At 36.5% G+C, this 243,793-nt stretch overlaps 1 protein-coding gene and 1 non-coding gene across 2 annotated transcripts; one reads left to right on the top strand and one right to left on the bottom strand.

Moving 5' to 3' along the window:
* The first annotated feature begins 546 nt into the window (after window positions 1-546).
* Window positions 547-210,583, top strand: WDR72 (WD repeat domain 72). The gene is made up of 20 exons (XM_043920196.1): window positions 547-655; window positions 25,080-25,244; window positions 29,099-29,205; window positions 34,876-34,954; window positions 36,035-36,209; window positions 36,846-36,922; window positions 37,917-38,036; window positions 39,001-39,146; window positions 39,528-39,624; window positions 44,802-44,952; window positions 45,610-45,855; window positions 48,470-48,690; window positions 51,756-51,951; window positions 78,314-78,516; window positions 121,901-122,718; window positions 125,774-125,865; window positions 130,218-130,297; window positions 136,383-136,578; window positions 203,642-203,746; window positions 209,094-210,583. Exons 2-20 carry the CDS (start codon window positions 25,092-25,094, stop codon window positions 209,147-209,149), a joined length of 3,318 nt encoding a protein of 1,105 aa, XP_043776131.1. The 5' UTR covers window positions 547-655; window positions 25,080-25,091; the 3' UTR covers window positions 209,150-210,583.
* Window positions 142,031-142,102, bottom strand: TRNAF-AAA. Its single transcript has one exon. It is a non-coding gene; the product is annotated as a tRNA-Phe (tRNA).
* Window positions 210,584-243,793: the final 33,210 nt, after the last annotated feature.

Below are 243,793 nucleotides of genomic sequence, written 5' to 3'. Positions count from 1 at the left end.
CAAGAGCAGGTCAGGACTCCGGTTTCAAGGGTGAATTTTGCCACCCTTCCTAGCTCCCTGGACTCTCACTCTTCTCTGCTAGGTGGAGGGGAACTTCCTCCCTTCCCTTAACAAAGGTCCTGCGGCTCCCAGTCTCCATCAGTGCCGGGGAGGGTCCATATCACCTGGCCTACCTTGATTTTCCTGTCCTAACTCTGACTCCCTCCAGCCCTGAAAGGACAGAACACCTCGACGCCCGCAGACCGGTCTGTTCCTGCCACCACCGCCCGAGAGAGAGAGAGGGAGTGGCTGGACCAGGCGGCGCCAGTGTCTAGAAGTAGCCAGAGTTCGGGCAGGAGTCAGGGGAGGGGAGAGGGGCGAGGGGCAGGAGGAGAGGGCGTGGCTTCGGGGGAGGGCGTGTTCTCGGGTGGGGCGAGGTGTCAGGTTTGAGGGCGTGGCCACTCCTGAAAGGCCGCCCCTGTGTCCTGCTACCCCTCTGTCAAGCGGCGGGACCGCTACAGCTTCGCGGCACCCAGTCTGGGTTAAGGCAGCCGCCCCGGGCTCGGCTCGTGTTCCTCTGTCCCAGGCGGAGGCCCCGGACGGCCCCGGACTCGTGCTGCCCTTGGCTTTCCGCTCTCAAGTCGAGGGTTTGGATTCCGAGGGGCGGGGAAGGAAGGTGAGCGCGTGTTGCAGTAGTTATAATCTCTTTTCCTGCTCCAAGTTCTTGCACGTGGAAAACTCCCTCTTCTACTCTCTCGTCCTGTTGTCGCATCCGTAGTGACCGAAGACATGCACCTGTCAAATCGGTCCTTTCGAGTGTGGTGGCGGGGGCTGGATGGCGCGGGGTAGGTGAGATCTCCCAGACTCGCCATTCACTATTGAGAGAGTCTCCTGGGACTCGGAAATCGGACGTCTCCCAGACTGGAGTCCTTGAATTCATTAAGCTGAGTCGAGTAGCTGGGGAAGAGATCCGGTGGAGGCCGGCAGCAGAGGGTGTGACAGCTTGGGACCTGTCGGGGCAGGGAATCTGGTGAAAACTTTCCTTGATGTGCACCCGCGGCTGCGCCAGCAATTAAGGTTGCGAACACCACACTTTTATCACTTATAAAGTTGGACGAGGGGCAGGAAAATCCAGGGAGGGATGTCTGCATTGACGAAAAATCTGGCCAAGGTGAAGTACTGGCAATGGTCCCTTGCGGGCAGATGCTTCCCTAACCCCCTCCTCATCCATTATAGCGTTTTTGTGTTCATTTCGAAACTGTTAGGAAGACGCAATCAGACTGGTGCTGTGAAACAAAGTTAGCTTTCTGTTCCTCCCCCTTGTAGTTTTATGCTAAAGGAGTTCAAGGTCATCTATGAAGACTAGGTCACTTGTTGGGAATAGTTTTATCTGAAGAAAGGATTTGGAAACTGTCTCTTTCATCCCCTTTCCTACCCTCACCCCCACTTCTCCCGCCCCCAGCAAACAGTGGGTTAGTCTTCTCTCTCCTGAATTCTCACCTTTTAAAGATCAGGGAAGAAGAAAGCAGCTTCTTTTGGCATGCAATTATTTGTGGTTAATTCGGTCTTGTGACTTTTGTTCCTTAGCTCTCCTTTAGCTTCTTCAATATTACACTGTACCCGTAGTGTTTTCTGTAAAGAATGCAAAGGGTGAGAGGAGAAAGGGAAACTTTGTCCATGAAATCCTCTAGTAAACTTATGATTATTATTTTTTAAACCACAAAAATTGGGGCTCTATTGACTTCTAATATCCTCACCACTTTGGGGGAAGGTTTTGTAAATTATAATTACTTTATCAATAAAATATCAACTTAAAGTATAAGCCTCTCCCTGCGTGTGATAACTTGCATTAACAGTCTATCCAATGAAGTGAATGCTTTAGAAATCTAAGGTTCTAGTTTATAGAGGCCAACTGGAATAGAAGTATATATAAGTTATTAAATCAGTGCAACCTTGAGAATAGTTGTATTAGGAATATTTCAAAGTTTAAAGATTGCTTCCTTCAAATATATCTGTGACTTGACAATTTACTTATTTTTTATGTTATTTAATAAAGGTACAATATGCAGCATCTCTTATTAAGAATTCTGTCAGACATTTCTCTGGAAGTTCTGTTCTGAATGTATAGTTATTTTTCCCCTAGTCTAACACTATCAGATTAAATTATGTTCTGAGAGGCAAGGCAATGAGGTAGGGATAAAGATGGAAAGAATATATGTAAGTTCTCTTACCAGACTGTCTCTGAACACCTGGCAAGTCCCCAGCTTTACTCTGGGGTACCAACAAATCCTTTAACTTACATTAATTTTTTTCCTCAAAGTAAGGAAACTGTGTTGATCTTAAAGGACATTTGGATCTTTCTGAATTCTTCTATAAAAGGCAGTGTCTCATTTCTAGAGCTAGATATCACGGTTCTAGACCAACATCTCATCTAGAGTTTGCTCTCATTTCCAAAGGGCTCCCTAACATGTTGGGCAATGTCCCTGCCCCACCTAAGCAATGCAGTGCAGTGGCTAAGGGTGTGAGTTTTGGAGACTCCTGAATCTATCTTGGTTTTCTAGCACTTCCTTTTTTTACTTTTAACAAAATGAAATTTCATCTGGAAAAAGTAAAGTCCTATGTATGAGTGTATAATGGAGAAGGCAATGGCACCCTACTCCAGTATTCTTGCCTGGAGAATCCCATGGACGGAGGAGCCTGCTGGGCTGCAGTCCATGGGGTCGCTAGGAGTGGACACAACTGAGAGACTTCACATTGACTTTTCACTTTCATGCACTGGAGAAGGAAATGGCAACCCACTCCAGTGTTCTTGCCTGGAGAATCCCAAGGACAGGGGAGGCTGGTGGGCTGCTGTCTATGGGGTCGCACAGAGTTGGACACGACTGAAGCGACTTAGCAGCAGCAGCAGCAGCATGAGTGTATAAAGACTAAGCAAGTACAGAATGATGGAATTGTCATTAATTGAACCATTCAATCTCACAGTGAATTGACTGTGTTTCCTCCTAGTGAGAGGTGAGTTCAGGGCCCAGAAAGCTGATAAGATTTTAGGTTGCTTCAATAGTAATTACAGACAAGTCCATAGCCAAAGATATCTTTCTACCTCTCCCTTTCTCTCCTTGTGCAGACCTCAGAGTTAACATTCAACCTGACTTGTCTGGGAGAAGAAAAAGAGGTGACTTTTAAAGCCATACCACATTCACTCATAAGAAATACATTAATTTTTTGACATTCCCCTCAACATTTTTTTTTAACTTTTTGTTATATGTAAAACTACCTGCAAGCAAAATGCAAAGGAAAAAGAACAGTTTCCTGCCCTCTAAACATTCATAGTATAGTTCAGGTAGCTGACATAGGAAGAATTAGAGCAGAGTGATCGGAGCTCCGTAAAGGTAGAAAAGGAAGTGCTGGGCCTTGAGGAGTGCAATATATCACCCAGGAGAGGCTCAAAGGAGATACAATTTAGTTTCAGTTTTGAAGGCTCCATTTTTATAGGAGTTTGCCAGGAGGAAATGCTGAGGAAGAGCATTCCAGGCCAAAGGAAACTTTTGTGTGAAGGTCTCATAGGGTGAGAGAACATGATAAATACAAATCTTCACACATATTGTTTCATCCTTTACTGGCTACAGGATGTTGGCAAATTATTTTGCTTCTCTGAGCTTCGGTTTCCTCAAACATAAAATGAGGGTTGTATATTATTTTACATTGTTGTTGTTTAGTCACTAAGTCATGTCTGACTGTTTTGTAACCCCCATGGACTGAAGCCCACCAGGATCCTCTGTCCATGGGATTTCCCAGGCAAGAATATTGGAGTGGGTTGCCATTTCCTTCTCCAAGGGTACCTTCCTGACCCAAGGATCAAACCCATGTCCCCTGCATTAGCAAGCAGATTCTTTACCACTGAGCCATCAGGGAAGCCCATTATTTTACATTATTAGGTCCTTATTTGATTTTCAAGTCTCTCCCATAAGAGTGTTTACATCACAACTTTGTTGGGAGACTTAGTTGCCTAGAAAACAAAAGACTGTTTGATGCACAGGTGACAATCAACTAATTTGGTTCCCTCCATTCATCTTAGTCTCTTGATGAGAGAAAAATACAACAGAAATCCAGGCTTGAGTATAGATGGGACTTCATGTTTTCAAGTATATCATAAAAAGCAGACCAGTCTTGTTGTTCAGAATGACATATGAAGTTATTTATAGTTTCACCTCTATTATCCCTATTTTCCAGCCACTAAATGTTTACTTTCAATGTCCACCTATGTTTTAAGACCAGGCTCTGTTAAAGGAGTTCTACCACACCAAGAATTCTTTGATGGACAAAGGTTAGCATTCCTGTGTTTACATGATAGGATCTCAGACCATTTTAGACCCTGCTTCCTGCTCCAGTTCTTGTTTTCACTCTGAGCAATTGAAGCGAGTCTTAGAAAAACATTTTTAGGGGATGGGATCTGGATAATGTGTTAGTTCTTTTGGAATACCAAAATGCAACTTGAACATTTTGGGAGGAATTTGTTAAAGGACTGTACCCTCTTATGATTTTTCTCTGGTAGCGTTAGCTCTTAAAATTCTTTGAAATGTGGAAGACTTTGCCTCAGAATTCTACCTTAATCATCTTGGATTATTCCTTCTTGCAAACAATGTACATATTTGCTCAATGACTGAATACTTAAGAGTTTTCCTGTTTAGGCCCTTTCCCCACATGGATTTCTGAGGAAAGACCTCAGGTAGTTTTCTTACAAAGTGCTACAGAACAGGGAAGATGTCTTTCTCTGTGTCATTTAGATGGCAGTAGATAGAAAAAGACTTTAACTACTTTAAACTATAGTTACTGCAGAGAAAAATAGTAGGTTAGGGGCCAGATGCGGACTTGTTGCTGTGGAAGGCCCAAATTAGGCCAGCTAGGTCTCGATGTTCTCAGGTGGTCATGCAGATCGGGCCCCAAGCAACAATTTTTGAGGGATCTATTCTTTTTGGTCTTTTATTCAGTGAATATTTCTTTAATTTTACCAATTAATTTGTATATTCCATTAATTGTGTGGTGCAGGGGCAATGATGAGATTGATTTAAGTTCCTTTGCCTCAAATGTGCTTAAGAATATCTTTGGAGAACTGGTTAAAATTTAGATTTCCAGCCTCAAGTTCAGATTCTCTCAGCCTCAAGTGGTGACCAGAGTCAGGCACACAGTAGGTACTTTGATAAATGTTTTTGTTAAGTGAATTAACTGCCACTTTAAAAATCACTGTTAAAAGCAAATTCATTTCCTGTAATATATTTCATTAATCTATCCCTTTTTTTAAGTGTGAAAACCTCCATACTTGTTCTATATTTCCTTGTTAGAAAGAAAATGCATTCAATTGCAACCATTATTTAGAAATTGAAAATAAAAAGAATTTTTAATAGCATTATAACTGTTTTTATTTAAGAGGAACAGTGACTGTGATTCTTAATATCTCATTATGCTGCGTGGGCACAGACATTTATTTCGCTCTTCCTGAGGCGCTAGGAGGTGAGACTTTGAAGCATTTTCTTCATGTGTATTTTGATTTCCTGTTGAGCAAACTATACAAACAGGAAGAGCTTATTTTTTATTATTATTATTTCGGTGATAACACAGAGATAAACTAAGTCAGAGCAACTCTCTTGAATAGCTAATGCCGGCCGCCTGGAGAAAGAGAAAATTATTTTCTGCCCTCCATGTTGATGCGTATAGAACATGTGTTCTGAGTAGCTGCTATTTTCACTGACTCTTTTTCCAGTTGAAGTGCAACATAAACTATTTTAATTAATATTGTGTCACCAAAAGGGATTGAAATAGCCAATTGAATTCTACCAAGATAGAGTCTTTTGATGAAAACATATCTTTATTGATTGTGGGTGAAGAAAATCATTCTTAAAATGAAATCCAGAGAAAAATCATATCCCTCAGAGAAAATTTCTGAGTGGCAGGCCAAGATTAACATCATAAAATTGAATTTGTGCTGCAAGCCTTTGATGTAATCAGCAGCTGGGAGATGGTGCTGCCCTTGCTGTGCCCCCTCTGATTGTGGTGAATTATTGTGTGGAATGAAATAAGTGTTTCTTGTGTCCCTCCTCCAAGAAATACAAACAAGGTATTACTAGGTAGTTTCTTGCTAGTTAAAATGGGTTGGATCGATTCCAGGCCTCTCAGGCGCTCGTATTCCCGTGAACTATGGGTGTTGGGCATTTATTTATGCCCCAGAGACAGACTTTCTTGATATCACCTGACAATGACTTCTTTGGTCAGTAGAAACCCAACAGAGAAGTGACAAGAGGGATCCCCCTTGCCAGGGACATATTTTTTAAGACTAAGCAGAAGCCAGGATATGTCAGAAAGTGCTATATTTGCCTGGTTTCTATTGACCTGTAGCCAGCCCACCCCTTCCCTGTCTCCCTCAGCCACCTCTTGTGACATCCACTGCACTGAAATCACTGCAGTGTAGAAATCTCACTTGGTACTAGCCATCTTGTTCCATGACACCAGTGTTACACTAGACTTTTTGCTGTTATTTTTGTATTAAGTCCTGATGCGTAGAAAACACTCTTGTCCATGCATGCCCCTTTCACACAGGTAATGGATAGGTTTTGTAGATTAAGTAGAGATAATCTATTTGCACTTTTACTCTCAGATTAAAGAGTGATATGGCACCTTAATCACCCCTGTGGTTGGACCTAAGTTGTTTTTGACTTGTTTAGTTTTTAGTGGTGGACTGACTCATCTGTAAACAAGGTCGTGGTGTCATCATCGGGTACTCTTCCTCTCAAGTATGTTGAGAAGTGGTGTTGTGCTGGGGACTTTCCCATGCACTATCTCATTTTATCTACATACCCACCATTAGTCTCATTAGGAAAAGGAGACTTGGTAAATAAGTCTAACTCCCTTGGCTAGGATTATATCCCTAGATCTGTCTGACTTCAAGGATCATCCCACTTCTCAATGTACCCAGTGATGACACCACCACCTTGTTTACAGATGAGTCAGTCCTGGAAAGGGTAATTAAGGCAAGAGGTGGGGGTGTGATCTGGCTGGAGGAGCCAGGACAAGGGAAAATGGTGAAAAGAGGTGAGGTAGGAGAATATAAAAAAAGAGGTAGGATTTGTCTGCTCCTGACAGAAAATCCACAAAGGTGAGAAGAATAGCTTCAAATGACTCACCTTTGTGTCTTGAATTAATGCTGAAATGAGCTGGAAGTCCAAGAAATATCTTTTTAAAGAACTGACTACTCCAGTAATGCTTAGGTTCCTTTGGATTATGATCCTCAAGTAGTGGCCCTCCTCTACCACTCTCTATAAACCACTATGGTATTCTCTTTCTCTCTGTCTCTGGATATGTCTGTTTTGGCTACGCTTCTGCTAGGATTCTGGAATGTCAGAAAAGTGAAAGTTGCTCAGTCTTGTTAACTCTTTGTGACCCTCTGGACTGTAGCCTGCCAGGTTTCTGTATCCATTGGAATTCTCCAGGCAAGAATACTGGGGTGGGTAACTATTTCCTTCTCCAGGGGATCTTCCTGACCCAGGGATTCAACCCAGGTCTCCCACACTGCAAGCAGATTCTTTACCATCTGAGCCACCAAGGAAGCCCATGAATATCAGAGGGTGGTCTTAAAGGCTTCCCTGGCAGAAGCATCCCTGTTTTGTGGGCAGAGTTGGAAAATACTGCAGTCATGGGTATTAGGGAGCCTTCTCCAAATAGGACTTGTCTGCATAGGTTCATATGCCTGCTTATGGGAGTGCCTTCCGTCTGTTTACTCTGCGAGGAAAGGATTATCATAAAGGCAGTGGACTGACTTCAGTGTCAGTGTGTGCTGAAGATGGCAGAAGGGAAATAGATGTTAGGCCTAGGAAAAGAGACAACTGGCCTGTGGGAAAACAGAGTTTTTCTAAAAGAGATGCCTAGGTGTAAGGGATAAGCCATACAAAACCATGGGAGTGAAGCGTTCTTTGCTTTCGTATATCAGGAATACTCATCCCAGTCTACTTTGCATCAGTTATTGTTTACCTGTGGCTTGACTCATAGGTTGTTTATTCCTAAAGATCAGGAACCTATTTTTTTTCATTTTCCATTTAGTAGAGCTTTTAATCAAGGCTTTCCTCATAGCTCAGCTGGTAAAGAATCTGCCTCCAATGCAGGAGACCCTGGTTCAATTCCTGGGTCAGAAAGATCCTCTGGAAAAGGATAGGCTACTACCCACTCCAGTATTCTTGGGTTTCCCTTGTGGCTCAGCTGGTAAAGAATCTGCCTGCAATGTGGGAGACCTGGGTTTGATCCCTGGGTTGGGAAGATCCCCTGGAGAAGGGAAAGGCTACCCACTCCAGTATTTTGGCCTAGAGAATTCCATGGACTGTATAGACCATGGGGTTGCAAAGAGTCGGACACAACTGAGCGACTTTCAGTTTAATAGATACCTATTGAATTAATGAATATATTCTTTCTTCAGGGAACCTGTAATGTGGGTAGAAAAGAGATGTATTACACAGAAAAAGTAGAGAACAGAATTTGGTTTATGACCAATTGTGTGATTCAGACTAAAATTTAAGCATATATCTCCAGAATTGATCTACGCATTATTAAGATTTATGTTCTTACTAGAAAGAGACAAGATGTGTCAGACAGTATATTAGTTTGCTGGGGCTGCTGCAACAAGTAGTACAAACTAAGTGGCTTAAATGGCAGAACTGTATCATCTTACAGTTCCACAGGTTCCGAGTCTGAAACTGAAGTGTCAGCAGGGTTGTTCCTTCTGTGGACTGTGAGGGAGAATGTGTGCCATGCCTCTCCTCTAGCTTCTGGTGGTTTGCTGACAATCTTTGGCATTCCTTCTCTTGTAGGAATATCACCCCATCTCTGACTTCACCCTCACGTGTCTCTCTCCTTGTGTGCATCTTTCTCCAAATGTCCCTGTTTTATAAGGATTTGTAAGAATCATATTGGATTTGGGATCCAACCTAATCCAGTATGACCTCATCATCACTTAATTAATCATATCTGCGATGACCCTATTCCAAGTAATGTCACATTCTGAGGTTTGGGGAGTTAGGACTTCAATATATGAATTTTGGGGTGAGTTTGGCTTAATTCCTAACACATGGAAAGAGGGTAGATTTTCTTCTACTTGGCCAGTTTGGTACCGTTAAAGTTTTAGTCTCCTCTGCTTAATTCACTTAATAGATGAGATCTATTGTAAATTATGAATAATAATGTGAAGGATTATAGATGAGGATTATATTTTTTGTTTTGCTGTTTACTTAACAGGATTTATATACAGATATTGAGATTTAAAAAGCCTTCTGATAAGAGTGGCTAACATTTATTGAATGTTCACTATCTAATGATTTCCATGGATTTTCCCACTGAAGTTTCACATCTATTAGATAGATATTAAAATAGATATTATTTATAGATTAGATATTATTATTTATTAGATATATATTATTATTTATCTACATTTTATTGATGGGACTCTAGTACACAGCTGTAAAGTAATTTACCCTAGGACATGCAGTAGTAGAGTTGGCATTGGAATCCAAGCTCACTAACTCTGGGCCCTCACCACTGAGTACAGGCTGTCCCCTAAATCTTATTACAGTCAGGTGAGGTAGACAACATTATCATTTTATGGTTGAGGAAAATAAAGCTTAAAGTAACTAGAGACTTCCCTGGCTCACAAAACCAGCATGTGTATAATATTGATAAGTATATAATATTTGGAATTTGAGTTTAGATATTAACCTCCGTGGGAGAATCCTTTCTACCTTTGACTTCAAGTTCCACTTGTGTTTCCTCCGCAAACATTCTTGCATTTACCTTACAAGGCACTCATGACATGGTTGGTGACACAGGACGTCCTTGTCTCCTCACATACTTGCGACTCCTTGAGGTTTGTAGATTCTTGTCTATATTCCTAGAATCTTGCATAGTCTCTAACACACAATAGACAATAAATATTTTTAAACCAAATACATCTAAGTAAAGGCAAAGGAGCCAAAGAAAAGGGAGACCACCTGAAAACAAGAAATAAGAGTTAATAGAAGGAGTAACTGTGGTGACAGAAGATGAAATTTGGGGTAATGATAAAGATGTTATCATAGGAGATTACTATGAATATCTTAGAGAAATAAGCTAAAAATGAGGAAAAGATATGGTTTGTTGAAATGATGAGAGGAAGCTCTTTTCTTATTGGAAGGTGGGATCATCAACTAACAGTATTGGCATGTAAGGAGTTACCTGGGTTGCAATGAGGTTTATGAGTGGGCAGAGGAAGAGATTTCACTTGGGACTGGATTTAGAGACATGTTTCCCAGTATAAGTTTAGGTACTACACAGTAAACATTGATGTTAATAGACATGTATTTATTTTAATGTATATTTTGAAAAAAAATCTAAGCAGCATGTCAAATCCCATCATTTTATATAGTTTTTAATGATTAAGATAATTTTAAAGGAGATAGTTATATAACAATGTATACTTAAGTAAGTTAATTTAGTACTTAAAAATAAGTGAATTAATTTAAAGAAATAGGTAGTTTTAGGTTGCATTTGGATATGGGAAAGAAAAATATGGCTCAAGATTGGAAAGAGGTTTTCAGAGTTTATACACATCAAAACAATTTTTTTGTCTAATGACAGGAATACTTAGTTAAAACTAATCATAAAATGTGTATATGCATGTGTTCAGTCATGTCCAACTCTTTACAACCTCATAGACTGTATAGCCTGCCAGGCTCCTTTGTCCGTGGGATTTCCCAGGCAAGAATACTGGAGTGTGTTGTCATTTCCTTCTCCAGGAGATCCTTCTAACCCAGGGATCGAAACCTACGTTTCCTGCATTGGCAGGCAGGTTCTTTACCACTGAGCCATCTGGGAAGCCCTAATCATAAAATGACTTGGTTGTACATACTTCAAGGTTAGGGATTGTGTTTTTCTTTTTTTGTATTCTCTACAGATCAGTCCACCACCTTGAATACATTTGGCTCTCATTAAATATTTTTTGAATTTATTAAAGAGTAGACTAGAAAAGTGATACTTTGTGCTCATGTTAGATACCTTTTTGTTGTTGTTCAGTCACTAAGTTGTATCTGACTCTTGGCGTCCCCATGGACTGTAGCACACCAGGCTCCTCTCTCCTCTTCAATCCCCTGGAGTATGCTTATAATCATGCCCATTGAGTTGGTGATGACATTTAGCCATCTCATCCTCTGCTGCTCTCTTTTCGTCCTGCCCTCAATCTTTCCCAGCATCAAGGCCTTTTCCAGTGAGTCAGCTCTTCCCATCAGGTGGACAAATTATCAGCGCTTCAGCTTTAGCATCAGTCCTTCCAATGAATATTCAAGGTTGATTTCCTTTAGGATTGACTATTTTGACCTCCTTGTTGTCCAAGGGATTCTCAAGAGTATTATCCAGCACCACAATTCAAAAGCATAGAAATCTTTAGGTTAAAACAAAACAAAACAATAACTTGGACTGTAAATATTCAGAGTTAAATGTGGCATAAATTAAAAAGAAAAAAAATCCACTTTTTAAAGTCTAAAAATAAGGTTTTGGACAAGAGGATTTGAGTTCCATGAAGTTCTTCACTGACTGAATATAAATAAAGTAAAGGAGCTCTATTTCCTTAGGAGAGAAAATCATAATTCTAAAAGAGACATACACCCCAATGTTCATAGCAGCATTATTTACAGTAAGCAGGACTGTGCTAAGTCACTTTAGTCGTGTCCGACTCTTTGAGACCCAATGACTGTAGCTCACCAGGCTTCTTTGTCCACGGGGATTCTCCAGACAAGAATACTAGGGTGGGTTGCCATACCAAGGGGATCTTCCCCACCCAGGGATCAAACCTGCATCTCTAATGTCTCCTGCTTTGGCAGGTGGGTTCTTTACCACTAGTGCCACCACATGGAGGCAATCTAAATGCCCATCGACCGGTGAATGGCTAAAGAAGGTGTGTTACAGTCACACAATGGACTATTATTCAGCCATTAGAAAGAATGAAATAGTGCCATTTGCAGAAACATAGATGGAGACCTAGAGATTATCATAATAAGTGATAATATCAGACAGAAAAGGACAAATATATGATATCACTTACACGTGGAATCTAATACAGATGGACTTATTTACAAAACAGAAACAGACTCACAGACATAGATATCAAATTCATGGTTATCAAAAATGAGAAAGATGGGGGTTAATTAGGCATTTGGGAGTAATGCATGCATACTATTATATATAAAATAAATGATCAACAAGGACCTACAGTATAGCACAAGAAAGTATTAATATACTCAATATTTTGTAATAACCTATACAGGAAAATAATCTGAAAAATAATATATACATATATTATTTTATATATGTATATATATATATATTTAAAATAAAATTGCATGGTGCATATGCTCAGTTGTGTTGTGTTCCTGCTCTTTGCAACCACATGGACTGTAGCCTGCCAGGCTCCTTTGTTCATGGAATTTTTCAGGCAAGAATACTGGAATATTGGAGTGGGTTGCCATTTCCTGTTCTAGGGGATCTTCCTGATGCAGGGCTAGAACCCACATCTCTTGCATCTCCTGCATCGGAAGGTTGATTCTTTATCACTGTACCACCTGGGAAGTCCCATAGTCAGATTTTATATATATATATATATATATATGTAAATTCAGTTATAAACACGCACAAATGAATCACTTTGCTGTTGCTGTACATCTGAAACTGACACAACATTGTAAATCAACTATGCCTCAATAAAAAATAAACTAAAAAAGAAGTGAAGGAGCCACCCTGAAATAAATGAGTTACCTTTCTTCTATTTCTTTTTTTCTGGCCAAACACATCTCTTTGACAATGACTGCAAATGGACACTCTGGCATTTAATTGGGCTGTTTTGAATCTGTTGCTCTGCAGTTTAATAAGCAAGGAGGTGAAGTTTGAAGATAATACCTTATAATCTTTGACTCACAAGACTGGCAGAATTGCAAGCTGTGATGGAAACCTCATCAGTGTAGTGGTAGGGATGTGATTTCTTGGCTGTTTGGTTTTATGTTTATTCCAGATCATATGAGTGAAGTACAGAGATTATTTTGCATGTCTGTCTAATTCATCCCTTGATCTCTGGGTTATTTTACCATTGAGTTTATCTACTAAGTTATTCCCTACCTAAAACACATTACTTGCTAGAGTTTCTTAAGTAGCAGTTAATCACTCAATGATAACATTGGGGTGGGGGGGGTGTGGTGCTTGGCTTTGATGATGGTTACGGGTTAATTCTGAAATTGTCATGCTCCACTGGGTAAACCAGGTGGATTTTTATGTGTTACTCAAATACACCTTGGGCAGCTTTTGACTTTGAAGAAACAATTTTTTATCTTTTCTAAGGAATGTTCTAAGGAACAATCTGTTGATAAAATAAGATCTTTTGTTTGGGGAGCATCTGCAAACAGAAATGTTTGGGGCCATAAGGCTTCTGCTGAGACCAGCTGTGCATGAACCTTAGTCCTGAGGTACTTTGCATCATTTCCCAGGGTTAAAATAGCTCTAACGCTGGCCTCCCCGTGCCCTGGGTACTTTTCTCTTTAGCTCACATCTGTTCTTTGTTGCTTCATAAAGCCCCACTCTATCTTCTCTTAGTTTATTGCCATTGACTCCCTATCTGTAAGACATATACCAAGCTATTTTATTCTTATCTCCAGTCTGTTTTTTTTTTTTACTTCATTAAGGTATGATTTATATACAATAAGCTATACTCATTTAAAGTGTACAACCTGATGAATTTTAATACCCCAAGCTTTTTTAACCTAGACTGAAAACTTGGTAACAAAACTTCATTTGGGCTCAAGATAACCAAGTTATCTTCTTTGAAGGAAAGCAGCATGGGGGTAATTTATCTGTGGCCCTCAGAGTACCTGACTATAGTTTTGAAGAAAGTAAGTGGAATTCTTTTCTGCTTAAGAGATGGGATTCAAGCAGCTAAGATCCCACGTGCCTCTTGGCCAAAAAAACCAAAACATAAAACAAAAGCAATATTGTGACAAATTCAAATAAAGACTTTAAAAATGGCCCACATAAAAAAAAAAATCTTCAAAAAAAAAAAAGAGATGGATTCAGAGGCCACATAGCTGTAAGAGGCAGAGTAAGATGCAGACCCAGATCTATTCTATCACAAACTTGTGTTATTAACTGCTACACTCTTTTTACTTTCCTCCTAGGCAAGGCAGTGACTCAGTGTCAGGGTGTGTCCCTAAAGAGTGCTATTTATGATGAGGTAAACAATTCTAGTGTCCAGTAGACACCAGCCACAAAACCACATTTGCATCATATTTATTATTCTGCTTGCCTCAGACCAGACATATCAGAGAGATAAAAGCAACTTGTTACAAGGAAAAAGGTGAAGGTGAGGAGAGGATGGGGGCTGTAATGGCATATTGTCTTCTCTTGTGCTTGCCTGGTATTATAATCATGGAGAAAGGACTAAGAAGCGTGCTTTTTTTTTCTTCTACTTCTTAATATTTATTTATTTACTTATTTGGCTGCACCAGGACTTAGTTGTGGCATGTGGGATCTTTGACCTAAGGCCAGCTTTTAAAAGCAATGGAGGCCACATTGGCACCTGAATGCATAAGAGGTTTCATTGCTGTTATTTTAGTGGACTTTTTGCTTTTCTTTTTTTTTAAAAGAACTATGAACATAAAGAATTTTGCTTAGCTGGTCACTAAGACTCTTTGGTGGGGAAGGTTGGGTTGTTTTCATCATGGTGTGCAGGAGGAGAATTCTAGAAGGAGTGTTAAGACACCAGGTTATAGGTCTCGCTCAGTTACTTTCTGGTTGGGTTACTTTGACCAAGAAAACAATTTCTCCAAACCTTCATTCTCTTGTCTGTAGGAGAAGAGAGAGAGATGATGGTAATCTTCAAGGCTCCCTTTTGGCTGTAACTTAGGGTTGTCAGTGGCCCTAAAATGCCTACAGGATACCCAGTTCAATTTGGATTTCAGATAAACAGTAATTTTTATAAATATGTCCTGTAGAATAACCAACTTTTTTTTATTACTAGCACATCTCAAATGTTGCCTAGGACATATACTAAAGAAGTTATTTGTTGTTTATCTGAAATTCAAATTTAACTGGACATCTTGTATATTTATTTGCTAAACCAGAGAACCCTAATCTTACCTGAAGTTGTTGATTAAAGTATCATCACAGATTTTAGAGGTAATAATAGCCAGCTAAACATTTTCATGGCCAATGGCTCTGGTATATATTCATATGAGTTTTGAGAAAATAAATTGTAGTTACAGTATTCTAGAAGAAAGAAAGGCATTGCTAGAAAGTGGCAGTCACGTTCTCTGCCCACAGTGTAAAATCACAGTGATTCTTTCCTCATTCATTCATTCAGTAAATATTCACTGAGTCCAATTATGGACAAATAAATTATAAGCATTTTCTGTATAGACTCACCTCTTTTCACATCAATTATCCAAGGTAATTATTTTTTCCATTGTGTAGATGAGAAAACAGGATCAAAGAATATTTGCTAGCTGTTAATGGAGGAAAAAGATTTTTATAACTCCTATTATATTTCTTGCCTCTTTCCCAATAAAGTACATTTTTAATTTAAAGGAGATGGTGGTGTGCTGGATAGACTCTAATGATCAATCTAGAATCAGAAACCCTATATTTTCCCATTCGAGTGGAACACAAATAGGGAAACTGGAGGAATTACTTTCCCCAGAACATAAGTACTCCAAAAACAAGAAGACTCTCGTTCTAGGAAAATCACATCACCTTTCCTTCAATTCCTCATCAGCAATGTAGGAGTTTAATGCCTCATTCTTAAAAGTTTCTTCTAGTTTCCAGTGAACTCTTCTTGCTGCTTTTTTAAGGTTGACTACAGTCACGTAAGAAATGTTTATTAAATGTTCCCTAATGTGGCAGGCCTGTGCTAGGGACTAGGGTTCAAACAATGAAAAAACAGACCCATCCTTTACCAGCTGTAATTAACAGCTTTGTAGATGTTTTCTCACTTGTTAAGAGGGCAGATGGCTTTGGGAGGTGATCAGGAAGTTGTTACAACAGGTAGCCCTTTGCTATTTCTACTTAAATATATACTATTTAGAAAAATTTCCTTTCAAAATGGGACAACTTGGAAGCTCCCAGGTGCCCATGAGGAGAGTTTGTGCAACAGTTAGTGACTGTCAGCATGACTGCACTACCAGAAGATTTATTTCTTAGTTTTCAGTATGGGTTTCCTAATTCTGTAATGGTTTGGACCTTCTACAGCTTTAACTTATTTATGTTCCCAGACAAGTTTCACTTAATTCAGTGTTTGCCATGCTTTTCACGTCAAAGCATAGAAAATGACCATCTTTGTACACATACTGGCTTGAGAGTTTCAGTTTCTCTCACTCTTTGTGTCAAGTTATTCACAGCCTAAATGTGTGCCAAGGCATACAGTTGGAAAACTCCCATTTATTTACTGAATATGGGGCTTCCTTGATGGCTCAGTGGTAAAGAATCTGCCTACAATGCAAGAGATGCAAAAGACTAGTTCGATCCCTGGATCAGGAAGATCCCCTGGAGGAGAAAATGGCAACCCACCCCAGTATCCTTGCCTGAAAAAAATTCCATGGACAGAAGAGCCTGGAGGGCTACAATCCAAAGGGTCACAAAGAGATGGACTCTACTGAGTGACTAAGCACAGAGTCAATAATTGGGTATGTAAAGGAAGCACAGAACTCTGTTGTTGAAATTCTGTGTCAGTGAAAATGACAACAGTAAGTATTCTGCCTATTCACTATAAGAAGGCGTTCCTTCAAACTGTAAAGGGCACTTATTTGATAAAGATTCTGTTATGGAAAATCAAGCTATCACTTAGAACTTTACAACTCATTGTTAAAAATGAGAAATCATTTTATCCAATATAGCTTTTTCTAGAAAGGAAAAATATTCACAAATTTCATGGAATTTGAATGACTAAAAACCATTTGGAAGTAACAGCCAGAAACTTCTCTTATTTAGAAAAACAAAATGTGGAAATTATTTTAAAAAAATGAACATTTGATTTTATTAACCATAAGAAGAAGTGTTAGTTGTTTAGTTTTATCTGACTCTTTGCAACCCCATGGACTATAGCCCACAAGGGTCCTCTGTCCATGGGATTTCCCAGGCAAGGATACTGGAGTGGGTTGTCATTCCCTTCTCCAGGGGAACTTCCCAAGCCAGGGATCAAACCCAGGTCTCTTGAATTGCAGGCAGATTCTTTACCATCTGAGCCACCAGGGAAGCCCAATACTGCTGCTACTGCTAAGTCACTTCAGTCGTGTCCAACTCTGTGCGACCCCATCCCTGGGATTCTCCAGGCAAGAACACTGGAGTGGGTTGCCATTTCCTTCTCCAATGCATAAAACTGAAAAGTGAAAGTGAAGTCGCTCAGTCATGTCCAACTCTTTGTGACCCCATGGACTGCAGCCTACCAGGCTCTTCCGTCCATGGGATTTTCCAGGCAAGAGTACTGGAGTGGGGTGCCATTGCCTTCTCCGGGGAAGCCCAATAAAAGGTAAGAAATCCAAGCAGTATGTCACAAATGCAATTTTGGTCTTGTTTGATATGTACCTAAATTGCAATACATATTTAAATGCATAATATTGAAATAACATCTAAATTTAATATTATGTTTTTCATTCTTAGGTATAAATTGAATTTGTCTTTATATATAATCAAATTGCATCAAAACCAGCTTTATAATACTTTAATGATTACTAGATCTAAAATAATTTTTTCCTTAAAATTATTTTTTCATTATATTATTAAAATAATAAAATAGTATATATGTATATGAAAGGCATTTTTAGAGACTATTATTGTAGAAAGGGATAAAAATCAAAAGGATGGGAAAGCTGATGAAACACCAGCTGTTCTTTGTAGGTCAGAGCTCACTCTTATTTACATAGCGAAGAGCTGACTCATTTGAAAAGACCCTGATGCTGGGAAAGATTGAGGGTAGGAGGAGAAGGGGATGACAGTGGATGAAATGGTTGGATGGCATCACTGACTCAATGGATATGGGTTTGGGTGAACTCCGGGAGTTAGTGATGGACAGGGAGGCCTGGCGTGCTGCAGTTCATGGGGTCGCAAAGAGTCAGACACGACTGAGTGACTAAACTGAAACTGGAACACATGTCCAAAGCATTATGCTATGATATTACCTAGTAGTAAAGCCACTCTGGGAAACTTAGTGGGATATATAAAAGAAAGCAAAAATGTTAGTCTCAATCATGTCTGACTCTTTGCGACCCCATGGACTGTAGCCCACCTGGCGCCTCTGTCCATAGAATTCTCCAGGCAAGAATACTGGAGTGGGTTGCCATTCCTTTCTCCAGTGCATGTTCCCCACCCAGGGATTGAACCTGGGTCTCTTGCAATGCAGACAAATTCTTTACTGTCTGAACCACCAAGGAAAATCATATATATACATACATACATATATATATATATGTATAAAGAATGTTCAGACTACTGCACAATTACACTCATCTCACATGCTAGCAAAGTAATGCTCAAAATTCTCCAAGCAAGGCTTCAACAGTACGTGAACCGAGAACTTCCAGATGTTCAAGCTGGATTTAGAAAAGGCAGAGAAAACAGAGATCAAATGCCAACCACCAGTGGATCATCGAAAAAGCAAGAGAGTTCCAAAAAAAACACTACTTCTGCTTTATTGACTACGCCAAGGCCTTTGACTGTGTGGATCACAACAAACCATGAAAAATTCTTCAAGAGATGGGAATACCAGATCACCTGACCTGCCTCCTGAGAAATCTGTATGCAGGTCAAGAAGCAACAGTTAGAACCGGACATGGAACAGCAGACTGGTTCCAAATAGGAAAAGGATATTTTCCAAAAGGAAAATAATGTCAAGGCTGTTATTTTGGCACCCTGCTTATTTAACTTATAATGCAGAGTATATCGTGCAAAATGCTGGACTGGATGAAGCACAAGCTGGAGTCAAGATTGCAGGGAGAAATATCAGTAACCTCAGATATGCAGATGACACCACCCTTATGGCAGAAAGTGAAGAGGAACTAAAGAGCCTCTTGATGAAAGTGAAAGGAGAGTGGAAAAGCTGGCTTAAAACTCAACAGTCAAAAAGCGAAGATCATGGTATCTGGTCATATCACTTCATCGCAAGTAGATGGGGAAACAATGGAAACAGTGAGAGACTTTATTTTCTTGGGCTCCAAAATCACTGCAGATGATGACTACAGCCATGAAATTAAAAGATGCTTGCTCCTTGGAAGAAAAGCTATGACCAACCTAGACAATATAGTAAAAAAACAGAGACATTACTTTGCCAACAAAGGTCCATCTAGTCAAAGCTATGGTTTTTTCAGTAGTCATGTATGGATGCTAGAGTTGGACCATAAAGAAAGGTGAGCGCCGAAGAATGGATGCTTTTGAACTGTGGTGTTGGAAGACTCTTGAGAGTCCCTTGGACTGCAAGGAGATCAAAGCAGTCAATCCTAAGGGAAATCAGTCCTGAATATTCATTGGAAGGACTGATGCTGAAGCTGAAACTCCAATACTTTGGCCACCTGATGAGAAGAACTGACTCATTAGAAAGTACCCTGATGCTGGGAAAGACTGAAGGCAGGAGGAGAAGGGGATGACAGAGGATGAGATGGTTGGATGGCATCACCGACTTGATGGACATGATTTTGAGCAAGGTCCAGGAGTTGGTGATAGACAGGGAAGCCTGGCATGCTACAGTCCATGGGGTCGCAAAGAGCCAGACACAACTGAGTGACTGAACTGAACAGATATATATATATAATATATAATATATACATATATATTACTATATAAGTGAATAATTCATTTACAAGAGTTTTCTACCTGTGGCCTGTGAGCTTCTTGAAGGCTAGTTATCTCACTCTGAGAAGTGATTGTGATATTTTGATAGGCTGCAGTCAAAAATTTGTGTGGAAATTATCTGAAAGTCCTTTAAGTGTAAAATTTGTATATATGTGTGTGTTTATATGATAATTTTGATAGCTATACTTATATAATATAATATTAATTGTATTCCTTATATAAGTAACAAAATACACTATCATAATAAAAAATGTTGTTCTAGTACCATGACTAGATCCAAATGAGGGAAATTTATTTAAACATTTATAATATAATCTGTAATTTTATCCCAGTCTGTGGAAATGTTTCTTTTTTAAAATCCCAACCAGTGGAAGTGTTTATTTTAAACTGTTTTTAATTAAACCACATTTAGAGATCATTCGAGGGCATGTAAACATCTATCCACAGTCTTGTTTTAGACATTCCAAAATATCATTCAGTCATTCAAATTTGGGATACAATAATTATACATTGAGGGCTGTGATAGAGCTTTGTAATCCCTTTTCAAAGATTTTACAACTTGTCTAGATATATAATTATTTGAAACAGGACAGTATGCTTCAGTCAAGGGCATGACTTTCTTCTCCACATCACAGACTTTTCCTCTAACTTTGAGATTCTACAATGGGCTTTTTTTTTTTTTTCCTTGGAGGCTTATTTTCAATCAGAGATTTCTGGAGAATTGTACAGGGTCTCAGAAACATGGATTTACTCTCTCTTCTCTTCATATCAAGGCACCAAGTTTCTGGGGCTATTTTTATAATTTTGCCACAAAAGAAAAAGAGAGGGAAAAGTATGAAAAAAAGTGACTTTTGAGATTTGCAACCTTTTAATCTGTTACTTATTCTCACTGTACAATTTGCTTAGTGTCTCAGAATCTCAGAATTAGAACTGATTCTGAGTTATCTAGATCACATTTCTCATTGTTAGTTTTCTTATAAGTGAGTGCTATCAGATTAATGATCCCCAAAACTACTTCTTGTCTGAAATTCTAGGTTATAGGAGTTTATAATATGAGCATTATATACAAGGTATAATGATAGAATGTGTGCTCAATTGCTCAGTCTATTCTTTGTGACCCCATGGACAGTAGCCTGCCAGGCTCCTCTGTCCATGGAATTTTCCAGGCAAGAATACTGGAGCAGATTGTCGTTTCCTCCTGCAGGGAATCTTCCTGACCTAGAGATTGAATCCCCAGTCTCTTGCGCCGCCTGCATTGGCAGGTGGAGTCTTTACCACTGCACCACCTGGGAAGCTCCATAATGATAGAATAGTGTGTATATTTATCCCTATGTAGTTTTATTTGCAGCACTGGATTTATTCCTCATAAGAATACTGAGATATAGGCAACGCAGGTGATACTATCCTCATTTTACTACATGTAACCTTTATAATCTGGAAATAAAGGTAATAAACATGTGGTAGAGCAACCCCAAATCTAGGTCGCTGAATACGAGGTCTGTTTTCACTACATTTAGCAATCTAGACGGTTCAGGATGAACTCTGGTTGAGATCTGATCTCTTGTGGCTTTGGCTTTTGTGGTTTTTGTCTTCTAATTTGGATGTGTTAGGAATCTTATGACTTATTAAGGGTTTTAATACATGAAATGCTTTGACTTATTTGATTTTCTAAACTCCAAATGCCTTGTATTTTGTTAGTGCTTATATTTGTAAAGATTTTGCTTTACTAGATGTGAGTTTTAGACTCTAATGTATACTTCCATTCACTTCTTCATTTATTCTGGAATAGTTACTCTGCCTGTCTTAAACCATTTTCTGGACACTGAGAAAACAGCAATGGACAAATCAGACAGAAGTCTCTGCCTTGGAAGGATTTAAAATCTATTGAATTTTAAAGGAATTTTATTGGAATAAGAATAAAACACAAGTATGATGGTGGAACAATTTAAAATATGGGTAACCACTGTCTAGAAGTACAAGAGCTAAAGTAAATAAAAATAATGGTAACTTGCTGAATACCACACTGTGCTCTACATTATAAGCCTGCTGTCATTCCACCCTCACAATGCCCTGATCTAGGTATCATTATTATTCTCAGATTATAGATGAGAAAACTGCAGCTCAGAAGGATTAAGTGACTCATGTTTAATTCTAACCTAACTTAAATTTCATACCCTTAAGCAACTCTCTCCCCTTTGGAATACAGAACTTATAAAGAAAATAATTTATTCAATCGGTATTTACTGTTTTCCTGTAATCAAGGCCCTGTGCTTCAGACCTGTAGGGAATATAATAATGATTAAGAAATGATTCCTATCCTTCACAAAGAATGTAGAAGGAAGAAGCACCAGAATCAGTGTGGTTAAAAAATACTTGTCAAGAACCCACTGTGGGCCAGGCGCTACACTTAGCAAAGACTGGTCTCGGTCTTCAGGGGATTTGTATCACTTCATTAGGGAGACATCAATGCAAAGCAGATAATTTTAAGAGATTAAAAAAAAAAACAGGGTAATATAAAGTGGCCAATTATTGGGTAGACAGTGTCACAGTGATTCAAGTCAGAGAAGATCATTTTCCAGAGTAATGGGGATATAAATAACTCACCAAAGAAATTATTTATCTTTAGTAGAATTTTAGCTAATCATTACAAATATATTAATTCCCTGGCAGGTGTTCTCCAAACTTGTTTCTGCTACATTTCTTCTTAAGCAGTCTAGACAAATTTCCTTGACTGCAGCATCCTAGGTAAAGTTCAAAGTGTGAAAGACAAGTCCTTGGGCAGGAAGCAAGTGCACACTGCTTGGAAACAAAAATGCCCAGTTTCCTCTGGAGCAGTGTGACCATGAGCACTCCCTTTCTACTACTTCTTACTTCTGAGAAGCACACATTTGTCAAGCCAAAAATGGAGTTCAAATGCAAATGGTTTCTGAATGGTGATTTTTGTTGTAATACCATTGTTGTTGTTCAGTCGCTCAGTCATGTCTGACTCTCTGCGACCCCATGGACTGCAGCATGCCAGGCTTCCCTGTCTTTCACCATTTCCTGGAGCATGCTCGACTCACGTCCATTGAGTCAGTAATGCCATCCAACCATCTTGTCCTCTGTTATCCCCCTCTCCTCCTGCCTTCAATCTTTCCTAGCATTAAGATCTTTTCTAATGAGTCAGCTCTTTGCATCAGGTGGTCAAAGTATCGGAGCTTCAGTTTCAGCACCAGCCCTTCCAATGAATATTCAGGACTGATTTCCTTTAGGATTGACTGCTTTGATCTCCTTGCAGTCCAAGGGACTCTCAGGAGTCTTCTCCAACACCACAGTTCACAAGCATCAATGCTAAAATAAAAAAGTTGTAATACTAGAAGGACTAATACAAAGTTAGGAGTAGTGTTTATAGCAGCAGAATGTTAAAACCCATGTGACACTTCTCATTACTATCTTAATAATCTTCATTTGTATCACATTTATTTGGTATCTCTGGGAATGAGATATTCCCCAAAATTGAATTTTCCTGATAAATGAAACTTACTATTTAACTCTGTCCTTAGAACTTGTTAAAACTGCTACTACTTTCTGCTTCTGTCTTCTTAAGCAGAGTGCATTTGACATCTCATCATCTTTTATTTACCCATAATAAGCAGTGATTGTTCTGGGCTGGAATACCTTGGAGCCCTCAGGAGTGATGGAGATTGGGGGCCTACTTACTTTTACACTAAGATCCCTAAGACTGCTAGGTTTTGCAGCTCTCATAGCAGGGTGTTGTGAGAGGTTGGGGGTTTTCTTTTTCTTTGCTCTGATTACCTATTTTCCTTGGAAATTATTATCTTCTTATTTTCCTTAGCTTCTTACTCCCTTCCTCTTCATTGGTGAAGCCATTTGGTCCTCTACTTTTGCTTGTTGGAAGATATTTTATTACTAGTTCAACTTCATTACTGGTTATTAATCTGTACCTTTTGTGTATTTCTTCCAGATTCAGTCTGGGGAGATTGTTCATTTCTAGGAATTTATCCTATTCTTCTAGGTTGTCCTTTTTGTTGTCATATAACTGTTTGTAGTAGTCTCTTATGATCCTATGTATTTCTGCAGGGTAACATCTCCTTTTTCATTTCAATTTTATTTATCTGTGCCCTCTTTTTTCTTGATGAGTCTGAGTATATGCTTATCAATTTTACCTTTTCAAAGAACTAGCTCTTAATTTGATTGACCTTTCCTATGGTTTTTAAGTCTGTTTCATTTATTTCTGCTCTGATCTTTATGATTTCTTTCCTTAACTAACTTTGGATTATTTGTTCTTTTCCTAGTTCCTTGAGGTGTAAGATTAGATTGAGATTTTTCTTGTTTCCTGAAGTAGACTTGTCTTGCTATAAACTTATTTCTTAGAACTGCTTTTGCTGTGTTCCACAGGTTTGGAAAGTTGTGCTTGAAAGGTATTTTTTTTACAATTATACTTTAACCCTGTAACTAACACATGGAGAAAGTGATTTCATGAAAATTATCATTTAGGAAAACATCAAGTACAGAAATCGTTCAAGTATAAATTACTATTAAAAGTTGTGTAGGTGGAACATGAATATTACAGCAATTTTAATAGCCATACAAGAAGCTTTGAAGAATAGGAAACAGTGTTCTTACAGAAAATATTTGCTTTTTAATAGTGAAGTTTAGATATTTGCTACTTAGATGAGGTGACATTTCTGAGAAGAGAGAGTCTGCAAAGTTGTCTTAAAATTACAGTGTCTAGACAACTCTATTCTTCTTGAGAGACCTAGAGGGACTCTGGAGCAGTCAAGGTCACCCACAGTCAGAGCTGGGGTGGATAGGCTAATTTCAATGTCTGATTACATTCGTCTCTATTTGATGGGAAAGCACCCTTCTTCACAGCTCTGAAAGAATATGTAGTTCAAGTCTATGTTATTGTACACATTTGTGAGATGACTTCCCTAATGGTTCAGCTGTAAAAGAATCCACCTGTAATGCAGGAGACATAGGTGCAATGAAGGCAACACGGGCTTGATCCCTGAGTTGGGAAGTCTCCTGGAGAAGGAAATGTTAACCCATTCCAGTATTCTTGCCATGAAAATCCCATGGATAAAGGAGCTTCATGGACCACAGTCCATGGGGTTGCAAGAGAGTCGGACATGACTGAGTGAAACAACACAGCAACACATTTTCCAAAATGAATGAATGATAACTGTGCACACTTTTTACCATTTCTGTGTGTCCAGGATTCCTTCACCATGAGGTCCTCCCTGCAGGCTGTGGCACTCTGGGGAAAGAAGGCCCCTCCACACAGCATCACTGCCATCATGATCACTGATGACCAGCAAATGATTGTGACGGGAAGTCAAGAGGGTCAACTCTGTCTCTGGAATCTCTCATCTGAGCTAAAGGTTAGTGAAAACAATTAATATTGAGGCAGATAGACTTATATGACAAACGTAGCTTGCTGCTTATACCAGCAATGACAGTGGAAGTTTTGCATGATTGTTAAAAAGGTGCTTACCAAAGTAATACATGGGTTTTACTTCTGAATTTGGAAAAATGAAGTATTATATGGTGGGTTGAGATCACATTGGAAATTATATTATGAATATTGCTAATCCTAACTACCAGTTAAGTGTTATCATCCTTTAAGGTATGCTGAGTTTTACTATTTTATATCCTGAATTATATGTTTAAGTAACTGAACTACAGACATGTAAGTATAATTCTACAAATTATGGCTCATTAATCTAAACAAACGGCACCCTTGAAAACTACTATTAACTAAATGAGTAATATCTTAATTATCTGGGTGTTTCTGTCAGTTTGGCCTTCTTGCTATTCTTTTAGTCTCTGCTTGCCTGTGTTTTTACAGGTCACATTGGAAAGCTCTAAATCCAATTTACTATTGTTGTCGTCCTATTTCAGAACCTGACCTCACCTAGGATTTGGCCCATTGATTAGCAATTAATTGTCCCTGTCCCAACTCATAAACATTTAACATATTGGAATAGATATTTGCTTAGCTCTAGTAGCCTCTAGACCCAATTTGCACACTTAAACTAATGATGTACTTAAAGTATACTGCCCTCATTAAGAAGCCTTTTAAAGATCAAAGACTATTTTTAGCCTTTAAAGTTTGTCACTTTAAAACCTAAATTAACAATTAATTGTAATTCTATTTTATAGTGTAATTAATTAACATCTCCCATCACTGAGCAGTTACACTATAGGACTGCCAAGAACTGCACGCAGACCAGCTCAGCTCAATGTTTATGAACATTCCTGAAAGAAGGCCTGGGCATTATTAGAATAGCTGAACTTTGATATTGGCCCTTGCATTTATTATCTCTTGCAATTTAAACTCAGAATCCTAAATGACTTACACTATCTTGCTACTGTTATTAATGTTGAAGTGTAGGGTTTCCTGGCTGAAGTAGTAGTTTTTATAATATGTTGGTTGCTATAAGTTTAAGAAATTTGGAATCCTAGCATCTGTATCTTTTTACATATGTTCCTGGAATTTACTCACCGTGCATTTATTGGGTGTCTATTGTAACTTAGGCAGTATGGTAGGTACCTAAGTTCAAACATGAATGAAAAGGCCTGGGACTGGCTGCCTATCAGGTTGCAGAGTCATAGGGGAAGGGTATAGCTAGTAACCGCCATTGCAGTTATGTTATAATACAGGATGCTCATTGTGGGGATCAGTCTATACTTCATCTTCAGTGGGAATAATTATTTCATGCTCTTCTTAGGAGCAAGTCTTCTGCTTGGGGTTAGAGCAATAGCGAGGGAGGTGCTATTGGCATCTTGTGGGCAGAGGCCAGGAATGTTGTAAACATTCCATTGTGTAATAACCGTCCCTTCACAACAAAGATATTATTCCACCCAAAATGCTAATAGTTGCTAATATTGAGACATTCATGGTTAGAAACATGGGGTGGGAATGGAAATCAAATTGGTGGGGTGGAAGAAACAAGGAGAATCACTGAGGAAACAAGAAGAAAATTGGATCAGCTTTATGTTTTGGAAATTCACTGTGAGGATATTGTGAAAATTTAGTTACATGAATAAGATATTGATTAGTATGACTGTGAGATTTTCCACATGAGAGTTTTCCTTAATATTTTCTATGGCTAATCATAGGACCAGAAGGAATGAGCATCTTCTCTTACTTTTCCCTTGAATCTTGCCCCTACATGACAATGGGTCACCTATTACCAGAAAAGATTTTAGGCTTTTCAAAAATCAGGGCATGTTTGAGTTTTCAACAAATATCTCTACTGTCTGTAAGACAGTCAAGTGAGTGGCCCACCAGTGATATTTTAATGCTTAGTAGTTTGATTTTTGCTTAAAAATGCATTATATGTATATGTAGTGATTATGTATATATAATGTATACTGTATGTATATATTATATAATGTATAATGTCTGTCCATGAGTAGTGGGATTGCAGGGTACAGAGGAGCTCGAGAATAAATGTCTCCATGTTCTGGGCTACTCATCACATGTCTAGATTTTGCATTCTGCTTCCAGGCTCAGGGTCTGGCTCCCAGTGACATCTGTTTTCCCCAGAACTTTGTGAGGTCTGAGGAACTTCCCATGATAGGAACTTCCTCACTTGGGGGCTTTTGATATTGATTGCTGGCATTCATCTATCATACCTTTGAGCATAGAAAAACGTGAGCTCCGAACATCCTCTCAGATATAGTCTGTTAATATTGGTATGTTTTATATGTGTGTGTGTGTGTGTATATATTATATATATAGAGAGAGCTATTTAATACTCAGAAGGAAACACAACAATGACAAAATGAATAGCCATGTTGAGTAGAGACAAAGAATGGATGCCTTGGTCAAATCCGAGATCTGATATTTACCAACTCTGTGGTGTTGGGCAACTGATTTCTATTCTTTGAGCCCTAATTTCTTCAACTGTGAGATGGGGATTAAGCCCTGTTGATGGCTGCATGAGTGCCTGGAATATGGTATATGCTCATCAAGTTGTGTATTCTTTTCCCTTCCCTATTTGTGCAATTAGAAGTACCTGAGTTGGGAGTGAGGGGGACCAACACTTCAAAGAAGGGGAGTGCAAGAAGAGAAATAAAGGTCCCTAGATTTCATCATGACAGTTGACTCTATGTGACTATAGAATTATTTTTTTGTTATTCTTCACACAGCATATGTGATAAAATGAGTAGGTTATAGTGAATTGTCACAGTGTATTCAACTACACATGAAGATTTAGTAGCAGAACGAGGACTTCATATAAAGGGCAATGGTGTTTTGTTCTGATATTTTGTCCATAGTGGTTTTTCTCTGGAGGAGGAGTATCCTTGATTTGCCCTGAATCTTGCTTATTTTGGCCTGTAATATAGAGGAAATGGGTTAAATTCATAGAGGTGTGTGTTCCCGAATGTGATGATAGGGAAAGACAGCATGCTATTTTCTGAGATGCAACCAGTATTCCTAGGAAGAAGACAGAGAACTTGAATTGGAAGCGATTATAACCAACTGCAAAACACTCTTTATAGCACTAGAAATTTATTTTGATAACAGATCTTTTAAAGAAGTACTTCTGTTTAGTATAGAAATAAGATGAAAGCAGAGAATTATGTTATCAAATAATATGTTCTTTCTGATATGTTGTGTTACGGGGGACAGACTTCTTTCACATATGAGATAATGGAAGAATTAGTCTTCGGTGTCATTTTAAAATTCACATATAGGAGGAAAAAATTGGCATTTTAAATAATAGCTTAGTTAAAATTTTATTTCTAAAGTAGAAAGTTCATTTTCACTATTTCTGAGGCAGGACTTCAAGTAAAGCATTGTAATGGTTACAGGAAAGGAAATATTTTCTCTGCATTATTTTGTAAACCCATTCCTGAATTCTGAAATCTGCACATAAATCTGCTACTATCGGTTGAGGCACATTTTGTGCATAATAAACATCAACACTGATTTATTTGTATTCAAAACCTAGATCTTGTAAAACAGGTCTGGCCATTATCTAGGCTTTATGATGGATACAAAACCAGAAAACCAATGAAAAATGTGTATAACATAATTCCTTTATATAGAAGTTTATTATCCTGGGGATTTTGATATGCCGTATATCAGTTTTCCTGAAACTTACATAAAGCAAAAGCAAAGAGCACTTCCTAATTAGAATTATGAACAATTTTATAATGTCATATTATATTCTTCAACTAAAAAGTTTACAAGTATTTAAAAGTTTACTCTCATCATTTTCAGATTTCAGCCAAAGAACTTCTTTTTGGCCACTCAGCTTCAGTGATGTGTTTGGCAAGAGCGAGAGACTTCTCTAAACAGCCCTTCGTAGTTAGCGCTGCTGAAAACGGGTAGGTGAGATGTGTGAAACTGTGTACCCCTCTCCATTCCTTGTCCATTACAAAAGCACTCTGATGGGATACAGAAATCTAGAGCTGAAGGAAACTTTAGTGATTAACATGTTCCTTTTACATATAAGAAAAGTTAGATCTTGAATGGTTGATTAAGACTTGTGTGATAGTCCCGAGGAAAGTAATCAGTATTATGACTCCCAATCTTTGAACATCCCAACATGCATATCAGACCTTGTGGCAGCTTCGCTGTGTAAAGGATGCTGGCAAAACCTGCTTAATATAGACTTCAAAATGGAAAAGTCTGGGCACTTGTCTTTTTTTCATGCAGTAACTCCCTTTGAGCTATTAAGCAAACCCATGCAAGCTTTCACAGTTCTGTAAAATAATTCAGCGTTACAATCTTTATGCTCTACACTTGCTTGATATCATTTTAAAACAAACAGAGGAGAGGACTCACTTGTGAGTGGGGGTGTGGGAGTGAGGAGGAGAAGGAACATAGTGATTGGGTGCAGTTTCATGGGAGGAGGTTTATTCAAATGAAATAGGACTTAGCTGTAGGAAAAAGCCTTACTGATGGAAGAGCTACTATGAACTTCTCTGCCAGAGATATTTGGCAAAGTATACTCTGGAATGCAGAATCCATTCAGCATGAGTTAGTGAACAAGGGATTAGGTTGCTGGTTGAAGGAAGAGAATTCTCTCCTTTTAAATTTTTAACCCAAGGAGAAATTATATGGCTTTGAATTCTGAGGCACAACAGAATAGTGAGGAATCAAGTGTCTAATTTTAGAAATGGAATAGTTTAACAAAAAGGCCTGTGGTACAGACAGCAAAGAGATACCTATGTTCTCATAGCTTATAGCAAAGTCATAACTGTTATTCTTAGAGAGACTGGACTTTGAAAAGGCTCAAATGAAATTAGTACATTCTTTTTAAATAATTCACCTTCCTTTTGTACACTAGGGCTGAGTTTATTCCCAATCTAGAGAATTTGGGGGATGGTGAATTTTTCTGACACTACTTGCAGAACTGGGAAAGTTAATAGCTGAGTGAGAAATATATCTGAAAACTACCTGTGTTCCACCTTGAGGTTTTTGTCCATAGTAGCCTAGCTTCAAAAAACTGGAAGTTAACAGACATATTCTTGATGATAGATGAATTCAGCTGTCTAAGTCCTGTAACTATGATTGCTAAAGAACTAGAGAGTCTGGTTGGTCTTCCTTTTCTAAGATGATTTGAATTTTCTAGAACTCTGTTTCTTTGGGGTCTGACACCCTACACCTATGAGATTCTTCTAAGGCAATTTACACTTTAGCCATTGCATATTTAGCAAATCCTAATTCAATTTACTTAAACTTATTAAAATTGTTAGGCTGGACTGATCATTCTCCAAATAGCAATGATTTTTTTTTTCTTTTTTTTTAACTTTTAAAAGTCCCAGGAAGTGACTATGGGCTTAGCATTTCTGCCTCCAAAGTGATCAGATTCATGCTGATCATGACTGCTTCCCGACTTAGTTTTTCTTTTTTTTTTTTCACTTAGTATTACTTCATCTGTAGACATAAATCCTAATATCCAGGAATCCCATTGATTTCCATGATAAATAAATTCTAGGATAAAGGGAATAAATACCTGGACCCTGATGTTGAAATGATGGAATGCCAAAGAAAAAGAGATCCTGAAGTACACAGTGAGAAAAAGCAGATTATTTATAAAGGAATGTCAATTAAACTGAGAGCTGACTTCTTAACAATAAAATGAGAACTAGATAGCAGTGAAATATCTTCAAAAAGTGGAGAGAAAATATCTATCAACTTGAAATTATATCTCTAGCAAAAACATCTTCAAAAAATTAGGGCAAAATAATAACACTTAAGACGAATACTGAGAGTGTTCACTGCCAACAGACCCTCTATAAGTAATGAAAATGTAAATTACATTTTTCAGTAAGAACAATGATTTCAGAAGGAAGATCTGATAGAACAAAGAACACTGAACAAAACTCAGCAAAGTTTTAGAAAATTTAAATAAACACATATTATATTACAATAACATTTATATGTACCTCCCATCCATCTCCCCCATACATACACAAAATCCTAATCAACAACTGTGTATAATAAGTGTAATGATCAGACCCCACATGCTCTGGTTACAAAGGTGGGTAAAGATGTTGATTAACCTTAGACTTTAAACAAGATATACATGCTGACATTTCCAGGGTAGCTGCTAAAAGAACAAACAAAAGAAATAAAAATGAAAAAAATAGAATATATAACTTCCAATTTAAAACAAGAAAAAAATTTTCTTTAATCCTAAGGCAACAACAATAAATGAGATAAATAGCACAACATAAGATAATTGAAATAAATCTGAATAAGCCAGTAACTCAATTAAGTAAAGGGACTAAGTCCATCAGTAAAGATTATAAAACAATTTAAAAGATAAAAACAGCATATGAATATGTAAAAGTTAAAAAGAATGGATTTAAAGAGATTTATCAGGGGAATACTACTGAAAATAATGTTAATATAGCTATATCAGCATATTATATTTGTAAATATATTTAGTTTCTAAAGCCTTAAGACAAAAAGGCTTTACATTGATAGAGTTATTACTTATTAATAAAACTTCCAACCATCAGCATGAGATGATACTAGAGAGACAGGCATGCAGACACTCAGTCTTCTAGGATAGTGTTCATCAAATCTGACCCTTTCTCAGTACCACTTACAGATTTCTGAGCCCCATTCTCAGAGCTACAGATTCAGTAGGTCTGGACTAAGGTTCAAGAACTTGGATTTCTAACATGTTCTTGGACAGTGCTAGTGCTATTTCAGAGGAATATATTTGGAATGGTGGGTACCCCACATCTGGGGCAGCAAGAGAAAGTGTGAGGTCAAGAATGACTTGGAAAACTCATTGGTGATGATATTCATTAAGAATGAAAACACAGGAAGGAAGATGGTAGGCCTTATTCTAAATACAAGGGGTGTGAAGTCCTGCAAGTCATCCAGGTAGAAACATGCAATTGCTAGTTGTATGTGGAAATCAGAGCCCAGTGAATAGACCTTGGCTTCCAGTGTCACGTTGATGGTACTCGAAGTCATGGCAATAGATAACTTATCTAGAGACAGTATGAAATATGAGAATATAAGAAAGCCCAAGGCACAAATCAAAAGAAAACCAACATTGAAGAAGTGGGCATAAGAAAATAGGAGCCTGAGAATGCCAAAGAAAACCCAAAAGTATTATTGAAGACAAAAGTGAATTTGAAGAATAAAATGGATTTTTAATTCAAGATTGCAAACCAAACATTCATATTTATCTCCTTTCCCTCTAGATGCTCCATAAAAATGTGAGCAACGATAACAGTGTTGTAAGCACACAAATATGAACATAGGAATAGAGCCAAGGGAAACCAGTGTATTTTTGAGACACAGAAAAGTGAATGAAAGAGTAGTGACTGATTTATGTATCCATTGAGTGAATTTTTATTGAGGCTCTCAGGTGGAGATGTGAGGCTCTCAGTTGAATAAGAAAAAAAGGCCCTTTGCAAAGGAATTTTTAGTGGGAATTTAATAATATTATAATTTTGTATGTTATAGATTTTTTCCAGTGTGTTTTTCTTTTCACTGAAATTTTAAAAATTTTGTAAATTGTTAAATTACATTTTTACTGTCAAAGGTGATTTAATCTATGTATAAAGTTTGGGAGCAGTATTTGAAAACAAAAAGAATGTCCATTATAATAGTTTATTTTCATGTCTTATTAGATATGTAACTGAGCAGTTCCAGCTCAATGCCAATGCTGCTTTCGATGTACAATAAATTTGCTTTTCTTTCTTTAATAGAATTGATTGGCAAAGAGTTAATTTTTACTATAAGATATTTTTGTATTTTTTTCCAATTTAAGGTAGACTATAGCATGATAAGCAAACACACAGGGAAAGCATTAGAATCCAAGAGAGTTTAGAAACATTAGTATCACTGAGAGAACTTTTATTGATGTCCAGGCTCCAACCTTGGAAACTGTGATTTAATTAGCCTGGCTTGATGTCTGTGTTGGGTCCCAGACATTGGTATTTTTAAAACGCTCCCTGATAATTTTAATGTAGAGTCAGAGTTTAGAGCCACTAATTTAGAGTTAGAGTTATCTAGAAACAAGTTAACTGACCAAAAACTGTGCAAAACCCCACATGCCAGGACTTCAACACAGAGCCATGAGATTAGAATCTCTGAGGAAACTTTTTAAAAATATTCACAGGTGATGCTTGATGATAGAGAACCACACTGATAAGCTTAAATTATTTTGTAGAGCTAAAATTTTACATTGATGACTGCTTAAGTTTCCATTTCTTTATATATATATGTAAAACGTTTGAGATATTATTTCAATTTCTACCTTTTCCCCAGTCTTATTTTTCACACACACACGTATACCCACTTTCCCCCTGTTTTATTGAGCTTCATGCCTTTTCAGGTTACCTCAAATCTTTTCTGGCCTACAGTTTGATATAAACAAAGAGAAATAAAACCACTACGGATATCTAGTTCTATATCTAGGATATGACTTTTCACCTTCAACACTAATGACATTTTGGACCACTGAAGAATTCTTTGTCGTGTCTGTGCATTGTAGCACATTTCGCAGCATCCCTAGCCTTCCCCACTAGATGCCAGTATCGTGTTCCTAGTTGTGGCAACCAGAAATGTCTCTAAACATTGTCAGACGTCCTTTGTGCGGCAAAATCAGCTCAGGTTGAGCACCATTGATTTCAAGATTGATTCCCAGTGTTTGGCCAGAAAAAAACTCAAAGTCTGCAAACACCAAATGCATATAGCACTTACCGTTTTGGGTCCATATCATTTGCTTCTTAACAGCGGCTCTCCATTAAAGCCAATAAAGCTTTCGCTTTTCTTCCCAGGAAAATTTTGCTTATGTGTTGAAAGTGTCGAAACTGAAGAATATTGCCAAACAACTCTGAAATAGCCATTCTGGTTTTTGTGAACTGAAATCATACAGATTTAAACTGCTTTACACTGGATGTATTTGTAACTGGATTTCAAAACTGTATCTATATCTTCATAACACATATGTAATCAAGTCAGAGTTTTCTTAAAAATGAGAATTTTCTTACTATTAAATGACAAGGGTGATTTCAGGATTTCAGAAGTGAAGGAATTAAGTGTATCAATGACAGACCAAATGTGGCCTCTTGGTGGCACTGTTTATTTTTTTAAAAAATGATATCTGAGCTCCAGAGATGCAACACTTGATGTATTATGCTTTTCAGAATATGTAGTTTTAAGCTCAGTAAAATAAACCGTTTTCAATACTTTGCAGTTTCCATAGAAAGATTGCCATCCTGTCACTCTCCCAGGGTGGATAGCTGCATCCCCACAATTGTTTGGAGGTCAGGTTGGCACTCAAATATGGCTTGTAAGCTGGTGGCAGGGTGTAATTACCAAACAAAAAGACACAGATACAGTATGTCATCCCTGCTAATGACCACAACATTTTCTTGCCCAGTAATCTGTAACGAAAAGCCACATAAACGATCAGGCTGCATTTAAGTGCAGCACTAAAGAAAAACTTGGTGGCACAAAAATTATTCCAGCCAATTGAGTGGAAATGACAGAGAATAATACAAAGTTATCTCTGCTAGGGAGATGTGTGTTTGGAATGTCACCAATGGACAGTGCGTGGAGAAGGCCATGCTTCCTTACCGACACACTGCAATCTGTGTAAGTATGATCATTCCCTTCAGAACATCTCCAGATTCTACAGCTCCTTCTGATCATTTGCTTAGCACATGTTTAAAGACTTTAGAGGGATTCTTTTCTTGAATTTTTATTTTGTCATTAGAAGTGTCAGTTATTGTCTGTTATTTTGGCATTTTTCTTTCCCCAGAGTAACTACTTAACCACTTTTTTCTTAATCTTTCTTATATTTCTGTATCTTTTTAACATAGACACATTTGAAAAACAATTTCCTTAATTTTCCTTAGTTACATTTACAAAACATATACTCACAATGACACACACAAAAATTGTTTCCATTTTATCAACAGGCAGTTTTATAAAGCAAATTTTTTTCCTTGTTTCCAATTTAAGCCTCTTTTGGGTGCATAAGTTCTAAATTTCTTATTTATGAAAACAGAGCAAGAAGCATAGCCTTAATCTTTATAATCACATCCCAGTATTGAGAAGAGGTTTTGACTTTTGGTAGATGAACTCCAAACATATATTTAAGGTAGCTGCATGATTCCAATGGTACTGACGCTGTTTTTTACATTGTACACATTGCTTTTAGCATTGATGACTTGCATTGGATCACTTATGAACTCCTTTCTGGGATGAAAACTTTTGCATTGTGATTGTCAAGGGTAGATTATAAACTTTAATATAAGGCATTCTTAAAATTTATTTGGCACAAGAATTCCTCAAAAGTTCTTAATTTTTATTTCTTCTTAACACGTAGCAGTACTGCTAGGATAGGAAACCTGTTTTTGTTGTTTAGTTCCACACAGCATTCCAGAATTAATATAATTACGAGCTTTCCATGATTTGGACTAAAGTTGCTTCTTCTCAAAAGACCCCTCCTCCTTCTCCAGAAAAAATGATGAAATATAAGTAAGACAAAGTGCAAAATTAACCCTTCAGAAGTGTGCAATCATTGAACTAAAATAAATTTTAGTTGCTATTCAGCCTAATACCTTAATTGATAGATGATAAAATTAAAATTAACGGAAGTCTTCACCACAGCCAAAATTCTGTTAATTGCAGGTGATAATTAAACTTTTGTTTTGAATTCCATTTGCATAGTATTACCACTGCTCATCCCGGATGACAGGAGAAGGCTGGCTTCTGTGTTGTGGAGAATATCAAGATGTTCTTATAATTGATGCCAAAAGCTTGGTTATTATTCACACATTCGTATCATCTCAGTCTCCTGATTGGATCAACTGCATATGCGTTGTTCACTCCATGACAATTCAAGGTAATAGTTAGGTATTCGCTAACACTAGAGATAGCATATGAAAATATCACCTTCGAATTATTTGTTAAATCATTGGGCAAGAGTTCAGAATGCATGTTTGTGTTTACCTAAGCCAGATCAAGAAAAGCTGACAACACCCATCCCAGTGGTTCAAATCACTGGACAGTCAGCAAGAGGTCAAGATGAAGTGGAGAGAGGAGACACTGTCTCCATGCCCCAGCTCTGCTAATGCGCTGTAAAAGTGACAAGCAGAGGTTCGCTGTGGATTACCAGGACTCCTGGACTTGCCCTCCTGTATCCTCTAGATGTAGTCAAGAAGAGAATTCAGCTCCTGTGACGAGGGAAGGCTAGCTCCTTACTTATTTCCAAAACAGGAAGGTGTAATCAGCATTGCCGCCATGGTGGTTTGCAACATGGATCGGCTTTCAGTGGTGCTCTCCTCTTACATGGAATGACTTTGAAATTTTAAGACAAATTTAGAATGTGACCTAAAATGCTTATTCTTTTATTTAAAAAAAAATTGAATATTTTCTACCTATGTAGCCTTGGATAATCCTTAAATGACAATGAAATGATCTTCAGGGCAACCAGTTATAACAGTGATCAGTTTACATGTGATATTTGTTGTTTTTACAGAAGATTCTCTCTTGGCCGTATCAGTAGCTGGTGAGCTCAAAGTATGGGATCTTTCTTCATCTATCAACAGCATTCAGGTTGGCTTGTGAATTTATCCTTTATTCTTCCAATTCAAGCATATGTATTGAAATTTTTAAAATTAGAAGTACCTCTGTGTACTTTTCCCTATCTCTTTTCCAAGTTGTAGGCATTGGTAACAATTGGATGGTATCTTTCCCAACCTTTTTTCCATATGTATACACATGTTTTTATCTACACACACATGCATGCGTGCACACCTGCATATACACACACACACACACACACACATTGATTTTAATTGAAAAAATCCATCATAGAGGAATATTCTCTGTCCCTTACAACAGAAGATTCCCTTTCTTCTGGCTGTGTGTGAGCAGTGGCAGTGGTGGGGTGATTACTACAAATGACTGGGAGTAATACAGACTGGGAGTCCAATCTATTCACCTGCTCTCTGGCATCAGGCTACAAGTTGAGGTGATGAACGAAAGAACAGTCACAGTATTTGTGCTGCTGACAGAATTCTTTCAACTGCCTCATGCTCTGGGCTATCCTTCAGAATTTCTTAGCTGGGAAATTCCATAGCGTGGGGATTGTGTTGGCATCCTGAGACCAGCACACACCCAGCATTATCAGAAACATTGAGAACATAGTATTCTAAGTATTCTGTGCTGATCACTTTTTGTCTTTTCAAAATATTTTGTTCTTCTGTTTTAGCAATTAAGACACTTCAAAGGTTTCTAACAAATTGTTTTTACTTTTCATGGTTTTATCTTTCTGCTACATCTAAAAGTCAATGTATCCTGCAGTATATTCCTCGAAAGCATGTTTATTGAATGACTGTATATAATGAATTCTTGAATTCAACTGGGTTTCCTCTTTATGGTTTCTTTTGCAAAGTAGCTTCTTAGTTCAGAAAACTCAAAAGGAAAATTGGCTTTTTTAAATAATAATAGTGTGATCTACTTCTGGTGTACAGGGGAGGAGTCTTCTCATGCAGTTTGATATAAATTACCTACAACTAGTACTAATATAATTTTATTCCTTTTGAAGGAAAAGCAAGATGTTTATGAAAAGGAATCCAAATTTCTTAATTCCCTGAACTGCCGAGCAATACGATTTTGCACATATACAGAGAGACTTCTACTGGTGGTATTTTCTAAATGTTGGAAGGTATTATTAAATAACATAATAAACACAAATGTAATTTGATTTTTATCTTGTTTAGTGCAAAAATTAAAAGAATGTATTTTAAATATATACAAACATTTTAAAATATTGTTATGACAGCAGTGATTTACTTGTCTTTTATGACCGACTTTTATCAGTTTTCCTTCCCTGAATTGGGTAGTTTTGCTTCCCAGGATATTGTATATATAAAGTACATCTTAATTTTATTAATAACAAACTATTATAATAATTAGCATTTATCTCAGATTAAAGAATTGATGCCTACACTTTAGAATTAAAAAGAAAGCTAATATTTTCTCTACATACATTGGTCTTATTTTTAGATCTTTTTTCTTTTCCTGCTTTGTCATTAAATTCGTTTTTAGGGATTCCTTTCTTGTGACTGTATTCACATCTCCAAGAGGAAATGAAAGCTAAGTTACTATCATTTGATAGTATCCTTTTTTTCTCTGATATTTCATATACTTGGCTCAGTTAACAAAACTATATTGTCTTACTTAAAGGCCTATATTTCTGAACTAAAATGTAAAGTACATGGCCTAACATGTACTTTAGGATTTCTACTGTATTAACTTTTGTGTGTAATACATTTTTCAAATGTTCATGTTTGACTATCCATATGAAAATAATGAAATTGTATAGGAAATTTGGGATGTTTTGGTCTCTGTGCTTAATATTTTGGGTCTCTGTACTTATTAAGCACATTCTGGAAGATTTTTGTCAGATAGTTTATCCACTGAAACCTACCTAGGGTAAACGTGAAAAAATAAGTACTAATGAAGTATTATCTTGGCCTATGAGTGCATTGTGGCCTGTTATTAATACTTAATTGGTTGTTGTTTTAACGCTGTCATCTAAATAGTCTTGATAAGCATACTTTATCTTTCTCCTTGGTAGATTAGATAGGAAGCTTTTGTTAACAAGCATCATTCATTCTGTGTTTTAGGTTTATGATTATTGTGATTTTTCCCTTCTTTGGACTGAAGTTAGTGGGAGTGGGCAGTTCTTTTCTGGTGGAGAAGTGCTTGCTGCTCACAGAATCATCATCTGGACAGAAGATGGTCACAGTTACATCTATCAGCTGCTGAACAGGTGGGCTCAGATGGAAATGGCATACAAAACATTCAGGTAGAAAATGAACTTTGGGAGGTTTATTATGGAAAAATCCCCGCATGCTGCCCATGATCAAAAACCAGAACAAAGCAACTTTGGCACTAGAAGATTTACTCTGGGCTTGGTAGGCTTTAGCCTTTGTATGAAACAGCAGGGGATGAAGGAATGAGATTAACCATGTATAACTGGTACAGCTGGTGCTGGGTTTTCAAAAAGTCACTTGTAATTATTAACCCAACAATTTCTAACTAGAGTTTAGAAACCTGAATGGTACCATCCGGCTTTTGAAAGTGGGAGGGGAAAATACTGAATAAAGAACCCCAAAGTTCTAAACTTTGCTTTTTATATTTTGCTATGCAGTGGGCTTTCAAAAAGCATATACCCTGCTGATGGAACACTGCTTAAAGAGACCATTTATCCTCATTTACTGTGCTCTACTTCTGTGCAGGAAAATAAGGTAATGCAAGAAGAGAGTGACTGCATCAAAGCTGTTTCAGATAAGTGTTACTTTGTCTGTAACAGATTCGGGCTTGAAAAAATTGAATTGAAGCATCACATCAAATTGTTAATGAGAAAATTAAATCTAACTGTTAATGGTTACTGAAATCTTTGCCTTTAAGAAATCTATTTTTAAGTCTGATTAACTAAACAATACATACTTATTATAGAAAATTATAAATGATAAAAAAGGGAGAAATTAAAAGTTCTAATTTTATCACCATAAATATTCACTCTGAGTTTTTTATTTTATGTATTTACTTATTTTAATTGGAAAATGTTCAAATATTTGAAGGGCTGTAAGAATAGTACATAATCAGTCACATACCCTTTACCTAGATTCACCAGTCATTAACATTTGCCATATTTATTTCTTCTCTCTCTCATTCTCTTTCTCTCTCTTGCTGTCTGCATACACACACACACACCCATACACATACTCACACATTTTCCACTAACCCTTTTGATAGATATTTTGATACAAAGTTATTAACATTTTGGTATATCTACTTTAATTTTTAAATTTTATCAAATGGCTCATATCCTGCCTTTTTTTTTTTTTTACTTAACTGTATATTGAGATCATTCTTACATGCATTTAGCTATTCTTCTGTATAAAGTTTCTTGTTAAAACAAATAAAATTATGGTTCTTGGCAGAGAGTTGAGGATGTAACTGTGAGCTTTTACTTGACTAAATTATATCTTTGACACTCTATGAAGCCTGAAAATTTAAGCAGCTATTTTATTTCAGTAGTGTCAATGAAAGTTGTTTTTCTTTAACCTACTGGATTTCAGTTCAGTTCAGTCACTCAGTCTTGTCTGACTCTTTGCAACCCCATGGACTGCAGCACACCAGGCCTCCCTGTCCATCACCAACTCCTGGAGTATACTCAAACTCATGTCCATTGAGTTGGTGATGCCATCCAACCATCTCATCCTCTGTCGTCTCCTCCTCCTGCCCTCAATCTTCCCCAGCATCAGGGTCTTTTCCAGTGAATCAGCTCTTCGCATCAAATGGCCAAAGTATTGGAGTTTCAGCTTCAGCATCAGTTCTTCCAATGAATATTCAGGACTGGTTTCCTTTAAGATGGATTGGTTGAATCTCCTTGAAGTCCAAGGGACTCTCAAGAGTCTTCTACAACACCACAGTTCAAAAGCATCAATTCTTCGGTGCTCAGCTTTCTTTATAGTCCAACTCTCACATCCATACATGACTACTAGAAAAACCATAGCTTTACTAGATGGACCTTTGTTGGTAAAGTAATGTCTGCTTTTTAATATGCTGTATAGGTTTTTCATAAATTTTCTTCCAAGGAGCAAGCGTCTTTTAATTTCATGGCTGCAGTCACCATCTGCAGCAATTTTGGAGCCCCCAAAAATAATCCTACTGGATTTAGAGATCAGCTAATTCTCCAAAAAGGTATTTCATGGAGAATGGAGGCATTCTGAATTATTGATGTGTCAACCAAGGAAGTATGTTACTTTTTACACTGACAGTTTGCTTAAGTAGGCAGCATAGTTGTTGCAAATCCTATAGTTCAGTATTGTCTCTTTAATATATCTGTGAGGTTTTGTTGCAAAAACTTAATTAAGCAGTGTCAACTGAAAATTAGAACTCCAAGTGCCATTAGGGCACAGGCAAACTTTAGAGTTATGGTGTGGAGCCCTATTTCTAAAGGAATTTGTGGGCTGCAATAGAGCCTTGTTTTGCTGTTGATAACAAAATCAGTATTGTGGCTTGCTAAAAAGGCATTTTAAGTCATTTTTTAAAGGGCTTTCCCTTTCTTCCTTTTTAGTTCCTGAATGCATTTTTACATAGCACAGTTTGCCCTAAAAGCTAGATATGAGAAATGTCCTTTAAGAGCTTCTAGTCTACCGCAGGTATCAATGCTATGCATAACTATGAAGAAAAATAAAAACAATTATAAATTAACTTTAAAAAATACTAATCTTAGAGGAAGCTGCCTTTCTTTATGTTTCAAAAGGTGAAGACATGGATTTGTGAGTCTTCTATTGATATATAATTCTTATTTAGACAACCACAGCTGTTTCAATATCTTACAAGTACTTGTTTCAGTATCTTAAAAGTACTTGAAAGCCAGTGAAAATGAATGGAATAATCTGAAACTAAAAGAAGCTGGTCTACTTATACTTAGACCCTTAATTGCCCTTTATCCAGCCACAAAACTAAATTCAGTTTCTCCCTATTCAAAACATCACCAATACTCACTAAATATAAGACTTCTTAGTGCCTCCTACAGTTACAAGGTAATAAAGCATTTTTGTGGTGTAGGGAGCTGAGGTTAATGGATACAATGAAAATAGAGAATTATGCTGTATAAACATGTTTTTTGGAGTGATGCCATAAAATTGAATCCCCTTGTTTGACGATAGCATGTTCTCATGGGATATCAGGGGCTTATCTGCTGATGGAGTTGTAGTAGCAAGAATAAGGACTCACCTTTTATTCCAACAGCTTTATGAGAGCCTCCCTAGCTTCAAATCATAGCTGATGATCATCCAAGCCTGTAGCAGGGATCCTGACTGCTGAGATGAGGAACTGGGTTTTCCACGGTCTTAGCTGTGGAGTAAGACTGCAGTGTTGAGGTGGGAGTAGATAGGATAGAAACAGCCTGAAGATTGCAGATAAGGAATTTGGGAGCATGAACTAAGAGTAATGACAATGACAATGATGACAGGTAACTTTTTTTTTTTGGAGTCCTTATTATTGTTAAACACACACATGGTCTTATGTACATGAATTTCTACCATGACCCCATTTTGAAACTGATGCTCAGAGAGGTTAATTCCCAAGATTTGAACCTAAGAAGTTTGGTTCCAGAGTCTGGGAATGGACTTTGGAGTGAATTTCTCATTTGTTCTGAAAATGGATATTGAGAATGGCTTCTATTTATTGTGCCTGTGTGCTAAGTTGCTTCAGTTGTGTCCAACTCTTTGCGACCTATGGACTGTAGCCCACTAGGCTCCTCTGTCCGTGGGATTTTCCAGGCAAGAATTCTGAAGTGGGTTGCCATACCCTCCTCCATGGGAACTTCCTCACCCAGGGATTAAACCTGTGTCTCTTCTGACTCCTGCATTGGCAGAAGGGTTCTTTACCACTAGCACCACCATTCTAAGTACTTACCCTTATCAACTCATTAATCCTGACAGTAACCCAGGTAGTAGGTGCTTTTATTTATTAGCCTTCTATCACAGTTAGGGGAAAAAGAGATACAGGGAGGTTAAGTAAATTGCCTAAATCAAGTAATTGGCTCTTGTAATAGAGTTTAGTATGAGCTAAAACCAGGATTTGAATCCAGGTATTTATCCCAAGATAATTCACTGTTAATGACTATTTTATTACCTCTAGGAGGATAGGTACTTCTTGTGATAGGTGATGGGTACTATTATGAAAAATGAGAATCACATGGTAAGGGGCTCCGAGGGAGTTTTCAGTTGAACTCAAGAGATAACTACTGGAAAGGAGGAGATTGAGGCATCAAGGAGTGGGTGTGAGCAAGTGAGCAATAGTACAGAAGTGAGGGTAGAGGGGATCATCGTGGTCTGGGGAGAATGGGCTAGTGGGGCAGCACATTTTGCTTTGAGGGAGGCTGTGCTACCACCAATCTGAGTAACCACTCAGCCTCTCTGGAGCTTCATTTTCATATCAAAATCATGAGAAAATTGAGCTAGTCAATTTTAAGGTTCCCAAAGGTTGAGAGAGTTTGAGAGGCCAATAATCAAATTGTATCAACACCATTTCTAACACAAAATTGATAGCCTTGAGAAGTATAAGACCCCAAAAAAGATTTAGGGAACTTACTTCATTGAAACTGTTTTTCTTCAATGCTCTTATTTCTGGAGACTTTAGAGGATTACATATCTTGGTCTTGAATTACTTTTTTTATTCTCTTCCCATCTTAATTTCTTTATCTCTATAACAGAAATAATAATGTTTATTTACTCTGTAGCTTTGCTGTAAGGATTAAATGTAGTGATATTTTGGCCCTTAATATTCTGTAGAAATACATTATAGAATTTTTTCACTAAAATGTCTATCTGAAACTTCGGACATGTGTTTTCTGACAAGAAACTATCACTTTCTTAGACTTTTTTATTTCTGGCACCAGCACTTGGCTTTCTTTCCAGGGTGTCTTTTATTTGTACATGAAAAGAGGGTTTTGTTTTCATTTTTCTAGTCACTTAATCATTTTGACCCATTGTGCATAATCTCTATATACATGTCTGCTCAAGGAACATCTACAGTGCACTGAGGTACTAGGAAGATTCAAGGCCCATTCACTAGTAAAAGCATATCTCTCAGAGTTCTGATGCCCAATATTCATTCTATGTCTCAATAAAATTATCTTCATACACATAAATATATAGTGTATATATTTATGTAAATTATAGCATGTATTTATACTAATATCATAGTATATATTATATATATATATATATAAGTTATGGATTCATTTTTCTCTGGGGCCAGTTGGGGCCAAATTTGAAATCAAGTATGTTATATCTGAAAAATAGTCAACAAAAATTAGAAAGCACATTAATACCACAAAATTACCATACAAATATCAGTTGTTGCTATTTCAAGTGACAGTTGGAACTCAAGGATTGTAAAGAAATCAGACCTCCTCAGTGCACAGTGGAGCACTGTCATTATCACATGGGCTTTTGAGTCATAATTACTAGACTGAAAAGCCCACTGCTATCGATATCACCTTAGATAAATTAACCTCTTCCCTCTTTGATTATTCATTTGTAAAATGAGGACAATAATAATACCAACTTCACAAGATTATTTACCTTGAATACATGCAAAGCCCCTAACGGAATGTATAATATACACACAGAACATGTTCAATAAATGTTAGCTATTCTTATTAATGCTCTGAAATCTAGCTGATGACTTTGCTTTTTATTTTATAAAAAAAAATTTTTTTTTGTCTTAAGTAAGAGGCTATTTCCTAAATTTACTTGAAACTTTGAAACAGTGGGAATAAATGGAAATAATTTAGTTCACCCATGAAGTCTTGTTCTTTCATTTAAAAGCAGTGGCTGCCATTATATAGATTTTTTTTTGAAAGATTTTTTTTTTTACATAAATGTTAACTTTTTTTTAGTTGGACCAGAGCCTTCCTTTTGTTATGGGCTACATGAATGAAAGAAAAGAGCCTTTTTATAAGATACTTTTCTCTGGAGAAGTCTCTGGAAGAATTACTTTGTGGCACATCCCTGATGTTCCTGTGTCCAAGTTTGATGGTTCTCCTAGAGGTAAGACAAATTCTATTTTTAATCACCTGTCTTCTAAGAAATACTTTATAATTAATCTGGTGTTTTTTTTTTTAAGTTAAGTAATAGGAGGCTACAAACAAGAGAAAGTTCTCATGTACCACTATGCGTTAGATGCTAACATAAATATAGGTATAAACATGATGCTTATAGATCTTATACAATATTGTGGCCACTGATGCTTATAGATCTTATACAGTAGTGCGGCCACTGTAATTCAAATTAACATCAGCTTATTGTGAGTGATGTTTTTGAATTGAAATGAATGTTGACAATATGAATACAGGGTAGGCTGATAAATCACATTCATATTTTTGAATTTGTCATTTCCATATCCTGTACTCCTTTTCAACTCATTTCTCTATTTGAAAAAGTTTCTCAGTTCTTTTTCAGTTAAGTCTAAAAATGAATCCACTATTACACATCTATTCTTCTGAGGCTCCTTAAGGGAGAGGGAACCAATAAAAAAGCATTTGGAGTGAAAACAATGCATAGCAGGAGAACTTCCTGCCTATAGCACACTATTAGGATGGCAAAAGAGCCTCTATGTGCCCCCAGGTATGGTGCCTTGATACTATTTTCTATATCTGTGATGAATTTATAAACCAAATTTTTCCCCTTTGTGTGTTTTCTTCTCAGAGATACCAATAACTACCACTTGGACCCTTCAAGATAATTTCGATAAGCATTATACCACATCACAAAGTATTAGTGACTACTTCTCTGGGCTTAAAGATGAGAATGAAACTGCGGTTGTCACTTCATCAGAGTATGTTCCAAGTCTTGATAAACTAATATGTGGCTGTGAAGATGGGACAATATTCATTACACAGGCTTTGAATGCTGCCAAAGCAGGACTTCTTGAAGGCGGTTCTTTACTAAAAGGTCTTGAATTTAATTTGACCCTATTTACTCAATTTACCTAAGTTTCAACTAATAAGCTATACTAAGAGGATTGCTGAAGCTTAAAAAATTGTAGGCATTTGCTAGTAAATTTGTGCATGTTTTAATGCTAAAGTAAAACACATATAGGTTTTTTAAAAAGTCAAATAGAAGACTATATGATGAGAAATAAATTTCTCTCCTTATTTGATCTTCCAGGAAGATCACCAAAGGCAAGTGCTAATAAGTTTCTTTATACCCTTTCTGAAATTTCCTATGCATATATAGGCATATAACAAGATAGCAGTATACATTCTTTTAGTTGTATTATAAAAATAAAACCACAGCCTACATATTTTACTAAAATATTCTTAAATCTTAAATATTTTGGAGCACATTCTTTATGACTTCATTTTAAATGATTAATAATAATTGAATTTTAATTGAAAAAGTCTCCTATGATGTGTGTTTAAGATTTTTCTAGCCTTTGGCTAGACTATAGACAATGCAGAATTAACTCTCTTTGCACATATATGTGGGTACATGTATAGAATTATTTTCCAGTAGAATTACTAGATCAACCTTTATGTATATTTTTAATTTTGAAAATATATCTTAAAATGTTTTCCAAAGTACATCAATGTACATGTGTATCCACTAACACACATGTATAAAAATGCCTTTTTCCTCAAACCTTAGCCAAACTTCTATTCTATTCAACTTTTTAATATTTGACAATCAGGAAAAAGTGGTATCTTCCTATTTTAGTTTTTCATTTTTGTGTCAATGAAATATAAATATGTTTTTACATATCTTTGTGCATTACAACAGCAAAAATATATTAAGTAAAGACCATTATGCAGAAAGTTGTCTTATGTAAAAGAAGCAAATATAGAGGTGACTGAGATTTGGAGTTGTGTAGGTAAATTTGTTTGAGGAGGGCATAGCAACCCACTCCAGTATTCTTGCGTGGAGTATCCCCAAGGACAGAGAAGCCTGGCAGGCTACTGTCCATGGAGTCACAAAAGAGTCAGACAGAACTTAGTGACTAAACAACGAAGACAACAACAGTGTACTGCTATATGTATCAATGGCTGATGCTAAAAGTTAGTAAAAAAGCTTAAGACCTTAGCATATTTTATCTTGACTGATTTATCTTATCCAGAAAAAAAAGCAGATATCTACATTTGACTGGTAGCATCTGAATTAATATTCATCTGGTTTGTTAGTGGATATAAAATGAAGAGGTGTCTGATGGAATAGAAGTAATAATAATTCTTTGTGACCCAGTGTAAATAAAAAGAGATTGTGGTCTGTGGTCCTCTCTAATTTTTTTGAGTTTAGCCAATAATGAAGGAAGAAGAAGTGTGGAAACTGGGTATCAGTAAGTTTGTGTTCTACTACAGCTATGGTATGAAATACCCAGGTTTCATATGGTATGAAACCCAGGTTTTCATACCCAGGTTGTCCTACCAAGTGCCAATGCTAAGAAATTATGTACATTATCTTATTTCACATAGTTGTCTTGTGTGAAGTAAGGGCTATTTTATCGCACTGTTTCAGATGCAGTACCTGTGGCTTAGAGGGAAAAAGCAAGTTGTCCATGGTGACCCATCTAGTAACCAACAGACCCAGAAAAACAAAACCAGATTTGTTCAATAGCAAAGCTATGCTCTTAAACATTATGCTGTGTTTCTTCACACTTGAATTCAAGTCACTTAACCCTTCTGAGCCTCAGATGCTTTATCAGTAAAACGAAGTGGTGGAACTAGGTAACCTGTAATATCTTCTGAAGCAAAAATATTCTGTGAAACTTTGGTTTTCTTTTGTACTAGATGTGATCATGTTGTTTTAAAGGACAGCAGAAATGTTCTGAGATTATTTTTGTAGACACAGAATGTATGAACTGTCACTCTTTTATGACAGAGTTTGCTATTTCTTGGCACTGGAACTGGTAACTTGCTAACATCCTTAAAGAATTAATCGACTTTGAACAACTGGCTTCAGTGCTCTATTAAAAGCATGACCTAGCTTGTAGTGAGGCACTTGCCTTTTGAAATAATCCAAGGGTTGTTCTCATCAGGTGGCCAAAGTATTGGAGCTTGAGCTTCAGCATCAGTTCTTCCAATGAATATTCAGGGTTGATTTCCTTTAGGATTAACTGGTTGATCTCCTAGCTATCCAAGGGACTCTCAAAAGTCTTCTCCAGGACCACAGTTCAAAAGCATCAATTCTTTGGTGTTCAGCCTTCTTTATGGTCCAATGCAAAAGACCCTGATGCTGGGAAAGATTGAGGGCAGGCGGAGAAGGAAGCGACAAAGGATGAGATGGTTAGATAGCATCATGACTCAATGGATGTGAGTTTCAGCAAACTCTGGGAGATGGTGAAGAACAGGGAAACCTGGTGTGCTGCAGTCCATGGGGTTGCAAAGAGTCAGACACAACTTAGCAATTGCACAACAACAACAAAAGGTTGTTTATTAATTTTCTTAGTCAACTGCCTACTTTTAATTATATGCAGTTTTCTTACACTAAAAATTTATAAAAGAAAATTTCAGAACTATTTCTTGAACAAAAATAACTTTCTTTTATTATTTGGTGTTTGGTTGTTTTCCAGGTTCCCTTCCTCAGAAAGTTCTCAAAGGTCATCACCACAGTGTTACTTCCTTGCTTTACCCACATGGTCTCTCTTCAAAATTAGACCAAAGTTGGCTGGTGTCTGGGGACCAGGACTCATGGGTCATCTTGTGGAATATCTTTACTGAAGAAATTTTGCATAAATTCTTTTTGCAAGCTGGCCTGGTAACAAGTCTTCTGATGTCTCCAGAGAATTTCAAAGTAAGTTAAGATGATGGGTGAAACGTAACACATAAATTTAAGTTATATAACATTTCAGAACATTTAAAAATTCTAAGGAAAAGTAGTTCCATGGAAAAGAAAAAATACCCATAATACAACTGGGTGATTTTTATGAATTCGTTTTCTTATTTGTTATGTATTCTATTATTTTTTACAGCTTAAACAGATAAAGCGGTTCTAAAGCAAAAGTCTCATCAATTCTTGCCTTTACAAAAGTCAGTTAATTCTCTTTAACTTATACTTACTTACACTTTTTCCCCTAGTTCTACATCTTAATTTTTAATGAAATTATCTTTTCTTTTTAAATAAAAAGTAATGGACACTGAGGGCTTCCAGGTGGTGCTAATGGTAAAGAACCTACCACCCAGTGCAGGAGATATAAGAGGCTCAGGTTTGATCTATGAGTCGGGAACATTCCCTGGAGTAGGGCATGGCAACCCACTCCAATATTTTTGCCTGGAGGATCCCATGGACAGAGGAATCTTGTGTGTTACAGTCTATAGGGTCACAAAGAGTCAGACACAACTGAAGCGACTTAGCACGCATGCACTCAATGGACACTCAATGGAAAAATAAATACATAGGAATTGTAAATTAAAATTAACTTTTGCCTTTAACAGTTTAATAATAATAATGATCATTACATTTTCTTTTTCTTAAATAGATTTTTATTTGCTCTTTTATTTATTTTCAACATTGAACTTTCAAATATTTTCAACATTGAACTTTCTCAAATTTATGAGCATCTACCTTATGCTAAGGAATGGAAATATTTTCAGATATAATTTTCTCATGCAATGTCAGCTTAAATTCAGCCTTCATAAAGCTGATATCTTTGATAAAATATGAACAAACAAGTTTTGAGTTCTCTGAGTTTATGTTAGTTGACTGACTTGCAAAAATTATTTCTCCACAGTAATATTATGAAAAATCAACTCCAAAGTAAAACCAAAGAAAACTTTCACTGTATTTTTGTAGTAAGAAAAAATTAAAGCAGTATTTCAGGAACAGAAATGATTAAACAAAATAGTATAACAAAGTTAAGTGAGCCCTACAACCCCCTCGCCCCCTTTAAAAAAAAAAAAAAACTATCTGGTGGTTTGAGATACCTTGATACGTCTTTTATTCCTGAAGTTCTTCCTTTTTAAAAAAAATATATATTTTCCTTTAGACTCTAGGATAGTAGTCCAAATCAGTTCCACTTCTCACTCCTTTTACTTCTGCCTCAGTCATTGCTGATTTGGAGTCAGAGCTCCAAAGATCAGGACACATTCAAAGCCAAATACTAGGGGAGTTTATTGAAAGGACTTAAGAGGCAATCCTTAGGCATCCAAGACAAATACTACAGCAACCAACAAGGACCTCCTGTATAGCATATGGAACTCTGCTCAATGTTATGTGGCAGTCTGGACGGGAGGGGAGTTTGGGGGAGAAACCTCTCCTCCTCCTGGGTGCATGCTCAGTCATGTCCGACTCTTTATGACTCCATGGACTGTAGCTTGCTAGGCTTCTCTGTCCATGGGGATTCTCCAGGCAAGAATACTGGAGTAGGTTGCCATGCCCTCCTCCATAATCAGCTATACTCCAATACAGAATAAAAAGTTTAAAAACAAAAACACTACAGCAGAATCTGCAGTGGAACTTTAACTCAAATTCAGAAACTAAGGTTACTCTTAGAATCCACTGCCCCAATATGGTCTGCTTTTCTGTGATTACTCCTTTATCTTGTCACTTCCTATGATTTCTTTTAGCTTTGCAACTTCAAATGACTAGAAAAGACAATCCACTTGGCCTAGTAGGGGTCTACTGTCTACTCTAGCCATAGAATCTGTGTTCACATGTTATTTTCTTGTGTTATATGTGTGTGTGAATTTCCTGAAGTACATTGGGCTGTCTATTCTAGAAGCTGTGGGTTGAGCAGGTTCTCCACGAAGTAATAGTTGGGCGACAGTGCCATCTGCCCCATTCGACAAGTCCAGCCTCCCCATATATCACCTGTCATTTTTGATTCCCGCCCCCCTCAGAATTTCTGCAGGCTCCTTTAAAAAGGAGAGGAGAAATTTATTATTAGGAAAAATAACACATCCCCCAGTGCCCCACTGAGAGAGGTCGTGATTGGCACTGGGAGATTCTCAAAGGGATGTCAACTGATGCTTTTAACATAGCAGCCAGAAGTCTGGCCAGGTGCCTTAGGAAAAGTAGGAGCATCCGTATTGCAAAATGGTTAGAAAAGATAAAAGAGAGCGCAGACAAAATGCCCACTCATCCTCCTTCCCCCACTCCAGCCATCCCCACTGTTGGCTGATCAGTGCATGGCCCTCGTGGTGAGGCACAGAGCTGCCCTGTAAACTTCTGGGTGAGCCTTGGCAGCACCCAGCAAGAATGGTGTTTGTCCTAAACTATGCTCAAGGTAACCACATGCTGATGTCTTAAAAGTATCTTAAGAATTTTTGTCCTGTGAGACTATTTTTGGTCCTTGTGTCTTTGAAGCTGTACATTCAGCTGGAACTATCTAATGCTTACCTCTTTTAGATTGTGTCTACACTGAATTTCCTGTTTGGATTAGAATTTGTATAGTTCTGGGAACAGCACCAAATCACATTTTGAGACTGTAAGTGGAAAATACCAGCTCATGATACCCTTGGGCCTAAGCTTGTGTCTACAAATAGCTTCTTTTTGTGGCAACAAATTAGTTCTGGGGTTTATTTTATTCTGCATTATTTCCGATGTCTGCCTCACTGCCTGAATCTGCTGAGTGATGGTCAAGTCCTTCATTTATCTTATGAGTAGATCTGGCCTGGAATTCTCCTCTTGCCATGCGTCTTTTGACCTTCCTGATATGTCTTTGAATCTAAAATCTACTTGGTGTGCAAAGTTCCCCTGTGCAGTGTTATACGGAGAGGTGCTATAGAAAGCAGATCCGTCCTTTGGTAAATGGGGTTTTAACAAAAACTCATGTTACTCAGGGGGAAATCAGGTTTAATTTTAAAGAAAGCATTTGACTATTTACTTACAAAGAATGCTGGATTTTCTTTGTTCCACAGCTGCGAAGTTATCAGGTAATCTGCTGTGTGTGCAGTGACCACTCTGTGGCTCTTCTTCACCTGGAGGGGCGGAGGTGCCTCCTGAGTGCCCGGAAGCACCTTTTCCCTGTGAGGATGATTAAGTGGCATCCCGTTGAGAACTTTCTGATTGTTGGATGTGCAGATGACTCTGTTTACATCTGGGAAATTGAAACAGGTATATTGAAATTACACCCCTTTTTATCCTTTACATATGTATGCATCAAAATGCATCTGTATGTATTTCCAGAAAATACATGCGAATCCCTCACTTCCTTTTCCCTTTGGTTGAGCTACACTTAAAGGCTTTGTTTGCAGGCATGTATGGAAAATAAACACCATGGCCCAAGTCAGATCCTGACCCACTGGTGATTAGCTGACACAGCAGTGCACAGGACTGAGCCGGATATTTCTGGAAGCTATAAATAAAAACATAAGTTATCTACTTTAATTATTAACAAGAGAGAAATTTAGTGTCCTACTACTAGTCTCAAATTATCATTGAATTCTGCCTTCTTCAGCATACTCACCATCTCAGCAACATTTTGAGCTAATTGATGATCAGTAATAATGGAATATAATTAATTACAAAACTCCAAAAAGTTGAGTCAGGGAAACTGAAAACTGAGTGGTTCAATTGAACTTTTGATGTCATAGCATAGAGAATATATAGTTTTAAGTTTTAAGTTTTTTTAAAAAAGTTTTACTCTATAACTCTTAAGTTGAGAGCAACACATTTCAGGCAAATGCTGGGAACAAATCAAATACGGTGAAGTAATTAATGAATGTGAGTCAAGGGAGTGCACTGGAGAGTACATTTCACTGAAACCATTGCATGATTCGTATTGATTAATCCGTGGTGGTTTTATGTTGGGTGTTATTAACAGACTGGATAGTTTATAATGTTATGGTTTAGAGCAATACTTCACCAAAATAATTGCTATTTTCTTTATATTTGATGTTCATGTGTTAATGATGATGACACACAGAGGATGCAACATAGTATCACCTTACATTTGTGCCTGCTTTAAGCTTTGATGGGCTTTCATGCTCATTTCCCATTAGAGTATCACAATTTCTAGGGTAGATAGAAGAGGTATTTTTCCTCATTGTATCCATGAGGAATCTGTAGGTCTGATTTGTAAATGTGCGAGATTACACACTAGTAAGTGGTGAACCAATATGAGGCTCCCCATTGTTCTTTGCACATATTCACAGAACTAGAAGAGCTTTAGAATTCTTAGGTAATCTATCAACTAAGTGATGTTTGAGTATAATGGATAAAATAGGTTCTAATGCTTGGGCCTGCCTCCAGGACCTACTAATGAAGAACTATATGACCTTGGACAAATAACTTGGCTTCACTGCATGTCAATTTCCTCATCTATGAAATGGGAGTAATAGTACTTGTCTTCCCTTACATTAACAAATACCTAAAATGCTTGTAAACAGTGCCTGTAGGTGCCAAGTCTTAAGTAAGAGTTGACTATTTTAAATATTATCCAAAAATGTGGCAAAATCTTGATTTTTGCTTGTGAAATCTGAATCTGTAAAACATATACACTGACAAATGTGTGCAACTACATTGTTTTTTAATGGTTATGATAGTATTTATTTAATTTTTTTTATTGGAGTATAGTTGATATAATAATGTGCTAGTTTCAGGTGTCAACAAAGTGGTTAAGTTATATATATATACATGTATCCATTCTTTTACAAATTCTTTTCCCAATTAGGTTGTTACAGAATATTGAGCAGAGTTTCCTGTCCTATACAGTAGGTCCCTGTTGGTTATCCATTTTTTAAAAAGCACAACTGCATTGTTTTTAATTTTGAAATTTTAAATACTTGCTAATCAAACATATTTTCTCTTAGAAAACAGAGTCTAGGAAGAATAAAAAAAATCTGGGTACTCATAAGTCTTTATGGTTCCATTGCCCCACCAGGATACCTTTCAAGCTATGCAACTTTTTATTTATTTCTTTTTGATGGAACAGGCAGTAATGGAGGGAAGAAAAACCACTAGTAGTTCTTGAAACCCTATTTATTCCAACATTGTATTTTAATATTTATTTTTATGCTCCCCAAATATATAATCAAATGGAGAACAGTTGAAGAATAGAGAGAAAAATAAAAATGGAATCCTATCCCACTCCCTAAAGATAGCTGCTCTTAATATTTTGATCTACTTTCTGTCAGACATCTTTCTATGTCAATAAACAGACGTCTGTATTGTATTTCAGTCATGGTCCTGGCCAGAAACTGAATTCAACCCAGGTGGGTAAAATGAAGAGACTGTAATGAAAGGACTCTTTAAAGGGATGTGGATAGGGACTAGGGAACAGACAAGGAATGGACAGTGAGGCCATTACCTGGACACTAGCAGTATCAGGAAGCTCTTACCATCTCTAGGGCTGAAGTGAACAATGAGAAAATAGTAGTACTGGAACCCAATTCAAGCTGAAGCCAGAGGCGTGATTACTCTCTGGGGTCACAGAGTTCCCTGGGTCTTCCTGGTGGCACTGGTGGTAAAGAACTACCTGCCAATACAGGAGATGTAAGAGACGCAGGTTCAGTCTTTGGATTGGGAAGATTCCCTGGAGAAGGGAATGCCAGCCCCCTCCAGTGTTCTTGCCTGGAGAATCCCATGGACAGAGGAGCCTGGCAGGCTACAGTCCATAGGGTTGCAAAGAGTCAGACATGACTGAAGCGACTTAGCTCACATTCATAGAGCTCCCACCAGAAATGCAGTACTGAGACAAAGAGAGCTGGAGGAAATTCTCTTCTCTTTCCTTTTGCAGTCACCTTCATTAGTTTAATCCAACTGAAAGTCAGACAGGAAGGGCAGTTTTAGAAATTGGTCAAGGGCACAGAGCAAGACACAGAAGGGTATCGGAAGGATGGAGTGGGTTGACAAGTGAACAATAATTGACATAGTGGCCATTATGGATACGCCATACTTTAACTCAGGAATCTCCTACAATTGGTTATTTATATTTTTTTCCTATAAAAAAATTTGTTTTAAAATGGCCATATAAACTGATATGTGCATGTTTAGTGCTCGATTAACTTACAGGATATTTGTTCCAAATGAAATTATGAGGCTACTTATCTCTTGCTAATCTACAGTAATAGTTTATGAACTACCATAACTCATCTTAAGCTTATAACTGGTGAAAAATTGTCACCAATAATTATATCATTGCCTTTATATTTGTGACGTGACTTTTTACTTTTTCAAAGCCTCCTCGGGTTGATAATCTTATTTGAGCCCCGCAACACTCTGGAGACAGCTGACAGCTGAACTCCTTACCACACTCATTCCTTATGAATAAGTCTATGCTGTTCCTTTTAGTCTGTGTCTTGTATTGGCTTTGTTTTGAGCTGCCTTTAACCTCAGCAATTCCAATTTTGTTGAAAATTTAATGAACTACTTTTTCTTTCTCACGCTGCATTTCATCTAGCTAATATACTTCCAATATGTTTATTCTACTTGATACTTATTTTATCTTTTTCTGGTAAAGGTGGGAAAATCCAGGATCAGGAAGACTTTCCATTTCCATTTCATAAAGTTAGGGGAGAAAAGTACCAGCTAGGACCAAAACAGTTAGGCTGAAAAATGGTCTATGAGGGTCTAGAATATGCTTGTTCACTGACATGACTAGCACTTGAATGAATGAATGAACCAACCAAAGTTTTCTTAGACTTCAACAGATTGAGCACAAATGAGTTCATCTTACCATTGGCCAGTTGTGGTGGCTCTTAGATCCTGGCTGCCCAGCTGTAGATAGATCCTTAGCTTTCTCCTCCAAGTCTTCCCTAGGGTTATTGGAATTCACAGGCACATGCCTCACTTCCTTGTGTAGAAGTCTGTATATTTTCTACACCAACCAACTTTTCCTATTTTTATCCTTTCAGTTTTGCCAAAAAGTTCAAACTTCGTTCTATGTGTGAACAGACCTATTCTCTGCTCCATTTCTCCAACACGCTGCCTCCTCTGAATACATGGAGAAGGAATAAATGGACACTCAGGCATTTATCAGATCTTTCAGCACTACAGCAACTCCAGAGCTCCCTAGAAAGAAAAATAGGAGGTGTCAATGGGATACGGATTTGGGGGAAAGAGACCTAGAAATAAAAGGCAAGGGAAAGGGAGTAAAGCCAAAAGTAATTAAAATTCTCAACCGCACCACAAGCCACCTTGGTGGAAGGTGAGGGGGTGGGATTTAGATTAGGTCCTGTGTCACTTTACTCTAGTTGTGGAGGACAGGGTATGAGACTAGCTCTTCACAGACACTTTATAACAACCCATTCTCACTTTATTCATGAGATGTATTTATTCACTTATTTATTCTCTCTGGTAGAATGCACAGGCATATTCTAGAGCCATGTACCACCCATGCCTATCTTATCTTGAAATCGTCAGAGGTGTATCTTTTCAGTGACAGGTGGCATAGTCAGATATGTAACAGGGTAAAGTATGGGATCATAGGTGGGCATGCTTGTCTCGTGGGAGAAGCAAACAATCAGAGCAGAGTATTTATGCAGCAGTGGGGGCCCTTGTCTTCTGGATAAAAGTGCAGCGCTGCCACGTTGGGAGTGATGAGGGCATCCAGTTTTGCTTATTGATTTGCCGGATGTCCCATGATGTTTAGGCCTGATTAGGAAGGGAAAAAACTGGAGATGTCACTTTGATTAATATTTGAGCTCTCACATTGTATTTGGCACTGACAACTCTGGGCAGTTTTGTCACTCTCATTGCTGAGACACAACAAGGATAATGTAATACTGATTTTTTCCCCCTAAAATACACACCAGAAATAAATCTCAGCTCCAAGTTCATTTTTCTTTTAAGAATTGAATTTAAATTAATTCTGAGGACTTTTCTGTTTACAGCAAAGAATTTACATAATAGAAAACTTGTGTAATGAATTTGTGTTATTAAATGTAAATATTATTATGATTATTATCAAAGGGTTTCTGTTAAGCTTATGGCCTGTGTTATGAGATATGCCCTATTAAACAACTGAATGTTTTTGTGTGGGGGAAAGATAAAGTCACATTTGCTTGAAAGTAAAACATTTATTGATAAGATAGGTCAAGAAAACTTCATCTGTAAAGGGTTGGGCAGTTAACATTCTAAGCTTTGTGATTCATATGATCTCTGTTGCAGCTACTGAACTCTGCCCTCATATGTAGCACAGAGGCCATTGATAATACATAAAGGAGTGGGTGCAGCTGTGTTCCAATAAACCTTTATTTACAAAAGCAGATGACAGGCTGAATTTGTGTCTTGCAGTGGCAGTTTATAGACCCCCCCGCCAAGAATGATGGTAGTTCTTTTAAAGATCATTATTTTCACAGCTCATTCTGAAGCAGTTTATAATTTTAATTCGTCATATTTCACCAACTCTGTATGGTTATACCCATTTTGCTGAGGAGGAAATGGAACACAGAGAACGTTCGAGTCTGAAGATCCCCACGCTAAGTGTTGGGTACTTGATCTGTGCTGAGTTTGTCTTCTGTTCTCGTCTGTTCCTTCTGCAGATGGAGGTCAGCTTTCTGAGACTGTCAAGCAGGGAATTAGATTAAAAAAAAAAAAAAAAACTCAGAAGAAAAGAAATGGCTACCAGGAAACCCACCAATGCTCTCCTGAAGGAGAGGAACTCTGGCTATCTCTCAGTGCCTGGCTCTCAATTTACACATGGTTCTAACAGCCCTGGTCATCTGATTTCTCAGACGGCAGATTAGAAACAGCAAATTGCAAGTGGGGAGACTGTTAGTGGCAGGAACTCTGATAGCAGAAGCGAGAGCTGACAGGAAGGCAGGAGAAGCACGCATACGAGTCACTGCTCAGGGCCGTCTTTCTTGTGCTCCTGGGAAGATGGTCATCCAAAAAAAAAAAAAAAATGCTGAAATCATTTCCCTTGTTCAGGAAGCTCTTAGACATGCTTACACAGTTTATGGGCAACTGCCAGTCCCCTCCTGTGACTCCTGCTGGGAGCTAGGCTTTATCTTTCCCAGGCACTGGCTTCAGGAAGAATATCTAAAGGTATTATATCCAAGGTGGATTCCAAACCTAAGGAAATCTCAAGAAGGGTTTGGGGCCTGGGGTTCAAGGCCAGTGAGTGGGTAGAGCTGAGAGTCCCTGTGAATCTGTTTTTGCTAATTTCTTCTTACGTCTGCTCAGTAAAGTGAGCTGAGTGACCTTGAGCAGGAAGCTTGACTTGCAGCGAGGCCTGAGGATCCAGCCTCTAGTTATGACATGGTTTCTGTGGGAAAACACACTCTGAGTTTTAAAACCGTCTTATAAACAGACAGTGGGAACAAAGCCTATGAATATGAAATTAAGGAAGTAGGGAAGAAGACAATACATTTCAGAGTTATTTTCACCACAGGTGTTAAATTTCCTCTCTTAATTTCTTAGTGAAATTAGTAGCAGTTAGCTATAAAAGTATCCATCTACCATGATGCCATACAAATGATACATTTGTTCTTCCGTGGTTTCAAAGTACAAGAAGAAAAGAAAATTTAAAAACTAGAACTCTTAAGAAAAATAAGATGAGGCTTGTCAACTAATAGTTAATAGGACATATTTTTAGAAAACATCCAGTGTTTAATCTACTGTAGATCTGAGTTTGCTTTAACTGTTTAGGATGAAGCTATATAGATATATGCAAGACACAGTTTCCCAGATATATATATAGTCATATTTTCCCTAACACAATAGAATCATGCATCTAAATTCCTACTTTGCCACTCCAGAATATCACACAAGGTCACTACCTGGAGAAGTAATTTTCCAGTCCACAAGTTTTAGTTGGTTTTCTTCTTTTGTAGTATATAGTATATTTAGTTGTTGTTTAGCTGCTAAGTCGTGTCCAAATCTTTTGCTACCCCATGGACTATAGCCCAGCAGCCTCTTCTGTCCATGAGGTTTCCCAGGCAAGAAATACTGGAGTGGGTTGCTATTTCTGTCTCCAGGGGATCTTCCTGACCCAAGGATCAAACCTGCATCTCCAGTATTGGCAGGTGGATTCTTGACCACTGAGCTACCAGGGAAAACCTACTATATTTAGTATATAGAATATAAAATAAAGCTTTCCTTGTGGCTCAGCTGGTAAAGAATCTGCCTGCAATGTGGCAGACCTGGGTTTGATCCTAAAAATTTATAATTCCACTAGTTACCAACTATAGCATTCTAAGGGGCAGTTTTGCTTGGTTTTCTCATCAAGGTCACCCCTTTGTAGATATGAGGTAAAGTTATGTTGTGCCAACTGCCTTGTCAGCACAACCAGAGTATGACTTTCATTATATGCATTTTAAGGGTAGGTTTTGGGTATGCAGCATCCGGCGGGCAGTAGTCTCTCCGGTATGTCATTTTCTCAGAGCCACGTTATTTTGTTGTGCTATATTACAGATGGAACCCTCTTGGGATGATTGTTTTTGGAAAAGAAAAATAGGATACAATAAAGCACAGGGTGGGCTTTTTTCCTATATCACCTTTTCCAAGCCCTTTTCTTCTTTATTACAATAATTACTGATGTTATTACTCAACATGTATTTTTAGTTTACTGCCTATTTTTTGGGGAATATTTATTTCTTCCTTCTTAGTCCTATTTATCACAGCTACACTATAATTTGAGATTTTTATTCAGGTATTGTGTGCAAGTGCATGCAATTTCTTATGCACACACTTGTACATATGGACTTTTCAGGACTTTAGCTACTAAATAGTTGAACATTTGTCAAAATTCAACATCTTGAGTAGAAATTAGTGTCTATGAGCTCTGAGATTTGTACTGCTTAGTTTGAATCTTGTTCTACTCTTTCCAATTTTTATTATCCCAGTCAACTTTTAACTCCTCAAAAACTTACCATATCTTAATGGCAGTTAGCACTGAAAAAACATTAACTATTACTTATGATAAATCCTTCATGTATTACTGTACTATTTTATACTGAAAGTTTCTCTGTCTCCCTCTTTATCTTCCTATCACCACTCTAGTTAAGCTCAACAGTTATATCTTATTCTGATGAAGGGCATACGACTCTGAAGGATACTAGAATTTTCACATATGGCCTTCCTATAAAATCATGAAAAGTTCATCCCTTTGAAACAATTTGAAAAAATATAGGACAACATACAAGCACATAATTTATGGATTAACTAAAGGCTTCAAAGTACTACAAGTATTCTAAGCTGTTAACTGAAGGCAGGGGTAAAGGCAAGTTAGTGTAGAGGAAAGTTTTGCTATTTGTTCTCATAGCACATATAATTTTATATTTTAAATTTAAGGGTTAATATATGCCCTCTTCAATAGCCTAAAACACCAAAAAGGGCAAGAACTGTGTCTGTCAATGTTCACTGTTCTGTTCTAGGAACAGCATAGCACTTGACACATGGGACAAAATTAACAAATATTTGCCGAGTTTTATTAAAATTTTTAAAAATATTTAGCTTCTGTAAACAATATGCTATGGGCTTCCTAACTGGCTCAGTACTAAAGAATCTGCCTGCCAAACAGGAGATCTGATTTTGATCCCTGGGTTAGGAAGGTTCTCTGGAGAAAGAAATGGCAACCCACTCCAGTATTTCTTTCCTGGCAAATCCCATGGACAGAGGAGGCTGGCAGACTATAGTCCACGGGGTCACTAAGAGTTGGACGTGACTTAGAGACTAAAGATCAACAACAACAGCAGCATGCTGCTAAACATCCAATGGATCACTGAATACAAAGTGCCTGAAGGTATTATGCGCACTTTTATTTTCAGAGAGAAAATTTAAAAAATACCTAGAGACAAATGAAAATGAAAACATGATGGTCCAAAAACCTACGGATACAGCAAAAGCAGCTGTAAGAGGGAAGTATAGCCATACAGGTTTACCTCAGGAAAAAAAAGTCTCAAATGAACAACCTAAACTTACACCTAGATGAGGTAGAGAAAGAAGAGTAACAGCTCAAAGTTAGTAGAAGGCAAGAAATCATAAAGATCAGAGAAAAAATAAAATAGAGACCAAAAAAATAGAAAAGATAAATGAAACTAAAAGCTGTTTTTTTGAAACGATAAACCACCAATGGTTCCATATGGTTAATAATTCACTCCTAATGTATCAAACTAATGTTACTGCCTTATATTTAGAGACAGAAAATTCTGCCACTTTTAATTTGTGCACTTTCTGGGCAAATCACAAATTGATCAAAGTCTTAGTTTCCTCATGGTAATGATGATGATGATAATGCAATGTTGTAGAAGAGATGTGATAAATTAATGTATGTGAGAATACTGGCTTTATTTTTATTAATTAACCACATGTGTATGTGCATATTTCACATACATATATTTGTATATTACATATGTATCTATATATCTATTCCTATCACTTTATCTACACACACCGCACACACACGTATATACATACATACCACATGGTTGCATTAATGGAAAAGAAACCAGAGCAACAAAAGTAAATGGGAACTCATAAAAATTAAAAACTTTTGTCCGTCTAAGGACACTATGAAGTATGTGAAAAGACAGCCTACAGAATGGTAAAACTTATTTGCAAATTATATATCTCATGAATGTTTAATATCCAGAATGTATAAAGATTTCTTAACAACACAACAAAAAGATCAAGTTTTAAAAGGACAAAGACTTGAATAGGTATTCCTTCAAATAAGATATGCAAATGGTGAAAAAGCACATGAAAAGATTATCAATATGTTAGCCATCAGGGAAATGGAAATCAAAGTCATAATGAAATATCACATTACATTCACATTTATAATCAAAAAATGGAAAATAACAAATCTGCCAAGGATAGAGACACAGGAACCGTCATTGCCTTTATTGTTTCCCTTATTACTCGCTATCTTTCAAGGTTTTAAGTAAAGAAAATACTTGCAATAATCAGTTTTAGCTTATTCCTGCAGTCTGATTACATTTTGGATCAAGTGCAGGCTGGATATGTTAGTTCCAAATCTGCATTTAATGTTCTCAGGGGCTATTCTATAGCAAGAGAAAGAGGAACACATCAGGAATGTTGCTCTGTGGCTCTTCCTTAACTTGGCCCCTTTGCAAGCATTCTATATGAACGCTTGGAAAATTAGTGGGCCTCACAGCTGCCATGTTTGGTGAAATAAACCCAAAGGAGCCATCTGCCCCTCCCCACGCTGCCTTCTTTCAATTCCCTAACAACTTCTCAGTAGCCAGCTGCCACGGAAACGATTGGAAAAACAAGACTCAGTGGACTGTAATGATTGTTATTCTCTGGGAAAGTAGGTTCTCTGATTTGGCTGAGAGATAAAGGATATTGAATGCACTTGATTCATCTGGGGCATCAATAATATCCAACTTCTACCATTAACTTACTTGTTAGGATTTGATAGGAAAGGTCTTTTGTGTTTCCAGGGTTGAATCTGGTGAAAACAAATCAAGGTCAAGTCCTTGTCTTTGGTGGTGGGCAGGAAATTTGACTATGGGAATGCTGTCAGATTTTATCTTGTATGATATAAAAAATGTTGGCTGCTAATCTCAGCCTTTTCAAAAGTATTGGACTTTTGGCCTATTATTTTTCCCTTTCACATTCAACTGCAGGTGGATTCCATCCACTCTAGGCCAAAGAGTCAGAGTAACAGGAACTCCACTGAGGAACCCAGGATGTCATCTTACAGTTTGCTCTTTGTTTGAGGGGATAGCAAACGGTTTCACTAACTTCAGTTAAAGGAATTGTACTGTATGCTGATAGATCAAAATTGAGAACCAGGAAAAGAACTGGAATAAGAAGGCTTGACAAGACAATTTACTTTTCATCCCTGATTTGCACTGGATAACCTTCTTTGGTTATCATACTTTCCTTACTTCCAGAAGTGTCAACTGTAAGTCTAGTTAGGATTAACACATTTTACATGTTTCTTATTTTATGTCATTTATCTTTAAAACACATTCTAGGTTTGGTCTGTTAATGAAACTATCCCTCATCAATGATATTACAAAGCAAGTTGTGCTTTTCTTAAATACTCAGTTTAAAAGAATCTTTAATATGTCCTAATCTAATAATATATAAATAAACAGCTAAACTGGGAGTTTGGAATTAGATGACTTAGTTTATCTGCACAGATAAAAGGAGAGGTCAAATGTATGATCCGATATCCAATACTATAGGAAACTGAGCACCCTACCAACTTATCTGAGAAAATATATTTTTCATTAGTTCTGGCCTCCTATGTGTGTGTTCAGTAGCTCAGTTGTGTCCAACTCTTTGCGGCCCCTTAGACTGTAGCCTGCCAGGCTCTTTTGTCCAATCGTATTTTACATTTCCAGAATACTGGAGTGGATTGCCCATTTCCTACTCCAGGGGATCTTCCTGACCTAGGGATCAAGCCCTTATCACTTGTATCTCCTGCAGTACCAGCTGGGAAGTCTCTCTGGCCTACTAGCTATCAATTATTTTGAATAAAGGTCTCCATTCTTCTAGCCACAATTTAAAATCTAAAAGCTCTGAAAACAAAATTTTTATTTTTTTTGATTAGTTTGTGGTAAGGCAACAAAACCAAACCTTAATTAACATGATGATATTTATTTCACAAAGTGCAAGTATTCTTTTTTTTTTGTAGATATATGGCATGTTTTACTACTGCCTGCTCTTCCATACTCTGCTATAGCTGTTACACAATATACATTTGTGCATTAGTTTCTCTCTGCAAAAGCTGAAAAATTCTGAATTCTAAAACACTATGGTCTAAACATTTTGAATAAGGAATTGTATTATCTCTTTCTGTCATTCTCCCCAAAGTAATTGATGCAAGCTTGCATGCAAGTCGCTTCAGTTGTGTCCGACTCTTTGCAACACTATGGACTGTAGCCTGCCAGGATCCTCTGTCCATGGGATTCTCCAGGCAAGAATATTGGAGTGGGTTGCCATGCTCTCCTCCAGGGGATCTTCCTGACCCAGGGATCGAACCCACATTTCTTACATCTGTCAGCATAGGCAGGCAGGTTCTTTACCACTAGCACCACAAAGTAATTGATAAGTGTCCTACAAAATGCTGTGTGTTTTGTTGCCTCCTATTTATTTAAGACATTTTTATCTGGCTCTGCCTCTACTATTTTAATGGAACTGTTCTTGAGGTTACCTGATGCCAAATCCAGGTGTCCTGCTCCAGACGGCAGGTACTTGTCTGCAGTCACTGCCATCTGTGTCCTTCTCTTCTCTCTCTCCATCCTCAGCCTCACATTAATCTGCCTTCTCTTGATGGCCAAGAGCCCCTTTTTCCCAGGTTGTCCCAGAAATACTGTATACTCTCTCTCTATTGTTTCCTGGACCTGTTCTCAGTGTCCTTCTCTTTTTGTTTGTATTTTCCTTGGGCAATCTCACCAACGCAGATGCTTTTTTGTGTATGGTAAGATATACATAACATAAATTTTACCATTTGAACTATTCTGAAGTACATTTACATTGTTATGCAGCCATCATCACCATCTTGGAAACATTTTCATCTTCCCCAAATGAAATCCATAAAAAATAAGTCCTCATTCTTCCCTCCCCTCAGCCCTTGGCAAACACCTTTGTACTTTCTGTCACTATGAATTTGAATTTGATTACTTTAGGTACCTCATATAAATGGAATTGGCACAGTATTTGTCCTTTTATGACTGGCTTACTTCACTTAGCATAATGTGCCCAAGATTCATCCATGTTGTAGCATGTATCAGAATATCCCCTTTTTAAGGCTGAATAATGCTTCCTTAATGTTTTCTAATTCAGAACTGGGCAGGACAAAGGTTGGTGCTAGAAAGCTTATCTATATTCTGGAAGATTCCTTCCACTGTATAAGGTGTTTCCAACTACACACAAATCACCTAGAGGAAGTGGCAGCAGATTATAAATTACAGAAACAGTGATGCTGGTGAGAAGAATAGGATCAAATGCTCTGGCTAAAGAATAAGGAAAGGGAAATGGTTCCATAGAGTTAAGAACCCACCAAAGAACACTATCAACTTATCTCAGTAATTCCAAAGGGCATTACTGCTTCTTAACCTCAATACTGTCAATAGTGTCTAGTGATGAACTTGGATCATCTAAAAGAAAAGCTACATTCTACATTTATCTTGTAAGTCTCCAGTAAATCATGGAATTATGTTGTATACTTCAGAAGTAGAAAAATATTTAAAAATAAAATACTTTAAGGCCAGATGGATTGGAATCTTCATCATCTTTTACATGACCTGTTGAAAAATTTCCTGACTACCTCACCAGTCAAACACTTTCTTCAATTATCTTCTCCTTATTGCCACCTTATTTAGTTTAAACTTAGCCCTGAAGATGCCATTCCTCATGGTCTGTGGTGGAAATGTAACACCACTCCTTGGCATTCTTCTTGCCTTTCCTAGCTTTTAGTCAAAATACCTTCCCTAACCACTTCCTCAACCACAGGACACACAAATACCCTGAAATTCATCCTTTTTCAACCTCAGTTTTGTGTACCTTCCTGCATTAAGAATTAAATAAGATGTGTATTAAGTGCTAAGCAAAGCTGAAAATATACTCAATTAATGATAGCTAATGGCAATTTTGATGATGATGATAAGGAGGAGAAAAAATACACTTTACATATAATTCCTTCTGAAATAATCAAGAGTGTTAAAAGGCATTGTTTTAAAAGATTTTTAAAAAATATGAACCATTTAAAAAGTCTTATTGAATTTGTTACAATATTGCTTCTGTTTTATGTTTTGGTTTTTGGGCCATGAGGCATATGGGATCCAGCTCCCTGACCAAGGTTCAAACCCTCACCCCCTGCCCCAGATGGCAAAGCCCCAAACACTAAACGGCCAGGAAAGTCCCAGGCAATCTTTGAGGTGTATATTAAAGCTCAATCTCAGCTATTCAGTGAATCTCTTCATGGTTCCTATTACTCAGAGAATGAGGGTAGAAGGGAGTTATTAAAAAGTATGAAATGTCTAGCCAGGCTTCATGTTTATTTTTATGACTTTACACAATTATGTATTTAGTTATTTATTTTGCTTAAGAAGCAGACTTTCACTTGTGGAAGATAGTGGAAACAACAACAACAAAATTTGAAATCTAAATTTGTCTAAAGTAAAAGTACCGCCACAAGTACCAGTTGCATTAGTTTCCTATTGCTGTGTAAGAGATCATCATAAATTTAGTAACTTGAAACAACACCCATTCATTAACTCACAGTTCTGTAAGTCCAGGTGAGCTCAACCAGGTTCTCTGCTTAGGGTTGAATTCAAGGTTCAGCTAACTGGACTGTGAACTGGAGGCTTTTGGGAAGAATTAAGTTCTATGGTCATTCAGTCCTGGGCAAAATTTAGTTCTTTACGGTTACAGGTCTGAGGTTCTTTGCTAGCTGTAGGTGCTGTTACTCCTCCAGGCCACTCCCTGATTCTTCTTCCTGGCTTCCTCTATCTTCAAAGTCCTCAATGACACTTGGCTTCCTTCTTATGCTTTTAAATCTCTCTGATGTACCCCTCTTCTATCAGCTGGAGAAAAATGGCTATTCGGCCTGGCCCACTTGAACAATCTCCCTATTTTAAGGTCTGCAAATTAGAAACTTTAATTATATATGCAGTGCTACTTTTTGCCATGTAACAACATAATCACTGAAGTGCTATCATGTATTCACAAGGGAAAGATTCACTTAAGGATGAGGTTATTGGGGATTATTCATAGAATTCTACCTATCATATTAGTGTTCAGTTAGGATAGTGTTTGGAATGGAAGAATGAAGAGACAGGAGAAGCTTTTTCTATAGCTGGGTATAAAAACATGATATGAAGTTGTATAAGTGGAGGCATGGGGTGCCAGAACTACAGTGAAGGTACAGAGAATTGGTGCTGACATATGCCTGCTGGAGGTTTGGTCACCCATTCTTTGCCTGAAGGAAACCATTGCCATATACCACGGAGAAACTGATTGCAATTAAAAAGTTTCCGTCCTCCCATGACCATCATGCCCCTCAAACAAAAAAGTGACTTTCCATGTGACTCCAACTTCACCCAGCCAACATCTTATTCAAGAGACTGTTCCCTGATCTTTCCTTATCCAATACTCTTCATTTTTCCCTGCAAAATTCCAGATCAACTCAGTCAGATATTTACCTAATTAAATTAATTGACAACAGAAGTGAATAAATGATAGAGTCAAATCTCTAGGAATATTGTATCCTCTAAGTAAAATAATCTTCAACCAAGAAAATGAGGGAAAAAAGACTATTTCTGAAATATTTTAAAAGTAAAAAAAAAAAAAAAAAGTAAAAAAATAAGCATACCTGGTACAAAAGAATAAAAAATGCAGGTTGAATGACATTTTGTAATAATTAGAAGCAGTACAATTTTAATGTTTTGTATATAACAGGTAATTTTAAACTTAAATATAATCTTTGTATCATTATATAGAAATACTTTTCCATAAATATTCACTTCTTAAATTGGTTTTAAAATTATATGAAGTCTTAGAATGAGGTTAAAAATTAAAATTTAGTCATAGTAGTTTCCATGATGTTAGCACATGTTTAAAAAGAAGGAATATTTGATAAGTAAATACCTTTTCCAAAAAACTCTGCCTTCAAATTTGTTTAAAATTAATGTATTATTTGTAATCCTTATATATCTCAGCAACTTCAAACCTCAATGTATTTTGATTCTTTTTTTCTTTCACCCCACCCCCCCCACCCCTTTATTCTGTTTTTCTAGAGGTCAACGGTCAGAATAGATGTGAGGGTTGAGGTGGCCCAGCTGATAAATCCCAGTGTTGCTCTGAATGTGCTAGAGGCAGTGGCAGAGCTGGGGTTAAGGTCGTGGTGGTCAGAGACTTTGTGAAAATGTATTCTATATACCCTTAAGGTATAGAAGGTTGATGTGAAGCCAATCATGAGTTTATCATATTAAGACTTCTATATAGAACAAAATGAGTTATGTCCTTGGCAATCTATTTTACAGCTGAATTTATTCATATACATTTAGGAGTGATGGTGCATGCCTTTATGCCTAATTTAATGTTTTCAGATCCATTTCCTATCCCCACCCTTCCCTTATTTTCTAGTTAGCTAAGTTTGATACCTCCAGGGTCCCCCGTCCCTGGTCAGAACCCCCATCAGTTATACATTTTCGGGAGTAAGATGCAGTAACTGTGAAATGGTTTTGTTAGGAAGAGGGCACCAGGTCGATCTCCATGCACTTCTGTGAACAAAGCAATGAACTTCACGTGTAACTGAAGATAAATGGTAAATCTCACAACAGACCCAGTGGTCAAATGCCTTGATACGTGGAATTTGATTATAGCTGTCAGTAAGCTGTTTTGTTGAAACCTGATTTTATTAATTTGACTACTAAATTTGGTAGCGAGGCCATTATTCCAGCCTATTCTCTTCTGGAGACAGTCAATTTGAAGTATAACTGCCCTCTTAATTACTGCCTGATATTGTGGTGGATTCAGTTAGAAAATGCCTACCTGATGTAGAAAAAGGACCTAAGTCTATAATGTGTCCACTCACATGTTCTCACTATTAAGCTTTAGTCATATAAGTATAATTTACATTAATTGCTAATCACAAGATATGAATTAATTCTGATCTTTCACAATCCCACAATAAGCACAATATGTAATTGATAAAAGTTTTTATTAAATAAATTGTTTAAAATTTGTTGGTTTACAATATATGTGATATTAGTGTGCTAAGAGGAGTTTATGTTTCTGTAATAATGCTATTTTTACACTGTTCTTCTGAGGAAAAACACCATGAGTTATAATAAATTATCTACTATCTCAATTTTATTTACATAAATTTTAAGTAAGCAAAATATTTATGTAAAATGCGGTTAAAAAGCTAACCCATCTGAGTATTGTTTTTGAATCTTAATTTATTCACTATTTGCAGATGTATTCATCAAGTAACTATGTTTTGTTTTGTAACCATTTCTGTCCACTTTGAGATAATAGGTATTGGTTTTCTTATAGACTTAGCTGACCTAGTTGTTAAGTTGTTCAACAAAGTTTATCTGGCTGGTGTTTTTAAATATGTAATTTAAAGCTACTCATTAATTGGTAGCAGGCTATGATAATTTTGTTGATTTTAGAAAACACATATTAGTGGGAGTTGAAAAATGTTTAAATAGAAGATAACAAATATTTAAAATATGGGAAGATTATAAGAGAAATAAAATCAAGGGAGCAATCTCTGCTTCTTTGGAAGGGAATCAAAGTGTAGAATATTACTTCTCCTTCCTTTTCTTTATGTAGATATTCAAGTCTATGACATATAAGGGATATTTTATCATCTGAATGTATTCTCTTTATCCTCTGCCGTGTTCTGTCACTATTGAGGGCAGCAGCCTTCCTGGTACACATGTCTTGATTTAAAATAGATTGATACTTCAGAATCAGATTTCATAACAGGCATATTAAAAAGTTATTATTTGCCCTATTTAAAAACAAAACTAAACAAAAAACTATAATTCCCTATAAATATTGACAATCCCAATGCACTTAAAATATGACTGTATTTTTACAACATACTGATTTACAACAATTTCTGAATTTTCTCTTTCCTTTCCTCTCTGTGTGCAGAAAACTGCTAAAGGTTTTATACTGGCCTCTTGACAAATCTCACTCCATACTCTCTTGAAGATGAAGATGACATTATTTCATTGGGATTTAATCCTCACTCATCTGCTGATAATGCTTAAGCCTTTGTCTCTCTGCTCTGATCACTATCTGGAACTGCACATGTTAACTCTGCATGTCTGCTTGAATGGAAGCAGAAACAACTCTGATGCACCCTCCTTATTAAGGCCATTTAGGCAGCAAGCAATGGGCTACTCCACAGGTCAAGTTAAAATATGTCATTCAGAGACTTACTTGTGTTTCCAGTTCCAGATTCTTGGGAATCAGGAAAGACTTGGCCACATTGCTAAGACCTGGGTCAGGCATCAAGCATGTAAATGCTGCTTTTCCCAGTGTTAGTTCCTCCTGGATTCTAGGGTTGGTGTTTATAATGGGTATAATTTGGTGGTTTTTTTTCTGTCACACTGAGACCATGGCACGCTCTGATGATTTCATAGCCACCTCCTTCCACTGCTACAAAAAAACAGTAAAATTTGGTTTATTTATTCAGTGAGCCCATGTTGAACTATGCTTTCCAAAAAGAATTTAGCACTTAGTAGGGAGACAACCCTGAATTTAACTAGCAAATAAAATATACCAATTACAAATGTGTTAAGATCTACAAAATAAAGAAGCTGAGACAGAAAAAGCAATGCATCAGAAGAGAATTTACTTTAGAAGAGCCTCTCTGAGGAGGTAAGACTTTAAGCTACTACTTAAGGAGAAAGATGGAGCTAGCAGGAAAGAATTTATTTTCAAAGATCTCCCACCCCACATTGGCAATCATAAATTCATTCTCTTAAGTCTGTGAGTCTGTTGTGGGGGAGGGATAGTTAGCAAGTTTGGGATAGACACATACACACTGCTATATTTAAAGTGGATAACCAGCAAGGACCTTTTATAGCACATGGAACTCTAGTCAATGCTATGCGGCAGCCTGGATGGAAGGGGAGTTTGGAGAATGGATACATGTACATGTATGGCTGAGTCCCTTTGCTCTTCACCTGAAATTATCACAATTGGCTATATCACAATACAAAATAAAAAGTTAAAAAAAAAGAACTTCTTTTTAAAACAAACCAAAAAAAAGATCTAATTTGTGAACAAGGGGAGGATGACATGGGAGGAAGCTGGGGCAAGAATATGACTTGTGGGTCAAGGAGTTTGTATTTAATCCCAAGTGTAGCCACCGTGAAAAATCATTAGCCACATTGCTGATGTCATATAATCCACTAAGAAGTATTTATCTAGCCTTTAATTTAGGCCAGACTCCTGCCTGGTTTACTGAGGAGGATTAAAAAGTAAGACAAATGTAATAATCCTACTCTGATTTTGATTATAATCTACCCTGAGAGGCAAGGAGGAGTTTTGAGTTACAGGTAGGAGGCAGAGGAGACCACACGGCTCTTATGCCCAGTAAGCTCAGGCCTGGAGTCAGGCAGATCCTAGAGCCACAAAGCTGAATAGGTTTATTAAACTGCTCACAAGGGGCTGGGTAAGAGCCCACTGACATCAGAGGAGGCCTGTCAGATAGCACAGCACCCACTGTCTGCCAGAACCTATCCTGAGACGTTCTACACATCTACTCAACCTAATTCCCTGTGAGGTAGGAATGATTAAGATCCCCATTGCACAGATGAGGAAACTGAGGCACGGGACTGTAAAATGACTTGCCCAAAACCACACAACACGAAAGGGTAAAACCAGGATTCAATTGAATGGCAGGCTGGTGCTGAGTCTGCTTTTACCAATCATGCCATGATGTCTCGGGGCTGTCAGCTTTGGCAGATAGAGAGGACATCAGCTAGACACACAGTTGCAAAGGGGGCCACAGAGAAAGTTTTGGTGTAAAATGTAATTAGTGATGTTTCACATTTGGTGAAAATGTGACTAAAGATGTTGTGCAGTGTCTTCACTAAGTGATGAAAGCAGGCTGTACGTGTGGAAATAGAGTCAATGTGGACCCAGGCTCTGCAAAGAGGCTCGGCTGTTTCTCATGTTTCTGTGCACTGGCTTCTTGAGGAATACGTAATTTTGGATCAGTGATAACTGCCTGGAATACTGGCCAGGGCTGTCTTTTCTTCACTTTCTGTTAGCATGTTAATTTTTCTAAGCTCTCTTATGATTGTTTTCATTCTCTAATGTACTGTTGTATAGTTAGGATTAAAACAAATTGTATAAAAACTCATTAAAAACTAAGCAATAGGGAAAAATGTAAGATATTTATGAAAGGTGTTTTATACAATGAATATTTTATGAGGAGTAGATTTTATGGTATTTTTTACACAACATCTACTTTGAGGGAAGAAATGGTATCGTGACTTTCAATAATATTTAACTCACATGTGTCCCTACATCATATTCAGATGGACCCAAATGAAGATTAGGTGTGAGTTAAATCATATTCTTGATGTAGTACAGTGCAAAAGGAAAAAAATCCTAATGATCATGGAGTTCACTTTGGAGAAGGGAATGGCTACCCACTCTAGCAGTCTTGCCTAGAGAATTCATGGACAGAGGAGCCTGATGGGTCACAAAGGGTTGGACACGACTCAGAAACTAACCCTTTCACTTTTCACTTTTTTTTTTTTCACTTTGAAAAAGAAAGGTTCCTCTGAAATTGGAAGTTGAATTAAGCAGTTTCATAAGCCTTCAGTTTCTGATACTTTAGGCAGTAGTGACTATTTTAGGCAGTAGTGACTATTCTGTTCTTGCCAAATGCAGCTTATTAGAGTTGAAAAGCCAACCTGTGTTCAACCTCCTTTGGGTCATGCCCTCCCTCCTATACGTTAACAATTTAAGTATATCCCTGAACTTATGTTCATAATTTCAGAAATATGTCCCATAATTTCAGAAATATATTGAGAGGAACATTCTGCATCAGAAGTGATTTATCCATGATATACTGCTGTTATTGTTCAGTTGCTAAGTCGTGTCCAACTCTCTGAGATCCCATAGACTGTAACAGGTCAGACTTCCCTGTCCTCCACTATCCTCTGGAGTTTGCTCATATTCATGTCCATTGAGGTGCTGATGCTATCTAACCATCTCATTCTCTGTTGCCCTCTTCTCCTTTTGCCTTCAGTCTTTTCCAGAATCAGGGTCTTTTCCAATGAGTCAACTCTGGGCCTCAGGTGGCCAAAGTATCAGAGCTTCAGCTTCAGCATCAGTCCTTCCAATGAATATTCAGGCTTGATCTCCTGTAGGATGGGCTGGTTTGATCTCCATGCAGTCCAAGGGACTCTCAAGAGTCTTCTCCAATACCACAGTTCAAAAGCACTAATTCTTCAGTGCTCAGATCTCTTTATGATCCAGCTCTCACATCTGTATATGACTGCTGTAAAAATCATAGCTTTGACTTTGACTATACACACCTTTTTTTGGAAAAAATGATGTCTCTGTTTTTTAAACACTGTCTAGGTTTGTCATGGCTTTCCTTCCAAGGAGCAAGCATCTTTTTATTTCATGGCTGCAGTCAAAATCCACAGTGATTTTGGAGCCCAAGAAAATAAAATATGTCACTGCTTCCACTTTTTCCCCTTCTATTTGCCATGAACTAATGGAGCCAGACACCCTGATCTTAGTTTTTAAAGTTGACTTTCAAGCCAGCTTTTTTTCACTCTCCTCTTTCGCCATCATGATACATTAATCAAGATCTAATCAGGAGAGAGAAATGACATAGTAATTTGAACAGAGATCATATAACATTAAAAATTAGTAACCACCATAAAGAATTTCAGTGGAAGGAATAGGTTAATAAGAACTAAAGAAAACTCTAAAGAATATAGGAATAGTAGATTTAAGGAGCAGTCATTACTCAGCAGCTGAGATAACTGCCCAAGGAAGCACTTGCCCCACCCCCAAGCTATGATCCTGACCTTGCTGGAGGAGGTCACAGCTGAGGTCACTGGATGGTAGAGGAGCTGCTGTGGTGTGGTGTAACTTGCCAGAAATATGCCCACTAGGGGACTAGGGAGAGCAGTTCACAGGCAGATGCCTCGCTGGAGGCACTCTGTTATAAAACCAGGCAGAGACTGTGCCAAGTGAAGCTGCTGTCTGCTGGCTGACATGCACTGCAGGGGCCTGGTTCTGGGGAAGAAGCCAGCCAGGCTGCCCCAGACCAGAGAAGAAAAACCCTTTCTTCTACTAGGTCCTTACAGCACCCTTTTATCTACAAAGGTTAACACTGCACCAGCTATTAAAGGAAAAATATTTAAAAAACCCATATCCATTTTCAGAGCAGACAATAAAGTGTGAATTTAGAACTAAGAGTCAATAAATTGGTAACTGGAATACATGGGAATCCCTGTCTTTCCACTGTCAGGGTTTTGATGAAAATTATTGTTCTGAATTTATTAGAAAATCAGCTGAAAATTTTCAGAATGCAATTTATGGGTTCTTTTATATTAAGGTCTTTAATACATTTTGAGTTTATTTCTGTGATTGGTGTTAAGTAGTGTTCTAATTTCATTCTTTTAGGTGGAGCTGCTCAGTTTTCCCAGCACTGCTTACTGAAGAGATTGTCTTTTTCCCGTTGTATATTCTTGTCTCCTTTTTCATAGATTAATTGACTATAAGTGCATGGGTATACTTCTGGATTCTCTATTATGCTGCACTGATCTATGTTTCTGTTTTTGTGCCAGTAACATACTGTTTTGGTTACTGTAGTTTTATACTATAGCCTGAATTTAGGGGGGCATGATTCCTCCTGCTATATTCTTCTTTCTCAAGATTGTTTTGGCTATGTTTAGATTCTTCTGTATTTCCATACAAATTTTAAGATTATTTGTTCTAGTTCTGTGAAAAATGTCCTTCATATTTTGATAGGGATTACATCGAATCTGTAGACTGCCTTGAGGAGTATAGTCATTTTAACAATATTCTTTCAACCCAAGAATAAGGTGTATCTTTCTATTTAGGTCATCTTCAATTATTTTTATCAGTGTCTTACAGTTTTCTGAATATAGGCCTTTTACCTCTTGAGATAGGTTTATTCCTAAGTATCTTATTATTCTTGATATGATGATAAATGAGATAGTTTCCTTTATTTCTCTTTCTGGCAGTTCATTGTTACTGTATAGAAATGCAACAGATTTCTGTATATTAATTTTGTATCCTGCAAGTTTACTGATTTCATTGATGAGCTCTTATAGTTTTCTGGTGGCATCTTTAGAATTTTTTATGTATACTATCACATCATTTGTAAACAGTGACAGTTTATTTCTTTCTTTCCTTAGGATTTCTAATTTTTTTCCTCTTATGCTGTGCCTAGGATGCTGACATAAATCATAGCAATACTGTTTTTGGATCTGTCTCCTAAAGCAAGGAAAATAAAAGCAAAAATAAACAAATGCAACCTAATTAAACTTAAAATTTTTTACAGCAAAGGAGATCATAAACAGACAAAAAGACAACTTACTGAATGGGAGAAAATATTTGCAAATAATATGACTGAAAAGGGGTTAACATCCAACATATATAAACAGCTCATACAAGTCAACATTAAAAAAATGGGTTAAAAAACAGTCAAAGAACAGAGTAGACATTTTCCCAAAGAGAACATGTAGATGGCCATACACATGAAAAGATTTTTCAACACTGCTAATCATCAGGGAAATGCAAATCAAAACCACAATGAGATATAACCTCACACTTGTCAGAATGCCTGTCATGAAAAAAAGACCACAAATAACAAATGTTGGCAAGGATCTGGAGAAAGGGGAACATTTGTGAACTGATGTTGGAAATGTAAATTAATGCAATGACTGTAGAAAACTGTATGAAGTTTCTTAAAAAGCTAAAAATAGAACTACCATGCGTGCATGCTCAGTCACTTCAATCATGTCTGACTCTTTGCAACCCCATGAACTATAGCCTGCCAGGCTCCTCTGTCCATGGGTTTCTCCAGGCAAATATACTGGAGTGGGTTGCCATTGCCTTCTCCAGGGGATCATCCCAACCCAAGGATCGAACCCACTTCTCCTGCATCTCCTGCATTGCAGGTGGATTCTTTACCAACTGAGCCACCTGGGAAACCCAGAATTACCATATGACCCAACAATTCCACTCCTGGGCGTATATCTGAGAAAAATAAAATCACTAATTTGAAAAGATACATGCTCCTCGATGTCCATAACAGCTTTATTAACTGCCAATATATGGAAGCAACCTAAATGTCCATCAACAGATGAAAGGATAAAGAAAATGTGGCATATACATACAATGGAATACTACTTCAGCCATAAAAAAGAATGAAATTTTGCCATTTGCAACAACATAGATGGACTTGGAGGGTATTATGCTAGGTGAAATAAGTCAGACAGAAAAAAACAAATACTGCATGATATCACTTATATAGAATCTAAGAAACACAACGAACTAGTAAATATAATAAAAAAGAAGCAAACTCACAGATATAGATAACAAACTAGTGGTTACCATTGGGGACAGGTTAGGAGAAAGAAGCCATATAGGTGTAGGGGATTAAGAGGTACAAACTATTAGGTATAAAATAAATTACAAGTATATATTGTACAACCCAGGGAACATGCCAATACTTTATAATAACTATAAATTGAGTATAATCTTGAAGAATGGTGAATCACTATATTGTACACCTGTAACTTATAAAATATCATACACTGACTGTACTTCAATTAAAAAGGAAAAAGAGAAAGTAGATATGCCTTGAAGAATGTCATTATAATTAAGCAAATACATTTTTTGCAGCCATTTGAGAATAAAAAGACAATCATTTGTCTATGGTAACTTTTGAAGAAATCAACTCACTCTAACCACTCTCCTTACCACATTTGTGCTTCAACTAGTTCTTTGAAATAAAATAATCTAATCATCCTGCATGCTAAGTTCCTTTAGTCATGTCCAACTCTGTGTGACGCTGTGGACTGTAACCTGCCATGCTCCTCTGTCCATGGGATTCTCCTGGCAAGAATACTGGAGTGGGTTGGCAGACCCTTCTGAAGGTGATCTTCCCCACCCAGGGATCGAACCTCCATCTCTTACATTACATTTCCTGCATTGGCAGGCGGGTTCTTTACCACTAGCGCCACCTGGGAAGCTCCTAATCATCTTGAATATTTAATAATTAGTCAAAGTGGGAACTATTGCTCACAAAATTAATTGCTCCATATTTGTTAGAGTGGAAGGTTTTTATTTTTGGAGTGGAGTGGAAGGAACTTATGTGTTACTTTAAATATTATAACAAATTAATTTTCAGGTGTTCCTTGCCTCCACACTACCATTAGATTCCATTAGATTCTCCGTAACTCCAGGGGGAGCACGCTTGAGTCATTCTTTTTCACTCCGTATTATAGTTTGAGTAGTCACAGAAAAAAATGAGAAAAAAATATCCATGGTGACATCACATTCAAAGAGACTCCTCCACAAAGACAGTGTATTTTAGATGTTTCAGCTACAAGTTCTGGAATGCAGTTATTTTTAGAAAGTAATAATAGCTGTAGTAATAACTGTTGTCTTTGGTTTGAGAAACTCTTCTTCTTGTCATCCTTAACAGAAAAGATTTTCTTGGTGTTGCTGCCAGCTTTACTTGAAGGTGTATCTATCTTGATGGAAAAGGAAAGTCTAGAGAAATAACATTTGTAAGATAGATATGTTAAAGACATTAATTTATTAATGAAGAAATGTGGTAATGAAAATATATCACAGTTAAAAGACCAGAGACTAAATTTCTGCCCAATATTTTAGCATAGTAGCTATTAATGATTCAGAATCCAAAGCACTCACTCAAGGTAGTTTGTTGCTGAAAAGGAAAGATACCGGAAGAGAGAAGGAGAAATGAATAAGGTTTGAACAGTCATAAGCTTCAACTCTACCTATGTAATCTAAAGACATAGGGGTATAGGAGCATTATTTCTATTTTCTTATTGTAATTACTTTAAATTTATTTTTTCTTGATACTATCAATAAGAATGATCTTTTTCCTTCTTTGCAAATATTATTGTACAACTGCTTCTTTCTTCATTGGTAGGAAAGGAATAATAATTAAAATTTTGTGTTTAGATTCTATGTAAAGTTAATTTTCCTTCGCCAGTTTACTTAATAGGATATAGGGTATATATTTAATATAGTATGAGTAATAAAATGAATTCATAACTGATATGAGACAGTGGTCATGATTAATTGATATTTCACTGAGTGTTATGACAATGTATTTTATAAAAACACTGTGAATTCTTTTCTGATGCTTTTGCTCATTTTATACTTGTTTCTTTTAACTTTAAACTCCACTTGTTAGTACCTTTAAATTCTGAAACTATAAGAATGGCAGAGAAGAGGGCAAAATAATTTTTTTCTCTCCTAACAGAATCAGAAATAAAAGCCAAAATGCATAAGCAACAGTATCAGCAATACCATCACCAACCACAAAACCCTAGAGAGGCCTGAACTGCTGAAGATGAAGGCATCAGGCATCTGCATTCTTATTCCCCCTATTCACTTAAATGCTGTATTATCAATAGAATCATTTTAAGGTTGGGAACCCAAGCAAAGCACTGTGGATTCTCTGTTGTTTGTGAGTTGGAACACTAGGGGACAGCACTAAAATATTCCATAGTTGTTTGTTATTGATCACTTGCATACTGTATAATAAGTAGGAGATTTTACTGTTAACGACTATTGAATGCTCTGTTGATTTCAGTGGACGAAAGAGCACAAAGAGGAATATGAGTGTCTCAAGTCTATAATTTTAGCCTTTATAAAACGATGATTTGATAATTTAGGAGGCTCCGGGCTGTCCTTTGGTTGCAAGGAGATAGTAAGGCATGATGACTGAAAGAACTGTGATTTTTCTGTTAAGAGTGGTTTCTTCTTTTCATTCTTTGGGGGTAAATATTTTGCATAAATTTTTATTTCTAATCTTGTTTTTCAGGCACTTTGGAAAGACATGAAACAGGAGAAAGAGCGAAGATTATTCTTAATTGTTGTGATGATTCACAACTTCCAAAGCCTGACTCTGTACTTCCAGTGGCCTCAGAGACACATAAGCACAAAAGTGTAGAACAGAGGTCTTCCAACTTGTCCCAGTGTGGGCCAATACCTTGCCCTGGTCTGCAAGTGGAGTCTTCATGTAAGGTAAGTTCGAATCAAGCTGCTGCTCACGGTAAACATTACCAACCCCAAGTAAGAAGTAATGCGCTTTCATCAATATATGCCCATTAAAAATCAGCACAAAGATAACTCAGAGATGATTGTATCTACCAGACATGCTTTCCAAGCAATCTTGGGTAAATTGGGATAAGTTTTTGAGTGATTATTATTTTTGAATGAGTATAGCATTCTTTTTTTGATGAAGACATGTTCTGGCTTGTGAATATTGAGCCAATTTTATATGAATACTTGAATTCTAGATGTTTTTTAATGAAAGGGGAGTGGAAACCTATATTCTGTGGTCTGGTTCCTTTTTTTTTTTCACACAACTCCATCATTGTTTGTGGAGTTTGAGTTTCACACAAACTCCATCATTGTGTATTAAATAAGGCTTAGAATTCTGACTTGCTGATGATCCTAGAGATGCTAAGTGTATCAAAAGAATTCATGATCTAATTTTTCTGATGTCTTTTTGTTTTTATTTGTGATAAGCAAATTAAGAGGTGAAATACCTAAGTGGAAAAAAAACTATATATATATATGTAGTGAGAGGATGTGTCATCTTTAAGATGGCTGCTAAACTGTGCCTCAAAGCTGCAGGGGTGGGGGTGGAGGCACCAGCATATGAGCATCACCTTTTTAGGTTTAGACTAGATTTAGATTTTATCAGTGAGGTCAGTGTTTGTCAATCTTTTGAGAACTGAATCACACTAACCAAACACCCAAGAAATGAATACGTAATCTAGAATGACAGTTATTTCATTTACAATGATAAATATGACTGCAGTTCATTGCTCAGCACGGTCTCACTGTAGCAAAGCTACATAGCATAAGGGAGAATGGGGAAGTGGAATTTTAACAGAGGATTCCTTGATGGGCTTCAAGTCAGAGCCCTGAGCTCTTAAAAGCTAATGCAATGGTTGCTGTCACCCCATCAGGGTACTGTCTCTATTGGTCAAGACTGGTATACACTGAAAAATTTCTAAATTTTGATTTCCCTCTTCCAGACTCCATTAGGCCACCTACTTTTATGCTTTCTCCTGCAGATGTTAAAACCAGTGATTTGGCTGCAGCTTTTTTTTTTTTTTCCATTTCTTTTTCTGTGAATATAATTGTTTTCAAGTTTTCCAAATCTGTTTTTCATGTTCTTATTTAAAGAAATCATGGGGTTTTTGTTTGCTTTTTGGCCCTGTGTAGAAAGTGGGGCCTTATTTCTCTGACCAAAGATCCAACCTGTGCCCCCTGCAGTGGAAGCTCAGAGCCTTAACCACTAGACTCCCAAGGAATTCCCAAGGAGTCATGTTTTATAAGGACAATTATATCAATATACTAAAATTTTTAACATTCATAACTGAAGTTGAAAGTGATAGGGTCTTAATCTCTCCTAAGTGGGAGATTGAACCACACTTCTATTATGTATTTTAAGACGGAGGTAATCAAAGCCCAGTGAGTAAGACCCTCAGACTGCCATGTATTTCATCTTAATGTGACTTTGTTGCTTTTTGTTCACAATAGAATGTGTGTCTTATAGTGGAAATTATATGCTAGAACAGTAGATGGGAACTTGGATATGTCTCTTGACTCATGCACGTCAGGTGCCTAGGGTCTGCAGGAGCATATCTCATTTATCAAGTGCCTATTTTACTAGTTTAATTCCCAGAAGGTAAGCTGATTGCTATTTCATTCAGTTTCTTGGAGGACTTCAGAGCTACCTTTTAGGTGGTGATAACAGTATATATTTCTTTATGTAATTTTGTTTCTGTCTTTTGACTCCAAAAGGTAATAAGATCCTGGGGTCTTGTTTTCCTACTCTTAGGTTGATTCCAACTTTATTTCTTAGCTGCTACTGTTTACCTGGATGACTATAATCTCCAATTTTTACTCTCTACAGAGCTGGAGAATTGAGTTAGACAGGACTATCACCTCCTTTGTTCTATATGCTATACTTCTCCTATTATTGAGCTAACTGTTAAGTAGAGATATTTTTATTTGTGCTTCTCATAAGTTATAGCTTCTCCAATTATGTACTGCATATCTTCATCTCATCCTCTTAGATTTAAGCCTTTAAGACTGTTTTATCTTAATTTTTCGGGGGGAGGGGACTGCATCAGTTTAGTTGTGGCATGCAGGATCTTCAGTTATAGCATGCGAACTCTCAGTTGCAGCATATGGGATCTAGTTCCCTGACCAGGGATCAAATTCCCCTACTTTGAGAGTGTGGAGTCTTAGCCACAGGGCCATAAGGGAAGTCCCTATCTTAATCTTTTATTGATAAATTTGATAAGCATAAAATTTCAAGAATGCTTATAAATTCCCCATCCTCCTTTTTGTTAATATAATAAAATGCTTTATTAGTTTTCATAAGAAAAAAAGTCAGATTTAAAGAAGAGGGATTAAATCACACTCATTTCAGAGCTGGGGAAAAAGACAATAAGTCTGAAATTTAGAAATATGTAGGGTTACTGTGTATTTCAGAATTTTTTGATGTAGACTTCAGTGAGACACAAGTGAAATATTTTCAAATGCTACCATGAATTGTTTAAATGTAAGAACAACATGTAATATGTGTGGTGAGTTCTTTGGCAACATTTGGCATTTATTAGGATTCTGTATTCACTTTTCCTTCTTGCATTTGAAGAATGCATATAGATTTAGGGAAAGGTTTTAAAGAGAACAACAAATACAATAAAACATTTTAAAAATGGGTCCAATTTGACATGCTAGAGGAGTCGATTATGTGCAGCTAGATAAAGAAAAATCTTTGCGGCTAGGAGAGGGCCAGAGTCTTAAAGGATTTAAAGGAATACAATATCATATTAGTGATGGGGAACTGCTTTTCTCAGATTCTGCTGAGGATAAAATAAGATAGAAACTGTTTAAATTGCAGTGGGAGGAATTTAGCTTTAAGGTAGAAAATAAACAACCTTACTAAAATCATATCTACATGGCAGAACTCTTTGTTAACCTCATCAGATTTTAATGAGGGAAGTCCTTTTTTGTCTATTAGTCAGTTGGTTGGTTTTAAATTTTTCTTTCTGCACTTATTGTCTGTAAAATGAGTGAAAAAATAAATAAATAAACAGGATCTTTTAACTGCCACAATTTAGACTGATTGTAATGTCCTGGAAATGTCTTAAAAAAAAAAAACTGATTTCCTATAGAACGGGTCCCCAAAAGCTCCAGCTGGTTGCTTACTTAAAGTTACAAGGTTTAATATGGCAGTCATTAATCATACATAGCTATCGAGCATTTGAAATTTGGCTAGCACCATATGTTAAAATGTTATTTTGGATATGTAGGCTTAAATAAAATATGTTACTAAAACCAATTTCACCTGTTTCCTTTTATTTTTTTCAATATGGCTATTAGGCATTTTAAAATTACACATGTAGTTTGCATTTTATTTATGTTGAAATATTTAGGGACAAATGTTGAACGAGACCACAGATAAGCAAACTTATTTGTAAAGGATCAGATGGTAAATACTTTAGGCTTTGGAGGCCATATTTTGCTATTTGAACCATTTAACTCAGTTAACACAGAAGCCACCATAGACAATTCTTAAACAAATGAATGTGGCTGTGTTTAGATAAAATTTTATTTACAAAAACAGGCAGTGGACCAGATTTGATACTCACTGTCCATATTTGCCAATTTCTGATCTAGTCAGCCCTTTCTAGACTTGGAAATCATGAGGTACTTGGAGGAGTACTGGCAAAACAGCCAATACCTACCATCTCCCTAGATATCTAAATTTTTAATAAAGCAACTTATCCCAGCTTCTTCTCCACTATGAGGAATATAATCCAAAAGACCTTGTATCACTCTGTTCCCTGACAGCATTAATGGAATTCATATGTTTGAAAATCTGCCCTTTGTAGGAAACAAATGTGTGCATTATACTTTCTAATCCAAGTGAGATTTTTTAAAATAAAATTTTCTTTAAATAATGTACTTAAATATGCATCATTATCTAAATATATAAAATTGGTTATAAATAATCCATTTACATATCTTCCAATTAAGCTTTTGAGAAATATGTTTGGATTTTTTTAATCTTTAGTTGACTTTAGAGTGATGCCTGTTTGGTGACATTTGCTGAAAAATCTTATTAGAGCTTTATCTTGCTACCTCCTGTAAAACACAGATGGTGTACTGGTAGGCCCCCAATAGAGAACTGGATCCCAGTACTACTTATTACTTTAGTAAAGTGGAACATTAGTTCTTCTGCATTTTATGACACAAAAACATAATCAAAATGGAACTAGAGTTGTTTCTTGATGGTGGAATTTGAAATTTTCTCCTGAAAATTTATGTGTATCAATATGAAATAACAAACCATTGTGGAAATATTACATGTTGCAGATTAATTCTGTTTTCACTAAACTATCTATAAGATACTATCAAAATTGTTATTACAAAAAAGAAAAAATAATATTTATTTGAAAATAAGTGTGTTATATAAGAATAAATCCTCTGTATAGAATGATAATTTTCACATTTTTATTAGTAATTTTTAGTATATTCTTTTTAATATAATAAGCAGCATATGACTATTTTTTCTAATAGATAATATTTTGCATCAATTTTATATCATTTTAAAAGGGAACAGATTTTTATTACTAGACATATAAGCTCTTCATGAAAGCATAGGAATCTGTCTATAAACATTGAATTAAGATTTTTGTTTGGAAGAGTTTGGTTTAGTGAATCCCAACTTAAAACTTAGTGCCGAAATGATATCACCGTTCCTGGTGAGATAGAATAAAGAAATATACAATAGAGGAGAGATACAGGCCATTTGCTTTTTGAACACATGTGAGGTGATGCAAGTCTTTGAGTATAGCCATTTCTCATAAGCATTTTATATATTAATTTTAACTACCAAGTCAAAAAATTTCTGTAATATGTAATTTTTTGTAGTTGTTTTATGAAGGATATCTCCTTTCTCACTTTGTGGCGTGAGTTTAAGCACTTTTGATAGAAAGTTCCCTCAATCTTGAGGAAAACTCTGAAAAGCATATCTCAGCTTTGTTCCAAAACTAATTCAGGAGGTCTCCGAGTCTCTATGAAAACTAGGAGCGGCACTATTAAAATGAGTCCAGCTGTCTGCCTTGCACACAGAAGCAACCCTGGATTTCCTCACAGGACTTCAAAGCCTTGCTTGTATCTAAACATTTGTTGGCCATGTAAATCAAGGCACAAAAGGAAAATGCTTCTATTTCACGGTGCGCGGCTGGTCTGAGTCCGGCATTGTGCTGCACGTGCCGGTGGGGAGTGCCAGGAACAGAAGGGCACTGTTCTGACTGTGTGACAAATGTAGTTAACACCAGATCCATATTAATGTTGTCAAGTTCCCTTGATGTATTTAAACAGATTTTAATTATTTTCAGCGTCCAAAGGCCTGAAATATATAGCCTAATAGTTCTTCAAAGAAAGCTTACTTAATGTGTGAATGTAAAACCTCTCATAAAAATGAAACTTTTATATTAGCCTTAGTCATTGACATAGGTTATTCATCAAGTCAGCAATTTGTGTGGCAAAGTGCCATTTGAATAGTGTATTGTTAGGCTACTTATGGTCCACTTGACAAGGGCTCTTGCTGTAAATAGTGCAATTTGACTCCAGCTGTTAAAGAGTGGCTTTGACAGCAGCCAAATAGAATGGAGATGCCTTACTGCACTGCCGAAAAATCAATATTGGGTTCTTGTTCATGGTAACCTGTTCTTTTCTCTTCTGTAGATTTATAAACGACTATCAAGGGTTTATAAGTGGAAGTTTAAATATTATTTTAAATGCAATTCTCTTTGAGTTTCAAATTAAGATGTGATAAATGGTTACAAGTACAGAGTTTTAGGATATTATTTCCACCCTCTGGTTCATGTTTAGTCACAATTACAGTTAAGTTGAATTTGGATTCTCCAGCTACAATAGAAAAGAATTAGTGTAAAACATGGGCTCAAAATTGTGTGCCTATTGTATATTGCCAGTGCAATTATTTCTTCTTTTTTATTTTCTTATCAATTTATCTTCAGTGTCCTCCCATCTTCTCTGTGTGTGTACCTTTTTGTATAGATGGCAGGGTTCTTTGTGGCTGTGCCCATAGCAACACCCACAGATGTTGACAGCAGTAATGTCCCCTGTGTTGTTGAAGATTTCCCTAAAGCAGAGTCTTGCTGGTTTTGAAGATTTTTCTAGCGGTTTTCAGCAATACAGGGTTGCTATGATACCTGACTGGCAGTAATAGATATTGAATCTGTTAATTACAGTAACCACACACAAGGACTTTTTTCATTCGGTTTTTCTGCTGTTGCTAGCTGTTATATTTAAGATACAGAAGAGGAAGTGAAATTATATACTCAAGATGAGAATATATTTCAAGAGTTTACTTTGAATCCTGATATTTAGTTTTAAAAATTTCCTGGTGTAAGAACCCTTCAGCTGACTGATGCAGATATAGTTTACTTAAATTGCAAATATAATTTATTTAGATAATTACTAATTTTGACTGAATTTGATTTTGAATTTTTATTGTTTACTTGAGATGTCACTAAGTTTTCATCTAAGGTGTGCTAAGCAGGATTTGAAAGAGCTATCATTTTTAAGATGAAAAAAGCTAGTATAATGAGTACTTTTTCAATTGCCTCTTTCAGTGAAAGCTGTTAAAATAGTTGTCTTCCTATTACTGACCAGCTCTGCATTTATTCAATTTGTGACTGAGATAGCAACTGAAAATTCATTAAGCTGATAATATAATTGTGTACTAAGACCTTTAAGGCTGATTCAAGGTCAGTGTTACTGTTTTTGTAATTGCTGATAGGCAGTTCTCATTTCTTCAAGAGGAAGCATTGGTTCTGCTTTGATTTTAGTTGATTTTATAAATTGTTATCTCTTCTGTTAATTCTAAAGTAAACCTTTTCACTGAATAAATGTTTATGTTATTCTTTAGTACTAGATTTAGCCTAGATATACCTCAGTAGCTTTTCCCACACCCCATGATATTAATCAACCCTGTAAGAAACATGGAAATCTAGGATTATAACTTTCTTCTTTAATTAAATATTCCAATTTTAGTCATCAATTAACTTGTGGGTGAGGATTCTAGCTTGGAAACTTGAATAAAAGTTAAACATATCAGGCATTTTTATTTTGCATTTGGATTAATCTAGGGACAGAATAGCATAATTTATTAAAGCATGTTTTTAAATTTGTCTCCATTATCATCAGTAGTTTTATGGACATATTTTAGAAAGTATGAACTATGTAATAATGTACACACCATATTATACACCCATAACCATTTAGAGACTTTTTGTTTCTCTCTCATTTCTCCTGTCCTTTCCTACTTTTCTTTCTTCAGTTGCAATCGAAAAACAAAAACAAAACCCTGTGACTTTCCAAAGTTGTTAAGGCCAACTTCTTGTAGGATCTAAAGATCGACCTAGTCAACTTACTGAACGAGGCCTGAATCTTCTGGGATGAAAAGTCACTTCAGTGGATTTGGATGTTCTGTTATTGAGCATATTTGCTGGTTAAAATGTGATGGTAAATGTTACCCCTTTACAGAAGCTTGGAGTTTCCTTGGTAACCAAGTCACTGTCTGACATCAGGAATATTCTCTGTTTATATCCCGTTTTTGATGATACCTTGAAGGGTAAAAAAATGAAGTTTGTAGAAATTCAGATTTTGAGTTTACTAAAAGGGTTAATGGCTTATAACAAGAAAGAAAACAAAGATAATAAAAACTTTCTTTTTGAAAGTTGTGATCATATCACTTACTGACTGAGAGTACCAACTGGACCCATTTAAAGGAATCCCAACAGGAGCACTAACTTCTGTACCAATGACTTATATGGAAACTGGCCCTAAGAGACCAACAAATGCAAACATGTAACATGAAGTGATTTTCATAAAAGAAAGCATCTATTCTCACAGAATATTTCCCCTAAGTTGCTAAAAACAAGATGTATTAAGACTTTAGCTTTATTCATTGGACCTAAAAGCATGAAATTTTTAAATAATATATCCAGCTAATATTCTCATCCAGGTTTCTGAACTGGGTTTTAATAGTGACATCCTGAAGGTACAACTAGTTCTCTGTATCTTCATATGGTATTCATGGCATTGAATACAAATAATGACATAAATTACATTATTTGTAATTTTTTACATATTATGAAGCTCATAATACTCTGGAAATAGTTGTTTTGTCCTAAATCGAAATATCCTGCCTAAGCTTTCAGTCCATGTATGATTATTCCTACCAGATATTTCTAAAATGGTCATAAGAGGCTGCTAGGTAGCAAGGCCTTTCTTATACACATGTTTAACTTCATGCACATCCACATAAAACTAAAATTTTATTTTGTTGTTGTTTTCACATAATGTCTGGGACATGATGGTTTTTATTTTATTTTTTATAACAATTTCAGTTCAATTCAGTCACTCAGTCATGTCTGACTCTTTGCAACCCCATGAACCACAGCACGCCAAGCCTCCCTGTCCATCACCAACTCCTGGAGTCCAACCAAACCCACATCCACTGAGTCAGTGATGCCATCCAACCATCTCATCTTCTGTCGTCCCCTTCTCCTCCTGCCCTCAATCTTTCCCAGCATCAGGGTCTTTTCAAATGAGTCAGCTCTTTGCATCAGGTGGCCAAAGTATTGGAGTTTCAGCTTCAGCATCAGTCCTTCCAGTGAACACCCAGAACTGATCTCCTTTAGGATGGACTGGTTGGATCTCCTTGCAGCCCCAGGGACTCTCAAGAGTCTTATCCAACACCACAGTTCAAAAGCATCAATTCTTCTGTGTTCAGCTTTCTTTATAGTCCAACTCTCACATCCATACATGACCACTAGAAAAACCATAGCCTTAAATAGATGGACCTTTGTTGACAAAGTGATGTCTCTGCTTTTTAATATGCTATCTAGGTTGGTCATAATTTTCCTTCCAAGGAGTAAACGTCTTTTAATTTCAAGGCTGCAATCACCATCTGCAGTGATTTTGGAGCCCGGAAAAATAAAGTCAGCCACTGTTTCCACTGTTTCCCCATCTATTTGCCATGAAGAGATGGGACTGGATGCCATGATCTTAGTTTTGTTTATTGGGATATAATTGCTTTACAGTGTTACATTTCTGCTGTACAGACTGTGAGTCAGCCACATATATCTCCACTCTTTTAAGCCTCCTTCCCACCTCCCATCCCACTCCTCTAGGTCATCACAGAGCACTGAGCTGAACTCCCTGTGCTCCATAGCAACTTCCCACTCGGTATCTATTTTACGTGTGGTAGTGCATATATGTCATTGATGCTCTCTCAATTCGCCCCTCCCTCTCGTCCCCTCCCTGCATCCACAAGTCTGTTCTCTACATCTGCACTTTTATTCCTGCCCTGCAAATAGGTTTATTGGTACAATTTTTCTAGATTCCATGTATCTGCATTAATACACAATATTTGTTTTTCTCTTTCTGACTTACTTCGCTTTGTATGATAGGCTCTAGGTTCATCCACATTACTTCAATGGACTCAATTCCATTCTTTTTTATGACTGAGTAATATTCCATTGTATATATATACCACATCTTCTTTGTCCATTCATCTGTTGATGGACATCTAGGCTGCTTCCATGTCCTGGTTATTGTAAATAGTGCTGCAGCGAACATTAGGGTACATGTGCCTTTTCAAATTATGGTCTTCTCAGGGTTAATGCTATTATGAAAGCTTACAAAATACAAAGTTGTACTCACCTTTATTACTTTCTTCTCAGCTCCCATTAGCAGTCTCATTATGCAAAACCTGACCCTCTCCATTTACTCTCTGGTAGCAAATGTCTTCTTTTCTTTGTTCCTTAAACTAAAATAATAATTTTAGGATAAGTTTAGGATGCATAAAAAGTAGAAGTGGAAGGAGACAGGTTCATCAGACCCTTTATTCCTAGTTTTAGCATTGTTGCCTATTAGAACTAGAAGTGGTTAAATTATCTGTTCTCTCCTTTCTTAGGTGGATTTTGGAGCCCAGTGTTGAGTGAATCATATAAAACTGGGTTCAGAGCCAGAAACAAGACTTTCTTGTTCCTGCTTCTGATTTCTTAGTTCCAGCAGAGCTGAATCCACTAATTGATGGACCCTGTAGCCAGACCTGCCAAATTTCTCTCATGGCTGAGTTTCTGTGTTGTTCTCTCTTCACTTCCCCACCCCATCTTCTTGAACATTCTTTGCCAACTAAGCTTGGGATCTTGTATACTATTAATAACATTTGGTTTTGGAGGTTTTTATAGTCCCTGAATTTCAGGATACCCTGGCTTTGCTGTGATTAGTTGATAGGTTTTAGCTTTTGCTTGGAGCTCTGATTTTTCTTTTCCCTGTCTGATTAATCTGCTTAGTATACATTATCCTTCCAGGTTGCCTCTTTAGGAACCAGTGATCTCACTGATGAACATTCTGGCTTCTTGCACATGAACACTTCAAAATGATGGTGTTTTTGTTTTTCTATTGCTATTTCCACAAAAGTAAAGGCTTAGAAGAACGCACACTTAATATATCACCTTTCTCCTATGCCAGAAATCTGTATGACATTGGCTTCTTTGTTCAGGGTCTTACCTGACTAAAATCCAGATGTGGGCTGCGATTACTATATCATCTGAGGCTGATGTCCTCTTACAAGCTTAGGTTATTGGCAGAAATTAGTTCTTTGTGGTTATAGGACCGGGGTCCCTGTTTTCTTGCTGACTGTCAACCTGGGAGGTGGCACACACTCCTTGCCATATAGTCCTTTTCATCTTCAAGACAGCAATGGAAAACTTCTTATGAATGGAATTCATTTAGTACTCTTAAGTCTCTGATTTCTCCCTCAGCCACCAGTCATAAAAAAGTCTCTGCTTTCAAAAACTCAATGTGATTAACTCAGGACAATGTAGATAATTTTCCTATCTTAAGGTCAGCTGATTTGGAACCTTAGTTATATCAGCACAATTCCTTCATGGCAGTACCTAGATTACCATTTGGTTGGGTAAATGGAAGAAGATATGCTTCACTATGGTCTAAGACTATTGAGGGCAATCTTACAATTTTACCTATAGATGGAATCATTCTAACTCAGAGTGAATGCTGAATCACTTCTCTCTTCTTCCAGTTCTGGAACATTCCACATCTGATTAAGCTGTTAGCTATCCTGATTAGCTGTACTGGTACTAATCATTTCTGAAATTTGAATCAAACTCCTGTTTCTCTTTTGGACCTCTTCACCCTGTCTGTTCCTTCAGGGAGTTTCACATGCTGGACAGCTGGATGAGTAATCAACACTGGAAAATATCTCCTTTAGAATTTCAGGATGTTCATAAAATTAAAACTGCTAATTTTTACTATTATTATGTAATTTATATTGTAGCTCCTAAACTGGGGACAATATCTACTCTTAGCCCACTTTCTGAGTTTTAAATTTGATTTTGATGCTTATCTTGGGCTGGAGATTGCACATATTCTTCAGCTGTATGTTTTCCCAATCTGTTGGATACACGGTACAGTTTATGAACTGGTCTTTGGTCGTTCCACCAGCATGACCTTAGATGGGAAGAAAACAGCCTAAGAAGTGGACCTTCTGATATTATTCATCTGACTTGTAATCATCCTGGGAATAAAATCCAAAATTGTAAAGAAAAAGATATTGAAAAACATCAACTACAGATCTGGGACCATAACCTAGATATTTAATCTCTAGCTACTTGGTATCATCTGCCAGAATATTTTCCCTCTGATTCTTTACCTTGAAGTCCAAGCTTCAATGTCACTTTCTCATAAAATAAGTAGCATCCCACTCTCCCTATTCTCTGTCTCAACATCTTTTTTATTTCATTTTTTATCTTCCCCATTTTCCCAACAGCATAATCTCAAAGTGGGCAGTGATTTGCCCCCTCTTCACCATGCATATTTACTTTGTCAGTCGATTGCTTGAAGTCCAGATTGGGTTTTTATGTGTGACTTGATCTTACAGAGGGAAGTGACCTAGTAAAAAAAAAAAAAGTGATATCAAAGAGGTTGTTGAAATACAACTGCTACCCCACCAATACTTAGACACAAGTTTTCAATCAATTCAAAAGTTTGAAAGGCATACTGATATTGAGACCAATCCAAATCAATTCAAAACTTTATAAGAAAAAAATTGTTAAAACTGGTGATGAAATTTAGGATATTTAGCATACTAGGGAGGAATGGTCCTCTACAGGTAAGATAGGTAAACTGATATAGACTCAGAAAAGGAAGATTAAAAGGCAATGTGGTTAAATGGTTTCTTACACTAGAAAAGTTTCTATTATTGCCTTAAATTCAGACTCCTTTTTCTTGTAACAAAGTTATCTAAAATAAGCACTCAAAAATAGCCTGAGGATTGTACTGTATATCATGAGCCCTCTGCTTCCTTCACATAATTACTTTACTAAGCCCTCCCCTTGATACAAAACCCCCGAAGCCAGCAACAATCTAATCAACAGATTTGTAATAACTTTTAGAAATGTAAGTGTAATAAATATGAAGAGGCCTGATTTATGTTTCATTTCCCAGATGCAAAGTCTCTGGCACAATCCTCCATCCCTCAAGTGGCAAATATCACTTCCTACTTTCATAGATCATTTGAAATGTGCTGAACCTCTCATCAGAGGTTGGTGAAAAGAGGGCTGATTCTACCCGTGATGTGTATGACAATAAATGCTTTGGATAACTCCTTACTGTGGGAATGTAGGGTAGCGTGCTGTGTTAAAGCTCCCGGAGATACCAACTCTCATGGAATTTGCTCTTCCTTCTTGTAAGATTTTTTCCTCCTCCAGGGAGAAGATGTCTTGGTAATGGCAGGAAGGCCAGTGCCCCTCCACATGGCTGTCCTGCTGATTCCACTCTGCATGTATCTCTCCCTGCCTAATCCCACATACAGAGAAGCTCTTTTCTCCACCTTGTTAAATCCTACCCCATACTACAATATACACATGCTATTTAACATGCATTGGCTAATTAAACAGTTGTAAGTTAATTATGGATTGCCTAGCTATTTTACAAGCATATATACAATTCATCTTCTCAACTAGATCTTGTGCATGTTTGCTAAGTCACTTCATCGTGTCTGATTCTTTGTGAACCAATGGACTATAGCTCCCCAGGCTCCTCTGACCATGGAGTTCTCTGGGAAAGAATACTGGAGTGGGTTGCCATACTCTCCTCCAGGGGATCTTTCTGACCTCGGGATTGAACCTGCATCTCCTGCGGCTCCTGCACTGGAGGTGGATTCTTTACTGCTGAGCCACCAGGGAATATCCAACTAGATCTTAAGCTACTTGAAAGAAAAGCTGTATCTGTATGTTATGTAAGTTTTATAGTGTGGAATGCAGAACAGAGTCTTTTTTGTTCATTCAGCAAATATACAATGAACACCTACTATGTGCCACTCTTTTTTAATTTTTTTTAATTTTATAGTTATGTGGGTTTGGACAAACTTACCTGTCATCACAGTCACAATATAGACCCCTTCCATCACACTCAGAATGTCCCCCATGGCTCTTCAGAGTCCACTCCTTCTCCTTGTCAGACATTCTTCTTGATACTAGGGATTTCAACAAAGTTCTGGCACTCATGGCATATTTCTAGTAGGAGTTAGACTATAATTTTTAAAGGAAGAACAAGGATGTTAGATAGTGATGAAGGCTTTGTGGAGAATTAACATCAGACAGTGTGATAGACAGTGCCTGGGGATTTATTCCAGGCTGAGTGATTAGAGAAGGTCAAAGAAGGAAGTAGCATTTATATTGTCTGAATGGCAAGATGGGGCCAGCCATGTGGCTAGCAGAGGGGGGAGTTTTCTAGGCAAAGCAAACAGCTATTGCAAAAGATCTAATTAGGAATGAGCTTGATGTAGGAAATGAAGTTAAGAAAACAAGTGTGACTGGAGAGGTGGGTCAGAGAATTAGAAGTCAGTGTTAGAGAGTGAGGTAGGGGCAGACGCTGTTGGATGCACTAATCCAAAGTACAGAGTTTCTGCTGGATGTGGTAATCCCAAGTACAGAGTTTGAGTTCTGCTTTAGTAAGGGGGAGGGGGGGCTCATGGTTTATCTTCAAAGGAGTGATGTAGTCTGATTCATGTTTTGAAAAGATCACTCTGGTTGCTATGTGGATAAATGGATTAGAGGAAAGGGAGTGTCAGAAAGAAGATGCTATTGCAAAGCTGCTACAAGAAACTGTTAGTTGGTGCTGAGTTTTTTAACATCAAATTAATAAAAGCTATGATGCAATACATGTGCTTTAATAGACCTACATCCCAAAGTACTACTAGAACCCTATAATGGTGAGACCCACACTGTTCACAGAACGAACGTAGAAAGTCATGCTGGTTCTAAATCTTGACGCATGAGTCAGATTTTGCTGGGGGAAACAGTAAGTGCAAAAGCTCAGAATACAAAGATGAATGGTGAGTAGGGTAATGATGGGAAGTTGATATACCTAGAGACTGAGTATATAGTGGGAACAGTAGAAGTTGAGTGTCTTAATAGCCCTGTGGGAAAATAACAAGGCTTTGGACCTTATCTTGGTCTCCTGAGAGCAACTTATATTTGTAGTGGAAAATCACAGAGGTGGCATAAGAACATCCAATGCAATCTTAATAAAAGGTCCTTTTTTAGAATATAACTTATCTGAATCAAGGAGATTTAACACCTTAAATTGCCTGTTTTATCTTTATATTGTGATTTTGTCTAAAAAAATTTTGTATACGTTTAAAATTCTTGTTCATTTAGAATAAGCCAGGAATTGTCAGATATTTTCTGTGAAGGTTCAGATAGTAAATATTTTTAGCTTTATGGGCCATATAGTCTCTATTACAACTACTCAACTCTGTCTTTATAATGCCAAAATATACATTGGCAATACATAAAAAGGTGGGCATTTATATGGTTTAGTGATATTTTATTCATAAAAAGGCAATATTTGGTCTTCTGGCCATTGTTTTCTAACCTCTCCAGTAGGCAATACTATGATTAGATTCTATTATAATTGAGTGTAATAAGCCACAAGAAGTGGAAGCTTTCCACTGGAAAGTATTGTTTTTGGTCATGTTAACAGATAATCTTATAATCTCTCCTCTTCACTAAAATGTATAACTGTTTGTACTCAATTTTGGAGCTCTGATTTGTGAAGTCTATTTTGACTTTTTGGACATTTTTGTCTTATTTCTCCAACTTCTTACTTCTTTAAGGTAGTCTCCAAACTTGAATTTGTCAATTACCAGCTATGTGGTAATTTATTGTGTGTAGTCAATTGAAATAATGCATGTCCTTGCTTAGGCATTTCATTAACTTTACATTTTACACTTATGTGAGGGTATTCTCTACGTATTGGTTTCAATTTAACAGGTATGCTTTAAAATGAGTTGACTAAAATATTTGGTGGCCAGAGACATATATCCAAAATACGTGTTTGGCTGATTATTCCTTATATAAGTATATATAAGAATCATTCCAAAGAAAAGAAGCATTTTTTCCCCCTTTATCTATTTAGTGGTAACCCCATTCTAAGTTTTTTTTCAGCTCACATCCTTTCTGACCTTTTGGGCAATTATAAGCTTATTAGTATGATTTTTGGAAAGCATCAGTATGATACCACTGATTTAAAAGTCATAGTATTTTTCTTCTATTAGTTTCATTGAATAGTTTATAGGATGCTGAGTAGACTACATATGAAAAGCAAAAGCAATATAGTAAATTCTGCTTTTATAAAGGTAAGGATGGTTTTCAAATGTCTCTTGTTTTTCTTACTGATTAAAAAAAAATCTCAAAATGTATATCAATATCTTTAGTTTCATCTATAATTCAGAATTTGGGGTCTGAGTTAACATTTCATATTCTGCATTATTATGATTTTTACAATAGTGAAACATTTCTTTTCCTGAGATCTAGCCAAATTTATCCAGCATTCTGATGACATCCTTACCATTGCCTTGTACCAAGATAAGACACTCTTTTCTATAGATTCTCTAATACTCATGAAACCCTACATTTAAGAGGAATATTTTGGCTTCAGTAGAAAGTCAGATAAGTTTATCAGCAAAAACTCTTAATTATTCCTAAATTTAAAAAAATATACACTTAGCTTGGGCTCTTCTAGAAAGATATCATAGAAGCTGTGGCTTGTAAACAACAGAAATTTATTTCTCATTGTTTCAGAGGCTGGGAAGATTAAGGTGCTCCCAAACTGGAGTGGTACAGGCCCTCTTCCTGGTTGCATATGGCTGTCTTTTCACTGAACTCTCATATGGTGGAAAGAAAGCAAGCTAGATCTTTGAACTCTTCTTATGATCTCATAACCTCATCATCTCCCAAACCTCATCGTGTCCCAAAGTCCCCATCTACATCTTCAAAGTCCCAAAGTCCTCATCTCCAAATACCATCATATGGAGATTACAATTTCAACCTATGGATTGGGGTTGGGGGTGGGGTCCTGACACACTTTCAGTCCACAGCATTTGGTTATGTGAATTATTTTCCACAATTCCTATTTGTCCACCCTTCAACTTACCATTTTTTCCTTAACTCTCTCAGAGCTTTTGCCCCTAGTTGATTTCTGTCACATGGGCATTTCATTGCCTAGAAAGAAGATTGTATTGTGCATTTGTTCTCAGAATTATTTATAAAACCCTAAAACATTAAAGCTGGTATTGATTTTTGTCCCTTTTCAGAAACTGAGACACACCTGTGGTTGTGGTTCTTTTTTGTTGAGAAGGATGCATTTGCCCCTAAATTTTGTTTCTAGTATGTTAGCCAATTCCCAGTCCTAGACGCCCTGAAATATTCCTTCTAACCCCTTGGTAATTTTGTTTACTTTCTTCTTTCCTTTTCTTTGTCTCTCCTCTCACTAAACTATTTAATTCTCCAAAGGTGGTGCGTGGTTTGTTTAACTCTAACTCAGTTATGTCTCTTGTTTTGCTCTTGCCTACAAGCAAGTCTGTTTGCCTTATAGAAATTAAGTGGATTGCTGAGAGATTATTTTGGATATACCATATAAGATTCTAGTAGCAAAAATCTTAGAAGAACAAAATATAGAAATAAAAAGTTTTGAAAAATAGAGTAGTATTCTTATAATTGAGACTTTGGTTAGTTTTTCTTTGTTTACTACAAATTAGAAGTTTTCAAGAATCGGAACTAAATAAATTGAACCTGCAGGTTTAAAAAAAGGTATCTTTTTTAAAGTCATTTAAAAAATAGTTATCATTGTGATTTGTAGAACAATAGTCATATTTCAAGAGTAATAAGAAATATAGAATTTAAAAAAAATTAAGCATACTTGTTGTTATATTCCTTAAAGATCAGGTGACCTTACAGCCAGGATCACAGTGACAATCCTGGTATATGCCTGTTGTTCCAATGTAATTATTAACAGTGCACTATTTCACTCTCAAAAGTTGCCTGGTTGAACAATAAATTATATGGTCACTTTACTTAAAGGAGACTAGCCTTTAGTTCAAGTGAATAAAAATACATCTTCTTTAGGTTAAAATCTTCAAAATATTCAAATAACCGTGATGATATGCTAAGATATACAAGTTAATAAAATATAAAACTGATGCTTAATCATTTTCCTTTTATATCCAGATATTTAAAAATATGTAAAAATAGTATACTCTGCTAGTAGGTGAATAACATAGTTTAAGAGAAAATTTAAGTCAAAGAGCAATTAAAATCTTTACTCCTACTTTATTCAACACTTAAAATCTTATTTTTTAGTATATGTTATAACTTTCTTTTGCATCATTAATTTTTAAAATGCAATAATATCATTGAACAGTAATGAAAAGTAAACCCTGCATTTTTAAATGGTCTGTTATAGTAATCATGTAACCAAGTAAGCCTCAGCCACGCTTTACAAAATTCTATTCCTCACTCTAAAAAACAAAACCTACAATTAAAAAAGAAGCAAGCAGTTTTGTCAATTAGCCAGAGTCAGAGGATGTTCTTTAAAAGTGGAGATTTTGTTGGATACACTAACAATATTTTACACTCATAAACCAGTCTGAAGCCTAAAACACAATTTCATTTATCTTTATATTCTAAGCTTTATAGTGTCACAGAAAGTGTCCATCTGTTCAGCTCAGATTGCTTCAAATAGTGAGTGGTCAGAAAGACTTAGATGATAAAGGTCAAAGGAGCCTCTTGACCCTGTGATACTTGCCAAAGCAATTGGAGCATCGGGACTGATGTACCATTAGATACAGTTTGCTAAAGCAGGCTCTACTTTAATTGGTAACGATAGGAAGAATACACAGTAAAGTCATTGCTGAAAGAAAACAAAAAGTATCCAATATAGTAATTTATTACCAGTCAGTGGGTTTCCTGCACCAGGTTGTTTTACCCCTGCAGTGGTGAGAGAAAGCAAAAAGGTACTCCAACACTTAGCTGAAAATGGATGCCCTGCTGATACCCAGGATGTCTGGTGGCCCCATGATTGCCTGTGCCATTAGCTTGGTAATGTCATCTCTATTGTAAACTCAGCTCCCCATGTTCTTCCTGTGCATCAGCTGCAGATTGAAGCTTTCTCCTTTGTTTTCTATTTGTGCTGCCAATCACACTGCTCTCTACCGACCCTTTGGAGGGAGACCGTTTTTACTACTAACTATCTCCAGCAACCTAGAGCTCAATGGATCTAAAAATGAATGGCTGGCACTTTTGTTTACACCGTGTTTGATTTATGCATTATTGTGCTATTTGTTCATTCCTATTGTTCCACCAATGGTTTTTCATATCTTTGTAAGATATATATTTTTTGTAACCAGTATATCCCTACCTGTTTGTAGTTTTCTATGAAATTAAGTCATTTGTTAAAAATGTTGAAATGTATTTGGTACAATATGAGCAAAGTCCATGTAGATCTTTTTCATTTAGTCAATCAATAAAAAAATCCTTTTAAAAATAGTTATTGGTTTCTGTCAATGAAGGAAAAATTCCCATGGAGAAGTATAAATGAGCTCTTTTGAACATCAGGGTTTTTATTCGTAAAAATATCTTAAGATCAACAGTAGAACACTGAAAAAGGATAGATTAAAGAACAGATTTTGCTAATTGCAAGCACAGAGAAGGTGAAATTAATTTCCCTTCACATTTCTAATTGTATATGGGAGATGCAGATTGCATTTTTTAAATTTTTGTATGTGTTTGCTTTAAAAATAGCACAAATTTTATAGAATGAGTAAAAATCAGTAAGTATATGGATTCTCCTACCTTCCTCAAATACTGGAGTTTCTTAAAGGTTTGCTTCATTTTGTAACTGACAGATATCCCATTTTCCTCAAATCATAATAGAAGTTCATTCCTGAAATAATTATACAGAAAGCAGTATTAGCATTTACAATTAAACACAAAACATAAACCTGATTTTATTTTTATAACTAAGGATCTGGGTAGTGTATTAATATATTAAAAGCCTGTTGCTGGGTGTGGTTTTAATGGATAAAGTAGTCCTTCATACATTTGGTTTTATATATAAAATTAAATGACATGTTATAATTGCCTGTGGAAATTTTTTTTTAATTAAAATCTAAACATTTTAGGTTCAGTTATGCAAATTGGTAAATTGTTAGAAAGGGTGCAATTTTCTTTTTCTACACACAGACACATGTTTCAGCTTTTAATTTTACAAACATTATCAAGGATTATTCCAGACTAAAACTAGATATGTGAGGAGCTAGAAAGCTCCAGACCAGATACAGCCTCTACTCCACCAGTGCTTTTATTTTGACCAGGTTTTCAGCCCTATATTTGATTACTGCAAAGGCAGTTTGGCGGGAAGTACGTCCCAAGCCGGCTCCCATCTATTTTAGAAACCACAGCACTTTTTGCTTCAAAACATCTATGGAGTTTATTATGCTTTCAAGGACAAATAGAGAAAGGCATTCAGAAAGAGAAAAAATGTTCCTAGTAACGCATTTCTGCACTGCGAAGGATTGTTTGATCCCTTGCAGAATAAAAGCCTTCTACTCAATAAATTTGAGTTATTACTATTAATTAATTGGTTAATTAATCTGTTTCTGGTATAGAGACCAGGCAGCTCATTATACCCCATGTCATAAATATGCATAAACCAAAGAATCTGTAAGTCAATAAATATCTGCCTTAGCTCTTAGTCTATTTTTTAGACTGAATAATTCTAAAGTGAAAATGATGTGAAAGTGTTTTAGCACTGAATAAATGCTAATTTTCTATTACATTTATTAGCTATTCTTTCATATTTTTCTCATACTGTATTTTCTTAGAAACATCCAAAGGGCAAGGAGGCAGGCAGAAGAGGAGCTCACTCATCAGGCATGTGTGTCTTGTTAGGAAAATGACTGGTGTCTTAGGAAAGAGTGAACCAATGTGGGACTCTCCATCGACTAATGGAAACCTATAGTTTAAGGAAGGTAGCATAGTTCCCAGAATAAGCTGAATCTCAATGGTAAGCAGCCTTCAGAGACAAGAACGTAGATAGGTAAAATAGCATTTAAGTTGTACTTTCCATGAAATTTTTATGTGGTTATGTGTATTAAATCAGTTAAAGGAGATGGCATGCCTTGATGTATTTGAGGGGGAAAATGTAAAAGCATTTCCTTTTCCTGGATATCATGTCAGTAATATATATAGTAACTTGACTTTTCAGGTATTGTCTATGTTGTAATTTAAGGCTTTTCAAAATACAGTGTAGCAGTATTGGTTTTCATGTATCACTAATGGATCCAGGGCGAATTTTAGGAAATGAGTGCTTGACAGTACAACGAGGACCCTGACATTTATGAATAGTAAAGAGACTTCTCTCGTTCTTCAAACCACAGCCCTCTGTTAGCCTCTACTATTATGATACTTTTCATGTGTTTCTTTCTAGACTTAAAATAAAAACTTGTAAGCTTGTATGAATGTGTATAAATTTCTTTGTCACACAGAAATGAGATAATATTCTAGATTCTCATTCTCATCTAGATTCTCTAGATTCTCATAAGTCAAAAATATTTGGTCGACATTCTTCTGTATCAGTATATACGCATCTACCCTGGTTAGATTTTTTAAGCAAGTTTCCAATAAATACTATTTTAGTTTTCTCTTTCAGAAAAACCTTCATGGGGAAAGCTCTTTGGACTATATATTAATATGCAGTCATTACTGGGTTCACTATTATTTTGTGTACTTGAAATTAATGCATAAATCCAATTTAAATGACAGGGATCAAAGAGAGGTGATTATTCACCTATAAATTGACTTAGGAAAATAATTCTAATTTATCCAATATTAAAAAATCTATGGATCAAATGATTTTTAAATAAAAAAGCAATAATAATGCTAACTTAAGTTTCAATAATCTACCATCCCCACTATTATTTAGCTTTTTTTTCCTGGCAGTTTTAGCAAATGCCAAATCATAAAAAGAAATTTAAAGGGATTAAAATAGAAAAAATTACTTTTATTCAAATATAGTAATAGTGAATATGCTATATTTGAAAAAATGAATAAAACAGAAACCTAATAAAACACAAAATAAAATTAAACATAGCAGTGCCCAAAACAAAACTTATATTCTAACACAAAAAACACTAGTTGGTAAATAAAATGACTATAAAAATTTTCATTCACAATAGCAATAAACAATAGCAAATAAATAGGGATAAATTTAATAATAAATATGCAAGATCCATATGAAAACACATTCCAAAAATTACTAAAAGACATGAAAAATATCTTTATTTAGTAGCATAAAATAATCGCAGATGGAAAGCACGGTATTTTAAAGATTTCAGTAGTTGCAAATCTGTATGTTTAATAACAATAACTTGCAAAATCTCCCTGGTGGGTTTTTGGGAACTTCATGATTTAATTACAAAATTCATCTGGAAAAATAAACATATAAAATGAGCTAAAAAAAGTTAAAAAAAAAATAAAGAAGACTCTTTTCTCAGATGTTAAACATTATCATCTATCCATCTATCTGTAGTTTAACATTAGAGTAGTTCAAGAACAGACAAACAGGTAAATGGAAAAGAAAAAAGCGTTCAGGAATGAGGATTATATAAATCATAATTTACTCTTTGTAAAATATGGCACTTTAAAATCATAGAGGAAATTTAATAAGTTTTTTTGTATAATTGAGAGTAATTTCTGGGAAAAATATAAAATTATATCCTACTCTCTACCTTTAACAAAAATAAACTTCAGATGAATAAAAGTTTTAAATGTAGGAAGACAGGTTACTGGAAGGAAATATATTTTTAGTAATTGTGAAGGGTCTAAGAGTGGGATAATTCCCAAAAGATATGTGAAATAATTACAGTTTTACTATTTAAATATTAAAAACCATATTTCAAAAACTCCAAACTATACATTTAAAGTCTAATGATACTTGAAAAATATTTATAATATATTCAACAGAGGATTAATACCTTTACATACAAAGGGGCTCCTGCCAGTTGATAAGGAAAAGATAAAGAGTAAAATAGGAAATGGGGCAAATATTAATACTTAAGTCACAGAAAAATGTACAAATAGTCATTGAACTTTTCTCACTAAAAACATGAGTGTATATTTTTATATTCAGATTAGCAATTTCTATAAAAAGTGATGAACTCTTTAATGACATGACAAAATAATTTATATATACTCATTTTCTGTTGAAGTATGTTTTGAAAAACCTTGCTGGAGCACTGTCTGACAATTTAATCAACATTTTAAAGGCATATATTTTTTCACCCTGAAATTCTATTTCATAGAATTTTTATAAGAACCTAAAAAGTGTTCCATGATTTTAGGCACAGTTATGTTCAGAGAAGGCACAGAAAACGGTGGTTTTCATTTGTAACCTATGGAGAAACGACTGAGGGAACAATTTGTCCTTTTTCAAAACCCCCGAATTCTACATCAGTAAGATTTTGTGGAGTCAGAGTTCAAAGTCAGGGCAATGACATCCAAGTATGCCAGGACCCAAGAGTGGGGGCACCCTAACTGAACTCTGGGTAGACAGGAACCCACACACTGGAAGCAATCTGTTAGGAAGCAGGTTGACTCTTGACTGACCCTGTAATTAGGTGCTTAAATGGGCGAGTGTTGTGAGGCACTTATTTTTCACTTAGGCGACAGTTTCTTAAATGAATTCTTCTGGTCACAAAGAGGTTAGAGATGGGCTTTCGGAAATGTGCAGGACTAACATCCGGGAGCTGAATCCCAAGTTACCAGAAACAAAGGCATACCTAATTATTTTTTAAAATGTGCTGGCTTTTATTTTGTTAATTTTCAAAAAGACCTGGAATAACATATTAATCATTATGTTTTGGTTACTAGAGGGAGAATATCTTGAACTAAGTATATACATGACTCAACTGACCTGGCCCAATGAAGTCTTCTGTAAAAGATCTCATGTTTTATGAACACTTTAAAAAATTTTTTTAACATTTTATTTTGCATTGGGGTATAGCCGATTAACAATGTTGTGACAGTTTCAGGTAAATAGTGTAGGGACTCTGCCATACATATACATGTATCCATTCTCCCTCCAAACTCCCCTCCCATCCTGACTGCCACATACATCCAGCAGACTTCCATGTGCTATAAGTAGGTATTTGTAGGTCCTTGTTGGTTATCCATTTTAAATATAGCAATGTGTACATGTCCATTCCAAACTCCCTAACTATCCCTTCCCCACTATGAACTCTTAACAGAACAAATTCCCGGTGGTATAATGCACCGAGGTTGACAGACACTTAGTCTTTTAGAGATTGCAGGGTGTAAATATAATGGTACTTATACATATGATGATGACAAAAGGTAAATGATGAAAAAGAAATAAAAATGTAGTAAAAGAAATCCAAGAAAGGCAAGATTACAACTGGAAGAGATTAGAAAAGATTTGTGTAGGAAAATCTCGTGGGAAAATGAGATTTTAAAAGCAGTAGAATTTCTGTAGATGAGTGTTAGGACATTCCCAGCATGAGAAGAGACACAAAAGCAGAGGGGAAAAAAAAAAAATAAAAGGGGAAGGCTATTTACTTACAGCAGAAGAATCAGGCAGCCAAGCACAGACTGCAAATAGGAGAGGAGACTGGGAAAGAATTTGAGATGCATGAGGTTGCGAGGTGCGTGCTTCAAGGTCCACTGGTCTTGCTCACCACTGAGTCTTCCACATATAGCACGGCACCTGGCATGGACTAGTTGCTTAGTAAACATCTGATAGATGAATAAATGAATGAATCGTTAATAAAATGTGAAGAAGGGAACGTGGTATAAGAAACAGTAAAGAGAGGACTTCAGAAGGAAAGCATAATAACCAGATGTAAGCCTGGTTTATTGGGAGGATGTTGCTCCCAGGACTGTCAAGAGACAGACAGTCCTTAGTGAGAGGCCAGCACTGCAGCAGCCAGGGTTTCATACGCCTGTTTTGGAGCACAAATGAGACCTTCCTGTTACTTGAAAGCTAAAAAAAATTCTGACTTTTCAGTATGTTTCACTATAACTTGGTGAAACATGTGTACCAAAGGAAAACAATGTGATTAGGAAAAAGTATAAAATCCTTGGGCTTCCCCGGTGGCTCAGCAGTAAAGAATCTGCCTGCCAATGTAGGAGACCCCGGGTTTGATCCATAAGTCAGGTACATCTCCTGGAGCGGGGAATGGCAACCCACTCCAGTATTCTTGCCTGAGAAATTCCATGGACAGAGGAGCCCGGCAGGCTACAGTCCATGGGGCCACAAAATAGTTGGACAAGACTTAGCAACAACAACTTAAAATCTTTGTTACAAACCTAGAAGGATATTTTATCTATTTAAGTTGCTGTTCAGTTGCTAAGGTGTGTCCGACTCTGTGACCTTATGGACTGCAGGCACTCTTGCTCAGATTTATATCCATTGAGTCAGTGATGCTATCTAATCATCACATCCTCTGCCACCTACTCCTCCTATAGCCTTCACTCTTTCCCCAGCATCAAGGTCTTTTCCAATGAGCTGGTCTTCAGATCAGGTGGCCAGAGTATTGAAACTTCAGTTTTACCATCAGTACTTCCAATAAATATTCAGAGTTGATTTCATTTAAGATTAACTGATTTGGTCTTACTGCAGTCCAAGGGACTCACAAGAGTCTTCTCCAGCACCACAGTTCGAAAGCATCTTCAATGCTTAGCCTTCTTTACGGTCCAACTCTCACATCCAAGAGGTTGGGGCTTCCCGGATAGCTCTGTTGGTAAAGAATCTGCCTGCAATGCAGAAGACCCCAGTTCAATTCCTGGATGAGGAAGACCCACTGGAGAAGAGTTAGGCTACCCACTCATGTTCTTGGGCTTCCCTTGTGTCTCAGCTGGTAAAGAATCTGCCTGCAATGCAGGAGACCTGGGTTCGATCCCTGGATTGGGATGATCCCTTGGGGTAGGGAAAGGCTACCCACTCCAGTATTCTGGCCTGGAGAATTCCACGGACTGTATAGTCCATGGGGTCACAGAGTCAGACAACATGGAGTGAGTTTCATTTTCACTCACATCCGAACATGACTACCATTGCTTTGACTATATGGACTTTTGTCGGCAAAGTGATGTCTCTGCTTTTAATATGCTGTCTAGCTTTGTCATAGCTTTCCTTTCAAGGAGCAAGTGTTTTTTAATTTCATGGCTGCAGTCACCATCTGCAGTGATTTTGGAGCCCAAGAAAGTAAAATCTGTCACTGCTTCTACTTTTCCCCCTTCTATTTGCCATAAAGTGATGAGACCAGATGCCATAATCTTAGTTTTTTGAATGTGGAGTTTTAAACTAGCATTTTCACCCTCATCAAGAGGCTCTTTAGTTCCTCTTCACTTTCTGCCATTATGTAGAAGAATCACAGAAAGCAGAACAAAGGAGGAGGATTAGTCAAGTTACAAAAGAAAGGGAGAAAAAGGCTTGACTGGGAGTCTCTGCATGCCAACCTAGTGGAGTTGGACTTTATTGTACCAGCATATTGGAACTTGTGATAATTACTTTTTTTAAAGTAATATGTTCAAAGCACACTTAAAAAAAATCTAGATTAGATTATTCTGACAGTGCTGTGCAGGATGAGTTTGAGTTAGGCAACTAGTAAAGATGTTCTATGAAAGGCAATATGAAAATAAAGGTCCCTAGACTCAAATCGTGAATAGGTGGAAGGAAAGAAATGTTATGCAGATCCATCTCAGATGTACATGTTAGAAGATTTTAATTTTTCTTCAACTATAAGATCATTTATCCAGTATAAAGCCAATATGGATGCAGCAAAATAAAAGAATGTAATGTTGCTACATACTACAACATGAGTGAATCTCAAAAGCATCAAGCTTAAATGAGAGAAGCCAGATGCAAAAGTCCACACACTGAATGATTTCATTTCTATAAAATATCCAGAAAAGGAAACTTTGTTGTTGACAGAAAGTGTATTAATGGTTGCCTGGGAGAGTGGATAGGAATGGGAGCGGCAGCAAATGGTTACATAGGAGGTGATGAAAATGATTTAAAACTGAGTTGTATTGATGACTGCACAACTCTAAATTTACTAAAACTTCTGAATTGAACACTTATGGCAGATGAATTTTATGGTATTGCATGCAAATGGCAGTTCAATAAAGGTGTTAAGAAAAAAATCAAAAGTTATTGTTAAAGCATGAGCTTGAAGTTAAAATGATTTGGGTTTGAGTCTTGGCCCTACCAGTTGTTACCTGTATTCATTTTGGACGAAAATACGAATCCACTTCTTAATAGCCTCATCTGTCAGAGGTTACAAAAACCTGTGCCATTACTGTTTTCTAAGGGTTTATGACTAAGTTTGTCTTAAATTTAGTCCTGGGCATAATAAGCTCACATGGTAGATTCTAAATTTATAATTATCAAGTGAAGAATATTATACTCTTGACTTAAAATTATTTGATCTCAAAGATGCATTTTCTATAAAATGTATAGTCTTGTTGATAAAGTTTGTGATTTGTAAGTTATAGAAAATGTGGTAACAGACCCAATTATGAGAATCTATTCCTCCAGTTTTAATTTAATGTTTTAAAAGTTTCAATGTAGTTAGTTTGGACATTCAGTTTAAATATATATCTTTTTAACTTAAAAGATGATCTTGCATTTGCTATTATAATCACTTATATTGAAACTAATTGTGTTTTGGTATGGTAGATCACATTATGATTGAATTTTACAAACATTTTCAACTTAATTTCTGTAACTCCACATGGATGGTGAAATGCTTTAACTGAGATGTTGACATAGAAAATTTTCACCTTTATTGACAACAAGTGTGATTAGAAGTTGAATGATACACCACTTTGCTCAAGACTTTAATGAAAGTTTTACACAGACTAAGTAATAGTAGAGTGTAACTTAAAGCCAGGCCACATCAGTGGATGCACTGAAGCACTGCAAGAAAAACAAGCAAGCAGCCCAAAGTCAGGATGAACTGTATTCCCAAAGTTTATAAATCGGTTTGCTCAAAGATTTGATTGCATTTTCCTGGAGACACATTGAAAACAAGGACTTTAAAGTTACTTGGTTTCCAGGCCAGCTCTCTAAAGCTCTGGTAGCTCATGGTGTTAAGGATGTGTATTATTAACAGCAGCATTTCAAGCTCTACAAAGTTGCCCTTTTTAGTGCTTTTGTAAGACAGTGTATTTCAAATTCTTACCCAAAGAAAACAGGAATTCCTGTGCTTTCCTAAATGCATGAATGTAGGGTTATAGACAGTTGGGTAAAATGTTTCCTGGGCACTATTATCGTTTTGATAAATGAAAGGGCCTACCTAGGTTTGCTGTGTAAGGTGAGTTCCTCTGAGTTGAAATATACTCTTATGATATATTTCACAGGCTGTTCCCATAGACTTATTCATGATAGTTTTCTAATATGTCTCTGCTGTATTTTAAATACAATTATTACATTTTCTTAATATTTCTAACAAATTCTTTCTCATTTATTCATTTTATTTTACTTTCTTCCTTTCATATTTTCTTGTTCATTTTTGTGAATACTATTCTCTCAATTTCTCTGATTTTTTTTTTCCAGTCCATTCCAAAGCATTGATTTCATCTGGAGTAAATCTATGCATCGGTGCTTATTTTTTAACTGTCTTTCTATTAGATTTCCAATGTTTTAGAATTTTGGTTTATAGCCTCATTTCTAGAGGACATTTTTTCTCTTGGTTTTTGTGGGTTTTTTTGTTTGTTTGTTTGTTTGTTTTTTGGTGTATTTTATTTTCCTCTCTCTCTATATATATATGCAACTAATATTCCCTATTAGTTTTACTATTGTCTCTGTCTACCTTTTGCAAGGTCATTAGTCCAGAATGAAGTCTGAACTATACTGATACTAAGTATATTTCTGTCTAATTAGAGAGCAAGCTTGTGCCTTGATTTAGTTACAAGTTAAAATTGTTCTAGGCTAGGTATCTTCCATTGATGTTAAACTCAGGGGCTGAACTATGAAGTCTTGCAACCTGCTTAAAGATCTGTCGCTAGAAAGGCCTGTAACTTTACCTCCACTAAGCACTTTGTCTTTCTGTCCCATTTTGATCCAAAATAAACAAAAGATGTTTATTTTGTTTTTGAGCTTGTCTAAACCTTTTAAAATTTCTTTTTAAAAAATATGTCCTTCATTATTGGTATCTATTTGGAAGAAATAACTCTGTCCAAAGTCTAAACTTTGCCATCTTGACTAGATGTCAACTTATCCAAAACCTCTAGGATTTGTTAGTCACAAAATGAAAGTAGCTATCTGAAATTTTTAGTAGCAAAGATGTAGGCAACTAGTAGCTTCTTTTGTATACATGTATCATATTCTCTGCTTTTGTGACATGAGTTTTAGGTCATAAAGTCATCTACATTTTAGATTTGTTTCTCAGAAAATTTGCTATTTCAAGAAATTATGTTACCTTTTCTGTAAAATTTATCACATTGGTTAGTCATGTAATTTCTCAGTGATAGTGTTTAATGCACAGATACCACATTTCCCCCATCATCTGTACCATCCTTATTTGAAAAAACTCCCATTATCACAAATCTTTTGATGTGGATATTTTCCTTTAAGTATAGATACATTTTCTAGAATTCCTAATATATTTCCTCCGAGAATTAACTAGAAATGCATCAACTGGGATTTCTCTCTTTTGTTTATTTAAAGAATAGGGAAAATTTAGAAACTTACAGAGTAACCAGAGTGTAGAATCCTTGTATATTTTTATGAGGTTTCTTTTTTTTTTTTCCTGATCTGCTGCATGGCTTCATCCATACCTAGTTATCCAGGAGTTGTTAGCATGACTCATCACTATAGGGTCATTCAGATGTCATGGAGGAAGAAAACTTTCCCTTACCCTTCTAGATTTTTCTGGCTGACCTAAGAATTAAATTGACATGAGACAGATTAACAGGAGAAAATAAAATTTTATTTTGTAATTACAGAAATCCCAGACACATGAGAGGGTCAGAGACAGGAAGGGAAAATGAGGTACATATGCCATCCTGAGTTAAGGAGGAGGATAGGACTCTGGAGCTTTCAAGGACAGGAAGGTCATTCACAGGATGATAAGAAGAGCACATGAGTGGTAATTATATGTTTGCCCTGCCATAGAGATGGGGCCACTTAGATAAAATCTATCTCTGGTAATGACTTTTTTTCTGGGAAAATCCCCAATTTAAATTCTTCTAGTTAAGAGAGAGAAAAAGGTTTCTCTGGAACCCTCAGGGTCTGGATAACCTTTACCTCAAAATAATCCTCCCGCAAAAGTGCTACATTTTGTGGATGCTCATTCTGAACCCTTCCGCTGTGCTGTGTTTAGTCGCTCAGTCATGTCCCACCCACTGTTTGTGACCCCGTGGACTGTAGCCTGCCAGGCTCCTCTGTCCATGGGATTCTCCAGGCAAAAATATTGGAGTGAATTGCCATACCCTCCTCCAGGGGATCTTCCTGACCCAGAGATCAAACCCAGGTCTCATGCATTGCAGGCAAATTCTTTATTTCTGAGCCACCAGGGAAGCCCAAAAATACAAATTACTAAAGTTTCTTTTCTTACGGAATCTATTGTACATGCAGAGTTCCTCATTTTTTACATAACTTATTAAATTATGAAATGAAAATGATAAGCCTAGGAAAGAACTGAAGGAAAAAAAAGGATAAGCAAATACCATAGTTCCTGTGATTGTAATGCATAAAGTAGAATGTAGCCTACCAGTGGTCAGGAAGACTGTAGAGCATGGGTTGATCTGCTGAGTTAGCTGTTAACAGGAGTAAAAACAGAATTTTAACTAAAAAGTAAAATTATTAAAATGTGATTTATATTTAATAAAGTTTAGATTATAATTGTATTCTATACTAATTCTTTAAACTTATGTTATGATTACAATTATATACTAATTATTTAAAACAAAATTTGTTTTGCATATTTTTAAATAAATTGCATGTTACATAATATGTTACCCTTTACTTCATGTTTGAATTTCACATTGAATAATAGTTATTTTAAAAAGTGTTTAAAAGATAATCAAGTGTTTCACAGGCCTCTCATGTTACAAGATTTGTCATGTGAAGCATCTTAATTAGTTTTGTCTTCTTCAGTTCTTAACTGGTCTTTGCTGGATTCTTATTAGTCAATGACACTGGGTCTGACTCAGGTAGTTCTGATATCCCTGTCTGGATTTAGAATAATACTCCATTTTTAACAATATTTGCTATTTACTTTGCAATCGGATTGTATTATTTGATAATCAGTCAGAGCCTGACTAAAGAATATTAGAAATGGAGCAGTGTTTGGGTTCTAATTTTGTAAGTGATCAGCTCATTGGTAAATATTTTCATATAATGATGATCTCCTTATACATTTCAGTGAATATAGTGTTTTGTAAAAGGACTGCTTAGCTAATCTGGACCCTTTGTCTATCTTAGAAATAATAAATAAGACTATTTCATTTTTGAAAAAATTAAGTTGATAATATCATCTGAAGAAAAAAACAAACAAACAAAAAAGACAAGAATCCTGACTTGGCTATTTACCAAATAGGTAACTTTGAACAAGTCACTTTACTTCTCTGTCCCTCATTTTCCTTTGTTTAAGGGGAAGGGGTCAGATTAGATCATTTCTAAATTCTTCTTGCCCTAATGAAACTAAGTATTTAAAATATTTGACTGCTATCATTTATATGTTTTCTCACTTAGTATTTAAATATTTGTATTAGGTATTATGGCACAAAAGCATAAGAGTGAGCATTTGAGCATGGTTTTAAGCATCAGTTTTACCAGATGTATTTGCAGTTGTTGCAGTTTGGGCAGGTCAGATTCTTTTATAACAAACTCAGTGGGGGATCCAATATGTTTTCAGGAAAAAGTTTTATCAGAACATGTTGTTAGACAGTGCATTTCTACCTTCAAAGACAGGGTGTAAAAACAGCCTTGTTTAACAATTTTGTCTTTCTGACTCAGAAAAGGGAAAGGCACAAGCTGAACACAGTAGGATGAAGAAAAAAATAAATGGACTTTTATTAATAAAGATGTTAAATGTATACCTTCACATCTATTACATTTTTTTTTCCTCCATACTTTTGGGTTTTTCTTTTTCTTTTTTTTGGTTTTCTTTTTTCCATGTACACTGGGTTGTTAAGGGTTTGAATTTTGTGTTGTTGACTTCAGTTTTACTTGTCATTTATTCTGAGTTCTTGCTGCTTGTAGAAGAATAGTTTTTGCCCGCTGGCCATCTGGGATTCTACTTGCAGACTTTCTGACTCAGTAGCTTTTCCCCAAATCTGTGTGCTTCAGACAAAGAGCTCAGTTCTCTGTGCCTCTTTCTTCTCCCCACCTGCTGTTTCGAGCATTCACATGTAGATATACCACCACCATTTCACTCCCCTGCCTCACAAAGTTCAGAGGTTGGAATGGACCATTGTCCTGAGTGCCACCCTCTTGCTGTCCTGATTGTAAACCACACCTCCTCTCTCGCCTCAACCTGAACTTCAGAGAGTAAGACTAAATGTGATGTGATCTTGGGGAAAATACCAGCACCTTCTTGTTCTTGCAAAGCCTGGACAGCATAATTTGAGAAATTACTGCCAAACAGAGAGCATTCTATAAATAACGTGTGAACTAATAACTTAAAATTTGTATTTAGCCCTCACCTTTCAGTGACTTAGACTGAATGAAATACTTTTGTATTTGATTACTTGTTCTAGACTTTTTATTATAACAAGATGGGTAAATGTTTCTAGACACTTCTGTTGTAATGATGCTTACATATGCTTTGTCATTCTAAATATTTATATTTTTACACAACATCATTCAGTCATGATTTACCGTTACTGTAATTTACTGTTAATAGAATTCTTATCTGAGGAATATATTTTATATAGGTAACATATAAATATAAAGAAGTTTAAGAAATACCATTACCTTTACTACACATTACTAAATATTGTACATGCCCAATTTATGATATATTAAAGCTCAGGAATTACTGTTATAGGTATTCATTGTCATTATGTGTTACTTATGCCCCCCAAATTGGCAACTGTTATTTTTAAAGTCCTTTGGTGACATGACTTTAAAAATATACTATTTTTTCAAAGATTTTAAAATGTTCAAACAATGATGACAGGCTAGAATTATAATATTTAATCATTTTAGTACATTCAAATATAGCAGTGGTTTATATATCATCCAATGGACTTATTTTCAAATGGAAATCAACTTTTTTGTATGCTAAATAAATTTGGAATAACACTTATGATTTAAAAATACTATAAAGTATCCAGTTACTCTTGAGACTTAAGGTGATCATTTTAGGGACAGAAATTTAGGATTTTTGTTTACAGCAGTATAATGGGCCTGGTGTGGCAGCATGGATCACAAAATATTGCCAGAATCATTGCTATGATTTTGACTGTCGCAGTAACTGAAGAAGTCTAGATTATAGCTTTGGGGAAGTAGAAGTATACACAAGGACAGAACCCTGTCTTCAGCCTACTTGATTACCCCTAATTCAAAAGAAACCATGGCTATAGTTTGTGAATAGGTGACTTCCTTGCTTTATACCCCTTTAGGGGTCATAAATGTTCTTTGAATAAATTTGAAACTCAACAGAGCTTGCAGGGCTTCAGTGTAATCTGGCTCCTGTCCTGCCGGGCTCCTTCTGCATTCCCATATTCTACTCTGGAGCCAAACTAAAACCTTCACCGTGCATACTCCCTGCACACTTTCTCATTCCTTTTTCAGCGTCACTCTAGGGGGTTTCTCATTCCCTTTCTTTTGCCTGAAATACTTGGCCTCCCACTTTCCTTCAGTTCATTTCTCCTTAATCTTTCATGTCTCAGTTTGGTGTCGCTTCTGCTGAGACTCCTACTGGTATTCTTCAGGCTGAGGTGTCTTTTTCAGCCCTTTATAGCTTCCAATATCTTTTCCTTATTCTTCCCTTATCCAAGCTGTGTGGTTATTGCTTGGCATGTCTCTCTCCCCTCTGTGGGTAAAGAATGTGAGCTGCATCCATGGAAATGCTGGGTCTTGCTCTGTATTGGGTAGATAACACCTCACACCAAGTTCTATTCAGTAGGCATTCAACAAGGACCTCTTGAGTGCCTGCTGAATGAAAGAAAACCAGGGATAAGCCCAAAAGATGGAACTTGGAATGGTACCCTTCAGGAACATGAAGTAGCATCTCAATTAGGGGAGATGATACTGAATATTTTTAAGATTCTTGATACACATTACCACAATGTTTTTTAAAAAGGTTAAGGACATCTAGATCTTATCAAAGTTCAGCTTGAAATGAGCACTCAACAGTTTGGAATACTCTACTTTCTGTTTGTTACAAATTTGTGAAAACTTTAATTGAAGGGATTGAAACCAGTACAGTACATGAAATTTGACACTTATTTGCTTTTTATTGAGACAAATTGTTTAAAAAATATTTCCCTCTGTGATATTTTTATCTTCTTTTACCATTTTTTCTCCTGAGATGAATATTTTCTTAATTAATTTTTGTGAGGTCTATATATATCCATAATATTAACCTTTGATCATTTATGTTGAGTTGGTTTTCTTAGCTTTAAAGTTTATTTCGATTCGTGTACTTTTTGGGGAGAAGCATATATTAAAAACCTTTAGAATGCCATATCTAATATTAGCATTTTCTTTGGCAATTTATATTGCTTTTTTAAAAGAGCTTTTGTTTACTATAGTAAAATATAAATTTTTGTAGGAGTTTTAAAAACAGGAGACATAAGAAATCTCTGCAATTTTGTAAATCACATTGTACTTTTCAGATATAGATATTTTCTGTCAACAATATATGTGAATTTCTTGCTGTGACATTTTACATTTTACAACAAACTCTTTTAAATATCTATGTAATTTTTTTTTTAAATTTTTTTATTAGTTGGAGGCTAATTACTTCACAACATTTCAGTGGGTTTTGTCATACATTGATATGAATCAGCCATAGATTTACACTTATTCCCCATCCCGATCCCCCCTCCCCCCTCCCTCTCCACCCGATTCCTCTGGGTCTTCCCAGTGCACCAGGCCCGAGCACTTGTCTCATGCATCCCACCTGGGCTGGTGATCTGTTTCACCATAGATAGTATACATGCTGTTCTTTTGAAACATCCCACCCTCACCTTCTCCCACAGAGTTCAAAAGTCTGTTCTGTATTTCTGTGTCTCTTTTTCTGTTTTGCATATAGGGTTATCGTTACCATCTTTCTAAATTCCATATATATGTGTTAGTATGCTGTAATGTTCTTTATCTTTCTGGCTTACTTCACTCTGTATAAGGGGCTCCAGTTTCATCCATCTCATTAGGACTGGTTCAAATGAATTCTTTTTGACGGCTGAGTAATATTCCATGGTGTATATGTACCACAGCTTCCTTATCCATTCATCTGCTGATGGGCATCTAGGTTGCTTCCATGTCCTGGCTATTATAAACAGTGCTGCGATGAACATTGGGGTGCACGTGTCTCTTTCAGATCTGGTTTCCTCAGTGTGTATGCCCAGAAGTGGTATTGCTGGGTCATATGGCAGTTCTATTTCCAGTTTTTTAAGGAATCTCCACACTGTTTTCCATAGTGGCTGTACTAGTTTGCATTCCCACCAACAGTGTAAGAGGGTTCCCTTTTCTCCACACCCTCTCCAGCATTTATTGCTTGTAGACTTTTGGATAGCAGCCATCCTGACTGGTGTGTAATGGTACCTCATTGTGGTTTTGATTTGCATTTCTCTGATAATGAGTGATGTTGAGCATCTTTTCATGTGTTTGTTAGCCATCTGTATGTCTTCTTTGGAGAAATGTCTGTTTAGTTCTTTGGCCCATTTTTTGATTGGGTCATTTATTTTTCTGGAATTGAGCTGCAGGAGTTGCTTGTATATTTTTGAGATTAATCCTTTGTCTGTTTCTTCATTTGCTATTATTTTCTCCCAATCTGACGGCTGTCTTTTCACCTTACTTATAGTTTCCTTTGTAGTGCAAAAGCTTTTAAGTTTCATTAGATCCCATTTGTTTATTTTTGCTTTTATTTCCAATATTCTGGGAGGTGGGTCATAGAGGATCTTGCTGTGATTTATGTCGGAGAGTGTTTTTCCTATGTTCTCCTCTAGGAGTTTTATAGTTTCTGGTCTGACATTTAGATCTTTAATCCATTTTGAGTTTATTTTTGTGTATGGTGTTAGAAAGTGTTCTAGTTTCATTCTTTTGCAAGTGGTTGACCAGTTTTCCCAGCACCACTTGTTAAAGAGGTTGTCTTTTTTCCATTGTATATCCTTGCCTCCTTTGTCAAAGATAAGGTGTCCATAGGTTCGTGGATTTATCTCTGGGCTTTCTATTCTGTTATAGAAGATCTTAACAGACCCATCACAGGCAAGGAAATCAAAACTGTAATCAAAAATCTTCCAGCAAACAAAAGCCCAGGACCAGATGGCTTCACAGCTGAATTCTACCAAAAATTTAGAGAAGAGCTAACACCTACCTTACTCAAACTCTTCCAGAAAATTGCAGAAGAAGGTAAACTTCCAAACTCATTCTATGAGGCCACCATCACCCTAATTCCAAAACCTGACAAAGATGCCACAAAAAAAGAAAACTACAGGCCAATATCACTGATGAACATAGATGCAAAAATCCTTAACAAAATTCTAGCAAACAGAATCCAACAACATATTAAAAAAAATCATACACCACGACCAAGTGGGCTTTATCCCAGGAATGCAAGGATTCTTCAATATCCACAAATCAATCAATGTAATACACCACATTAACAAATTGAAAGATAAAAACCATATGATTATCTCAATAGATGCAGAGAAAGCCTTTGACAAAATTCAACACTCATTTATGATTAAAACTCTCCAAAAAGCAGGAATAGAAGGAACATACCTCAACATAATAAAAGCTATATATGACAAACCCACAGCAAGCATCACCCTCAATGGTGAAAAATTGAAAGCATTTCCCCTGAAATCAGGAACAAGACAAGGGTGCCCACTCTCACCACTACTGTTCAACATAGTGTGGGAAGTTTTGGCCACAGCAATCAGAGCAGAAAAAGAAGTAAAAGGAATCCAGATAGGAAAAGAAGAAGTGAAACTCTCACTGTTTGCAGATGACATGATCCTCTACATAGAAAACCCTAAAGACTCTACCAGAAAATTACTAGAACTGAATATAGTAAAGTTGCAGGATATAAAATTAACACACAGAAATCCCTTGCATTCCTATATACTAACAATGAAAAAACAGAAAGAGAAATTAAGGAAACAATACCATTCACCATTGCAACAAAAAGAATAAAATACTTAGGAGTATATCTACCTAAAGAAACAAAAGACCTATACATAGAAAACTATAAAACACTGATGAAAGAAATCAAAGAGGACACAAACAGATGGAGAAACATACCGTGTTCATGGATTGGAAGAATCAATATTGTCAAAATGGCTATTCTACCCAAAGCAATCTATAGATTCAATGCAATCCCTATCAAGCTACCAACGGTATTTTTCACAGAACTAGACCAAAGAATTTCACAATTTGTATGGAAATACAAAAAACCTCGAATAGCCAAAGTAATCTTGAGAAAGAAGAATGGAACTGGAGGAATCAACCTGCCTGACTTCAGACTCTACTACAAAGCCACAGTCATCAAGACAGTGTGGTACTGGCACAAAGACAGAAATATAGACCTATGTAATGTTTTAATGTGTGCATATACCATCTTGCTTTAGCCAAATCTCTATTATGGGATGTTTAAGTTATTTTCAACTTATTGATATAGAAAATTCTACAATGAACATTTTTTTCATATAATTTTGTACATCTTTGTGCTTTTCCCCTTAGGATAAATTATTTCTAAAAGAAATTCTGCATCCAGGGGTGTATAATAGTTTAAGGCTGTTGATACATTATGCTCACTGTCTTCCATGAAAGAGATACCAGCTTACATACATCATATAGTGTGTGAGAGTGCCCTTTTTTGGTTCCATTATTGAAGCTGAATATTTTAACTTTTAGTACCCTTTACAAACCCCTTTTCAATCTATTTATGAGCAAATAGCCTGCACATCAGTACTGATTAATTCTCTAAAAATAGTGGATAAAATATTTCACAATTAATCCTTAAAAATAATACACAGCTTAGTTAAAATGAAAGTTAGGGAAACTCTTCAAGGTTAAAAACAAGGTGAAATCACAAATCTAGACAGATAGAGGGAAAGCTGAAAGACATCTGCTAATTTCTGGGGTCTCTCAGCTTGGATTTTAACCACTCTATACGTAATTAAAGGGAGTGTTCAGGTCCAGTATATTGATGGAAATTTGGGTTGGAGACCTTTGCACAAATTCATTATTCTCTTAGAGCTGTATGTGCAATTAAAAAAGAAAAATCTATTCCACAAAAGAAGACAATATATTTCTTTGTTGGGTTTAGCCAAGATGGATGGGGGAAAGCAGTTTTGCCTAAGAATTGATAACCTGAACTTCACACAAGTTCAGGGTTAGGATTCACATTGCAAGAAATGGAAAAAATCTTAAACTGACATTTTTATTTAAATAGGGGCCTGCTGGTGGTACCTTTGAGTACCTGGCAGTCAAAAACACAACTCCTCTCTAAGAAGAATGCATCTTTTACCCATGTCTCAAAGGATTCTCACTGATAATGTTTCACACATACACATACTTACAAAACACGTAAGAAAATAGGAAAGCATCAACAAAATAAGAGTCATATTCACAAAGATCTTAAAAATTGTAATTATAGATACAGCATGCAAACAAAATAAGTATGTTTTAAAAAAATAAAGGGTTTAGAAACATAAGGAATAACTAACAGACTATAACATGATGAATTTGTCGAATAGAACTTGTAGAAATGAAAAATGTAAAAATCAAAATTAGAAACTCAGTGGGCAAATTAAATGGCACAATAGAGACAGGTGAGAAGAAAACTGGCTGATCAGAAGAGAAGTTCTTAAGTCACTGCCCAGCATGTGGCAGAGAGACAAAGAGATGAAAAACATGAAAGGGGATTGAGTGACAAGTATTAATAACTAATCAGAGTTTCATAAGGAACAGAGAGAGAAAATATTCAAAAAGACAAATCTGAGAACCACACAAAATTAACAAAAGATAGGAATGTTCAGATACAGTGTAAGACTGGGGCAAAACGTCCACACCAGAAGAGTCAGAGTGATTCTGTGTTTCCACACAGAATATTAAAGACAATAAGATCTGAAAAGCAGCAGAGAGTGCTGCCAGATGGAGTGACAGACTACATCAACTGCCTATGTGACATCTTAACAGCATCAAAGGAAGCCAGAAGACGGCAGAATAATGCCTTAAAATGCTGTGAGAAAATAAGGTTAAATAGTATACTCCATGAAACTATCTCCTGAGAAAAACATTATTTCACTGAAAGGATCAACAAATTCAAAGTTGATTCTCTGAAAAAAAAAAAAAATTAAAATTGACAAACTTCTAGCAAGAAAGAAACAAAAGCAACAAAAATAATAACAGAAATTAAAAGGGACCCATAGTTATAGGTGTTATGGAACGTTTAAAAATTATAAGTGAAAAATATAAACATCATTTTAAACAGTTATAAAACTTTCAAAGGAAATTAAGCACTGTCTAAATAAGTGGGAGATATAATTTGGAGTTTAAAAGAATAGAAGACCATAGAAAGAACAGGATAGAAGAAACTACCCAATCAGCTCATAAAGTCTTTTTGTAAAGCTATTATACAGTGGAGTATTGTGCAGTCATCGATAAACTGCTTAATGTCCCAGGAAACAGAGATCAGTGAGAAAAAGAAAAATTCACAAATAATATTGAAATAATTGGATGTCAAAATTTTAAAAAACATGAAAATCATTTCCAATTGCAAATCAAACACAAATATGAAAGAGAAAAGTATTAAAGAATTTAAAAGTTCTGTGCAACTTTAAATTTGGTGAAAAATAGGTAAATAATTTTATATTCTCTAGATAGGGAACATTTTCATTTTTATTTTTAAATAAGACCCCAAAAATATAATTTTTAAAGTAAATATTTCACAAATTTGATAGTATTAAAATAAGAATTCAATATTCATCTGAAAACATTGTTAAAAATAGTGAAATGATAAGCCACAAATAGAGAAAAGGGGCTATAGTTTTTCAAATGGTCATGTATGGATGTGAGAGTTGGACTATAAAGAATGCTGAGTGCTGAAGAATTGATGGTTTTGAACTGTGGTGTTGGAGAAGACTCTTGAGGGTCCCTTGGACTGCAAGGAGATCCAACCAGTCCATCCTAAAGGAGATCAGTCCTGGGTGTTCATTGGAAGGACTGATGCTAAAGCTGAAACTCCAATACTTTAGCCACTTGACGCAAAGAGCTGACTCATTTGAAAAGACCCTGATGCTGGGAGAGATTGAGGGCAGGAGGAGAAGGGGACAACAGAGGATGAGATGGTTGGATTGCATCACCGACTCAATGGAAATGGGTTTGGGTGGACTCCGGGAGTTGGTGATGGACAGGGAGGCCTGGCATGCTGCAGTTCATGGGGTTGCAAAGAGTCGGACACGACTGAGTGACTGAACTGACTGACTGACTGATTTGGACCAAATAACCAACAGATTACTACCAGAATGAATATATAAACCTGAAAGTCAATAAAAGTCAAAAGAGTTTATAGAAGCCATAGGTAGACATTTTATAGAAAAAATGTGAAAGGCCAATGAAATATTGCAATGATAATTAATGGTAATAATTAAAAAATAAAAATTAAAACTAGAAGAAATAACTTATATCCCCCATTAACAAAAATGAGATCCTGTGTTAGTAAGGATGTAGAACATGGAAACTCTTTACACAGTGGTACTGAGACTTATAAATTGATACAATTATTTGGGAGAAGAAGTTGGAAAAATCTAATAGAACTGAAGATATGCATATCCTATAAATGATTAACATCACTCTAGAAACTTTTACAAATATGCACCAGAAGAAAGTCTTTACCAGAAGAATAATTACTGTGCCTTTTTTCTTTTTGTAACAGTAAATTGTGAAGATAATTTAAATATCCATTTAAGTGAATAAACTGCAGTTATCATATAGTATAATACTTTACAGCAGTAAAAATGAAAGAACTACAGCTGTAATTATAAAATATGAATCTCACAAATATAAAATTCAGGCTAAATAAAGCAATTAGTGGAAAATTCTAAAGAGCATAATCATATTTTTATGAAAATTAAGAATGTGCAAAATCAAATAGGTCAATTAGGAATAGATATAAATATGAAATTGAAGATACTGTTTACCTCTGACAGTTGGCAGGGATATAGAATCAGAGGAAGTTCTAGTTTTTTAACCAAAATAGGGAGATATTATTGATATTATTGTAACATTTAAGTTACATTATTTGCTTAAAATTAAATGTATAATGGGCTTCCCAGGTGGCTCAGATGGTAAAGAATCTACCTGCAATGCAGGTGACCTGGGTTTGATCCCTGGGTCAGGAAGATGGGAATGGCTACTCACTCCAGTATTCTTGCTTGGAGAATTCCATGGACAAAGGAGCCTGGAGGGCTACAGTCTATGGGGTGGCAAAGAGTCAGACATGGCTGAGCAACTAAAAAAGAAAAGAAATGTGTAATGCATACAGAAAAAATAAAGAGAACACGGGACAAAAGTGTACAACTCAATATTCACAAAGTGCATACCTGCATGATCACTACATCAAGTAATAAAATACTTAGCACCCCAGAAATTATGGCATCCCTACTCTCCAAATGTAACCACTATCCTTATAGACTTATTACCTATGAAAGCTTCCTTAAACCCTATTGCTTTGTTTTTGTTTTTTTTTTTTTTTAATTTAGCAGTTAAATATTTTGTGTCTGGCATCTTTGGTCAACATTATATAGGTGGATTCATACATTTTATACATGTTATTGAATGTCTATAGTTCTTTCATTTTTCATTGTATATGTTTCCATTGCATGAATATATCACAGTGTCTGTTTTCCACTGTTGATAGACCTGTAGTTTGTTTGTTGCTTGCTTGCTTGCTTAGTCTCCTTCAACCATGTCTGACTCTGTATGAACCCATATACTGTATCCTGCCAGGATCCTCTGCCCGTGGGATTCTCCAGGCAAGAATACTGGAGTGGGTTGCCATTTCCTTCTCCAGGGGATCTTGCTGACCCAGGAATCAAACCCAAGCCTTCTGTCTTCTGCATTGCAGGCAGATCCTTTACCCTCTGAGCCATTGGGGAAGGTTGCTTCTAGTTTGGGGCAATTATGAATAATGATGCTAATTAGGTCTGTCCATGTTTCTTGGTATAAGACATTGATAATCTTAAAAAACTAAATGTACGGTTTATACATTATTTGTATGTATTAAACATTACAAAATAAAATAATGTAAGACAGTCTTTTTGCTAAATTAATAGGTAGTAAATGATATTTTTATCCTAATTTTACTTTTTGATTACTATTGGTGGTAAGCATTTTTTATATTTTAATTTGAATGTTATTATTTGTCAATTGATATTGATGTTATTTGCCCATTTTTCAATCTGTATACTATTCTTTTACATTTACAAAGAAAAAAAAAAGTGCTATTTAAGTTTGTCCCCATTTTGGTTTTTTACTTCAAAAAATTTTAATGGTTTTTAAAATATTCTTTTTCTATATTTTTAAATTAAATATACAGTCACTACAAAAATTTCAAAAAACTAAACCAGAAAAAACAAAACCCCTAAAGTATAAATAAACATCATTTTAACCCCCTCTTCCCAATCAACTGTTGTCACCATTTTGGTAACTATCCCTGTTCCTTGTGACTATATACACATATATGTTTATGTTAATATATACATATGTTTATATATTTATGTATTATAGCAATCTTTAAAACTATCTATATATGTATACACACATGGTTTAACAAAAAGGATTTTTTTCTGCCCAATAGAACACATTTTCCCCCATAAATATATTTGTACACCATCATTTAAAGATATTTGATTTCATTGTTCATGGTGTATTCAACAAACATTTATGAAGCCCTTAGTAACAGTGTATAGTGGCATTATTTTATTGGCATTGGGAACAAATGGATGCACAAAGCTCCTGCAGTGGTGGAAGCTGAATAATATTTGGGAAAATATACAGTAAACAAGCATTTCATATAAGGCAAAAATTAATACTATGAAGGAAAAAATGCAAGGAAGAGGATAGAGACATGGGGTACTCAAGGAAGACCTCTAAAAGAGCTGCAACAAAACTGAACTGTGGGAGCCCACTGTGCCAGTAGTTAGGGCAAAATCATCTCAGACAAAGTACAAGTGCAAGTCCACAAAGGAAATCTTTAAAATTAAAAAAAAAAACTTGATACTAGTTAACATTTTAGATTACTTATAATTATTATAATTACTTATAATTATTATATTGCTTATAATTATTAAAATTCTTAAAAATTATAAACAAATTTGGAGAAACCATTTTTGTTAAAAGACTTCCTCAGTTCTTGCAAGGGTTCTAACTTTTCTGCTCCTTAATTTTCCCCTGTTGTATGTTTTCATGGCTACAGTGATAAGATGTGTATCTAAAAGGAAGTTAATCTGATGCCATCTTACTCTTTAGGCTTAACTCATATTTCTTTAGGGGAAAAAATAAGTTTTAGAAAAACAGAAGTTTTCAAAATAATTAGAATATAGAATGTTAATTTGGAGGGGAATTTTTATAGCTAAGACAAAAAACTGAAATGACTTGCCTTTAGTTGTACTGCTACTTAATAATTTATTTTTATGCCATTTTAATATCATGGAAACTTTAATAAAATCACTTAAAAAATAAGAACTTTGACATACATTTTTAAAATCTCCCTCAGGTTGCTGATGCCAAGTCTTTCTCGGGACCTTTTAATGTCTTGCTTGTGAAGACAAAATGGAGTAACATTGGCTTTCATATACTTCTTTTTGATCTGGAAAGCCTTGTTGAACTTTTGCTGCCGACTCCAATCTGTGATGTTGACCCTTCCAATTCATTCTACTGCAGTGAGATTCTGAGAAGAGCCAAAAGTACAGTAGAGAAGACAACATTGACATTGAGAAGAAATAAAACTGTCTGTGGTCCTCTATCTATGGAGGTACATGCCAAGCCTTTTGGTGAAAGCCCAGCCCATGGAGATAATGCCATCAAATTATCAGAAGAAAATGATGGTATTAAAAAGCAGAAGAAAATAAAGAGCTTCAAAAAGATGCACCCTAAGCAATCAAGAAAAGTCGATGCCAACCTCACAATAGACACAGCTAAATTGCTCCTATCTTGCCTTTTGCCATGGGGAGTGGATAAAGAATTAGATAATCTCTGCATTAAGCATCTCAATATTTTAAAGCTTCAGGGTCCTGTTTCTTTAGGACTTGCTGCAAATGAAGATCACTTCTCATTGATGCTGCCAGGTTGGGATTTATACAATACCGAAATGAAAAAAGACTATTCAAAAGTGAATTTATTTTCTAGAAAAGTTTTGGACTTGTCAGATAAATACACTTCCACTTTTCCAAATAACTCCGGGATGCCAAAAGGACTGGAAAATAATTCTGATTCTTTGCAAGAGTCAAACACTATAGTTTATTTATTGAGCAAACTATTTTTAGTTAACAAGTTAGTTAACATGCCCTTAGAACTGGCATATGGAATGGACAGGTAAGACATACCTAGAGATTTTGACTTTTCTTATTTAGGATATTAAAAAATGATTATTATTTGTTAAATTTAGCTCTCTAGCCTCCCTCATTTCTCCTTTTCTTGTTAATTTGGAGGGGAAATTTTATAGCTAAGACAAAAAACTGAAATGACTTGCCTTTAGTTGTACTGCTACTTAATAATTCCTTTTTATGCCATTTTAATATCATGGAAACTTTAGTAAAATCATTTAAAAAATAAGACCTTTAAAGGAAGGGAGGAAAGAAGGAAAGAAAGAGTAAATAAGCAACATCTCCTTTAGCTCAAAACACATTTAAGAAAATCTTCCATTTAATTCTTTGAGATTGGGAAAAAAACTTGGCAACAAATCTGTATATTTTAAAATTTATTCATCCAGCAAATATCCATTGCTCTCATAATATGTTCCAGAAAATTCACAGTATTGGATGCTGAATTGTTCAATAGATAGGTAGATAGATAAACAGATTCACACACATTTGAAATCCATTATGCTGCTGCTGCTGCTGCTAAGTCACCTCAGTCGTGTCCGACTCTGTGCGACCCCATAGGCAGCAGCCCACCAGGCTCCCCAACCCCTAGGATTCTCCAGGCAAGAACACTGGAGTGGGTTGCCATTTCCTTCTCCAATGCATAAAAGTGAAAAGTGAAAGTGAAGTCGCTTAGTCCTCTCCAACTCTTCGTGACCCCATAAACTGCAGCCTATCAGGCTCCTCCGTCCATGGGATTTTCCAGGCAAGAGTACTGGAGTGGGGTGCCATTGCCTTCTCCTTGCTGTGAATTAACTATGAACAAAAAGCATTAAAGTAAATGCCTCTGATGGCATATTTCATATATCATTAGGAAAAGAAAAATTTGAAAATTTCATACCTCAAATCCCACCATTTAATTTATACTTTGGCATATTAATATAGAAGAGGTTATCATCAATTCATTTATAGAAAGTATGGTTTAGTAATAATAGCTATTATTTTGGGGTGTTTAATATCTACTAGTCACCATGTTAAGCCCTTGCATTGGCCACATGATTTCATTCCACGTGCACAACAAAGCTAGGGTATAGGTGCGATTATTTGCTTAATGTATAGATAGGCTATTGAGACTTATGAAGAGAAAGTACCAACCCCAAGATTAATTCAGAGCTTTGCAAGCTGAATCTGAGGCTGGGCATCAGTCTAATTCCAGAGCCTGACTGCTAGCCTTGACTCTGTATTTACCTTCTCCCACTGTAAAATTCAATATGGTTTTTCATAGTCTGTTAGAAGATTTGACTCACCCAGTGCTTAACGAATATGTCCTTAGCACTAGCTTACAGAGGAAACATAAATAAAATTTTTATTTGGGTAGGAACTCTTCCAAATAATGAAGATAATGCATATGAAGTAAGTAGAAAACACTTAAAAGAACAAGGAGAAACATTTGTATAGGTAAGTATTGTAGATGATCAGAGGAAAGAGAATAATTAGTGTGAGATGAAACCATCAGAAAGCCTTTGGAGAAGATGTACTTTTGAACTGCTCATTACATGGTAGTAAACGGTCCCTGACATTTCTATTCTTTGGTAAAAGCTCAGTTCAACAAATCTGTGCCAGGTACTATATAATAGAGTTCCTACCTTCAGTGAACCTACAGTCTGGTAGCAAGTCCATATGAATTATATAGATTCAGTGTTAAGCTTCCTTCCATTTCAATGCTTCTATGCTACAGGGTTTTTCTGTTTTCTGTTTGGTGGCCATAATAATGAGAAAGTAGAGACTGGTAAATTTCCATGATTCCTATACTTAAATTTCCTCTATTTTTTTCTTCTGTTCATTATAATATATTTATAAATATATAACTTCATGTTTATAACATATATATATATAAATATAATATGTGTATTTTAATTTCAGTTAGGCTTCTTTCACTTTTCTATTAATGAGAAAATTAAATAACACCTAATGTATGATAAAAAAATTATAGTCAGCTGATTCCAAAGACCTGAGAACAAATCCCAGTTTTGTTGTTAAAGTAGTGTGACTTTGGACTGGTCACTTAGCCCCTTTGGGCCTTGCTTTCCTCATTTATAAAATGAGGTGAATAGAATAGGTGATGGTTAAGATTTCTTCAATTCTAAAAACAAATTCTATTTGTTAGCTTAATCATGACCAGACAGAGCAGATGAGGGACTTAGTTACTATCGCCAGAGGTTTTCATTCTGAGTTTGTTCCTGATGCTGAATACAGGATGTGGAGGATGTGTCTGGAGCCCTTCAGGGGAGATTAAGGGCTTTCAGCATGCTATCCATTAAAAGGCCTTAAAATCATTGCCACATGTTAGTTAATTCTTTACAAAATTCTTCATTAAAATAAATTATTGAATGGAGGTGTCAGGATTAGAGACTGCTTCCCTAAGTAAGCCACATCAGATTTGATCTGCTTTTGGGGACTATGTGTCATATTTAAGGAAATTAAAATACTGTATATTGAATTTGTCACATGAAATCTTTCCAATAAATGTTGCCATTTTGCTCACATTTCATTGTGGTCAGGAAGGTGAAGAAATCTTTGCATGCTTAACAACTGAGTGCATGATATAACTAAATTTTAAGCAAAGAGTTATTTGCCTTTGAGAATATCCCTGGATAGTATCTGAAATTTTCCCCCATTGAATCACTGGACTAGGGTAAAGGCTGCCTTCACCAAGTCCTGATGTTATCTGGGGATAATTCTTTGGCAGATATGAACATACTAGGACTCAAAAATTTGTTGCATTAGCCAAAATCACATGCCTCAAAGTAGCAATGGCCTTTCAGTAAAAGTGGATCGCAAGATAATTCTGAATAAACCAAGATTCACAATTCAATTGAGATTAGGTTTTTAGGTAAGTCAAAGTGGGGAAATAAGATTACTAAAGAGAATAATGTCAAAGACATTGCTAAAAATAATGTGCTCAATTCCCAAATTTGTTGAAGTGGTCATGCAGTCATATCTTCAATTTATTTCTCAAAATGTATTTATACATATTTAACAATATCTTTTAAATCTTTTCTCAACAGTGCTTTCAAAATTGAGTCTATGCATAATAAGATGAAAAGTCCTGGAAATGATATTCTGAATATTTCAAGCTTCTATGGTTATTTACGAAATGGTAAAGTAGTTACAGATATAGTCTATTTTTTTTTCTATGAAATAAAAGTGCCATAACTGGATAGTATCCTACAGTTTAGAATGAGAAGGGTGCATGTTTACTGTTTGATTTAGTCTATGTTTCACATGGTTATAGTTTTATATTCCGTCTATATTTAAAATGTATGAAATTTCGTTATTAGAACAAGTATCTTATAAGATGTAATGGATTTTTCAAATGATCTGTGAAATACTTAAAAGTCTGAAACTTTTCAGCAAGGAAACATTTAATATTAAATAAAGGTCCCATATGATTTATGAGAAAGCTTACTATATCAATATCTTTATTACCACATAAGTATTATATTAAGTAATTTTACAGTTTTACAGTTTTACAGCTATTTCAGAAGGTTGTCTTTGAATTTTTCTGGGTAACAATCTTGGTGTTAAGATTTTATTTTGATGCCAAATGGCTAATTCATCTCCCAAACCTCCTTATCCAATTTTTTGACATCTCAGTAAATGACAAATCTATCTTTCCAGTTATTCAGGCCAAAAACTTTAATGCCATTTTGACTTTCTCCTTTTCCTCATACTCCACATCCAAACTTTTAGTAATCATGTTGGTTTAGTAATCATGTTGGTAGTAATCATCTATCTTCAGAACATATCCCAGATTCTGACTACTTCTCTTCACTATTCTGCCAAATGCCTGGTGTGAGACTTCATCCCCTCTTGCCTGGATACAGAAGGCTCCTAACTACCCTCTGCTGCTATTCTTGACTCCTGCACTCTATTCTCAACCAAATATCCAGAATGATCTATTTGAAATTAAGTCAGAACCTCATGTGTGTTAGTTGCTCAATCATATCTGACTCTTTGTGACCCCATGGACTGAGCCAGCCAGGCTCCTCTGTCCATTGGATTCTCCAAATAAGAATATTGGAATGGGTAGTCATTCCTGAACCAGGGATCAAACCCAGGCCCATCTGCGATGCAGGTGGATTCTTCACTGTCTGAACCACTAGGGAAGCCCTCATGCTACTACTTAACACTTTTCAGCAGCTTCTGTTTCACTCTGAATAAAAGCTACGGTCCTTACGGTAGCTCATGAGGCCCTGTATAACCTGGCTGCTCTACCTATGTCTTCACACACGCCCCCATCTGACCTCATCTCTTTGTATTCATCCCCAGCTTCGCTACTTCCAGCAAGGCTGCCCTTTTTAACTCTTACCAGAACATGCCAGGCAGGGTTTAAGGTCTTTGCATTGAGTGTTCCCTCCGCCTGGAAGGCCCTCTCTCCAGATTTCCACATAAGTCAACCTGCTGTTCCCCACCTCTATCCTCTATCCTTCAATTCATCCTCAAATGCCATCCTATCAGTGCAAGCACCCTCCATTCTCCCTGGCACACTCTACCCCTTGCCGTTTGATCATAATCCTTTTCAACATCTGACATGCTATATATCATTTTTCATTTGCCACCTACCTCCTGCCACTCAAATGTAAGCTCCAGGGAGGTTATTAAATAATTTTTTTTTTTGATCAGCTTTATTCACTGCTGTGCTCCCAGTTCCCAGAACAATGTTTGCAAGGAATTAAGCCAATACTTTTGGATTAAGAATGAATAAAAAATAGAACAATGGTTTTGGAGATAAACCACTGAGGTTCTAGATCCAGTTCTGCCACTTACTACTTAAGTAGCTTTAAGTATATCTTCGACTCCTTTAAAAGCCATAGTTACTGAATTTGGAAAATAGGAATAAGATTCCAGATTTGATGTGCTTTTTACTTCCAAAGTTGTGCAGCATATGATTAATACATTGGGATGACCTGAATAACAGTTGCACAGTGGCCCTCTCAGGGCTTTTGAATAGAATATTCATTCAGAATATTAAAGTGAGAGTTTATTAATAGTCTCTAATTATTAATCCACTAGTATGTCCAAAGAATTAAGTCTACAAACTTTACATGTATTATCTCAACTAATATAGAAATAACACTGCACAATAAGAGGATCTATCTCTGTTTCATCCTTAGGGAAATTGGGGATCAGAGAAGTTAGATGACTCATTCATAGTCAACCAGCTAACAAGCTGAAGGACTAGGATTCCAGTCCATCTCCATTTAATTCCAACTTCCTTGCTCTTTCTATGTCAGGCCATTTCTCACATTTATGATTATAAGTTATGTTTCCTCCATAGGACCTAGTCTGGATTGCCTGTCTTCGCCTGAAGTAGTAGTCATTATTAGGGTTATTTACTCTAATTTTTATTTTTTATAATGCTGGGAAAGAGAATTTAAGGTATAATACAAGTGGTTTCCGGGCTTCCCTAGTGGCTCAGTGGTAAACAACTCGTCTGCCAATGCAAGAGATGTGGGCTCAATCCCTGGGTTGGGAAGATCCTCTGGAGAAGGAAATGGCAACCCGCTCCAGTATTCTTTCCTGGAGAATCCCATGGACATGTGAGCCTGGTGGGCTACAATCCATAGGGTCGCAAAAGAGTCAGACATGGCTTAGCAACAAAACAGAAACAGTAAGTGGCTTCTGCAGAGACCCAGGTATTTGCTAACCAGAACCAAGGAGGCCTCAACTTTTCCTATGATTGTCCCAACCAAAGCAGTCTAAGTAACTAGGGTTATTATCAATCTCCCTGATGTTGAGAGGTGGCATTTATAGCATTTAAAATTAAGTTAGGTACAAAGGAAACATGGTTTTATGTTTTAATAATTGGGAGATGGAAGGTTAAAGAAAGGAGAGATTTACTTCATGCTATTAATTCTATAAAGTCCAAGCCTGAGGAATAAAATAGTACTCTGAGGTGCTCATTCTGAAGGACTGACAGGAACCAATACCCACTTCCATCATCAGAAATGATGGCTAAGTAATATTGGTAAGCCTGAGATGTTTTCTTTTTATCTTTCCCCTGAAGTTATAATTAATTCTTTAACTCACTGACATTGCCAAGAAAAGTTGGCTTTCATTTCCATTTCATATTAAAGTTTTAACATCACATTAAAGTGCGCTATGAAGTACCCCATGATGCCAGTAAGTAGTTACAGTTGAGACCAATACTTAACTTTGATGGTGCAATCACAAGGTCAATCAAATGAAAGAGGGAGAAAGGAAATAGATAAAAAGAAAATGCTCCTTTACCTGCTCTGCTCATGAAGAAATGAAAGATACAACTTCAAACTCATAGTACTCTGTCATACTCACATGTTTTATATACTGTTCTTGGCCATTTCCAATTTATATCGTAGGTTCCATAGGAAAACATGATATTAATAATGAGTCAGAGGTTTCTTATATATTTCTTTTATGTTCCCAGTTTATATCAATACCTTCTATTAATCTCCCTTGCCCACTAATGTGAGATATATACACACACATACATGTCTATTAAAATATAAAATGGTAATTCAATGAAAAGCATCTTAGACTAAAACTAATTTAAATAGTTGATCCAGGATTTCAAACATACATTAATACATTAATTTAAATAGACAATTATAGCAATTTTCCCTCCAGTGCAGGATTGCACTACTCTTCCTTATCTCACTCCTGGATCTCGCACCTAGATAATATACTTTAGCCATCAGAAAGCCTTAATTCATTGATTTTTTCATTTGGATGATAATATGTCCATTTTCAATTAATGAAAAGGCACTTATTAAGTGCTTTTTTGTGTAGGGAACTGTTGGACACTCTATGGATCAATTTAAATAAACTAAGCCACAGCTTACCCTTAAAATTTCACGCTGAACATTAGGGCAAATAGATAGAAAGGACATTCAAGAGGGCAAATTTAAAAGAAACGATACATAACAAAATGAGTCAAATTAAAACATAAGTGCTATACCTATTGATCAGAGTAGTATAGCTAGGTAAGGACAAATCAAAGGAAGTTTTTTTATAGGGTTTACTGTGTGATAGATACTGATTCATGGCAAGGTAGAATTTCAGGAACTACTTGTATGAGGAAGGAGTTGTTAAATTCAGTAATCTGTTTGGAGGGAAATGTTAATCATTGCATTTTGGTGGCAAAAAGGTACAGAAATGGGTTTAAGGTATAAAGATGAGTTTGATTTGATGTGAATGTGTATTAGGATAATTATTAGAAATACATATATGTTAATTAATGTTTCTTGACTCTGGCTATATATGAAAATCATCTAAGGTACTTTAAAAAGTATTAATGCCTGCCCCATTCTCATCCTGGGACCTATTAGACCAGAGTCACTGGAAGACTGATTTTTGTGGGGGGGAAAAAAGGCTCCCAAGTGATTTCAATGTGCAGTCGGGGTTGAAGATCATTGGGCTGCCTCCATGTTTAATACTCTCAAGATAGAAATGTGTTCTATATATTTTTAGGTAAGAGTGAATCTCATCTACCTGAAGCTGACATTTCACTTTTGAAGCTAATTTCCTGTTGGAGAGACCAGTCTGTTCAGGTATGATAACAGTTCATTTCTTGAAGTTACTGGAAGAGTTTCTTGCTGCTACATTTCCTTCATATTCCCCTCTACCTGAGACTACACGTAAGTAGGTACTCTTGTGTTTTTTTCCAGGGTATTTCATTTAATAGGACTGATACAGAGACTAATAACGAGGGAAAAGTGGAAAAGAACATGCAAGGATGCACCAAGTTAGGGGGCATGAATAGAGGGGGCTGATGAAGAGATGTTTATGGTGTTATAGGTAACATAATGCCCACTGAGGCAAATGTTTATTATTTGATTTCAATATTAGATAGAAAGGTCCCTAAGCTTGTGAATTTGATAGGTATGATTAGAGATCATTTTTCTATCCTTTTCATTTGTGAGCTGATGTAGAGACCTCATTTACTCAATGTCCAATTTAAGTATTTTCCTTATTTCAAGGACTGTTTGTGTATGTGTGAATAGCTTTGTACATCATACAATAAATATCTGTGCATTGATTAGATGAATATTAACTGGAAGTTTATTCTTCATGGGCTAAATAAATGTCACATTTGCAAGACAAGCATAGCAATAACGCCAATTACAAATGGTTATTTTTGGTTACAGGAAAACAAAGAAAGTCCATTCAGAACAGATTGTGGGGGTTGATACCATGAAACCAAATAACACAGTTGGGATGGTCATTAAAACCATGGCCTACATGATTTGCCCCTAGCCTAACCTCTTTCCTCATCATTCTCCCCGGTCCTCACTAGCCACACTGATCTGCTTATTATATCCAGAACTCACGAAGCTCATTTCCACCTCAGGACCTTACTGTTCTCTCAGACTGGAATTCTCTTTTTTTCCCGTTCATCATTTGGATCTTTGCTTAAAAGCCAATTCCTCAGAGAAGTCTTCCCTGATCATTTCATCTAATATTGTCTAATATTGTCGCTGTACCCTGTCTCTCCCCATGCTCCAGTCACTGTCACAGTATCCATTTTTATTTTCTTTGTTAGGCTTGCTTTTAATGGAGATTTTACCGTTTGTTTTTTGCTTGCTTATTTTCTGTCCTTTCACTGTTACAGAAGCTTGCTGAGAGCAGGGACTTTGCCTGTCTCACTCACTCCTTCCACTAATGCACAGAAAAGCAGAAGTGACAGCAGCCAGTCAATAAATACTTGGTGAATGTCTGAATAGCTATGAAAAAGCCTCTGTGTTAATCAAATAAACATCAGTATATGTTGACTTTACCAGCAGATTTCCTATCACCCTTAAAGGGTCTCTATTAAAGGTGGGATTTTTTTTTTTCCCCAGTAGCCAAAGAATTTCTCAGTGGAGAAAAAAATTCTTAGGGAAAAAATAATTCAGCAGAACATTTATTCTGAATTGCTCCAATTAAAGATCTTTTGTAGCTGTCCATTTGACCTTCAAATAAATTTTAATGTAGTTTGGATATATTTGGACTAATGGACCTTAAGGTTCTATGATTCTATGACCTTGTTAAAATGCTGGCAGCAAGGCAAATATTACCAGAGCATTTATTATTCACTCTGTATGAAGTTTAAGCTTCAAAGTTCTCTCCTTTCTGCCACTAACCTGATAAATGATTCTGGAAGATAGGTTTAACTTGTTGATTATTTATTCGACTCATGTGTAAAGTAGAAATGGGGCTTCCCAGGTGGTGCTAGTGGTAAAGAATCCGCCTGTCAATGTAGGAAATGTAAGAGATGCAGGTTCGATCTCTGGGTTGGGAAGATCCCCTGGAGAAGAAAATGGTGACCCACTCCAGTATTCTTGCCTGGGAAATCCCATGGACAGAGGGGCCTGGCAGGCTACAGTCCATGGGGACACAAAGAGCTGGACATGACTGAGCATCTGAGCACAGGACAGATACTATAGAAATGAGAATTCCTGGGTCCTTCAGGAAAAACAGAGGCTGTTGCAAATATCCATATAAATGCTTCAATAACCAATCCTCAAATTCCTTATAAAGGTGTTCATTTAAGCAGTTAAACATGTTCATTTGAATCTGCTTTTTAATGTATTTTAAGAACACTGGCAATGGTAATGATTTCGTAAAACAGAGCAAAATCCTACTTCAGAAATTGAAGGGGGGTATTTTTAAGGAAATAAGTAAGGATGAGTTAATTTTGCAGATGAAAGAGTTTGCAGATTGTCTCTTTGGTTTCTCACACACGAAATATACCCAACATAGAAATAAATGTTGGAGAAGCAACAGCAAGTTTTGGGGTTGCTAACTTGCATATTTCTGAAGCAACACTAAAGTTCTTTGGATTTTATAATCTAACACTGGTAGGTGAAACCATGAAATCCAGGCCACCAGAGAGAAGTATTGTTTTTTCAAGGAAATGATGAAAAGACATGAAAGGCTAGTGTGAGTCTGACTGTTGGGAAAATGCTTTTTTATACCAGAAAGTTTGGGTAGACATTGAAACCACACGCAGGCCACAGGGGCTCTTATGAGTCTTCATAATGCTCTGTACTATTTTACAATACTTTGCTGTTTCTAGGTGTTAGCAGAAAACCATTAAAAAAAAATGTAGCTTGCTATGGCACAGTATTACTCCCAGCTAATAAGTTTATGGTCCAGACGTGGCTCTCTTCCCCATCAATGGATTTTCAAACTTCATTTTAAATCTGCACATTCCTTTATAACTTGTAATGCTTCATGTATCTGTCTTTTCAGGAAAAACTATATATGCATTTGGGAGACAGCTTTATTGCATTGTGCTTTCAATTCCGGTTCATTATTATCATTACAAAGTTATATAATATCTATAGATTTTATATTTGTTGGGAAAAATTCTATGTATACTACCTATCTACAAAATTTATCTACTATATTTACATACTAGAGAGACTTAAGCATTGATAGTCAGAAACTATCATTAAATTTTACCTTCCAGCATGTATATTTTTAAAGTACACAAAATCTATTTCAACTCTATTTGCATGATTTTAGTGTTCAGTGTATAACAAGATACTATAGCATTATTATATGCTTATATAAATTGTACCATGTCTCTGAGTATTGATCTCATACCGAGCACAAAATGTATATTTTGAGTTTGATTCCAACTGGGTATGTGCCATTCTGTATTCACTTTTAAGTTCTGTGGCTCTGATTATCCTGCTCATTGCAGTAAATATGTTTTATACTGCTGTTTCTACTTTATCTTGTTTCTTAATGATACTCATATTAATTATTTCTGCAGTACATATTTATAGTGACATATATGTTAAAAAGTTCCAAAATTTAACAGTTATGAAATATGGTCAATCTAATAATTAGAAATATTAACTGAAGTTCCATAAATCTCTGTATATTTTTTAAAAAGAACATTGATCCAGGTTGTTATAGAATATTATATCTAGTAGATAGAGGACATGCTAAATCACAGTAAATCACAGTCATGAGAGGGCATCCATAATCCTATAGGAACATATGGCCAATCTGCCCATTCCAAGGGATAGACCATAGTCTGATATACTGCAGGTCCAAGGATACCCTCCAATATCTTCCTGATTTTTATATGTAGAAACAGAAGTAAGTTCCATACAGCTTTCTGTGATTGAAAGCTCTCATCTTAGCCTCTCTCAGAATCACATACTGTTGTTTTTGGGTTTTGTTTTTGTTTTTTTAATTGAAGGATAATTGCTTTACAGAACTTTGTTGTTTTCTGCCAAATAGCAACATGAGTCAGCCATAGGTATACATATATGTCCCCTAAAGTCCCAGAGAAGTATGTAACTTGTCAAAAGTTGCATTTGTAATAACTGTCATAGTCAGATCAGAAACTTGGACCTTCTCATTTCAGATTGAGATCTCTTTCTCTTTATACCACACCATTCATATCTTGGAGGCAGTGCTATCAAATAAAATGTGTGATAAAATTAAAATGACATAAATTCAATGATGTAAAATTATCCATGAATAATTAATACAGGTTGTCCTCTCATAATATCTATATGATAAGTGTGGTTCACTTACTGTGATCTAAAATAGTATGTTAATAGATATCATAGTTAATAGTTAATATATGTTTCAGTATATGGTAGATATTAATAAGCATGAGTCATCAGGACCATAATGTGTAGAGTTTTATGTTGTATTCATGGTATGCAACAGCTTTCACAGTGTTGAGGATCTCACCACATAATATGCATGAGCAGGAATTATGTACCTGTATTGTAACAGGCAGTACTACAATTATAATAGATCTGGTGTAGAGTAGTAAAATCACATCATTCAAGAGCCTTTTTGCCACAACCCAACCAAGCATCTGAGTGGCCAAGAATAGGGGGATGATCAGTGATCAGGAAACTACTCTGATACTTTCTGGATGCTCCCTATATTTAAAACTCTAGAAAAGAGTTTAGAATAGAGTTTCTTCTGCCCCTGCTGTTTACTGAGCATTTGCCATCAGCATAAACTCTCTGAGTGTCCCTGGAGCCCAAAGGTCTCACAAGATTGCTGTTATTGTTTAGTGGCTAAGTCATGTCTGACTCTTTGTGACACCGTGGACTGTACCACGCTAGGCTTCCCTGTCTTTCACTATCTCCCGGAGTTTGCTCAAATTCATGTCCATTGAGTCAGTAATGCTATCCAACCATCCTATCCTCTGTCGTTCCCCTTCTCCTCCTGCTTTCAATCTTTCCCAGCATCAGGGTCTTTTGCAATGAGTCAGCTCTTCACATCAGGTGGCCAAAGTATTAGAGTTTCCGGTTCAGCATCACTCCTTCCAATGAATATTCAGGGTTGATTTCCTTTAATATTGATATCCTTGCTGTCCAAGGGACTCTTAAGAGTCTTCTCCAGCACCACAATTTGAAAGCATTAATTCTTCAGCACTCAGCCTTCTTTATGGTCCAACTGTCACATCTGCATACAACCACTGGAAACACCATAGCTTTGACTCCTACAGACTTTGTCGGCAGAGTGATGTGTCTGCTTTTTAATATGCTGTCTAGGTTTGTCATAGCTTTCCTTCCACAGAGCAAGTGTCTTTTAATTTCATGACTGCAGTCACTGTCTGCTGTGAGTTTGGAGCCCAAGAAGATAAAATCTGTCACTTTTTCCACTTTGTTCCCATCTATTTGCCATGAGTGATGAGACGAATGGCACGATCTTAGTTTTTTGAATGTTGACTTTTAAGCCCGCTTTTTCACTCTTCTCTTTGACCCTCATTAAGATGTTCTTTGCTTCCCTGGTGGCTTAGATGGTAAAGCGTCTGCCTTTAGTTCCTCTTTGCTTTCTGCCATTAGAGTGGCATCACCTGCATATCTGAGATTGTTTATATTTCTTGATTCCAGCTCATGATTCATCCAGCCTGGCATTTCACATGATGTACTCTGCATGTAAGTTAAATAAGCAGGGTGACAATATACAGCATTGGCATATATATTCCTTTTCCAATTTTGAACCAGTCTGTTGTTCCATGTCCGGTTCTAACTGTTGCTTCTTGACGTGCACACTGGGTTCTCAGGAGACAGGTACAATACCAATCCACTTTACCACCACAGGATACCCCATGATAAATATCCCCCTTCTCTCTCACCTCAACAGTGGTTCTTGACTGGCTATGTACAATAACTGGAAGGCAGGCTTTGCAGTGTTTTAAGCCATGTGAAACTATTTACACATATACACAGTTTGGTGAGATTTATTATTAAAGTTTTGTCTTTAATTTTCTGTATTTTTTAAATTAAGTGTGTTTGGTTAAATTATACTAGGCATCCAGAAACTAAGCTTGTCTTTAAAAACAATATGATATATTCAAATTTTGTTTTCTGGTGAAAATGAAAATATTTTATGAGAAAGAATGGAGAATGCCTTTAAATTTTCCTTTTATAATCTGTTGAGGCTTCTTTTTCTTAAAAAAAAAAAAAAAAAAAAGAGCAGTATGATGACTTGGATGCTAGTTTCCAGTAACTGCACTTCAGTTGTTTCAGATAGTAATTCTGGTGGAATGGAGCATTACAGTTTATGTGAGACATTCAAATCAAAATTCCAGGCTTGGGGGTTTATATAAGACCCTGACCATTTGTGAACACTAAAAATAATTCATTTGAAAAATAAATTTTACAGGTAACTGAAGCAATACAAGCTGTTCTTTTGGCGGAAGTTCAGAAGCACATGAAGACTTTAAGAAAGACACCAGTCAACAGTGAACCAGAGTCTGTGGCAACGAATGGTGACTATGAGATGATGCAGATGCTGCCGAAGATCGAATGGGCCAAGGAGCCTGAGTTACAGTGTACTACAGACACTTTTCGTCTGCAAAGTAAGTGCAAAATTTATTGGCAAGCTCTTTCATCAGAACTTTTTCTACTCCTCAGAGCATGTTGAGAATATGAGTTCACAATAAATCATTTCTGCAAAAGCCAAGCTAAGTGCCCTGTTTCTGACCTATTCTGCTATCAATTTCCTCATAATTGTCAAGTTTCTAATTCTAAATTATAATTAATAAATATTTTACAAAACAACATTTATTAAAATGTTTTAAAGGCAGTAAAAATGAAAACAGAAGTAACAATAATAGCTTAATGGGACATATATTATAAGGATACTCTGATAATAATGGGTCCTAAATTTGTGTTCATTTGGTAACATGATAATAGCCATGTGCTATTTTTTTTTTCTGGGAATAAGAAATGAAATAGAAACTAAAAGTAAATTGTTTTATAGTTCGACCACTTGATTCATTCTGTAACAAATTTTATCACTGTAACTTTATAATCACAGTGTTTATGGTTTTGACTAGCAAGTGAGTCTTAAATTTCTGCTGTATAATGTTATCTGACTTTTTAGCCTGTTATCTGTGACTTAAAAATGAAAATTAAAAAATAGTAAAATTAAGGAAAAATTTTATTTTCAACTTTGTTAGTAAGCTTTTGATGAAAAAATAAACGTATAATATTATTACATATATTTCTTAGGAAAACATGTTACAAGTTTACATGTTTCAGATTGTTAAAAAATTTTAGATACTTCTTTTAGCTCTTTAAAAGAGATTTTATTTGGGACTCAGAAATGTTGCTATATTTAAAATGTTAAAACTTAAAACAGGTATTACTCTTAAAAATGCATTATATTTATTTCTTCTTATTATTTGTATAAGATTACTGATTAGAGAGCACTATTCAGTGAAAGAGGATAGGTAGCAGAAAAAGGCTTTTTCAAAGAAGGCCAAAGATCAAAATAGATGGAATATTTCCTAATACCAAGAAAGTCACTGAGGCTGGTAAATTCAGATAGTAATTTGTTAAAACTAAGTGGTAATTTCAAGTCACTTGTTTTTTTGTTGTAAAGAAATTAGCTTTAATTATCTGGCAAATTTACTCTCTTTAAGGCCTTCCTCATGGTTCATGTCACATAATTGTATTTGTATTACACCTTTCAAACAAGAAGTAGAAAAATTCCTTTTTAAATTAATTTTCACTGACTACATTTGTGTTCTTGATTCATTTGGAGAGACACTTGTAGTGTCTCTCCAAAGCAGCTAGTGTCATTCATCACGTGTTAATTCTCACTTGGTGGTATTTCTGTTACTTATCCCTAGTGTCTAATTTATCCATTGGCCCATAAGCCTCATTTCTGGTTGAGAAATTCTTGGCAGGCTATCAAAGTGAAATTTTTATGAGTTTTGCTATCACATGGCTTACTCATTATTTGAAGTTTCATCAGATTGGGCCTTCTGGTGAAACTTCATAATAGAGAATTATTGAGAATTATTAATTCTATGGAACTGGATCTTACTATGACTAAAGAATCTGGATCTTAATAAATATTATCTATCTTTATCATTATTGAGCAATCCTTTAGAAAATTTAGGATTAGCTTGTGATAAGAATTGGAACACAAAAATATTAAAACTACTTGATATATGTTGGTAGATTAAATTTAGAATATTTTATTTAAAATAAATATAATATTTTCACAAAGTAATAAGTATATATTGTCCTGGGAAATATTCCTTATACAAAAATATTAACTCCAATTGCAAGTATATAGGAAGCAAATGACAAGCATTGAAGAGGAAAATTTGCAAGCAATATTATATTGGATACTAACACTGCCATTTTTCCCCTTTTGGAAAAAATAAACAAAACTAATTTTAAAACTATTCAGAGGAGCTAAGTATAATTACAGGAAAAGCTTTAGATCTTTACTAGTGGTATGCACTGCATTACTTGATGGAATTTTTTAAAATAAATAACTAAAAAGCTATTTTACTTATCTCAGATATCCTGATTCAAAAGTTAAGAGGATGATGTAGGTGGTATTCACCAAATATGATTATACCTCAAATTTTATAGGCACATTTACTTAGCCTCAGTGTGATTGCAACATATCATTTTATCAAATATTCTTATGATAAATGGTTTATATTGTTTAATTTTATCAGGTCCTTTCTCATTTTTCCTCTATGAGTTTCCCATTCCTCTTGCTTGTTTTTGTTTGTTTTCCTATTTTCTTTTATTCTTTCTTGGTTCCTTAATTTCTTCCATTTTATTTGTAAATCATTTCAAAAGTAACAGATGATTTTTTTTTGTATAAATACTCATAAACTTCTTTTATGTTGGGTGCAGTATGTTTGGCTTATTAGTGCTGTGGTAATATGACAATAATGTTAATAGATCATAAGGAAAAATAATATTAACAGCAACAGTTATTGCACTCTTACTATGTTCTAACAGCTGAAAAGAACTACTATCTGAGGAAGAGAGATTTCCATGGTGCTACCTAGGCTTTTCCTGAAATAAGCCTCTATGAATATTTAGGTTAACATACTAATTATGTATCTTTCTCATACACATAGAAATAAATAGTATTTGGAAAAAAGTTCATCACCATATTGGGTATCTTGAATGCCTCTAGTAGTGTATCTCTTGCACTTTGAGACATGCTTCCTATTATTATTTCATTTTTTGAATGAATAAACTGGACTTAAAGAAGGTATATGACTTGTCTACAGTCACCAAATTACTGAAAACAAGGAAACAATTCTAGATATTCTCTTAAACACTCATTTTAGCCAATAAGCTGCATTTTCCATACTTGCAGCATGAAGGAAATTTGCTGTAATCAGCTTGATCTGAAAATTGAATAATTTATTGAGTGGTTTTCTTAGATTTTTATTCCTCTCTCATAAATCATAGTTTCTATTAACAAAGAAAATGCAGAATGTTCAACCGTTGCCATCACAGCCCTCATAAAGAAAATCACCAGGTTTCTTGAAAGGTTTGTACATGAGATGGAATCAGTAAAGTGAGAACTGTTTGCACTTTATAAATTTGTATCTTATTTTTCAGCGTTTTCACTTGTTACCTTTCACAGCTTGTATTTTATTTGCGGTCCTAATATTTGTGAATCAGTATTTTATGGGAGATCTGTGAATTTTATCTGAGTTTACAGTTTTATAACGATCACACTGCGATCTACTTGAATCTCTTTAATAAGAAATTGTATAATTAGCACTCACATTTGAGGTTAAGATTGATTACTTTAAAGAACAGCAGTGGTTTCTATTATCAAAATGCTTTAGAAAGCTATTTCCCTTTACTTTTTTAAAATGTTATTTGGATCAGTTTAAGCAAGTACTCTGAATTGTTTCATTAAATAAATTGGTTGAGATAGAAATGGAGGCTTAGAATTACTGGCTGAATTTAAATTCATGTTAAACTGTGTGGTTGTGAAGATTATACACGAAATAAGGGTGCTGCAAATAATCTTTATTGTTTGCATCATTTTCAAAGTCTTATCTGCAAAGTTAAATAATGAAAATGTGCTCTTTAAGTAAAACCATTATTTTATAGTAAATCAAGATATATTTAACAGAAAAGTTTTGTGGTCCTGGTGGCCATCTGTAGAAGAACTGGCATAGGACAGTTTTCATCTGCTTGTTGAATATCTCAGAAGAAAATCTGTCTAGTTGTAGAAAGGCTTTGAAACATAGTGTCTGACTACCTCACAGGGAAACTCTTTCCTGACATTGTTAGTTATAGTAAATACATCTTCCTTTTCCTTTGAGGCCTTCAGGCTAAGTGAGAAGGTCATTGCATTCTTAAAGCCACAGAAGTAATTTAGAAAAGATCTGGGTAAGGCAAGTGAGCAAGGAGCAAAGAAGTAATGGGGAATTATCATAGAAAGCCTTTTGTGTATCAGACTGAGGACTTAAGCTTTCTCTCTGAGATGGGAGAACAGACAATGGGCACATATTTTAAGGGAATCTCACTGCCTAAAGTTCAGGGCCATGAGCAGAAGCTGGGAGACCAGTTGGGAGGTCGTATAATGCTAATCCAAATGATGGCATCTTGGAACACAAATGGTGGCTTGGTTGGAGAAGGTGAGAAGTGATCAGATTTTGAATGTCTATAAAGGTGCTACGCTCAATTGCTCAGTCATGTCTGACTCTTTGCGGCCACATAGACTGTAGCCCACCAGGCTGCCAGGCTCCTCTGTCCGTGGGATTTTCCAGGCAAGAATACTGAAGTGGGTTGCCAAAGTATTTGCTGATGAAATGAATATGGAAGAGTGAGATAATCAAAATCTATACTTGCATTTTTTTCAACAAAAATACCCTTGATCCGTAGATTGACTTTGGTAAGCTGATTTGATTCCTATGTTGGGTAGTGCAGTATCCCATAGGACATTCTGGGTAGAGAGTGGAAGATTCACTTCCCAGAAGGCTGCCTCTCCTATGTTCAGTTTCAAGTGTCCCTGCTCAGATGACCTACAGATTTTATTTTCTAGCATTAACTAAAGTAACTCAGAATACGAACAAAAGTTTCTTGCCAAGAAACTATGATTGAAGATAATTCTAATAATGCAATCTTAAGCAAAAAAAAGTATAAATGGCACTATTGTGTGTGTGTGTGTGTGTGTGTTAATGTTCTCCTTTTGAAATTTTTATTTTCGTGTATATTTTAGAATGGACTTAATGTTGATATACTAATAGGATGTATATTATTTATAAACAAACATACATATACTGGTGATGCATGCATCAGAGTTCTTCTTTGTATTTTCTGCAAGAAAGTATCCCAACCACAGCCTTTGAGTGGACTCAGAAGGCAGATACGATAAGCTTTTTGTTATGAAGGGATGCTAACTTGATATTCTGTACGGCACACTGTGCTAGCTCCAAAACTTTGAATACATCTTTATGCATCACTTCTCTATGCCTCTGTGTACTGATCCATGAGTTGGTGGTACACAGAGAATGAATTGGAAATCCCCAGTTGAAGACCATGGTCTATCAAATGCTATGGATGAGTTTTCAGGAACACATCAAAGCAGTACCTAACCCAGATTTGAGGTCAAGAAGACTTCTTTGAAGAAGAGATGCCTAACGCAAGACTTGAAAGACTGAACATAATTTAGCCAAGCAAAAAAAGCTGGAGTAGGAGAAGGCAGCTGTTTCAGAGGCCACTGAAGACACTGATGCCCTTTTCTTTCTCCCAAGAATTATCTGATCCACACATGCATAAATGTGGAACCTGAACAATAGAGAGAAACCCATACATCCTTAATTTCTTCTCTGGAGAGCATGTGCCCTTTTTGAATCTCATTGTGCCAATGCCTTCCTCTCCTAATTAAAGTGAAAGTAAAGTCATTCAGCCGTGTCCGACTCTCTGCGACCCCATGGACTGTAACCTACCAGGCTCCTCCATCCATGGGATTTTCCAGGCAAGAATACTGGAATGGGTTGCCATTTACTTCTCCAGAAGATCTTCCCGACCCAGGGATTGAACCCGGGTCTCCTGCATTTTAGGCAGACGCTTTACCGTCTGAGCCACCAGGGAATTCTCAGCCTTCTAGAATAGCACTGATAGTCACAGCGATGATAATAATAACATCTAACACCGATATGGCTTAGTATGTTCTAAGTGCCTCATGTACCTTAAACCATTTGATTCAGGCAACAGTTCAGTGAGGATAGGTAGTATTGTTATTACCATTTTATTGATGAGAAAACAGATACAGAGAAGTAACTTTCCCAAAGTCTATTCCGAACAAGCAACAGAACCAAGAGTTAAACCGAGGCATCAGAATCTGGGTTCTTCATTACTATCTGGCATTGCTTTCCAATTAAATACTATTTTCCTTTAGTATTTCTGAATTCATCAATATTTACCATGTGTCTCCTATATGACAGTTAGAAAGATAGGTATTGCCCAGGTTGGGGATCACAAGGCTACAGAACCCCAAACATTTGGTATAACAACAGAGGAAATGCTCTCTTGAATCATCTAATGAGCAAATATCAAATAACTAATTTCTATTAACCTTTGGATGAGACACTATAAGCTATTTCACAAAAGATGCACTTAATATTAAATAGCTTTGTTTGGAACATACATTTACGTAAGTTTTAGTGGTTACAAATTAGAAGGTTTTATGCTTGGGAACTGGAAATGCCAACTGGTAAATGCTAGATATGAAAAAGATTTGGCATATACATATTAGTCAAAAGGTTGGCAGTATGGGAGAAAGAGGAAATATAAATTTTCATTTTTATAGATTAATTTGAATTATATAATAGACAATCTTTTTAAATATCAAGATATTCATGTTGAATGATGAGGAATTTGCATATGATTAGCAAATAATTTAGCACCTAGGGTACATTACATACCTTTCAAAAACCAGTTGCCATTTGGGTTTAACATATGTTCTGTCTTATTTTTGCTTCTTGCAAAACAGATGAAGTATTTTTATCATTTCCCTTTCTCCCTATATAAATCCTGAACTTCTCCACTGCTTCCTCCCTCTCTGAATCATCTTTAAGATTGCATTGCCTCAGAAAGACTGATAGAGTTCACTGCTCTTTTTACCAAAGTAGTTTCATCTTTCACAGAGATTGAGATTGATGATTTTCATCTTGGCATATGAAGAACTAGAGTGTTGCATTGTCCTTTTTCCTCATGAGCAATCAGAATGCCAACCTGGCCCAGCTGTGCAGAGACAGTAGCATCAAGGAATTGAGTTAAATATTTCCTTGGTGACAGTTGTGCGGGCACCAATTTATCGATTATTGTCTGCATGCCCATTTAAATTTATTGACAAAGGAAAAGTGATCTAGATACTGTCCCTGAAATCGATGTATTTTGCACTATTGTTCTCCAAATTGAGACTGGCCTCCCAACACTGACCTCTCAAGGACGGGGTTGGTCTATTTATCTTTCTTCCTTCTATCACCTGGGATGGTTCTTCACCTAGTAGCTGGTAATAAGTGATTATTAAGAGGATGGATGAATGGATGGACAACAGGGCAGCTTGTTCTAAAAATTCAGCCAATTTCTAATTAGTAATGGAAAAAAGAAGACAAGAAAAATCAGCTGATTGCTTTCCTGTAGTGGCCAGATATAGCCTGAATACACACATGAAATCATTTTCTAAGCATCATCACCCCAGGATCATGTGTGTGCACACAGAAAGCTCACAAAAAAATTAAAAATAGACACATGAATGAATTTCACTTTTAACCATTCCAGAGCTTCTTTCCTAATGGTTGATTATTTAGCTCTTCCTTACTCATTTCGTCATGACCTGGTTTCAGTCTGATGTTTTTAGAGAGCCTGGAGACTTGCTTGAAACTCGTCTTCTTATTCTTCATTCAGCTACAGCTTCTCTGTGGAAGTATTTAAGGAGCTGCTGTGTCAAACACCATTTCCTCAGTGTTTGGATTCATGTCCTGGGTTCTGACTCACCTGTCTCTTCTTGAACGTCTGGCTCATTTGTGATCTCTTGCAGCCAACAGCCCGAACACTGCTAAGATAGAGTTCTGTTTACAACCTGACGCGTTTGGGTCAGCCTCCTCCCTGCCGACTCCATTTCTACCTCTGAGCCTGGCACCTTGTGTGATATTAGTTTCTACCTTAAATGCGAAGCCATTAATCAATATGCATATGCATTCCTAGTTCTGGAAACAATTTTGATACAACTAAATTCCTTGAGAGAAAAAGCGGGGATTTAGTCAGTTTTGTATTCTCACCAGAGAGTACAGTGTCTAGCACATGGCAAGGCAACTGTTAGAGAAATGGTGGTTGAAGGAAATATTATGCAGATGTTCTTATGTCGTTCAGTTCAGTCGCTCAGTTGTGTCCAGCTCTTTGAGACCCCGTGGACTGCAGCACGCCGGACTTCCTTGTCCATCACCAACTCCCAGAGCTTGCTTTCCATTGAGTCGGTTATGCCATCCAACCATCTAATCCTCTGTTGTCCCCTTCTTCTCCTGTATTCAATCGTCCCCAGCATCAGGGTCTTTTCCAATGAGTCAGTTATTCGCTTTCCTTATGGTCCAACTCTCACATCCATACATACATGACTACTGGAAAAAGGAGCTTTGACTACACGGACGTTTGTTGGCAAAGTAATGTCTCTGCTTTTTAATATGCTGTCTAGGTTGGTCAGAGCTTTTCTTCCAAGGAGCAAGCATCTTTTAATTTCATGGCTGCAGTCACCATCTGCAGTGATTTTGGAGCTCAAGAAAATAAAGTCTGTCTCATGTCGCTGGTATATCCCATTCCATCAGAATGTCATTCATCTTGCTGGCAGCACCCTTATTTTACCATTTTAACTTGTCCATATATCTATCCAATTTTCAGCCTTAGAACAATTTTAATAACTTGTAAACATCTCTTATTAACCATTTACTATGTCTAAGGTTCAATGTAAGGTACTACAGATCTTTTATTAGGTCATTTCATACATTTCTTGTATATCCTTCTAAATAGTCTGTATCATCTGGCACTCTAGTTTCTTGTTTATTCGCCTTTCTTTCCCAATTCTCTGAACTCCTTGAGGGCTAAAGTTGGAATTTATTAATCTTGTGCTTCTAGCAGGTAATGTACCACGTGGCTCATGATGGGTGCTCATTAAGTGTGTTGCCTACATAAGTGGAGGAATGATAAAGGACAGTGACAGACATGTATCAAAGAACTGTGGTCTAAGAATGGAAGAAGTGCTAAATAATATGCTAATTGTGTGTAGGTAGGAAGAGGTCATTATAGGGACAGTGATGGTTTTCTTCTAAAATGTTAATCCGGAGGCATTTTTTTAAAATGTATTTTTCTTAGTTCAGGGGCGAACTAAATATCTGTCTAGAGAGTTACCAGGAAAAATTAATGCCAACAGATGTTTGAAGGCAAAAAACAAGGAAACCCAGGAGAATAAGCCACAAGAAATGAAGACAGCTAATTCAAAGAAGATTGTTGCTTCTTTTTCCTTTTACCTGATACAGATGATCACGGGCCCTTTATTCATATCTATGCAGGAATGCCTGCCATCCAGCCAGGCAGCCCTGCTAATCTGGGGCAATGTAAAAATTCCCCTTAGTAACTGAATATACATAAGAATACGGTAACTGTGAACAGTCTTCCAGGCTTTTAGTCAGAATGAAGTTGGTCTTAAATTTTAGAAACTTCAAGTGTGGTGTTTCTCAACTCTTTTCAGTCCTAGAATGGACTGAAACATTGTTAACAATTTCTAATATTCCCTCTCTAATTCTAAAATGAAGTTCATAAGTAATAAAATCTACCTCACAAATAATTTATACACAATTTAAAGGATAAAAAGCAAAGATTAAGAAATTCATAATAAAAATATGTCAATAGGTAAAAGCTTGGTCATGACCATACTAAAAGATATAATAAAATGCTGACTGGGAAACATTTCATTGCTGAAATGACAGCTGCAAATGCAGGCCTACACAGGCATGATGGTGCTGTTGGTGACATTGGTGTCCAGATGGATTTGAGTTAGTATCTTTCCTAGAAAATTGAAGGTACAGTCAAAGCCTTGAAAGATCCCTATGTGTAAAAGAAAGTTAGGTACTGGACTCAAGAAATTATAAGCAAGGCTTTCCCTTCCATGAACGTCCAGTGGGAAACTTGAAAGCCATGTGAAACATCAGGATAATTTTTTCATTGTGAAGGGCCATCCTGAGCACAGCAGGACATCTGCCTTTTCTTACTCCTGCCCACTAAATGCCAGTAAGTATTTTCACCTTTCCAAAATCATTGGGGAAAGCAAAGGCCCCTTGCCTCAGCAGTTTCCAAAGTCTTCCTCCAGGGGGCAGTACCAACCCTGCTGACAACCAAAGCCTTCAGCAAGGGATTCTATACATTCTGATGCCTTTCTTTGTTTCTGTCCTTTCCTCTTTTGGAAACGCGAAGGGAGATAATGGAATTAAGAACCTCCAACTAACTCAAGGAGTTCTTTCCTTAGCTCCTCTGTGTCTGCCCCTTTCTTTGCACTCCGCCCATGTTGTTTCTTCATTGGTCATAGTTCTTCCAAGGACATACAACAAATCATCAGATTGCAGCTCCGTCTCCTTCATTAGATAAAGAACTTCTTACTCTATCCTTTGACTTTAGTCTTGGTGTCCTCAAAGCCTGGCAGTGGATGTGGCATAGAATCAATGTTGCTGGCTGATTAAATGAAGAAGGCATGCTACTGACTACTAAGCACTCTCCAAGGAAGTCATTTTTAAAAAGTCCAAAATTTATAATTGAAATTAAATGATTATTTTACAGTAGAGAATAAACATAGCACATCTTAAAGTTAAAAATTAGGTAACCTATCTCCTAATATGTCAACTGAGCAAAACTGGAAGTGAGAATAATGGATGGAAAGTGATACACAGGTTCATTTAAATGCTGGGAACATAATTCCAAAAGTTTGGCTTAGAACACACTAATTTTTGATAATCTTATCTTTTTTTATATTAATTTTTATTGGAGTATAGCTGTTTTATGATGTTGTGTTAGTTTCTGCTGTATAGCAGAGTTAATTCTAAGTGAATCAGCTATATGTGTGCCTATATCCCCCCTTTTTTGGATTTCCTTCCCATTTATTTAGGTCACAACAGAGCAATGAGTAGAGTTTTCTGGGCTATACAGTAGGTTCTCATGAGTTCTCTATTTTATACATAGTAGTGTATACATGTCTATCCCAATATCCCAGTTCATCCTACACCACATTCCCCTGGTTTCCATACATCCATTCTCTACAGCTGTGTCTCCATTTCTCCTTTGCAAATAAGTACATCTATATCATTTTTTTTTTAGATTCCACATATAAGTGATATTGATACATCTTATATTTAAAATCCAATATCCCATTGGTACTTAAAGTATATTAAAGTATTTTCTGAGAAGTTTATAACACCATGAAAATAGACAAAGTGTATGCCTTGGCATCTGCACAAGAATAGGGAATAACCAATCTGATCAGTCATCCATCTGGTAGGTCCACACATCCATCTATTCACTCTACCTTTTTGTATATGGTATAGGTTAGATACTCTATTTCCCAAACTATCTACCAGAATCTGAGAAGAATATGATGTGATTTCTATTTCCAAAAGGCAGAGTCCTATAAACATAACAAGGCCACAGTGTGGTATAAGATAGACAATTCACACTGCTGTGGAAGCATGGAGGGCCACCATTTGCCTTGGGGTGACTTTTAGAGGCTTCACGCAGGAGTAAACATTCGTGTTTGCTTTGGAGGATAATGGTGTGGCAGACATGGAGAGACGCACTTTTTAGATCACTCTACATGAGAGGACGACCTGCCCGGATGTGAAGAGTATGGCCAACTGACAGCTGTCGGGACATCCAGGATTCATCCTTGAATCGGAGCAAAGGTCATATTCTTCCTGGGACAATGACTGCGCAAGGTGGTGGTACAAGGGCCTAGCTACTTCCCATTCAGACAGACTTCTCTAGTGAACAGTTTTCTCCTGGAGTTTCCACTGGGTTGATAAAGACTGAAGCATTTGTGTAGTAACCAGAGAGCTCCTTACCCAGCTCTGTTTTTGCCCTTTTTCTTTCACACGTTACTCTCTAGTAAGCCTTTTGCATTTCTAACTCCATCCTTACTTGTGCTTTTGGGAGGACCCAACTGCCTCCAGTGGGAAAGAGTTTGGTGTAAGAAGGGTATTTCAGGCAAAAGGAGTAACATGAGGACAGACACAGGTCAGTAAATAGGGATAAATTTGATGTGGGTAGGGAATAGGAGATGAGGATGCTTCAGTCTAGATCCAGAAGGTGAGACACCTAGAATATAAAGGATCTGGCAATGGACTTTTTATTGAAAGAAAAAGGAAGCCATTATAAATTATTTTAAGAGAAGTGAGGCATTTCCAGTGCAAAGTAGACACTGAATAGAGCAGGAGATGCAGAGAATCCTTGTGTCCAAATTTTGTCAGAGTCTCTCTGTTTAGTATTTATTTGCAAAGCAATACTTACTTTTCTTACTTTTTCAAATCACTTCTTCATAAAACTAGGTTATTTAGATGGAACATTAGTGCTTCACGTCTCACATAAAGAAAGAAAGTATGCCTACATTACATAGAGGAGAGAAATTTTATCTCCCTGCTTTTAGACCAAATAACAGTGAATGTCCTTCAGGATCATCAGAATCCAGGTCATATTAGTCACACCTTCAACACTGCTGTTGTTCTTGGGGATAATTTGAAGTTATTTCTCCTTTATATTTGCTCACTATCTGAATCCCCCACCCTTTCTGAATCAGTTCTTAAATGTTTCCCAACTTGTATTTGTAAAATACTTGGTCTGATTTCTCATCTTTTTTGGGATGCATTTGGATTATTTACCATTTATAGACAAGTTTGAGTTTCACCATTGATTTTTTTTTCCTTTTTCTGTGTATGGATTTATGTAGACATTATTGACTTCCTTTACCAACTTTCTTAACTGAAACATTATGACCAGGCTTATTAAGTGTTTGCTATTAGATATTTTCTAGGAATGGGCTATATTATTTCTCTTTACCACATTAGGAAAATTTATTTAAAGAACAGAATTTAGCAAAGCAAGGTAACTTTGAAATGTGCTTTTTTGTGTATTTAATATCCTATGAATAATTTCAAAGGTTAAACTTGATGATCCATCTCTTCAAGCCATCTATTTAAGTCTAGAGTCATTACATCACCTGCTTCCCTTATGCCATTGATTTATGTTTCTTTCAAACTGCTGAGATTGGGCAGTATCATATATTTTTATATGACATACTCTGCACTATGAAACAGAGTTTCAGAAGGTAATGGTACAAATACCTGTAATGCAATATAGAATTGCCTACTCACCTGACTGATTCAGTAACATATCCATTAACACTTGTCTGGGGTTCTCATAATACTGAAAGAGAATGAAAGGTTTTAATCAGTCTTTTTTTGTAGCAAATAAGTCAGGGCAATTTCCAGGTAAGAACAGTATTCAAGTGCCATAATGTGTTTGTGTTTAATGTTGAGAAACAAGAGTTTTTAGAATTTTCTTAGGACTCTCTTATTTTAAATTCTCCAGATTAGCTAAAGTCTATTCATAATGTACTGTGAAGAAATGTTTGTTTCAGGAATGCCAAAATATGTAGTTGACCCCTATTTTTAGAAACTAAAAGAAAAAAAAAAAGTGGATTATTTTCAAATAAAGTGAGCTTTTGCCCATTTCAATGGAAGGAAAATTAGGGCATGAAAGACTTAAACCTTTTGCTATGTTTACATGACTTGTTAGAAAATGGTCTTAGACTAAATTGCACGTTCCTGTTTGTTAATCTCAGATTCTTTTCTGTAAGTCCCACTGACGGGGCATCATGTACAGGAAGGAATTTACAAAAGAGTAAGCTCATTTATTTATGCAAATTGATGTGTTTTCCTCTAGCTATATCCCTAGGAGGATATTGCCATTTTTATGTTTCCAGTGGCTCATTTTAAAGGAAAATACTTTACATATTTTTAAAAATGAGTTAAATTTTTCAACTGTTAATGGAAGTCTACTGTTATGGTATTCATATTATAAAAACCAATTCAGTCAAAAATACAGTTTGATGAATGTAGCATCTTTATAAATTGAAGATAGTGATTTCATTTCTTCCATAGTAAATTTGCTTTAAATATTGGTTTATTATATATATTCACTTGTATTACAAATATTTCCAGTAAGCAAACACAAATCATTTTTATATTTAGCATTTAAAATGTATCTTAACTTGAACATTAAATCATCTATTAAATATTCAATTAAAGTGGGTTTTGATCCATTTTTAAAAATTAGTGGTCAGGTATTCGGGGAAACAAGCTTGCAAGATATTTCTAAAACACAATTCACTTCATTTCTTGTTCTGTATATTTTGTCAGAGAATGCCTTAATGTAACAGAAATCAGATTTGGTGTATATTTTTACACCAAATCAAATTGTACAGGCGCCACCCTCAGCTTTCTCCAAAACATTATAAAGGATAAGATTCCACCATGATATAGCTTAAGAAACAAGTACGGCCCTGGAAGAAGTCCATACATGGAAAGTAAAGCTACAGGAGGATATGTTTTACTGGAAAACCTCCTGTCTTACAACAAACACCATTACAGAACTGGATTTAAAAAATAAGTTTACTTAGCTGAATTCTATCTTTTTCTGGAATCTGTATGTAAGGCATATATTCTGTTTCTAGTTATGTTCTGCAGACATAAATCATACATATAAAAGGTACTGAAAAATGTAAGAATGAAACTGCAATATAGTAGTGACTAATGATATAAAGCACTTAGATGCTTCAGTTATAACAACTACATGAAGAGGGTGAAGGCATCATAAGTCATTTTATTTATTACAGTTGGCAGGTTTCCCTCCCTAGTTGTATTGAATATAGCCTCACATTCCCTGTCTGCTCCTTGCCCAACCCTCAATTTCCCAAATTCACAAGCCATTGTTACACATTTTAATGTTCTTAATCTATTCTTTTAATGGGTAGCAGTAATCCAAAATTATTCATTCCTTTTATCAAATCAGAAATGAAAAGTCAGGTAAACCTTCATAGGCTTTTTTAGAACACAGGTTCTGAAATTTTCCATTTCTGATTGCTAGAAGGAAGAGCTGTGATTTGTTACTGTATACATAGTTGCTTAAATATTAGACAGTTACTACAAAATACTTTCTATGCTATAAAGTGAGCTAGGCTGTTTTCACTGTCATATGGGATCTTCTGTCCTGTCTGACTCTTTGCGACCCCATGGACTGTAGCCTACCAGGCTCCTTTGTTCATGGGATTCTCCAGGCAAGAATACTGGAGTGGGTTGCCATGCCGTCCTCCAGGAGATCTCCCTGACCCAGGGATAGAACCCACAACTCCTGCATCTCCTGCATTGCAGGCAGAATCTTTACCCACCAAGCCATCTGGGAAGGCCATGGGATCTTCTATATAGTCATAATTGAGAATTTACAAAATATTAGAAAAACAAAGCCAAGTTTCACCAATAACTTCCACCTCATGTATAAAGCATAAATATTTCTAAAGATTTTTACCAATGACTAGCTTCTTTTTGTTATTTAAGAAATGATCTAAACTGGTGTTTTAAAATTTTCGTATCTGAATCTTTTGTAAAACTGAAACAATCTGTCAAATTCTATGAATTATGAGATATGAAATTAAGACAGATGGATGACAGTCATATAAACCTTTGGTCTCAACATCTAATTCACTTTAGTATATCGGTTTGGATATACTGTTGTGAAAAAATTATGATTCATGTTAGTAAGCAGAATAGCACTTCAATAGCACTTATTTATATAATTTTACATGAGTGAAACTGCTACTAACAGTAAAACACATACATGCAACCTCTTTAATCAATGATACATTCATAAATTTAAATATAAATCAGAAATTAATCTTAGATCTGTACAGAAATAGCTATTTGGCAGCATAAATCAATGTTTATTGTTTCCAAGTTTATTAAAAATTAGTACAAAATTTTGACTTTTAAAATTACAGTTCTTTACCAATAGCTATGATGTATATTTTAAAGAGAAAAATTGAATCAGACAGTTATGAATTCCTTCTGAAAAATGCTGAAGTTCCATGGAAGGCAGAGTAGAAACCACTGGACTGGGTCACGTGGAGAGAAGCTGTATCATTCCTCCTGTCCATCCCTGTGCCTGCTAAAAAACTGCAGTACTATAACAAATACCTGCCTAATTACCCCAATTTCATTTTTTTCAATGGACTTTTTAGTTGTATGCTTTATTTTTTAAAGAGACCAACCTCATAATTTGAATAAGATGAGCTATTGTCTGGCTGACTCCTTTATAAAACTGAAGCTATAAAACTGCATACCATGTCACCAAAGAACGCACCTTATACTTCCCAGGGCCTCAGTGTAGTGCCAGCTGATGCCAAACAAGCTGCTGACTTGCACAGAGAGGAATTCCAGGAAGTTGTCGGAGCGGGCCATTTTCCAATAATGCTCCCTGGCATGGACTCAGTTCAGAGCTCTTTTACAAATGGCTATTACACTGAGATCATGATGAGATTTCCTAGAAGTATACGCAATGCTTTTCACTGAAATTTACTAATTCAAAACTTTTTGTGAAAACAAAGATTTCCCCCTGAATTCTTAATGTCATATAACCATATGTCAGTACATTTGAGTGTCCCTTTAAGATATGAAAGTGCTCAGATCTCTTAGAGACAGGTTTTTAAAAATTAAATTATTATTTTCACTTCACATCATTTTGCTTTAGATATTTGGCTTAAATTACATTGAATTTCTATGTCTTTTTTCAAGATATTGACTAGCACAGGAGTACTAAAGTATTGATGATCTCTATTAATTCTGTCAATCATCAGCAGTCACTGAGAGCTTGTGCTGGGCAAATGTTGCAGCAAGTACTCTAGACACGTGGACAGCTGTCTTAAGCAATCTCAGATTAGATGGACCTATCAGAGTTTGCCATAGGACCTGCCACTTGAAGAATCAAAAGCACATGATAAAGTTCTTAGGTGATACATGTGACCACCATGTTACCAGGCTGAAATTTGGATGAAGAGAAATCATGGAGTCCTCAGTTCTACTTTGAATATAGACTGACTCTAGCTATTGGCTCCCATTCCTTGATCTTTCTGCTATAGGCGTATCCTGACTTTTCAATATCCTTATGGGGGATAAGGCGGCTTCCTTCATAGCTCAGTTGGTAAAGAGTCTGCCTGCAATGCAGGAGACCCAGGTTTGATTCCTGGGTTGAGAAGATCTTCTGGAGAAGAAAATGGCAACCCACTCCAGTATTCTGACCTGGAGAATCTCATGGACAGAAGAGCCTGGCAGGCTACAGCCTGTGGGGTCACGACTCAACTGAGCAAGTAAGCACAACAACAGGGTGATAAAGAGAGAGATGTTAGAGATCAGTATTTGTTGTTAAGTTGTTCAGTCATATCTGACTCTTTGCGACCCCTTGGACTGCAGCACGCCAGGTCTTCCTGTCCTTCACCATCTCCCTGAGGCTGTCTAATGAGTCAGCTCTTGGCATCAGGTGGCCAAAGTATTGGAGTTTCAGTATCAGCATCAGTTCTTCTAATGAATATTCAGTATTGATTTATTTTAGTGTTAACTAGTTTGATCTCCTTGCTGTCCAAGGGACTCTCAAGAGTCTTCTCCAACACCACAGTTCAAAAACATCAGTTCTTCAGCACTTAGCCTTCTTTATGGTCCAACTGTCACATCCATACATGACTACTGGAAAAACCATAGCTTGACTATATGGACATTTGTCAGCAAAGTAATGTCTCTGCTTTCTAATATGCTGTCTAGGTTTGAAATAGCTTTCCTTCTAAAGGAGCAAGTATCTCTTAATTTTATGGCCACAGTCACAATCTGCAGTGATTTTGGAGCCCAAGAAAATAAAGTCTGTCATTGTTTCCATTGTTTCCCCATCTATTTGCCATGAAGTGGTGGGCTGGATGCCATGATCTTAGTTTTTTGAATGTTGAGTTTTAAGCCAGCTTTTTCACTCTCCTCTTTCACCTTCATCAAGAGGCTCTTTGGTTCCTCTTCACTTTCTGCCATAAGGGTGGTGTCATCTGCATATCTGAGGTAATTGATATTTCTCCCAGCAATCTTGATTCCAACTTGTGCTTCATCCATAGTACTTGGCATATAAGTGATACAGATAGTAGGACTCATAGGACCTTTGAGTCAAGACCATTTTGAGGTCATTGAGTCTAAGCCCTTTGTTTTCCTGCCTAAGAACCTGAAGCTCAGAGAAGCTGAGATATAATAGCTAGTTAAGGATTGAGACTGTATTCAGATTTCTTTGCAATATTTGCTGATTTTTTAAAAAAAAATTGCCTGATGGTCCCCATTTAGAAAGGATCTCTCTTTTTTTCTGGTTGTTCTTACTTGCCAGTAAGCTTAATGCTTTCTCCTGTAAGTGACAGATCAACCATGCACAAAAAGATATGGAAATCAGTTTGCATACCTATAAGTCCCACTTGATGTGATTAGAGCCTCTAGGTCTTGATGAAACTTAAAAGCAGGGTGCTTTTCTCCATTTTCCCCCTTGTAGGCTTCCATCATGTTCTAGCAAGACTATTGAACTAACTCAGTTCAATATATTATTAGAGTAGTCAGTCCTAGAGGTACTTGCCTTCCATAGCTAAAGTGATTTACAAAAGCAGATTTGTTCAAATCAACTCTCCCATTAAGACCTTTCAGAAGTGCAATATTCTCTAGATTTTTTTTTTTTTTAAGGATCAACTAAACAGTTAGACTCACAAGATGATCATGCACCCTACCTGGCACCTCTTTCCTCAGAAGGACAGAGATCAGGACCCACCACTTGCTTGCTTCCTAGACAGCAGCAGTCCAGTAGCTCGGTTCTTAACAGCCTTGCATGTCCTACAGCAAGTCCACAGGCACTGGTTGGCCAGGTCCAATCACAAGGACACCCAAAGCCATGATAATGAGTCTTTTTTATAGTTCATTTACAATTTTTCCTAGTCCAGATATGACTTACCAATGAGAAGTCATTTTTACTATCAGTAATGTCACCTTGAGATACAGTGGACATTTTGCTTTTATCAAGGTACCAAGAATCCAACTAAAGTTAGCCAAAAATCAGATTCTTATGGAGAAAAGGTTTTTTTGGTTTGTTTTTTCTTGTTTGTTTTCTTTAAGCACACATGACTTCCCTTTTCTCTTAGGATAAAGTACATATTATTTGAGTGATTCACAAGAATGATTTTCAGCTGGCCACTAGATTCCTCTCTAGTCTCATCTTGACCCCTGCTACCCACGTTTAACCCTATAATTCAGTCAAGCCAAACTCTTTCAGTTCCTTTAAAGGACCTATTACTACTTGGCTCTCAAATCTCACACATGCTATTTTATCACCCATTTATTTATTTAAAAATATTTAGTGCCTTCAGTGAGCCAAGCAGTGGGCAAATCCCTGAGGCTACAACAAGGAAAAGGCATTCTTGCAGAATCTGCAGCCCCTGCCTGAAAACCCTTCCCCATTCCCACCACTGCTTAATGTTCATGTCCCAGATTGAATGTCACATCTTCGAGGATTCCCTCTCTGCTCCGCACAAATAGGTTAGATGTCCTACTCTATACTTCTTCTGTTACAATACTGATCACCCTGTATTGTCATTGCCTGGTTTCTTGTCTACTCCCCCATGAGACTGTGAGCTCCATGATGGGAAAGGAATATGTCTAACTTGATCACTGTTATATCTTCAATGCTTAAGTCACTGCCAGGTACCCTGAGGATTCTCAATAAATATTTGATAGACAGACAGGTGACAGTTCTAGGAATTCCAAGAAGTTTAGAACTACAATATCCTTAAACCCAAAGATAATTTATTTCTAAAGTGAAATTTTCAGGTCCTGTTATAGGTAATAAAGAAGATATTTGGAAGTATATACCCACCAGAATCTATGATATAAATGGAATTGTTTTTTTAAATTACACTAATAAATAAAAGAGCAAAGCAATAATATTATAAAACTGGAGTGAATGAATTTTAAATACTGATGACCAAGAATCACATCACTTGAATAAAAACAAACAGTTATAACTGGGATATTCCCAGTTACCTGAAACCTAAAATCAATGCTGACATTAGTAAATAAATAAACGGGGCAGGGAGAAGAGTCAGTAAGGGCTTCAAAAATTCAGAAGCAAATCTAGGATTCTTATTCTCACTTAATGTAGCTTTTGAAGTTTGGCCTGGAACTAAAGAAAAGAAATTGGTTCTCATTAAGATATCATATACAGATGCATCTGTGAGGCTAAATATCCTTTCCTGGAACCATTTTTCCTGGGATTTATCACATGAGTGCCAATATAAAGCAGTACTAAGTCACACAGTAGAATATACTTCCAACTAGTGTTTCGAAGGGTACCAAAAAATGCTCTTAAATATGACACTTTTTAGTATCAGCCATCTATAAAATCAAAGAACATGACATTGAGCCATATCTCAGAAGCCATGTCTTTGATTGACTGAGATAATGTGGTCTAAGACATTATTTTCTCATGGTCTGAGAGCACAGGGATAGAATTTAGGATAGTGTAGGTAAATGGATAATTAACATACCCATTTAGGCTTTTTCTCTCAAATATCAAATATCTTAAATGAGCTTTGGAAAGGTGCTGGATCACATTCAATTTGCAATCAAATTCCCTTAATAAGATTTTACAGTGCAGAAATTCTTTTTCGCTGATTAAAATGAGAGTCATAATTTTGAGTCAGGTACTGACCAGATTTCTTACATGAGGAGAGACAGCATGCTGGAACCGAGTCATGAACAGCCTGGGTTACAAGTAGCATGCGAGTCTATTTGAAGGAGCAAGGGATCTTTTCAAGCTCAGATGCCTAGTAGTTACATCTAGAGACAGTCCAGTTTTAAAGTTTTACAGCACAGGTTCATGCCAGTCCCCTGTGGGTGCTTTGTGTTTGATTTACACAGTAGTTCATGGGGGAAAAACTTAATTGCTACCATTTATAAACCAGGAGCTTTCATAAACTATTCTGAATTTCTGGCTTCTCATGAAAAATAGAAAGAGATGCCACACTGAGTTGTCATTTTAGTGCAACAAGAGTAGCAGTGGTTATATCAGACCACCATTTCAGAGTGAGTATGTACTCTCCAGGTCATTGAAGTGCCCACCAAACTTGCTTTATTTAATTTTCACTAGGTTCTTACAGGAACCAAGGTTTTAACTTGCTCAACACCTTGACAAGGTAACTTTAGCTTGAAAAATTCTCTGTGTGTTTGTTTGTAAGGCTGAGAGAGGAAGGAAAGAGGACAGGAATTATCATTTAACAGGCATCAAACATTTACCTAATAAGTAATAAGCACTGCACATATTATACACAAAAAGGAGTACCTATGGTGAAGTCCTTTGCTTAGGGCCGTGGCAGGGGCAACCTTGAACCCACCTGCTTATGGAGAGCTAAGAGAAGCTAAGGAACTGGAGGCACTATACTTCTCTTTTCTGAACATTCTTAAAATTTCATTTCAAAATGTTCATCTTACTATCATCTCAAGGGATCTGTGAAAGAGAAAAAATTCTAATAATGGGGATTCCTTTCAAGTGTGTTTATCTTGGGGTATGTGGGGAGGCATGCACTGACTGATTTATCCCCAATCAAAATGTCTCCCCACATGTACCAAGGTATTCTTATTCAGGGTCTTCTCTGGTAACTCAGATGGTAAAGACTCTGCCTGCAATGCAGGAGACCCAGGTTCAATCCCTGGGTGAGGAAGATCCCCTGGAGAAGGAAATAGCAACCCATTCTAGTATTCTTGCCTGGGAAATCCTGTGGACAGGGGAGCCTGGTGAGCCACAGTCCACAGGTTTGCAAAGAGTTGGACACGACTGAGTGACTAACACTTTGACTTATAAAACCCTTATTCTTTGAGGTATAGTCCTTGGTGCACAGTCTAGAGAAGGTTAGACCTCTGGTGAGCTAGAAATAGAGCAATGTCTTAAGGAGTTTGATTGTAGTACAATCTCATGGGTAAGTGGAACAGGTTCAAAGTCGGGGTGAGACCAGTTTGTGAATTGTGCTAGATGCTAGGAAGATTTTAGGTTTATAACTTAGACATTTCTTACTATGGCAGATGGTTTAAAGATTGAAGGGGCCAAAGCTGTGAGACCAGTTGTCTCAATGGGCTTCAGAGACATCTTCTTAACAATTTTGTAGAAGTTGTTGGCTGTCAGTTCCTCCGTCTGAGAGAGCTGAATGAGTTAAGTGATTGCATAGGCTTAACATCAGCATTTCAATAAATATCTGTGTATATGAATGTTGACAGCAGTTATTGAAATGCACAGGTTAACAGTAATCCAGTAATAGGCACTAATATTCAAGTTCAAATTTCTAACATTTTGCCATTTTAATAGCAGCCTCCAAATTCTGTGTGGTTTGCACATATGTCTAATTTAATTTTGGCAAGACTTTTGTGAGCTAGGAATTATCATCTTCATTTTATAGGTGAGAAAACTGAGTTCAGACTCTCTCCCCAAGATATATGACCTGTTTGTACTGGAAAACAACGCACGAGTTCAGATTGTCCCTTTCAAATATAAACGTTTTAAGACTTTTAAAACCTAGGTTGATTTTTACACCTGGTAATAAAGTTGTGTTAGGGGATATACAGGGTTACTACATTTCAAAATGAGGATGTTTGTATTAGTAATTAAAACTTTATTTGCAGAACAATCATGGTTTTATTTCAGTGACAGAGCACACAGCAAATAGTATTGATTATAGACTAATACATAAAGTGTCAGTACCCAGATATAAAGCATCTCCTTGGCATATTGTGGAAACTGGCCATGAATCACTTCCCATGAATATCAAAGATTAAGTACACATTTACACATAAAAGTACATGCTCACTTGGCAGTTTTCAAATACAATTAGCAATGATTCTCTTGTTGAATTTGGAACGTATGATATGTTAGCACTCACTTGAAAAAAATCCACTACTAATTTTCCTATATTGCTTTTTGAAATATGTATCAAAGCATAACATATAAATTATATATGCACATATAAATTATTTTAAAAATGTATGTGTGTGTATATATTGTATCCGGCTTTGAAGTGAGGGATTGATGTGTGAATTATTTTAATTCTACCATCTCTACCATTATGAATACCTATATACCCTTTCCCTTTCCTATACCCCATTCCTTTCTATGTCTGAGCATAGAGGAAATAAATGGAATGCATCCCTTGGAAATTCTGTGTTCATGTTTTATAGAAGAAATAATAGGAAGAAAAGAAAGTCTGGCTTTTACATCATTTCTTATATGAAACCAATATTTTATGGTAGAAATTACATCAATATAATAAAAGAAACATCTTTTCAAGGAAAATATATGAATACTAATGCAGTGTGTCTGAGAGAAATTTAAATAAAATCAAATGCATTAAAAACAGTCAATTTAGAATATCTAAAAGACTTTAAAAGTATATCATTTTTTCTCTCCTGAGATATGTATTTTACATAATTCTCTATATTATTTCCAAAATGTGGTACCTCTTATAGTTGAAGAACATAAGCTTAATGAGAGTAAAGATTTATTCACCCTGTTTCCTTAGTACCTAACTTAATGTTTGCCAGTATGAGACTGTAAGTATTTATTGAATGAATGTGAATCTAAGTTAAAGATAGTTATCAGTTGTACAAATAATGAGTGTCATTGCTTATGCATGAACTTAGCCAGGTGTAGAAGGCATCCCTTCTTTCAATTCTCACCTTCATTGAATTATTTGCAGTAGCAGCATTACTTGCAGCTAACTATTACATGTTTTATAGAAGAAATATCTCTAGCTAAATCTATAACTAAATATCACAGCTAAATCCAAACTGTTCGGATTTTTACCTTGATTTAACATATCTTCAGAATCATTACACTGTGATATGGAACTGAAACAAAATACTGCCTTGGGTGCAGAAGACTGCCTGTCACATCAAGTGATATATGGATATATGACTAAGATAGTATAAATGCATAATCTTTCATAAGAGATCATTATAATTTCAATCAGGGGATATTCTTGCAACTGAGTCAAGGATTATAAAGGACTAAGAGGTTTCCAGCTGATGTGTAAGAGGATCTACTAAATATCCTGGGATACATAATTCAATTAAAGAAATAGAAAATACAAAACTAAGATACTAATGGACAGAAAATGCAAATGAAACAGCTGATGTCAAAATTAATAAAGGAATTAAAATTACAAAAAAGAATCATGAAAAGTAGTTCATCAAATGATATTGTTCAGAAAGGCAGTGACTAAAGTGAATCAGAAAAATTCTAGCCTTTGAATACACATGGAATTAGACTCCAACATTAGGATATTGGGGGAAAAAAGGGTTATGTATTGTATGAGTTCAGTTCAGTTCAGTCACTCAGTCGTGTCCGACCCTGTGACCCCATGAATCGCAGCACGCCAGGCCTCCCTGTCCATCACCAACTCCCGGAGTTTACTTAAACTCATGTCCATCGAGTCGGTGATGCCATCCAGCCATCTCATCCTCTGTCGTCCCCTTCTCCTCCTGCCCCCAATCTCTCCCAGCATCAGGGTTTTTTTCAGTGAGTCAACTCTTCGCATCAGGGGGCCAAAGTACTGGAGTTTCAGCTTCAGCATCAGTCCTTCCAGTGAACACCCAGGACTGATCTCCTACAGGATGGACTGGTTGGATCTCCTTGCAGTCCAAGGGACTCAAGAATCTTCACCAACACCACAGTTCAAAAGCATCAATTTTTCGGTTCACAGCTTTCTTCACAGTCCAACACTTACATCCATACATGACCACTGGAAAAACCACAACCTTGACTAGACGGACCTTTGTTGGCAAAGTAATGTCTCTGCTTTTTAATATGCTATCTAGGTTGGTCATAACTTTCCTTCCAAGGAGTAAGAGTCTTTTAATTTCATGGCTGCAAACACCATCTGCAGTGATTGTATGAGTAGGTGTATACAATTGTGAGTTGATACAAAATGTGGACTATTAATGTGGAATTAATTCGGTCTAAAAAGTTACAACATGTATAACACATTTAAAATTGGTGATGTCTTGGAATGAATAAAATACAAACACACACACATACATACATACACATTTTGAAGAATGTCTTTTGGACCAAATGATGTACTCAGCAAAAAAGACAGAGGAACCAGAGATGAAACTGCCAACATCCATTGGATCATAGAAAAAGCAAAAGAATTCCAGAAAAACATCTACTTCTGCTTTACTGACTATGCCAAAACCTTTGACTGTGTGGATCATAGCAAACTGGAAAATTCTTCAAGAGATGGGAATACCAGACCACCTGCCCTGCCTCCTGAGAAATTTGTATGCAGGTCAAGAAGCAACAGTTAGAAGTGGACATGGAACAATAGACTGGTTCCAAATTGGGAAAGGAGTATGTCCAGGCTGTATATTGTCACCCTGCTTATTTAACTTATATGCAGAGTACATCATGCAAAATGCCAGGCTGGATGAAGCACAGGCCGGAATCAAGATTGCCGGGAGAAGTATCAGTAGCCTCAGATATGCAGATGACACCACCCTTATGGCAGAAAGTGAAGAGGAACTGAAGAGCCTGTTGATGAAAGTGAAAGAGGAGAGTGAAAAAGTTGGCTTAAAACTCAACATTCAAAAAACTAAGATCAGGGCATCTGGTCCCATCACTTCATGGCAAATAGATGGGGAACCAATGGAAACCGTGACAGAATTTATTTTCCTGGGCTCCAAAGTCACTGCAGATGGTGACTGCAGCCATGAAATTAAAAGATGCTTGCTCCTTGGAAGAAAAGCTATGACCAACCTAGACAGCATATTAAAAAACAGACACATTACTTTGCTGACAAAGGTCCATCTAGTCAGAGCTATGGTTTTTCCAGTAGTCATGCATGGATGTGAGACTTGAACTATTAAGAAAGCTGAGCGCTGAAGAATGGATGCTTTTGAACTGTGGTGTTGGAGAAGACTCTTGAGAGCCCCTTGGACTGCAAGGAGATCAAACCAGTCAATCCTAAAGGAAATCAGTCTTGAATATTTATTGGAAGGACTGATGCTGAAGCTGAAACTCCAATACTCTGGCCACCTGATGGGAAGAGCTGACTCACTGGAAAAGACCCTGATGCTGGGAAAGGATGAAGGCAGGAGAAGGGGATGACAGAGATGAGATGGTTGGATGGCATCACCGACTCGATGTACATGAGTTAGAGCAAGCTCTGGGAGTTGGTGATGGACAGGGAAGCCTGGTGTGCTGCAGTCCATGGGGAGGCAAGGAGTCAGACATGATTGAGTGACTGAACTGACTGACTGACTGAACTGAGCAAAAGAGGAATGAAGTTAAGTCAATTGATGTTTGAATGTCACAGGAAAACAATAGAGTTTTTTAAGATGATACTAGCTGTCAGAGTTGGTTGGCACTGTTTGGAATCTATGACCATCAGAGTGTCTCTCCAATGTGAGAGAAAATGTATCACTTCCATCTCCTCTCAACCTTAACTTTAAAGGCATTGGTATTCAATATAGCAACATAAAGTACCTTCCTTTATTTGGATTTCCCTGGTGGCTCATATGGTAAAGAATCTGCCTCCAATGCAGTAGACCCAGGTTTGACCCGTGGGTTGGGAAGATCCCCTGGAGAAGGGAATGGCTACCTACTCCAGAATTCTTGCCTGGACAATTCCATGGACAGAGGAGCATGGTGGGCTACAGTCCATGGGATCACAAAGAGTTGGATTGACTGAGCAACTAATGCTTTCACTTTCCAATTAATAAAAAACCCAATCACTGTGGAAATTCTATATTTGTGGTGAAATAATAGAGAATATAATTTTCTGAAAAGGAGACACATGATTGCTGTTGACATGATGAGGGTCAGGAGTTCTTGCACAAGAATAATACCTGAAACACAGCCTGGATAGTTACAAAAGACTTGGGTTTGTTTGTTTGTTTACCCCAGTATCAGTTCATTATAGTCTGCAGCCCACTCCAGTGGGGTATGCAACTTCCCAAGCACCTCTAGTCAAGTTGGCTTCTGTTTGCTGAAGGCTGTTTCCAGAGAAAAGTCAAGTGTTTCTTGCAAAAGTATCCCCATTCTCTCTCAGAGGGGAAAAAACATTTAATTTTGATAAGTTCAATGTATCAATATTTTTTTCTTTTATGGATTGTGCTTTTGGAGTCAAATATAACAATTCTTTACCAGGATATAATCCTGGAAATTCTCTCCTATTTTTAAAGTAATAAATTTTTTTCTAAATCTTAAGCTCTCCATGTTAGTGTACAAGATCATAAGAAGAAAGAAAGAAGAGGGTAGTACCTCCAAAATCATATTGTTTGGGTGAAAACCAGCTCACTTCTACTGAGTTTTTAAGCATGAATCACCTTTATATACCTTTCATTGAAGACCACAAAGTCATGTACTTGAAATGTTATTATTTTTACAATCATTTTTTTCACCACTAATGCAAAGATTAACAGAAATAAAAATAAAAAAACATAGAAAACAATGCAAATTATATCTCTTCACTCACATCGATATCCTAGGTGGGCATGATGAATGAGGTCATTACTCTTGTGAGAGCAGATCTGAGTACTGTGAGACGAGAGGCTTAATTAAGGCTACAGCAACTATACCTGTTTAAAGCAGTCCAGGAGGCTCACGTCTTGGGGTACTCACATTCTATATTTGATCGTGTGGATGCAAATAAATGCCTCATAACCTAATGGAATTCCTGATATATAGAATTCTCATGACCTGAAGGGGTGATTCAGAGTGTAACTATTATGATGATATCAGCCTAGCTCTGTATTCAATATGTGCTTTAGCCAATAGACACACGCTTACAGTGGACATCCCTCAGGGTGCCTGTTTAGTTGATGCTTCCTCTCACAGCCTCACCCAAGACCTTTCCGAGAACCTATACATACAGTGCAGATGCATGAGCAACTGGTCATGTAACTCTGTGACCCTGGTCATCTCTACCAGACCAGTGATGGGTAGACACCTGGGACAAAATAAAATTTCTATCCCAGAAATTGGAAACTGGGAATGTTGTGGTCCAATGCAGTTTCTGTTTGATGTCAATCAGAATGATCATATAAAGACAGAGATGAGCTGGCTATAGTAATTCAAAGACTAGAAACCCTGTATGCAGAGAGAGACAAAGAAGGATGATCACACATGCAGAAAGGAATAGACCATAAGTCCTGAAAAGAGGAAAGAAAACTTTGGCCTTGTATGTTTCAATAAACTACCTACTTTGATTAAATAACTATGAATTCTTCCAATTTTCTTAATTACCCTAAGATAAATTGGTAAGTGAAATATTATTTTACAATTTAAGTATATCAGAATTAAAATTTCCCCTATACATTTTGCTAATAAACTCTGAAAGACATTGGATATTTGCATGTGCCAGTAGTAGAGTTATATATGCTTATAATAAAGATTGTATTGATGGGACCTAGGTGCCCACCTCCTGGGAAATAATAACCCTCACATGGAATTTTGTGATATTTGAGTGAGATAATGTACAGTCCCTGCTAGAGATGTTTAGTAGTGCTTTTAGGGCAGGCACTGATGAGGGACTTTAAAAAATATGTTTTAAAACATGAGAATGACTAGAGAAATTTTTTTCCTCAAAAAATAAAATATTAGCATCAGTTCAGTTCAGCCACTCAGTCATGTCTGACTCCTTGCATCCCCATGGGCTGCAGCACGCCAGGCTTCCCTGTCCATCACCAACTCCCAGAGCTTGCTCTAACTCATGTACATCGAGTCGGTGATGCCATCCAACCATCTCATCTCTGTCATCCCCTTCTCCTGCCTTCATCCTTTCCCAGCATCAGGGTCTTTTCCAGTGAGTCAGCTCTTCCCATCAGGTGGCCAGAGTATTGGAGTTTCAGCTTCAGCATCAGTCCTTCCAATAAATATTCAAGACTGATTTCCTTTAGGATTGACTGGTTTGATCTCCTTGCAGTCCAAGGGGCTCTCAAGAGTCTTCTCCAACACCACAGTTCAAAAGCATCCATTCTTCAGCGCTCAGCTTTCTTAATAGTTCAAGTCTCACATCCATGCATGACTACTGGAAAAACCATAGCTCTGACTAGATGGACCTTTGTCAGCAAAGTAATGTGTCTGTTTTTTAATATGCTGTCTAGGTTGGTCATAGCTTTTCTTCCAAGGAGCAAGCATCTTTTAATTTCATGGCTGCAGTCACCATCTGCAGTGACTTTGGAGCCCAGGAAAATAAATTCTGTCACGGTTTCCATTGGTTCCCCATCTATTTGCCATGAAGTGATGGGACCAGATGCCCTGATCTTAGTTTTTTGAATGTTGAGTTTTAAGCCAACTTTTTCACTCTCCTCTTTCACTTTCATCAACAGGCTCTTCAGTTCCTCTTCACTTTCTGCCATAAGGGTGGTGTCATCTGCATATCTGAGGCTACTGATACTTCTCCCGGCAATCTTGATTCCGGCCTGTGCTTCATCCAGTCCGGCATTTTGCATGATGTACTCTGCATATAAGTTAAATAAGCAGGGTGACAATATACAGCCTGGACATACTCCTTTCCCAATTTGGAACCAGTCTATTGTTCCATGTCCACTTCTAACTGTTGCTTCTTGACCTGCATACAAATTTCTCAGGAGGCAGGGCAGGTGGTCTGGTATTCCCATCTCTTGAAGAATTTTCCATAGTTTGCTATGATCCACACAGTCAAAGGTTTTGGCATAGTCAGTAAAGCAGAAGTAGATGTTTTTCTGGAATTCTTTTGCTTTTTCTATGATCCAATGGATGTTGGCAGTTTCATCTCTGGTTCCTCTGCCTTTTCTAAATCCAGCTTGAACATCTGGAAGTTCATGGTTCACATACTACTGAAGCCTGGCTTGGAGAATTTTGAGCATTACTTTGCTAGCATCTGAGATGAGTGCAATTGTGCGGTAGTTTGAACATTCTTTGGCATTGCCCTTATGGGAGCTATGATTAGTGACTACGTTAGTGAAAAGGGGGAAGACTCTTAGGATTTTTCCAGAAGCCAGAGCAAAGTCTATTGCTAGACATATAAAGAGATTTCTGTACAGAATTTAAGAAAAAAGTATTCAAATTCTTAAATCTGTTGAATGATATAATAACCTGCCTTATCACGTAGTGAGTTCCCTGTAATTTTTGCTGTTGTTTAAATAGTGGTGATCAAGTCAGAGTCACTGTTTTGGGTATGAAATTGGTTATAAAAGTTCTATTTTCCATTTCATAAAAACTGATTTCACTATTCAGAACATCTTAAGGATCTGTACAAAAAACCACAAAGCTATAATGCTTATGAGCTGCTCTTTTAAGATGCTATTCTTTGTTCTGAAGTTTCAGCACCAAAATGAATGAATGAATGAATGTGTAAATGAGTAATAAATAAGCTGAGACTTCCACATGCATACACATACGCATGATTCACATATTAAATGATAAGGAATTATTTTGCACTTGTTATAAATAACCCCATATAGTTACAAGAATTAGGTATCTGTTGACTAATTTAGAAATTAAGTAGAGTTTATTGAAAGAAAATAAACAGGAGAGAAAAATACCTAAAATCAAAGCTTGATTTCAAACATCTTAACTAATCAATAATTTTCTTTTTTTATTTAAGCTGACTGAGTTTGTTATGTTCAGGATAGTGAGCAACTGATGTTGAAGATAAAACTTGATAGAATGGAGGAACACTGAATTTACAATTTTTCCAATAAAGCTCATAAATAATTATTTCAGTGTTTTTTCCATTAATAAAGTATAAAATCTGGCCTAATAACTTAAAATATTTATTTAAAATTTAGCTATAGTTTGACTTAATAGTATGCGTTAGACATTGAATTATTTTTTGCAGAATATTTTAATAATATTACAATTTTGTTTACATAATTTTCGGGGGTTCTCTTTCTATAAAGATCAGCCTAAACACCTGCAAATGTGTTTACTTTCTATATTTCAGTCCAATCATAAATTTTCAGCTTTGGTATATGCAGAAGTGAAATGTGATTTGCTAATATAGGAGATAGTGTTTGTAATTTACAAAATGGGTTTTATAACCTGTTAAACAAGAAAATCAGTTCCATCTTTCCAGTTCATGCCACCCACTAGATATGCTACTTAGATTGTTCAGCCACTTTCAGAGAATATACCCCTTTTGAAAAGAGCTCTGTTTTTTTTACTTAGGAGAGAGTTGGGGAGAGCGGGCAGGTTGGAACTTCTTGAGACTAAATCCATCAATTGAGTGACAGTGCCTACATATTCTTCCCTTCAAATATATTGTATGAACTGCATATTACACAATCCAGGCAGTCTCAGAAAATCTATACTCATTTCTTGATTCCAAATGTGAAGGTCCCCCTTAAACCTAGAGGACTCCTGGAAGGATTTACAGGGGAAATATAACGAGACTGATTTTCTAACACGTGTTGGACACACAGCTCACATAAACCTTCGGATAGTGCTCTGCAGATTTATATGAGGTGGTACAGGAGAATTCTCCCAGCCATTGAGTGTGACTCTCCTGCTTCTGAGTTATGTCAGGTACATAGGAATCACTCCCAGACACTCTCCCAGGACTACAGCCTTTGGCTTTAAATCCTCAATTTGACACTTTTCTGCATGGTTATTAGAGCTTTAAAGAAATGTATCAGGGCTCTCAGCCAGCTTAGAGAAAGCAATTTTCCTTTGGACTATCACCTCCATAAGACGGTACTGGTGGGGTGTGTTAGTAACCTATTCTTCCCCTGTATTTAGGAAATATTTCCTGAACATTATTTTCCTAATATGTGAGACAGTTTAGAAATAAAGGGGAAAAAAGAGTATCAATAATTCATTTGTAAAATAATTCCAAGTGGTTTTATTTAGTGGTTTTTTTTTTTTTTTTTTTTTGACTTGGGGCTAATATTTTCTTTTGATTTTTCTTTCCTTCCTTTCTTCTTATCTCTTGGTTCATTCTTAGTCTCTTTCAAGTTGTCCTTATCTTTGGCCTGTTTGTTAATGTTGCTCCTGGGGTGAGCTCATCCTTTCTGGTGACTTCCAAGCACAGTGACTAAAGGCTGACAATGTCCCCCATCTGAATATCCAGACCAGACCAAGTTCCTGCTTCTGAGATGGTAGAGACATTCTTCACCTGACCTCCCACTGGCATCTCAAAGTAAAACTCAAATTTACTCCCTACCCCATCCCTTGCTTTCCAACTCTTTGCAAATAGTGCTGATCTGTTATTTTCCTTTATGTTCTGCATACAGTTGCCAAATTTTGTCAGTTCTACCTCTTTGATAAATCCCAAATGCATCCAGTATTCTCCATTCCAAACAGAATATTATTGTTTTTAAAAGTACTTGCTTTGAACTAACACTTGCCTGGATTTTTGTTTTGTACTACTTGCATAAAAACACAGACTTATGAGCCTCAGCTTTGTTTTGTTTTTCATCAGAAATCCAAAGTAACAATACCTATCCATCAGTGTTGTCGTAGTAATAAATCAGATAATGCAGTTTACATGCTCAGCACAGAGTCTGGCATATAATTAATGCTCAATAAACATCTTTATCTTTCCACATGACATACTGGGTTATCTGTTCTAGGCTAACTGCTGCAAAGCTTTCTATACCCTTCTTGCTTCAGGTCTTACCCATTTTAATATATTCATCTTCCACATTGCAGTGGTGATGTATTTTTCAAAATATAAGCTGAATCAAGTTGTTTCTCCTCTTAAGCCCCTTGATTTACTTCATAGTATTTTTAAAATAACGTTCAAAATTCTTCTTGAAGAGAAGGAAAACAGTCCTCTCTTACTTTGCAAATGAGACTGCACATTAGTACATCCCCATGGAGAACAATTTGGCACAGTCTGCCAACATGTTAACGCGAATGCCCCTTGATTCCAGAATTCTGTCTTCTTGGAATTTAGCATAGATAAATACATTGGAAATTACTTAGGTACAAGTTTATTCTTTACAGCATTATTTGTAAGAGTAGAAGGTTAGAAACAAGCTAATTGGTAATCAGCAGGTGAATGGTAAAATAAATCGTGGTGTAGGTATAAATTGTAATACTATATGCAGTGTTTACAACTGAAAAGATGTGGCCAAATCTCCAAATTATGTTATGTCAAAAAGCAAGGTTCAGAACTATGCATAATATACCTTATTCTCTAATTTCATTGGAACAGAATGTTAGGAATATATATTGATACCAGTACAATATTATATAATGTATTCAGTATCTATGGAAAGAAACACAAGAAACCATTCATAAAATTTTCTTTCCAGAAAGAGAAATGAGTAGTTTCTCCAGTAGAGAAATGAGTAGAAATGAGTAATGGGAAAAAGACAGAAGGAAAACTTTTCATTGTATATCCTTGAACACATTTTGTTCTGTGTACATGTATTCAAAAAAATGAATGATTAAAACTAGAAACATACATCCCTCATGATAGGTTCCTTCCAACTTCTTCAAAAGCTGCCTAAGCTCCCCACGTGCTCTCTTTCTCATGCAGTTTCCTTGCTGGGAACCTCTTCCCCTCTTGTCCCTCCATTGTGCCTAATTATGCCAATCAAGTTTTGATTTCTCCACTTCATTTCCCAAAACCTTTTCTGGGCTGTTAAGATTGACTTAAATGTTTTTCCTACATACCTCAAAGTACTCAGAAGTTACTTCTTAACACCTGGAAAATTCTGTGAGGCTGTTGACTATCTGAGTACCTGTTAAAAAGGGGTGTACTTGAGTCCTGTATTAGATCTGTTGGCTCAGAATCTAGACTTGTGGACCCCTGGAATTTTCATTTTTCATAAGGGGCTTTGTTTTTCAGGGCAGTAAGTTTTCTACTGTACTTAGCCTGCTCTCTAATCTGTCTCCTTCCACTAGGTTGTCAGCAGGACTTGTGTCTTCATGATTTTGTGCACCTAGCGGAGACGTTAGAAAACAGGGGTGTTCAGTAAATATTGAAAGAATGAATGCCATCCTCCTGAATAGGTCTTTGTCTAGACCAGCAAATATCATTCTTATAATACCAAATATAGATACTGATGGTAAACTTATCTTAAGGCATACAATCTCAGACACAGAACCTGGAGTCAAAACCAGGCCTCCTATTTCCTTTGTTAGTCGTCTTTTCTGCTGTGTAGTTGAGCTGGGAATAATCTTTTTTTAATTAAATTTTAAATTCTAGTTATTTTAATTTTAGTAAAGAATGTATAAGAAATACATAACATACAGCATGTCTACCAGGTAATTTGCATGATATCTTTAGACAATTCTAGATATGAGAACATAGTATACAGCTAGGAAATTTGGATAAACATTTTCACAGATTTAGTTTTTTAATGTAAAAATTTAAATTATGGAGAAGTTGACATTTCAGGTTTATTTTTATAAAATATATGACTACTTCCCTGTATGAATTTAACCCCCCCAAAATAATTATTGTATTAGACAATTGTAGTCATGCCACAATGATAGCCATTTAGACACCTGGCTTATTAAACTCTGTTGCAGATAAAGGTGCCAGAAATAAATTAATGACTGTTATAGCAGCGGGCTTTCTTGCTTACAAGAAAAATACCTTGACATATTTTTTGACTCTGTGATTGGTCTACATCTCAAGGATATAAATTAATCTTCAGAAGATCCTAAAGAATATCTTCCCTGGACACTTCACTTATACATCAAGCTGGCCGTGTTAGCAATCTAATCACAAACCTGTAATTCAGGGGACAACCATTTCTTATTGTGAACAGCATAGCAGCTTTTACTATCATTTAGGTCAGCCCAAGACTGCTGAGGCACCGTATGTTTCAGGCCAGGGATGATGGATGGCTAGCTCTGATGCCCATCCCTAAGTGATTGGAAAGATTGAAGACACACAGTTCACTTCAGCTTGCTTACTATTACATCAAGTAATCAGTGTGATAGGCAAGCCTGTGCTCTTTATGTCATCCAACCAACTTTATGCAGGAACATTATTTCACATTAAAAAAAAAATCTTAAGAATTGTATCCAGATGACATTCCCATTACTAGATCAAACAGCTCCACCTCACACCTGAGTATTAATGAATATTTTATTAATACTTTGTTATAAGAGGCAGATCCTGCTTTTCCTTATTTTAATAGCTCAAATAACATATATGTGTCACTCAAGTTATAAGTGAAAGATGCCAATTTGTTTCCTTTAAACTTTACTCAGGTCAGAAAAAAACAAAGAGGCTGTTAAGATAATTTCATATTTCCTATGCCTAATTTCCAATTTAATAAATTAGACTGCTTGTTAACTTTAAATTATAAAGTTCTAAAGATTTGTCTTTGCTGGAATGAATCTATGTAAACACAGTTTTCTGAAACCCCTGTTGTGTGGAAAATGTTTTTTGAAAGTGATGAAGAAAAACCAAATGTATATCTTAAATTGTCAATTTTGCACTAAGGGCATAAATCACGGAGATAAACTTAACAATATTCCCTTGCTTTTTATTGTTTCAGACACTATAATTTATAACTTCAAGCAAAACATCTCATGGATTAATTAAATGTATCTTGCTATGATTTAAGTAACTTAGAGAACACAATGCATAGAAGACGTTAAAATTGTTATAATTGCTCATTTACTTTCTAAGCAATGTCATGATGTAAGTTTCTTTGACTTTTATAATACTTGCATTGCCTGCCATCACACACCAAGTCTAATTTTAGCTTTGTAGAGAAAAGAAGGCTGAGGTCCATTTATCTCTTGGGAAGGGCTTGCAGTAGGGGTTAGGAAATCACTTCTTGCTTGATGTTTTACTTTATTATCAATTCTAATTAACATAGTTTATATATCATCACCCTCTGTCCTTTCTTACCTATTTTTATTTATATGTACCCTTTTCTATTTACATAAATGATCTGAGGAAGCTCATAATGAAGACAGGTAACATAATAAGATCCATTACAATTAATGCAGCCTAGTGATCCTTAAAGCATTGTCCAGCAGCATCAGCATCACTTGGGATTTCCCTAGAAATAAAAATTATTGGTGCCGCCACACAAAGCTTACTGAATCAGCAGCCTGTGTTCTAACAGTCTCACCAAATGATTCTAACTCATGGTAAAACCTGAGGCCCACTCATCGTTCTAGGGTCTGTTAAAGGTAAGAATCAAAAATTGAAGGGTGTGTGTGTGTGTGTGTGTGTGTGTGTGTGTGTGTGTGTGTGTGTGTGTGTGTGTGTGTGTGTGTGTGTGTGTGTGTGTGTCTCGGGAAAAGAGGTGACAATTAAGAGAAAACTATTTTATAGGTTAAGAAAAGCTTCAAGAGTTAAATACACAAAGAGGTTTAAGAGTGGAGCTTTGTAATCAGAGACAGGTAGGTATTTGGATTCCTGAGTGTTGTGCTACTAATGAGCTATCTGACCTTGACCCATTTGTTCAACTCCTCCTACTCTTCATTTCCTTACATGTAAAATGGGCAAATAGCGTTGCTTTCAGAGCTAAGTAAAAACAATGTATAAGAAAAGCTTACTGCAGTGACTAGCATGACACATATGTATATTATTTTTTAATTTACTGTTTGTTGCCCTTAAAAATGATAATAAATACTATAACAAACACCATTTGCAACAACATGGGTGGACCTTGAGTGTATTATGCCAAGTGAAATAAGATAGACAGAGAAAGACAAATACTGTTTAATATTGATTATATGCGGATTCTTAAAAGAAAGTCAGACTCAGAGTAGAAAAGTGGTTGCCAGGGTCTGGGGCATGTTGCGGGGACAGGGAGAACTTGGTAGAAGGGTAAAAACTCTCAGTTATAAGATGAATAAGGTCTGAAGAGCTATAGAGTATGATGACTATAGTGATAACACTGTATTGCATAATTGAAATTTGCTAAGACAGTAGAACTTAAATGTTCTCACTAAAAGAAAAATAAAAGCAAAAAGATAAATATATGAGGTGATGGATGAGTTAATTAACCAGATGGTGGAAATCCTTTCACAGTGGATATCAAATCACCACAATGTACACTTTAAATATCCTTCATTTTTGTCAATTATACCTCAATAAGGCTGAAATGAAAAGAAAACAGAATTTACCTGAGATTTCATGTGATTACTTGAGCTTCCTGGGAGCTACTGTAAAATGATGAACACAACAGGATATATAGCTTTTGACTGGAATGATGGAGCTTTGAAAAAAATATCAGTGCTTAGACCCTCCTGTCAGAAATGCTGATTAATAACTGGTCTATAGTGGAACTCTGGCATCTCTATTTTTTTTAGGTATCCTCAGGTAAACCTAAAATGCAGACAGAATTGAGGACTACTGTATTAAAGCAGCACTTTTTCAAGCATGACTGTGCATTCAAATCACCCAAGGAACTTGTTAAAATGCATAGTTCTTACTTTTGCAGGTTAAGGGCCAAGATAGTCTAAGAATTCAGCAGGTGACAGGTACTCTGATTAATAAGGAATTCAGGTATTGGGAAATATGCAGATACCTAGGTAGAACCAACCATTTTTTGCCATTCAGCTTTAAGAGAAAATACTAGAGCCAGAATGAAGCAAAACATGTACTTGTTTTATGTGGAGAAATACTCTCATTACTGATAGCCTTACACAAAGTAAAGCTACTTTATACTTTAATTATGTTTTATATTTACTTTGATTTATATTTAGGGTATGAATTTGGTTCTGGAAAGAGTAATAGCTTTCAGTATCTTCAGGAAAGCTTCTCAGGAAATTTAAAGATAGGGTACGTCTTTTTTTTTTTTTTTACAATTATTACAAAATTCCTAATTTTCTGGAAGGGAAGAGGTCTAATATTAGGTTTCGGTTACACACTTAAGTTTTAGAAATAATATATCCTTATCAGAATTAATTTCAGATGAAGTCTTTTTTGTTTAATGTGCTATATCATTTTAAGCATTTATTAAAGAAAGAAGTCCAGGTACTCTGAACAATGCCATTTATGATACTTAAAATCAAGTACTATAACTCTAAAATGTCAATAAAGGGATAGAAGATTTATAATGTTCTAATCTCACATAAAGGAATATGGTAATAATATCTTTAGAGAGGGAACTCTATTTGAGAATGATGTATAAAGAAATAGTGTGGAAGAATATTACCTTTTAAAATGATTCTAAAAAAAAAATAAAAATAAAAAAATGATTCTAGAGCAAGTCTCTCCTCACTCATTCAATCTCTCTCTCCCTCCCTCCCTTTCTTTGTCTCTCTCTGGAGGACATATAAATAAGAATAATTCTAAAAGACTGAAGAATGACTATTTTGACATTAGAAGTTTAGTTGACAAGAGATGAAGAAAGCTAGAGACAAAGAAAGCACAACGTGAAAATAATAAATAACATCTTGATTCTTAGGGGAAACTGTCACCTTGTAATTTAGGGTCATGGTACTGAACATCTTTGATTGCGACTCTGGAGTTATAGCATGTGCATGAAGAAGGCAGTGGTCAGCGTGGGGAGCCTACCTTAACATTCTTCGTTTATATCACTTTGGCTAAAAGAGTTGCTGGTAAGGACAAGGAAAGTATCAGAGCTTTTAATCAGTGCAGTCTTTTGTACTTTATAGTAAGCCTTTTTAAAAAAGTAAAAATGTCAGACTGTATGTTAAACGCGATGGCTGGTTGGCCAAGTCAACCGTGTGCATCACAAAGTGGCAGAATATGGAGCAAGGTGCAACCTCAATCTGAGCCGTAATAAAGTAGCTGTTCATCTGTGGTCGGAGAGCACCATGAAAGACCTTGAGTTCCTTCACTTTATTTTGCAGAAAGCCGTCGGACAGCTTTGCATCATCTAGCTCTATCAATCAAGGACCTCAACCGCTGCTTGCTGCTGAAAGCTTTCCTGTTTGGCTCTGTTTTTTCACAGACAGCTCAATAACTTGTCTGTGGAGCTGTGATAAATGTGCCATGTGCTTCTAAACTGTCTCTTTAACACTGGACTGCATTTCAGCTTGTAATGCTTGTGACTAATTGCTTGTATCAAAGCCTTTTTATTTATTTGTAATGATTATCCAATAGGCTTATCATTTATGTTTCTCACTTCTCTTTATGAAGTGGTTTTATTTTAAAGTTGCACACAGCCAACTGTCAGCTAACTTCTAAAGTAGCAGCTCTTGCTCAATGAATAAGCTGTCAAGTTAAGAGAATGTAATTGGCAAACCCTAGTATATAACCAGAACAAGTACAAACTTCTAATGATTTTTCTTCTCTTTTTGTGATTGCTGTATATCAGCTACAGTTTTAACACCAACTTTATGGCCGCCAACTGTGGCTGTCGGGACAAAAATTTCCTGGTAGTTTTGTCCTCTTGTGTAAGAACAGTAGTCAGGATCACAAAACCTTCTTATTTGGGCACAATTGCCAGTTTCTGCTAAGGAGGGCCAGAATAGAGCTATTATGGTAAATGAATAACTTCTCACTTTGAAAGAAGGTGGTTTTTTCAGATCAGGTTGGAGGTCAGTGACAGGGCAAGGAAAGGAAGCTCATATTGCAGCTGTCTGCAAATGAGCTTTTCCTACAGATACTGTAAGGAAAAATAAGAGCCTATTGGGGAGGCTGATCTTTGCCTAATCTCTAAAAGCATATTTTAAAAAGAAAGGAAAACCTGTGTGTTTCTTCTTAACTTTTCACTGTAGTTTAAAAAATGCATGCATCTGTCACCATTAAAGGTCGTTCATATTAGGAATGAAAAGTATTTCTTTTTCTAGTCCTTGACTAAAAGAAAAAGGAAATAGCATGACATAGTCCATGTCCTTCAATCCTTAAAATGTGCTAAGATTCAAGAAGAAAAAATATACTATATTATAAGCAAATATCTATTTAAGGTTGCTATAGCTTTTTGGCTATATTTCTGTTGGCTAAATGTTTGATTTTATTCAGACATTGATAAATGGAAGTGATAACTGCTTATCTGCATGCCTGCAGAGAGATTCTAACTCTCCAAGAAAGTGGACTAAATAAAAATTATACATGTTTTAAGTATACAAATACAGAAATGTGAAAAAAGTAGAATGCCCAATTTTTAAAAGGCAGGAAAAAAGTCTCATTAAGAGACTTTTATTCTGAAGTCATTTTCTTGCCTCACAGTAAAAAAAAAATCCTATCGTCGAAATGAAATCAAAAGGCACGTGCCATTTATTACTGTGAATCAGAATATGCTAGCTTTATACATTGGCTCAGTTGGAGGAAGAAGCTGCACATAAAATAAAGAAACCATCTACATAAGGTTTTGGAATGCATTACAAGATCCTCTCTTATACAGGAACATAGTGGGTAGACTTTAACTTTTCTGAATTTATAAATTAGGAAATCAATTCAACATTGCATTAAACATACTTTAATGGAATGTTGAATTGCAAAATCATCATTTTGAGAAGTAATCAAATAATCCTGTTCTTCCTTCACTTCACCCCTAAGTCATTTCCCTAAGGATCAAAGATAGACAGTAGTATCTATGGAATAATACTTATTGAGGTTTCATTGTGTAATGAAATTTGATACATAGAATTTGCTTTATAGCCATTCTTTTTCAGAATTTGTTTTTGCTTTTTTTTTTTTTTTAATTCAGGGATATCTTATTCTATTCTTCTAACTTGGTTTGGCTTGAATAGTTGGTGTATGCTGGAGCAGTTACAAAAATTTGCTAGGTGATAGGAAGAGAGAATCTGGAGTTAAATATGTCATGGGTAATGTTCAAAATATGGATAATTAAGGATATAACATTATAGGATAATTGTTTGCTATTAATATTTGGTAAAACATTAAAATTAAAATTGATGCCTATGATAAATTTCTAATATAGACTGAGGGATAGATTTCAGAACACATCTATGGTAGAAGTGGAGCAATGTCAGTCAGTATCTCTAGAAAGATAATGGATTGGGCTCTTGGCCTGAGCTCTACCCACTTCTTCATAGTTCCACCATTGCTACTATTTCATCATCATTAAGGGAAGATGCCAGTTTTACTCACGATTCTATATAATCCAGATACAATAGGGAAGATTCTGGAAGCATTTTCTTTCTTCAGGTTTATATACCAGGGATGTCTATTTTGCTTAAGTCAGTCTCAACAAAGACCTTGAAGTTCATGCAAAATAAATTTACATATAGTGCTTCCTACTTGAGACACTCTTATTAAAGGCATCAGTCAACTTGTTTCTCCAAGATTATCTGATAGGTCAGAAAAATTCAATGAATGATGAAACAATGTGGCTTCTTCCATGGAACCATGGAAAACAGGGAACTCCCTAATGTTAGAAAACTAAGTATACTACACTGTAAGTGTTCATCTTGCTCTGACTCATGTGTGGCAGTGCTTTATGGCATCTAAGCTCTCTGGATGGCCTGATAATCTAAAAGTTAATGAAGTAAATTACCTTTTAAACTGTAGTTTCTTATTCTGGCTGAGGTAACCTTGGCATTATCCATTGGTTAATTGTTGAAGTCGGATTTCTACTGTTAATAAATCTTTCATTCGTGTTTTCTTTTCGACCTGTTGAGAGTGAAACTTCTTTTCCTTGTTGCTCTAATGACCTCAATTTCTTCAGGTTATTGTGTGGGTTTAGTATACATGTATGTTTTTATTGTATATATCGTATTGTCATATATTATATGACATTAGTCAGTAACTTTTCTACATGTGCTTAGCATACTTTATACCAATAACTTATTTTTTCCAAAGACCTGATTTATGTATGTTTTGAACCATGTTGTAGAATATCCATAATAACAATCTATCTTTTTTGTCTTATTTTAGATGACTTGTTTGGCCTGCTATTGTGAATCAAATCCAGTCAAGATATTGCATTTTGAATCATCAGAAAATATTCTCTATGATTTCCCAAAGCAATTATATTTATTCTTTGAACTTTTATCAGGATAGACAGTTTACTGGACTGGGTTCATCAGATAATTGCCAGCTAGGTGCCAAGACAGGCTTCTTCACATGGGTGATTTGGGTGATATAGGTGACAGTTGATAAGTCAGTTCCATCCATCCATGTACAGGAACACTGCTGAATGTCACCCTTGCTGATTTCCAGACCCTAATGCTTCTAGAAACACATGTGGATTCTATGAAGCAATGGATTAGGGAAAAAAGTGACTTCTTTGTATAAAAATAATAAATAACAAAAAATGAAATGGGGAGTCTGAATCCTTAGTTCTAAAGCAGTTTTCTATCTTATGGTTTTTTTTCCTATACTGAAAAGTTTAAATGGTTTTATCATCATAACCCATATCCTCATACAAATGTTAATTTACTCACTGTTATTAATTAACTACTAGTAGAATGTTTTCTTCAAGAGATGGATATGGTATGAGCCTCACTTACACACTGCCTCTTCATTATGCCTTTGTTAAACATCTACACTGGCAAGTAAATGAGAGCATTATTATTTGTTTTCTCCATAGAGAAATGCTAGAATATATTCCTATCCATTTATCTTTAAAGATAAAGTGTTTTAAAATGTAGTATACATTTTGATTTTGAAATAGTGTATTATAGTGAAAGATATCAGAGTAACAATAGAGAAACAAAGATTGAAGCTTCAGTTCATTTCTCTATTTGTTAAAGATAATTACCTCATTCATTTTGTCTTCCTTTTTTTGTAAGATTAAAATAATAGCCCTTTTTTTCTTTTAAGACTTTTAGGTAATGGATGTAAAACCGTTTGTGTTTTTTGCAAAGTAATACTATCACAAAGGGATGGAAAACAGTTTTTTTTAAATTGCAAACTATGGAATCAGCAAAATTATCAAATAAGTGGTCTGAAGTAAAACAAATAAACTAAGCCTCATTTTATTTATTTGCTTTGTGGGTGATAGGTGGGAGTGTGGGAAGGTTGAGAAGAATATGAAATATTAGATTGTTTTTAGTTACATTAACATGGACTAGAAAACTACACAGAATACCACAAATGAAAAATGTATTTAGTGAAGTATGAATTAGAGGAAGAATAAAAGTGGAAAGTAGTGAATGAGCCCAAAACGGAAAAACAAATGCACACCCAAAAAGACAGTGATGAAAATGTAATAGAATCATAGCCCCTACCGGAGATATTTTAATGTATTAGAGCTAAAACCTCCAACTATATCTTGCCTTTTATTAATTACAGGAATAAATCAGGATATTATCTTTAATCTGCATTATTGCTCTGATAGGAATCCCTGGTGACTCAGTGGTAAAGAATACACCTGCAGTGCTGGAGATGTGGGTTTGGAAGGGAAGGGAAGGTAGGGAAGATCCCCTGGGTAGGGAAGATCCCCTGGAGAAGGAAATGGCAACCCACTCTTCTATTCTTGCCTGGGAAATCCCATGGACAGAGGAGCCTGGCGGGCTACAGTCTATGGGGTTGCAAGAGTTGGACATGACTTAGTGACTAAACCGCCACCATTGGCCAGGTAAAAGTAAGTCTATGGCTGGAGGTTCCTCACTCCTGCTCTTGACATGTAACATGGGATTCTTTTCACTTTCACCAGTGAAAAGAAGCTACTAAGCTCTGTTTAGTAGTTCAAAATCTATTAACAAAGCCATTTTAGACCAGATTTGTTTTACAGTTTTGCCAGATGAAAACAAATTTAATTATCATCTTGTTAACCTGGCTTTACTTTGCTTTGTTTTTGAGTAGGTGGATTGGACCATTTGCCTCCTTCCCGCCCTGCACCCCTACCCCTAATGGTTCCTTTGGTGTATAACCTCAGATACCTATTTTTCTGTTTCTGCCCCAACCCCACCGACCTTTCTCATCTTTCCCCAGCTCTCTCTACTGTTCTCTCCTCTGTGTCTGTATCTTTCTCTCACACATTGCTTTCTCCTCTGTCTGTGTCTGCACTGAGACCTCTGTGTCAATATACAGTTTCCTTACTTTCCTGGCATTTTTATTTTCTGTCATAATTGGCTTCACAGTATGGAAAAAGGAGAAAACCTAAGGACTTGGTAGTAAAAGTCATCTAGTATTAACCCTGCTATTCTTTACGACTTCATCTCAAATCAATCCCTTAGTATCTTCAGATCAGTTTTCTAAACTCCCAAACAAAAATGCTAATATCTGCCCTATATCCAGTGGTATGATGGAAAGAGCTACCACCAGGCCATGAGAGTCAACTATGTACATTTCTTCTTGATTCCATGATTAGTGACATCACTTGGTACCTTGAAGTTGGTTATGGTGGGAGTATCAGCATGAAAATGAGCAAATGGTTCAAGTTGGGGTTTTGTTAGCTTGTTTTTAAGAGCAGATTGTTAACCATTTATCAGCACACAACTGCAAATATTTCACATGAGGGTGTCGTGAGGCTAAAATGAAAAGAAATGTGAAGTGCTTTAAAGAGACAAAGAAGTGCTTCCCAGTACTCACCAGGTGTCATTTTATTCTTCTCAAGCCTGTCAACTCATTTCCTTTCCTTCCTACATAACAATCCAGCTGGTATATGCCTATATAGAAGCAGTGTTTCATATTATTAATTAGAATATGTCCTCACCGTAAATCTAGATCATATGCTTTTACTTTAGAAAATTTGCAGCTTTGTAGAAAAGTTCAATACGCATGAGAAAATATTTTCACACAACAAGGATGCCTGTGAAGACCTTGCATACCAAAAGTGTTCAATATGTATTTATTCAGTTGAATCAAGTTGAATAAGTTTGATATCAATTGAATAATAACTAGCTTTGGTTACCATTTTGCCTTTTAATTTTCAGCACATATTGGGAATTGTGATGAATTTGTAATAAGGTCTTCTTCAAATCCTCCAATAATAATTTATTTCCCCCTAATTTATAGTAAATAACAAAAAATGACTTAAACACTTCCTACTCACTGGTGTCATGTTACTGTGAGGGGAGATAATGTTATTTTACTAAGTGGCCCTTCTGCAATTCACAAATTGGCAAGAGTTTAATATGAAGAGTAAAGAAGAATATCATTTTCAGTTGAAAGCTGAAAGGGGAGCTAGTAAGAGAAATGTAATTAGCTAAACTGGAACCTGACCAGACCCCTGACATTTTTTTTATTTAAAAGAATATGAAGTAAACACAAATTAAATGCACTATGAATGTTCTTAAAGAGGTCAAAACAAGGACATATTAAAGGATATTTATTAGGATAATGCAAGCATTTACCAAGCTGACTTTATAAGAACTGATTTTTCCCAAAAGCAGTGCTGAAACAATTTAAACATTAAAGTCATAGGACAGATAGTTTAATTTAAAGCTGTATTTCTGTTTTTATTTTTGTTGAAACTTTAAAATTTCTAGATTAGATCACTATGTCATTCAAGTAAGCTTAAACATTTTAACTAATTACTATATCAGAAATATCTCTATAGCTTAATAATGTGTACATCTCAATCCTTTATCCAAAAATGAGGACTATTTGCAGTAAAATGAAGGACAAAAGTCACATCTTTAGAGATGAGTAGGCTCACTCCTATATTCAGAAACTTCTTCTGAAATCACCTTACTGATAATACAAATAAATAGAGCAAAAGCAACTTTTATTTTTTCTAGTACTAAATAATAAAGAAAATCAGAATTAGGAGGAAAAAAATTGGCCATTTGTTAGGTTTCTACTAAATTTTATACCTACATAGAGGCCATAAAAACAAAGACAGACAATAGAAATATGTCTATAAATATCTCTTTCCATAACACAACAGCTTTAAAAACCTATTCTCTCTCTCATACTACATAACATGAAAATACTGCAGCACCTACAGCCTGCTGAGGCAGCTCATTAGCTGAGCTGTCTGTGTGTGTCTGTCTGCCATCAGCATCTGGTGAAAGGGGAAACACTGACCCTGCCAGATTTGGGTCATGAGGTCAACAGGTCTCATTTATTATTCAAAATTGCTTTCTGACCTTTTATCTACTAGGTCAAAGGATGTTGTATTCCAGTTGGTTGAATTTTTTAATGATGAAGCCACTATCCTGCCAGATAATAAAATTATTTCTCCCTTCTATGGGATTATGATATTCTCTTCACCTATCTGAAAATGTAATATTCTGAATCATTGGCTGTGGAAATATCCTCAAAAGGAAGTCATTAGTTTCTATTTTTCTTCTTTTTTATAAGATATCTGGAGATTTAAATGATATTGACTGTTGACAGTGGTCGTAGTCATTTTCTTGGCTGTGATTTGAACCTCTCATTCTGCATTTGGAATTCCACCACTTCCACACCACAGGCGCTCCTGTACTCCACAGACAGTAGTATGCACCGTGCTGACCCGCCCTGAGTTTGAGTAATCATACTATATATTTCCAAAACAAAAGAGGGGGCAATCAAATGTCATTAGATTTTTCCTGGTTAACATTTGTTTTGGGAAGAGAAATAGATGGCAGACAGATGTGCAGCATGTCTTCCAACTCAGAGGATGTTTGGGAGCATTTTATATTGCACTGGTTCTTTATCATCCAACAAGAAGAGTTTTCTAAACCAGTGCATTACTTTCTATGTCTCATAATGCACAGGAAACAGAAGCAGCTTAAAACCCATGCAGAGAATAGATTTGAAAATATTTGAACATCTAGTTCTATACTGTAAAATTAAATATAAACATTTAGCAAGCAATTTTGCAGAAAAGTGAGACTCCTTTAATAGATTGTTTAGTTGTGCAGATAGACAATGTTCCTAAAGAGTGATTTTATATTTTGTAAAACAAAAAGTCAAAGGTCACATTGGTGCTGCCCTTGGAGCAGACATATGAGATGTGACCATGTGCTTTGTGACACAGTGTATGATGAATAACACTGACAAGCCAGTAAACAAATATTGGAGAATATGTGGCATTCATGAGCCCAGTGAGGGCTCATGTAATATACTATACAGATAAAGTTACAAGTCTAACTTTGGCATCATTTTGAAATTACTTGCTATGACTCTGTCTTTGTGTATTTACACATAGTAGTGTATATACACACAAACATAGAGATAGATGTAGAACAATTCATTTGGGGATAGTCTAAAAATGTCAGGTGACACTTATGGGGCATTCCAAGCAACCACACTCTGTCCTTTCTCTCAATATACTCAGCAGCAGATGGCCAAGAGGTCACTTCACTTCCTCCCTTCCCCACCCTGACCTCACAGGACTGTGACATTAAATGGAGAGTAACTGACAGGTCAGAAGCTTCCTGCCCAGCAGATTGTATGTGTGTGTATGTCTGTATGTGTGTTTCTAGTCTGTCTTCTTCCATATCTGAATTAACACTCTATATTTATTTTTTACCACTCTGTTCAATGGTGCCTTTCATTAGCAGAATCCTCTTCAAGGAAGTTGCCACCTCTGGTTTTCTTTCTTTGACCAGATAGCTACTGTTTGAATCTTAAATTAATGGTTTTATATAACTCTATGATTCATAAATGGGATTCTGATTTTTTAGTTTGATTTGTATATAGCATCATAATTGTGCATTTGTAGAGGGAAACAAAATTTATGGTAAATTTATGTCCAGATATACCATTGGAAGGGAGATAGGACTTTCTGCCTATACTTGTCTCTGTACTCTGTACATAGTTGCTTAAAGGCACTTACTTTCCCCAGAGAAGATGCTGGAAAGAGGAAGAGGCAGAGTGGTTTTGATCTGATCTCCCTTCTAAGCTATTTTTCTAACACAGCAGTCAGAATGATCTTTCAAAAAGGTAAATCTAGTCCTACCACTCCCTGCATAAATTATTTTGATGTCTTCTCATTGCATTTAGAATATGACACAAAATCCTTAATGAGTTCTATTAGGCCTTATGGTTTGATCCCTCTATCTCTCCAGTTTCAGTCCTTGCCAGTTACTTTCCCATTTTCTGTGTTTCAAGCATGCTGGACTTCTGCCAGTCCCCAGACTGGGCCGAGCTGCTTCCTGCCTTAGGACTTTCAAAAACTTTTGCAAGGTGCTCATTCAACCTATACTGTTTTCCATCACCCACTCTTCACCTAAATTCTACACTTATTCAGATCTTACTTTATAGTTTGCCTCTCTTAAACAGTTCTCTGGCCTCCAACCTTCTTCATGTTGACTTCATTATCCATTCTCATAGCAACCTGTGATTTTCTTTCAGATCACTTATTTTCATGTGTACACATCACCAGGAATGTGCTCTTGTCAGAAATGACCTCTCCTTTCTCTTTCAGTCTGTGTCCTCCATATTTTAAAAAATCTCTTCAAATAAAAAGGAAATGGCAACCCACTTCAGTATTCTTGCTGGAGAAATTCCATGGGCAGAGGAGCCTGGCTGGCTACAGTCCATGGGGTCACAAACAGTTGGATGCAGCAACTAAACAACAATTATACATATATGGCAAAAGCAAACCTTCTGAGAATTGACTTAATAATTTTTGACATCCTAATTTTTCAGCAGAATCTATCTACTGAATTCTAGTTCAATCAAGAAACAAAATGGTCTTGCCATTCCCCCTGTCATATTTTCCAAAAGCATTCTGTAGTCACCCAACATGACGTTTATCACATGCAGTGGTAATTCCTTGTTCACCCTCTTCCCTGTTAAACTGTAGATCTATGAGGACATCAACCATGCCTATCTTTTTACTGTTTTCTCCTCCCAGAACTTTGAATAGTATCTGATTTACAAATGTCCCACAAATGTATAAACTGTTCAATGAATAATATATTGAGTAAATAAAATGTTAAGTGAAATAAAATTCCTAAAAATAATATTGCCCATACCTAACTTCCACATAAACTGCATGTACCTAGATGTGTGTGTTCTGTATACTCAAGGCACAGCTGTTGGTTCTCTTTCTTAAGTTTCCCCAGGTTCTTTTTAGAGCTTCTTGCCTGTCATTCTGAACCTTCCCTGTGTTGGTAGTAAGAAGAGGAACACACAAATGTAAGCACTATTTGCATTGCTCTCCATATGTTAATCTCTCTGTGTTGATTTTGAATTCTAAAAATGTCTTTGGTAATTACCTATGACTTACAAATCCCTTCTGCCAAATGGCTCTTTCATTTTTAAGTACCCAGAACTGGCTTTTTTAAAAAATCTTATAACCAGTTATAAACTAGGGAACAATATGTAACATTTTACAATCAAGCTATACATTTCCCCCCAAAAAAGCACAGTGTGTGACATGGTCATAAAATGATTAGCATTCAGTACAGATAGATCCCTCGGTGTGTACTTTTTTACCTCACCCCAATTCCCATTGCCTTTATAAATTAGTAAATGGAGTTTATCAAAGATTAATGTCTTGCTTTCTCTTTTTGGTGACTCTCTCTCCTCAAAATCACTTTCTTTGAAGTCAGCTGAGATTCTGCACATGGTCCAGATGCACATCAGGAATTCTAAGCCTGGTGTGTGATGGAAGCGAAGTGCACTGCACCGCAGAGCTCAAGTCCTCACAAAAGGCCTTCTCTGCTTATCCCAGGGGAAGAAGGTGGCACTGGCCATTTCTCTGCTAAGTCGTGTCCAACTCTTGCAACTAAACCACCACCATATTCCTGAGCTTCCTCCCAAATGTCCTTTGGTAAGGTATTTCTCTTATGTTAGACTTCCCAAATAGAAGAGAAATGGCCAGTGCCACCTTCTTCCCCTGGGATAAGCAGAGAAGGCCTTTTGTGAGGACTTGAGCTCTGCGGTGCAGTGCGCTTCGCTTCCATCACCCACCAGGCTTAGAATTCCTGATGTGCATCTGGACCACGTGCAGAATCTCAGCTGACTTCAAAGAAAGTGATTTTGAGGAGAGAGAGTCACCAAAAAGAGAAAGCAAGACATTAATGAATGAGTTGATGAATACCCTGTGATCAATTTTATACTTGTCATTTTTCACTGGGTAAGGTGGCCTCAGATTCAGTATAGATTCATATAGCGGACAAATCCAAATGGTCAGTTACAAAAAAGTCATACAGCTTACCATATCAGCCTTGTGAAATCAGTGGCATTGTCTTTTTTTGTGGCCCAACATTCATTGCTGCCATGAAAGGACCTCATTTTCTTTTGTGCATTTCTGCAAATACAATAAATTCATTTGTCCTCCCATTTCAGATGCCATAGGCATGCCTGGAGCACCTACCACTAGATCAATTCCTCTATCATTCCCACAGAGTGGCCAAGAGGTGGGCAAGTGCCATTAACTCAACCAATCAATTAATCTTCTGAGTCTCAGAACTATAAGCTGAGTGGGGCACAGGCAGAAGAAGTGAGTTAAATCCATTCATTCCAGGAGGAGAATTCAATAGAGACTAATGCAGTTCTTGCTGCAAAGAAATTTTGGACATTCTTTGTTCTATCTGCTCTGGGTCTGGGTTTCCAGCCTGCCTCTTTACCCTACAGTTAGTATCCTAGGAAATGATCAATCTTTAGTGCTTAGACCACTGAAACCTGAGTGCAGAGATGACCGCTGAAATGAAGAGACTGATTACCACTATGTACCCAACACCTCATACAGGACTTGGCATCAGTCAGCACTCATTCTATATGGAATGAATAGTATGATAATAGTAATGCTTCAATTATTCTGCAATATTGGAGCATTAACTATTCATGTAACTCCATTCTAGCAGAAATCATTTGTAGACATTTTAATGAAAATACCCCCTCTATTTCATTAAAATTTTAATGAAAATTTTATGTTTAAAAGCTGTATATATATACATATATAAAATTGTTTAGTTCCTCATATGATGAATATTATAATCCTCAAGAGGCTGAGGCTATACTGAATATTAACTCCTAAGTTCAGATCTAAGGCCATGTTCTCCCTCTAAAAAGGAATCTTTATGATTTAATATCCATAATTTTTTTAAAAAATATCATTATGTGATAAGACTAGATTCAGAGAATTAAATAATTCGATTATTTAAACTTTTTCCTTATAAGAATAAAAGACATCTTGCTGTTTGTCCAAATCTGCCTTTGTATCTTTTAAGAGTGCTTTCGAGTTTTCCCCCAAATAAATTTTGAAGATTTCTTTAAAAAAAAATTATTGTAAACAAAACTTTCTTTTTAATTATATCTTCTAACTGGTTTTTGTATATATTTTAAAACAATTTATATATGCATCTGTGGCTCAGCTGGTAAAGAGTCCACCTGCAATATGGGAGTCCTAGGTTCAATCCCTGGGTTGGGAAGATCCCCTGCAGAAGGGAACGGCTACCATGCCCAGTATTCTGGCCTGGAGAGTTCCAAGGAATGTATAGTCCATGGGGTCACAAAGAGTCAGACATGACTGAGCAACTTTCATACTACTTTACTAAATTCTCTTGTGATTAAGATGGATAGGTACATGCTCTATTTAATGGTTTAACCTAATTTTCAAGGGAGAGAGTTGTTTTATTGTTATTATTTGATATGGTATTTTATGGTGCTATCCATCCTAGAAATGAGAGAGAAGAGGAGGATCAGTAGCAAGTAAGTCACTGTTTCTATGTTTTAGTTTTGTACTCCATCAAGTGACCATCCTCCAGTAATGTTTTTGCCTTAGATGGAACTGAGCTAGATTAGACTTTTAATTTCAATACCAGCATTTTCTTAAAACATATATAAATGGGAACCAGTAAGAAACCTGGCAATCAAGGATTATGGATAAGTAATACTGAAAGATCTGTGAATGGTTTCCCTGAGTTATAAGAAACCAATTTTACTTCTTTCCTTAGAATCACAGATGACTTTGTATGGAGTTTTACTTGGTTATAGATAACATCATATGGATACCAAACCCACATGTTCACTTAAACTATATTTTTAGATGGGCCACTAATATTGTCTTCTAGAGTTCTGAAATTTTAAGTGAAGTGCAAGATTATATAGCTATTTAAAATATTTCTTTTATTAGATCTGAGAAATCTTAGGTATTACTAGATATGTATGTGTGTTAGTCGCTCAGTCATGTCTAACTCTTTGCAACCCCATGGATTGTAGCCTGACAGGCTCTTTTGTCCATGGGATTCTCCAGGTAAGAATACTGGAGTGGGTAGCCATCCCCTTCTCCAGGGGATCTCCCTGTCCAGGGATCAAATCTGGTTCTCCTGCATTGCAGGTAGATTCTTTACAATCTGAGCCACCAGGGAAACCCATATAGATAGTAAAATAAAGTACCTTGAATTGAAGGCTAAGCATCTTATTGCTATTTATACACAGTTCTAGGCAAGGACATATATAATAATAGTAATAATACTGGATTGATTTACCTTTTGCTTTCTAGCCATTAGTCTATAGTCTACACTGCAAGATTTAGCTCATTTAATTGTAACAATAATCCCATGCATTTGGTAGAATTATCACTATTAATCATTATTACTATTATTACTATTTTGTAGATGAGAAAAGTGAGACACAGAAAGATTAAGTAACTTGACTATAGTTATCCAGTTTGTGGATGAGCCAGAATTTTATTTAAATTGTCTACTTTAATAGCATATGGATAAATTCCTATAATAATAAACTACTTGTATTTCAGTTGTGAAAGCTTTTTCTTTTTTTAAGCAAAGTCCTAAAACTAAATAGTGATCTTAAACAACGTTGAAGAAAACACTTATAAGAAACTAGCCAATTACAAAAGAAAAGCAATATATGTAATTCTGTCGACATCTAATCATACTATATTTTTCAATTAAATCATCACTCTTAAAAGTAGAATCCCTGTATTGCCAAGTACAATCCTTGCCAAATATCCAGACACAATCATGGGCTTTAAGGATTACAAGTCACATAATAAAGGATAATGACCTAAAATTAAGCACAGCAATATAGAAAGCTTGGACTGCCATGCTCTGTATAAGTCAGCAATCTGTTAGTTTAATGTGAGATTAAGGAGCTGTGTAAACCACAATTATGCTGCTTTTCATTAAGAAAAAATGTGATAATGGTGTTCTATAAAATTCTTCCTTCTATTTACTTCTGTTTAATTGGATTGGGGGCTGCTTAAACATCTTTGAATTGGAGCTTATAAGAAGATGATCCCAGCTGTTTTTCAAAGCTTAAGGCAGCAGGCGGACAACATGATCATGTCAAGGCTCATGCAAAAGCCTTAATCCTACTTTTTTTTCATCAACCAGCTACTGCAGCCCGGTGTTTAACCTTCTAAGTACTAAATATGCTTTGTCACTGCTTTGGTAGATTTGTCACTGAATTGTTATTGTTTAATGCTGTTAGCTTGCCTGCCATTAAAAGATCTTCTCATTTCCCTCTGACTTTGGATATTGACCATGTTATCATTAGAAGTCTCAGTATGCAGCTGATGTAAATGCTGCTGATGTAAAACAAACATAAAAACCTTGAATTATATATACACACATAGATATATTTATATATATGTTTTAAAAAAACCCTTTGTTTTGATTCATTAAAAGAAAAATGGCAGAATCTGAATTCTGATGAGATAACCCATACCATTAGTCACTTTCCATTCTGCTTGTAAAAAAAAAATACACGCAAATACATATAATAGAGAATATTGACTTGTTCATTCATATGTTTATCCAGTCATTTATTAATTTGACAAATATCAAGCCCTTTCATGTCTTTCCCCAAGTTCTATAGTAGATACGGGAGAGCAAGCATCAAGATGGTAACTAACTAGTTTCACAATCATAACCCTCAGCCAGATCTTTGGACCTCATTGTTGGAAGTAACTAAAATAATTTAGAGACTCTTTTACTTTTTTTTCTCTAGCTGAATTTTGCCTAGTCCCAATATCCAGCATCTTTAACCTTAGAACTATCAGCTGTAGTTTCACCTAGGTCAGCAATATCACAGTATTTAAAGAGTAAAGGTTAAATGATCAAATTAGCTTTCCCTACAGCTACACAGGCTACTTGGATGGTGCTGCACTTTCTTTTCTCTTTTCCTTTGGAGGATGAGTTGTAAAGGAAAGAGGGAGTGGCTCTCTGATGTGTCCCAGTGGCAGTGAGCAGCCAGCAGAAAAGCAGATACAGTTAATGCTCAGCTGCTCAGACCAGTCAAGCAAACTACCAAGTCCCAGCTGTGCCTCTTGATGTTTTCTGATTGCACCTACTCCTCAATCTGTGAACTGTTTTCTGGACTCAGATTCATCAAGCGCTGCCGCTTTAAAAACGCATGCAGGCAGGCATCCTAGGATATGCCATTATAAGCTGCTGCCAGGGGATCTTCTAAGAGATAAATGGAATCTGTGTGAAGTAAATTAGTGTGAACCAGTCAATCTGAGTGTCAGCCTTGAGCCACTTCCATGGATAACTAGCTGGCTGACTGCAGTCCAGGGTCTTCTGCCATAAGTAGGTTGGGATCTCTAAGACTCTGTTCCACAAGATGTGGGGACATTGGGGGACTGTTTATTTTTGGAAGAAACTCAGTTTGATTGGTGTTTTAGATTTGTCAGTGAAAAGGACTTGTAAAGTATTTTTGTTCAGCTCCCTACTCTGGCTGTACTGAATATCTCCAAGTTGGACAACTGCTTTCCTGTAGGAAATACGAGAGAAATGCCCTGGAAAGAACCGCTTCCTCCTTGCTTAAGCTGCCATTTTCACCCAACCATGCTATGGTTGGTCTGAGCCTCGTAAAATCTTTAGGATTTTAAAACAAAGTAATAACCATCATTTGGCAGTGTTTAATATAAATCTCCTCTCCCTTTTTGTTTTTTGAAGAATAAATCTGTGTGATCTTTAATTCATGAACAAGGGGAAATTCTATGCAAAGCCTGATGACTGTGGTTCCCTGTAGATACCCAGTGTGGAAAATCAAATTTTGGCCATCAGGGGAGGATGGGGAAGCCCCTCAATAGCAATAAAATGACCATTTAAAATACTTAAACATTCCATGGAAGTAATTTAGAGATGAAAAAGCATGTGAACCAATAGAACAGTAAGAATTATGTAATATGATTAAATGGTAAGTGTAAATGGTTCTATTATGTAAAAATCATGTTTCCATAATCCAGTATTTCTTTAGAGATCATAGTCTGTTCTTACATTAAGATCACAAGAATTCATTTTATCTAGTTAAATTATGACAAAGCACCTTTATTTCTTTATCCCTTTATTACATTAATAAATATTTTTATCACCTCCCTCTCTGTAGAATGAAATATCAATGAGATGGTTAAACACAGAATAAAAATGTATAAAATAGAATGAGAATAATTTTAGATCTCATATTTGGGGGAAATTTTTAAGAGTATTTCTACCCCCATCTCCAGGAAAGCAGTTTGTGAAAAGAAAAAAAAAATCTATCTTGGAATAGGAACTTGGGCAAAATAATAATTGTTTAACTATTCAATAATAAGTTTATTTTCTATTTCTGATCACCTTTTCTGAACTTATGTGCTTGAAAGGCAGTTTTTGCGTATTTTATGTGAAGGTACCACTATTATGGTGTCCATGGAGACACATTTTATATATAAGAAACATTTCAGTATATAGAGTGTGTCTATGGATGTTAGATGGCATGAATCATAGCAAAGATCAAACCAAATGCTTTAAAAATTGAGTGACCCTTTCCTTGAACTAATGAAACAAAAATGGGATGTCCTGTGAGAACAAAATTTGTTTTATGCCTGTACATTGAGTTCAGAGAAATGAAGTCCCTAGGGGAAATTTAACTTTATGATTTATGAGGGTACGGAAAAGAAAGTGGAAATCAGTGCATTTTCTGTTGTCGGGGAGGTATAGTATTTTGCAATGTATGATTCTTATTTTATGAAGTTCCTTGAAGGGAAAGGAAGTGAGTGTTGTATAAATTATGCTATGGCCTAGATATCTTGCTTAACATGGTCCACCATTGTCTACATAACCTCATCACTGCTGAGAAAGTAGACTTCTTAGCCATTGCTGTCCATAAGTAAGCTGCTCCATGATCATTAGACTCATCATGTTTGTGAAGTAAGCATGTGCATGTGTGCTAAGTTGCTTCAGTCAAGTCCAATTCTTTATGACCCTATGGACTGTAACCCACCGGGCTCCTCTGTCCACGTGATTCTCCAGGCAAGAATACCTGGAGTGGGTTGCCATTCCCTTTTCCAGGGGATCTTCCCAATGTAGGGATCAAACTTACATCTCTCTATGCCTCCTGCATTGGCAGGTGGGTTCTTTACCACTGGGAAGCATACTAATTACAAATTTCCAGCAGCCTGAGATAAGCTAAGAATTACAGAAGTGGACACACTAGGTCGGCCCTATGGTTCTCCTAGCCCAGTCTTCTGTTTGCAGCACCAGAGGTTCTGTTGTGGAGAGGCAAAGTTGCCCTGATGGCATCAGCCTCAAAATATCAGGATGTGTCTGAAATAGCTGGTTTCCCTATTAATGCAGACCAGTGAGGTAGTCAGACGAGAGAACCAAAGAATGGGATAAGAAGAATAACACGGGCCAGTAAAATGCTAGGAAACACAGAAGAGGGGAGAAAAACTGTTGCTAATTTTAGGTTGTTGAAGATTAAATGAGAGACAGAATTTGAGCTGAGTTTTTAATAAGGGGGAGTTTTGGGCAAGCAGAGAACTAGAGATTGGTGTGAGAGAGGATGTCTCAGGGTGGGAACCTAAACAAAGTGCCACTGTAGAAAATAAATGGCACATCCAGGAGACAATGAGCCCTTCCACCTGTAGTGTATAATATCAGAGTCTAAGGTGGGGGCAGAATCTAGTGAGAAGCCTCTAAACATGAGCTGAGACTGTGTCCTAAAAGGCCTTGCCATCCATCCATGGCTCCAGAATTTCCCATTGCTGACTGAATAGAGGTGATCACAGAGTTTTTACATAGAAGCTACATAACCAGACCATGACTTGACAGACATGACTTGTTTCAGTTTAAAGAATTACTGCAGGGAGAGACACTTCTTATCAGGCTATAAAAATACAGGCGTGATGGAGAGTAGGGTGGGAGTATAAGCTTCTTGAAGAGTTGGAGGAACTAGAGGTGAGTAACAGTGGTGGTAGATATATAGAGTTTCTTGGCAATTTTACAAAAATTGGTCGCTTTCATCTTCAGATTTACTTCCTTGCTGGAGTCTTTGTTGTTGTTTAGTTGCTAAGTCATGTCTGATTTTTTTTGACCCCCATGGACTGCAGCATGCCAGGCTTCCCTATCCTTCACTATCTCCTGGAGTTTGTTCAAACTCATGTTCCTTGAGTTGGTGATGCCATCGAACCATCTCATCCTTTGTCACTCCCTTCTACTCCTGGAGTCTCAGTCTCCCTAATTTCTTCTTGAGATATTTTCATAGAACATAAATTCTCCTGCCCTCAACTTGCTCCTGGACCTTTGGTTGGCCTCTTAAATCCCACTGTGTCTTATATTGGCTGTAGTCACTGGAGACACATGCAGGGTTCCAGGTGCAGAAGCTCCCTGGGTTTGTTAGTTGGTTTTCTTGTGGTTAGTTTATCATGTTGATCATCCCCTTCCTAAAATGTCAGGCTTATGTTAGCTATTTGTTTACATGTTTATTTTGACCTAATGTTCTTAGGGGTTTCCCTGGTGGCTCAGTGGCAAAGAATCCACCTGCCAATGCAGAAGACACAGGTTTGATCCCTGGGTCAGGAAGATCCCCTGGAGGAGGAAATGGCAACCCACTCCAGTATTCTTGCCTGGGAAATCCCAGGACAGAGGCGCCTGCTTGGCTACAGTCCATAGGGTCCCAAAGAGTTGGACATGACTGAGCAACTGAGTGACCGAATAACAGTGTCCTTAGTCATAACATATGATAGCTCAGTCATGTTCTTGTTACATATATTTTGGATCATGTTTTTATTTTGAATGTTTTCCAGAATTTTATTCTGAAATGTGTATATAGCATGTATTACCACTGATTCAGCCTTACCGTTGTTATCTATAATTAATATAATCAACCTAACATTTTACAATCCAGGAACCTTTAGTTTTGCCTGCAGTTTTGGAGGTTTTACCACATATTCTTCAAAATAATTTGTAACAACTTATTAAGAGAAGTGTTTTACACTAATCAGGACACTCGTTTATACTTTCTTATCTAGAAATATCTGCTTGTCTCTAAGCTTTGTTTCCTACTTCTTAGTTCTGTAATTTTAGCATCTTTTATATCGAACCTAGTTTTCCAAAAGTCCATTAGATTATATTTGCTGATTTCCCTTTATCCACTACGTGTTTGCTATTTAAAACTCTGCTTCTTTAGGTGTGCTTCCTTTATCCTTTATTTATAGATGGCAATAGCTTGCCTAGGATCAAAATGAGACTCTCTACCACTTGCTGCTGCTGCTGCTAAGTCGCTTCAGTCGTGTCTGACTCTGTGCGACCCCATAGACGGCAACCCACCAGGCTCCCCTGTCCCTGGGATTCTCCAGGCAAGAACACTGGAGTGGGTTGCCATTTCCTTCTCCAATGCATGAAAGTGAAAAGTGAAAGTGAAGTCGCTCAGTCGTGTCCGACTCTTCGCGACCCCATGGACTGCAGCCCAGCAGGCTCCTCCTTCCATGGGATTTTACAGGCAGGAGTACTGGAGTGGGTTGCCATTGCCTTCTCCAAACTCTACTAGTTACCAAGGTTATATTTGTATTCTATTGTACTATAACCATCTTTTAGAGATACCAGTACAAATACTGAGTGTCATGCAGTGACACAGCCTGAGGATTTGAAAAGACAACTTTCCATTATTTATCCCCCAGAAAAATTAATATTTTTAAATGCATGGCTCCACTTTATATGCCTGACATAAGAGGCAGTCAGTGCCAATGGATCGCCTATATTTTCTATGTCTGGTGTGAGTAGATGTGTGAGGAGAGTAATGGTTGCTACTGACTATAATACGGTGGTAAAGCACATTATTATCATCCATACATGACTTCAATTCAATTTCAATAAATTCTCTAGTACATACACTAACATGCCATTTTGATGTCATTCAAATAAAAATAAATCACATTCAGAGTACCCAAGCCTAATGATACAAAATATGGTAACTCAGACCTTTTCTTCTTGCATTCTTCTTAATGTTGACAAAGAATCAGAAAATGAAGGCATAGTCTAGATAATTTGATTTCCTTATTTTCCATTTCCTACCTAGGAGATGAAAGAGCTCTGATACTTGACTAACCATCTGAGACAAGCATTTTCCCTTGAGACAGAGACAGCTATCAGCTGGGAATTTGAGACTGCCTGCCAATCGTTTTCTCCATGCTGATAGTGTCTTTTTAGGTTCGGCCTATGGAAAGGTTGCTGCTCTTACAAATTCCAATGGTAGTGCCATTTGACAGTTTCTTCTCCCACTGATTCTAGAGAAAAATATTTTGGTATTTTTCCTTATAGATAACTGTAGAGTTTGCTCTGGTGTAAATTGCCCTATGCTGTGCATCCTTATCTTAAGTTCACATATAAATCATGCTGATCTCTAGTCTCAAATGCTAGCATGAGGCTCTTTTGATTGAAGGATCTCTTTTTTGTTTTCCTGACCTTCTTCTAAATTTTCAAATGCAAGCTGGGAAGTATACTACACATTCCTCTTAGAATTCTCCCTTTACCGACTGTTCTTCAATTTTTCAATACATGGGAGGGAATCCATTTGTTTTCTTCTTGGGAATCTATTCCTGCTTTCAATTTCTTGAAATTCTGAACAGTAAGATTTCTGAACAGTAAAAATACACAGGGTTTTGTCCTTATGAGAAAAGTCAAATGACTTTTACAAAATCTAAACTGCATGAATAGTGTAAGAGTTAATTTCTAGAATTTCTTAGAGCTATTCCATCACCTGTACATCCTTTCAGGGATGAAGGGGTCCTTTCAAATAAAATGTTCCTAAGTCCCTTTGTCTTAAATAATTATCTCTATGGTTTAATGTATAAAGTTGAAATTGAAATTGAGTTTGCTGATTTGACCAGTTTATTTCCTGCATTAAGAAATTATCTTTACCAAATTATAGATAAATACAAAAATAATAATAAGTAATATTTCCCTGGATTATTTCCACTCTGAATTTACTCAATATTGACCAGGGACCAAAGCTGTAGAAATTATTTTGATTTGATGATAAAAAAGAAAAAAGTGCTTACTCATCTACTCACCACTTTTCTCCCTGGAACACTCCTTGCCAAGGAAAAGGTACTCTAAAGGACACATAAAGAACTCCAGGCAAACTTCTCATAGGTAACTCTGAGAACTGCCTTAGAGGGTGAGGAAACGCAACAGAAATAGGAGAGAAGTTTGCATTTTTCCTGCTTCTTTCCTTTTCTATTTCCCAAATTACACATTTCCTTTTTCATACCTTCCCCATCCTGTGTCCAAATGTCTCTACAGTCTGTTTCAGCTGAGACTTTAAATAATTTGATTAGAGTTGGTTTTCATGCTAGGCTTGACTAAGACAAATCACTTCGTGGGCTTCATTTTTACATAAAAACAAACAAACAAACAAACAAAAAAACAAATTGGGTTCTATTGATTCTCCCTGTAAGAGATTTGACAGGAGGAGAAGACTATTCCACAGGAACACCACATCTCTATAACCATATCCACTCAAATAACTATTGAGACCCTCTTCATGTTTGGGGTCCTGAAGCCAAGTCTTCAGAGGAGTCTAATGCCATTTCAGCCTAACCCAGTCCAGACCTAACTTCCAGACCAGGGTTTTTCCATTGCAGTTTTGTTTCTTGCAATTGTTTCATGGATTCAATTAATTTAGTTTAGGATGATTCATCTTGTACTGAAGTTCATATTTTCCAAATTGTTTGAGAGGTATAACTTTTTTTTTAAGTTTGGTTTTAAAGATTGTTTTACACCATTGGCAAACATCTGATGGATGCTTCTATGCCAAGGTGTCACCTTGTTTGTCCTCAGGAATAGCCATACTGCAGCCTCAGTTCTTAGAGAAGGAAATGGCAACCCACTCCAGTATTCTTGCCTGGAGAATCCCAGGGACGGAGGAACCTGGCAGGCTATAGTCCCTGGGGTCGCAAGAGTTGGACATGACTTAGCGACGAAACCACTACCACCACCAGGCTCAGTTCTGGCTTGGTCATCTTCCAATAGGGCCCCCTCACCCTGGCATTACAGTCATCCTAGCATCTCTCTGAAGTTGCCCTGATTTCCTCTGTCCCTCAGTCAGATGAAATTACTTACAGGAAAATAGCAATTTTAACTCAGAAAGGGCCTCAAAAGCCTTCATTATTTCTAAGATTACTCTAGTAGCCACTTATACTCTTTGTATCCTGTTCAGTGATATACTCAGTGGTCAGTTGGTCTTAGATTCTTAACTGGCAAAATATTCAGGTCTCAGGACAGGAAGATGTCAAGGAAGTTGTCCAGTCCTATTCTCTCACTTTATTAGTGAAAGCACCACAGTCCAGGTAAGTGAGATAACAAGATCAAGGTCATACTATTAGGGACAGAAGTGGAATGAAAAACATATTTTCTGGGTCCTATTAATTAAGCTTTTTGCCAGTACAGCATGCCCCCCACCCCCACCCTGGGGAAGTAAGAAGTTCATCTCTGAAAGGAAGTCATTGGTATTCATCTTTGCTTCAATTAAAACATATTTTAGTTCAGTAAGTGGCTCAGTTGTGTCCAGCTCTTTGCAACCCCGTGGACTATAGCACACCAGGCTTCCCTGTCCATCACCAATTTCTTATATTTGGGTAAAAAAAATGAGGAATTTTATTTTACCCAATGCCTGACCTTAAGAGTTTTCCCTTCAACTACAGGTGAAATTAGTTATTGCTTTTTTAATTCTTAGAAATTCTTGTTAGCAGTTTTACTCAGTAATTTCATAAATAGTTCAAGTATCTGCCTTGTATCTTACATTAGGCTAGATGTACTTTCTTATTTATCAGCCTTACCAAAGCAGCCTATTGCTCAAACTTCCTGGATAGCAGGAAAAATTTTATATCTTAATATTAATTTTAATTATTAATTAATTATTAATTATATATTTAATTTTACTTTCTCATTCCCATTTATCATCCCTCAAATTAGACATCTAGTTGTACACCTCACTGTAGAGACTGGCTATAGACAAAAATTTTTTCCCTTAGATAGTAAATAATTTGATCTTCTGTGTTTATGTATTATATGTATCCCAAAATATCTCATGCTTAAAGCAATTCACACTAGAAAATATCACCCAGAAAATAATATTCTATGTCAGATTATACTTGCAGAAAGATAGTAAAACACATAAATCTAATCTTAACTCATCTTGCTGAATTGTCCATAAAACAGTTATTTCTTAGTTATAAAGCAGCACTAGATATTTTATTTATTTCTAGGCATTCCTATATGTTTTTTTTTTTCTCCCAGTCTCCAGTGTACACTGAATACAAAGTAAGCCTAAAGTCTGATGCAGGATGTAGCTATTGCTATTTAAATATAATCAGGAGGTCCTATCACTTGTTTATCTCAGTAGATACTCTTTAAGTAGGGGTAATATTTACATAGCTCTTTAGCTACATATGTTTTTCTGATAAGACATCTGTCCAGAGAGAATCACTCTGTGAACTGAATTTGTGGTCTGTTCAAATGATTATCTTCTTTGTTTCCAACCTTAGTATTATCACTTAAAGTCTTTTCACTGATTATGCCTCCTAATTTAAAACGTAGTGCAGTTTTCTTGTGGTCAGTCAGGGTCGCAAGAGTGTTTAATTCTACTTGAACTTATTGTAGTTTTTCTTTCTTCTAAACCTATAGAAAGATTTTTAAAATTTATTCACAGTGATTCTTTATTATTGAGAAGAGATCCAAATTATCAGCAAAAGAAGTGATCAATTCTTGGCCACCACATTGAGCTGGTAGATTGTAACTCAGGTCTTTGACTTCTTTTCCACTACTCATTCCTAATTGAGCAGAGTTTTAGTCTTTCCTAATCTCTGCAACTTGCGCGTTATTTTTATGCCTTTGAATAAGGTGCAAATAAGATTTCTGTCCGAGTTTTATCTACTACTACAATGGTTTATTCTACTCTGTTGACCAGCATTTCAAACTGTTATATCTTTTTGTTAATGATTTTCCTATCACTATCTCCAGTGCTTCCGCAAACTCCATATATATGCCAGATGGGATTTATTTTTCAATCACTTATAAGTCATCATATTGAAAACATTATTTGCATTACAAATTTTATTCACACTGTGATTGATATGGATTTTTAACAAAGACTCTGTATATACTACAGTACTGGCCCAGCATACAAGAATCAACTACTGTTTGTGGAGATGATGGAGACTTTTCCCAGTGGTCATTCTCTCACTATGAACGGGGAGGATGTTTCTTGTAGTTGTTTGTTGCCTTGACCTGCTGCTGCTGCTAAGTCACTTCAGTCGTGTCCGACTCTGTGTGACCCCATCCCTGGGATTCTCCAGGCAAGAACACTGGAGTGGGTTGCCATTTCCTTCTCCATGCCTTGACCTAGCCATCTTCAAATTTTAATGAATATTTGCATTTCTGCAAATGATGAGAAAAGACAGGAAGGAATTTTTACACATTAACTGAAGCCAAAATAGTGAATAGAGAGAGGTAAAGGAGCATACCATAGTGGCTCAGATAGTGAAGAATTTGCCTGCAATGCAGGAGAACTGGGTTCGATCCCTGGGTTGGGAAGATACCCTAGAGAAGGAAATGGTTACCCACTCCAGTATTGCCTGGAGAATCCATGGATAGTGGAGTTACAGTCTATCGAGTCAAAAAGAGTTGTATATGACTGAGCAACTAACACTTTGATTTTTCAAAAGAGCATAACCACTGCTGACCCTGTCACCATATTTGTTTCAGTAAATTCTTCTATAGAGTACTTGTCATAAAATTTTCTGTGCTTTTTCAATATGTTCTTAAGTGTAATTTAAAAACTACTTATTTTGTATTATCTACAGTTGAACCATTTATTTCTTTAGGAATTTCTTTAACACTAATAATTAAGCACACCATAGTCAAAGGCATCTTCACCAAGTACATGGACTTTCTCCCCTATCTAGCTTCCAAAGGTACTACAAAGATATTTAGAACACTAGCCTTGTAGTTGTCAATATTTTGAGGTGTGTGATGAGTAAATGGAACACCTTACATCGTTCAGTGGTAGAACTGTCAAGGAGTGTTTATCTTTTTTGCCTCTCACCCCCCAAATGTAGACTATTTCAGAATGCATTACAGAGGAAATAAACAGTTGATTTTAAGTTAAGGATGAGCCTAGCAACCATTTGCACTATATTGATGTCAAAAGTACCTCTCTGCCAAGCTCTAAAATGCATCTTCAAAAACTACTGAAAATATCCAAGAACTTTAGTGATGAGCTACAAATGGACTTTAGTATTGATAAATAAAAATCAATATGTATAGTGAAAGGACAACTTACTGTGATAAATGGGTCCACCATCGTAAAGATCAAATTATCGACTATCTACGGCAAGGAAAAACCTGTCTATAGCTAACTTCTACAGGTGAGAGGAATTAGCCACAACAGCAATTCAGGGAAAGCTCAAAGCAACATGTAAGGAGAATCATTAAAAATACATACAAAAGTAGGCAGCAATACTCTGTTAAATATATCTGTGACATCAGGCTACTGTATTTCTTTGGCCAGGCCTGAATTCACATCTTTTCCTTTTGCAGAGAACAAGCTCCTTTTGGGCTACTCATATTACTTCTCAACAAGATTTAATTCAAATTTCACTTCCTAACACACCCTATTGCAGGAGAATTACCTCTGCATTCCTTAAAAACCATGTTACTCTTGGAATATTGTCTCTAATGCTCCTATTAGTTAGTTTCTATTATAACTCAACTATATCACAAGTTGTATGTGGGCACCTTAGAAACGCCTCATTTTTTCATCCCTTCACATGATCTAGCACAGAGCTCTATGCTGTGCCTGATAATCACCAGATCAATATTTTTTTATTTCATCATTTTTGAAATTATTCATTAGAGAAGCCTAGGCCACACATCATGTCAGAGTTAGATGATGAAATGTCACACATCACAAGAAACACCCAAAAGAATAACTGCAAACACTGGCCCATCAAAAAAAAACAAAAAGTGGAATGGCAGTAATTAACCTCTCCAATGTCTATTGTTCCCAATTGACAGAATGTAAGAATTTCTTCCACAGTGAATTTAACCAGATACTCTATAAGCTACCCAGTAAAAACTAAAAGGCAAATCTTGTACCATCTCTCAAATTTGGAAGCAAAAGTGCAATTAAGCCAAACAACTAATGAACAACACTTTCTACTCTACTACTCTACTCTACTCCCCCACACACAAACAGCATCCTCCACAATCTTTCTGGAGACAAAAATACCTGCAAAGGTACCTTATAGTGTGAGTTTAATAAAGTTCATGCAGCTAAAACTGTTGATACATCTAACTTCCCTATTTTCTTGAAAGATCTGGAATGTCAGTTCATCCTGGGACTACTTTATTGCCACTAAATCTGGTGGTAGGCATGGACTTTGTTGTTCTAATACCATGCTCTCTTCAGCTCTTTGAGGCCCCTGTATCTAGAAGAGTGTTTTGGAGGAATGACTAGATAAATGAATAGATGCAAGTTTTAGATGAAAGAATAATGTGTGGGATGCCAAGTATGATATGTTTGCCCAAGTAAACACAGATGTTGCTTCATTTTCTGTCAGTTGTATGGCTAATTCCCTATTATAAATACCAACAGAAGTATCTCAGAAAATTAGCAAGATATATAAATATTAAAAAAATCAAGAAAGTAGGCCAGAAAATTTTGACCATTGTAATAGTATTCTGCAACTTTGATGCATTTAATTATTCCACTTAAACATTTCAAAAAAATCTGTGGATTCAAAAGTAAACTGTAAGTATGATCTAAACTGAGGAAAACTAAAAGCAGTGACATCAAAATAACTACTTAGGCCATACATACTACTTAGCTCTCCTTCCAAGTCATGGACTAACCCAACACCACCACTTTGTAAATATACATCTTTCATCTCAAGTGGGCCTAAACAAGAAGCTGAACAGATCAAACTAAAGATAAAGCATATATACTCTTGAATCAGGAGGACATCCAGTATGGTACCTCTGCTTCATTCGTTTATCCATTTACTCATCACACAAATCTTTAAGAATACTTATACAATAGCCCAGGGCATACACAGGTGAATAAAACAAACGTGGTACCTACTTCCATGCTTGTTCGTTTTCAGAGAACTCAAAATGAAAAGCTGTGTGTGTTTATCCAAAATCAGAATTTTGTATAGTTTTCTCATATTTTATTCCCAAATAAAAAGTGAATTCTAATTCTGTGCTTGCCCTTCCATACAACAAAGCGGCATTATTGGTATTCTGAGAGGGTGGGTGAAACTGGACAGGATATTTAGAACAAAATAATGTTACTGGTCTCCTTTAAATGTGTGTATATGGGTTTCAGGTTATGGGCACCACTGCTATGCACAGTCCATGAAAACAAGACAGGAGTCTGGGAGGTGTGAGCTCTCCTAAGGCTACTTTGGCCCTCAGGCAGCCCTCTGCATCACTTATTGAATGTGTGAAGTAACATAAGCTCTAGCCTGTGCATTTGCTCCCTCATCTCCTAAGGGAGGCTTACAAACAGCAGCCAGCCCACTGCCCTGGGCCAACAGATTATTTCTTATTAAATATCTATGCTAAATATATATATATATAAACATATTATGACATAAATATATATTTCCTCTATTGCATTTACAGCTCATAAATAATATGTTGTGTGTGTTATCAGGACCTGAGGAGACAGTGGTAATTTTCACCAAAGAAATCTGTGATAGATAGACAAAAGTCCATACTGCTTGGCTTTAGATGAGTACGACATAATTTACATTATTTAAGGCTTGCTTTGTTTTATTATTCAAAGTGTCTTCATGAAGACCACATTTACGCTTCCTGATTAAGTGATTCCTTGAACAAATATAATAAGGAAATATGTTACTTGTAGGAAAATGTGGAAACTTAAGCCTTTGCTTCTCTAACAGAGCTAGTAGTTGTAATGTGTTTATAGGAAATTTTATATTCCTATTTTCGCTTTTGTTTCTGTGCATAATTCCTGCTCAGAAAATATCTCATTGTAGTTGTGTGAAGACCTACCATTCAAAAGACCACCTCTCCTTATTATCATTTGCAATGTATTTATCCTATCTTTTAAATTTACTTTTATAGGGATTTTTTATTTGTGTTTGGAACCATCATTTTTAATTTGATGAAAGAAATGCATGAAAAGTGTTCATCCACTGTGATTTGTGTGACAAAAAGAACGACTGCACCAGGACAGAGCTGGTCCTGTTGCTGTTAATTGACTATACTCAGATTCAGGCATTAAAAATACGCTTTCTGTTTCGAAGGGATCACTTTGTTACTTTGTAGCTTTTAAACTGATGCCATGAACTTATTTTTCTTCTAAGATAAAGTCTCATCTATAGATTTTTCAACTAATTACATGTCTGCCAATACATACTTAGAGGATACATTTTATTTCAATCTATTATTTGTGTTTATGTAGTGTGTCCCTGGAAATATCAGTGGAAATGAAAGGAAATATTTAATGGTGTTTATTACTACTTTCTCATCGCCCTCTTTCTCTTTCTTTGCTCTCTTTTTTAATAGCTCCAGTCAGTTCGGTCAAGCATGACAGCAACTCAAACTCGGCAAACTTCCAAGACACCGAGGACATGCCTGACAGATGTGTCTTGGAAGAGTCTGAGAGTCCAGGTGAAAGCCATTTAAAAATAGTCAAGTATAAATGATAAATTTGACACAGCTTTGGGGTCCTTGGAAGGGGGTGGGGGGAGAGGACATTGTAATGCTGTTTTCTTTTAGCAGCTGCACTGTCAAATTAATGGTCACCTCCAGGGGTCACAGTGTGGAGCTGTTATCTTTTCCTCTTTCATCAAGAATTCAGTTGGAGGAAGTACAAAGGCTTTATGACTGAGAAGGGAAGCTGACACTATTAGTTCATTATCATCAATTTTAGGCTAAACTGGTTAATAGAGGCAGAGGTTGGAAACTGGAGAAATAGCAACATTTTAAATATTTCAAATAATGGAATCAAGAGGAAGTGGAGAATAAGGGAGAAAAGAGAAAGCATCATCGTTACAATCTTATTTACCCCTCTAAAGACAAACAGAATTCTAACTGGGATGAGAGGATTTTAGCATAACAGTAATGAACACAAAAGAGTAACCCTTCCTCATTCAATAAAATTCACCCTCTGTCCAGGTTACTGATGTTTGTATTTTCTTTGTAGAAAGAATAGACAGAAATGTACTGGAAGGATATGTCCAAGAAAATTTAAGCATGAGTTTTTCTTTCTGTTTTGTTTTGAAGCCTACTTAGTCTTAACAACGAATTAATTAAGACGGGAAAAAAAAACTTATGAGAGTTGAAAGACAATTCCTGGCTCACTATAAAGCCATTAAATGCTAGAAGATGCCTTATTACCATGAGCGAAAGAGTTAACTATCTTCCCTCCTTGGACGTTTTTCTTTCCTGTTTTCTCTGGCTGCTGTGTACCCTCTACCCTCTCACATCTTCGTGTGCTGATCCATGTATCAGATTTTTGATTCATCCTCTCTGTGGTCTGTCAGCTTAGTTAAGAGATTTCCAAATCTTGTAGCCTTCGCTGACAGGGGGCAGCTGCAAACAGTCCCCTGATCCTTCCCCGAGGAGAGCTACTGAGATTTAATTTTCAGTGAAAGGTGCAGCCTGCAATCTATGTCAGGTCCCCTAAGTCATCTTGGAACCCCAGTTGGCCCAGTGGCAATGGCTTGTATTTCAGTCCCCTCCACTACACCAAGATTCCTCAAAAGACAAACTGCTGCTGTGTGTCTGTTCTCAGCCACGCTTCTGCCTCAGCATCCATGGGACTGAGAAATGGCGTCTCTAGCAATGACAGAAATTTTTCATCAGCACAACAGCCCCACCCACTGCCATATAGATGTGTCCCACGTGAAAAGGGAGACAGTAGTGGTAGCATTTTTAAATTACTTTTAGTTCTGACTAAAATTGTCTGATTTTGACTAGGTTTTTAAACTGTGTTGATCAACAGTTTTCTATCAATCACCTTATCAGGCAGTTAAATCCATGAGTGAAGTTTTTACTGAAGTGTTCATTGTGTTTTTTTTTTTGCAAAAATACATCAGCTTTATGCTGTTTTAAAAGTAGAATAAATTTCGGTCATCCCTCAGTATGAGTGTAATTGTGATATTCAAATATAGCACAGTCTATCTGATTGGCATAAACAAAAGGATATGTCAAAAAAGAAAGATCAATTAGAAAACAGAAGTGTTGATAAAGAATCTTAACTTAAAAAGTGAGTACCATTCTATACATTGGACATCATTAAACTGGTAATAAAGAATGAATTTCTCTGGCTTTTTCTTCTGTCCATTCCTGCATTTTAAGACATCTAGCCTTATAGGCCTAGAAACCTCTGGAGAGTTCACTACTGGTCTCACTGCCTTCCACTGAGAATTTGTGGCTTGGTTGTCATGGAGACATCGTATTTCTCCAAGAATTGCTCATATTGATCCGTGGCCGGGCGTAAATGGCCAAGCGAGTGTGAGGAATAAAGGGGGCTGGGCAGTCCTATAAAATGACCAGGGCTTGTGGGGTGGAAATAAGCTCATAGCAAACACTTAGGTAAAAAGAAAGAAGCAGTTTTATTTTGTCTCAGGGTTTCTTTCTGCACTTTGGGCCATTGTCTTCCTTCTCTATGAACTGAGAGAAACTTGTTAGTCACTTGTCATGTCAGATCCTCGGTGCTTGTCCGGACACAGCTGTCAGCCTGGCAGCTCCGTGCAGTTCAGGGACACACAACAAAGAGGCAGTGGCATGAATTATTTATTGCTCCTTGTGTGGATAAAATTCTGTGATAAGAAATTAAGACACTTCTGACAGAGATGCTTGTTTAGTAAGAAAGATTTTGATGATAGAGTGCATTTCCTTGAAGTATGAGCATTTGAGAAACAAAATTCTTAAAACCGAACATCAAGGAAGATTTGTGAAATTGGTGGCATGGTGGGACTTCCCTTCAACTATGAAAATATGACTGGCCACTTCTCAAAGTCCAAAAATCAACTTCAAAATATCAGGTCATTCAAATGTAGAGCTCCAAAAGTGTAAACATTACTTTGGTGGTCTAGTGACCTCTATTTACCAGGTATAGGTGGTGTTGCTCTGGAAAGCATGTTAAACCACCTTTGTTAGAAGAAAAAAAGTAAAATTTGGTATCTTTAAGTGGTAAAGTTTGATAAGATGTCCTCAAAACAGTAGAAGTGCTTCAGTAGCTAAGCTTATAACTACATTACTATATTCATTATTTCTTGTATGGAAAGAAGTATATTTAAATCTGAATGAGCGACTCTTATCATTTTCACCTGGAATATTTTCACTTATTTAAAATTATGTTTAGCACTTTCATATATATGCAAATCCCCTAATTACAAAGTTGGATGTTATCAGTCTTTTGCCTTTAATGGATATTGACCTTACAGGGCTTTATTTATGCAATTCTAAATAACTAATATATATGATGTAATAAATAGTTATTCAAACAGCATCCAGAAAGTGAAAACAAAATCATTTTTCTACTCAAGCACAGTTCAAGTGTATTGCATCATATATTGTTCTCTCCAAGTAAAGTCTTTTCTTGGCAAATCCTCTAAAACATCATTTTACTGAAACTTACATAGCTTTATATTGCTCCTATCAATTAGTTTGCATCTGCAGGGAGTAAGAAAGTTACAGTGCAGAAAAACTAAATTTTTTTAAATGAAGTTGAAATTTTTAAAATGTTGGTGAAGCATTTTAAAATGCCAGTAATAAAATCCAATTTTTAGAATTTATATAAAACAGTAAGATTGACTTTGTGAATTATCTTTGAACAAAATGGGTTTTAACTCAGTATGTAGATTATTTTTCCATTGACATCACTGCTTCACCAGCCGGGATGACCCATTTGTAAATGGGCTGGAGCGTGCATATAGGTCACAATTTAGATGCCTGGTGGAGTGGTCATTCACCTCCTCTAGAGGGCTCTACCTTATTCATCATGCCATTGTGATCTCTTTATTGGTTCAAGTTGAATACCCAGGTGAGTGCCTGCAGTCCATTAAGGTTGGGCAAAGCAGCTTTAGACCACAGCATTCTTGTTACTCTGACCCTGCCAGTGAACCTGGAGGTCTTGTCTGATAGGTTAAAGTCTCCCTCAGCAGTGTCTTTTCTTTGGAATAATTCATTAGCAAAGACTTTTGACTCACAGGTGAATCCCAGATTGAAGTTTCTGGCTTAGACTCTGTGAAGTCTACTGGCTTCTTCACCAGCATATATACATTCCCGGAACCTGTGGGAATAACTTTGATGTCTAGTAATAGAAGCACTGAGACAACATGTGAACTTACAGCTCCCTTTTTTGTGTTTTTAGGGCCATTAGGCTTTCTTTCTTTGGCTCTTTAAGGCCTGGTCACTTCCGAATCTGAAAGATGTTATCACAAAAATAGTTCAGTTTAGTATTTTGTTGGCTAACTTCTTATTAACTGTTTAATGCACAGTGATTGTATATAGCCCAAGCCCTGATCTCCAGAATATTAAAAAAAATGTTCTTGGCCCCTTATCTTTGTACTCATGATGATAAAAATTTAGTGTGACATTCACAAATTTTATCCAAGTGTTAATGAGAAACCTTGAGCTTTTATCACCTTATTGGCTTGGAAAACTAAGAATTTTATTTACTAGTGCACTAAGGGATAGTGCACTTAAATACGGCTTCAGCTGAAAATAATGGTGACAAAAGAGTGTTTGGAAGTACAAAAAAAATGCATTTTTAGATAAGCATTTTTATGTCATTCTGAAGTAGTTTATAATCAGTATGCATTCTGCCATTAACAGAACATTTTAGTGGTTTTTATATAGCATGTTATGTGTGTAGATCTACATACATCATTGTTAATCAATATTATATTTGCATGAATCTGATGAACAAAACTAGGTTTCTTACTGTTTCGTAGAGGACACTACATTGTGAAAAGCGAAGCTTTTTTTTATATATACTATTCTGACTCATGAATCACCAGCAAAAATCAGGTAACAGAAAGTAGGACAGATTCAGGAGTGGAGTGTTGGAGATGGCTGATGATGATGCATGAAGCAGAAAAAATGTAGAATGTGTGAGCAGCCCATCACTCATAGCCATCAAGAACACACTTCTTATGACTAGTGCTAAAAAAATGTTCTAGAAGAAGTAAGAACAATTTAAGTAGTAAAAAAATGTAAGATCTATCTTCTAGTTGTGTTTAACAATATCAATATTTTAAATAATTTACCAAAAGGGAAAATGCATTAATCTAATAATTTTTAAAGGATATAAAATTATGGGCATATATATGTAATACATATATAATACAATATCAAATATTGGTTTAGTTAAAGTAATAATCAGCTTTTTGAGTTTTTTCCAGTAGGAATGGGAGTTACTATGATTGGTCACATTATTAATATAAATGTGTTTAGAAGTAGTTAACTAAGGCACAATGCTCTAATTAGTCAAATTAATTTAATAAAGTGATTTTTTTTTTTAGCTTGCAGTCTGAGAAATACATTTTCTTTAAGAATTCTACAGCTCAAACCATATTTCAACTGATATTTATACCATTTTGTCCTAAAACTGCCATGGTGAGCTTCTCCAAGAACAATTCAACTGCTTGAAATTTATGGAAATTTATTAATTTCAAACTCAATTAATCTTGTTGACAACTTCTGATTTTTCTCAGTCATTTAAAAAAAAACATATTAATAAGATGTGCAATTAAAATAGTTACCTGAGGCTTGGCTTATAAGAATTTCTTTATTATATTAACATTTTATTTAGTATAGAGAAAGAAATGTAGAAATTATGAGTAACCGCTTTCTTCTTTCCTTCTTCCCTTTCTTGCCTTATATTTGTCTTCATTTCCTCTCTCCTTTCATCCTCCTCTCTCTTCCACCCTTCCTCTTACCCTTCTTTCCTCCTTCCCTTTCTGCATTTCACCATATAACCCAAGATAATCTGTCTTCTTTCCAGGTAAACAAAAGCATCACTTATGGATCGAAAAGGTGTGCTCCTGCAAGCTGTGCTAACTGGAACCTCATCCATAGGAACTGGATTTGGACAAATTAAGAAAACCCAACCATGCCGTTTGTTTATCACTGTATATATAAGCTAAGTTATTATTAGTCTAGTTATTAACTTGTGGTAGATTTGCCGGTACTTTGTTCAGAGTCGTTACTGATCAAAAATATTCAAATTCCTCTAGTTTTAGGAAATCATTGTCTAAATCATTTTGTAATTCCAACAAGCAGAGCAGCCCACAGACACAAATTTAATACCATTTAGATTTTTCTTCCAGTTTACAGTTCCTGAATTATATAACCCCATTTGCGTTTAAACCATATAACAAACAATGCTTTTAAATTTAATGTTGCTTAAATGTACTTACTCTAAAACTTTACCAAATTTGTTTGATTTGCTAGGTGAAGGCATTTATGTTTTAGTAGATGCTTTAATTTGAATCAATCATCCTACAGTAAATCTCATCTTTAAGCATGAAATGTTGTCAACAAAGTAGCCAATTCCATTTAGTCATCAATTAGCCCAAATAAGTGATACACAGTATAACAGAAACCAATCTTGTGCAGTCAAGTTAATTTAGACTTCTAATGACATAGAGGCTAATGTCTTTAGCTAAAGGTTGATCTTGTTGGCCATATAGATGTGAACTAGGGAAGGGGAAACTACTGATAGCACATCACGATTGATCCTTATTAAGTATAAACTCTTGTAGTTCTATTCCCAGAAAGAAGCTTGACTTTCTATTCCCAGAAAGAAGCAGGAATTCTCAAAATAAAATATGCGAAGCAATATAAACAGGAACAGACATAAAGTGCTGATCTATTAAGGCCTTCAGAGATCTGATTTATTTGCTGTGATTTATATTGTATAATTCCTGAATTTATAGAAAATCACAAAGAAGATTATTAGTGTGCACATGAGTACAAATATTGACTAATCCATAGAAAAATGGAATTAATATGTTAAATATATGATACATATCTTTATACATCTATCTAATAGGGAAATTCTAGTCATTTCAACAAACATTTTTGGGGGTACAAGCATCAGATTCTGTGCAAGGGAGGCTGCAAAGAGCAAGGTATAGGGGGAGATTAGAGAATAGAACTATAAAATTGAAATAGTGTGGTCTCTGCCCTTAAGGACCTTACAATTAATTATTGACCTAAGTGAATATACCATAACTAGACATCAGGTGACTGACTTTTAAAAAATAGATAAAAATATGTGTTGTTGGTTTTTTTCTTTTTTGCCCTAAAAGATGATATTACTTGGAATTACTTTTGAGTTTTATTTCAGTAGCATATTGTTAAATGAATAATGATGGAAAACTATCATCCTTTGAAAAATTATGTATATGTATGTACTTTCGTCACCCTCTGAGAATTGTCAAAAACCACTTAGAACAAATTTCAAAATAAAGGAAGGTATTAAGCTAAGCAGTAGAACACAGTTTCTTGCATGCTGTGTACTGGTTCTGAAAGCCATTACAAGGAGTACTCCCCAAAATATTTTTAATTTTTATATTTGTAACCATTAAATATGTTGATTAAAAATAACTTCTTTGTTTTTATAGCTATGTTCTATTCTTTTTTCAAAAAGAATAAAAATAAGTTTAAATAGTTGCCATATTGAGCATTTTTTCAGGTCCAAGGAAATCAATATTGAATCCTTGATAAATGTTTTATTATGCCACTAGCTATAAGAAATTAGAAGTAGGATAACCCTGGCATCACTAAAAGAGATTTTTAAGATTTTGTTGGCATCACATCTAGTTGCTAAAATTTAAAAATTCCTATCAAATGACTCATTAAAATTTTCTTTTATTAATATGAATTCTGGAAAATAACACCATTAAATATAAAAACTTTTAATTCCTAAAAATGAGAATTTTAGAGATAGACACTTAAATAACATTCCCTAATATCCATGTGTAAGTGTATCTATGATACAGATCCACTAGTCTGTTTAAAAATAATGATATTGACTTATGTTCAACATGTTTCAGGAATTTCTGTTGCAAAGAGAATTTGAAATAGTAAATTGCTACACAATTAAATAGAACACTCATAGGGTACCACAGCTAGAAACTCAAAACTGACTGCCTCTTATTTAAGTGTTTATTCTTTTGTATGTCCAGTCTTAGGTAACAAGACAGTAATTATATTAGCAAAAGAACCTGTTTGTATTTAGAGTCTTCCTTGTCACTGTAATAAATAAATCATTTGAAAATTACATTGAGTTTCTTTTTTGGCAATAATCTTGATGATGTTTATGATTATATATTTTCCTCCATGGAATTCATATTTTCAAATTTGCAAGCCAGGTTCTGTCATTCATTGTGGAGTTACACACTGGCTATACTGCATAAGGGAAGAATCTAGGTTTAAGAGCCAAGATTTCACTTCCATGTGTCCAGGCAGTGTGTCCCTGCTCTGCATTTCAGAGCCTCGCTTCCCCGTTCATGTGGAGAACTCCCTCAAAGGGCTCGTCCAGAGGCCCTCTATGAGGTGGTTTATGGAAAGCAATCTGAACACTGTAAAACAGTTCAAATATAAGGTAAAATTTATAGCATTATAAACATAGAATGGTGGCCTCAGGCCTGAAATTTTCTGTTGCTATTTTAGAAACTAAGTTAAGACTACTTTGAACATCTCACTATTAGAAAAATTCTAGGAAATATTTTACTAAGTATTACTATACTATCTCAAGATAATATTTGAGGTATTTTTTACTTCCTTCCTTGTACATTTTCTTCCAGTGTTATGTATTTAAAAGCCTTTTATAATTATTCATATGAACATTTTAGAAAAGATATACTTGTTCTTCAATCTTTAGAGGGCACATCATAATAATTGAACTTTTAAAATTTAAGTTTTATTTCAGATGTTTTAAATGAAGGCTCAGAATATATTAATTCCAATCGACTTTAAAGACTTATTTTCATAGACTGGACTCATTCATGTAATTTTAAAATTTCTATATTGCATGCATTTTTATTACACAGTTATTTAAATGTAGTACTATATATTCTTTGGTTCTCCACAAAATGCCCTTTTACATGTAAAATGCTCAGTTGCATCTACTCTCATATGGAAGTCATAGTTTTGTAAACATGTACCTAGTTAGCAATGTAAAATACTTTCATTAACTGTGAAAATTAATTCAAAATTAATTTGAATTAATTCAAAAAAGTTGCTAAGTTAAAACTTTGTTAAGTAGATATCTTTCTGATGAAATTACATGGCTTCATGTTCCGTGATCCCCTGTGATTTCATCAACAAAGACGCTACAGATAGTATGGTAAAACTGTAAACTGGAAATTAACAGATATTCCAGTAAGAACATGCCACTGGAGACTCTTATTCGACTGTGACCCTTGAAGACAGCATGTTTCATTCCATGTCATTGGCAGGGCAGGGACTATAGTGAGCTCTGTCCTGGCACCCCTCTTTCAGTTCTCTCACCCTCATCAGACCTTTGCAGATCCCAACTTTATGAAAGATTTCAGTGTCAAGTTTTTTGCATTATTTTGATTTTTATAAATACTCCGTTGAAATACATTTATCTTGATTACTGAATTTTTTGCTGTCTTCTAGTTTTAGACTCTATTCATTAAGTCTAGGATAAATAACTTTTATCCCAGAAAGTATATTGCAGGTAAATAGACTGTGACAACTCCATCATCATGCACATGACTATAAGGATGCAAATAGTAAGATATACTTTTTTAATACTATATGAAAACCAAAGCCACAGACCATTGAAAATGCTTTAAATGGCTTATTTCTATCAGTATATATGGGGAAATGTTAAGCACATATGGTGCTTCCTTTTGACATTGCTTCCCCAAATACCTTTTTCAATTCCACAAACCATGTTTTCTCATTATCCTTTTCGGACCCTTTCTGTCTTCAACATGTTACTAACTGTAAAGGTAGCAGTGATCTTTTAATTCAAGGATACAAGGTTTTTAACACTGAAGATAATTAGTACATGTTTAGTAAACACTATGCCTAAATCTGGAAAGTGCCAAGTGCCAGCAAAATGCCAATATTTATAACATGATGTAATAGCAATAATTGCTTGGTACTTGCTTACAAAACCTATCATTTATTCACTTAGCAATTATTTTAACTGCAGTTACCTATAAAGTCATCAATCGGCTTTTCAATCTCACATGTGTATTTTCCAGGGAGAAGGTGTTTTCACATAGCCTTAGTCACTGAGCATCATGGTCTCAGATGATGCCATCCAAGATAAAAATAAGATCTATGACATGTTCTTCATATCACAAATTTCCTTTAGACTTTTAAAGAGATAGCCTGCAGTGACAACTGCATTTCCTATCAGAAATAACCTTTCCTATCTATATTTAAAGATTTCTTAAATTTATGTTATCTCCATTTGCATCAATTTATAGTTATAGTGGGCTTCCCTGGTGGCTCAGATGGTAGAGAAACTGCCTGCAATGCAGGAGACCCAGGGTCGATCCCTGGGCTGGGAAGTTCCCTGGAGAAGGAAATGGCAACCTACTCCAATATTCTTCCCTAGAAAATCCCATGGACAGAGGAGCTTGGCAGTCTACAGTTCATTGGGTTGCAAATAGTTGGACACAACAGAGCAACTAACACGTTCACTTCCATAGTTATAATGGGTCTTCCGAGGTAGCTCAGTGGTAAAGAATCTCCATGTCAATGCAGGAGACCCAGGTTAGATCCCTGGGTTGGGAAGATCCCTTGGAGAAGGAACTGGCAACCTACTCCAGTTTTCTTGCCTGGAAAATCCCATGGACAGAGAAGCCTGGCAATATATAGTCCATAGAATCGCAGAGTCAAACACAACTGAACATGCACCATGAACATGATAGTTACAATCAACTGAGGAGACATTTTACTTATTTCTTCCTCTTGTATTTTAGAGCTTGCGTGATTAGGGAGGGAAAACTATCAGACAGTAAGATTGGGAGCCTTCGTCCTCTTCCTGAGACAGTCATAGTCACAGGGCTTAAGTTGCATTTTGGATTGTTTTGATGTTAAGGAAGATTTCATTGGATCAGCCCTTATTCCATATAACTGGTGTATTCCCACCAATCTAAACAAAGCGATTTGCTCCAATTTCTGCAAGAATTTGAGATAAGAAGTGAGATCAAATAGTATATACTATCACTTCAGTTGTGATTGGGATAGTCAAATAAAGAAACAAATTTGGGGATTTCTAAAGTATGTTTTCATAACAAGTATCCTACGGCTGATGCATGTGTAGAAATGGGTTAGGTTTTGTTTGTAGTCTTCCTGCCATGTAGGTGGCAGCAACACTCAAGGCTAGAAATCTTCTTTCACATTCTCTGAGCTCTAGACCAAGCATATATTTACTAAAAATCTTTGTGGAAGAGAAAAGGTTTAAAGTGTACAGGCAAATTTCTCTATGTCTTCACATATCTCTAACGTACTATTTTAAGGTTGTGCTAAAGCTGTTTGCATCATGTGAAAACATTCATCATTTCCCTTAATACAGAAGTCAAAGTCTACTCTCGTACATGTTGGTAGTATTAGGTTTCTGTTTCTTTATTCACTAGGATCTTACTTCTTTACCTTCTCTTAGGCTAAAGCCTTTCTTTGAAGAAAAACAAAGAAAACACTGCTTTATTCCACTACTACCTAAGCTTTATTGGGGAACGGTGAAAGTCTGTCCCTTTATTCTTTGCAATATCTAAGGAGTCAGAATATTTAGTCAATGTGGAAAGATTTTCCTTCCATCATCCAAATAAAGCCATTTTCTCTGACTGTCCTAACTAGAGGTGACTGCATTCCAGCTAGTTCTATGTGCAAATCAAATGAAGGCTCCGAGCAGAGAGGCCCAGGCACCTCTCTGGCCAGAAGACAAAAAGAAAGTGTCGAGCCATTGTATAGATGGGGGGCAGGGTCACTCCCTTGCAAAAGCAGATGGCTCCTGCACCCAGGCATAAGTGAAACCAGGAGGACCACCTTTATGTAAATAAGTGGGCCCTTCTTTCATAACAGAAACTGAAGAGCAGTGAGCTTTTCTTTAATTCCTGGCATTTTGCTAGAACTAGGACATGTGATAGTAAATATAGTTAGCTTTAGTGAGGGATTCTTCAGAGTGTTCTTTTTGTACACGGTTGGTCAATGTGCCCAATAGCTAGCAAATATACACCATTCCAGGCACAGGTGAAGCAAAAGGTGAGGAGTGGTTTCTACGTTTGGTATCTTTTAATCCGGTTTTTACTATTCCTTATTTCTTTTGTTCTTCATGTTCTTGATCACTTTCCTCAATTATCTATGTAGTTTAATACAGGTATTTTGCATTGCAGCAGGCATTGCACACAGATTCTCTAGTACTGGCATTGCATCTCACGACATCACTTTCTTACTATCTGGCATGACAAAAGTAGTTTCATATATCTTGAACCTCAATTTTCTAATCTATATATTGGGACTAATAATTGCAGTCTCTCAACCACCATATGTATATACAGTATTATTTAATATAATAGTACAAATAATTGAAATTACTACACATACCAAAAATGCCTGCTTTTAAATCTCAACTACAGCCAAGCATCATGGCACTCCAGTGCTTGAATAAGTGCTTTAACTCAGATTAGGGAGAACATTTTGGTATAAACAAGCTAAATAGTTTGTTTTCATAAAAGTCTTTTCTTTTAAAATGTTGCATGTTAACTGAGCACTCCCAGGATCAAGGACTAGTTTCAAAGTTTTCAACAGTTTATTTAAAGGTCAAGACTGTCCCCAGGTTCATGGGTAATACTCATTGTTGTTCAGTCGCTCAGTTGTGTCCTACTCTTTGAGTCCACATGGACTGCAGCATGCTAGGCTTCCCTGTCCACCATTTCCCGGAGTTTGCTCAAATTCAAGTCCATTGAGTTGGTGATGTCATCCAACCATCTCATCCTTTTTAAAATATTCCCCAAAAAATAAAAGATAAAAGCTCTCAAACACATTCATTATGAGCCCAGCATTACTCTGGTAGCCAGGACCCAAAAACAATAATGTTCAATTTGTTAGGTGATAATAGTAAATAGTTTTTCTTCTGGCTCCTGAAAGACAATCCTCTGGGAATGTTTTATGTCAGAATAGGACAGGCCATGGTCCATCTAAGCCTATACAAAATGACAGCTAGCTTCCCTCCTGACTTCTATCAGTCTTCATATTATCAGATGACACTAACAGGCATGATTCTATAGCTTTATATGAGTGTGATGAATGAGACCAAATCAAAACACATACGTACTTTTAAAGCAGTATCCCAAAACTTTAAAAGCCAATGAATTTCTGAAAGATTTTGTAAAACAAAACAGTGTATATTGAATTTTGCCTTCCCATTGAGGATGGTACATAATAAAAAAGTTTTCCTTTTAGGAAAAATCTGAAAATAGATGAGCTGAGTAGAAAATCTGAGTCAACAAAGGGTTAAAGTGGGAAGTTGACATTAAACAACAACATAATATACCTAGAAAGAGATGCTCATCCTTGTTTTTCCTTTGAGAAAGCTTGGTGGAATTTCTCATGAGAGTTCTCTGCTTCTGTCCCTTTCTTTCCCTTAAATGGAAAAAAAGGGTATGGATTAGTAACAGTAATAACTGGCAATAAAAATAAAAATAACAACTATAATAAGATGACTAAAGGGAGTTTTTGTTAAAGTGGCAAACTAAAGACACACTTTTATCTCCACCCTCTCCTGAGAAATAATGTGATAAAAGACATAATTCCAGAGGAAAATGAGAGACTAGGAAAAGGAGTAACCAAAATAAAGCAAAAATTTTAAAATTGAAAAGTAAATAAATGCTACAAGGGATGATGACAAAAAGTGAGTTGACTGGTGTTGCAGAGTTCCTTAAAGTCTCAGAAATTAAAGTCAACTGTCACCTCTAAAAGTGACAGGCATGGCTGAAACAGGAAAACTGAAAGAAATAGTTAATATCTTTAATTCCCATCCTGCTTCTCTCCCTGACAATGCTTGGAGGTTCCCTCCCTGAACAGGGTAATCAAGAGGGATTCTAGACTCAGAACACTAAACCTAACTGACAGCAGGAACAACATCTTAGAAAGGAGGGATGGATAAAAATCTGCAAACTTATGGCCACACCCCAACTGCAACTCCTTTCTTCTCTGTTCCCAAAAAGTGGATAACCATTTTTATTAACCCTGGACAAGCGACAGATGAATTTGTTTCTGATAAAGTAACCAGCCTAAGGCCAATAAGCATATAAAAAGATACTCAACATCAATAATCATTAGGGAAAATGAGATACCACTAGACACACATTATGGATGGTTACTATTAAAAAAAAAAAAAAAAAGCCAGGCAGTGACAAGTGCTGGTGGGCATGTCCAGAAATTGCAACTTTTATGCACTGTTGGTGGAATGTAACATAGTGCAACCGCTGTAGAAAACAACACAGTGGTGCTACATAAAATGCAAAACAGTATTGTATAATCCAACAATTCCACTTCTGCGTTTATATCCAAAAGAATATCTGAAAGCAGGATCACAAAGAGATGTTTGTACAACCATGTTCATAGCAGTATTATTCACAACAGAAAAGGGGGGAAGGAACCCAAGCTACTTTATCCATTGATAGATGAATGAAAGAACAAAATGTGAGTTATATATAAATCAACCTTAAAAATTCCAACACATGCTACAGCCTTAAAAATTCTGCTACAGTAAAACCTTGAAGACATTAAGTAAAATAAGCCAGATACAAAATGACAAATACTGTATGATTTCACTTTTATGAGGAACCCAGAGTAGTCAAATTCATAGAGGCAGAAATGATGGTTACCTGGAGGAGGAAGGAAAGTAGAAAGGGAAAAATGAATGGTTGTTTAATAGGTATAAAGTTTCAGTTTTGCAAGATGAAAGAGTTTTGGAAACTGGTTGCACAACAATGTGTATATATCTAACAGTACTCATCTTTACTGTACTGTACAATTAAAAACAGTTAAAATGGAAAATTTTATGTTATATATGCTTTACCACAGTTAAACATTTGAAAAACCACCTGAGAAAAAAAGATTTACAGATGTGGACCATTCAGGCTGCTCCAGTGAAACATCAAGAACCAGATAACTCAGGGTGAAGCTGGGCACTCTAGCCTGCCCAGGAACACAAAACACTTTTGTGACTCACTAGTTGGAAAGTCAAAGATCACCAGCCATGTGAAGAAAGCTCTCGATATGAAAGATAGACAAACAAATAAAAAACAAACAAACAAAAAAGACAGCAAAAGCAGGCTATATAGGGTATTACAGGAGAATCCCCAAACATTTATAATTATTATAATCAAAAAGATAAGTATCTTTAAGAAACAAAAGTAGGAGGCTAGGAAAAGGAACATTCAGGAAGTTAACAATATGTGATAACATTCATATATTCATTTCAACATTTTAAAAAAAATTTCTACTATGTGCAAGGCACTGTTACAGCCATTGAGAATACAGCAGTAAGCAAAACATACATACACACATTCAATTATTAGCAATGTTTTTTCCCCCTTAAAAAGTCTGGAAGATCTATATTTCTGTCTTTGTGCCAGTACCATACTGTCTTGATGACTGTGGCTTTGTAGTAGAGTCTGAAGTCAGGCAGGTTGATTCCTCCAGTTCCATTCTTCTTTCTCAAGATTATTTTGGCTATTCGAGGTTTTTTGTATTTCCATACAAATTGTGAAATTATTTGGTCTAGTTCTGTGAAAAATACCGTTGGTAGCTTGATAGGGATTGCATTGAATCTATAGACTGCTTTGGGTAGAATAGCCATTTTGACAATATTGATTCTTCCAATCCATGAACACGGTATGTTTCTCCATCTGTTTGTGTCCTCTTTGATTTCTTTCATCAGTGTTTTATAGTTTTCTATGTATAGGTCCTTTGTTTCTTTAGGTAGATATACTCCTAAGTATTTTATTCTTTTTGTTGCAATGGTGAATGGTATTGTTTCCTTAATTTCTCTTTCTGTTTTTTCATTGTTAGTATATAGGAATGCAAGGGATTTCTGTGTGTTAATTTTATATCCTGCAACTTTACTATATTCATTGATTAGCTCTAGTAATTTTCTGGTAGAGTCTTTAGGGTTTTCTATGTAGAGGATCATGTCATCTGCAAACAGTGAGAGTTTTACTTCTTCTTTTCCTATCTGGATTCCTTTTACTTCTTTTTCTGCTCTGATTGCTGTGGCCAGAACTTCCAACACTATGTTGAATAGTAGTGGTGAGAGTGGGCACCCTTGTCTTGTTCCTGATTTCAGGGGAAATGCCTTCAATTTTTCACCATTGAGGGTGATGCTTGCTGTGGGTTTGTCATATATAGCTTTTATTATGTTGAGGTATGTTCCTTCTATTCCTGCTTTTTGGAGAGTTTTAATCATAAATGAGATCAATGGAACAGAATAGAAAGCCCAGAGATAAATCCACGAACCTATGGACACCTTATCTTTGACAAAGGAGGCAAGGATATACAATGGAAAAAAGACAACCTCTTTAACAAGTGGTGCTGGGAAAACTGGTCAACCACTTGTAAAAGAATGAAACTAGAACACTTTCTAACACCATACACAAAAATAAACTCAAAATGGATTAAAGATCTAAATGTAAGACCAGAAACTATAAAACTCCTAGAGGAGAACATAGGAAAAACACTCTCCGACATAAATCACAGCAAGATCCTCTATGACCCACCTCCCAGAATATTGGAAATAAAAGCAAAACTAAACAAATGGGACCTAATGAAACTTAAAAGCTTTTGCACTACAAAGGAAACTATAAGCAAGGTGAAAAGACAGCCCTCAGATTGGGAGAAAATAATAGCAAATGAAGAAACAGACAAAGGATTAATCTCAAAAATATACAAGCAACTCCTGCACCTCAATTCCAGAAAAATAAATGACCCAATCAAAAAATGGGCCAAAGAACTAAACAGACATTTCTCCAAAGAAGACATACAGATGGCTAACAAACACATGAAAAGATGCTCAACATCACTCATTATTAGAGAAATGCAAATCAAAACCACAATGAGGTACCATTACACGCCAGTCAGGATGGCTGCTATCCAAAAGTCTACAAGCAATAAATGCTGGAGAGGGTGTGGAGAAAAGGGAACCCTCTTACACTGTTGGTGGGAATGCAAACTAGTACAGCCGCTATGGAAAACAGTGTGGAGATTTCTTAAAAAACTGGAAATAGAACTGCCATATGACCCAGCAATCCCACTTCTGGGCATACACACTGAGGAAACCAGATCTGAAAGAGACACGTGCACCCCAATGTTCATCGCAGCACTGTTTATAATAGCCAGGACATGGAAGCAACCTAGATGCCCATCAGCAGATGAATGGATAAGGAAGCTGTGGCACATATACACCATGGAATATTACTCAGCCATTAAAAAGAATTCATTTGAACCAGTCCTAATGAGATGGATGAAGCTGGAGCCCATTATACAGAGTGAAGTAAGCCAGAAAGATAAAGAACATTACAGCATACTAACACATATATATGGAATTTAGAAAGGTGATAACGATAACCCTATATGCAAAACAGAAAAAGAGACACAGAAATACAGAAGAGACTTTTGAACCCTGTGGGAGAATGTGAGGGTGGGATATTTCAAAAGAACAGCATGTATACTATCTATGGTGAAACAGATCACCAGCCCAGGTGGGATGCATGAGACAAGTGCTCGAACCTGGTGCACTGGGAAGACCCAGAGGAATCGGGTGGAGAGGGAGGTGGGAGGGGGGATCGGGATTGGGAATACATGTAAATCCATGGCTGATTCATATCAATCTATGACAAAACCCACTGGAAAAAAAATAAATAAATAAATTAATTAATTAAAAAAAAAAAAAAGAAAAACCTAATAAAAAAAAAAAAAGTCTGGAAGATGTAATTAATGAAATCTCCCAGAAAATAGAAAATAAGAGAGATAATAAGAAAATGTAAAGATCAGTTCAATGAAAGGAAGTCAAATGTTAATAATAATAATAATAATGATAATGAGAGTTCTGAAAAGAGTAAACAGAGAAATCAGAGGGAAGCAAATTATCTAAAATAAAATCAAGCAAATTTTCCAGATATGATGAAAACAAATTCCAGATTAAAAGAATCCACAGTGTGCACTACAAAATTTATGACAAAGCTCCACACAAACATTCTAGTGAAAATTCACAGCACTAAACTCAGAGGTGATCCTTAAAACTTTCAGAAAAGAGAACTTTTGCCCTATGTGAGCAATATGGGAACAGAATAGCATTAGACTTCTCAGCTGCACTTCAGGATGCTAGATAAAAATGAAACAAACACTTAAATATCACAGTGAAAACCATTTCCATTCTGGAATTCTTTACTTAGCCAATCTAGCGCTTCCATGTACCTTTCCTCATAAAATTACTGGGGGTGTGATCCACCTTCAAGAGGATGTAAGCCGAGAAAGAGCAACACATACAACATGGGAAAGAAGGAAATTCCCCAAGAGACCACGAAGGTAGACTGCATGTCTACTGCTGTCTGCAGGCCTGGAAAACAACTGGGTCTGTTGTAGCAGAAAGTAAAGGGTTCTGGTAGGGAGGTCTCCAGAACAACAAAACTGGTATATTACTGATAGGTCTGACTATATTGAGAAAGATCTCAGGGTTCTATCAAGGGGCTTGGTAATGGGTTAGTGACAGGTATTGCATAGGACAGAAAACTAAGCAAATGAAAAGAGAGAGAAATGTAATCATAGTGGATAATGTAGTTCAACTGTGAATATTCAAGTAATAATTATTACATAGTAATCATTAGTGTAACAAAAAAGATAATATAACTATCAGGAGGATGAAGGGACTGTATGAAGGAAGTGGGGAGTGGAGGAAAGGTAAATGATAGGCAGTCACTAAAATTGAGAAATACAAATAATCTGAAATAATGGATATATTGCCAGTTTACACATTTTGTTAAAGCAAGTGTTGGTATATTGAATTAATTTACAAAAAGAGTTATCTGGAATCTTTGAGTGTCCCTCAGCTGCTTGCCCTGCATGTGTCCTAACTTGGTATCTCTTTGGTTGTTTAGGATCATAGCTCAAAGAATTACCCAGGTTGTATGGTTCCTATGAACGCCACAGTGATGTCACGTGTTTGATGCTGCCCTATCACAGCCAGCTGTAACCAGCGTGCAGAGTAATCCAGCAGGCGTGACTTTCAGGCAGGGGATTTTCCTAAACATCTGGCCACAGATGTTAATGATCCTTCTTTGTAACATGGTTAATGAGTGTAATGCTTGATTAATGAGTATGGGATAGTGAAACCAAATAGCTGAAAAGGATATTGAGAATGTAGTTATTCACAAGATTTTTTTGAAATCTAAGTGTATTGGTCAAAAATATTTTATGTCTGCACAGCTAGCCAGTGGACTTGAAGGTTACTTATATGCATGCTTCTCAAAAGTTTATCAAAGTATTCTCAGAAAAAAAGAAAAATATTACACAAAATATCAGTACACTATAGATGTGAAATTTCTCTGGCATCTTGAAATTTATATTTAAAAAGCCATTTAAAATTTGCATCCATGTATATTTACATTTGTTAAACATGTAAAATTTTACTTTTAAGTAAAATTGATTTTATTGAGGTACAATTATGCAATATTATATTAATTTCTGGTGTACAAATGGTGATTCAATATTTGTATACACTGTAAAATGGTTACTATATTAAGTCTAGTTACTGTCACCTTACAAATTTAATACAATATTCTTGGCCATATTTCCCATGTTGTACATTATATTTCCATGACTTATTTTATAACTGGAAATTTATATTTCTTAATTCCGCTTACCCATTTTCATCTCCCTTCAAATGCCCTCCCTTTTATGGCAACCACCAACCTGTTCTCTCTACCTGAGTCTGGGGTTCTGTTTTGTTTTGATTGTTTTTGTTTCTTTAGATTCCACATATAAGTAAAATGATGAAATATTTGTCTCTCTGGCTTTTTTTTTTTACTTAGCATAACATCCTCAAGGTCCATCCACGTTTTGCAAATGGCAAAATTTCATTCCATTTTATGACTGAGCAGTATTTCATCATGTATATATACCATGTCCTCTTTATCCAATTACTTGTGTATGTACACTTGTGTTGTTTCTAAGTCTTGGCTATTGTAAATAATGTGCAGTGAACCCAGGCATGTATATTTATTTTCAAATGAGGGTTTTCCTTTTCTTGGATCATATGGCAGCTCTATTTTTAATGTTTTGAGGACTCTCCATACTGTTTTCTATAACGGCTGCAGCAATTTACATTTCTACCAACAGTGCTGGGGACTCCCTTTTCTCCACATTCTTACCAACACTTGTTATTTCTTATCTTTTAGATAAAAGTCAGTCTGACAGACATAAGGTGATATCTCACTGTGATTTTGATGTGCATTTCCCTGATGATTGGTGATATTGAGCATCTTTTCCTGTATATGTTGCCCATCAGTATGCCTTCCTTGGAAAAATGCCTATTCAAATCCTCAGGGAAAAAATCCTCCGAAAAATTTGAATTGGTGGTTTTTGTTAGAGTTGTATAAATTTCGTATATATTTAGGATATTAACCTTGTATCAAATACGTGATTTGCAAATATCTTCTCCCATTATGTAAGTTGTCTTTTCATGGCAGAGTGTCATGGAGTGTCCCAACTGCCCATGTGCACAGACTTTAACTAGGGAGCAGTACAATGCTGCCACTTTTCTGTTCACACACTCCTGCCAGGGAGCAGGAAAGTGCTTCAACTGCCTGCCCTGTCTAACCACTTGGATAGTGCCTGACCTGATGACTCTCCTACATCCATTTTAGAACGGTCAGGGAATGGTGCTTTGGGTGGGGGGTGGGGCACATCCAAGCTTGTAGCCTATACCACCAGGTTGGGTTGAAGGTGCAATGATGAAATTTGCCAGAGCTTCTATCACCAGGGAGAATTCTGACAATACCCACCTCTCTAGCCAATGCTTTTAGGTAAGCAAATGAATCTGCTTCCATATAGTCTAGGTTCCTTTCAAACAAGTGATTTTCCCACTGGGTCTCAGGCTAAGTGAGACCTCATGCAAGTCTTTGAAGACTGGAATCTCAGTTTTCTGCAGCTTTCAGGTCCCTCAGACCAGCCCCATTGCTTTTCTAAGCCAGATGTTTTGGGGGCTTCTCTCTTCACTGCAGATCCTGGGGTTGGGGTGCCTGATGTGGAATATTAACCCCTCTCTCCTCCAGGGGAAGCACCTGTCTGGTGAAATCCCTCCCCATGTTTTGAGAGGCCAGGAGTGAGTCTTGATGTGATCCTTTTATCCCTTTTTGAAGAGAGCAGTTCATCTAGTTCTCAGATTCTTTTCAGAGGAAATAATCCATACATAGCTGTAGATCTGGTGTGTCTCTGGGAGGAAATGAGTTGTTAGACTCCTCATACAATTTTAATAGCTCACATTTACTGAACATTTTGGGGTGGGCTATGCTTCAGTTCAGTTCAGTTCAGTCGCTCAGTCGTGTCCGACTCTGCGACCCCATGAACTGCAGCACGCCAGGCCTCCCTGTCCATCACCAACTCCCTGAGTTTACTCAAACTCATGTCCATCAAGTCAGTGATGCCATCCAGCCATCTCATCCTCTGTCGTCCCCTTCTCCTCCTGCTCCCAACCCCTCCCAACATCAGGGTCTTTTCCAATGAGTCAACTCTTCGCATCAGGTGGCCAAAGTATTGGAGTTTGAGCTTCAACATCAGTCCTTCCAATGAATACCCAGGACTGATCTCCTTTAGGATGGACTGGTTGGATCTCCTTGCAGTCCAAGGGACTCTCCAGAGTCTTCTGTAATACCACAGTTCAAAAGCATCAATTCTTCGGTGCTCACCTTTCTTCACACTTTACAAATAATTTCTTTTCTTTGCATAGTATACATCAAAGATAAACTCATATATCAATTCTATACAATGGGGAAAGAAAAAGAAAGCATTAATTTGTAGACAAAAATTTTATAGTTGAACAGAATCTGTAAGATAATTGGATCTATTAATTGAAACTAATTGCTGGAGTTTCTATTTTTTATTTTATTCAATTTATTTAAACTAAAACAAAACAAAAAATAGTTCACCCATTAACCATCTCTTACTTAATCTTAACAGCCATTTAAAGAGAGAGTTTCTATCCTCATTTTATAGGTAAGAAAAGCATGAATCTGTTTTATCTACTTCCATTCATTATGGCAGAAACAAAGGAAATCAACAGCAAGAATGTCACCACTTTTAAAAAATAATGATAAGCAAATAACTGATTTGATTTTAAAAAAGACACAAGTAGTATCATTATCCCAGCATTAATACTGTAAATATCTCTGTGCCCTTAATAGAGGATCACTTTGGAAGCAGTGGTTTGGGCTCCACTGGTAACACATTTTACTATCTAGGCTCCCAAAGCACACGTAGATGGGGTTTGTTGAGAGTCTGCTGTGTGCCAATCACTCGGCTAGCTCTGCATGTGATAGTTTACTCTCAAACACAGCTCTCTGAAGCAGCTATTATTTTCATCCCTATTTTACAGATGACAAAATACAACACTTGAGAAGGTAAGTACTTTGCTTAAAACTACCTAACTAGTGAATCATAGGACCAGTCTTGCAAGCTCAAACAGTTGAATTCAGCAACTTGTGCTTCTCACAATTATTTTATATTGCTGACCCTCTTCACCATTTTTTTTTTGTCCTCATCTTTGATAATGCAAGAGCCAAAGTTAATGGTCACTTTCAACCTTCCACTTTTAGATGTCTTTAGCAGTCTATGCATTCCCACCTACTCCCATGCTATAGAACTTGTTATCTTTGCATCAACTGCTAACCTATGTTGTGTGGTTCAAAGGGTAAAAGTGCTGTACTTTCTTGGAGCCTCAGTGTAGTGTATGCCCCGAGTGTTTCTGGGCATACAGGAGCTTTTGGCCAGATAAGTGGCCTTTTGAGTCAGAAAAGCTAACTGGGATGAACTCCCTAGTCAGAATATCAAGGTTTTTTATGCATTACATCGAAATCCTTCAGTGATTTTCTTGATCAAAAAAACAATTTAAGGATGATTTCACCTCTTTCAACAAAATTGTTAGCTCAACTGTCTAAAGCAGAGGTTTCTCAGCCTCAGCACTATTGGCATTTAGGGCTGGATAATTCTTTACTTGGTGGGGGCTTTCCTGTGAATTGTAGGGTTTATTTAGTAGCATCTCTGGACTCAGATGCTGGTAAAGTTATGACATCCAAAAATGTCTCCAGACATTGCTAAATGTTTCCCGGGGGGAGACAAAATTGCGCCCAGTCAAGAAATATTCATCTAAGGTAAAATCCTTCCTACATAAATTCCTAAACAAAAGTTTATAAGGTGTTATGTTGTTTTATTTATTTCAGAATAACACCGCTAACCTGACTTTAACATAAAGCTTACTCAGATTAAATTTACATCTACTAAGAGAGTAAGAGAAAGTAAACACACTATATTTTTCTTCTTTTTTCAACACTTAACTACTTTCTCTAAATTTTATATCCCAAGCCTCCAAGTTGTATTTCCCTCATAGACATCAAGTTCCAAATGCAAAAATTCACTTGCAAAACCATTATCTCCTTCTAAACATCCTACAGGAACCTCAAAAACAGTGTCCCACCCTGAACTCATTCTCTGTTTCCACAAATCTCCTCTTTGTTCCTCACTCCTAGGATAAAATTGGTTTCCAAATATTTTTTATTTGATTTCTTGAATGGCTCTCAAATCTGACCTTTGGCATCCCCGTTGTCCCTTCCTCAGTTCATAGGCATTTCCCATTTAAATTGCCACAGGAGCTCCTGACTGGTCCTTCTGCCTCCGGGCCATTGTCCACACTATTGCCCCAGTTAATTCTCTAAAACACAAATCGCATTCTTTCACTCCTTTGAAATTATTCCAAACACGTTAGCTAGTCTTTCAAAGACCTTCATAAAATAACCCTTGCTTTCTTCCATTTTAATATAATACATTAGTGAGGATTACATTTGCTCCTAGAATAACAGCACCAAAAGATTCTGAGCTACAAATTAAATAAAAAATATTACATAGTCTACTGCATTCAAGTAATGATTTGTGCATAGTGTAATGCTTGAGCCTTAGGTGCCTTTATTAGGAAAGTTGTGAACTTCTCTACACACTCTTAGGTGTGCCCAAAACTCAACCTATTTTCTCTATGGTAAGTTGCTTCATTGTGTCTGACTCTTTGAAACCCTATGGACTATAGCCTGCCAGACTCCTCTGTCCATGGGGATTCTCCAGGCAAGAATATTGGACTGGGTTGCCATGCCTTGCTCCAGGAGATCTTCCCGACCCAGAGATCGAAACCGCATCTCATGTCTCCTGCATTGGCAGGTGGATTCTTTAATACTAGCACCAACTGGGAAGCCCTATTTTCTCTATAAATGAATCTAATTTCTATTTTAGACTTTACCCTTTATTTTTCCACTTTTTCTTTTTTTTTATATATTTTATTTATTTATTTCTTTTTTTAATTTATTTATTTTAATTGGAGGCTAATTACTTTACAGTATTGTAGTGGTTTGGCCATACATTGACATGAATCAGCCATGGGTGTACATATGTTCCCCATCCTAAGCCCCCTCCCACCTCCCTCCCCATCCCATCTCTCTGGGTCATCCCAGTGCACCACGCCTGAGCACCCTGTCTCATGCATCAAACCTGGACTGGTGGTCTGTTTCACATATGATAATATTATGTTTCAGTGCTATTCTCTCAAATCATCCCACCCTCGCCTTCTCCCACGGAGTCCAAAAGACTGTTCTTTACATCTGTGTCTCTTTTGCTGTCTCGCATATGGGGTCATCGTTACCATCCTTCTAAATTCCATATGTATGCATTAGTATACTGTATTGATGTTTTTCTTTATGACTTACTTCACTCTGTATAATAGGCTCCAGATTCATCCAACTCATCAGAACTGATTCAAATGTATTCTTTTTAATGGCTGAGTAATAGTCCATTGTGTATATGTACCACAGCTTTCTTATCCATTCATCTGCCACTGGACATCTAGGTTGCTTCCATGTCCTGGCTATTGTAAATAGTGCTGTAATGGACACTGGGGTACATGTGTCTCTTTCAATTCTGGTTTCCTCGGTGTGTATGCCCAGCAGTGGGATTACTGGGTCATATGGCAGTTCTATTCCCAGATTTTTAAAGAATCTCCACTCTGTTCTCCATAGTGGCTGTACTAGTTTGCATTCCCACCAACAGTGTAAGAGGGTTCCCTTTTCTCCACACCCTCTCCAGCATTTATTGTTTCTAAATTTTGAGGGCTTAAGTAGGTCACATAGTTTTTAGGGCAGAGTATGACATTTTCTTGACCCAGATAACGACAATGGTGTGATCACTCACCTAGAGCAGATATCCTGGAATGCAAAGTCAAGTGGGCCTTAGGAAGCACCACTACGAACAAAGCTAGTGAAGGTGATGGAATTCCTGCTAAGCTATTTCCAGTCCTCAAAGATGATGCTGTGAAAGTGCTGCACTCAATATGCCAGCAAATTTGAAAAACTCAGCAGTGGCCACAGGACTGGAAAAGGTCAGTTTTCATTCCAATCCCAAAGAAGGCAATGCCAAAGAACGTTCAAACTACCACACAATTGCACTCATTTCACATGCTATCAAAGTAATGCTCAAAATTCTCCAAGCAAGGCTTCAACAGTATGTGAACCATGAACCGTGAACTTCTCGATATTCAAGTTGGATTTACAAAAGCCAGAGGAACCAGAGATCAAATTGCCAACAACTGTTGGATAATAGAAAAAGCAAGATAATTCCAGAAAAACATTTACTTCTGCTTTATTTATTATACCAAAGTCTTTGACTGCGTAGATCACAACAAACTGTGGAAAATTATTCAAGAAATGGGAATACCAGATCACCTGACCTGCCTCCTGAGAAATACGCATGCAGGTTAAGAAGCAACAGTTAGAACCAAGCATGGAAGAACAGACTGGTCCCAAATTGGGAAAAAGAGCATGTCAAGGCTGTATATTGTCACTCTGCTTATTTAACTTAAATACAGAGTGCATCATGTGAAACGCTGGGCTGGATGAAGTACAAGCTGGAATCAAGATTGCCGGGAGAAATATCAATAACCTCAGATTCGGAGATGACACCTTCCTTATGGCAGAAAGTGAAGAGGAACTAAAGAGCCTCTTCATGAAAGTGAAAGAAGAGAGTGAAAAAGCTGGTTTAAAACTCAACATTCAGAAAACTGAGATCATGGCATCCAGCCCATCACTTCATGGCAAATAGATGGGGAAACAATGACAGACTATTTTCTTGGGCTCCAAAATCACTGCAGATTGTGACTGTGGCCATGAAATTAAGAGATACTTGCTCCTTTATAAGGAAAGTTATTTCAAACCTAGACAGCAAATTAAAAAGCAGAGACATTACTTTGCCAACAAAGGCCCATCTAGTCAAAGCTATGGTTTTTCCAGTAGTCATGTAATGAATATCAGAGTTGGACTATAAAGAAAGCTGAGCACTGAAGAATTGATGCTTTTGAACTGTGGTATTGGAGAAGATTCTTGAGAGCCACTTGGACCACCAGGAGATCAAATCAGTCAATCCTAAAGGAGATCAATCCTGAATATTCACTGGAAGGACTGATGCTGAAGCTGAAACCCAATACTTTGGCCACCTGCTGAGAAGAAGTGACTAACTGAAAAAAACCCTGATGCTGAGAAAGACTGAAGGCAGGAGGAAAAGAGGATGACAAAGAATGAGATGTTTGGATGGCATCACTGATTTGATGGACATGAGTTTGAGCAAGCTCTGGGAGTTGATGATGGACAGGGAAGCCTGGCATGGTGCAGTCCATGGGGTCACAAAGAGTCGGACATGACTGGGCAACTGAATTGAACTGAAGACATATTTGAGGATCAGAGGAATTGCTATTTAACGGTTATGCATGAGGCAGCCAGTATAAATGAGGAATATTCCAGGTAAATGGAGATATATGATCACCTTTGGCTTAAGTAATATTAGTCTAGTAACAGAGGGGTGTGAGTGTTTGGAGAGTGTTTAGTCATCATCTCTCCATGCTGGATGTTTAGATATTATATCCAGATACACAGTGTCCAGGATAAAAAAAAAATTCTGCCTTACTCTATCTGGTTTTTGGTCATCTGTCCACTCATATCTCAGCTGCTTTTGCTCTCCTTTTTAATAATAGATATCTCTGATTTGGCTTATTTTCAGGTCCCCTCTAAGCCCTGCTGAAAGTGAAAGTTGCTCAGTCGTATCCGACTCTCTGCGACTCCGTGAACTATACAGTCCATGGAATTCTCCAGGCCAGAATACTGGAGTGGGTAGTCCTTCCTTTCTCCAGCGGATCTTCCCAACCCAGGAATCGAACCCAGGTCTCCCACACTGCAGGTGGATTCTTTACCAGCTGAGCCACAAAGGAAACCCTGCTGAGGTGGACAGAAAAGATTTGAATCTATTGCTCTTCACTGGAACATGATTATGGCTATCTAGGACATTTCTACTCAAGCATGTCTATGCCATGCTACATTCTGCGATATTCTGTGAACATGCAGTCCTCCTGAGTTCCACCCAGAAAACAGCTCTCCACAGTTCTTGAATGCTGAATTCTCTCAAGTTTTTATTCCCCACCCCACCCCTAACTAGGATGCAGATTATGCATGAGACATAGGATTGCTTTTTAGGAATCCATCTGTGTCTACGTTATTTGTTGTCTGCTCTTTTCCCTTCCCATGTAATCTTCATCTCTTCCACGATGAGAGAGCCTGACGTATCTATTTTCTTAGATTTGTTATTTGTGACATAAACATTTTACCCTGGTATTATAGGGCTAAGCATTTTAAAATGCAAAAGCTTTTTGAAACTTTAAAAGTATTTTCTTTGCTCAGGTGTCTTGTCATCTTTCCCCTAAGACAATAAATGATGCTAACAATAGGGTGAAAAGCAAACGTTTTTGGAAATTCTAAAAAGCAATACAACTCAAATCCTTGACAAGTATAAAGGCATATTCAATTTTTTCATCTACTACAGGCATATGAATTCTAGATTAGAAGAAAAGAATATGGGAACTGTGATGGTTAATTTTATGTCAACTCAGCTAGGCAATGGTGACAGTTATTTGGTCAAATATCAGTCTAGGTCTTGCTGTGAAGGTATTTTTTGTTGTTGTTCAGTAGCTAAGTCACATCTGACTCTTTGTGACCCCATGGACTGCAGCACACCAGGCTTCCCTGTCCTTCACTATCTCCTGGAGTTTGCTCAAATTCAAGTCCATTGAGTTGGTGATGGTGTCTAACCATAACCACTGGAGGAGGGAATGGCAAACCACTCCAGTATTCTTGCCATGAGAACCCCACGAACAGTATGAAAAGGTATTTTTTAGATATGATTAATTTTGGAAGACTCAAAGCTGATTAACGTCAGTGAGTACCATTTAATCATTGAAGGCTTTAAGAAAAAAGTCAGGTTTCCCAAAGTAGAAGGAATTACCCTTCAAACTGAAAAATAGAAATACTGTCTGAGTACCAGCTTGCTACCCTACCATACAAACTTCAGACTTCCCAGAACCAACTCCCACAATTTCATGAGCCAATTGCTTAAATCTCTCTATCTCCATCTCTATCTATCTTATTGGTTCTGTTGTTCTACAGAATCCTAACTAGTACAGGAGTAAAAATGAAGTTTTATTGAATTCTATACATGAGTATACCTGAATTGTTACAATAGCGCATGGTGATCAGCAAACTTTTCAATGGTGATAAAGAGAGTTAATGAAGTCTGTTTAGAAATCTGTCTTGGTAGGACTTAAGGGATAAGGGGTGATTCATAGTGTCAGAAATCTGCTAAAAGATAAAGGAGAAAAAAAATTTTTCAAGAAAGCTTCTGTGGGCAGTCACTGCAACTAGACTGGCTAGGTCTAATTAAAAATTAAATGCTAAAAATGGGCAAAATAAGGAGAGATATCACTAATTCTAAGACTTGAGCACACAAAGTAAAAAAGACAGAAGAGAAGAGCACAAATTAGAAAGAGCTGCCAAGTTTCAATTTCTCAATTATTTGGCTTGAGAATGGGGCTATCAATCTGAAAATCATTGCTTTCCCCCCTGCCAAGAAGGAGGGCCTGAGACACTGATGGTAAAAGGGCTAGAATTTTCCTTGCAGTAATGGTGAGAATTCCATAGGGTACCATTATTTGCTTGGTTGAACAATAGCTGATGAAGAAGAGTTCAATGATACGAGTTCAAAGTTACGGGCACATCACTCTAGTGGCCTCTTACAGAAACTTGAAGGACAGAAAGCTAATTGACACAGGTGGGTACCACAATTGGCCGAGCCAGGGAATTCAGGGTCCAAATGATTGTTCTAAAGGTAGATTTCAAAATTAAATGAAAACCTGAAGATGTGCCATTACATGGTATCTTCTACCAATGAAATATGCATGTTTCCAATGATAATGGCTGCACTGTCAGAAGAGAACAGCACTTACATTACAGGTTTTAAAAGAAAAATATTACACCATAGTAATTTAACTTCTTGTGGTCTAATTTTACTTATGGTTCCCCCATGGAAATTCTTTCCTTGCTGTTGACCTTGACTATACTGAGAAAAATAGTCATCTTTCTACTTTAAAACCTTGTCAGCAAATATTTTCCTGTCTTGTTCTAGGCCACTCTCTATTATAAAGCAAAAAACAGCAAAATATGAACAAAGTATATCAATAACAAGGCCATTTACACTGCTATCCTCACTATTATAAACAATAGCTATAATTTCTAAGCTGTTCAACAGTGAGTCCACACCAATAAGTGGAAACATTTTTTATAAGTGCTGTATAATAATATTTGACACATATAGCACCTTTTATCTGTTAGAATCCTAAAGTGCCCTGTGGAGTATCCTGGGATCACTTCATCTACTAAAGACGCACAACAGTCTCAGGAGTACAAAGTGGCAGCCCTCCCCTACATGTAACACTCCACAGTACTGTTATTCTTGCGGAGAGGGCAAAAGGAAACACGTTTTACTCTTCTATCTAGCCTCTCCTGAAATTACCTGGCTTCCACTCTAGTTGCATGCATACAGTCATGGCCCCAGAAGGTAAACTCCTCTATTTCTTCCTTTTCTGCTTCCATGGGAAGGCTGATTCTTGAACAACTGTGGGTTGTTCAAACCTTATTTAAGCTGTGATTTGTTCTGACTGCCCTTTATTTATAAAAGAATTTGTGGAAATTAATTAAAACCCAATATTAGTAGAAATGTCTCAACTTGAACCACTTTTAAAAATTAAAGTTCAGTTGATTTACAAGTGTTGTGTTATTTTCTGGTGTACAGCAAAGTGATTCAGTTATATATCTACATATATTCTTTTTCAGATTCTTTTCCATTATCAGTTATTACAAGATATTTAATATAGTTCCCTGTGCTATACAGTAGGACATTGTTGCTTATCTATATGGTAGTGTCTGTCTTTTAAGCCCAAATTCCTAGTTTATCCTTCCCACCCTCTTCTCCTTTGGTAAGTAAGTTTGTTTTCTATGTCTGAGTCTGTTTCTGTTTTGTAAATAAGTTTATTTGTATCACTGCTTTTGTATTCCAAATACAAGTGATATATGGTATTTGTCTTTCTCTGTCTGACTTACTTCACTTAGTATGATCATCTCTAGGTCCATGTCACTGCAAATGGCATTATTTCATTCTTTTCATTGCACTGTATACCTATTCATCTGCCATTGGACACATAGGTTACTTCCATGTCTCAGCTATTGTAAATAGTGGGGTGCGTGTATCTTCTCAAATTAGGGCTTTCATCTTTTCTGGATAAAAGAGAGAGATTGATGGATCATATGGTAACTCTATTTTTAGTTATCTAAGGAACCTTCATAATATTCTCCATAGTGGCTGCACCAATTTACATTCCCACAGGCAGTGTAGGAGAGTTCCCTTTCCTCCACATCCTCTGCAGAATTTATTATTTGTAGACTTTTTGATGATGGCCAATCTGGCTAGTGTGAGGTGACACCTCATTGCAGTTTTTATTTGCATTTTTCTAATAATTAGCAATGTGCAGAATCTTGTACCTTTTGGTCATCTATATGTCTTCTTTGGAGAAACATCTATTTAAATCTGTCCATTTTTGTTTGGGTTGCTTGTCTGTTTGTTTAATACTAGTTGTATGAGTTGTTGGTATATTTTGGAAATTAATCCTTTGTAGGCCACCTCACTTGCAAACATATTGTTCCATGCCATAGGTTATCTTTTTTGTTTCACGGTTTCCTTTTTGTGTGTAAAAGCTTCTAAGTTTGATTAGGTCCCATTTATTTATTTTGCTTTCATTTCTATAGGCTTTGGAGATTGCACTAAGAAAATATCACTACGATTTATGTCAGAAAATGTTTTGCCTATGTTGAAGCGTTTTTGATATCCCTTTTGCTACTTTCTAGCTGTAGATTTGGGGCAGGTTTCTTAATTTCTTTCAGATTTATTTTTGAAAATGGAGATGCTAATAACTAGTCCAAAATGAGCTTATAAATTTACAATGACTAGTAGAGTAGTCAGGACAGTGTAGACACAAGATGAAAGTGTTTTTCTTCATTTATACAATATATGTCTTTAGGAAACAGTAAGTCTGCTGATTAAATCAAGGTTCGGGAGCTATAGAGTGAGGGCTCTAATAGACAAGTTAACTTTAGTAATGGAGTCATGCATTTGATTTAATTATCTTTGGGTGTGTCAGTTACTTGATGCCTCCAATTAGCCCTGTCTACTAAAAGGAAAAATATAATAACCCCTACTCTTCTCACTAAAGATGTAGGATAAATTGAATAGTGTTTGTAGTATACAGTTCTGCTTCCATAGAAAATGGTGCTGTGTAAAGATAATACAACATTACTATGGTTGTGATATTGACCAAAACCAAGCTAGAAGTTAATGAGTGTAAGGAAAAAATTTATGGAATATATGTTAAAGTAAACATATGAAAATCAGTACAAATGCTATCTTATAATGATCCTTCATCATTCCCCACTCTTCCCTGTAAAGTTCAGAGAAATATAGAAAACCAATAGAGGGTGGGCCACCTGGTTTTTCTAGACTATATAAGATATTCATTTAGCAAATATTTATTAACTCATTCTTCAAAGTATGGCAATATTTCATTCTCAGATCAAACAAAAACATATTCAGTTTTACTAGAATTCCTTGATACCTACAATGGGCCAAGTGCTATGCTTAGTCTCAGTACTAATAAGCTAGAAAGATGAAAAAAAACTTCATCCTCCAAGAAAGGTATCCATAGCTATTTCATAAAAGGTATAACATAATTGCAGCTCTGGAATTGGCTGATTGTTTAGAAAACAGTTCCACCATTTACATATGATTTTCTCTGAATTCTCTGTTTCCTCATACTTAATGCGTAGAGATATTTTAAGCATGCAGTAAGTTTACGTGAGCAAGTGCTTTCCATAGGACCTGTTGTGTGGTATTTGCTCAATATATATTAACTTTAAAAATGGTAAAATTTTTATTATTATTATTTACTAGTAATTGGGAGTATAATGAATTTAGAACTGTGACTCAACTTGGAGTGATTTTGCCCTCCAAGGACATTTTGTCATTGTTGTCGTTCAATCACTAAGTCCTGTCTTACTCTTTGCGGCCTTTGGCGATACCTTAAGATACTTTGGTTGTCAAACTTGGTAGGATGGAATAGGGAAGGAGAGAGAGTATCTGATGGGTAGAGAGAGGTCAGGGGTGCTATTAAACATTCTTCTCTAAACAGAGCAGTCCCTCACAACAAAGAATAATCCAGCCTAAAATGTTACTAGTTGCAATCTATAGAAACCCTGATTTATTAAAGAAAAGTATCATATCTATTATCTATCTATCATCTACCAATATTTCCATTCATACATCAATGAAAATTGGTTTTGATCAACTGAATTAATTTAGTTGCTATTAGTTTTATTGAAAAAAAATAAAACCTACATTTCTAAGGTGAACTTCAGAGTAGGTGTGAATCATAGAGGGTGAGAACAGAACATAGGATCCAGAAAAAAATATTGGTACCGTTGGTGAGCAAAAGCTGAAGTCCATTACTATTAAAACACTAAACATAGGGACTCTCTGGTGGTCCAGGGGCTAAGACTCCATGCTCCCATGGAGCCCAGGGGGGCCCAGGTTATCCCTGGTCAGGGAACTAAATCCCATATGCTACAACTAAAGATCCAGCATGCTGCAATGAAGATCAATGATACTGTGGGCTGGAACTAAGACCTGGCACAGCCTAAATAAATAGATAAATATTTTTTAAAAAGCACTAAACACAGAAACCATGGTATTGCTATTGAAAATTTTAACAATATTAGTGACACTTGCTACTCTGTCAATGAAGGGAGAATAGGGAAACAAGAAAAGAAAAGAAAAAAACAGTCAAAACAGAGGCTACAAGGCCAATGAAGCGCATATAGAGAGTGACATGTTTCAAACCCAGCCTCCAGAACCTGCTGCTTAACTAAAGGGAAAATGAGACAATCTGAAGTACAATAGAAGGAATTTCTGGTCAGTCTCCTGGGGGCAACGAGCCTTCTATTCAAGTAAATAACTTTTTTATGATACAGAGAGTGAGGAGGATGTAACAGTACAATCAGTCCACCGGGCAGATAGTAGGTAGAGAGGCTGAGACAACTGGTAGATGAATGTTTGGTCTTGGGAGGGCAGGAAAGAGAAGCAGCCAGAAGCCAAAGGGAACACAGCACGTCTAACCTGGAAAGGAGTGAGTGCACAGAGCGGGGCAGGGTCCCTGGATTGTGCTTTCTGTAACTGCAGTGAAGAAAGTTGCAGAAAAGAAAAGGAATGGACTAGGGTAAGGAGTACTGAGCAAAGGAGAATCAATCTATCTTAGAAGGATTTGTAGCCAGAGCCCAGAGCTCTAGTAATATCAAACATGGATACTGAATTAATATAGAGAAACTTGCTAAGTGCAGTTAGAATACAGAGATAGGAAGGATCATCCCAACTGTCTGAGACAGCAGGACAGAGACTCTGAAATATTCTAGCTCAGAGACAACCCATTCACTGTGCTTTTGGCAGAGATGATAGTAAAGCTTAGCAGGTTTGATTATAAATAGTTTTCATAGTTACATTTCACAAGATTATTCAATGCAGCAAATATGAGCCTCCACTATATCCTTAGATACAGGTCCCAGGATTTAATTTAGAGTCAGGGTCTAGTGAAATGGGATACAGTAGTGGTGGTGGCATAGAGGAGGGCATAGGAAGACAGGCAGAAGTAACTTAATAACTTCAAGGTATATTTTCTAAAGAAAGAAAAATTAAATTCTACTGGGGGAACTGTGAAAAGTATCACAAAGGAGGTGACATTTGAGCTAAACTTTTATTCTCCTATGTGATGAAGACAATCTAAAGCAAATCTGTTTTTGATTACAGCTTAGTCTTAGCACTTTAACAAGTTAGTAAGTACAATGTGAATGGAGCCTAAATTCACAATCTGGGACTTAGAATTCTGAAGAGAGAGAAATTATTAGTATAATGCAAAGTTACCCAAATCTGGACAAATCTGGCAATTATCCTGAATGATTCTATGTTAAGAGAAGAAAATGTCAGGCTAAGGAGTTATTACAGAAATGGGTATAGATGGGCAACCATGGACTTTCCTCATCAGGATGTAGCTCTCCACTTAGATCCCTGTTAGAAGACAGCAGAGAAGCTATTGGCAGGCCCTCTAGTAGCAACTAGGATAAGGGAAGAGATAAAAAAATCTGTACAAAGGATCTGCAACTTTTGCAATCTGAGGCCACTTAATATAGAGGCAAAATAAAACTTTCATGCCTAAAAATCTTATTCCATTTTATAAGTTATTAATTAATTAATGCTCATAAGTAAAGATTCTGAGTCATAGCAGAAGGTTTAAATATTGGGCAGTAATTCCTGTTTAAATGCTAAGATAATATATATTTTAGACATATAGGTAAAAGTTTTTTTTTTTTTCCAGTTCCACCTGTAAGGTGTTTGAAAATTGCTAGTCCATCCTAACAACAAGTAAAAAACTAAACAGACTGAAAAATCAACAACTCTTCTTGGATCCATAAGAGAGGGAAGAAACCAGGGCAAACTTCTGAGATTGGAGAAATAGACAGGCAAGTGCAGGGAGTCACAGCTGACCAGAGCAGAAACTTAGGAGTGGAAACTGCCAGGAGAACCTGTACCGGGAAGGAAAACTTGAACTATAATTGACAAATTGCCGGAGGCTCAGTATGGATGATTCTGAGAGTTAAAAACTCTAGGGGGGACCCAGTCATAGTGCATGGCCCACAATATTGTCAGATTTACCTGTAGGAGATTGCCCAGATTCCCACAGTATATCAGAGAGATTCCCTCATGGCTCTGGCAGGGAGAGGGGGGAAAGGAACCATATTTAAATACACCAGAGCATTCTATTCTCTAAGAAGCCCTGCTCCTAAGAGAAAGAAATTTACCAGAGCCTAGTCTGCTGGATCATTATGAGAGCCTAACAGACCTGGGGGGAAAAAATTACACAACTCCAGCCCACTTTAGCCATCCTGTCCCACTTAAGGTGGGAAAAGGAAAAACAAACAAACAAAACAAAACTGAGACCTACCTGTGAAGTTCACAGTCCAGAGACACAGGCTCATTTAAAGACTCAGACCTAATTATAAGACTAAAGAATGCCTTCCTATCACCACAACTCACCATCACATTGATAAAGGTCTGTTTACAGGAATTTCTTTGACCTGGTACATCATGTTCAGCTATCAAAACAATTACAAGTCATATCAAAAGGAAAAAATGCACAGTTTGAAGAGACAGAGCAAGCATCAGAATCAGACATGGCAGAGATATCAAAATTATCAGACCAGGAATTTAAAACAACTGTGATTAAAATGCTAAGGACTCTAATAAAGTAGATAGCATGCAAGAACAGATGCATAATATAAGCAGAGAGATGGAAATTCTAACAAAAAACCAAAGGGGGGAGAAAAAGAGATAAAAAATAAAACCACTGTAACAGAACTGAACAATGCCTTTGATGGGCTTATTAGTAGACTGGATATGACTGAAAACAAGAATATCTGAGCTAGGGAATATAGCAATAGAATCCTTGAAAACTGAAAAGCAAAGAAAACAAATAGTGAAAAAAAGAACAGAACAGAATATCCAAGGACTACAGAATAACTAAAGGTAAAACATATGTATAATGAAAATACCAGAAGGAGAAGGAGAAGAAAGATTGAAAGGTCCCCATATGGCATATAAGACTCTCAGGTCTGCTCTTCCATAGATCATTGTCTATGTACTTTCTTTTTTGCTTTTTTTCTGTTTGGCAAATCTCTACTCATTTTTAACATTTGGCTCTGGACAGTTTCTCTCCCATTCCTCTTCACTTCCCTAGTCACTTCAGTCCTGTCCGATTCTTTGCAGCCCTGTGGACAATAGCCCACCAGGTTCCTCTGTCCATGGGAGTCTCCAGGCAAGAATGCTGGAGAGGGTAGCCATTCCCTTCTTCAGGGGATCTTCCCAACCCAGGGATCTAATCTGGGCCTCTTATATCTCCTGCATTGGCAGGCGGGTTCTTTACCACTAGCGCCACCTGGGAAGCCCCCTCTCTTCCCTATACTGGTCTATATTTCTCAGTCACCAGCCATATTACACTCTGTGTGTGTGTGTGTGTCTGTGTGTGTTTTCCTTCCCCTTGCCTGCCTTCCTGGAGGGAAACTTAGTGCATCTTAGATGCCAGTGTTTGGCACAGGGTAGGCAGTCACTGTTTACTGGGCCAGTGGATGGGTGGAGTAGAAAATATGCTACTGATTATGTCTCTCAGCTCCACACCCACCCGCTTTTACCTTGCTTTGCCTCTGCCTAAAGCAGAGGATGCAAGCTATCTTCCAGAGGCTCATTGTTAGATGTGTCCAACAGGGGGCACCAGAGAGAAACTGCAAGGCTTCTGCGGGGAGTGGGGGCTTGCTCCACACTTTCTGTGGGTCTCCTGTTCCTGACTGCAGCATTCCAGGAAATGCTTGCATGTTCTGTAGCAGTAGCTGTATCTTGGCAGTTTCCCCCCTCTTTGAAATACCAGAAGCACAACATCCCTTAAAACCACAGCACCAGCCCAGCAGTTTCCCCTCTTCAAAGACCTGAGTTTCAGCTCAAGAGTCTCTTCCACCAGTCCTCCGAGTTAGAACAATTTAACCTCTTCCCTTGGTGCCTTCAACCCAAGGCTTGAAGCTGAAGTTGCTACTTCCTAACACCTCAAGAGTTCCCTTTGGCCTTTTCAGTTCTGGAAACCTAATTAAGTCTTTATATTAAATTCTTTCTGCTAAGACAGCTAGTGTGGCTCTGCCTCTTGCCTGGAGCCAGGTGAAGCTGCAGTGTGCCCACCCTCAGCATATCCACACCTGTTCCAGGTGTGACCCTGGACTGGATTTCTGCTCACTGTCGGCTGCACAGATGCATCCTGGGACAGTCTCTCAGGTTCTATACCAAAACCTTCCATGTATTAAATAAGCTAGCAGTATCTCTACATGGGCCTCGGTGGAAAGGAAGGACCAGCTTTCAGCCGTTCCAGGCATGGCTTTTTTCCCTGCCTTCTATTTTGCTCCACTCTCCATCCCAAAGGACCCACACTCATTTTATTTTCATTCAAGAGCCCAAAGTACCCTCTGTCCTCACCCAGTCTAACCAAGAGCCTTTTGGTACCCTATAATCACAAAATCTTTACATTTTTTGAGAATTTTCTCTCATATGTATCAAGCATTGAGGAGGGACACTGATAATATTACCTAGCATTTATTAAGTATTTATCATAAAACTCAGAGATTCTCTCTTCATCCTCAAAACAATCATATTTTATAGATGAGGAAACTGAGACCTAGACAGGTACAATGATTTGCTCCGAGTCATGAACAAAACCAAGCCTTCCAGGTGGCAGAGAGGTAAAGAATCCTGCCATTGCAGAAGATGTGGGCAACATGGGTTCAATCCCTGGGTCAGGAAGATCCCCTGGAGGAAGAAATGGCAACCGGCTCCAGCATTCTTGCCTGGAGAATTCCATGGACAGAGGGGCCTGGCAGGCTACAGTCCATGGGGTCACAAAGAGCTGGAAAAGACTGAGCAACTGAGCACTCATATATACATGAACAAAACCAAGATTTGGCCCCAGGATGATTGACCTTTTGCTTCCTTAATGACCATTAGAGCAACATTAACTGGGGAATATTTCAGTTGTTTTTCAAATGATGATGGGGCTGAGGTCTTAACTAGGATTATGTTTGGGGTATGTATGTGTGAGCCTGTATATTAGCTCTAGATTTTAAAGGGCATAAATATTTAGAATTTGGGGAAGAAAATCAACTGTGAGGCTTTTCTGCAGCACACTGTAAAACCTGAGGTCAAAAATGGGGGAAGGGAGGTATGTCATAGAAAAAATATATATAACTGCCCATTTCTCTTGGCAGTACTTGGATGATTGCTGGCTTCTTGGCATTAATCATCTGTCAGAAATTACCTTCTCCACACCTGACACCCCTACCTTGACAATTTTTGCCTCCTTGCTCATGAGTGATGGGATGATGGTTAGGCCCTATCCATCATGCATTTTGATCAGACTGTCATTCCTGGTGACTCAAATCTCCTGCCTGGGACTAGGCCCCAAAGATGTCAGCCCCAAAGTGAAATCTTGTGATGGTTGGGTAGATGGTTCTGGGAGCCAGATTGATGGTGATCAGAGTTTGCTGTATGTCAGCTCCAAGTTGCCTGCTGTGACACATGAGTTGTGTGCTCATATAAAACCCAGAGACAAGATGGCCCAGGCCTACCTCTTTAGCATAAGAATGAGTCTAATTGGATAGGTGCTCAGCTATGCTACATCTGGGTCTTGGACATGTCAGAGAAGGACAGAATTCTAAACTAGTAAGAAGGCAGAGTTTCCATGTTAACTTAACAAATGACTCAGACACCTATGGATGCCAACTTGGAAATGAGAGAATAAGAAATGTAAGAGATGATTTCTAGGGGTCTGAAGAACAAAGAACCCTGAAGCAGAAAGATTGGGAAAGTAAAATCACAAAGATTTAAAAGTGAACTCAGATTTTAGGAGAAGTAATAGTTTACAGATAACATTATATACTCTGGATAATTAACTTAGTTATTCAAAGTCAGTAAAATCTTTCTCTAATGGGGATGCTCAAAGGCCTTTTTAAAAAAACATTTATAAGTGCCCCGATCTTTTATCAGCATTAGATACTACTGATACTCCTCCTTGAAATGTTCTTCTCCTCTTTATCATCTACTACTTAATAAACTAGACCCACCTAAAATGCCTTTTCCTGTCCTAAATTCTTATCAGGTCATTCTTACTCAAATTTATTTTGTACCTTTGGTCTATATTGTATCACTCATGTACTGTATTTTCATACTATACTGAGTATGTTTTGTTAGAACAGCAGGTTGTATAAATCTGTTATCTGCATGTAACATTAGTTGTGTTTGTGTCATCTTTCTCCCAGTTGATGAGGAGGCCTTTGAGATTAGGGTTATGTCTTATCCGTTTGGGATACCCTAGTACTTAGCAGTAGTGTATGCTCTGGGAATGTTTATTGTTGTTGTTCAGTCAGTCAGTCATGTCCGACTCTTTGTGACCCTATGGACTGAAGCATGCCAGGCCTCCCTGTCCATCACCAACTCCTGGAGCTTGTTCAAACTCATGTCCATCGAGTCGGTGATGCCATCCAACCATCTCATCCTCCATTGTCCCTTTCTCCTTCTGCCCTCTATCTTTTCCCACATCAGCCTCAGGGTCTTTCCCAATGAGTCAGTTGTTTGCATCAGATGGCCGAATTATTGGGGTTTCAGGTTCATAATCAGTCCTTCCAATGAATATTCAGGGTTTATTTCCTTCTGGATTGACTGGTTTGATCTCCTTCCAGACCAAGGGACTCTCAAGGGAATGTTTATTGATTGGAGATAATTATGTGCCAAGGACAACGTCCTCTGATAACACCTAGCATGGTGTTAGGTACCCAGAAGTTAAGTAAGAGGTTATGGACAGGTTCAGGTAGAGACTGATGTCTTGTATAGGACTGTGATAGCAAGCTTCTGTAGGACACATTCTCCACCTCTGTCTAGATACACAGATGCCATTTCTATACTCGAAGCCACAGAGTACAGCAAATTGAAAACATTTCTTGGGTCTCTCTCAATAAATTCTGCAGTTGAAATGGTATCTGTTGCAAATGCCATTTATAAGAGCCAATAATAATACAAGAGCTTGATGTTGACAGCAGAAAAATGTGTGAACTTTCCCAGTGTGCTGTATTTACTATAATCTTGAGTAAATTCCATTCTTTTTTCCCTTACTCTTTCTACTCAAACTCTCTCATTTACAGAATAATTTCTTTGGAATATTGCCCAGATTCTTGTTTTAGTTCTTAGAGCTGTCCTTAACCTAAGTGCATCATTTTTATTTTTATTTTTTTTTACTTTTCCAATGCTTACCACCAATCTCTTGTTGATTCATTCTATTCACTCCCT

This window comes from Cervus elaphus, chromosome 12 (genome assembly GCF_910594005.1).
Source record: "Cervus elaphus chromosome 12, mCerEla1.1, whole genome shotgun sequence".
NCBI classification, from domain to species: domain Eukaryota; kingdom Metazoa; phylum Chordata; class Mammalia; order Artiodactyla; family Cervidae; genus Cervus; species Cervus elaphus.
Note: the sequence above shows the minus strand (reverse complement) of the source record. Positions and strands in the feature narration are given on the sequence as shown.

Bases quoted from the DNA above. Each gene is read 5' to 3' on its own strand.
- WDR72 (XM_043920196.1), top strand. From the start codon at position 25,092: ATGAGGTCCTCCCTGCAGGCTGTGGCACTCTGGGGAAAGAAGGCCCCT. The intron at 29,206-34,875 runs GTAGGTGAGATG...TATCTCTGCTAG, and splicing joins GTTAGCGCTGCTGAAAACGG to GGAGATGTGTGTTTGGAATG. The intron at 78,517-121,900 runs GTAAGTTCGAAT...AATCTCCCTCAG, and splicing joins AAGTGGAGTCTTCATGTAAG to GTTGCTGATGCCAAGTCTTT.